The sequence below is a fragment of the Trifolium pratense genome, linkage group LG1 (genome assembly GCF_020283565.1).
Source record: "Trifolium pratense cultivar HEN17-A07 linkage group LG1, ARS_RC_1.1, whole genome shotgun sequence".
Classification (NCBI taxonomy): Eukaryota; Viridiplantae; Streptophyta; class Magnoliopsida; order Fabales; family Fabaceae; genus Trifolium; species Trifolium pratense.
In genome coordinates, this window is record NC_060059.1 from 16,357,530 (window position 1) to 16,632,488 (window position 274,959).

Here is a 274,959-nt window from a genome sequence, read left to right on the forward strand (position 1 = left end):
CAATTAAATTCGAAAATTAATCAAAGAAATACATTAGAGCTCAATTATGACCCAAAGTTTAGAAACATGGTAAAAAGTTAATATTAGGCTAGAAAAGCTTCCAATATGTCAATGTACAAAGTCATAAAATATGTGTCAAAATGCATTGATCATCTCTACCAACTGAGCTAAGCTCACGGGGACTTTACATTACTAATGTTACAATAAGTTAGTTCTTTTAATAAAATTAGATGTCATCCCATTATAAAAATAATAAAGTAAAAATAGACGCCGATCCGTATTATCGTACGAATTATGTAGAGTATCATATATGAGATTAAATATAGTATAAATATTTAAAATTAAAAAAAAAATCTAGATAAATAATTAATAAATTAACTACCAAATATTACGAAACACTTCTTTGTAAACCAATTTGAACCCTTAAAAATATTGTTTTGCACTCTGGAGAAATATTTATATGGACACATGAACAAATAATGATTTGTTAGGCACACTCACATTAAGTAAATAAAATTAAAAAAAAAAAAGAAGTTGAATTTATATTAATTGATGTGACAAATATATTTTCTATTTAATTTTTTGAATTGACGTGTGTGCCTAAAATTGTGCCTAAGCAAGACTTTCTCTAAAGTATGCTACACTCATCTCTCATTCTCATATTCACATCTCACACTCTTCTATCTAAGATTAAATTTTGTTTTCAATTATATTCCACAAAAATCAAAGCTATAGGCTCTGTTTGGTAAAATTAAGCTATAAGCTATCTTATAGCTGATAGCTGAAAAACTAGCTTATAGCTGATAGCTGAAAAGCTAGCTGATTGAAATTAAAGTGTTTGGTAAAATTAGTTTTTTAAATAATTGGTAAATATAAAAAGACATAAAAGGACATTTATATGTAGTGGGTAGTTTTTTTTTTAGTGGGTAGATTTTTATTTTATAAAAAATAATAAAATTAAATTAAAGATTAAAAATGGAAAAAAACTGTAAAAAAAACTACTCCCTCTGGTCTTGTATCTAAGCAACAAAAAAAAAAGCACACCCTTTAAAAAAGTGGGTAGAGTGCATTGAATAATGAGAAAAAAAATTCATTTCCAATTTTATCCTTATATTTTGTTTTTAATTAAATTACTACATGAATATATGCACCAATAGGCATGCATGTGGAAGTGGAATATTGTGTATTACTTTGGAATCTATAGAAAACAGTAGTGATTATAAGCTAATGATAATAATTGAAAAAATAATCAAAGGGTAAAGTTGGAATCTTAATAATAAATATAATAATTATAGTACACTTTTGCTTATACTTGAGACTCTAAATTTTTTTGTTTTGTTGCTTACATATGAAATCGGAGGGAGTGTAAGCTATAAGCTCAAACGGTACTTGAAATAGCATCTCAAAAAAATCTATAAGCTTGTGAGAAAAACTTTTTACGAAACAATTTTATTTTTTTAAACAAACTTATAAACTAGTCCAATAAACTATAAACTAGCTTATTGAACTTACCAAACACACCCATTCTCGCTAAAATTGAATCATTGACGATTTTTCATGGTGGTTTTAAAGTTTCAATGTTATTGTTTATGACTATAAGAAATCCGCCACATCATTGCTAAATTGTTTTTCAAATTTTGTTTTTATGATTTTTGTGATGTAGGCCAAACGGGCTGCCTGTGGCCCATGTGGACTAACACATAAATGGAAAACTAGTTGTCTTTCGATTTTTTCTCTTTAAACCCCCATCTTTCTTCCAGCTCCCCTGAAATTCTCATTTTGCCCTCATAGTTTTTGGAAAACATTTTCCAAGATTATTTTATTTTCGGAATCTATTTTCCAAAATAGACTTAACTATAGTTTTCAGATCTATTTTTTTCATTCACACTCTAGTGTTTCAGATTCTATTTTCCAAAAAGTTAACTATTGCAGAAAACGTTCGTTTTCCGAAAGAAAAACAACTTTTTTTCGTTCTGGCAGTTGTGTTTGACTTTAGTAGTATTCACATATCTTGCTTTGACTCTATTTTTCTTTATCGGGACTTGAATTCGGATCCTTTTACACTCCATCTGAGGTTCAATTTTTTTTGTCAGTAGACAAAGTAACAAATACTACTAAAGTCAAACACAACTGCTAGGGGCATCTCCGACTATTTGGAGGTCTTGTGTGATTATTTAAAATATGCCATAATAAAATAAAAAGTGCAACAAAATTCAAAAAAATTGTCATTGATTTAAATTAAAAATAACATCAATAACACTGAAAAATAATCATTTTTTCACTAATATAAAAAAAGTTTGATAAACAAGATAATCTGTATCACACACCTCTCCATTTGATAAAGCTATAGTATAACAACTAGCTATAAAGCATCTAAAAAATTTATTCACAATAAAACAATCTATTTTAGGACATTTATAACTAATAAATCATTTATTTTAGAATAAAGAAAATTTCAATTTACTAATACTACTACCTTGAGATCCCGATTTTTATTAGGTCATATGTCATAGCTCATGTGGCACATACATCAAAGATGCCTCTGACAAAAACTGCAACGTTCTGAATCGAACTCAAGTAAATGTATCCAGTCTAATAATGTTAACATTTTTCGGCTGAGTTATGAATTATAGATGATCAAAGATTTAATTATACGGTGATTAAATTTTTCAATAGATGCTTAAACTAGAAAAAGAGTATAGTTACTACTCTAAAATTAAGTTTCCAAATCAATAACTTTTTTCATTGAACTATACATTAAAATTTAAAATAATTTGTAAATAAGTCTTTCAAGAGGGAATGTTAATAAATTGTAATTGATCGATTACAAGTTATTTAAAAGTTCATAAGAGACTTAATTACAACTTAGTTTAAAGACCTAATTACAAATTATTAACGAGTTTAGAGATCCAATTACAAATCGATGAAAGTAATTAAACCTCTATTAATTAGCTCTAAACATCAAGCATAATCTTCTCCTCCTTTACCATTAATCTTGACAATCTTTTCCTTTCCATTCCCACAAACAAAATCCAAGTTATAAAGCACAGGAATCATAGCAACAGAACACAAGAAAACCAAGACAGGTCCAAAGATCCATAGCAAAAGTGGAAATGCAGAGTAGAAAAGTCTATTTCCAACAGTGCTTAAAACAATTCCTTTATCCAAAAGCTCAGTCAAATATTCAGGTGTGATTACAGCTTCATAAGACAAGACATCTTGTGGTGTGCAAATGAGGATGCTAACTTGGTTGAAAAATCTAATGGAAAGTGTGTGACAGAAAAATGAGAATAAGAATATTGTTAATAGTGTCACATATTTAAGTGCTACCATAAATTCACTATGTGCTCCATAAATTGTATCATTGAGTGGCTTCTTTACACTATATGTGCTGCTTATGACTGCTGCTAAACCTGCTGAGAGAAGGATTGATGTTGTAGCCATAAGTGTTGATCCCATTATTAGATTACGTAGTGTTTGAACTGCTAAGATGTTTTTCTTTTCAATGTCCTGTCATGAATAAATTATTAAAATTAGATGTTGATTTTGTGAATCTACCTTTTCATATATTCGAATTCCTGCCTATATAATGCAATGTTCATGTCAACTGAGCTAAGTTCACGGAACATCTTTTCATATATTTATGAGATACTCACTTATACAACATGATTTTGATTCAAACACATATTTATAAGATATATTTACCAATCCACCACGTACCATATACCAAAAGAAAAGATGATTTCGAAAGTCAATAAATATATAAATAAACATGCCAAATAATTTAGATATATAAATATCAACATGCTCTTGCCTGAAGCACACGCCTATATATGCCACATAATTATTTAAATCAAAGTTATGGACAAAGCATTCTCCACTAAGTTAGCGTAAAGACAAACTTTTGTGGATTGTGGCCAGAAACATGAATTTGACACCTTTTCTCATTAATTTCAATCAATTTATTTGTATAAATCAAAACTTAGGACCACGAAAACAAAGTGCAAACGTCATCAACAACCCACACTATTTTTTTGTGTGGATTTACTAACCCACTTTTTATAAGAAAAGTTATGGGCCATATTTTTGCCATTAAAAAATTCCAAAACCTAGGCCAACCAAGTGTATCAAGATTCTCTTAAATGTTCATGTGCTTTCAAGATTCCAAACTTATAAACATCGATCATACCTAAAGCAAGGGCTCTGGAATCCATTTAGCTAAAGCAATAATCTTTTTATTCCATTAATATTATATAATCTTCCATGTGGATTTTTTTTTTTTTTTTTTACCTTACATTTTCAACTCAATTGATTCTTAAATAATTTTAAGCATGTGCAAAATATATTCGTAAAGTGTTTTTCCCCTTCAATAATGTAGCTAGGGATAGCATAACTGAACTTATATATATTTTGATAAAATAAAAAACTAGACCTATATATAACTCACGGTAAAATATTCTTCAAAATATTAAATACTACATAATTTTGGAACAATATATACCACTTTAGAATTGAATAAACAATTTGATAGAAATTAAATGATTCAGAATAAACGAAAATCAAATAAGTTCTACCCGCCAACCACTCAAATTGGTGTATTTTATTGCAAGTATGCACTCTAAGACATTCCCACAGTTTAGACAATTTGGATCCATTACAGAAATAGTATTCGTGGTCAAAAGTTTTATAACATTACTTAGGGTTTGTTTGTAATAGCTTATTTTTGAGCTTATGCAAATAAATACGGAGTAAGTTTTTATGTATTATTATAAACCGTAAAAAAAATGTATTATTATAAGTTTCTCATGATAGTTTATGAAAAAATAGCTCATAAAAATACAATTTTCGTTAGTGAAAACTTATAAATTAACATAAAAACTTATTTATTTGCATAAGTTCAAAAATAAGATATCCCGAACGGACCCTTAGTTGATCTACTCTACGAATTTTCATAAAATTTTAATGGGTTATATAAATTTTTTGTCTCTATAAATATTTCAAATTTCGTTTTTAGGCCTAAAAAGTTTCAACAACTTTTGGCCTTTCAATATTTTCCTTCATAACTTTATGTCCTAATTTTAAGTCATTTCATATATATATATATATATATATATATATATATATATATATATATATATATATATATATATATATATATCATTCAAAAAATTTAACTTTTTACCAGGTCATGTTTAGTATATTATAAAAATTAATTCTTTTTTAACAAGAAATCAATTAAATATAAATTTTAAAATTTGTGACGCTTAAAAAATTATATTTAATTCATCTTATGTTAGTAAACATAATAACACCGTTGAAAGTTACTCGACATTCACCATCTATATACAAATTTACTTAAATTTCTAACTTAAAAGTTAGTGCAAAGCAAGTAACTTATACATGCAAAGCGTATGTTTGGAATTACCGTAACTTTATAAAAATCGTAGTTGTTTATTTTGATTCTGATAAAGCCGCCATGAAATGATACCAAATATCAAAAAAATTAAAACGTTAATAATATCATCCAAGAATGATATTTTGTACATCTTAATCATAATACACTTTTCATTCATAAATGATTGCTGCATTTAGAAATTGAAAAGAAAAAGAATTGACCGGGGTAATGAAAGTAAACTTCGACTTCAATCACTTCTTAACCAAAATATTCTAAGTGCACTCTTTCTTTCAATACTACTAACTCTTTTCACAAATCGTTTAGAACTTTTTAGTTTTCCTCATAACATAACAAACAAAAAAAAGTAAAATTAGGCTTTGACAGAAATCATGTGCGTTGTTAGTGTAATTTTTGTGTTTCGTGGATTGAGAATTCGTAAAAAACAGTATTTTCCTAATTAATAACATACAAGATATATTAAGCCACTAGGTTTGGTCTAATGGTAAGGGGTTTGGGTAATATGACATAGGTCTTGGGTTCGATTCTCAACTCTTTGTAAACCAAAAAAAAAAACTTACAAGATATATTGAGGTATAAACTTATTAAAAAATTGCACCAAAAAAATAAATAAATAAAAACATTAAAAAAGAACTTGGTCATATGATATTGATACCCTGCTCTTGTTCATTAGATTGATTAATAAGGGAGTAGTAGTTAATTAATGGTGAACACTCCGATATACATTTTATTTGAATATGTATTGATACATCGTTGATGTGGATAATTTTGATAGGTCTACAATTAATGTTTAATTAATATAGAAAAATTAATAATCACTATTTGTATATCTATTAAAATTTTCCACCTAAATAAATGTATCAGTGCATATACAAATAAGATGTATATCGAAAAATTCACGTATGAGATATACTAGTAAAGAGATATATATCATATCAAGTTTTACAACTAATAACTAGGAAATGCATTTAATAAAAAAAAAAAACTATGAATACATAGTAGTGTCAACAACAACAAAAAATAGCTAGGAATTAATACATATATATATATGAATTAGATGAGCCATGTTCATTAATATAAACAATGAATCATATTATAAATATATGTTTTGAGGATAAGAAAAAAAGAGTAGACGTACCTTGAGCATTGAAGGGACCCATGATCGTCTTCCATAAGTATTGATTCCAATTATGGTGGAAGAAGGTTGAGTTCGAACCTTATGCCATAGCCAAACATGATAACCAATTATTATCATAAATCCTAATGGTACCAAAATCATATCCAAATAATATTTCCTCCATTCCATGCTTCTCTCTCTCAACAACTTTAATATGTTTTGTGTGCAATAGTTTATAAGCACTTCCTCTCTTTTGTTGTAAACCTTTGGGAATTCTTTCTTAAAAAGAATACAACGGTTTTAATGTGCACAATTTTGGAGTAAGATGTTGTGTTTATAAAGGAAAAAACTACGTGAGTGGGGTGACATTTTATATACTAGCTAGCTATTAGCTAATAGGCATCATCTATAAAATGAAATCTTTATAAATAGGTGCCATACTTTTATTTTATTTTTACATGTCATTAAATATTTGAATTTTTTTTTTTTTTTTTTTTTTTTACCAATCGTTAGTTGGTTCAGTGGTGATTGGTGCTGAACTTGGTAGGGAGGACCGCGGTTCGATCCCCCACAACTGCGATCGGGAGGGGGCTGGAACCACTTAATGCCAGAACTGACCCCCGAACCAGATTCAACTGGTGGTGAAAAGCCGGAAAAAAAAAAAAAATATTTGAATTTTTTTTTTTTTTTGAAATTTTGGATGCTTAATTAGGTAATGAGATAATAATGGATTTGAGTGGAAGTATGAAATGGGCAAAATTTGCTGGCAACTAAATAATCACCGTGGTTAGGCACTAATTAATGGATCTCAAGTTGTTGTCAAGGCACTAATTAATGGATTATCAAGTTGTTGTCATTAGTTTTATTTTTTACAACAAGTTGTTGTCATTAGTTACGTTTAAGATATAAAATTCTTTATTTTTGCTAATAAAATTTTAGGGTGAAGTGATGGTGTGCCAGTCTCCGGTCCAAGACAAAAACTTAAAAAGATGTTTATATTTATCTTCCTAATCTAATGTAAAAATAATATAAAATCATGTTGTATTTGTAGAGATTAATTAGAAAGTATCAAATTAACTAAGATTACTTATTCTTCTTAAAAAATTAAGATTATTTATCATTTAGACTATAAGAAATAGAATTGTTTACGAATAACAAAGTAGTTAAGAATTACAAAAATAAAAATGCAAAATTTGTCCTAATTAATGAGAATATGTCCAGGTGACGATTTCATTTGCAAGTTTTATTACACTTATTATATCTAGTTCTATTTAAATTCCTTTTTTCTGCATTTTAATATTTAATTCATTTTTTTATTGAATTACCAAACTTTTCTATTCAATTAAACAGAATGACAAGTATCATCTAAAACTTCACACACATAAACTAAAGATTTTATGTTTGAATTTGGATAAACAAAACAAATACTCCATCCATCTTAAAATATAAGAAAAAATTGGTTAAATAAATTAAGTTGATGTATTTGGTTAAAAATTTGAAATAAATACATCAATTTTGGGTCTGTTTGGTAAAAATAAATTATAAGATAGTTGATAGCTGATAAACTGGCTGATAGCTGAAAAGGTGACTTATAGCTGATAGCTGAAAAACTAGCTAATTGAAATTAAAGTGTTTGTTAAAATTAACTTTTAAAGTGGTTAATAAATATAAAATAATATAATTGATAATGGGTAGTTTCTTTTTTTAGAGTGGGTATATAAACTATAAATTCAAATGCTACTTGAAATAACATCTAAAAAAAACTATAAGCTAGTAAAAAAAACTCATTGCCAAACACTTCTAATTTTTTAAAACAAAATATATAAGCTCCTATAATAAACTATAAGTTAGGTTATTTGTGTTACCAAACACACTCTTTGTTTGATCAATTTTTCTTATATTTTTTCTTATATCAATTGAGCTCTCTTTACTAAAGTTATCTACAAGTTATGTTTGTGTGATTCTTTCTTATTGACTTGAGCCACCTCCACCTATCTCTTTCTTCAAGCATTCTGTCGCCTCCTTTTTATAATTATATTGAGTGCCCTTTCTTTTGAAAAATGACCATTATATTTTTTTTTTCTATATAGAAACTCTCATCATTATACTCTTTTTTAATTTTATATATATAGACGAAATGACAAAATTATTATAAATTTACACACAATTAAAGGAGTAGGATTCGAACCCAATATCCGGTATAATAATTTCGACATATTTAACTCTCATCCAGGGCCGGCCCTGTGGGTGTGCAAGGTGTGCCACCGCACAGGGCCTCAAACATTTAGGGGCCTCCGATTGTTTATATCGGTTTATTAAAAAATTTATATATGCAAAAAAAATTAATGACTTTGTTACTACAAAAAATATTTTATTACTCAAGAAAAAGAAAATTTAATAGATACACTTTTAATTTTATAAGTAACTTGCGATTGATTGTAAAAAACGAAGCAACATTATAAGAAAGTTTTTTTTTTCCGAAGGAAATGTAAAGTTGATAATGATATTAGATTGAAGATGTATTTTAATGTTATTGATTAAAATATGTTGGTTTTACATGTTATTTACTATGATGACTATTTTTTATGTTATTTATAATTTAAATAGAGAATGACTTTTTTTAAAAAAAATTATATTTTTATTAAAGATTCATTTTTAATTTTCAAACAGGGCCTCCAAATACTCGGGACCGGCCCTGCTCTCATCGTTATACTCTATTCCCCGTCTTATAGTTTAAATGACTATGGTTAATCAAATTATTATTTTTTTGTCATTATTAAAATTTATAGCGATTATTTGGAGAGACTTAAAGTATCTATTTCTTGCAAAGTTTTGCAAATAAGGACTATTATTATAAACTACATAGTTATGGATGATTAAATTACCTTTAAAATTTAATATGGACTAAATTAACTTAAAAGAACGCGATTTTATAGGGACAAATCTCAAAATATTAATTTAATATGGACTAACATATCAGGTGATATTAGATTTGTTTCGATAAGTATTTTTAAAATATTAATTTTTTATTGGTTTTACTAATAAATAATTAAAATATTAATGATTAAGATTATAAATAAACATATGTAAAACCGTCAACTAGATCACGTAATATGAAATGAAGGGAGTGTCTCTTTTTCAAAATCATTTGGCGCTAACTAATCTTCGTCGCGTATTTTTCTCTCCCAATCAAATTTTCTATATCAAGATTCAAGAGTCATAGATTCAAGTTTGATCAGCATTATGGTTAACAAACTGGAATGGCACAAACAGAGAACAGTGATGGAATAAAATTCACTTTATTTCAATGGTTTTCTCAATAGCAAGTACACTAAAGATAAAGAGATTCTTATGCAAATAAAGAAAAGTACAATGAGTTTAGTGAGCAAAATAGTAAGCCTGACTGACTGACACCAGAAGAGAGGGATGGAGGGAGGAATAAATCAGAATCCAAGTACTGATCTCCTTTCCTGATTGTTTGAATCATATGCCATCTGTCCTTGCAGCTTAACAATATGTTGTGTCCTCTTGCTTGCATACATCACTATCACTACAAAGCATTTTAAATATTTATCGACGGCCAAAAGCCTCCGAAATAGCCGGAAAGAGAAATTACCGAAACCGCCGGGTTGAGAAATTACCGAAATGTACCGGCAGTTGCTGGAATGCACGTCAACATTTTACCGGTGTTTTTAAACCCCAGAAAATAACCGTCAAAAAACATGACGCATAAGGCAGAAATATTAGCGGTGGTTTAGAGCTGCCTTATATTAAAATGAAATAGTATTATCTTGCGGTGGATTGAAACCGGCGAAACTCCTAATTTTTTTAGAGTGTAATGGGCATGGACATTGCATGATCGTGCACTACAACATTTATTGTTTCTGGCAACACATTTTTATACAACATGTGTAAATGGTTGCCTAAAAGTAAGACAGGCAACAATTTTCGCTTGATGCCATATATGTTTTGGCAACAACATATAATTGTTGCCTAAAATGTGAAAGGGTACAGTTTTAGCCTGTAACAATGACGTTCATTTGGCAACAACTGATAAGTGTCTCCTAAGATGTTTTAGGGGACAGTTTTGAAGCGATGCAATATTTCTAATGAAAAGGCTACATTTATCAAATGTTTCTTTTAAAATTCAGCATTACATTTTTTTGGCGGTATTATTTAGTGTGAAATTTTTTGGCGTATTGTTTCCCTCCAAAGTGTAAAATATTTTTTTTCTTTTTGGAACAAGTGTAAAAATGTTTTAATAATAAAAATAATTTTTTTTGAATAAATAATAAAAATAATTACTAATATAATTAATGTAGTTATTTTTGTGAGTCCTCTTTGAATTGCTTTAAGTTCTTTCTCTACCTTAGATTAGATTGAGACATAATTTTTTTCTTCTAAAATATAAAAATAAAATAGAGAAAATGATACATTCATTAATAGTATAAAATAATTTTACAATACATTAACGATGTATTTTTTTTACACATTTATCCAATCAAATTATATCAGTATCATTTTTATAGATTTATTCTTAAAAATATATCTTAAATGTCTACATATCATGATATAATTAGATGTGTGCCGAAAAATTACATCGTCGAGCTATATAAATTGAATAAAGACTTTAGACCTATCAGTTTGTGCAATATTGTTTACAAGATTATTACCAAAGTCTTGGTTCTCTCCCGCTCCTAACATAGGGTTAGTTGATAGATATATCAAGTGGAACAATAATAACTATACTTGTGTCATTCTTAATGTGGATGGAAGTTGTCTCGGTTCTCCCGTTCGATCCAGATTTGGCAGCATTATTAGAAACACTTCCGGCAAGTATCTTGCAGGCTTCTTAGGCTTCATTCAGGGGTCATCTGACATTTTGCTCGCTAAAATGTATGCTATCTACAAGGGCCTCTTACTGCCCAAAGATATGAGTATTGATGAACCTGTTCGCTACTCTGATTCTTTACACTGTGTCAACCTCGTCAAAGGTCCTCAAATTAAATATCATATTCATGCTGTGTTGATCCAAGATATAAAGGAGTTGCTCTGTCAAACCAATGTTTATCTTCATCACACACTTAAAGAAATGAATCAATGTGCAGATTTCTTGGCTAAACTTGGAGCCTCCTCAGATGTCGACTACTTGACTCATGCTTATTTTCAAGAAGGCGTTCGTGAACCTCTCATGAACGACGCAATTGGAACCTTCTTTCTTCGCGAATAATTTTTGTTTTTTTGTTATTTTTCTTTTCTTATTAGGTTCCTTACAAATTGAATTCAAAATATAAAATAAAAATGCCAAAAAATTGAAGTGAGTATATATATATATATAGGGTTTTGCTAACGTGCACCCGCTTATTTTTAAGAAGGTGTGTGTTAGCAAGTTATAACTAAAAAGTAGTTAAATACACCCTAAGGTGCATGTTGCTAATGCACACCTTCTAAAAAATAAGTGGGTGTACGTTAGCAACTCCTATAGGCATTTGCTATAATACACCTACTTAATTTTTAGAAGGTGTGTGTTAGCAAATGATAACTAAAAAGTAGTTAAATATACCTTAAGGTGTATGTTGCTAATGCATACCTTCATAAAAAATAGTGGGTGTGCATTAGCAAATCCCATATATATATATATATATATATATATATATATATATATATATATATATATATATTTGTTTATTTGTTTGCTTTGCAGCTAGCTTAAGAAAAATAAAACAGTAAAATTTATCTTTTTGGATAAAAGAACACTAGTCAAGCCATTGGACAACACGTCAGGATATACTTTTTCTTTCTTTACTTCTTTCTTAAAAAATCCCAAATTCACTTGAGTTCTAAAAACCCTATTGTGAAGATGAACCATTTCCACCCACTGTGACGGTGGCTGAGAACCATTAAAGGGGAAATCTGCATAACTCTCACCTCAAATTTATCAATAATCTTCTTCTCTCGGTTCCCATTGTGACGACGCAAAAGAGTGAAGTTCGTGACACGAAACGGAGCAAAATAGTCAACTTCTAAATCTGCAATCACATTGATCGTTCAGATTGATTTGTGAGTGAAATTAACACTGATTGTTATGTTATATTTATTCTTTGGTTTAACCATACTTAGTATTTTTCGATTTTTTTTCAAGGATTCACCAGATTCGCCGTCGTATATGTTCTTGCGACAACACTGAATCTTCCTCTGCGAGAAGATTTGCGACACTCCTGTCTTCAAAGGTTAGTTCTTTTCCATCTACCAATTTCCTCTTATGTATTATATTTTGATTGTGTATCATTTTGTTTCAGCTTCTCTATTCGAAATAAAAATTAAATTTGAATTCTTTTTATAAACAATGAAGTTGAAAAGGAAAGGTAAATTAGGGAAATAATATATCCTCAACTATTTTGGCTATTAGAAAAAACAAATGAGGTGATTTATGTTGAATGACTTAATTGCCACCTGTTTTTTCTAAGTTGCTTATCAGTTCTAGTTTCACGAGGTGTTTGTTCTGTTCTTGTTGTGTCTTCTTTTGGCTACGGTAAGGCTTTTGTTGTGGTGTGTGAATTTGGTGCTGTACATGTTCTAGTGTGTGTTGTATTTGAGTTTGAATTAAATGTTACCCTACCTACTCTACTCCACAACCATATGAGATTTAATTTATGAGTTGGATTTTCTATTTTCATCTTTATCAAGCGATTCATCTTTATACAACCCTATGCTTAGTTTATTTTTTTATGATTAATATATTAGGTTGTTAATTCCTTAAGGTACTTATGGTACTGATAGTGATAGTGATGATGAGGTATCATCCGATGATATTGATGGCTTACTATTTGAGATGTTTAAAGATGTCACTGAAGCGGATGGGATACATGAAGGGCTAAATGAAGATGTAAAGAAATTTTATAAACTAGTTGATGATGCAAATCAAGAGCCATATCCTGGTTGTATCCTAGTTGATGATGCAAATTTTATAAACTGAAAGAGTAGTGTCTGACTTAAGGCTCTTCTTAGGAACATTGGCTAGGAACTCATCATTTTGTCCTCTAATTTACACAAATTGGTCAGGAATGCCAGATAAGAATATAAAATGTTTCTGGAAATATACTAATGTATGTGTTTGTGTGTATGAATTTGAATGTTAAAAATTCTTTGAAATTTTGATCTTATTTTATCATGTAATTGTTGTAGTGGAAGTTTATCTTGCCAAATGAAGCACAAGATTGGGTTGACACTACTGTTAAAGATGCATGGAGAAGATATAAACACAAAATTAAGAAGAATCATTTTTTTAAGTATTCCAACATGACTGAGAGACTTAAACATCGTCATCCAAAGATGCTAGAAGTTCATTTTAAGAAGCTTTGTGAATACTGGAGTTTGAAGCCTATACAAGTAAGATTTGTAATTAATATGTATGTATGTATGTATAAATAATGTATTGTAATATTTTCTTTTAACTATAAATGTAGTCAACAAAAGTGGAGGCATGAGATGGGTCTCAAAAACTTTGCGTTACTTCGTGAAAAATGGTAATATTCTTGTGTTTTGCATTACTCTGTTAATATTTACTTGAACTGCTTGGATTGTGCTTTGAAAGATAGAGCTCAAATTGAATTGCCTGATCTGATTACCCAACTTGAACTGATAGATTAAAATGCTTGAATTGATATCTTTTCTGCATCAGTACTAGTATGTTGCTATCTGCATAAGTGCATATTGCTGCTGTTGCACTGATGTTATCTGTTTTTTCTTCCTTTCCTAGTTTTTTTGTGTTGGTACTGGGCGAGTTTGTTCCCCTCACCTTTGATGTTTTTTTTTCCTTTTTATTAGCTTTTTCTTATATCAGTATTCATTTGATTTATTATGGTCTGATATAGATCGAGGGGTTTATTACGGTCTAGTAGGCAATTGAATTATTTTGATTTGTGCAGCGTGCAAAGGAAGGAAAAGAGCCCACCCAAGCAGAAGTTTTTGTTGAAACTCGGAAAGAAAATAAAGGAAAGAAATTGGATGTAGAAACTGAGAAAGCAATTGTATGTTAAAATTTATCTTTAAAATAAATTTAAATTATATGCAGTAAATATTGATATATTAGTAGATAATATTTAATTTTAATTTTTGCTAGGCCAAACTTCAAGAAATGGTTGAAATTGAGGAAAATGATACAGAAGCATTTGAAGTTGTTTTTGGGAAGGAGCATACTGGCATTTCAAGAAGATGCATTTTCGCATTAATTTCTCCATTGGCAACTGATTTGGATGGTTTTTTTGCTAGGCGCATACTTGAAGTGTTAAATTTCATCTATGTGACATTTTGTTTACCATATGCGTCAAAGTATCAAACTACGATAGATATTTTGTCTACTATTTTGTATTTGACTTTTAACACGTTACGTTTCTCTATCAATTTTTTATTTGGCACATTATATATCTTTGTTAAATTATATGGCTAATCAAAGAGCTGATTTGAAATTGTAGTGTGTTGTGTATGTAATTAATTAACGGATTATAAATTATTGAGTGTTTAATTATAATGATTTGTCTAATATAGCAAATTTAAATGCAAAATTATATCGAAACATGTTGCCTAAGATATATGCAACACTTTTCAGTTGTCTACGATTACCATATATTGAGATCATGCCTACAGCATATACTGCTACTGTTTGAAAGTGTTGCCTATGCTAATAGGGAAACACTTAAAAACTGTTCCCTTTGCTTAACCTTTAGGCAACAGGCAGAAAATGTAAACAAATATGGCAACACTTATCAACTGTTGCCTAAAGTTTGCTAACAAACTGTTCCCTATTATCAATAGCTCAGGCGACAGTTTTCGAAAGTGTGGCTAGAAAGTGCGAAAACTGTAACCTTATGCAATAGGTAACGCTCGCTTATAAAACAGTTGAAAACTGTTCCCTATACCTTTTGGTTACAGTTTTCATGGTTTAGGCTACACTTTTGAACTGTGGTCGAAAAGCAAAAATGTTGTAGTGGTGTAAAATAAATAACCATCAATTTGTCATGTCATATAATTAAATTTAAAATATCCATGTGATTTGGCAAAATACAAAATGTTCATTGGATGTGAGTGGAAAACTATTTTAACTATCGGTGTGTATCTTCTATTTTGCTTTATATGCTATAGTTTCCAACTCTTTGATTTTGTTTCAAACTGTATTAGAAACATTATCGTTAATCAAAAGAAATAAATTTACTCCTTTAAATAAAAGTAGATCTTCTAAGAATAGTTGAGAGAAGACGAGAGAGTTTCTACCCTTTCGTAACATTTGTAGCTACTCTGAAAAAGAAAAACGATCAGAGTTCCAATTACTAATAGAATTGGATTTGACGTGCAATTACTGTTGTCAGCTGTCCGATTTAATTTAAATCAACCACTGAGATTGTTGGACTGTGATTAATTATAGCTGATATGTAATATGAACCGTCTAATCTCAAACTAAAATTTTGATTGAAAATATTGTAAAACTACGTGTATCTTGAACAGCATCAGATCCAAGTCCATTGCTAATCCCCTCTTTGGTGAGATTTCAATCAATCCATGCATGCACACTTAAACTAAAAAATTTAACCTAGTGCTATATATAAGACGTATAACAGTTGTCCAAAAGATCATTTCATCACAATCTCTCAAAAGTCATCTTCATTTTACATCTTTTTTTCATTAGTCATCAACCTACCAAACATTATTTTCTAAAAAAAAAAACACAAATTATAATTGGTTCGAACCAGCCAACTTAAAATTATGAAATGATATAAAAATTTGCTAGATTAGCATGAGAAAGTCTGCACGCTTGATATCTACAATCTACATGAAATAAGGGTGTGATAGCTTAAAATGCACAACTCAGTTGCCTTGTATTGTAGTTGTAATTAATTAAATATATGTCCTAATTAATTAATTAATTGATTAATTATGTGCATGGATATGATAATAGCTGCGTATTAGTGGTTCCTTAGAACTTCAGTTAAGATAGAGATGTTTGGAATCACGTTTCCATAGTTTGACTTGCGTTTCAAAAGCCGCCATAGTGTGTCAAAAGCAATTGGATTTTTTTATTCTTTGGTTGTTTAATCGGTGAGATATACAACATAAGTTTTTCCTTCTTAAATTTTTTTTTTTTCATATGCGGGAGTAAAAATTTAAACTTCTAATTACTCTCTGCAATAATAACTATTATATGTAAAAAAAAAAAAAAAAACTACATTTTAAGTTTATTGAATAAATTTCTGTAAAGAAAAAAATTATTGAATAAATGATGTAATAATTAGTCTATAATTAGCTTCAAACCACGCGGTTATCGATCTCGGTCGTCCGATCAGAAATTAATGGTCAAAATTAAATATTGAGTTCAACTGTCAAATTAACATTGAATAAATATAAATCGTCTGATCAAATCTCTATGGCCGAAATTGATAACCACGTGGAACTATGATCCGAAAATTTCAAGAAAATATGGATAACATGTTTTAACAACTAAGGAGTATAGTTTTTTACTAATATATTAATAGAATGAAATTATTTTATTTTTTGTTATTAATCCTTTTTTTTCTACCATCAATATCGACCGGCTTACTGTACCGTCTAATCTGATTCGGTGGTTTTCAGGGAAAGAAGACCTCGGTAATCCAAAGTTTCCACCGCGAGATTAGAAAACCAAAGGATTCAAATTAAAGTTCTCTCGAACGATCCATCTTAAGGGAAGATCATTAACTATTTCAGCTTAATAACTTAGTTTAATATAATGCAGTTATAAATGTAAACAAAACATTACATAATTCGTATTACAAACTATTTATATAACTTTAGTTATAAATGTAAAAATTATGTTTTTTTTACACTTCGTTATCCCAAAATATGATATTTGCTCATGTGTTGTTTAACATGTTTAACTATAGTTACAAATTACTTCATTCGTCCTTAATTTTTGGTCCTTTTAGAGTTTTGTACACAGATTAAGAAATAATAAATGTTGATAAATTCGTTTTACCCTTACTTTATTAAAAAAGAGAAAATTTATTTAATGAATGTAAGACTTACTCTACCCTATGATAATTTGATAGTATTTATCCAAAAATTAATGAGAACAATCCACAGAAGTATATTTGCATGTGATACCCACAACTAACTTGTAACCAACTTTTATTTCACATGTATATGGCTGGTTCACATTGATTGTTAGATAATTGCCCTCAAATTTCCAAGGAATAGTTTTAAAAAACAGTTAGTGAATTACCCTCAAATATATTTTATGTTTAATTTAAAATTTAAATGTTATGTATATTAATTAAAGAAAATACGACAAAATTAATATATTATTAATTTAAAATATTAGATAATTCACATTTAATTGATTTTCTCTCATTTCATTTGTTAAATATGATAATAGTCATGCATTTCAATAACAAATAATACAACAATTATATGTCCATCAACATATCTTGTAAAAAAATAATATCTCTCTCAACTTTTTCACTTATTAAATATGTCTTTTTAAATCATGCATGCCACATACGAGATTGAATATTATATATGATTGAAATACAAAGTGATTGTATATTTGAATCCCTATTGTTTTTCTTTATTTTTATGAAATCTCTTTTATATTATGTATCTTCTTTTTTTAATTATATTTAAATATCCATAAATATATTTAAATGTCACAAATCTTATCTCAACTTATAGAAAGGTCGAAATTGCTAGGTAGGACGTCATTTCGTCTATCTAGCAAAGAAAAACTTATTATATTTAAATAATTGCATAAAATTTTGCAATATTATATTATTTTATCAAAATATAATTATTGATTTGTTTTGTTTCTCTCTTGTTTTCATCTATTCTTTTTTTTTTTGTTGATCATTTTCATCTATTCTTTTTGTATTGTTTTATTTTTTTTTTCTTTTTTTTACACATGTGCATAAAAAGAGGAGACATTGTTGAGAACACACTTGTACTAAAAATTATTATCACTCTAACTCTTAATGTACTCTCTTCGTCGGCCTCTTTTATAAGCAAAATTTCTCTTATTAGGATAATTAAATAATTGATGTACTTAGTCTATAAAATGTCTAGTTATAATATAGATCATATACATAATCTATTCAATAAAACTAAAAAGTATTATAGTAATTTTTTGTTTATAATAATAACCGGAAGAAATATCAATTTAAGATGCCAAAATATGTCATCACTTAAATTAATAGTGAGCTGTAACACATTTTATATATCTAAATCATCATGAATAAATGAGAACTCTCTTACGACACTTTAAAGCTCCAAACCTACCACTGACTCATTTTATAATGAAGCATTTATATAGTAAATATTCAAATTCACGTGTATTCAAAAATTATAAATCTGATTCTTGATCAGTTTAAATCAGATCGAGTTGCGCCCACGCTGGTTTATACCAACTCTTGATGTAAAACAGTCCTCTCAGAAATACAACCATGAATCTTCATAAATTGTAATGTGGTATTCATGTATTGTAGTAAGGGTTTTTCTTCTTTATTGTGGACAAGATGGTTGTATAAATCTTCCGGAGAATGATTCTCTTTTTAGTTTGAAAATGCCACATTTCTTCCACCACATGCAACAAAGGTATAACATGAGTTTGTATAAAATAATATTTATTTATTTTTTATTTTTTACTCTTAGAAAATCTCATTTATTTCCTTTAAAATATATGAGTCGGGATCCGTTCACACCAGGTGTCAAAGTTTATATTGACATCAAATCCTATCCATTTATTCTTATTTGATCTAATAGCTCAATTTCATTGATTTAATATCTAATTTGTCAACAAAAAAAAATCAAATAAATATCTAACAAATCATATCTTTCCTTTTGTGAAATAAATAAAACAATTCATCTTCTTCTCTGCTGCAAATTCATTCGCTCTCTCAACAAGTTTTATCAACTAGTATCATGATTATAACAAAAAATTCGGCATGATATGGCTTTGAAAAAATACAGTAAAAACGAGTGAGAATAAAATCACCATAACATTAACAAAAAATTGAGCTCCTAATTTTTTTATATTATAAAACGAGTGACAATCTTCGACCTTTCTTATGACCACCTTCAAAATTATAAAGATTGGTACTCATGAGTCATGGATGTGATTTTATTTGGAGATGAAAGTTGTAATTTTATTTTGTTATTAATCTATGTCGATGAAAAAGTGATGAAATCTTCATATCAATTAAATCTTAATTGGAGCCATTCAACAAATAAAATTAAATTAAATTAAATCTTAATTGGAAAAAATAATAAAGGAGTGATTCGGTGGATTACGGCATGTGATATTTAAAGTAATCTTTATTAGCCTTTGGATTATAAGAAATTAATGATTAATATTTGATCTCAAACTTTTATTTGACACCTCGTGTTAACAGATCCAACTCTCTCTCTCTCTCTCTCTCTCTATATATATATATATATATATATATATATATATATATATATATATATATATATATATATATATATTTGAAAAGATTTGTCCTAACTGGGGTTGCTAATAGCTTAATATATCTTAAAACAATTGCTTTCATCAAGCTCTGTTTGTACCATGGGTCTCTGTTGTGTGTAATAAATATGCAACTTCTGATCTCATTTTGCACGCGCTTCATATTTTTGTTTTGTTTCTGGCAACAATATGATGCAAGAAAAAGAATGATACAAATGATCGGTGTTAGTCATCGGTCATTGTGAATGTGCTTTGGTTCTATGGAGCACAAAGCAAAACAGTCCTCAATGAACTTTCACTTTGCTGTGTGTGAGATGCAGAGTTAGAAAGAGAGTGCACTTGAAAGGTAATAATAAATTGGACTCAGATCCGGTGACACCAACTAGTTTGACATCAAATGTTACATCTCTCAATAATCTTTTGACCGATATAAATTTTATAAAATTCATCGATGAATTGAAAGTTTATATCATATGCAAAATTTCAAATAAATTCAAAATGATTTGATATGTTATTAAAGATTCAACAGTTAAATTAATCTCATGAAAGATAGTATTTATATATCAATGGAGAATAACATAGTAAATATTTAAGAAAGAATAAATGAACTTACTTCATCTTTAGAGGGCCGTGGGCTTAATATGTAGAAAAAAAAATTTTCTACCCCAACAATCTTCTATCTACCTCAACATTTTTTCTAATATTCCCATTATACCCTTATCAAATTTAAATATATTTTATTATTTTTTCACTTTGTTAGTTTGTAACTTTTTTGGTAGACTGTTTGCACCCATCACCCAGTGTTCCGGTACGTTTTTTTTTTCAGGTTTGTCGAATTTACCGGAACTCTTTTTCAAAGTGTTCCGGTTTGTTAAATTTCCAGTTTATTACCGGAACACTTTTCAAAATCGTCCCGGTATTACAATTTTCCAGAAACGGTTGTGTCTATACCGGAACACTTATAAAAGTGTTCCGGTACACAAAAGGTGTTCCGGTATACAACAAAGCGTTCCGGTATACATAAACGTGTTTTGTTGTTTACCGGAACACTTTTCAAAGTATTCCGGTATACAACAAAGTGTTCCGGTATACAAAAAGTGTTCCGGTAATTACATGCGTGTTCCGGTGTGTTGAACAAGTTGTAAAAAGTGTTCCGGTACATTAAAAGTGTTCCGGTATAACATAGCAGTTTTATTAATTTTATTTTTCTTTATTTTTTTTTAAACAGATATGGCTCAAATCGGCAATACAAGTCAAATATTAGTAGATACTACAGATGTTTTTACAACTGATCAAAAATTTGCTACACCGGATGTTGCTCTCACATGGGCTCGAGATGTTGGAGATGCCAACAAAGTCAGTATTATCATTACTCGGTCAGATAAAAAGAACGGAATAAGAGGTAGAAATGACAAGTTGGTTTTAGGTTGTGATAAAGGTGGAAAGTATGACTCTTCACAAAGTTCCACGACAACTGCATCGAAAAAATGTAACTGTCCATTTAAAATTAGAGCTGCACCTTCAACAGATGGTTCAGGATGGAAAGTTCAGGTTATTCATGGAGTTCACAACCACGGGCTACCTGACCAATATCATGGTCATCCTCGCAAGGCACGTTTAACCGCTGATAAAAATAAACGTGTTCAAGATTTGACAAAGCGTAAAGTAGCACCAAGACACATTGTTTTAGATTTGAAAGATCAAAATCCAGAGTCTGTTGTTGATGCCACACTTGTATATAGGAAAAGACACATGATGCAAATACAGGAAAGAGGCTCCAGAACAGAGCTGCAACACTTGCTGCAGTTGTTAGATGATGCAAAATATGTCAGCTGGTATAGAAGAAAAGATGATGGCTCCGATGTTTTGAGTGATATTTTTTGGGCGCATCCAGATTCAATCAAGTTGTTGAACTTGTTTCCCATTGTTTTGGTTATGGACTGCACATACAAAACTAATAAATATAGACAGCCACTGCTTGAAATTACTGGCATAACATCAACTAACATGACATTTGCTGTTGGATTTGCTTACATGGAATCTGAGAAGACGGCCAATTATCATTGGGCGTTAGGTAAGTTGAAGGAATTGATTACTAAGCAAGATATATTTCCTAGAGTAATTTTGACTGATAGGGAGTTTGCTTTGATGAATGCAATTAAAGATATATTTCCACATACTACTAATATGCTTTGTACGTGGCACATAATCAAAAATGTGAATGCGAGATGCTCCGTGTATATACCTAAGGATATGCGACAGAAGGTGAAAAATTTGTGGAGAGATGTTGTTGAAAGTCCGGATGAGGTGTAGTATCAGCAGCGGTTGAATGCGTTTCAGCAAGCATGTGTTAATTCAAGCAATTTTGTCGAATATGTCAATAACACCTGATTGGCCCCTCACAAAGAACAATTTGTTGAAGCATGGACCAATCAAGTGATGCATTTAGGAAACACAACGACTAATAGGTATAATTTTTTATTTTAAAATTGTAATTATATTTTTCTTTTTTTGGCGTTTAATTGACTATTGTTTGCAATTTGATATTTAGAGTTGAGTCTGCACATTGGAGACTGAAGAAAATGTTGGAACACAGCAAAGGAGACTTATGCAAGTGTTTGGAAGGCATGAATGACAACATAAGACTAGAAATTGACAAAATTAAGAAGTCTTTTCAAAAGAGTTTTTACTATGCAGAGAAGACACACAGCAGTCCATTTTTTCAATATTTGAGAAACTTTGTCTCCAGGGCCGCTATGACACTAATTTCTGATGAGATGAAGAGAATTGACATTGTTGGAACAGATAAAAACTTGTGTGGTTGCAAACTTAGGTCAACATGTGAGTTACCTTGTGCTTGTGAATTGAGTGGATATACAACCAGCGGTGTACCGATACCATTAGATTCAGTTCACGGTCACTGGAAGAAATTAACTATGGAAGCAATATGAGTTGGACATGAGTAATGCAATGGAGGCAATATGGACTCGATTTCGATCACTTGATATTGTTGGTAAAAGAGCGTTGAAGAGTAAAGTGTTTGAACTTGCTTATCCAGCCTCAAGTTCATTGTGTCCACCACCTGAAAAAATAAAAACCAGAGGAGGAGTGAAGAACAAAGATAAAGGCAAAGCACCAAAGGGTTATGATGTGTACCGTGATCCATCATACTTTGAACATGTTGAAAGAGAATATGGTGATTCACAAGGTGACTAATTTCTTTTTGTTATAATATAGTTATTGTTTATATTTTTATTTCTTATTTTTATATATTCAACTTATTTTTTTCTACATAATCAAGGTACATCAAAGAGGTCGCGTACACAACTATCTCAGTCATCTCAGGATCAACAAGCTCAACCATCTCAAAAGCAACTATCACAAATGTCTAAAAAATTGTCAGAAGTATTTGGGGCAATTTCCTGATCATATACATCCACATATTGTTGACATTATTGAAGTGTTAGGAGATGGAAATTGTGGTTTTAGAGCTGTTGCATATTTACTTGGTTACACAGAGGAAGGTTGGCCCATCGTCCGTCGAGAGTTACATGATGAGCTGACAAATAATAACAGTTTGTATAAAAAATTATTCAGACAAGGTTTACAGGGCGTTAGAGATTCGCTGGTAGCAAATAGATGGTTCACCATACCTGCTATGGGTTACTTGGTAGCAAATAGGTATAATGTTATTTTAGTCACGTTGGGTAAACCTAGTCAGACCTTCTTTCCTATGATGACTTCATATTCCTCTTCAGCAAGGTTTTTTTGTATCGGTTTTGTCGGTGGAAATCATTGGGTGCCGGTAAACATGTCAAAGGGATTTCCGTTGCCCGAAGTTACAGCTGATTGGAAGAAATTTCGTTCACATCAGGCAACATCTTGGATGTCAAACTTAAAAGGACGCCTACAATATTGGCAACTTCTAAATCCTCCGGTGAAACCTCCTAATGGTGTTATGTCTGTTGATTAATTTTTAATTTTATGTCAAACATTTAAATATTACTTACTTTCAAGTAATCTAGGGACAAGCATGTTCAAATTTCTTATATTCATTTTTGTTCTTCATTACTCTATTGACTATTTTTGTTCTGTTTTTACTATTCTTTCATTTCATTTCATTGCGGTTCGGGTTTTATGCAGAGATTAGTTAGATATTTCACATATTGCAGATTTATAATATTAGTTTCTCCCTTTGAGGATGATGCAAATCCATTCACTGCTACTGCTGCTGTTAATAAGCTTTGTAAATGGTCTGAATAATACAACAAAATTAATAAGCTTTGTAAATGGTCTGAAAACACTAGCAAACACTACCAAATTAATAATACAACAACAAGGGAAAAAAAAAATAGTCATGGATGTTCACCACGAGCCACATCCAGTGCAAGAAAAAGATCTTCAAATCCCTCTTCATCTCTGTCGACATCTAACCGCGTCACAAACCTCTCCAACGCGGAACCAATCATACCTCTCCATCTTCGTTCGCGTTGGAGGTCATCTTCTGCTGGAGCTGGTGCATCTTCTTCTATCGAATCATCTTGTGCTGCCATATACTGTGGAACTGGCTGTGCTCCATGTGGTCCATCAACAGGGCGACATACTATAGGATGTGATACCATATAGTACAACGGCAAGTAATCAGCTGCAGCCTCAGCAGCATATGTCGCTGGACGTGTCGGCTGAACGATCCGATCAACAGCGATGTCATAACCGATCCAGTCACTATCAATAACATCAATGGCAGGAGCTGGAGGTGGTGGTGGTGGTATATACTGAAAGTAGCCAAACTGCCTAATACATCTCTCAGGCAAGTAACGAACTACAGTGCAGCCACGCAGATATCCACTATACATACTCACCAGGTCAAAAGGAAGTGCAGCTCTATGGTCTTGAAACGGACGCCATATCACGTCATCCGGGGTCAATGCATCCAGTACTGGTCGATAAGCAGGAAGCTTCACATTCCCTTGCCTATACCTCCACCGCCTAGCTCGAGGTAAACTCGCACCAGGAATATCACAGTCAAGACCAGACTCAGCCCGCCTTCCAAGGGTAGGGAAATACTCGTGAATCCAACACTGTTACAACCAAAATTTTCATTATTTCAATAAGCTGAAAAATAATAATGCATCACTTTTTACGGACAGTTACATATAGCAGCAACACACATAACATACTCATGTTGTTTAGATTCTTATCATGTTAGTCTTTCGATGATAAATTGATAACAGTTTCAGTAAAATGATTAGAACAAGTAATTGTATAATTTGAAAAAAATATATCATATAATTTGAAAATAAGTTTGTTGTTTTTTGAGAAAATGCATCAAATTTAAAGGATATTAAATACCTGTAAAAGTGTCGCATACCCAGCGAGCCCCTTTGTGGTAAAGATAGAAGCATCATTCAAGGTATCATATAATTCAACCAACGCAATTGCACCCCAAGCAAATCTACCACATGTAGACAAAACCCTAAACATCGGTAGATATTTTGCATCCACGCGTGTAAAACTCTTGTCAGTGCAAATGCTACAGCCGACCAACAACAACAAATACGACCTAGCAGCACAATCATAATTCTCAACTTCACACTGCCTTATGTAGTTATCAAATAGCCATTGTTGAGAAAAATATCCACCTCGCTACTTTCTTGTCTCTCTGGCCGCACACTGAAGATTGACACCCAACAACTCAGCTGCAAGTGCCGCAGCTTCTTCCTCTGTGAATGATGACGGTGTGTAAAAGTCACCCCTAATCGGAATATGCAACAAACAGGCAACATCATCTAGTGTAATTGTCATTTCACCGAATGGCATGTGAAATGACGATGTCTCAGGGTGCCATCTCTCAACAAATGCGAATATAAGATTCGGATCGACCTTGTTCAAACTGGTCCGCTCAAGTGATCTCAACCCAGATGCAGTCATCCAACCTTCAACATATCGTGGATGTTGATCAGGAACCCATTCGGCCAGTTTGCCACCGAGAGATGCTATCTTTAATTCAATTCTTGGTCCATGACGTTCCTACATTATATGAAATGGATTGTAAATAAGTTTATGACAATTACAACTTTTTTGGTCATATTATGGGTGACAGAAACCAGAGAATAGCGTAGTAATTAAGTAAACAAAACAAATGCAATCAGGCAGCAAGTAAGTGAACAAAACAAATGCAATAGCTATTTATAAATAATACTAGGTTACGAGTGTTACCAAAACATTAAGTGAATTTTTTCATAATTTTTTACCTGAGATTCTTTCTCAAACATTGATCATAAGATACATCCTACTGCTATACATTTCATTGAACTTTAACTAAAACTATAAATAAAAATTGATTACCTCGCCAAACCATACATGACGAGCAACGTGCTCATGATACCGTGTCAGAAGACTAGTATCAATCGGTCCTCCAGGCCACACCACAGGCTGCACCACAGGTGGCACCTCCGGCACAAGCTCATCCTCCTGCTGCTCCTCCTCCGCCTGGCGCCGTAGAAACTCTTCATGTCCGAGATCTTCAGAACGCCTAATTCTACCATCGCGTCCTCTGATACGCGCCACTGATAAAAAAAAAAACAACATTCAATAAAAAAAAATGCAAATACAGTTAAAAAATGCATACCGGAACACTTGGGTTTGAGTATTCCGGTATGCAAACATTAACAAGCGAAACAGATGAAAAATTTTAATACCGGAATACATAAACGAAAGTGTTCCGGTATGAATATTCATACCGTTCCGGTATGAATATGTATACCGGAATACACAAACGAAAGTGTTCCGGTATGAATATTCATACCGGAACACTTGAAAAAAGAGTTCCGGTTTGTTTTTCGTACTTACTCTCTCAAATTCCTCTTTCACAACACCAGAACACTTTTTTTAAATGTGAGTGGAAAATGATTTTTTTTTTTACGGTTTTACTTTATATAGGAGGGCATTTTCGTCATTAAAAAATTTGTGTTGGGGTAGATGGAAGATTGTTGGGGTAGAAAAAAAAAATTTCTAATATGTATTGTTCGATTGGCCCGAAAAACTAACATAATAGATTTACTCATATTTATTTTTAATTTATTTTAATTATAATGTATTCGGGTTTCGGGCTGCTCGTGGCTCATTCGGTCTAGCCCCTATCTTAAATGGGCTTTAGCGGACCGACTTAAAAAGCCTAAATAAAATATGGGCTGAAATTTTGAGGCCTAAGTCCATAAAATTTTTCGGACCGGCCATTCGGGCTAGCCCATTTTGACAGCTCTATTTTAAACCCTTCATTATGTTACAAGTGAATAAAATAAATGATTAACTCATAAACATTTATAAAGATAAAAAGACTTGTGTGGAAAAAAATAAGACAAAGGACGAATATGTTACGAATAAATAAGATAGAGGATTAACTTCTACACATTTGTAAAGATAAACAACCAATTTGAGAAGAATAAAAAAAGATTAAGAACAAATATATTACAAATAAATAAGATAAATGATTCATAATGCAATTTTTCCTAAAAAATACTACCAAGCAAACAAGGCAAATAGAATGGTTACAAAGTTTCCTTGAGAAATTTGTATGGTTGGTTGGAAGCCTCAGACGGAAGGAAGAGTGAAAATATGGATGGAGCTTGTAATGTGGAGGTGTAATTCGATATAGCCGGGGTGAGTGGTGTGGTGTATTTTCCAAGTTTGTTGGTATTTGAAGTGCTTTCTAGACAGGGTCGGCCATGTGGATGTGCAAGGCAAGTCACCGTGCAGGGCCTCAAACATTTAGAGGCCTCTAATTGTTTATATCGGTCTATTAAAAAGTTTATATATGTAAAATAAATTAATAATTTTGTTACTAAAAATATTTTATTACTCAAAAAAAAATATTTAACAGACACACTCTTAATTTTATAAGTAATTTGCGGTTTGTTGTAAAAAAAGAAACAACATTACAAGAAAGATTTTTTTTCCCGAAGGAAATGTAAAGTTGACAATGATAAAAAACCAAGTTGTGTAAAAAAAAATGTTATTTACTATGATGACTATTTTTTATGTTATTTACAATTTAAATAATGACTTTTTTAAAAAAAATTGTATTTTTATTAAAGATGCACTTTTAATTTTCAAACAGGGTCTCTAAATACTCGGGACCGGCGTTGTTGCTAGAATTTAAAGATGTTGAGTTGAACATTAACTTGATAGCAATTGCTCATGATCATGTAATCAAAACAGGTATGACTAAGTAGTATGAGGCATAGTACCCCATCAGATCCCCTTATAATCTTTACTCTCTTTGGTTGTTAAGTACTCTATGGTATAAAAAACAAAAAATTCAGTTTAAATTCAAATATATAGATAAAAAAAAATTATTTAGATTTAATTACCAACAACATTACACAACAAAGCCTACCTAAGAAGGGAAGAAAAAAAAAAACCTACCCAAACAGTAAACTTTTGATGTTACAAGTAAACTTTTACTTATAAGTCAAAAAAAAAAAAAAAAGTAAACTTTTACTTAGATAAATTATATTTCATAATGTAAAGAATCAAAAAGGATCTAAAGTAGATAAAGATTAAGATTCATTGCTTATGGGAGTAAAAAGGGATTAAGATTCACTTCATTTCATCCACAAAATAAAATGAGACAATGAAAGGATGCTATTGTGATACAGAAAAAGTTTGATCTTTGTGCATTGATTAAAAAAGAAAATGAAATAATGTATGTTGCTTTTGTTGGATTGTTCCCATCATTCATATGACACAACACTATGTGTCCATAAAGCCAAATTTAAGACTTTATTTGAAGGCGGATGCTAGTGTGAGAGAGCAAGTCATATCTCTCATTGGTGGGTACTGACTGTCAACCATTGGATGTGTTGAAAATTGTTAAACGGCTGAGATTTTATAACTGGAGAGAGGAAAATACCTGTTATAGCAAGTGAATCCGGTAAAAGCAAATAATTTGTTTTTTTTTTTTCTTTTCGACATTTTGATTTATTTCCTACAAAAATTGTTTCTTCCTTTTATTTTTTTACTGTAGTTTCTTCCTGTTCTTTCATTTCTCTTTTAAGATTGTTTTGGAATCATATCTGTTATTCTGAAAAATACATCAACAAGTAGTTTATAAGTTTGCGCATCTTATACATTTGTGATGTTTACTCTGAGATTTGTAATGGAACGAAGCACATCATATACATATATTATTTATCACCATACATTAATTTTATCAAAGCCCCTGTGAATCTTGTAGTAGGAGAGAACACCATCTTTAAGGAAAAAAAAAACCATTGAAGTCTCTATCCTTGTACAACAGAATCATCTTCTTCTTCCAATCACCACCACCTCCTCCCTCACAGATCCAAATCGAAAAACAGGTCAAAAAATTAAAACTCACAAAAGCAAAACAATTTATCATCATCTAAAATTTAATATTCATTTTTAATAATTGAGTAAGTGCTGGGTTTAGAACAAATTTAGTAGCCACCACCACTACCACTCTTCTTCCCGCCGGTAACGATTTGCTCGAATCGTGACTCTAACTCGGTGACTCAGTCACTCAAGCTTTGTAAACCGAGTTGCTGCTGTTTCTCAAGTCATTTGTAGAAAAACGAATTAAGGCGTGCGATCCACGCGCACCAGATCTACGTGGAATGAAGTTGGGAGAAGAGATAGATCGAGATCGAGGTAGAAGGATTGATTGTTCGATGAAGGAAGGGAATGGTAGATAAAAAAAAAAGAAAGAAAAAGATGATGATGATGATACCCCCACTGTGAAGTTTTGAAAATGGAGGAAACTGGATTTAGAAGGTTTGACTCTTTTGTTGTTGATGTTGATTGTTGCACAAATTCAAAGTATGAAGCAATAATTTTTTAAAAAAACTACAGTACTAGCATTATTTAAGTGAAATAGATTATTGAAGTAAAATAATATTAAACATTAAAAACTTGCTATTGTTCTGTAGCAATAGGTTTCCTGTATTTCATCCCAGCCATTTAATAATGTTCAACACATCCTATGGTTTAAAGTCAGTTTCCACTAGTGAGAGACATGTCTTGCTCTCTCACGCTAGCCTTCGCCTTATTTGAAAACTATTTCTATGATGCAACAAACTAAAAGCTACAGTATTACTAATACTAGCAGTCTAGTACTATATATATTACCTTTTCTTCTAATAAAATTCATGTACAGATATATTTAAATATATGTTTTGTATTTTAAGGCCTTAGATTCTTAACTGTTTTTTACTTTGTCATGTTTTTACATTTATAGTCAATTATTTTATTCAAGATACTCCCTATGTTCTATCTTAAATGTCACGTCACTAAAAGAAAAAGACCTCAAAATAGGTTGTTACTTTTGTATTTTTTATGTAAAATTAATTATCTCATCTCAATTCTAATCTAAATTAATATTATGTGCAAGGACATTATTTTCAAGATCACTATACGTCACTGTATATTTATGGTGGTATATAAAGTGATTAGTAAGGATTTTGTTTTCTACAATTAGTAAGGATTTTTGTTTTTAGACAAAGGGGCTAGAGCCAAAAAAAAAAAAAGTAAGAAACTACAACGCTACTAGTGGGGGAAGGAAACATCCCTATTATCATAATCTAGCACTTGCATCAAGTTAGTAGTCGGTTGGTGGTAGATTAAGGTTCCATGATTATGAACACGCCCCATATTAGCGAGCATATCCACGCATTTGTTTGCTTCTCGGCAAATATGACAAATTTTAACACTCCAATCTAAGCTCAAGAGACTACAAATTTTCTTTATGATACTCCAATCAGAGACATTTCCATGACCATGCTTGTTAATAATGCTTACTATAATTTCTGAATCCATTTGCACTTCCAACTTGTCAAACCCCATATGCTTCTTGCCATAGATAAACCTTCCAACAATCCCCAAAGTTCAGCTACATATGCAGTTGTTGATCCTAATTTCCTAAAGATTTAGAAAAACCACAAATCCAATGACCATCTTCACCACGAAATAATCCTGCACAACGAGCACTTGTATTATGACTCTTAAAAGCCATCCATGTTAAGACAAATCCAACCATGCTCCGGAGGGTACCATCTCAGATCTTTGATTCCTCCATTGCCACAAGTAACGACAAGTTGTGGCCCATGTTGCATCCCATTTAACCTCTTTATTCCTCCCAATATCAGTTCTCAAATTCAATTCAAAGTTTCAAACCAATGGTTTACTTCTACTAGGTGTCGCCACACTATAGATGCAAGGGGACAATCCCTCAATACATGGAGTAAGGATTCCTCCATTTGACCACAATGATCACAATAAGGTTCTTTCAAGTACCAAGATGCTAACCTGTCATTAGTTAATAACATGTTATGTAATATATGCCAAACAAAATACTCTCACTCTTTGTGTTGATGCCAATTTTCACACCTTTCTCCATTTATGATCCTCCTCATGTTCACACTTATACCAGCCAATCTATTAAATTATATGCATCAGCAACCATGTAATTCCCTCCACCCTCTCCCGGTCAGAGTTGCAAATCAATTTGAGGTGGTAAAATAGCTTGTATCTTTGACATTACGGTATTCGGAACAAATGCATTGAACTTATTAAAATTCCATGTACCTATAACACATCACATCCTTTAGTTTCCAATTAATTATATCTTCAGAATCCCTTCAACAATATCACACAAACTGTGTTGCGAGTCCCACCATTTATTTATCTTGCCAAAAATTAATTGTTTGTCCGTCTCTAATAGCCCAGAGGCGGACAACCGCTTTCCAAAATGCAGTCGAAGAGTGATAACAACAAACGTTTTTTTTGCACAAATGTTTCGCTAAATTGTAAAAAATAAGATCCAATTTTTTAGATTTTACGATTAATATCTTGAATTTATGAAATTGAGTTAGGGGTTAGTCTCTGATAACATAACAAAACAAAGTTCAAATCTTAATTGAAAAAAAAAATTCACATTTAATGTCCAATAGTGCCTCAAATAAGATACTTCATTAGGAAGTAAACTATGAGAAATCAAAAAGAATCTGTCATCTTCCTCAAGGAAGGTTCTTACCTTAACAAAAAGATCTCAAAAATCACAAAGAACAATTCAACCCTTTCACATGCCTTTGCCTATTATGAACCTCACCTTCAATTGGTATATGCTCAACTTCTTGATGTTGAGCATGTAAGCATGTAGACAACAACAATCCTGAGAACTGAGAAGGCAAAGTTTATATCCTCATAATAACAAGGTAATTGGACTGTCAATTACAATAATAACTTATAATTTGTCCTCATAGACGTAGCTCAGTTGATATGAGATGGAACGATGAACAAGTATTACGAAGGAAATACAGAATTCAAAACCTGCTACAAACAAACTTTTCCTCCCTAACAAACTAACCAATAACATTTAACTATAAAAAATAAATTATTCATTATTTATTATTCAATAGTAGAATTTTGAATGTTATAGCAACATGATTCACACATTTCAAAACTCACCTGAGACTAACAATTTCTATAAAAAATAAAGTATATCCATTACCTCCTTAAGTATTGGTTAAGTCGGTTCTACACGGTTTGGATCAGGTTTTAACCCTAACCAATAAACAGCTGGTAATTTACAGGTTAAGTCCCATAACACAGAAAATGGCTAGGAAGAATCATTAAATATTTTAAAAAAGAAATGATGGGTAATTTACTCTAACAAATGATGACCTATAGAATCACAATTACAGCTCAAGCTAATTCTGCCCTAAGATAGAACATGAAACGAGCAAAAATTTATGTAGCACACAAAACACAACTACCAATCCCATTCCCCATCTATGATCAGCAAATTTCACTTACAGCAGAGATTTTCTGCCAAATAGCCGATTTTCCCTTACTTGTTAAAGAATAATCCCTTCCTCTTTCCCCTCTTTCTGTCCCCAGCCTGCACAATAAATAAAAAACTTGAATAGTGTCTCTAGTAAATTCCCATGGCATTTATATTAATCAGTAGTATATAAAGTAAGGAGAAGATTTATATACCCTTCGGATAAATAATCTCAACGTGAGCACAATAGTGTCTCTAGCACTGCAAAAGAAGCAACATAAATAATCAGAGAAGAACAAAAATAGCCCTATTATTACACAACTATTTGATACTTAGAGATTAAAGAATAACAAATCCAAACGCATTTTGAGCAAAAAATATATTACAAGTTTGTTTGCTTCTGATTTTTTTAGTTCTTTTCACAGCATGAGGTAGTATATGTTGGGCCCATCTCTAATGTAGGGAGCAGGGAATTGAACAGTGTTATTTGGCAAATATAAATATGGATTTGCTGATAATATCTTTGTCATTTGTTTGTAGCAAAGAACAAACTTCATATACAAGGTAAACATGTTTTTACCTCTCTTTTCCATAACAAACAAAAGCAATAACCAATGAACTTTGGATGACAAAGATTACAAAAATACCTAAGGACAGGCATACAAAATAAAACCCTAACCTTCAGCTTGTAATATTTTTCATTGCATTTAATATTAAAAGAGAGAAGCAACCACAACCAATAAGGCACAGGAGAAAGGCATTCAGGTCAGGCTACTAAAAATGAAATCCCATTGACCGAGGGCACTAAACCAAAGGACTATAGCCCTTCTACCCTACAGATTGAGAGGGAGAACCAAGCTTAGACTTTTTAATGTTTTCAAAGGTGCTCAAGAAATTTAAGTTTCATCGGCTTAGGCTTAATAATTATGCCACCGTCATCTCAAGTCAATCCAGACCTATGCATTATTACTCGATTAAAGTAGAAAACGACTGCATCCAAGCTTTCCTTCTAAAAACAATTGTATATACATAAATTAATGTTCACACAAATAAAAATGAAAAAAAAAAAAATTGGTTTCAATTTAATATGAACATTTTTCATTTAGAAAATAGATAATGAAACATATAACAACTAGATAAAGGATATCATTATTCCATTCAATGCTGATTTTTGAGCAACTTAATTCCTTTTGTCAGTCAGTTTGTGTAACAATGTAACAGTAAGAATACTACTTACCCACTAACATCTGTTGAGTTGTTCTCTGCTCTTAACAGATGTTCAGCACCAGTGGAGCCAATTATAACAAATTCTGAAATATGACCATATGGAATCATTACCTGCAGAAGTAAAAGCAGAGGGGAGACAAACAAAATTAGCCAATGGCTAAAAATTAAGTCATCTTTAGAGTTTAAAACATACAAACACACAAGTGTTTTCATAGTATTTCGCAAGAAAATGATTTATCTATCCCCGATACTTACATTTTCTTCACATTCATATCAGATAAGCATCCTATATCGATACTTTTTGGGATACTTAACCAATACTTATTTGTAAAGTATTCAAGTCATTTAAATATAGTTGGATGGTTGGACCCTTTCATTTGAATAGGTAACGATTCAACTTTTTTGGCACTAGATGCCAATATCAGTACAATATCTTCTATTTTCTTTATTAGTTCATTTCAGTGCATGACTTTATTTTCCAGTTGTTGCATATTTGAGGCTTTAAAAATTTATTGCATATTTTCCTTCCTTCTTTCACAATTGATTGCTGCATAACTGTAATTTCCTTTAGTTAGAAATTTATCCAAAATTCAAACACACTTCATCCAAATGATACCACATGCGAGTTTTATGAAGTAATCTCTATGAAGTATGTTCTTGTTTTGAATTTTTACTGTCAAATCTGTAGAAAAAAAAATTCCTACTAATTGTCGTTAAGGACAACTAAAAAGAATGGAGGGAGTATGTTTTATGACTTTTTTATATATTATATATGAAATTTTAGCATAAAAAGAAAAAATTAGAGATATTTATGTTCAAAGGCAGAAAGAAAAAAATTCACTGAATGATTCCCAGAATCTGTGTTACTTTGTTTTACTAAACCAATCAATGACTTTGCCACACTTCCAACTAGCCAAAATCGTAACACAGAGTTTCAAAGAATAAGACATACAGTGGTCGATGGAGAAAACTTTTCTGTGATTACAACTCCATTTGGTCCACTTTTGATACTGTAACCTTCCTTCTTGATGGTCAATGTGGCCGGTTCCCAAATATCAAGATATCCGGTCTGTAACATCAAGAGAGAAGAAAATATTAAACTGTTGGAAATATTCGTAAAGAAGATTGAGTAAAATAAAAATCTGATACTACCATATTCAAAGAAAATTGATAACAAATAAGAAAACTATATTCTATTGAATTACCGAAAGAGAAACTTTATATGAAGCATGTCCGCTATAAAAACTCTTCTCTATGTGGCTCTGCATTTCAGAATCTGAGAACAAATAACAAAAGAGAATGACTAAATAAACTATTTTAGGAACTCCCAACATTTTCAGCCCAAAAACGTTAGGAAAGAAGGGAGACCAGAGGAAAGCTATATCAAATGATTTAAAATCAAGGTAACTTGGAATATTAAATTGTTTTTCACTTCTAACTCTTCTCTTTGATATTTAATTCTCATTATATGTAATATTTTTCTTTCTGACAATTTTTTTAATAAATTCTTTACTTTTGATAACTTAAGCACAATGAATGCATAAAAAACGTAAAACTATATCCCTCTCTTTTTTACATACTTGTCTCAACTCTCAAGTGCATACGAAGTTAATAAGACAACTCACCATTTAAAACGGTCTAACAACCTTAATCGGCACTATCCCTACAAGAGCATAAGATGCTCGATCATGAATTAGAAAAGTAAACTTCACATTGAATAAGTAAGAACACTGGATGTTTAATAGTATATGCTTTGGCGGTTAAAACGACAACAATTTCTTTTTCAAAACAACAACCATGCCCTTTTATATATTTTTTTCTACTGCACATGTGACAAGTAGTAGGAGCTTATGTCAAAAAGACTACAGCAGATAACCCTCATGCACAACACTTTCAAATTACTGAAAAATTCACTGGAACTAGTAATCATTTTCAGTCTATCTCACAAGTTACATAGAAGGAAGCAACAACTACACTTCAAAAACATTAAGTATGATACATGTACTCACCACAAACGATCTTCTTGTTATCATTCGCAAAAACTTGCACAGGTTCTCCCTACAATAACAAATAATGTATGAGATTTTGTGAAAAATAAACCAAGATAACAATAATCAGAAAGCCAAACTTATTCTGACTCAATTTACAAAATACACATTTATGAACTGTGTTTTATCTCCCCTCTTTGCATCTGAATTTAATAAGCATAATAATGCACTATCGTGCAAAGGGCTTATTGATTTGAGCCATGGCATTGCAGGGAAATATTAAATAAATACAAAATTTATAAGAAAAACACAGCATATTAGCATTAAAAATATTTTATGTAATTCAAACATACCAAAAAGATCAAAAAATAAAAAATACGAAAAACTTAATTAACAACAAATATATAAGCATACAACTATATAAACCAGCACCCAAAAGTAGGAAAATTGAATATGCACATTTCAAAACATCATATAGGAAGGGACAAGTGAAACTATATGTCATGTACAAGACAAACATGGGTTGAGCCTTGATTCCTGTCTCAAATCCACACTGAATACGGAGTCACGCATTTCAGCAACTTCCTTTTTCAGAGAAAAAAATGGGTTTGCAGAGGGAAACAGAGGTTCTTGACAATGAGAACAGCAATGACAGCGAAACAGAGAGATGTGGTTATATGCTGTTTTTGAGGATGCAAACGAATTTTCAATCTAATCAAATTACAGTAACAAATGCTAGTGCTACTACTGATGCCAGCATTGTGAAAGATTTTCTAACGTCAACTGCTGAGTAAAGTTAATTTGAATGCCCTTACACACAAATAAAAAACAGTTATAAAGGAAATTAAAAAAATAAATAAATAGGTGCGCTCACAGAACAAGGAGAATAAAAGAAATTTGATGTTGAAAATTTTTACTATGATCAACGAAGTGAAGATTAAAAGCAGCCACTCAATGCACAAACATAAGTTCCAGTATATATACTAATGCTCAGTGTGATCACTATGAGTAGTTTCCAAATTCCACAACACTCCTTCAAATTCATATTTCCTTGACAAACTGCTTGCTTTATGATATGGATTGCATATCAGGGAAAGTTCATAACCAAATAAAAGCAAATTCATAAGAATTCCAATCATTTGTCACATACATGTAAAAGACTGCCATTATGGTAAGTTCAAAAAAGTACCTTGCGCTTCCTGTTATCCAGAGGCTGGACTTCAATGGCAAGTAATGTGTCAACATCATCAGCACTCACAAGATAGTTGGGTTGCTTTGCCCCTATATTTTGGACAACGGCTATGATTGAGTTTATCACATAAGGATGCAAGAAAAGGAGAAAAAAAAAAAAGCTCAAACAGCACAAAATCACCTTCAATATAATTAAAGGAACCATCTTCCAGGTGCCGAATCCACTGGAATTCCAACAAGGGACACAAAAAGACAATGTTAAGTGATTGGAAGAGGTATCTAACATTGATACCATACAAAAAAAAGAAACTCTAAAGAAATAAATCAACAAGAAACAAGTTCTAAATTATATACATAAAATGCACCTCAAAATTACAACTAGTGGTGCCATTGACGGAGTATCCGCATGCCTGAAGTTCCCTTCCTGGAAAGGCGTCTCCTGAAATTTGAAGGCCCTCTATACCTGGTAATGGATCATCATCTGCAGCTGTAGAATGATATGTTTGCTGAAGTTATGTGTTTCAATAAAAAAGAGGAGAGAAACGATAAGAGTTTGAGTATATTTGATAAATAACTTGATAGTAACTTAATACAAAATATTAAACATGAATCCCTGCATATAGGGATACATAGACTCATTCCTAAATAAATATTGAAATCAGTAAACTAATCGTAATAATATTAAGTAAAACAAAAATTAATCCTAAGAGTTCATCTAAGATGACAAACTGATCCTAGAAAGTAAACCACGATACTCATATATAATATCAAATATATTATAAGATATTTACTTATATCCTAACAGTGTTCAACTTAGTTTAGCTAACAGCAAAGCTTCAAATATTTATTAAAGCTTTAAAAGAAAATAAGGGCCCATATGTTTAATAAAAAAATATTGTAGAAACAAGCTTTGTCTAGAGTTCTTTCCAGAAACTATTATTTTAGCTTCCATAAAGAGCATAGAACAACATTTTTGAGGTTTTTACTTTGTTTAAAAATTGAATTATTACAATTTTATGAACAAATTAAAAGTGTTTTGACAAAAATGAAACAAACCAGCCGTAATCCTAACCTTCCGAAAATGAAGAAGAAGGTTCTTCAAGAACTGGTGGTAGATAAGGAGAATATGAGGAATTGGGATCATCAACAGTGGTTGTATAAGGAGGGTTTCCTGAACTCCAGTTAGCAGGTGTCTCTCTCTCACTTTGGTCCCCATCACCCTCCGGATCATCCACGTCATTGTGGCTGACAGGGTCACGAAATGTGACTTGTTTGTTAGGCATCTCTCCATAGTATTCATTATGAGTATCCCCCTGAATAACTCCCTGGTGATTGGGCGCATCATGGGATGAAGAATTCCTGTAAAATGACAAATAAATATTAGCAAACATGCCATTGTCTAACAGCCCATAAAAAGTCTACTTTTATCACTCCTCTACCATTGCTAGATGAATTATAACAAAACTCAATACGAGAACTATAGCAGATAAATTAATAGAGTGAAATCATATCAATTAGCACTTATTCATTTATGAAAAGACCCACTAACAGTATGTTTGGTTTAAGAGAAAAAGGGACGAGAGAGATAGGAGCGATAGGGATAGGCGAGAAACACAATTTCATCTGTTTGAAACACATGAGAAAGACAGGCGAGAGACTAAATATTGGTGGGTCCTACCACCTTTTTATTTCTTCGTTAGATTGCAAAGAAAGTGGAAAGAATGCTTCTTTTTAATTCATTTCCATCCATTTATACCCTTTGACCGTCATCTGTGTCTCACCGCGTATCAATCAATCATGTATCACACTATTCATTAACATACTTCATCAAAGAAGAATAGAAAATGTGAATCACTAGCATATGACAATATACATATACTAGCAGTATCAATACAATTGTTTACGCTTTTATACTCCAGTAACAATTAAATGTCTTAAATAGGAATCGGTACCTAAATGATTTAATTAAGTTATTAAATACTCCATTAATACATGCTAACATAAAATATTCGATTTCTTTATTAAAATAAAGTGTGCATTACGTAAGTTAATAATGTAATTTAAATAATTAAAATAAACATAATTAACTAATATTCAATTTGATAAGGTAATTTTTATCAATTTATAAAGTTATTATACCAAACAATAACCTTAATCTACCCTATTTCTCACTTATTTCTCTCTTCTCTCACTCTCTCTCCTCTAGTTCTCTCTTCACAATTTCTTCTTAGAAACAAACAAAGCATAAAAGATTATATCCCTTCTCAATTTGTAATATATAAAAAACGAGAGAATTTTTATTTTTTTACAAACTTAAACAACAAGCTATAAAAGACCAGTTGGAGTGTAGTTTCTATAAAATAAAATAAGCCAAGGTAGATAAATATGGCAACTCAGTCAAGCCGGAATTCATTTCATCTATTTCAGAACACCAAAGCGATTATAATTTACAATCCCGAAAGCAGTATACTAATAATGCTAGGACAGCATTGTGAACTATTATATGTTGGAACTTGACAACATTAGAGGTAAAGTTAACCTTAACACTGTTTGTTTCAATAGAATTTGTGAAGAGAGAAACATCGATGAGAGAAAACGAAGAGAAAGGCTCAATTTCTATTGTTAGGAATGAAAAGAAATTGGGACGAGAGCAACAGTTTTTATGGGACCCACACCTTTTTCTAGTCTTCGCTGAACAGCAAAGAAAAGGAACAGAGATGCTCATATTATGAAATTCCATTTATATCCTTTCTCTTTTCCTCAATAAACCGCCACACAGTAGCCATGTACATCTTAAAAAGCAAAGTATCTCGCAGTAGTGATTGCTGGTTACTGACAGTGTGAATGGTGGAGAAGGAACACGAGTCACTTGTTGGGGTGGAGAGATGAATCTAGAAGGAAGCGGTGACAGCACGTGAGTGGGTGAGGAGAAGAAAGGTTTATGACTTGGGAGTAATTTATTAAATCCTTATCAAATTACAACATTAATGGGAAAAAAATTGGAGGTTGTCGCTACTCCTAGTTTGAAGTTTGCAATGAAATAAAATTCCAACAATTGTATAATACAGTATATGTGTTAGATTTAATTTATTATTTTTTTAACTAAAGTTTTTATATATATGTAATTTATATAAAATTATTTAGGGGTAAAGTTATTTTTTCTAAGTCTTTTATATTTAGGGGCATATTTGTACTTTCAATTATAATTAACACTTCTTTCTTCTTTATTTATATTCACTCTCTCTTTTATACCAAACAATACAACAAATCTATTCTATTTCTCTCATCTTATTAATAATATAATTTTAATAATATTATTTCCCATCTGTTAAGAATGGTGCCAGACACATTGCCTAACAAGAATAGTTTATTTCTTTGAGTCTAACAGAAGGAACAATATTGCATGCATCAGGACCACTTTAACAAAGATTTCATGAAAACAGAACCCACCAATACATTCAGTTCAGAGTAGCAGTCTTCATTTGATCAGGCTCACCTGCTTCCAAGAGGTGAATATCTCCCCATGTCATCAGCATCAACATTCGCTACCAGCCCACCACCCATGCCGCTCTGGTAGCGACCCATTGCATCCCAACCAGTGCCTGCCTGAGCATCAGCAGAGGCCTGAGTCATAACTTGAGGGTACCTCTGCTGAGGTACCAGTTCAAGGCTATTTTTATTCTGATAAAAAAAAAATGCAATAATTAGAATTTTATTTAAGTATAACAATGAAAAGTGACAAATTGACGGAGTAAGCATACTGAAGTAGCCAAAGGTGCGCCAATGGAGTTCAATGGTGATTGTGTAGCAACATTTCCATGGTTCATATCTGAACGCCAAGGTGTTAGTTGATACTGTGACTCCTTTAGCTTTGACTGTAACACAGCAATAAAGAACAGATATAACTAATAAAACCAATTCCTCAAGCAAAAATGGAAATATAAACTTCTAATATTTTGGCAATGGTTAGACAGTTAAACTTCAGCACAGATTCTACTGAATAAACATCAATTCGTATTAGTATAAATGCAAACAGACCACCTGAGTATCTGCTCAACGTACCTCAGTGCGATAAAGTTTTTCCTGCAAATGTTTGAACAAAACCTGCCAAAAGCAGAAACCACTGTCAATTCAAGATAGGTGAGGTCCAGGTTTCAGTATTACTAAAATGACTTTTTATACAGAAAAAAATAGACATGTCCATGTCAAAATTGTCGAAGTTGTAGGGTTATAGGTAAATTATGGAAGAGAAGGAATGAAGATTTAGAATTTTGATAATGATTTTGATTATTTATAAGAGTGTTCATTGACCCTTTTTTACATTAACAGCAGACTCTTGATCATATTTCTATAAGAAAATAAACCGTGAAATATAAAGAAATATGGAAGCCGAGTTAAGAAATAATATAAAATATTCAAAATAACTATTAATATACGACTCAAATATTATGAGATATTTTCTGTAACAGATATCAACCAACTGTTTGAGCAAAGGTGGAATCAAATTTTAAAACATTTTACATCCCACCACAATCGATGGAAGAGGAAACAAATATTCTCCATAATTTATTCAATGGAAAAGATTGAAACAAATAACTCCCAGCTGAAAATACACACATATCCCCCCATGTGTGATGCCAATCCAAAATCAAAGGACATGTCAAGATATCAGCAAGGGGGAAAAGCCGTCTTCCATGACAGTTACCTTCACTATATTAATATTTCTTATTTCTCTCCTTGTATCTAAAATCTCACAACTTCAACAAGGTATCTAAAGCCTAGTTTGATTCTCCATGAACTGTCTCACCACCTCCATTGTGTGCAGAATCTCCCAATCCAAATTTTCAACTCCAAAAACGGCCACACGGCCCGCGCGCTGTCATTGTCCACCGTATTTCTACCCGCATGCCACTGCTACAGTCACGCATCCGACAGTCTTTAGCCTCGATGTTTTTCCACCTAAGTCGATTTCTTCTCCCAGTTCTACATCTGCCAACAGTTATCGGTCTCGGGCCACGAGTACCTAGGTTCCTATTCAAACAACCCTTGCCTCTTCTCCCAGTTCTACATGACTACATCTGCCGCCAGTTATCAGTTTCGGGGCACGGGTACCTAGGTTCTTGTTTTGGTTAATAATATTATTTTTGAACTTTTTTTAGTTATTTTACATGTTTTATGGTATGTTCTCCAAGAGATTTACCAATTTACTACTCGATTATTCTAAATTGCAATGATAATATCTGGTCTTCAAGTCTTGCATTTTTCTATTTTCCAATTCAATATAGTGAAATATTTTTTGAACTTGAAATCCCTTATGCAAGGTTAACAACATTTACTTAATTCAAAAAAGGAACAAGTTAAAACTGACCTTAACATTGCTAACAATTGACTGGGCATCAGGAACAGGTGGCTGCAGGGAGTATTCTGCGAGAAGAGGCAGCAACGATGACACAAATGTTGACCTTTCTTGCTGTGCATCCTGGCAAGAAAAAGAAAAGGCAAAAACTTAGAAATTTGTTATGAAACACAAGAAAACAAGGTATACCTGTTAGATTATTAGAAAATATCTTATAATATCTGTGAAGATATCTATAAGATTTAAAGTATATTCTGTTGAATCGGCATGTGGCCATGTGATCACTGCATTGCCAAAATCATCATCCAAAGAGCCATCAGCACCAAACTTCTTATTTTCAAGATAGGAGAAAAGATAGTGATGTGTTGTATACAATGCTATATCAGTTGTGTCCTCAACTTTATTTCTATTTCTTCTCATTTTGGCCTTACTTCGGTACTGGTGACTTGAAAATGGCATAGACTTCGAACCAGACTCTCCTAAGTCAAAATGATCAGTTGTCGTATGTTTTCATATGTCATACTCTTCAAATTCTCTAGCTATACTTTAATGTTTGCGACTTAATTTGCTAGAGTCTCAGTTCAGTCCATTTGAAACGCCGCATTAGAGGTGTATGAAATGCTTCCAATAATCTGTCAACTTCTGGTTCCTCCTTTTGACGTCAGGACCAAAAGGGCGGCATGCGACACCATTCTCACCAACGAACTGCTTTGCTCCACTCCACCAATGCCCGTCGAGACTCAAGCAAATTCTGGAGCAAAGCAATTGTTTGGTGAGAATGGCGCCCTTTGGGTCCTGGCATCAGAAGGAGGAACAGGAAGTTGAGAGATCATTCGAGGAACTTCATACGACCTCTAATGTGGCGTCTCAAATGGACCGAACTGAAACTCAAGCTAAATGAGTGGCAAGCGTTAAAGTATAGTCTTGAATAGTATGACATGGGAAAGCATACGGCACCTGATCATTTTAACTTAGAAGAGTCTAGTTCTAAGTCTATGCCATTTTCAAGTCACCAGTATAGAAGTAAGGCCAAAATGAGAAGAAATAGAAAGGAAGTTGAGGACAGAACTGACATAGCATCGTATACAGCAAATCACTATCTTTTCTCCTATCTTGAGAATAAGAAGTCTGATACTGATGGCTCTTTGGATGATGATTTTGACAATCCAGTGATCAGAGTTATATGCAATTTCAACAGAATATAATTTAAATCTTATACATATATTATAGGATATTTTCTAATATTCTAACACTACTCATGGATATTTGTTGAAAAATATTAAGTTAGAACAACCAAATTATCACACAAATTTCAACATATACCACACCGATAACAAGAGGAAACAAGTAGGAAAAATAACCTGCAATGCATAGGTAAGACGTATATTTTCTTCAATTATGTCTTGTCGGTATGATAAAGCCTTTGATGCGGCATCTACAAGGTCTTGTTGCTGTTGATCAAAGGCCTGACAGCAACATTACAGATATTTTAAACAAGTATAATCTCAAATCAAATATAGGGAAAGGGAAAAATGTAATGATGCTTAAGGAATTTCAGGAGGACTTTAAAAATTCTATGCATACCAGACGCATATATGCTATGCGCTTTTCCAAGACATATTTTTCATTGCGTATTTGTGCTTCCTATTAAGGAAAAATCATTAGTCACCATTAGAGACGCCAAGACAAAAGATAATCGAAAGATCTATGCATCACCACTTAAAAATCATATTTACATCTTTACCTTAGCAGAATAATCTGCTAGATGTTTCCTTAATAGAATGATCTCTTCTTCACGTTCCCGGACATTAATAGCCAGATCCTAAATAGATACACAAATGGCTCCATAAATATCAAGCTCTGATTTAAGATGAATTTTTTTAGAACTGAAGGTGGTACCTGCTTCAGTAAGGAATTAGAATTATTTGTTTCAGACATTGGCATCAAGCCTTGCCGGGGTGAACCAGGTCGAGAATCGTGATCTCCTTCTGGCAGATGCCTACGAGAAAGACAGGTTTTTAAAGTTACACAAATCCTTATTCAAAACTACTTACATAAAGAATGAATATAACATCACATTATAGCTCTGGCATTATAATTGATATTTGACATCACATACCTGCTTGGAGAGATTGACCTCATAAAAGGTGAAGACAACTGAGAGTGGCCAACGTTATCCACAGGCAGCTGATCATTTGGCTGCACTCTCGGTGGTCCATTTATGTGACTGTTCTCAAAATGGTTACCTGTATAATTTTGACATTAGTTATTGTTGGGCAATTAGTTTACGAGTTAGCTTGCCTAAAAAGAGGCCCCTGTAGCATTGAGCATACATAACCAATTACCTGATGATGGAAGTGATTGACGAGCTTCATAAGATCCATGACCCTGCTCCTTCCATGGAGCGGCTGGATGTGATTTTTGATCATGTGATTCATATAACCTCTGTCAAGACGTGTAAATTAAAATTGCAAAATTAGATTTTACTAGTTTTCTTTTAAAATTACTAGTTTTTAAGCAAATTATTATACTGCTCTAATCTGTCAATCCCAGACACCAAAGTGGAGCAGCCAACCCCAGAACTGGGATAGCAGTATAGCATGTAGGAGAATGACACTATTCTAATTCTAATAGTTTATATTTATCGAGTAATTAATACTTCAAATTATTAAGAATAAATAATATTTAATCAGTGTTTTCAAATAGCATAACCAATGGCAAAGCTTGGGTCATTTATTCAAGGAGGCCCAAATACACTTATGTATAAATATGATGTCACTTTCGTTCCATCAAACATTGAGGAGCAACGGTAAAACTAGTTATGCACGTGTGAACTGTATTCAACTCTGTAGAGACCATGTGCAAATGATAAAAGAGATCCCACAGGAGTCAAAACCAAAACTTATCACTTGCAATAGTAAAGTTTAACCACTGCACCAAAAGGGATTATATATCTTATAGTGCCAAAGCTGATACACACGCACACCCTTATTTAAGAACTAGTTTGGGAGAGCCAAGGCTCCCACCTAAATTGAAAATATCCTCCACTAAGCATGGCGTAATTTGAACAGATAGTTTTTGTTCCACAATACGCTATTTAGTACAAAGTGTTGTCAGATAGCGTCTGTATCGGAGCTATAGCAATGTAGCATAGAGGAATTTGAAACAGCCACTATTGTCGGTGATCTACGATTGACAATACTGTAATTATTACCATTTATTAAATAATTAAGATAGATATATTCTGTTTATTTTATATTGTTGTTGGTATTATATATATATTCAGTTAAAACTTTTAGGTCAAATGATCAGTTAAAACTTAGGAGTGAACACTTTTTTATTATTCAAAAGAATTAAAGACTTGGTTTTTGCCAAAAAAAAAACAGCAGTTAAAACTTCAAACTTATCACTTTCGCATAGGCCCGTGATTCAGGTCAACCTATGATTGGCCCAAACATAAAAGTAAGAGTTATATAATTTCATAAAAACAACCCTAAATAATGTATTATCTACAAAAACTCTAGAAACTCTCAACACATGTAACAACAGCTGCATCACCTAATACAAAACAGTCAACAGTACGGTTGTTCATTATTCACTTATTCTCACTGTATACTCTTTTTCTAATGTTGTGCTTCTTCACTCCTTCCTTCTTTCTCTTCCTCCTCCTACGATGGAGAGAAGGAAACTCCATGTTTACCCTTATTTTAGAGGTTTTCAAAAAACAACACAGTTGCAGTGCCATCGCGCAATCCATGCCAAAATGGGGTCGCAATTTTGGGCCACGAAAGGTGGTTCACAGGCAGCATGATTCATGTGCAACGCGCCAGGAAGCACAGTGGTTGCAACCCCCCCTCTCCACCGTGATAGATGAGCTATTTTCCGCTATTAACAACCTAGATACTCCTTTTTACTTTTACCATGTCTTTACTCTCAAATAATATTTCATCTTTGATAAAAAAACTACAACCTCTGTATGTCATAAATCATGGGAAAGTATAAAATGTATCGAAATGAATGGGGATAAAGTTCGGAAAAACCAAAGTTTATGACAATATTGCTTGATGTCATAAATCATGAAGCGTATAATTTAAATTTTTCATCTGCTTAACGTCACGTCATCATTGCATAATCCTTGGAAATAAATGCTTATTTAATTACAAGAATTATTCCGACATTGTAACAGAGTTTGTCCCTTGCACGAAATAATTGTTGTCAAAACCACATTATTGCCCCATAGGTCTACAACAGTGAACATCTCAAGTATACAAAGACTCCAAAAAATCATTATAGCCTATCTTGGGTCACACTTAAGAAATGATAATGATTTAGGTGAGCATATCAGACATATAAGATTCTAGATGGGTGGATGAAATGTATAAATGCCTCAGAGTAGATATTAATTTTATTAGAAAACACGTATGAAACTCAAAGAAGTTCTACAAAAAAAAAAATAGTAAGACCAGCATTTGTAAAGAGCAGAGAAAACCAGCAAGAGCATAATGAAAAGTACAATGTAGATGAGTGGACATAGAAGAAAAGACAAAAGAAGAAACAAATGAATGCGACAGAATATTCCCACTTTTTCTCAAATAGGATAAGCACGTCATTGGACTGCATATCTCCATTAAATTAGAATAAAATGCCAGTATATTTTGATGGAATAAGAAGTTTGGCTCCATTGAAGGCTTTTCTCTTTTTATGATAAGGAGGACCGCTTATCCTCCAAAATCTTTGTAATTATCTTCTCTTTGAGCTAACGAATTGTTTATTATATCTATCTAACCACGCACCTCACATACACATTTACCCAACCTTGGGGTTGCGCTATTCTCATGCTCCCAACCCCATTTCCAAATATTGGTAGTCTAAGATTGTCCTAGAATCTAGATCATGGACATGTAGAAACCAAACAACGTTCTCAGTTTTACTAAAAATGCTAGAGTTAGCAACTCCTATCTTAGCAAAACAAAACTTCATTACAAAGAATAGAGAATCGCAAAAGAATTGGACCAACTAACATAGCAATCAAATGTATAAAAAAATTACAAAAAATGTTCATATTTTAAAATAAAAAAATACCAATATGCATTAAATTGGGCAGGCGCCATTGCAGAACTTACATATTTTTCCAGTTCCTGAATTTTACTCAGAAGCTCAGTCCTAAGCCGGTTATTCTCTTCTACCTGTCAAAATCAACATATTTCATCCTTACTATCCAATCTAAAATGATGCAACAAGAAAGAAGCCACCATTGGACTATAAAGTGAATCAGGTTCAAGGTAATGTTTTTGCTCAAGAACATCAGTTAAACCCTATTGATGACAGCAGGTAAACCAAAAGCAAATGTAGGAAGAAAGATATAATATTAATATACACAAGTAACAAATACTACTCACTATCCATACTGATAAAGGTTCATATACTTCCAAATATCTCATTGACCCAAATTCAAGTACAAAAATAAGTTTTCTATCCAATCTACAACTAAGGCTCTATTTGGCAATACAAACTTTGAGCTTATAGCTTATAAGCTCATATGACAAAAGAAGACCGGTTTGTTAACATTTTTTTTCTCATGGCCTTATAGCTTATAGCTTATCATTTTTTCTCACAATTTTACTACCCCTATCATCTTACTTGAAAAAAAAATTAAATTTTTCATGTCATTTCATATTTATAAGCCAGATGCTAATTTTACCAAACACTACAAATTCAATCATCTAACTTATCCGCTATAAGTTCACATGCTATAAACTAGTTTATCAGCTATCTGCTATTTTTTGCCTAAATAAGTGTAACTAATACATTCTGATCAACCATGAATTGAAACCAAAGCTAAAGTACCTGTTCCTTAATGGTAGCTTCAGCAGCTTCAACAGCTTTCATAACCTGAAACAAGTTATCATTGTTGTTGTTGTTAGATTGATCATTGAGATGTTGTTGACCATTCTGGTTAATATTCAACCCTGAAAACTTATCAGCCAAATTGCCATTCTCCATAACCTTCTTCTTCTGAAATGAATCGAATCCCCACAAAAAAAAAAAAAAAAAAAAAAAAAAATCCCCAAATCAATCAATCAATGAATGACTACAGTAGTTCCCTCCCAGTATCCCGAATTTGATGAAAAGAAGAATCTATCCAGCATCGATTTGAAGAGGAATGAAAGTGAAATGAATTAATCTGTGAGTGAATCGGGGAGTGGGAATGATGAATCTGGAATTTGAAACCCTAAAAAGAGACAGAAAGAGGTTTCTGGGAGTGATGAAAATGAATGAATGAATGAAAAATAAGACGCAGAAGAAACGAAAGAAGACAATAAGAGAAGAGAAGAGAGAATTGTAATGTGTTGTGGTCAGTCAAGTGCGCGTGGTGTGTGTGTCTTTGTTCTTATTATGATTCATTCATAGGATCGACTTGGCATTGTCCTCTTTTTACAATAATAATAATATTTGGATTTTTCTTTTTTTTATATGGAGTATTTGGATTTTTCTATAAAATGCAAATTTACGCATTTTATAAGAAATTCAAAATAGTAAATTTGTATTAAAACTTATACATTTTATAAATTTAAAGTATAATTTTTTGATAAATAATTATTGTTTTTCAATAAAAAATTATTCATTTTACTTGCTTTAATATATGCGATATTGTACAATATTAGACAAACTCATAATAATAAGTATACATTGAATCTTTATTATAAGAAAATTATTATTTTTTAATTTTATTGAATAATCAATATTAATTAATTAGATGTATCTGAGGTAATTGTTTGTTACAGTTATTTAGAAAAAATTATTACTTTTTTATAAAAATAATCACTTTTAAAAATATTATATTTGTTTGTTACAGATTTTTAACAAAATTAGAATTTAAAAACAATATTAAAAAAAAGGTTAAAAGTTGTCAAGACTATCTTCTCAAATACTAATAGATTTTTTTTAAGGGGAAGAGAAAACAAGTGTTAAAAGGTACTCCCTCCGTTTTCGTATAAGTGTCCGGTTAGAATGATAATACCAAATTAAGAAAATGGATTTTTGCACCTATCTTCCTATTATACCCTCATCAAAATTCACCAATAAATTCCTATTTTTTTCACTCTTTCAAATAAATTTATTGTTATTAAAAAAAATTGTTTCTCTTGTAACAATCCATTGTTAGTTTCAATGAACCATTATTATAGGTAACAAACTCTGTTTAAATCTGAATATAACAAGGAAGCAACAAACTTTCCTATCGTATAAAAAAAAGAACAAACTTTTTTTAAAAAAAAAAAAAACTTTAGTTTTTCAAATATATATAAAAAATATATAGAAAAAGATAACAATAATTGACAGAGGGTATAATTGGCAAATCGTATCATTAAAACACAAACTGAACAGTTTATTAGAAACGCTAAATATGATAGAACTGGACACTTATACGAAAACGGAGGGGGTAATGGTTATTTCTTACAAAAAAATAAATAATGGTTATTTTGTAATTAAAAAAAATCATTTTTATATGTTGTATCCAAACAAGCTCTTCATATACGTACAGACTATTTGACTCATGTGTCTCCTTCGGATGACGTTCATGATCTTCTTGGAAACGACGCAATGAGAACTTTTTTTCTTAGTGAATAGTTTCTCTTTTTAATTTTTCTTTTTTAGCTTCCTTACCAAACAAAAAAAAAACTGATTATTTTATTTTATTACAATAGGCAAACACATAGCAAATTCTACTTTATTTTTTATAAATTCTCTAAAACAATCATCAAAAAAATATTTAAAAAATATATTATATTAAAAAAAAATGATATGCAACTTCTTTGCAAAGGTTTTTTACATGATCAATCATATTCGTAAGATTATTAAAATCGTTTGATTTTAATCATAAATATTTCTAAAGTTACACATATAAATGATTGTGATTTGTAGTAGTAAAATCGTGCATGGGGATGAGAAAGTACTCTCCGCTTAATTTTTATCTCGTTGACATAGGTGAAACACATGGGCATGGCTATATGATTATGATAAGTCTCCATTTTCTATTTTTAACATAATTTTGCTAACGGGGTTATGTAACACAGAGCAAGGTTTATAAAATATTATAGACATGACACTTATTTATAATTTTTAGAAGGAAATAAAGGTGGACAACATGTATAACATTGCTAACTTTGTACTCACGATGCTGTCAACATTGGATCATATCAAAGTTATCAAAATCATACCGAACTACATGACACTTATTTATAATTTTGAGAAAGAAAAAAAATAAAAGCGGATAATAAGTATATCATTGCTAACTTTTTGTTAAATTTTGAGTTACTTTCTTCTAAAACTTTCACATAGTATACTCTCCTAAGTTGTTCATGTACGCAAATTCATTAGACAAATCGACGATTTAAACAAAAATTTGACGAAGAGGACCAAATTGAAATTTTTAAAAAATAAGAGACCAAATGGAAACCTAAAATAAACATAAGGAACCAAATATGCAATTAAGCCAAAAAATTAAAATAAAATAGTAATATATAAAGAATACAACATATATTAAATTTATTAGAAAAAACAATTTAGAGTAAAAAAAACCTTAATTAGACCATTTATGATTTGGGAGCTTCTTTTCTCTCCTATTTTCTATAAAAGCAAATAAAAAATAAATGAAACATGTGTTTGGGAGCATACTTTCAACGAAAAAAACAAGTTTTTGCATGGAAATATACTTAAGGAGCACAAAAGTTAATGTTTTTCTAGAAGTGAGAGTGAGGAAAAAAATTCTCTTCTTATCCAAATGGTTGATTAATGTTGTGGTGTTTTACCATTGTTGGCCAAACAGCAAACATTTTTTTCATGGTGCTAGCCTTCTAAGATAATATAATTAAGGACCGTAATCTATAATTTAGTCCAAAAATAAATAAAGTTTGATTAATTAACTAAAACTCATTAATCATTTAATAGCAATTAATCCTTTATTTATTGTGTGCTTTGTAGTTTTACACTTCAAAGATTTTTTTCCAACGTACGATTCATAATAGAAGGAGATTATCATTATAATAGTTGATCATCCTTTTGAGTGAAGTGCAATCCACGACTTCAATGTTTTATACATTATTGTTTTGCTTTTATTTTGTTGATATATAACTATTTTTCCTCTTGTGTTGATAATTGATTCTGCATGTCGATCTATGGATAGGTAAAATAAGTATATACTTGTTAGTTTATATAAATATAAATATATCTTTTCATGGGAAGTAAATATGTTTGTGATGATACTTTTTATAGAGTTGTGATGATAATTCAATGTATTGAAGATTGTGTTTGGACATTTTGTGCTTTTTTAACTTGTCATTCTTTTATTTCATTATAGGTCTTATTTTCTATCATTGACTTTTTTAGATGAATAACAAGTTGTGAGTTTATCAACGATCTAAGTTATAAAAGATTTGAGTCTCTTAAATATAAGAGGTTTGAAATTCGATCTTTGATTCTTGTGTATTATATGAGTTTACTGACGATACATTTGTTTTTGTGGTAATACTATGATTATTAATTAGGTTGAACATTTTTTATAGTTACCCTATTCGAATCCATGATTGTTTTACTACAAGGAAAATGGCATATACCGGCGGTCAAATAGCGGCAATTGCTCCATAATCGCCGCCACCTTCCAGATATACCGGCGATTCTTCAATCGCCGTTGTTCATGTAATATGGCGGTTATAATATAATTGGTATTAATTTGATATTCAAATTTAGTATTTAAGGCCCAAGGTCGGGACCTATCATACTAGACAGAAGGCTAACAACACTTATTCGTCAAGCTGAAGCTAGAGGTTACATCCATGACATCAAAATTTGCAGAAACACCTCTATTATGGGTGTGTTTGTTTTAACTTAAGTGATTTTTTATTTGTATTTTTAAAAATAATTTTTATGATAATTTAATTAAAAATAGTAAAAAATCATTTTAAATTTATCTTTTATAAATTAAAAGATTGATTTTAACATTCAATGACTTAGTATTCATGTTAAAGATTTAACTTAATAAAAATCACAATCTTTAAGAAAAGTTATTTAAAATAGCTTTTATTAGAGTTTTTTTCAAAAGTTTTATGATAAAAAAGAAATTGTAGGAGTAGGAAAGCCACCTTTAAATTCATTAAAGATAGAATTTAGCAAAAAAACAATTCTCGAAATGGTATACATTTCTCTCCAGCCGAAAGAGAAGTTATGATTAAGCATGTCATTCAATCTATTCCATCTTATGAAATGAGCATTTTCCTCTCATCAAGTATGGGACATAATCCTAGTTATCTCTGGTGGAGTATTTGGAGTGTTAAGTTTGTTGCTAAGGAGGGTATAAATGGAACATTTGAACAGGAGATAATTCAATGTTGGTAAAGGATTGACTTATGGATAAAGATAGCAGCTGAAATTAATACTGATAATACTGTTACAACCATTGTTTCAATTTTGCAAAAGCTTGACACTCACTAAAAAGAGCTTTTATAGTCTTAAAAATATGGAGCCTTAGGAAGAGAAGAAATAACCAAGTGTGGGATAATGTCACAGAGCTGAAGCAGACAGTTTTTTCTCAAGCTAGTAACCTGCTCATAAGCTGGAAAAATGCCCACAATTCTATAATACAGTCAACACAACCCGTTCGGATCCTCCAGTTACGAATTGGTCTAAGCCTGCGATAACAAATGCTATATAGATGCTTCATTTTCTAGTTCAAGTAACAAGGTAGGAATCGGCATGTGTATTAGGGACGATCAAGAGTGTTTTGTGTTAGCAAAAATGGAGTGGATTTCACCAATACTTGATGTCCTTTTCACTGGGTTAAAGATCTACAACTTCTTATATGGACTTTGAGACCATGTTTTTATCGATATCCCTACATGTATACTCATTCTACTATAATTAATGAAATGAGATCAGCCATTTACAGTAAGAAAAAAACAAAAACGTAATCATATTTCACCTTTGATTTAAAAGATGCGACAATGCAATTAGTGAAAACCACAAATCTTGATTGAACTTATGTGATCATATTTGAAAAGAGAAACTAATAACAGCAACTGTTTACAGGGAAAGATAAGAAACTATCATCAAAGTAAAAAAGAACTTCACAACAAGCAGTACAACTTGGTATGAAAAGAGAATACTTTTAGAGAAACTCAGTTTTAGCTATCAAAGAGAGATTTCCTCATCTCATCCACAATGGCACTAGGCTTGGCTTCCCTTAGCTTGAAAACATTTTCAATCACCGAGAGTTCTGTAGCTGTGGTGTCTGCACCACAAAACGCTGTCCAATCATTGACTGTCATTCCCGCAGCTATTACTTCGCTACCACGGTTGACTGTCCCGGCAACCAAAGGAACTTGAAGAAGTGTAGATAATTCATCCAAGTCTTCGACCGAAGTGTGAGGGTGGACCTGCATTCAGTGTATGATCAAAAGATATAGAACTTTTATTCAAATTGAAACATTCAAGAGGGCATGTTTTGCACTTACCAGACCACCTTTGTTGGAGAAAGCGCAGTAACTGCCAACAAGAATATTACCGGCAACTGTCTGCCTGAAAACTTCTACTCCAAGAACATCTGCAACTACCTCCTCAGTTTCCTGAACCACACTTTCAAAGTAAATACTAGACCACACAAGAGAAGAACAATTCAAAAACACAAGAGAAGATAAATGCTTTTTAGCCTTGATGCAAGGCACTTAACAGAGAATCATCTTAAATGACACTTTAAGTTGCAAGTAAGAGTTTGGTTAACTTACAAAACTAGCATTATATACATTACCTATCTAAATCTAAATAATATACAACCCTGAACCCAAATCCACATTTAAATAAAATTATTTCTAGAGTTCAAATGGTTTATGGAGTGATAAAATTTACCCCAACCTGCCATACTTGACAGCAACTTTTTTAATGAAATTGTCGATTCTTTTCAAGAAACTATTTACATGAATTGTGATTATAACCAAAAATTTAAGTGAATAGGTTCAGAGGAACTAGAACTGGATATATGTTAGATTGTCCACTTCTTTATTCAGCATCCATGTTTATCTCTAAATCAATTTCCTAAATAAGTATAAGCCCATTAGGACACAGGAAAGCTGTGATCTATAAATTATAATAATACAATACCTTGTCGAGATCAGTGTGTGTGAGGGCCACATGGTCATTACATGCTATACAATTACCCAGAGCAGATAACTTTTCTTCAATGCGCTGAACACGAACTTGATCAGGTAAACTGTTTTTCAAATGTTGAAGTTCTTCAACAGTAGCCATGAAAGAAATAAAACCAAGTTCCACAAATCAGTCCGGCATCAAAACTGGTGCTTAGTATTATGCCACCAACAACAATGAAACATTATGAGGAAAGAAATACTAATTAATCCTAGACTTCAGAGTCTTTTTGTACTAACGGGACAAATAAACAGATCAAACATCAGCACCCAGGGTGTTGACTGATAAAAGATCATAGGTGCTTTAATGAAATTGCAGGCTACCCTGTTTACGCTTTGAACTAATAAACTGCTATTATTATACATTAGCCACAGAAAAGGTTACCATTGTACAAAAGACCTGCAACGGGTTAAATCTTCCTTATACTCCTTATACTCTGCCATAGCAGGATCCTTGTCGCACTTACTTACTCATTAAGAAATTAATCATGGCTAACAGTAGTCAATATCATCATTCAAAAGCAAATCTATGTTCTGAGAGTTCCTTTGAAGTTTGAATGAATGAATAGTTTTTAGTACAAAAATGAAAACTACAGATTTTAGGTACCAATGTAGCTCCCCAAATCTTCACCGCTTAATATTACATTTCATATTGTAGGAGGGGAGGAGGTAAATGATGAAAAGGATCACATATGCTTTAAAAATAGCATTACAACAGAATCTTTTTAACAAATTAAAAGTCTGATCATTTTGTTAAAAAAAACTGTGAAAACTGAAAACCAAACATTTATGAAGCCATGATATACCAAAATCAAAGACTAAAACATAAACTTTTAATAACTTTCACCCCCATTACAAAACTTGAAGATGTATTTGATATGGCACATGAACGAGCAATCATTAACAAACAAAACCTCATAGTAACTGTTTCTTCCCCAAGTTTTTCCTTTACTAAAAAGGCACAAAAATATTATACATGAATGTTTCACTTCTTTCACCACTTACAATGCCAGAAAGTTGACAATACTATTTAATACAACAACATGACTTAAAATAGCACTAAACAAATACTACAAATAATAACATAATAATAAGAATCACCTTGGTCTGTGGTGGTATGGGGCAAAAGAAGCCCGTTCTTGTTTCCTACAAACCAATACAGTAAGTAAATTAGGTAACAGTTTTGAATCTAATAAATCATAAAACAATAAACATAAGAAATGATGTAATCATCATTTTATTGTGTAGAGGAAGAAAATTTGTCAATGATTCAGACACTATCCAAGAAACGAAGAAAAAGAACTTTACCAATACAAAGACGACCAACAATACGAGTGCCACCAATGGAGGTTCTAATGACAGGGATAACATCTGATAACTCAGCCTCAAATGCACTGATATCAAACAACACAATAATTTATTCATCAATATAACATGTATTGCAAATTCAAATCCATTTGAAACCAAACCAAGAATAAATAACTTAAATGTATTTTCACTAATCTAAAGCGAATGAATACCTGTAGAAATTTTCAGAACCACCAATTGCAACCAAACAATAAGCATTGGTAAGTTTTGAGAAGACTCCAACTTCACAAGAATTCTCAAACTTGAGTCCTGCAACAACAAAAAAACCATTAAAACAAAATAACAATCTCTTCCAGAAAAGAAGATCATATAGCAATATACTAAGAGTAAGCAAACTTACTAGTAGCCATGTTGAATCCAATAAAGCAACAACTTAATATCTGCAATTATTAACAAGTTTGATGAATTAGTAGTTGGCAATGGCATGAATGACAAAGAAAGCAATGATACATACAAAAACACAAATAAAGTAGCACTTAAGCTAAACGTTGATAATATTGATTGATAATACTTAATGCAAGAATTGAACCCGAACCAGATCGGTTCAGTGTATCGAATAATGGTGGTGGAAAAAGTAATAAAAGAAAGCAATTCTTGAAAAGGTTGATTTGTTAATATTACTACTAATAGTACCTATTAAAGTGAAAAGCAACAGACATAGAGATAAAATGATTGATTGAGAAGGGTTGAAAGAAGAGAAAAGGGGGTGTGTCGATTACCAGGAAGGAAGAAGATGAAGCGGTGAATGGAAATGGAATGAATGGAGGGACGCAACGATCACTACTTAACGATACCCAGATTCTTCATTTTCACTAATTTCATTTCGGTACAATTATTTCTTTTTATTTTTCTATTTATTTATTTATTTAGATAATTATAATTACCAAACCATAATTGTTCACTTTCACACCTCCCTCTTTACTTTCAAGACAAGACTGACGCAAAATATGAAAGAAAACAAAATTAAAACAACAGGTAAAATTAGAAATAACTTAACACACGAGATATTTTTAGATAGTCATGTGACCAAAAAAATTTATTTGATCACATTCATAAAAAATATTACATTATTTAATAATTTTAAAAAATAAACATTATGTATTTAATTATTATTTTTAATTATTTTACTTTTTGTGAGTGTGATCAAATGTAATTTCTTTGATCGCGTATTCGCGTGACTATCTAAGAATATCTCTTAACACTATCATTCTCATTACGCGGCATTTCTAACTTTAAGAGGATGTGGTTATTTGGACTATATTTTAACTTGTTACTTATTGACCACTTTATAAGAAATGAGATGATGCAAGCGACAAACCTGTCAGATAAGTTCTGATATCCTCCGAAAAGAGTAAATAATTTGGAATCTACCAAACCTGTGAAAAATCTCTATATAATTCTATTGAATGAAAATGTTGTTTTCAAGGCTACAATAGTTTAGTTTAAATAGTAGGGAAAAATAAAAATAACAAATTTAGCTAAAAGATCGTAAAAGAAAATAACAAACCAAACTAAATAAAATAACAAATATAACTAAAAGATAGTAAAGGAAAATAATAAATCTAGCTAAATAAAAATAACAAATCTAGCTAAAATATACTAAAATTAAATCTAGCTAAAATAATAAAATACTAAAAAAACCCTTCTACATTGAGATTATGAAGATCATAGACCATGTTTTAAGAGGATGAGGTTATTTGGACTATATTTTAACTTCTTACCTATTGGCCACTTTATAAGAAAGGAGATTACAAAGATCATAGACCGTGTTTTAATCGAAGTCTCTACAAATGATCAATAATCCAAGTTAAGACTAATAATGGTAATACGATAAATATCATCAATACTATGTTATTTTTTCTTAATTCCTCATAGTTGATAATATGGATAAGAAACGAAACAATGACATGTAGAGTAATGAATAAAAGAAAGTATTTATCCATTTTGAAAATGTGGATAAATTTTGAGAATGATGTGAAAATTATGAATGAAGATGAAGTATTTATAGAGTGAATTTTGTAAAGTGTCCATCACTATTATCATCGTTAGGGGGTTATTGTTGTTATCGTTGGAGATAAGAAAGTAATTTTAATTTTACCGTTGAGGGGTATTTTCCCCTTCCAACTGTTGGATTGATCGAACCATGGAAAATAGAACAAGAGAGAGAAATGACATGAGACAGTAAAGCAATTACTTCACCATATATACTGTTATGTTTTGAATGACCCCTCAACCTTGAAAAAACTTATGAACTTATTCATCCTTCTGGCTATTTCAAAAGACCACCAGCTACCTTAGTGCTTTTGCCACTTAATCCACTTTCTTTTTCGTTGTTGTTTGTTATTAAGCAAACTGATTTTATATGATTTAAAGATGAATACCAGAAGTATTCTAGAAACAGTGCAATAGTTCAAACTTCAAAGTAAGAGACCATATTTAAATTGATATAAAAGATGACATACAATTAGTGAAAACCACAAATCTTGATTGAACTATGATATTATACTATTATATTTGAAAAACAGCAACTGTTTACCAGGAAAGAAAAGAAACTCTTATCAAAGTAAAAAAAATGAACTTCACAAGCAGTACAACTTGGTATGAAAAGTGAATGCTTTTAGATAAACTCGGTTATTTATAGCTATCAAGGAGAGATTTCCTCATCCCATCGAAACCATCACCAGGCCGTGTGTCTCCCCTCAGCATGAAAACATTGTCAATCACAGAGAGCTCTGTTGCTGTGGTGTCTGAGCCACAGAATGCTGTCCAATCATTTACTACCATGCCAGCAGCTATTGCTTCACTACCACGATTGACAGTCCCAGCAACCAAAGGAACTTGAAGAAGTGTAGAAAGTTCATCCAAGTCTTCAATGGAAGTATGAGGATGGACCTGCATTCAGTCAGTGTATATGATCAAAATATAGTACAACGTTTATTCGAATTGAAACATTCAGAAGGACATGTCTTGCTCTTACCAAACCACCTCTGTTGGACAGAGCACAGTAACTTCCTGAAAGAACATTTCCAGCAACTGTCTGCCTGAAAACTTCAACTCCAAGAACATCTGCAAGCAACTCCTCAGTTTCCTGCACAAAAATTTCACAATAAATACTAGACCAAGAGAAGAACAATTCTTACTTATAAGACAGTGTGCTAACAATAACACTCTTATATGAGGCATAAACTCTAATTTTATCAAAACAAGAGAATAGATTTGGTGGACCAATCATGAGCCTTGATGCAAAACCCTTGATTACAAAGAAATCATCTTACATAACACTGTATGTTGAAAGTAAGAATTTGGCTAATTTACAAAACCAGCACTAGATGCTATGTCTATGTATATAATCTTCAAATTTTCTTTATCATTTATAAGTTATAACTCAAAATAACAGGGGAAAAAGGTTTAATTTAAAGGGCTATTCAATTAAGTTTCCTTTTATTTCCGTTAAAGCAGAAGTACTTGGATTATATAGAAAATACACAACCGCGAACCCAAATTCACATTCATATAAAATTAACTTTTACTGTCAACTGTTAGGAACCCAAATTTCAGAGAAATGGAAAAATATTATTAATGATTAAAAGGAAAATATTACAGAGATAGAATCCCTATAATCCAAGAGCTAAGCTCCTCAGAGAAGCGATAATTTTCTCTCTGCCAAAACCTTTCGGTTCCTAAACTGAAAAGATACCGAAATGCCCCTCTCTTTCCCTCTCACACACCGTATATACTCCCTCTCACGTGTATTTTCTCTTACACTCTCTAACTACACCTTATATACTCCCTCTCACGGGTATTTTCTCTTACACTCTCTAACTAACCTGCCAGCTCATCCCTTCCCTCTCCAATTGGGCTTTTATGATCACAGATCGTATCATCTACAGTCTACAGGTCATACAGGTTAATGTGGTCAAGTAACCTAGTCTTGCCAATTGCCATACATCACAACAAACTTCTTAAAGAAAAATTTGTCTATTATTTTTAAGAAACTATTTTCATGATCATAACCTAAAAATTTAAGTGAACGGATTTAGAGTGATAGAAACAGGGATAAGAGATGGGCCTTGATACTATGAGCTTTGACACTAGGCCCAAACCAAGAGAAGGGCATAGAGAATGATGACGTGGCCAAGTGAGGCATGGTGTGCATGGGATTATAGCTATATAAGTGGTGTCAGTGATAGAGAATAATCATCTTGGAATTCTGTTATTTGTATGGGATCACTTGTTAGTGATTTGGGGCACTTAGTGCTTTGGGGCTAGTAGAATCTCTCTACTAGTTTGTTACTTTCTTACCTTTATTTTGTTATTTTCTACCTTGTAGTTGAAACTCCATTAATATCAATTGCAAGCTTTTCTTCCATTCTACTTCATTATTACTGTTTCATTCTTTTCCATAATTCACAAACCCATCAATTGGTCCGACCTGCCGGATCCATACCACCCATACCCGATTCACCATAGGTGCGACAAACACGATGGGAGATAGCATTAAGTTGTTGGTAGAGAAGTTGATAGAAGGGAATGCAAAGATGTTATTGCTATCAAAACAAATGTATCAACAGACTCTCGGGTTGAAGGAAGAGATCGGAAGGATGAGAGAAGAGATTCAAAAGGTGAAAGAGATAGAATCTGAATCACTGCAGAATTTAAACGATTCAGAGCAATCATCGGAGCCGTCAAATCGGAAATTTCAGAGCCACAAAGAATCGATGGATGGGCTCGATGCAGCAATTGAGAAGAAAGAATCAGATAACAGAGAGGTGAGTGTTAAGGTAAATCAAGTGGTGGTGATCGATTCACCGCTATTGCCGGAACCACCAGATGTGGAGATTAATACGCATCACGTTGAGATTAAGTCGTCGGGCTTTGATCAACATGCGAAAGTTAGTTCACGGCGAGAACCGCCGGCTAAACCGCCAGATCGAAGCTTAGCTTTGGATATGGGTGGATATGCGAGAACGGATGCAGAGCGAAGGAGGATACAAACAAATTTGCTCAGGCCACTGCCTTCACCAGAACCACCAGACACCGATCGATTGACGACGGCGCTACTACGGCAAACGTCGCTGCACAAGACGTCGTATCTAAACGGAGGAGTATATGAGTATTTGTGTGTCATTGCTTTGGATGGAGAGAAGGATCCGGAGGAAATAAGGGTAAAACTGGCATTTGATGATAAAGTAAGATTAAAATTGACAACTAATGAGTTGGGTATCATTGTAAACTTAAAAATGGGCCAGATAGACAAATATCTGCCCTCCATTCTGCACAATCACAAATTGTCACATGTGTCTTCATCAGAGCAGCACACATCTACTCTTCTCTCATATGAGTCATCCAAGGCACCTGGTATGTATTCCACTCACACAATGCAATGTGAGTTGTTTATAATGAGATTTATAAAATGGGCTGTAGTAGGAACACTGAAACTGGCCCAATTTAATTGCCCAATGATTCAGAAGAAAATGGTTATAGATGACCCAACACGAGATTTATTTGGTATTGAAGTTCTGACTACTAAAGATTTTCTGGTGGGTGAAGGATTGTTACCAATAACGTGGAACTCCTTTATCAGTGAGTATGTGCAACAAGAGAGGTACGTGGAAGTTTTTAAGTACTTCAAAAAGATACAATGTGCTGATTCACATATGTTGTTAAGTGGAAATGAGACACATGAATATGTTAGGTGGATTTGTGTTATTAGAGATGGAACTACCATCATCACAGCTGGTGGTGATCTCATGAATTTGAAGCTGAGAGAAGCTTTTTCTGGGCGTGTTTTTTGGTTTATGATGCTTCTCCAGTGCCTGATTGGTATGTACTGCAACTGTGATTCTCTAATTGGTGTGAGAAAATTGTTTGAATGGTTAAATGTGATAGGAACTATATCATGGAATTCTTTGATTTCCAACAACTATGTAGGATGTGAGAATGTTTTTATAGTTTTGAAACAAATCTCAGCTCATAAGTTTTTTGAGTTAAGCTCACATACTGATTCAAGGGTACCCTTAAATTGTTGTGGAAAATCTTATGTTCCACCAACCAATCTGAGTATTGGTTTAGAGACTATCTCTTATTCACTTGAGTTGATAAATAAAGTTATGATAAATTGTATTAAGCAAATTATCAAACTGACAAGTTTGAACAGGCTATTGAGAATTGAAGAGAATGCAGCATTGACTATATGGGATGATACAAATGAGTTTGATTGTCTCTTAGCTAAAGATGTGACTGATGACATATATTTCCCTCTGCTTATAATAGAAACTAACTGCAACATGGCTCCTTATGATGTTTATCGGTGGAGTGAAAAGGAAGAGATAAATCAGGGGGTACTCTGTACTTTATATGCACATGGTCTTTGGTATGTTGTTTGGCCTTCAAAGCACACTGTGGAAGGATTGAATAAGCAATGGGGTGTCAATGTTTGCTTTGAGGAGTTGTTAGATTTAACCATTGTGAAAATTATGTCATTGTCTTCATCATTGGGGATCATACAATGGGATCCAAGGAAGCCCAATATTCCTATGCTAGTTAGTACTCATGAATGTGGCTGGAAAAGTTTTCCATCATTATACAGTTTGCAGATTTTTTTTTATGATAGAGGGAAGCTAAAGATGTGACTGATGACATATATTTCCCTCTGCTTATAATAGAAACTAACTGCAACATGGCTCCTTATGATGTTTATCGGTGGAGTGAAAAGGAAGAGATAAATCAGGGGGTACTCTGTACTTTATATGCACATGGTCTTTGGTATGTTGTTTGGCCTTCAAAGCACACTGTGGAAGGATTGAATAAGCAATGGGGTGTCAATGTTTGCTTTGAGGAGTTGTTAGATTTAACCATTGTGAAAATTATGTCATTGTCTTCATCATTGGGGATCATACAATGGGATCCAAGGAAGCCCAATATTCCTATGCTAGTTAGTACTCATGAATGTGGCTGGAAAAGTTTTCCATCATTATACAGTTTGCAGATTTTTTTTTATGATAGAGGGAAGCTTTGTGAAATTCTATTTGATGCTAGAAACCACAAGTTGTTAGAAACCACAATTTGTGTTCTTTCAAGCTATAATTTGCTTAATTTAGTATATGACAGAGGGGAGATTATGCTCAAAAGCATTTGGGTGGTGGTGCTTATGTTGGTATATGATAGAGGGAAGTTTTGCCACTTAAGCATTTGGGTGCAAATGATGTCCGACCTCAGTAGCTTCAATGGTTTGATTCTTATGTGTTTCTCAAGTGTATTGAAGGGCCTCCTAGCAGCAAGAAGAGTAATAGAAACCTCTCTCAACCTTGAGGACAAGGTTGTTTCTAAGGAGGTGGGAATTGATAGAAACAGGGATAAGAGATGGGCCTTGATACTATGAGCTTTGACACTAGGCCCAAACCAAGAGAAGGGCATAGAGAATGATGACGTGGCCAAGTGAGGCATGGTGTGCATGGGATTATAGCTATATAAGTGGTGTCAGTGATAGAGAATAATCATCTTGGAATTCTGTTATTTGTATGGGATCACTTGTTAGTGATTTGGGGCACTTAGTGCTTTGGGGCTAGTAGAATCTCTCTACTAGTTTGTTACTTTCTTACCTTTATTTTGTTATTTTCTACCTTGTAGTTGAAACTCCATTAATATCAATTGCAAGCTTTTCTTCCATTCTACTTCATTATTACTGTTTCATTCTTTTCCATAATTCACAAACCCATCATAGAGTGACAAGTACTGGGTATGTAATTGTTTTTCAAATTCTTTATTCAGCATCAATGTATGTTTATTTAACATGAAAATACTAGTCTATCTTCAAGTTAATTTCCAATCTGACATAAGTATGAGAGATTATCACAGAAAAGGCTATAATCATATACCTTGTCGAGATCAGTGTGTGCAAGGGCCACATGGTCGTTACATGCTATACAATTTCCAAGAGCAGACAATTTTTCTTCTATACGCTGAACAACAACTTGATCAGGTAGACTGTTTCTCAGATGTTGAAGTTCTTCAAAAATAACCATGACAAAAAGATCAAGTTCCATTCGTTAGTACAATATCAGAACTAGTGCTGAGTTTTATGTCACCAGCAAAGATGAAACAATAGATATGCCATAAAAGGAGGAGGGTATACTAATTAATCTAACACAGCCTATACTTTAAGAGTAACTCTAATAAAGGACACAAAAAACTGATCCAATGTCAGCAAAAATTTCAAAACAGTGAAAGGCAAACAAAGTTTTCAGTTTTCACAACCTACAAGGTCAGACATACCAAAATAAAAGAGCTTAACTTATCTAGGTTAGTTGATAAATAAGCATGTCATGCTAGGATTTATCCATGCCAATACTAGGGCTAAATGAAAAAACGACTGGAACGACAAAACTTGAGAAACCATCATTGCTAAATTTGCTCATGTGATTGATAAGACTAAAACACCAACTTTTAATCACTCTCACTACCATTACAGAACTCGAAAACATTGAATATGGCAGATCAACCACCAAGCATAAAACAAACAGAACCTCATAATAACCAGTTTTTTCAGGTTTTTCTTTGTTAATTATAAAAACATACAAATACACAGATGTTTCACCATTGACAATGCCAGAAGGTTGAGGTTATATTAGTTTGACAATGCTATTTAATACAACAGTTTGAGCATTTTGGTGAGCAATAATAATAAGGCGAGCATTTTCTTCGTTTTTTAAGGCGGGAGTGAGAACATAGATGTTTTGACAGGAAATAATGCATGGCATCGAATTGAAAGAGCACCAAACAATACTACAAATAAAAACAAACTACATAATAACATAGTAATAGGAATCACCTTGGTCTGTGGTGGTATGTGGCAATAAAAGTCCGTTCTTGTTTCCTGCAAACGCATAGTATAAGAAAGGTGCGTAAATCAGGTGATAGTTCTAAATGTAATAAATGATAAATCAATAAATAAATAAATAAATAAATAACTGATTTAGCAATCTTCTGGTGATAATTAAAATTCAAAAAACCAAGGAAAACACTTTACCAACAGAAAGAAAACCAACAAGACGAGTGCCGCCAATGGAGGTTTTGACCACAGGGATAACATCTGCTAACTCAGCCTCAAATGCACTATATTAAACAACACATTAAGTTATTCATCAATATAACATGTATTACAAATTCAAATCCATTTGAAACCAAGAATAAGAGAATGAAAACCTGTAGAAGTTTTCAGAACCTCCAATAGCAGTCAAACAATAGGCATTGGTAAGTTTTGAGAAGGCTCCAATTTCACAAGAATTTTCAAACTGAAGTCCTGCACAAAACCAATTTCATGGATAAATTCCTTAGAGAATATAGAAATGCAGACTAAACACCCAATAACATGGAGAATGCAGACATGGAAAAATGTAAATGTCAATTCACTTACTAGTTGCCATGAGAAATCTTTCACCCAATAACAACTTAGTATCTGCAGCATTGGATACTTAATTAGCAAAAGAAAACAAAGAAACCATGATTTCGCATGTTAACAAATTGCAATTTTAGCAATGAAAATGATATCAAAAAAGCATCTAATATCTTTAGTAAAGACCCATTAAAACCAACAAAGACCTATATACTTCCTCCGTCTCTCGCCGGAACGGTGGCGGGTCGCCGGCGGCCGGGGTTTAAGTTGGTGTTGTACTTTTCTAGGTTAAAAAAATAAGACATGGAATAAAAATTACAGCTACTAGAAAACGTACCTTCTGGTTGCGGTGGTGGTGAATGACTAGGGGTGAAAGTAAAAAATTCAGTGAGACTCGCAAGATTTTCTTATTATAGTATTTAATTATATACTGTATATTTTTAAACTTTATGGGCCAAGCCTGATATGACACCTGTTTTTTAGACATTATTTTTATTTTAGAAAAATTTGGAGATGATACAAATCCAAGTTTTATAAGCAGTATAACTCGGTTGATAGTTGAAAATAAATTGATGTGTCCGAGTTTTTATTTTTTTCGCACGAATGAGTTATTCACTAATTTTCTGCTTTTATAAAAATCTTAAGAATAAGACCAATGAAATATTATATGTAATTATAATAAGGGTTAAATATTTTGATAGTTACTTTAAAATCGGTTCAAAATAAATTTTCGTAATTAATTTTTTTTTAATTGATTGTAGTTATGATCTTTTGACTCAAAATAAGCAATCAAGGTATTCTTATGGCTTAGATTCTTTAGAATCGCTATGAGACTAATTATTGAGTTGGCAACATGACATTTGTTTCTTTATTATATAAATGAAATTTCATTCATATGCACAAACAATGAAAAAATATTTTTGCAACCAAGTGTCTCCGATGGAAGAGGACAATGAAAATTTTGGAGTAAATAGCTACTTTCGTCCATGAAAGTGTCGTTCGATGTCATAATAGTCCCTGAATCAACAAAAAATATTTAAAAGTTCCTGATTCGAACTTCCGTTAGTCAGAATCGTCTCTGGCGTTATCTCTTGACCAAATTCTGTTTGTTTTTTATGATGTGTATCAAAATTTGACACATTGGACCAAAATGTGGCAATTTTTAATTCAAATTTCACTGCCACCTAGTCAAGGATCAAATTGACACTGAAAATCAATTTTTTTTAAAAATAAAAACAAATACAATAAATATTTTGAAATAAATCCAAAAACCATAAACTCGTCTCTTGCCCATAATTCATCAAAAATGTAGTAGTTAACAATTTTTAAAAATGCAAATAATATGTATTAAAAATAACAAACTAATGCATAAAAAATACACCATTGAAGAACAAAGGACAAATCCAAATTCACTCACTATACTTGAAGTCCTCCAGGTTTTGCATCAAACCCCATATTCATCTTCATTTGATAACAATCCTTGGAACCAAGTTTGTGAACATGTTGGAGTCAAAAGCAATTGAGAAAAATATGACATTTTACTTCACCAATCTATAAGGTTTCCTCTTGATTTCACAAGGCATCTCAGTAGGTCTAGTACCTACCTTTCTTCCATTTTCATAAATTTATCAAGCATGTTGTTGATTCCAGCTTCAGGTTTAGATGGATCTTGTCATGAAGGTTTAGATCTCACCATATTCTAGTTTTAGTCAAAGCTCATATCTGTGCAACAATGAGGAAATGATAGTTATGTTGTTTTCAACTTGAAGAAAATTGGGAAGATGGTTGTGTTAACTATCACTCTGGTCCTTGCCAACATGGATAATCAAATTGGCAATAAGAAATGCCACATATTGGTCCAACGTGTCAAATTTAGGACACATCATCAAAGTCAAACGGAAAATGGTCAAGAGATAATGTCAGGGACGATTTTAGCTCACGAAAGTTTGAATCAGGGACTTTTAAATATTTTTTGTTGATTCAGGGACTATTATGAAAGCGAGTGCCACTTTCAGGGACGGAAGTGGTTGTTTACTCGAAATTTTTGCGACGAACAACAAAGTAAGTGAGAGATCCGCTTTTGACAATGTCGGCGAGAGCTTTACAACATAGGTGATAAATGTAAAGAGAGCGAGCCAAAGATGGAAACGAGAGACAAAATTAGGTTCGTTAGTGAGGGCTTGCGTTTGACACATCAATTAGTGTTAGTGTTCTAGTAGTAGAAGTTTAGATAGTATGCATGAGGTCTTTAAGTTTAAGCGACTTTGATTTTTTTTTCTTGGTTAAGTAACATAGTAACTAAAAATTCTACCTTAAAAGTGAATAAATAGAGTGTTCGAGGATCGAACCCCACGCTCCTGCACATATAGTTCAATGTCCCTACCAACCGAACTAAGCCAACTGCGATGTCATTGTATTTTTTTTTTTTTGCTTTAATTTAATTTAAACAAAAAAAAAAAAGTAAAATACGGGGCACATGAGTATTTTTTTTACTTGAAAATAAATTGGGCCGACAGAGGAGTCCAATGGGTTTTATTCTCACAATATCCATCCATCCATCCATACTGTAACCCTAGTAGCTGTTCTCTTTAAATACTTCACCTGCCATCAAAACTAAAGCGCCGTTCTTGCCTCCTCGTTAAGGTTGTTGTTTTTTTTTTCTTTTTCAGATGTTGTTATGTTCCTTCTGATCCGTTGCATATTTTTAATCAACGAAATCACAGCCGAGATATCTTTTTTTGTCTTTCTCTACTGTGTTTTTTTGATTAAAGAAATTCAACGGTTCATCATTTTTGTTTGCTATTAGCTATGATGATAATGTGTATCCCAGCTCATTACGAGGCTTTTATGTAAGGCCTTTGAATTTAATCTTCCACATTTATCTGAGCTACTATCCAATCAAATTCTCATTGTCATAATTAATTTTATTTTCATACTGAAGCACAGTGTATGTCATTTTAGTTTTGCCATGGTTTTGTTGCACATACATTCGTCGATTAAATCATATGATGATGATGATGATGTTACTATGTTATTTTAGTTCCTTACCTTAACTATGGCCCCTAACATCTAAAAGTTGGTATGTGATTGGATGTATGACAAATAAGTGCATATATTGAATTAAATCCAAACATGTTTGCAAGATAGTACATGTCACCAACATAAGCGATATTTTACAAATTTTTTGAAAAATATATGAAGGACTAGAATAACGATGTTTACTCTTTTCTTAATTGTGGTACTTACCATACTTGATAGCATTGGATCATCATTTGAAATGTTAGATTATAAGTGAATCATAAGGTTTGGCGTTGATAGAAACTTGAAGGTCAATGTTCTTGCCATACTTTTTTAAAACTTTACACAAAAGATTATTTGGATGGTTGATCATATTCCGTAAAATTTTCATATGATAAACTTAATTCATTTGATGATGACTCTTAAATGGCAAGCCCTCCATCAACATTAGGAAAACCCTTCCGAATTGATTAAAGGGTGTCAGTAGGACATTACATAAAGCAATTGAACTAACTCAACTTCAGGGTGTCAATTGAACCTTCAATATAGACCAAAATGCAAAGACCAAGGTTAACATATCTTCAATATGTTAACAAACCTCAAGTTTCAAGACATTTTCAACAATCTTTTAAAATGCAAAGTTGTACACAAGAAATTTAGACCAATGTTTTTCCATTTCTAGACACTTTTTTTTTTTTTATGAGATGGAAAGTAAAAACAAACAACACATGATCAGAAAAGAAACTAAGCTCGCGGATGAATAATGCCTACAACATCAATCAACAACACGAGACTAATTGAAAAATGTAACTATTCTAAATTTTCAAAGTATCGTTGGAGGAAGCTCCATTCTTCGCAAAACCAATTGACACATTCATTACGCTCTATGAAAGTATATTGAAAAGAGACATTCCAATCCCGCTGGTGGAGATGACGAATTTGTTGGATAAGCAATGCTTAAAGATGAAATTGAGAAGTTTCATGAGAAGTGAAATTAACTGCTAGAGTGGAATTGATTCAATGATCTTTTCGAATACTTCAACTTGAACAATATTGAGACCATTTAAAATTGCATGGAGTTCAACACATAAGAAAATAGAGATAACAATGAAGTTAGAGAATTCATTGATCTTCCAAGATTATTGAAAGACTTGTCATCCACATATTAACTTTTATGGTGTCTTCAAGAGGGGAGATTCAAGTGATCGCACACATTGGTTTATAGGATGGTAGAAATACTTAGGACCGGTAAATAAAGAGCTATATAAGAATGAATTTTATTGAGATATTGCTAGATAATTGAATTATCTCGCTGAAAACCATGTCTTTTTGGGTTTGTCAGATAACCCAACAAATGACAATAAACATAATCCCGTTAGAAAACGAACCAATCAAAGAATTGTGCTATGGACTATAGATAAGTTTCTAAAATTATCTAAACATATTTTTGTTGTAGATGTTGGATCAAATGATTCATTCTCAACTTAATGATGCACATTGTATTCTTGAAAAGATCAAGGTTTATAGGGAGGGAGAGAAATAAATTGAGATTGAGGAATTAAGCTAAGAGAATTGGAAAAAAGTTCGTGAATCTAATATTATTTGAAGATCACTTACACCTTTTATAATACACATTGTTTTGATTACAAGTTTCGTTGTAACTAACTCATAACAACACTACCTTTCAAAAACAACTAACAACACTAACAAACTATATTAGCTAATAACAGAAATTTGAAAGTTTAACTAACACTAGTTACTTGTGAAACAACTAACTTAACAATTAACTAAAGTGTGAATTACATTCAACGATAGTGACATGTGCTCTTCTATATTCATGACGGATCAATTTTGTCTAACTTTTTTCCGGGAAAGATAGTGATATCGATTTGCAAGTTTTAATTAAAAAATAAAATGCTTAACATGTGACAAGATTTGGTGCATCTGATTAATCAAATGATTGAAATTGTTTGGGAGTTATCTAACTTTCCCGCAAAAACGTTATACAAAATTGATCCTATTCATGACTACATATCTCAAAAACTCAATCATCTAGAAACTTTATCACACCAATACTGGTCTGACACTTGAAATTATGAGAGTTACCTGCTAGAACTAAAACAAAAATATTAAAATCTATAATGTATTTTATCTCTTTTCCTTTCACTTCTTTTCTAGTGAAGTTTTCTCAACCATTCCAATGATAGATCTTTCCTCAAAAAGAAAAATACATAAAATATATAGTCTCATTTCAACGTGGCAAGCAGAGAAACAGTGTAAGCAAATGTTGGATTTATAATGTATGCCATGTGTGTGGTTTCCACAGTGACAACGTTTGTGTGACTCTTGAGTAGCTCTTAGTGTTACCAATAATTTTGTGACTATGCCTCCAATTCTTTACATTTCCAAAGCAACATTACAATTCACATGATCAGAATCTAAACCAATCTTTTGTTTAGATCTTTTTCTTAATGATTGGTTCTGTATTGTCTGAACCAAATTCAGCAACATTGGACAAGTATATACATACATCCCATATACTACTATGTAAATTCATAACAACCATATATTTGTATATGGAATTTTGTCCTTTTGTCGAGTAATTTAGTCGATAGAATTTCACTTTTAAGTAAGTGAAAGTATCAGAGCTCGAACTCCAACCTCTGCATATAACATGTAATATCTCTGTCAACTGAGTTATACTCACATGTTTTTGTCATTTTTATGACACGTTAGATTTATTTAGATATTTTCACCAATTTTATATTAAATATGATTAAAAAAATGCAAAATGAAATGCATAAGGGTGTCCTAATAATTGGAAGCAAGTCCCATAATATTCCTAATAGTACGTACGTGGTAGTGTCCTGCAGGACCACGCACTATCATTACAGCTCACTTTCACCAAATAATAGTCCCCCCAATTGTTTCACCGTAAAACAAATGAAAAAAACATGGGATGGTGCCCTTATGAACCCTTTTCGACGGTACATAACTCAATAAACTTCTATTTAATTAGGTCCACATTGTTCCTTTTTCCACACCCAAATTACAACTATAGAATCCACTTAATTGATATGTCGTAATCATAATATTCATATTTTTGTTGTTTATGTTCAATGTAATAGTGACACATGTCTTTTTTTAATATGCTTATTCATCTCTATATATATGCATACATTCACCACATTATCAATTGGTCATGTTATGTGAGTTCAACAAACAATCTTCTCTTGTGCATAGCAAAACAATATCAAAAAACTTTTGCACACCATTTGAACACCATGAAAGCACCAACCATCCTAAAGAGCTTCTTCTTGCGCCAGCTGGCTTCGACGGCAGTGGTTCCTTTGCCGGAAAAGACTCGATTCGATCGAGAACTAACGGCGGAACTTGACACCCTTGGTAGTGAAGTTGAGTTGGTTCAATTTCTTGATGCTGCAATCACAACTCAAAAAATTGCTTTGGATTCTCTAGGGAATATTTCATATAGAGATGATTCTGATCGTGTAGATGTTGATAAGTATTTAGAAGATAACATTGAAATTCTTGATGTATGCAATTACTTTGTTGAAAAAATTGAGAATATTAATGAATATTTAGACACATTGAAAATGGTTGTACATTTAGTTGATAATGGTGGTGTTGTTAAGTCTAATAAAATTGCTACAAAACGTGCAATGGAACTTTTAGATTCATCATCATGTAAAAGTGTAGAAAAGAGATCATGTAAAGGTTTGAAAAAATTGTTAAGCCAAAAGCTATATCATCATGGAACAGATATGAGTGAGATTATGTGTGGTTCTAAGGCTATGACATTAATGTGTTTAAGGTTTCTTGAACTTGGTTTATCATTTGATTCAAAAAGTGGAAAATTGCCAATGATGAAACTGTCTCAACCTACAAGTTCTTCATGGTTGAGATTGTTACATGAAGCAAGTGTTGAAGAGAAGAAGCTGAAGAAAAATAGATCATCTTTGTTGCAGCAGACAGTGGATGCAGCTAGAGAATTGAAGGAACAGATAAAGGGTGGAAAGGAGATTAAATCACGTGTTGAAAGATTGAAGAGAAGTTCCAAGGAAATGGAGGATATGATTGAGGTTATTGAAGAAAGAGTAAAGGATTTGTATAAATGTTTGATTGATGTTAGGATGACCCTTTTGGGAATTCTTTCTCATCACTGAATTCTTTAGATCTATCTTATTAGAATAGTTAGCTAGGAAGCTTTGTTAGGATATAATTCACTACATAAATGATGTAACTTTACTAATGTAAAGTGTTGAACAAAAAAAAAAGTTACTGATATGTAGATTTTGTGTGAGAGATATATTGTGAATATAAATAATTAATTTCTATTTCTGTCTCTTATGATCTCTAGTTATTTTTAGTTTTGTTATGATTTGCTCTGTCTATATGAATGTGGTTTTATTATGCTTAATTGTTCAACAACTTCATATAACTCATTTCACAACTTTAGGAATTTGATTATGAGATGTGAGTCAAAAAAATTTACATAAAATGATTTAATAAGCCTGATGATTTGAAAATAAAAATTTAGGACAAATTAAAAATGTGATGTTAAACTAGTGCTAGGGGTGCTTCTTTGCTTGGTTCATTGAATGTGAATTTTTTTATGTCAATTTTGTGAGTGGATGTATTTTGTTATGGAAGTGACAAAACACTTTGTCTCTTTCACTTTATAAGTCTCACATGATTGGTTAGTTGAAGCTTTATAAGATTCTTGTAAAGATCAATTTGTGGTAAGGAGGAATAAGCAAATGTATGTTGATGTAAAACTTGTTTCTTCCCTATAGGGAATAATGAGAATGAGACAATATGCACAAAATATTTATGGCTCATTCTCATTGTCACAGGAAAAAATTCCTACTTCTAAATTGCATATGCTCCTCAAAAATAAATTCTCTCTCACTATACTCCAGCAAGAGGATAACTGGATAAGGGTATGGTGAGCTTTTTGGAAGGAGTAGAGGATGAGAGAATATTTGAAAGAAGGACAATTTCTATTGCTTTTTTTTTCTTTCTTGAACAGCAAATATATAAATATATATAATGGTTAAAACAGTCAAAGTATAGTGTAGGAGTACTAGAAATACTCAAAAAAAAATTACAAAAGAAACACTAGAAAGGACTCTCGGAAAGCAACAAACCATCAAAACCACTAAGATCAACCATAAAAAAGGGGGAAGGGAAAAGCCAACAAAGAGCGGACACCTTAAGAGATACAACTCAACAGGAACCAGAAGCAATCAGGCACCGCATCCTCACCTCGCTTTATTGGACTAACACAAGATAGGTTGAACCTCCCACTCGTAGAAAGAGCAGAGGCTATCCGGGTTTTTACTTAGAAACTATTTCCAGGAGGAGACTTTCACCCTATCCACAAGATTATCAATCATTGGAGACCCACCGGCAAAGATAATATCATTCCGGGAGGTCCAGATAATATCATTCTATTGCTTGAGAGAATGTTTTGATTTGTTGCTTAGGTGTCTCATCTACAAATGACAACTCCATGCGAGAGTTTTATATAAATTAAGAGAATAGCTTAAATAACAATGTAATACATTAACAATTTGTCATTAAAAAAAATAAAATAAACCAAGAGACAGTTCTACAGATAAATTTAACCGATTATGGCGAAGTATTAATCATAAAATATTTGCATCTTTCTGAATGTAAACTTTTTCTATTTCTGGAGCTTTTACAATTTTCCAGAGAAACTTCTTCAGTAAGGGTAAACATAAGGCTCTTGAGCCATTTAACATAATTCCAAATAAGTTTAGAAACCTTATGTTTTTGAGTTTCATCGATTTTGGAATCTTCAACGGTGAAAACATATGAAGATTCGACGTTAAATCCGTTAATGAATCGGCGTTGAAGAGGCACAATCGACTTATTCTTTACATCTTTGTTCAGTAACCCACTTATCCACGTATTGGTACTTTTCTTCATGCCTGTTGTTTACTACCATCGATAATTGTTCAAGCTTTTTTGTTATAAGAATAGCCCGATCAACACCACTTACATACTCATGCTCTTTTCTATCCCAAACAACCTTTCGGTTGTTGAAGACATCAATATTCATATATCTTCGATTTGTTGTATCCGTACTCACATTCATTGCTGCAAATAGTAAATTCATGCTATAGAAAAAAATCATCAATTTAGTATTTTGATAAGGTATCATATGAAATAAGATTATGATAAGATATGTAGAGATATACACACCTTACCGAACTCATAACAATTAGATTTGCATATTTCTTCGCAGAAAAAAAAATTATTAGATAAAAAAAACGATTAGGTAATTCCTAATAAAATTTTAATTTCTCACTAGTTTAAAGACAAGTGCATTCACACGGGTTTACTGATTTTTATTCGATATTTGAATTTGTCACTATATTAATATAGAAAATTTATTTTAAAATAAATATTTAAAAATTTGTTATATAATATTATTAAAATATAAGTGGAATTATTGTGTTAATTTTTTTTTGGTTACGAATTATTGTGTTAATTATTTTGTTGTAAACTTATTTATTCAATTTTGTATGTTTTAGTGACAAATAATGGTCCCGTGTATATTTTTAATAAAAATTAGAAATTTTATTAGGAATATTTAGGGCAATTTAGTAAGTTTGATACTAATTAACTTTATTATATTATTATTAATTATTTTTTTCCTATTTTTATGTATAGATTGTTATGTTTTGTTCCGATCTATAATATATTTTGTTCCTATTTTTAAGCATATCATCTTTCTATGACATTGAGGTCTGCCACTCCGTGATGTTGTCTCGCCTATGCCCATTCATGCTTTGGCTACATCACTTGCGAATGCTCCCCCTGAACAGCAGAGGACTATGCTTGGAGAGGCTTTGTATCCACTAGTAGATCAGCTGGAACATGATTCTGCAGCTACGGTTACCGACATGCTTTTGGAGATGGACCATCCCGAAGTATTGCATCTTATTGAGTCACCAAATGCTCTCAAGCCTAAAGTTGTTGAAGCCATAAACGTGCTGAGAAACGTTGCTCAACAGCAAGGCAACAGCCCGACAGATCAACTAGCTTCACTTTCTCTCAACGATAATCTATAATCTCGTTTCTTAGATTCTGTTAATCAGCCAACATGAATACAAAAATCCTTTTTGTTCTGTCTTTTAGATTAATGATGTTAGTTCTTGGTACTTTTGGTTTTTATTTATTGTTGGTGTGTTTTAGGATTATTACCGCTCAAGGATTTATGATTTATTCTTAAGTTTTATGGATCTAAAAAAAAAATATCATCTTTCTATATTTTTTTTATATTCATTTTAGTGAAATTACAATGAATGATATGAAACTTGCAACGTGATTAAAAATAATATGGATAAATTAGAAACTTTGGTGGTAATTGATTTTAATATAATAGTAATAGATTATTAGGTAAATATTAGATAATTCCTAATAAAATTTTAAATTTAATGGTCCTAATCGTGTTTTTGTTGATATATCTATTTTTATCAGTTGAGTTAAGATTTGTGGACATTTAAATATAATAAGTAATTTGATAAATAATAGATACATAAATATTGTTAAAAAAAAATTATATTTAATATAATAGGGGCTTTGTAAAAATAAAATAAAACAATAGGAGTTAAAATATACAATCATTTTGTATTTCAATCATATATAAATATTCAATCTCACATAACATGTCTTATTCAAAAAGTCATATTTAATACGTGAAAATAATGAGAGAGATATTTTTTTTTTACAAGTTATATTGAAATGCATGACTATAATTATATTTACCTAATGAGAATAAGAGAAAATCAATTAAGTGTGTTATCTAATATTTAAATTTTATTTTTAATTTAAAATTAATAATATATTAATTTTGTCATACCATTTTGACTAATTTATTATTGGTATAATTTTATGAATAATATATTAATTTTTTCATCTAACTATCTATTTAAGGGGCTCAATACTCGTACCACTTTGACTAATTTATTGTTGGTATAATCTTTTTTATTTTATTCTACAATATCTAAATCTCTTTCTCAAAGATTTTAGGTTTGTATTACCTTAGCCACTAGCCACCATTCAGCAACATTGACATACCACAGTCCATATACTATTTTTTTTTTGTTTTACGGGAGTCCATATACTATTGTAAATTCATAAAAACTATATGAAATTTTATTATATAAACGAGTTGTTAAATTTATTAAGATATTTTCACAAGTTTAAAGAGTTATAATGCAAAAGGGTGTCCCAATGATTGGAAGCTAGCAAGTCCCATAATATTCCTAATAGTACGTACGTGGTAGTGTCCTGCAGGACCACGCACTCTCATTACAGCTCACTTTCACTAAATTATTATTATCCCTAATTAATATATAGTTTGCTTAATTGTTTCACAACAAAACAAAACAAAACAAAACAAATGTGGGATCAATTAATGGCTCCCTCTTGAACCCCTTTCAACGGTACTAAACTCAATAAACTTCTATTTAATTAGGCCCACATTGTCCCTTTTTTCACCCCAATTGCACTTATAGAATCCACTTTATTATATTGTCATGATCATGTTCAATTTTCTGTTGTTCTTTACTTCTTTATGTTTAATCACACTTCAATTTGATATTGACACATGTCTTTTCTTAATAATATGCTTATTCATATCTCTCTCTATATATGCATACATTACACACCACCTTATCAATTGGTCATGTTATATGAGTTCAATAAACAACCTTCTCCTGTGCATAGCAAAACTATATCAAAAACTTGGCTCAATTGCTTGATGCTGCAATCGCAACTCAGAAAATTGCATTAGATTCTCTAGGGAACATTTCTTATAGAGATGATTCTGATCGTGTAGATGTTGATAAGTATTTAGAAGATAAAATTGAAATTCTTGATGTATGCAATTACTTTAATTTGTTGAAAAAATTGAGAACATTAATAATTATGTAGACACTTTGAAAATTGTTGTACATTTAGTTAATAATAATGGTAGTGCAAACAAAGCCTAGTAAAATTGTAAAAACACGAGCATTGGAAGCCAATATCAATGCCAATATCAATGCACCAACCTCAGACCTCAAGAGAAGCACACTCCCAGGTCCCAAGCCAATATCAATGCACCAACCCAAGTGGGTTTGATTTGTATAGATGTTTGATTGATGTTAGGATGACCCTTTTGGGAATTCTTTCTCATCACTGAATTCTTTAGATCTTTCTGCTTAGAATAGTTAGCTAGGAAGCTTTGTTAGGATATAATTCACTACTTAAGTGATGTAACTTTGGTTATTGATGAAGTAGTGTTCAAAAATAAAAGTTAATGATTGTAGATTTTGTGTGAGATATATTGTGATGAATATAACTAATCAATCTCCATTACATGTATAATCCTCTGATTAGCTAGTTTCATCTTATAATCTCTAGTTATTTTTAGTTTTTGTGATGATCTCTTCAATATAGTTGCTTGTTATTTGTAATTGTATATATATAAGTTGGTTATTATGTTAGCTAATGTTATAGGTATATGGTTCTATATGCTTAATTGTTCAACAACATAAAAAAAATTACAAAAAAATAAATATATTATAATTGATGATTTGAAAATTTAGGACAAAATGGAATGTGACTACTAGTTGTGTGAATTCATTTTTGGACTTTGGCCAGTAACTACTAGTTGTCATTTTCAATTAGCGTCGGCTTTCAAAGATTCCAAAAAGCACTAATTTTCAATTAGCGTCGGCTTTCAAAGATTCCAAAAAGCACTTCAAAAAAAATTAAAAATTGGATTTTAAAGCCTTAGCCGTCATTTTCAATTAGCGTCGGCTTTCAAAGATTCCAAAAAACACTCGATTTTCAATTAGCATCGGCTTTCAACAGTTTCAAAAAAAAATTAAAAATTGGCCCATGCAGGTCTCGAACCTGCGACCTTCGCGTTATTAGCACAACGCTCTAACCAACTGAGCTAATGGGCCACTTGTTATTACTATTGTTAATACTAATTAAATATCTATGTTATGCAACGCTGCGTTTAAGACACTGATTCCGTTACCGTCTTCTTCCACAATCGTGTTCATGTTACTGTGTTAGGGTTTTCAGAGTTGCAGCATTCACTCACACGCTTCAAATAATGCATTTCCGATAACCAATTCTCGAAGACTATCGCGATTTCCCCAACATTCTCATAACCCTAATTCGCATAATCAATACCTTTATTCAACACGGTACAATATTTCGTTCTTTTTCTTCCCAATTTTCAAAACGTTATCTTTTCATTCTACCTTAGTTTATCCTTGCATGTTTCGTTAATTTTACCTTAAGGGTTCTTTTTTACTCATTTTCAAAATTTCCCATTTGTTGATTTGTTTCATTGTTGGTGAATTGAACTGTGTTATATGCATTGAGAATTTGAGACAATTAGGGTACAAATTGAATGATGATGTTTGCTACATTACTTGCAGTGACAATGGCTTATGTTGATGATGATGGTTCTTCTGGCACTGGAGAAGATTTGAATATGTTGGATGGACACAAACGTCACCCTGTTAATGTTGTTCCTTCTGGTTCCGGTGGCCGGAAGAGGAGCAGGAAGGCTACCGGGGATGCTATAGTCGATGCAATGTTGGAGATAGCGTCTGCTTCGAAGATGAGGGCATCTGCAATTTTGAAGAGTGAGGACAGGTTCTCTATTAGTAAATGCATTAAGGTGTTGGATGAGTTACAAGGTGTTGATGAACGAGTTTATTTTCATGCTTTGGATTTGTTTGAGAATAATTCAAGTGCCCGCGAGATTTTTGTATCGCTCAAGGGTGATAAGAGATTGCCATGGTTGCAGGGGAAATGTGGCGTTCTTCCCTTTAGATGAAATTGTTAATGAAAATGCTTTGAATATCGTTGAATAACTTTTTGTACAGTCAAGTTGATTGAAAGGGAATTCTGTATAGATTTGAAATTTTTGAATGCTAATGGAATATCTTGCCCTTTTCATAATGTCAATTTTGTTGCTTAGATTGCTGTTATATGTCATACTGTTTCTTGCACCATTCACACTCTTCGAGTTTATGTTTATCGATGCACGAGTTAACTGAGTGTGGTTGACCTTGAAATGGATGAGAATGTGAGAAGAACTCGACACATTGCGCACATTTCAGATGTAGATTATACTCATCTACCTTGTAATGGTGTAGTGCATAACAGCTACTGCAGATTAAACTCACAGTTTTGTATTTCATGCACTTGGGATGCTCTCATCTTAGTGTGAGAAGCACGCAACAGTATGCATCACTTCAATGGGTTAAGATCCCTTTCTCCATTTATATGCATGCAACAATGGCAAACAAATGTTAATAAAAAAAAGTATTCATAACATAAATCAATTTTTATTGGTCTCAAGTCAATAACTGTAATACATGAACTATGACTGCTTCAGTTACACGAGGCAATATCTTTCCAATAAAGTAGTATACATTTAATCGAATCCCACTATCATTCTCCGAAAGACGAGAAAAAACATAAATAGAATCCCCCAAAGAAAGAAAAATTAATTCATTGACAAGAAATGCACCCTTGCAAGGGTATACTCTTTTCCTGCAATCCAAACGCCAGTTTGTGACCATTGTATATCTTCCCAGTCCAAGTTCTCCTCCAACATCTAATCATAGAGCCAATATCCAATATCATACAATTGAAAATTTCGAAAACGGTTTGAATATGCATTCTACAATTCATTCATATAATTCAATTCATGCAAGTGGAAATTAAATGGAGAATGATATGAAAATACCTCAACATGTTCAAGAGGTAGAGGGATGCCAATCGTGCGCATCACTTTCTGTGGCAGAGGCTTCTTACAACGAGACCATCGGAATGCATCAATCAAGATATGATCAGGCTCACTTTTTTCACCATTTGCAGATTGTGGATGGTGATTTTGAGACTTTTCTGCGCCTGAGTCATGTGCCTGAGCTGCTGGTGTAGGCTTGACCAATTTCTCTCCCGCAAAACAAAGCTCATATCTAAGATGAAATGATTCATAGTTAAAAGAACACCAGAAAGAAGTTTTTTAGTGACTTCAACAAGACCTCAAGCTTTCAAGAACATCAACGAAACAGAATAGTGTAATAATTTTCAACACCATCATCACGGATTTCTTTGATTTCAACAAATTAATAGTCGTCTCATAGGATGCAGTTGTATTATAAATGGAAAAACCAATGATAACAGTGAAATTTTATTCAATATAATATTACATTTATAAACATATTATGTTACATTATGTGTGACATTTAACAAGTAACAATGAATGCAATGACTTTTTACCTGGACATATGCGTCTCCAAATACAAAACTTCTCCCTTTTTCAATCGAGCAGATGTGTATTGTGGCTTCTTTAGACCCTTGTCAGCTACAATGCTTATACTATATTTGATCCTGATGATTAAGAAATATATAATCATGAGTAAGGATAGGCGTATGAAATAAAAACAGGATAAGGTGCAAAATAAATGTTGTCTTGCATATAATATCTAATATAGGATAAGAAATACTGCATCCCAATCCATATTGCATAGCTAAAATAACACAAATTGGGTTTCATTATTTTTGCACCAATCCAGCACAATATTATATTAGTCAATCAATTTACCGAAATAAACTAGCATACCAAGGCTCATTGCAAAGATTGTATTGAATTGTAACTTCTCGAACATATCTTTGCTGCCGCAATGCATTCTGAAAAATGAAAGCCACAATATAAGACAGTAATACTAAAGACTAAAGCTTTCTAGCTAGGCTTAGGCTATCAACACAAATTGTTAAATACCATGCTTCAATACGTGTGAAACATAAAATTCTTCACAAAAAATGTTCTTATTAATAACACTTTACTTTTCATAGAAACTAATAACACATTTATGGAAATTGATAGAAAGACAACTACTTGAAAATGCAAAATAGATCTTTCAGAAAAACAAGAATTTGTTTGCACAACCTGAAAACGGAACAATCCACAACTTCTGAAGCCCAAATACAAAAACCTAAAACACTGAAACTTTTAACTTTAAGAAATCAACACAATGCATGCTTGAATTATTGAGAAGCACAAATGCAGGCATAAAGTTCAAGCTATGAAGTATAAACAATTATTGACTATATTTTGGAGCTCAAAACGTTTGCTTATTATTAGATGCTGAAACATACCGAAGCTGCGGCCCTGGTAGTCATTGTCCGCTCCACAGCCACTGGAGCAAGGGTGGGCTCAATCGTTGATGTATGTGTAAGGCAAGGTTCAAGATCAATAGTTCCACCTCCTTTCTGAAGATAACAACAAAAACAATTAGATATTAAGTTGGTAATATTATAATAGGAGATTTTACAGGTCTCCTGACACTACCTTCACAATGCAACACCGTTCAATTTGATAACTGCAGCCAATTGCAGCACCCCAAGCACGGGAACGAACGTTGTTTCTCAGTGTAGAAATATAGCCTGGTGTTACATAATTAAAATCTTTAGATTTGGCCAAATAAAGATTCAAATGGAAAGAAAAAAAAATGGTTAGGATCCTTTCTTTAAACAAGAAAGAATTCCAAGAATAATGGTGTAAAAACAGATTCAAATGAATAAAGATTGCAACCAAATGAAGAATTTCTTATTGGTGTAGAGAGATTGAAAGAGAAGATGCAAAAGAAATAAAATGAAGATGATAACCTTGCACTCAAGGCTACCCCAAAGGAGCATTCTCCTTTCTCTAGTCGCAAAACTTAACTATTCAAAGATATTTTTTCCTTTAACAATTGAGGACTATTTAAATACTTTCTAAGAATCACCAAAATAACAACTCTTAACAATAACAACCACCTAACAAACTTATCAACTTACAAAACTAACTTCTATTTCTACTAACTAACTCCTAACTACTCTAACTAACCTATATTCTCTATCCTAACATATATCATCAGTTCTAATTTCATTACCACTTAAAACACAATTAGGTATTATTGAAGATAATAGTGATAAGGCTGTATGGACATACAATCTTTTGGAGGTAGCACCCGAATGGTTGCGCGTAACTCTTGTATGGCTGCAGGAGGTGTAGATGCTGTTGGGCGACAGTAACCTGTATGCATGAGAACTGTGCCAATACCAACGTTAAACATGTATCTTCCACTATATGTAAGAACGTCAATTTTGTAAAAGACATTTACCAGCAACAAGATCTGAGTCATATGTGTACACATCGGTCCCCCAAAGCTGGCCACCTCTGACCTGCATATAATAATGTGACTCTCAATACATGGTATAGCATTAATAGGAAAATCATGTTAAAATGTATCGCAGTCAATTTTAGGACGCAGAGTAAAGGGCAAAAAAAAAAGGTAAATAAGAGACGTCCATCTCATCAAATCATCAACATCAAATTAAACACCCCAAATCACAGATGAAAAAGAAAAATGGATAACAAGTAGGCAGGAAACAGCTATTCACATTTAAAGTCGGAGTTTCTCTTTGTATGGACTGACCCAACACAAGAAGTGACACCGGGAGGATTCAAACCTAAGACCTTGAGAGGAGCACACTCCAAGGTCCCAAGCCTTCACCACGAGGCCAACCCATGTGGGTTAATATTTTAATTTTATTGATTATGATTATTAAGTAAGAAATTTTAGTCATTCACCTTTTACAAGACTTGTTGTATCAAAATGCTTAATTTTTTTTTAACAAAATCTTAATTGTAAACTACAGTGCATAAATCTGTTTACAATAATAGCACCGGAAGTCACCGAGCTTCGGATTTTCATAATTGCATAAAATTGAAAGGTACTTTTCATCCAGTTCAGCTCCATGGACTAACTAACTCGACATTATGAACAAGTTCAAAGAAATTTCAACCACCTTTGACCAACACACACGGATAGCTAGACAGCAGAAAAAGTCCTGGTTTTTGGGGCCAATCTAGTCCAATAATCATTGAATAAACAATTTCTGTCTCTGATATGCAAGCTTAAAGGCTATGAATTTTCAACTGTTCTTTGAAAAGTGTGCTGGAGGATAGAAGTATAGGAAGGATTACATACAGACAACAATTCAAGATCAACTGAAGAGTTCGGACCTATAGTTCTTTGGTTGTAAAAATACTCTAGCAAGCAAGGGACTTAAAACTTCCAAGGAAGACTTCAAGAATAAGATGATAACTACTTGACCAAAAAAATTGCAGTCTTAAATACAGGTGGAACTATGGAAGGAGCAGAAAATTCAGATAAATCAAAAGGTACCGGATTATTGGCAGAATATGGATATTGATGTCTCAAAGCATCCTGGATGAATAGACAAACAGCATTTTAAAAATATTTAACAAAAAAAACTCTGAAGCAACACAACTAATAATATTTCAACCTTGTGGCTCCTACAGGACACAGAATCCCAACTTTAAACTAATACTTCTAAGCACCAAAATAATGGATCTTTTTCACACATGTGCAAATCAACCTTGTGGCTCCATTTCATCCGCCCTATTGCGATCCTATGGTCGACATCTCCTCTATCTCCCCAATAGTTTACAAAGTGTTCACAAAAATTATGAAGAATGGCCAACTACAATCAAAGCCTCAATTAAAGGAACCAAAATGTGTGAAAAAGAAAAACTGTTACAGTCAGAATTTTAGTATTTCAACAAATTTATATTGAATTGTTACTAGTAACAAAATTTATTAATTAACTGTAGCATTGTATTCACTGGCTCAAGGCAAGCATAAGATGATGCAAAGGTACAATGAAAGGAAATAAAAGGAAACGCTATACCAACAATTTTATCAGAATAATAAGATCAAATCGTTTGAAGAGCAAGATAAGCAGCCATTGTGTTGTATCAAATCAAATAAACAGCAGAAAGGTAATATAAAATGAAAGCCACCGAAAGCAGCAAAATTGATGACACTCATTCGTCAATTTTACAATAATATTAAAACAACTTACTTGGCGGTTTGTAGCAGTAACATACTCAGATGGTATCCGAATTTCCAAAGTGGGGCCATTATTAGAGCTTTCACCATTTTTTTCAATTTGAGATTGGGACGATTCATATTCTTTCCACAACTTTGTAAGCTCTTGAATGCTTTCACCAACTTTGTAAGCAACAAAAGAAACCTCTACTTTACCTGAAATGCCAGAACTTATATATTGGAGATTCAAAGGAAAACGTCTTAAATTAAAAATATATCAAGCTCTAATCTTCTCCATTCCATCAATAAACAGTGCCAACTATTGCTTCGCAAGGCAAATAACAACAATTTCTGCTGGCACCTATGTTACTTCATGAAGGCACATATTCAGTAGTCTTTAAATCAAGTAACTGAAACAAAATGATATCATACCTTGAGACCTGCAAAATATACAGCCAGATATAGTTACTAGAATGAATATAATGAAGAAATAGGACTCAATCAAGATAAATAAACATCTATCCAATGTAATTGTGAAGCTTCAACTTTTATAACTGAAACACAAATATATAGACAATTTCACCAGATATTTGAATGATAATGTATTTATTGGTTAAAAACATTAGCAAACAATGAAAAATGAAGGAAGAGTAAGAAAGTACCCTTCATTGTCTTGGGTGCGGGATCTGAAACGAGGCTCCCGATTAGGCACCTGAGGACTCCCCCGTGATCTTTGTATCCTTTTACGGTGCTGAGCACTATAGTTATAGACTTCCCTCTCCTTTTCTATTGCCCCTTCCCCACCAGCACATCCATCATCTGATTCCTTATCGAAGCACCTACTGTGCTTATCAGACTTGTCTCCTACTAAATCAGCTTCCCTTTCTTTTCTCTTGTTGTCTCTAGCTTCTTTATCGACATTTTTCCAGCTATCAGCATCTTTTTGTTTCTTCTGCTCTGGTAACACAATTTCTTGTTCAGGAAGCTTGGCTGATCCGTCAACAGGTTCCTTCGCATTATTTGAAACATCTTTCTCTGCTCCATTCCACGATTCCCTCTTCATCTGATCTTTTTCCCTTTCTTTTAAATTTTCCTTTTCTTTGGGAAGATCTTTTTTCTCCCTCTCCCACATTTCCACATCTCTATCTTGCTTCACAGATTCTTTGTAGTCACCACTGGTGTTGCTAACTTGTGCATTGTTTCTACGATCATTCATAGATTCTTTGAAGTCACCACTCGTGTTGCAAACTGGTGCATTGTTTCTACGATCACTTCTTTCCTTCTCCTTTTCCTTTTCCTTCTCCCCCCAATCCCGATGCTTCACATCCTTTCGTTTTATATCTTTAAATTTAGATCGATCATCACCTTTAGAATCAATTTTGTTCTCCCCAACAGCTTCGTGAGCATCCCTGCTGAACTCTCTTTGTTCTGCAGATGAACTCTCCTTTCCAACCTCAAGTGAACCTTGAGTATTTCCACGTGACATATGCCAGGGTTCCAAACTTGCTCCAGGAGAATCGGAATATATTTTCCCCCTATGGTATTCTTTTGAATCTTTCCAATCCAAATGGAGGCCACTAGCCACATTATAGCCATCCTTTTCAGTCTTAGTATCACCTTTTGAATCATTATGACTATCTCGATCGTGTCTAACATCCTTATTATCATCTCCTCTGCCTTCAACATGTGCATCCTTTTCACTTTTACCGCTCTGAGGGTCCTTTCTTACTTCGCCAATAAACTCCTTCTTCTCTGTCTTCGTATCACGATTCTCAAACCGTAGATCTCTATTTTCCTTGGAGTCCCTTGATTCTAGCCTCTTCTCAGGACCAACAGGATGATCGGCATGAGAATCACTAGAAGATGACGGCGGCATCCGATACATTGAATGAAGAGGAGATCTTCTATCTGCATCACGGGGTACTTTTCCCGCTCGGGAATCCTGCCCTATATCATAAGGCATATGATACTCATTGGAAACTGATGCCGACACCAATTTGGGGTATGTACCCGCATCTTCGTGCGGGTGTTTCGAAGATGGATGAACAGGCTCTTCATGAGATCTCTTAGGTGTACCACTCATAATGAAAAATACCTAACACAGTCATACAATTCAAAAAGGAAGTATTCTGCTGCCTTCTATTTGTTATATTAATTTCCGCAAAACCGTAACTGCAAGCCGAAAAAAGAACCGAATTTCAGAAACATTCAAGAAACAGTATCATTGAACAATACTCCCTTGGGCCTTAATTATAAGCAAATATTCTTTTTTTCAGATTTATTGAACAACTAATGAACTAATGTATCTGATCTTTAATATATACCAGATAGTATTCAATCAATTTGAAATTTGAAAAGCGAATATTTTTTTATAATTAAGGCCGGAGGGAGTAGATGTATTACCATAAATAAATGAAACACATTAAATGTATAAAACAAAAACATGTTCTGATCAGAGAGACAACAATTGAGACACCAACATCAAAGATACTACAATTATCAACAAATCAAAATATAAAAGTCAAAATTGAAATTGTTGACTTGTTTCATTCCATAGTAACAAACATAAAATACAAATAGGGTTACAAGGCTATATAGATTAAATAAATGTGTGAGCTTAAATAAAGAAAAAGATGTGAAACAAAAATTAGAAAGCAAGATCATAGTGTAGTAATAGATCTGAAAACAAAATAACCTACTATGTAATGCAATAACCGAAAAAGTAAAACTTAAGCAACCTAAAAATAAAGATGAATTAGAGAGAAACAAAGAGAAGAATATGAAGCACAATTGAACGTTATAGTAAGAAGTAAAGTGTGGAATTAAGATGAAAACATGGAACAATTTGTACTATGAACGTTACTTGAAGAAGATGCACTAACTAATATTAAGAAAAAAGTGAGAAATAAAAGAGTGGTTAAGGAAGTACACATACATTTTGTTGAATTGTAATTGTGGAAATTGAAGATGAAAACCCTAGAAATTGTGGTTGAATTTGTTTAATTTTGATTTGAATTCCTCACCTTTGAGAATCGGTGAGAGAGATAGAGAAGAGTTTTGTTTGAAACAAGTTCTACTACGTTGTTGTGTTTGTGTCTTCGTTCGTTTGATGTTTGTTAACTTTGTTTGAGGGAGTCTGTGTTGTTAAATGTCGTTTATTTATTTATTGACAAAAGAAATCAAAAATAAATAAATAAGGGGGATGTATTCAATTAGGATTTCAATGAATTTTAAAAGACTTTTTTATGATGATAAAATCTTGTGGTATTCAATTAGGATTTTAAAAGACTTTAAAAAAGTCTAGTGGTATTCAATTAGGATTTTAAAAGACTTTAAAAAAGTCTAGTGGTATTCAATCAAGACTCTTTACAACTTACAAAAAGTCTTGTGGTATTCAAAAGTATTCTAATTTCGATGGATTGTTTAAAAAATAGGATTTTAATGGATTTTGATGGACTTTTTAGTGAATTTTGAGCTACAAAAAGTCTTTCCTCATATCATGAGATTTTGATGGATTCTCATTTTTTTTTTATTTTTTTCACATTTCCTCATGTTTCTATTTCATGTTTCCTGATTATCTCATGTTTTTTATAATCGCTAATATTTTCTCCCTACCTCTCTATTGCCGTCGGAACTCATCAGTTCAAAATATGTTCTTCTCTTACAACTTGCTATATTATCCATACAAATAATTATAAACCTCTAACATATATTACCGAGTTTCTTCTCTTACAAGTGGAATGAATTATACTTTTCAATCAATTATAACTTGCGTTAGATCAAAAATTTCTTCAACGTATATCACTCACAAAAAACGATTTGCTATATTGTTCAATAATCATCACACATATACCACTCTCAAAATTCTTCAACATAACTTTTTTTTTGTTTTTGTACCAATTTAACGTGTAATTTTTTTTCCCATCTGTTATGTTTTTATTTTTTATTTGGTTTGTTTTCTTGATTCATTTTTATTTTGTTATATTGATTAATTGTTATTATTAATATTGGATGTTATTTTAGGAAATCAATAACTTTGTTTCTTTTTTAAAACAAATTTACTGAATCATTTGAAATCATAAAAATCCATAAAGTACTCTAAAATCTAGAAAATCTGTGTAATCAATTCTTTAAAGTCTTGATTTGAAAATCGTGATTGTTGAAAATGTCATTTAAAATCCCACAAAGTCAATACAATCCCACAAAATCTTCAAGACTTTTTTTGTTAAAATAATCCTTTGAAATCTCAATTCAATACACATACACCCCCCTAAATAAACATTTTTTTTTAGACAAATAAATAAACATGTTAGATATGTTTTGTTGGTATAAAATTTTTTTGGTACATATGAGGGCCGAGGTCCATGTTGATAAATTAATTTTACGCAAAAATTGTTAATGTAAAATAGTTTTACACATAAATGAATAGAATCACTTCGATTATTTTTTATGTCATATCATTAATGTGACTGTAATTATATAGTAGTATTGTGTAAAATAATTTTATAATATTTATTTATATTTTTGTTTATAAGATTTTTTATTAGATTTAATTGCACTCGGTCATTTTTAAATTGCACTGCTGTCGATCAGATTTAGGTTTTTCTATTAAAATTAGACGGTCTAGTTTTTAAACTTGTATTTATAAGAGAAAATGATATATACACCAAAAGTGTAAAATTGTTTTTTTTTTTGGAGAATAAAGAGAGCAAAGCCCAAAGAAAAAGAACAACTACAAAACTACTCTAACACTCCTAGGCATGCAAGCCCCGGATACATCATCAAAGAGGAGTTGTTGGAGTTCCCTAGGAGGATCCTCCAAAATTCTCACATCATATGAACTCTAGTTGAGACTAAAACTAGCTAGTCAATTCGCATATCTATTTCATTCGCGCCATGTGTGTTTAAACATAATGTGCCACTGTAGGTTCGAGAGGTCTTGGATACGATTAACCAAGATAGGAGCTTTTCCGTTGAGCTTGCACCTTCCCGTTACCATATCAATCAGAAGCTTGAAGTCACTTTCCACTATGAGGTGTGTATACCCTTGTCTTTTCGCCATTTCCATTCCCGTATACATTCCTCACATTTGATGATATGATGTGAAGAAATAATTAAGAATTTAATTTATATACACTGCCGGTGTAAAGTTATTTTAAACATGAGTTCAATAATATATCAACACATTATGTATGATATTTAAAAATACATGATATGTCACGTTCATTAAATGATGTGACAACACATCATTGGATGCATGTGAAAAAAAACTTTACACTGACGATGCTTACAAATTAAACTCAATAAACAATTCTTATTAGATGTTCGTGTAAAAATATTTTACATCGAGGTAAGATGTCTTCATTAAATTTAATTTATAAATTAAAATGAACTAAAATTTGAACTTAAAATCTTAACCGTTAAATCATATGATCCAACCGTTGTGTTTTGCTAACTGCATGTTTGACTGCAGTGATGGATATCCATCAACAGACCACCCACGTCAGAATCTAATACGGTTCCCAGTTGCAACTTACACATCATTTCATCAGTGTGTTTATGTTTCAGTTAGGCACGGCACCATCAATAGTGTAAATATTCAATGACCAATTTGCCCCCATCTAGTTGTAAAAAACGCTTTCACATATCCATTTCATTGTTATGATGAATATGCCCTTTTATGTCTTTATCCACGCTAGCCATAGATTATTGAAACATGTAAATATGTAATGTATACAAACTTCAAAGTGAATTTATAAAATCAGTGCTACTTGGTTTGTGCGGTCTTTATCATTAAATATAAAAACTTACTGTATTAGTTAAATTATGTAAATTAATTATACTAAAAAAAATATTAAAGACTAAAGTTGTTTTTTTTTTAAAGCAACAAAACTTAGTGCATTTCATTTATAATAATAGCTTCAATATAAGGTGGATAATAATCAAAAAATTTGGGGACTAGCATTAAAACGAGTTGCCTGCGCAAGATCATGAGCTACTCGATTGATTTGTCTCCTAACATAACTGACCTTACAGTTATTTAATAATCTACGACATGACTCAATAATAACACCAAACTCGGTGTTATTTCTAGACTTCGTATTTATAGCTTGTACCACTTGGAGGCAATCAGTTTCAATTTGAACATTTGACATATTAGCATTTTGTAACCATTGAAGTGCTTCCAGAACACCCAGTGCTTCTGCCTCTGCTATCACCCGTTTTTCGTCAAGTCTTCTCGTGTATGCACTCACAAATTTCCCTTGATCATCACGCACACATGGCCCTATACAATATATGTTCAGCTCCGCATAGCATGCTATATCTATATTACATTTTAGTGCTCCCACCGGAGGTTTGGTCCACGTATGCCTTGTCTTGACTGCGTTACTACTGATGTGGTTTGTCTTTAGCTGTTGCGCCAATTCCCAATCATAAAGTGTGTCTTTTGTTCTTCTAATTATCTCATACACTGTTGGTAATTTCTCGTGCCAACATTTTTTATTCTTCCTTCACCATATATTCCACACCAGCATAGCAATATAGGATAAACCATTAGCATATATTTCTTCCATCATTTGAAATATCATAGGAACTATGCTAGTTGCCTTTGATGTATAATCATTTATTTTTTTCCCACAAATATGTTTCTCTCCATACTTCTCCGGCTGCTAAACAACCAAAAAAATTGTGTCACTCATTCTCTTCATAACTACTACAATTGGGACATTTATTATCACAAGGCACATCTTTTCTCACTACCCTACTTCTAACAGGTAAGCCTCTCAGCAAACGCCACATAAATATTTTTACTTTGTTTGGGACTTGTATTTGCCAAAGTTGCCTCCAATTACCTTGTTCTTTGAGATGGTCAGTGTCAACAATATTCTCCACAAGCTGGTAATAGGCTGACCGAACCGTGTAAGTGTCTTTGTTACTATACCTCCATATTGGCTCATCATCTTGATTAAGCAAGTTGAGTGGTATTTTGAAAATTGTATGCACGTCTCTTTCATTAAAAATTTGCTGCACAAGATCATGATTCCACATACCCATGTTGTTATTAACAAGTTCAGTTATTCTCATGTCTTCCCTTCCTGTAATCATCTATGTGGTTACATGTGTTTGGTGATCATCTCATAGTCATGGTTGCTTCCAAACATTGATATTATTACCGTTTTCCAATCTCCATCTTAGCCCTCTTCTAACAACTACCTAGGATGCGTGGATACTACGCCAAACATAGCTTGGGTTGTGACCCAAATTAGCTTCAAGGAATCCTGTCTTCGGATAATACTTAGCTTTGAAAATTCTAGATAAAATAGTATCATGGTTTGTTAACAAGTGTCAACCTTACTTCCCTAGATTGCTAAATTAAAGTCGTAGAAATGTCGAAAACCCATACCTCCATATTCCTTTCGCATGGTTAGCTTTTCCCATCGTAACCAATTAATACCTCGACCTGAAGATTTATTCGAACCTCACCAAAAAGAATTTATCATTTAAAGTTGTTAATAATCAATATTCATTTTAATGGTTTATTTTTCAGAAAAGAGAATCAATATTTTTTTTTAGGAAAAAGAGAATCAATATATATTTCCATTACTTGTCCAAAAAGTATATATTTCCATTATTGTTTTGTCAATTTTTTTTTTTTAACGAGGCAAAATGTTTTTTCAAATATCTTAGTGGCTAGAAATATCCCATCATGTTTAGGGTTGGTTATAACAAATTAATAATTATTTTGATAAAAAATTAAAATAAACATTCAAGAAATCGGAGTTCCCCAACATATCTCTTAGTTTTTCAAATGTTCACACCAGAAAAATGGTGTAGTTTGACCGATTGTCAGTATCGTTTCATGGTGAATCGGAGTTCCTCAACGTGTCTCTTAGTTTTTGGATATGTTGTATAGCAAACAAACAAATTGACGGTGCTCCATTTTATTGTAGTCATTCAACTCTTTGATGTTCTTTAAGTTTATTTGATTTGTTAAGCTGTCATTATTTGTTTTTTTAAGTATTCTAATATATACTTATGTTTTTTCAGGTAACTGAATTAGAAGAGTCAAGAGATAGTAGGCATTCTAAGTCTAGCTAGCACTAATTAAGGACCATGAAGCAACATCACCAACTAGGGAATATATATTTAGATATTTTATGAACTTATTTTGAATGTTTGAACTACATTAGTTTTTTGGCTAATGCTACGGTGAACCACCTTCACAAGTGGTCCACCGTGAACAAATGATCTACCGATATGAATTTTACGAAATTTACTGTTGGATTGAAAATTTATATCGTATAGATCATCCATAAATTTTTTAAATTTTTTTTAAAATCATTTGATATGTTATTGAGACACATCAAGATTTACGTTATTTAATAAATCGTTAATCTTGATGTGTCTCAATAACATATCAAATGATTTTTAATTTTTCTAAATTTTTCTATGGATGATCTATATGATATAAGCTTTCAATCCAACGGTGGATTTTGTAAAAATCGTATTCGTTATAATGTTATTCATGACTGGTCCACCATAGACCACTTGATGAAGTGGTCCATATTAGAATTTACCTAGTTTTTTTCTTTTGGAGTTTCAAGTACTTTAATTAAATTTTTGATGTATGGATGTTGTCACTATTGAATGAATTATATGAACGAGATTAAGTTACTCATATTTATATATTTGTGGATTTTAATTTTCTTACTCTTGTGTGGATATTGTGACTGATATTTAATAAGCCATCAAAATGAATTAAAAATGTTTTGAATTAATATATTTTTAAAAAAACAACTCTGCGACGGTTTTGTAACTGTCGCAACCTTTGTTATTAAATATGGGAAAAACATAGGGACAGTTTGAAACTGTCGCAACATCAATTGCGATGGTTGTAACGACGGTTTTCAGAACTGTCGCAAAGTTCTATTGCGACACACAAATCATCGATGGTTTTAGAACTGTCGCAGATGAACTATTGCAACGGTTTCAACCGTTGCAAACTGCAATAATAACTGTCGCAAAGTGCTTATTTTCTTGTAGTGAATATTCATTTGTCACCGTTCTAATGTAGTAAGAAGAAATCAATGAAGATGATTCATTAATGAATGTTTATAAACGTTGAAAAAATAGTTATAAATCTTTTTTATTTTATAAAAGAATATTTCTACATATAAATTGTGTTCATTTAAAAATACAAAAAATTATATTTCTATCTATATAACGTGGCAAGGGATGAGATTAAAAGAACAAAAAAATAAGACTCGCATTTGAAACATGTGGAGGGAGAAATTGTTTCCTTTAGTTTGAGTCATGTTGAACATTATTTGGAGTTACATAATCCCATCTAGATTTATAACATGGAATAAACACGTATTTTTATTTTATTTTTACGTATTTACCCATTCAGATTCGAGCAAAAACATTTTTTTCTTATCTAGATTGACCAATCCCGAGTGGTGTAATTTTTAAGAAAATTATCATTGCCAAAAGTAGTTTGGAGTTATGACTTTTTCTTTCCCTCCGAAGCCTCTCACACCCCTTTGAAAACTGAACAAAATTCTTTGATCGAATTCTAGAACTCAAAGCATACATGTTTTTGGATTTTTGAGTTCTAGCTATAACTGAAAATAAGGGATTTCGATTTCGAATTCTAGAATCTAAACCAATGTTTTGCGGGGACAAAAAATACAAGAAAAATCAAAATTACAATTAAATATGTAGTGGAAAGTAAGATTACATCAAACATAATTATAGAAAAAATAAAATACATCAAATATTAGATGAATTTGTGGTAGAATGAGATTGTATGGGGCTTGGTATTGACATCTCCACATAATAACCAAAGGTGACGCGATTCAAATTTCCATTTTCGGAGGCAGATAAGAGCAAATGAAACTCTCTTGTTCACATCCACAAAATTGGCTGAATAACCATCCATCACAAGGAAAGTGTCATTTGTGTAACATTTTTGAAGCAACTCATGAGCTTTCATTTGATTAATAATATTGTTCTCAATCATCATGGCCTAACAATCCATTGTTGATCAACATATCGTTCTTACACCTCATCATCAAAGAACAACAATGAAAACAATATGACTGATCAACAATGGACGATACACCAAAAAGATAGTTGAGATAATAAAGAAGAGGAGGATACATTATGCAAAGAATGAAAGGCACTATGTATAGACTCAAGAGAGATAACCAATTCGCGGATAAGAGACAACACCTTTGTAGGAACCACTCTAAAAAGTTCACTATTCGAGTTTTAAAACTCATGCGGAGAGGTTTAGAAAGGAAAAAAAAGTAATTCAACATCAAAGGCCCAATTATTTATTAGGTGAGTAAAGGCCCATGTTGAAACTGCTAAACCCTGGAGTGGAGAGAAATCAGAGTGGCTAGCTACTTCCCAACTCTCTCTCTCTCTCTCTCTCTCTCTCTCTCTCTCTCTCTCTCTCTCTCTCCGCAAATGGCCACCACCAGGTACGCATGTTTTGTTTTCTACGATCTCTCTCTATTTTCTGTCACGCCTCATTTTCCTGAACAAAAGGGTATTTCAAAAATCCATGCTTTAACTAATTTAACAACACTCACCGTTTTTATTTTTTTTCCTGATTAGGCGTTTGAGGGTATTTAAGCGATGGATGAAGTCTAATGGATTCGAATGGAGCGATGCATTGGAGTTTGTAGACACCCCAGAAGAAGGAATAGCTGTTAGAGCTTTGTGTCAAATGAATGAAGGTGAGGTGGTTGCTAAAATGCCAAAGGAAGCTTGTCTTACAATCAATACTAGTGGTGCATGTGAGATCATTGAAAATGCTTGTTTGGGTGGTTATCTGGGTCTAGCTGTTGCTATTATGTATGAGAGAAGCTTAGGTGGAGATTCTCCTTGGGCTGGTTATCTTCAGCTTTTGCCTCAACAGGAATGTTTGCCTTTGGTTTGGACTCTTGATGAAGTTAACCAGCTTTTGTGTGGTACTGAGCTTCATCAGGTATATCTTTTTTATATTATTCAGCTGAACTTGTCATTTGGGATGGATTAAATTTGGACTTATAGAACTATAACCTATGAAGCACAAACACAGACACGACACAAACACCGACACGTCGTCGACACTGATAATAATTTGAGAAAATGACATAATTCAATGTAATCATACGGTGTCGGTGTTGGACAGTGACTTGTGTTCGACATCAGGACAAGCCTAATCTAAGGAGTGTCTGTGTGTGCTTCACTTATGACAATAGAATATAGGCTTCTGTATGTTGATTGCTAACCAAGAGCTTGTTTGAATTGACTTATTATCTAGTGGGATAAATACTTTTGAGATGGTTTGAGAGCTTATGGAAATAACTTGTGACATGTCCATACATTCTTTTCAGCTTATGTCCATAAGCTCCCAAGGATAGCTTATAAAAATAGCTTATATGTAAACAATTTGGTTTTATCTTTTGTTACCGAAATAACTTATAGTTATACATAAACAGTTATATGATAAGCATTTATGCTAAAAGCGTTTACTTAAGCTGTTTATCTATATGTGGCTTAGATCTTCTTTGCTCTAGTATGCTTGTGTGAAAATGGCAAGAGAATCCTGCTTGTTATTTGATTGAATTTTGCATGTTAGTTTGTCTTTTACTTTTAGGTTTAGTTCAATGTCTTGCATTTCAATTTGACTTTTGCATGATAGAATCTCCTTGATGCCCTCATATTTCGAATGGTGCCAAATAGCTTTTTAAAGTCCATATTTTTGCATGATAGAATCTCCTCGATGCCATCTAGCTTTTTAAGAGCAATTAATAAATTAAAAAGCTATTTGACATGATAGAATCTCCGTTACAATATTTTTGAAGTCCATGTTTTTGCATGATAGAATCTCCTTGACCCCATCTAGCTTTTTAGTTTATTTATTACTATAACTTATGCCGCTCAAAAGCATCGAACATCATAAACTCTACTGCAATTTTTAAAGTCTCTTTCAATGGATATAATTGTGAAATAAATTATACTGCACATTTTAATGAACCTGTTGCAATATCCATTTTAAAATGTGCAGTATAATTTATTTCACAATTATATCCATCAAAAGGGACTTTAAAAATTGTAGTATAGTTTATGATGCTCCATGCTTTTGAGTGGCATAAGTTATAGTAGTTCCATGACTGTTTTTTAGGTCTATGTATTAAACAAATATAGTGAGATGCCAAACTATGTGATTTTCCTTTCATGAAAATTTTCTGATCTGTTACAATTGTAGGCAGACAGTGCAAGAAGACAAAACTCTTGTATATGAGGACTGGCAAGAGAATATTCTACCCCTGTTGGAATCAGAACCTTCAAAGCTTAACCCGGCATTCTTTGGTGTGGAACAATACTTTGCAGCCAAAAGTCTTATTTCTTCGCGATCTTTCGAGATAGATGATTACCATGGTTTTGGCATGGTTCCCCTGGCAGATCTGTAAGTGAAGCCAGTGGTAATTACCATTGTTCTCTTTTCTAGTTTAAGATTACCCCTTCATTTTCTAGTTATTACATTTTCAATTTTGCCTTACCTTATTAAAAACTAAACCATAGATGAGTGAAGTCTTTATAAGATGCTAATTTCTATCAATATGACTCCAATACCTCTAATATGCATAATGCACAAATATTGTTCAACCTGGTACTGGTATGTCAATTTAATCAAAGAATACCATTTAGGTTTGAAAATCCCTTTCTCGGGAGAAGCAGACACACCAGGAGAAATGATAATATAAGTATATGTTCTATTGTCAATGTCATAGTTATATTAGTCCATACACGTATTAATTAATGTACCAACTGTTGTCCTTATTTTGTCCTACACTCCTACTTACTCATCTGGAGTTTCTAACAGTGATCTGCATATCCTATTCTAATGAGGCCTATACTGTTGTCTTCTCCAGATTCAATCATAAAACGGGTGCGGAAGATGTGCATTTCACTGCTTTGTCTTCTCATGATGAATCTGATAATGAATCTGACAATGATGATGTTGTTGATGGTTTTGATGAGGGCATTGTTGATGAAGAAGCATTGGCTCAAAATGGCGCTATAGACAAGACTGAGAACGGTGTTGTTAGCGACATGGAGTGTTCATCAGTTACTGAGGATGATACTTCAATGCTGGAGATGGTTATGATAAAAGATGTCAGCAGTGGAGTTGAGGTAAGGAAGTTCCTTTTAGCTATGTGTTCTTTTTTTAACTTACACTGAAAAGCGATCAGTCTTGTGTAATTTCGTAGAAATGATCCTCAGAGAGTCAGTGTTGTCAAGTAATGGTTATACCGGTGCTACACTGTTTAGGACAAAGTGTTGTCAAATAGCAGCTATTGTGGCACTAGCAGCACTAGCATAGTGGAATTTGAACAAACTGCTATTTTCCGCTATACACAATTGACAACACTAGGACTGGGAGTACTCAGAGCAGTATCTACATTTATTCATATCCATTTTATTACAGTTTTGGGAATCTGGTTATCATTTCAATTTGATATGTTCAATGACCTCCAATGTCACACTTCTACTCTTTGATACAATACGTATTAGTTTTCTTTGACATGGAAACCTCTTTTTCATCCATTTGATATAGGTATTTAATACTTACGGCATATTGGGCAATGCGGCTTTGCTTCATAGATATGGATTTACTGAGCAAGATAACACCTATGATATCGTGAACATTGATTTGGAACTAGTACTTCAATGGTGTTCTTCTTTGTTCTCTGACCGCCACAGCCGATCAAGAATCTCCCTTTGGAGAAGGTTAGGCTATTCCAGTGACAGCGAAAACTCTGAATATTTCGAGATATCATTTGATGGAGAACCACAGATTGAACTACTCATTTTATTATACATCATATTTTTAACAGATGATGTTTACCATAAATTAGACTTATCAGTAGCAATTGCTGGGAACTGTCATGAATCCAGTGAAAAAACCACATTTTTGAATGGTGATGATATCTTTTTCAAAAAGGCATCTGATATGAGCAAGAAAACTTTGCTGACAAAAGAAGTTTGTGATGCTTTGTTGTCACTGTCTGATATAAGGGAGAGTCTCTATGGTTCAAAATCAATTGAAGATGATATTGAGGCATTGGAAAGGTGTAGTTTTGTTAGAGATAGAAAGCTGTATCACTCTTTGGTTCTGCGTATCAGTGAAAGGAAGATCATTCAAAAACTCAGAAATTATGCTTCAAAGTCATGTAAGATTACTAACCCTATTTCTGCCGGGAAGAAGTCGAAAAAGACAACAAAGAGGAAGCGTTAATTTTTAATTTATTTTTTGTTTTCATGAGATGCTGTAACATTTATGATTTATTTATATATTGCTTCATTGATTCATTGGCCTATGCAAAGGAACCAAGCTGAATCAGATGTTACCATTTGGATTTTGATCTTTACATTCTTGGATGCCCTTATTTCATATACTTTATTCTTGTACTTCATAATAATGATGAAGTGAAATGATTTTGTTCTAGTTCACTCGCAATATTGTATCAAAGAATAGCATAGCAGCACTATGAGGGTGTTTGTATCTTTATGCTTGAATCTAGTTTTCTTAAACAAATAATCCATGACTTTGAAGATGCAAGCTAGTCCTTGCCATGTGAATAGCAGAGATTTTATGTACCTTCTCAAGATTTTTGTTTGTTTTCATGTAAAATTGTTTTTTGTTTTACATTGTTAGTGCATATTCTTTTTTCTCGCGCACATTTTTTAATTTTTATAATGACAACAAGAAATATTCTCGTTGCATGTTACTTCCTCACATTATTTCAAATAGCTAATCAATGATGTCAAAACTCAACCTCAACCTCTATTGGTCATTGGATTGAAAGGTCAATGAAGACGGCCTTAGAAATAATACTCCTATGATCTAGATCAGATGAACGAAGGACATATACTGTACATGGATTTAGATTATACTCCATCAATTCCAAAATGTAAGTTACTTTAAGAAAAAAATTTGTATCAAATTATAAGTCACTTTAAGTATTTAATGATATTTTTCCTATTATACCCTCAACTATTTATTACTCTCTCTTCTTTCAATTATTCAATTTATCTTTCTTATACCATTAATGAAGGACAATTTTGTAAACTAATTCATAATTTTTTTTATACAACATTAATTACATTTCTTAATTTGTGTAATTTGAGTAAAATGACTTACATTTTGGAAAAGAGGGAGAGTACTATGTTGTAATTGTACATGGATTTTTTCCTTATTAAAAAAAATCACATATTTTTATCACCTGTAATTTTTTTGTTTTATTTTTAATTTATAATGAGCAATTTATGTTTATTTTAATCAATATTATGACCAATCAATATTATTTAAACACAATTTTCTAACAAAAATACAATAAAATTACATTTTCTGTTTTTCTTAATATATTTTTTGCACTCCTCAATATCTGTGATGTAAGTGAAGAGAGTAGTATTTTTGTCCAACCTTTTTGTGGTCATATATCTATAAAAATATATATCAACTTGTTATATGAAAGAAACAATAACGAGATTGATAATATAGGATAATGTAAGTTTTCAAATGGAATAGATCATGTCTTTGAATATTAGAATTAGACAAAGAAAAGGACCAATAAAGAAAAAGAATGAAAAAATCACAAGAGTTTAGTCAAATGTCAAACATTTAAACGCGTAAGCAAAGTCGAATCCTGCACAATATATCATATTCTCTATTCTCCATTCCCACTCAAAAAAACTATATAAAATGCATAGCATATTAAGATTATATCATAACACGGTTCATTATTCTAAATACACTAAGGAGAAAAAAATACTACAAGAGAGAAAAATAGGGAATTCAACAGGAAAGAAAATACAAAAAATGGCATTGAAAGAAACGTTTTACATATCACATGGATCACCAACATTAGCCATAGATGAAACAATTCCTGCTTGGAAATTCTTGACATCATGGAAGGAAGTGTTTCCTCATAGACCCTCTGCCATTCTTGTTATCTCTGGTCATTGGGACACTTCTGTTCCAACCGTCAACGTTGTTAATCATAATGAAACCATTCATGACTTTGGTGGATTCCCCAGGAGCATGTACAAGGTTTGTTTGTTTGTTTGTACTATGTCAATAATTTCAATGATATAGTATTATTTAGACTTTGTGAAAATAATTGTAAATTACATCTTGAAATAATAGTTTAGATTTACAATTGTGTGACCGCGGAGAATCCAAATCCGTGTGAGAAACTGAAAATTTAAGAAATTATAGCAATAGATTTGATGAACAACCATTATGGTTGTAAATTGTAATAACACTAATGACTAATGATATTCAAACACCCACGATATCTGGTTAATCACATTAAAATATATGGTCAATTCAGTTGAATAGATGATTGATTTAAAATTCATGGTCAAAATTGTGGTTAATTCAATTGCATAATTAACCACAATTTTGAACATGATTTAAATTAACAATATCAACTAAATTAACCACAACTTTGCATGTGATTAACTAGGTGTTGCAGGTGTATGGAAAATTGCGTGCCCGCAAAGTAATTTTAAAATTGTAATAATATGCATACATATTAGGTTGGTTAGATTTTAACTGAATCATAACTAGTTTGGGTGAGTAAAGTTGGACCAAATTATTTAGTTAGGGTTCAAATTCGAATTCTTCTGAATGATTAGACTCTAATTTGGCTATTGTCTTGCTTTTGGTTACTTAAGCTAGTCCTAAGTAGCAATTCAATAGCTAATAATTATAATTAGATGTTGGTTGTTTCTGTTTCCACAAAGAAAGAAAAAAGTGTAGAGGCAAAAAATTGCATTGATCCATTTTTGTTTTGTTCCTATCTCATTGAACTTATTCTTTTATTTGCAGCTCAAGTATCCAGCACCAGGTGCTCCAAAGTTAGCAAAGAGGGTGAAGGAGCTAGTCGAAGCATCTGGGTTGAGTCGAGTGGACGAAGACAAAAAACGCGGGCTTGATCATGGAACATGGGTGCCTCTCATGTTGATGTATCCAGAGGCTGATATTCCAGTGTGTCAACTTTCTGTTTCATCAAATAAAGATGGCACATACCATTATAACTTAGGAAAGGCATTAGCTCCTCTTAAAGATGAAGGTGTTTTAATAATCGGATCTGGAAGTGCCACTCATAACCTGAGAGCAATGGCTCCTCGCGGAAGCCCTACTCCTGCCTGGGCTTCGGCATTTGACTCCTGGTTAAAAGAATCTGTCGTCGAAGGAAGGTACGTGTTGTGTTTCCTTTTTTATTTCATGTCACATTAATAATGACTATACGAACTGCTATTGTTCCGTGATACGCGAATTAGTACAAAGTGTTGTCAAATTGCAGCTATAGCACTGCAGCGTATTTGTAGAATTTAGTTGTTGTGCACGTTCTAATGCAAGTGTTCGATCTATGGATTTTGCAGATATGACGACATAAATCATTACGAAGAGAAGGCGCCATACGCAAAAGTGGCTCATCCATGGCCTGATCACTTCTATCCATTGCATGTGGCTATGGGGGCTGCTGGCGAGAATTCAAAGGCCAAAGTTGTCCATGAGAGTTGGGATGGTGGTGCTTTTTCTTATGCCTCTTTTGGTTTCACAGCAGCTAGCTAGTTGATACATCACATTTCTTCACTGTGCTTCTGTCTTTTATGTAATAATTAAATAAAATGTAGTGATTTTTATGATCTAATCTAAAAAGACATTTATGTGACTGATTTTTTATTTTTATTATTTGTACCAAGATTTTCATATGTGCCTGCAATTGCTCACTGAAACATTAAATAAGAGAACATAAAATGAGAAATAAAGTTAAGTTATTTTGGTATATGTTATAAGCTGTTTTCATAAGCTATCTTGAAGAACTTATAAAAACAAACTAAAAAAAGCTTATGAAAAATGTCATAAGTTGTTTTCATAATTCTCCCGCAAACGGCCGCATAAAGAGGTCTTGCTATCAGCAACCTATAATTGACACTTGTTCTTAGGGGTTAATCATTGTGGTTGCAATAGTAGACCACAATTAGCAGCTTCTTGTTGCTCATGCTGATTACTGTTATCCTTGAATCATATGCACTATTTTGTAGTAATTATGAATTCTCATGCGTGCAGCTTACAAAGCATTAGGAGGAGTGAATATGTACTTATTATAGTATAGCAACATTAAGATCTGTTATTTTCAAAAGTGTCATACTGAAATCATCATTTAGTAGCAGAAAGTGAAAAAAATTTAACTTATTGCTTTACAATTTGAGGATGTATAAATCATAACATATGATATAAGTTGGTAGATCGTTCGAGTAGAGCGGGAGGATACTTTTGTAAACTGGACCGAAGTATTTAAACACAAATTGTAGACTAAGTTTGAATAGTAGAAAAGAAATGTATTGCAACCTCTCTATAAGCAGAAACGTATAGGCACAATAAGTCGAACTCCATGATCAAACATCATGTATTTTCTGTTTGCATTTCCATATGGCAAATGCATTCAGGAGTTGTTTAAGTTTCGCGTTTGTAACAATTATGTCCTTTAAATTTTTTAGGTAACAAATGGGTTCTTTGAATTGGGGTTTGTGTTCTAACAACAACCTCGATAAATAATCTCTAGACATATGGTTTATACTAAATTAATTGTATTATACTTTTGGAACGTTGGTATACCAATGAGGAGTAGGGACAGCCACCAAATCTAGGACAGACCAACCCTCTCAAGACTCAAAGTAATGTACTCATTGCAAAGCAATATAATGGACAGTCTTTTCTTCTAAGTGGACATAGTTCTCCACAAATATTCTTCTTCTGCTTAATTTTTGTTCTTATCTTATTATTGTTTGGTAATCCTTTTATTAATTTAATCTAAACACTTTTAAAAAGACAACTATTTTTAATAGGTGTCTAACAGTGTATGTGAAGCTAAGCAATATAATGCACTATAAACTTTTTAATTACTTGTCTCTAGCTAATGACATTTCTGTTTTCTTTAATTATTGTAATTAAGGCCTCTCATCTCACTCCTACAGTTTCACACATAGAGACAGCACATTTGATCTGAACCATACACACTAAGCTACTTTCCTAGCTAAGTAATCGATAAAACAATACTATCTCCGGTCATTTTTATAAGAGACAAATCACTTTTTAGATTCATTAAATAATTGATATATCTGGTCTATTATAGACCACATACATCAACTATTCAATTGATTTAGACCAGATACATCAATTATTTAATGAATCTAAAAAGTGATTGGTCTCATATAGTATTTTGGATAAAACTTTGGCTACCCTCTATTATATATAGTATACAATTTCATTTGTTGCTTTACTTGCAAAATTCACAATCCAAGACTTTGCATGCTTGTTCCATCAAAATACTAATTTCTTCATTCCATCATACCTCTATATAAATAGAAGGTTTACTTTTTCTGTGTTCATATTCTTTTATCACATGATCATAGTAATTCATTTATAGAAGCTTCTAAAGACATGGAGAAAAAGCTAGTCGCGAAATACAAAGAGTGTCTTAAGAACCATGCAGCTTCAATTGGTGGCAATGCCACTGATGGATGTGGTGAGTTCATGTCAAGTGGAGAAAATGACACACTTGAAGCTCTCAAATGCTGTGTTTGCAATTGCCACAGAAACTTCCACAGAAAAGAAATAGAATCTGATTCTCAACATTATGCAATTTCACTGATTCCTGATCATAACATTAATGCACCCTTCTTGGCTCATTTATCTCCAAACAACAAAAGTGGGTCAACTAGTCCTTCTGAGCAATCTTATTATGAGAAAGATTGTATTAAGGAGGATGAAAATCGAACCGAAAAGATGATAAAGAAGAGGTCTAGAACTAAGTTCAGTAAAGAACAGAAGGAGAAGATGTTGTGTTTTGCAGAAAAGGCAGAGTGGAAGATACAGAAACTAGAGGAATCTGTGGTGCAGAAGTTTTGTCAAGAGATTGGAATCAAGAGAAGAATACTTAAAGTGTGGATGCATAATAACAAGAACACTTTTGCCAAGAGAAATCTTTCTAGTACTAGCTAGATATATAGCATGAGGTCCATTTATTTTTTGTTCTTGCATTTTAGTAAATTATTTTGTTTTATTTTTTTAATTTCAAGGGATTTATGTATTTGAATATTTTTATTGGGTCATGTGTTTGATCTTTCTATGCTTAATTTGGAAGGTATGGTGTTATATGGCTTAGAGGATCTGATTTCTGATGTAATTCCAACTTAATGGTTACAAAACTTTGGTTTATGTTAATGTAATTAATATACAGATTTAGTTATGTTAACTCTTTTTTTGAATGAAACACACTTAACTCATATCATGAATCAAAATTTTTGAATGAAACACACTTAACTCATATCATGAATCAAAATAAGTTCAATACAAGGTAGAGAGAAAACTCAAAGATACAGAGACTAACCTAAGAATTGGTCGCCCTCGCCAAAATAAAAGTAACCAAATTTGCTTGTCTTCTAATAAACTTAACCTTAAGGTTTTGAAAAACATCTAACAATTGTCTAAGACTCTAGCTAAACTCAGAAATCTCAACTCTATTAGTATAAATAGAATTCACCAAAGATTGAGAATCACTTTCAAACACCACATGATGTTTAGCAAGCTTCCAAGATGTTTATGCAAGGATGAACTGACCTTCACTGTCACGAAAACAATATGCCACTGTCGTAATACTATCGCTTGAATAGAAACCGATATCTACATTACATTTGAGCCAACCTTCCATTGGCCTTTCCCAACACGGTCGAGGTGGAACCAATGACACATTACTTTACTACGCTGTTGACGCATTTGTTGAGCCTCTAACCACACTTGCCAAACACCGAAGGATTGCTGGCCGATCTGCCATAATCCGACAGTGTGTGATCATATTCCACACTTTGTCATTGCGATTCTGCCATAATCCGACAGCATACCTGCTATAGAGACAACATTATGCAGTCTATAATATACTGCTGCACCGAGACCAGCAGCTGCCCAACTGTCGCGGATCGCCGGACATGTGAAAATCAAACGCAAGATTTTGTTGTCCCATTTTATAAGTCCCTTTTAAAAGTTCAAAGTGCATTAATTAATTTTTTACAAAAATACCCTTAATTAAATGAAGGGAATTAAAAAATCAACTATTTCTCTCTCTTGATACTTGAAGATTAATTTTGGAAAAAAAATGTACATTGACAAATTTAATGTAAAAACTATTTTCTCAAGTCTTGTGTTTTTGCTAATGAGATCTATGCTGTTAAATTGGTTTAGGACCAACACTGTGTAGGGTAATATACTAAGATTAATGTGAAGCACTAATCAATGATTAAGAATATACTTTGATCGATGGTGGGACGCGTGCGCAGAAAGAAATTAACTTTTAAAATTAGAACCTTATAGTATGCAATGCATATCACCATCAGTAAGATTAATGTCAGGCTTAGAACTTAGGATGCTAATTAATAAGGAGGGATTAAAAATTTAAAATACAATTAGGTCTTAATTATGATATCATAGGCACTGATTAATGTTTCCACATTCGTTATGTGGAATGTGGAAAGCACACAGCAATTGCTATGATACCTAATAAGTTCATTATCATCAAAGACTATTGGCTAGTGCACTTTCTTGATTTCTTTCATTAATTAGTTTTCGGCATTAGATGATATTGATGTGATTAATGTTAAGATCAATAAGTGATTTACATTTGAAATGAATCTCACTAAAGAGATAGTATGAGATTATGCGATTGGGAAGTGATTCCCAAATTAGAAGAATAGGCACTTCAATCAGTCGAATACTGAGGGTGAAAAAAAGAAAATAAAAGATAATATGAGACTAATTAATGTAGTGAAATTGACGTAAGTTTCACCCAAACCATGAGAAACACATTTCGATTCATGTGGTACAATAAGGGTGGGATGGGTGTTCGGGGTTCAAGTGGAGAAAACTAACATAACATTGTAATACAGTAACAACTAACAATTTACCATTCAAAAAAATAAAAAATTCATGCAGTACAATTTAACACAGTTTTTACACAGTTTTACCTTACAATCGTTCGATCTAAAAGCTACGGCCAATATTGTTTTAGGTGATTTTTTGACTAGGCTGATCTAGACTGTCTGATCTATAATCAACGGCTACAATTGAAAACTGTGCAAAAACTGCGTGAAAAGCTACTGCAGCAAATCAGATCCCAAACCATGCTAGCACTCATCTTATGCCACCTAATGATGAAGTAAGTCAGAGTAGTACTTTAGCTTTGAACTGTCATAGCTGGTGGTCTAGTCCTATGCTTTGTTTGGGCTTTGTTTAGTTTCTTTTGGTCATGTATCTTGACGCTTTGTAACCTTACTTAGTCTTTTCTGGCAGATCTTGTGCTGGGAGGATGATTGGTTCATTTTATATATATATATATATATATATATATATATATATATATATATATATATATATATATATATATATATATATATATATATATCATTTTGGTTTGTTCAAAAAAAAAAAAAAAAAAGTCAGCTTAACCCATTTGATTTTGACTAAATTCATTTTCTATTATTTTGAACTACTATTAACTAAAGGTTGATTTTGTAAATTTGTTTCTAAGCATACATACATCCATACCTATTTTCTAAAACATCAATTCACTTGATTTTTAGTTTTGTGCGGTCTTCTTAATTTCTTATTAGCTGTAGTTTACATTCTATTGGTTATAAAGGTATCTATCTTCTTTTGGTTAACTAGTAATAGACCCGTGCGATAGCACGGGTCGTAACGTTACACTTTTTTTTTTAAGTTACACTTTGCTAAACACACATTTTTAAGTTACACTTTGCAAACTCCACATTTGAAAAGTAGTAATCAAATTCTATATTCAGTAACAGGGGCGGCCTAGGCCCATGTGCGACATGGGCCATGGCACAATGTCTCTTAAAAATGAGGGCCATAAAAAAATTTATAGGGTAGTAGTATTAGTAAGTTAGGGGGTGTAAAAATTAATTATTTATGTTAGAAAATGTTGCAAGGGCAGTAAGGCCTAGCCCAACCTATTTTCCTAAGGAAAAAAAAATAGCAAACAAGAGAAGCTTATATTGCGTTTTGCGTTCTACGTATTCTTTCTCAAAAACTCCATTAATTCACCACCACTAGGCGTCGACCTGCCACCATCACCGGCGGCATTAACGTCGGTTAACCTCCTTCCTTCTATTCTCAAAAACTCCATTAAAGTTGAAACAAAGGTAAAAACTAAATTTTACAAGTTAGGGTTTCTAAAATTTGCAATGTAAAATCACAATTTTTCTATTTTAATTGTGTTTCCCAATTCTCATCATTCTTTTTCTCCCAAAGTTAATTACTGGTAGAGATGTTCTTTTATTTCTATAAAGTGGAGAGGAGATTCATAGTTTCAACATGATAATGTTTATTGTCCTATTTGGTTTGATAATGTGTTGTCCTATTTGGATTGTTTTAATTGCTAATTACGTTCTTTTTTTTTTACCGGTTCAACTTCAATGTTGTCTATTTGGTTCTACTTCAATTGCTATAATGTATTTTGTTGTTATTGTTAGACAATGAATCTTTTTTATGTTAATTACAAGAATGATTATAATTTTATGTTATTTGCAATTTAAATCGATGATGATTTTTTAATAAAAAAAAATTACGATTTTTTTATTAAAGACTCACTTTCATATTTCGCACAGAGCCTCCAAAAACTCGGAGACGCCACTGTTCAGTAATATATTAAGTAGTATTAAGTAGTATGATTATTAAAAAAATAATTAACATTAATAGTTCTACCAAAAAAAAAAAAAAAAACATTAATAGTAATTGAATATTTTGCGAGACAACGTTAAAGAGTTTGCAAAATTGTTTCCATCATTATCCAAATCAAAGTGCAATCCGACCATGAATATTTCATTGTATTTTTCTTGTGACATTTTGTTAATAATGATCTGAAAAAAAAAGGTGTTAGTTATTCTATTTGAGATTTGGTTTAAAAATCAATGAATCAGGAACTAAATCTAATAAAAAAATGATGGGTAGTTAATCCGAATAACAAAAAAGATTAGGTTTTTGAATAGTCTAGTGTTATCGAACGGGTTGTAACGTTACGCTGTATTTTTTTTTTTTGAGTTCGACTTATGATAAGTATCCATATGTAAAGTAACATTAATATATCTGAATTACAAATAAAACATGTCAAATAAAACATCACAGTTGAACTGAATTACAATTTCTTGTCAATGTCTATTACAATTTGAAGGAAAACTTGAAACAAAAAATTAAACATTTAGGTAGGTTACATATGGATCTCACATATATGTATCCAATTAGGTTGTAACCTTAAAAACGTTACTAACATTTGGATAAACATGTTTGAATTCAATTCGAAGCCTATCACCGAATTGTATTTCATTGTCAAAGCAAAAGTTTTTCCATCCTCCAACAATCTGGACATTTTCAGAAGGATTGGTTGGATACCTTAAATGTACCTTTGAACTGTTTGTTCCTGGTACTTCAAGAATTAGTGTTTGCAAATTTAAATTACGAACATATGTTGAGAATTCGTTGGGCAAAGTCTATAAAACAAAATTTGGAGAATTAAACCAATATAAATAAGAGATAATAAATATCATAGACATTTAAAAAAACTAAGTTCAGATGTGAAAAATGAAATGAAAAGAGAAAAACTAAAGGTTGATTTTGTAAATTTGTTTCTAAGCATACATATTTCTAAAACATCAATTCACTTGATTTTTAATTTTGTGCGGTCTTCTTAATTTCTTATTAGCTGCAGTTTACATTCTATTGGTTATAAAGGTATCTATCTTCTTTTTGGTTAATATAACTCTCGATAATGATATTTTATTTTCTTCAAGCAATTACGCCAAAAAATAAGTAGATATATGTCCCTTATTTGTAAATTCCTTTACTCCTTCAAAGAGTATTAATTACACATTGTTGGATTTTTGAGAACCTACACTACTAAAAACATAGGTGAATAAGATATTTTGTCAAAAATAAAATAAAATAAAAAGACAAATGATAAATTACGAGTAAAAATAATAGTTTGATTGATTATGTATGTTGAAATGATTTTTAGGATGAATATTTATAGACGTAAGTTACATCCCACATACTCTGTGTTATATATTATAAGCAAAAATTATTTTTTAGGGTTATTGAATAATTGTTATATCTAATCTATAATATAGAGCATATAGATTCATTATTCATTGAACATAAAAGGTAAATGGTTTAAATGCAGTTTTATCCCCACTGTTTTGATTAAATCGAAATTTTATCCCCCTGTTTTAAAACGCAGACTTTTACCCCCAGTTTTATAATTTTTTGGATTTTGCCCCCCTAAAATTCTGCTTTCGGGTCACAACTTAAAAGCTTATCACACAACTCAATTTGGATCAATAATTCACCAAACGTATACCTGAATGACCATAATCGAGTTATCTTTCCACATAATCAAACTCCACTAAATTTGGAGTTACAAAGAGAGATTAATTACCGTTTTAGTGAAGGTATGTCCCCCAAAATTCTGCACGAAATCTGCTTTTGAGTCACAACTTCAAAACTTCGCACAGAATTCTATTTGGATCCTTAATTCACAAAACTGGTACCGAAATAACCGCAATTGAGTTATTTTTCCACAGAATCAAACTCCACTAAATTTGGAGTTACAGAGAGAGATTAATTATCATTTTAGTGAAGGTCTGTCCAAATTAATTATTGTATGGAACTACTACGGATATTTTTGTCATGTCTCTCACCCTGTACCTCATTTTTTTAATAGTATTTACATGTCCGGAAAGCTAACGAAATTACCCTTGTTGTCATTTAAATTTACTCAAATTTGGAGTTACGATGTGTTTGGTAGACGATGTTGAATTTGAAGGTCAGAAGTAGATTTCTGCAAAATTAGTAATTAGACAGACCTTCACTAAAACGGTAATTAATCTCTCTTTGTAACTCCAAATTTAGTGGGGTTTGATTATGTGGAAAGATAACTCGATTACGGTCATTTTGGTATCCGTTTGGTGAATTATTGATCCAAATTGAGTTGTGACTCGAAAGCAGAGTTTTTGCAGAATTTTGGGGGATATACCTTCACTAAAACAGTAATTAATCTCTCTTTGTAACTCCAAATTTAGTATGGTTTGATTCTGTGGAAAGATAACTCGATTACGGTCATTTCGGTATCCGTTTGGTGAATTATTGATCCAAATTGAGTTGTGTGTGAAGCTTTGAAGTTGTGACTCGAAAGCAGAATTTTAGGGGGGACAAAATCCAAAAACTTATAAAACAGGGGGGGTAAAAGTCCGCGTTTTAAAATAGGAGGAGTAAAATTCCGATTTAATCAAAACAGGGGGGGCAAAACTGCATTTAAGCCAAGGTAAATTTTACTTATAATAGAGAGTATTTTATTGGGCAAACATCATGGCCTACAAAATCCAACTTGTTGGCAATGTTTGTTTGTGAAGGGTGGAGGTTGTCTCCAGCCACATTTTCTTCTTGTGCAATCACACTCATTTATTTCCTTTGGCCGAAAAAATTTTACTTATTAAAAAATCAATCAAAGGTGGAGATTTCGGAGAGAATCCCTTCCCGTTTGTGACCGTTCTTGTTGTTGTTTGGGTACTCAAATATTGTTAAGTAAGTGATCAAATTTTGATACTCCTCATTGGAATTTAATTTAGAACTTAATTCTAAAAATTAAAATTTTACTTTTAGTTTAGAATTTAGTTTTACAAAATTTAATTAAAGAAATATAAAAACACAAGTAATAAATCATGACATTTAAATTAAAAGTAATTAAATTTTAAATATTAGATAAATAATATACACAAATATGGTTTTTTTTTATCAATCCCATGTGTTATTTATGACTTAGAAGTTAGAATCATGCATATCAATCACCAAGAACACTATCAATTGAACTACATGCATGACATCACCAATATTTTATGAAATTTAAATTAAAAAAAATAGACTAAATTACACTTTTAGCCCCCTAAGTTTTAGAAAGTTGTGATTTGGTCCCCCTATGTTTCAAAATAGCACTTTTGACCCCTATGTTTACCCCCTTTTACAAAAGGTCAATTTTAACCAAGTCAACGCTAATGTGACAAGTCACTTAAGTGATTCAACTGCCACATAATTATTATTTTTTTGTCACTTAAATTTTTTTTAATAAAAAAAACAAAAGAAAGGAAGTGTAAGAGTCATTGCGTGATGAGACTATCTTCCATAAAAAACAAAAGAATGGAACACTATTGTTATAACTTTTTAAATTTGACTAATTTTGTAGGTTAGTAGGGATGTGATTGTATTCTTATTTCTTGCATTAGGATATCTATGATGATATAATATAATACATTGTACGAATAGTTAGTTGGTTCAGTGATGATTGACACTGAACTTGATAGGGAGGATCACGGTTCGATCCCCCGCAGTTGCTATCGAGAGGGAGCTGGAACCACTTGATGCCAGAATTGACCCCCAAACCAGATTAAACTGATGGCGAAAGCAAAAAAAAAAAAAAAGAATATAATACATTGTGTTTTTGCGGTTTGAGAAATTGTAGAAACCGCGGTTTGATAAAAGGGTGTTAAGGTTTGTGTGGTAGATGTTGTTGGCTGTATAGTTACCTCTGTTGTTAAAATTACAGAAGTAGTAGAAGTTTTGTGTGCAGCGTTGGAAATGATATGCATTGCCATATCTCTATAGTTACCTCTGTTGGCTGTATAGTTAACTTAGATTCATGTTCCTTCATGCGAGTCTAATAGGGTTGTTCCTTTCTTTTGTTTTTGTTTTCTCTAAATTATAAGTGAAAAAAAAACTGATGTGGCTGCTGAGTTACTTAAGTGACTTGCCACATCAGCGTTGACTTGGTCAAAATTGACCTTTTGCAAAATAGGGTAAATATAGGGGCCAAAAATGCTATTTCAAAACATAGGGGGTCAAAATCGCAACATTCTAAAATTTAGGGGTCAAGAGTGCAATTTATCCAAAAAAATATTAATAATCATACACAATTGGTGTTCTCTTATCCTCATGTATTAGATGTGATTCTTGAAGTCATGCATATAAATCACTGCACATAACACCACCGACAATAAATATAAATATTTAAAAGAATTCATTCACCTGAATCTTTCACGACTATTAGAGTACTTTTTCTTTGGGTAGGAGTCCAAAAAAAAAAAATGATAAAAAAAGAAAAGAAAAGAAAACTTTATATAATATATGTAATTGATAGTATCAAATAGTTTTAGAGATACATCTACTCACATCTCACCACTTAAATTTAATAAAAAAAAAATCTCACCACTTATGTATATGAATTATCAAAATAATATCATAATATTTCTAAATTAATGAGATCCAATTGAATATTCTCCGTTCTTTAAGATAAGAGAAGTTTTATTTTTTAAATTTATTGAGAATCTCATATATCCGGTCTATATTATAGATATGATACACTAAATTCTCAATGAATCTAAATAAATAAATTTTCTCTTATATTAAGGACCGGAACTATTATTGTAAAACTATCTTAGATTATTCTATATATATTTGTGACTTTTTTTAATCAAAATATATATTTGTGACTTTTTTTAATCAAAATATATATATTTGTGACTTTTTTTTTATAACTAAAATAAAAGATTTTCATTCATTCAAATTGGTAGCGTACATCATATTCAAATACAAATTCAATACCGCTAAAAACGAAAAAGGTTGAATCTGCGAACAAACTCACAACATCCAAGTTAATAGCATAAAACGACATACTCATGCCTACAAATAATGTGATAAAATTAAAGTAACCGGAATACCTATGCCTCCGGATCTGCATCGTTGACGAACTTAATTACCGTGTCAATTAGTAGTTGACCGAGGTTGATCTGCAAATTCAATCAAACAAACACCGCAACAAGACGAGAATACAAACACCGCACAAAGACGTGACGACAAAATAAATAAAAAACACACAAAAGAAAATTTTAATCTGTGTGAAAACCAATTATTTAGATTAAATCAAATAGAAAAAATATGCAAATGGGTGATTTTGGGTCGAAAAAGACCCAAAATTACCCCTTTTTGATGAAAGGAGGAGAAGAAAACTTAGAAAGAAGGAGGAAACGTGAAGAATATTTAAGCGACGAAGATGAACGACAAGTGACAACAGAGACGGTGACGACGGTTTGGGCGATGCGGTTATTTGTTTGAGGGTTTAATAACTTCACTCTAATTTATTTTAAAGAGAATGGAAGAAACATCACATTGAAAATTTAATTTATTCTAAGAGTATTTTAATCAATTTGGGGTGTACTAATTTTTTTGGGGTGTGATTAGAAACAAATCTTATATAAATATGTAGAATTAATGTCTGTCTGTACCTGTCAAAGTAACAATAAACTATTTATTTGAGGTCCATCAAATACGGTTCCCATAGTGAAAAATAGCTTAACATACTCTTCATCATCATAATCAACAACATAATCTAAGTAAGTACACCCCACCAAGGCCAATTTGTCTTCACTGTTGTTTTTATACCAAATTTCATAGCTTGTAGTACCCTTCAAAGAGAGAGGATCCCCTCCTTTACATTTTATGTCCAAATCCTAGCCTTACATTTAATTATCATTATAATTATAATTTTTTTTATTTATTTAAAAAATGAATGGTTAGATTTTACACTTGACCTCCTGTAGTGGAAACTGCACGGGAAGAAATCCGGTCTCCCCTTCAAGTACCTCAAAAACTTCGTAGCACCATGATACTTTTCATTGGGGTTTTTCACGCATATTAATAAAAGTTGGTAGTATAATAAATGTGTACTTTTTGGGTATTACAATTACTAAATTGTCCTTGGTGAAAAGATGTACTCCCTCCGTCCCAAAATATAAGGGAAAATTGGTCAACTAAAGTTGATGTATCTAGTCCAAATTTTTAACCAAATACATCAACTTTCTTTGACCAATTTTCCCTTATATTTTGGGACAGAGTAGTATTTGTAGTTGACTTTTCGGATTTCAATATAAAGTAGAGTTATGTTTGGAAAAGTAATAATAAATGTGTCTAGGGAATTGAAAATGAGCTTATATTTAGGGGGTTGTATTGGATTGAGATTTCATGAGATTTTAAAAGACTTTTTTATGATAAAAAAATCTTGAGGTATTCAATCAAGACTTTTATAAAAGTTCAACAAATCTTGTGGTATTCAATTAAGACAAACATGATTTTTTTTTTCAGGGCAGCAAAATCCGTTGGTATTCAATTGAGATTTGTTACTACTTTTAAAATGTCTATTGGTATTCAAAAGTTTACCGATTTTGATGGATTCTTCTTTGGAATGGATTTTGAGAGACTTTTTAGTTGAAAATACATTTAATAGACTTTTTCAACAATCTCGCCAAAAGCCTTCAGACTTTTTTGAACTCTCCAAGACTTTTTTACTTTCATCATCACTGTATCAAATTTCTTCTTCTTATTTATTACTTTCTCGGTTCATCATCACTGATCTTCTTCTTCTTTTCTTTTTGTTCACTTTTTCAACAATCTCACTAAAGCCTTGAGACTTTTTCAAATTCTCACCAGTTTTTTTTTTCTTCTTCTTCATTACCTATCAAATATGTTTTTTTGCAAAAAAATATTTTAACAAATTCTACATATTTTTTACAAACTTTTGATTCATTACAACTTTTTACAACAAACAATTTTTTTTGTCACATTCAGGGCCGGCCCTGTGGGTGTGCAAGGTGAGCCACCGCACAGGGCCTCAAACATTTAGGGGCCTCAAATTGTTTATATCGGTTTATTAAAAAATTTATGTATGTAAAAAAAATAATGACTTTGTTACTACCAAAAATATTATAGTACTAAAAAAAAAAATTAATAGACACACTCTTAATTTTATAAGTAACTTGCGGTTGATGGTAAAAAAAAGAAACTAACATTTCAAGAAAGTTTTTTTTCCCGAAGGAACCGTAAGTTGATAATGATATTACATTGAAGATGTATTTTAATGTTATTGATTAAAATATGTCGCTTTTAGATGTTATTTACTATGATGACTATTTTTTATATTATTTACGTCTCAAATAGAGAATAACTTTTTAAAAAAAATTGTATTTTTTTATTAAAGATCTATTTTTAATTTTCAAACAGGGCCTCCAAATACTCGGGACCGGCCCCGGTCACATTCATTTGCTTTTGTTTCCCATCAATGGTGGTGGTGGTGACCTTTTTATTGGTGATTAGAAACATATACGTAAAAACAAAAGTAAGGGTTTTTTATTTTATTTTTTTAAATATTTCCAAAAAAAAATAATTTCATTTATTGATTTTTTAAAAATTTTTCAAATATACAAAAGTTTCCTAATATATAAAGTATTATGAAATCTTGATTGTAAAAAGTCTTTTGAAAAAAATCTCTCAAAATCCATTCAAATCATGTATTAAAAATCTTGATTGTAAAAAAATCTGGTAAAAAAAGTCTTTAAAATCTCACAAAATCAATATAGTCCAACAAAATCTAATAAAATCATCAAAACTTCTTTTGTCAAAATTGTCTCATAAAATCTCAATCCAATACACGGTGGCGGAAAAAAAAAAACCTTCCCACCTAGGGGCACTCTCTCATTATTATTCCTATTGGGGTTTTTTCTGTGCTCCGTAAAACAAACCGTAGCTAGTATCAATCAATTTTATTTCAACATTCACAATGCAGCGTTTCTGGAGATTCACTTCAGAAGCAGCACAATCTTCCACATTCATCATCAAACGACGGATCAATACCCTACAAAAGCCGCCAAGCGCAGTCTCAGATCTTTTTTCATTGTTCAAAGCTTCTATTCCTTCTTCGCACAAAAACCATCTCACCGTCGATGAAGTCGCGGTTTTGAGGAACAAATTGCTTCTTGTAGCTTCTGATTCTGTTAGTGTTACAACCATTTTGAATGATAATGTTGATTCTTTACTCTCTTCTCGCTCTCTCTTTCTTGCACTTCTCAATCACTTCAATTCACACCCTTCCCTTTTACTACAGGTATTATTCCAATTCCTTTTTTTTTTTTAATTTATTTTTTTACTTCAATTTTATTCACTTTTGTAGATTCTAAAATTTAAATCATTGTTGTTAATCACCGATCGTGGAGAATAGTAGTTTGGATAAACAGTTTATTTGCAACTTATAGGTTAACTTACATAACCTATTCATTGAAATTTTTATTTTTATAGCAAAAGATAAAGGCCCCGTTTGTTGTAGGTTTTTTATTTTTTAAAATCACTTTTTTTTGTTTTACTCGTGTTTGTTTCATATATTTTTTTAAAATCATTTTAGTAAAAAATAATTTTTTCCTTCAAAATGAAAAGCTATTTTCAATAGCTTTTTTCAGGAGCTTTTTTCAGTAAAGATTTTTATGATTGTTTATTTTTCTTCAAAATCTCTAAGAAAAAACCATTTTTTTTAAAGCTTAAACAAACACACCCAAAATACACATAAATTGTTTTTATATATGCTACAAGCTACTTTCATAAGCTATGAACTTATAAGCTACTAGGTTTGGTCTAGTGGTGAGGGGGCGAGGGGTTTGAGTAGTATGCATGAAGTCTTAGGTTCGATCCTCACTGACAACATTGTAAACCAAAAAAGTAAGGTATGAACTTATGAAGATAAGTTGAAACAAACTTAAAAAGATTGTCATAAGCTGTTTTCATAAGTTCTCCCTAGCGGTCTCAGAAACGACAAAGCTTATGGCAGTAGATAAGCTCAAATAAGTCAATCCAAACAGGCCCTAATACTAAATAGTTTATTGTGAAATGATTGCGATTTGTTCAAATTCCTGTATCAGGACACTATAGCTGCTATTTGACAACATTGTTTCGAAGTAAATAACCCTTACTTACCCCTTTGGTGTTGTTGAAAAATCAACATTTAGGTGTTTAATTGGAGAAGGAAGAGAAAGGTTTCTGAATCTGATACTTGCAAGAATTCCATGGATGCACATGAGTATTCCAAGGGTATTAAAGCGGCAGGAAGATGTAAAAATATTGATCTTGCAATTGAGCTATTTAAGGAGGCTGAAAATAAGGGTGTGAAGATAAGCAGCACTTACAATGCACTAATGGGTGCTTTTATGTTCAATGGTCTTGCTGATAGATGTTACTCTTTGTTTCTCGACATGAAAAAGGATCCAACTTGCACTCCCAACAATGTTACGTATAATATTGTTTTATCTGTTTTTGGTCGCGTGATGCTCATTGATCACATGGAAGCAACATTCAAGGAGATGAGGGAGTTACACCTCTCACCTAATATATCCACTTATAATTATTTGATTGGTGGATATATCTCAAGTTGGATGTGGGATGATATGGAAAAAGTTTTTCAAGTGTTGAAGTCAGGCCCTGTTGAGCCTAATATGAAAACCTACCTCTTAGTGATTCGTGGGTATGCACACTGTGGTAATCTGAAGAAGATGGAAGAGATATATTCGTTGGTAAGGGATCATGTAAATGAAAATGAAATGTCGATTATCAGGGTTATGATATGTGCCTATTGTAAAAGTTCTGATGCAGATAAAGTTAAGAAAGTAGAGGCGTTGTTAAAGTTGATCCCTGAAAAAGAATACAGGCCTTGGTTAAATGCGGTGTTGATTAAGTTTTATGCCCAGGAAAACAGGTTAAAGGAAATGGAGAATGCAATAAATGATGCATTTGAGCACAAAACTGCTATAACAACCTCGGGTATTATGAAGTGTATAATTGCAGCTTATTTTCGGTGCAACGCAATAGAAAATCTTGAGAATTTTATTAGACTATCTGTATTCGCGGAGTGGAGAATCTGCCACTCCTTATTTCATTGTAAGCTGGTCATGTATGGTTCACAAAAGAACTTTAGAGAAATGCAAAATGTCCTTGAGGAGATGGGAGATATTGACATGAATTGCAATAAGAGAACACTGTGGATAATGTACAAAGCCTACTCGAGTACTGGTCAGAGATCCATGGTTTTGAAAATATTGGGAAAAATGTTCAAGCATGGTTACGAAATTCCCGATGATGCATTTCCATCATGATTTATCTTGCTGAGGTGCATCACATATGCGAGTACCATAGCTATAAACACATTCAACAGGTTAACGCGAAGATGTTTATTGCATTTGGCATAAACTGGATTTGTCTATAGTTTTAGGCAAAAGGACAAGCAGCTCGTGGAATATGTGATGAATGGATTGCATTCAAGGAAATTCTTTAACTATGGTTGTACATGGCCTTCCTATTAGATTTTTGTTTGAAATTATATTTCTTCAGCAGGCTTCCATCTCAAATAATCTGAAGGTTTGCATCTTCTTTCTTGTTTTTTGTTTACCTATATTGTCTGTTTTGGTATTGGCATTATTAATATTCTTTAATGCATATATTGTGGTTGTTTCTGTTTCGTTTTTTGTATTCGGATAAGCTTTTTGTATTCTTGGACTTTGTCTCTTACCAATTAGGCACACCTTGTGCTAATTTAGACCCACCTAAAAACATGAAGGTCTAAATTAACAAGGCGGACCTTTTCACTTTGGACAAAAACCACCAATTACCACTACTCAAACATGTTATAAATAGAAAGTTAGTTATGTCAATTTCATTTAATTAATTAAAGAAAATAAATTTAGAAACAGTTCCTTATATCTGTTTTTACTGTTCACCAATTAAAACATGACACCTGGATTAATTTATTCCACATCAATAATATTTATTTTAATTTATTAAACGTCGTCAGTTTCTCCGTTACCTGCAAATCTGAAAGTGAAACTGCATTTTAGTTTCTTCCGTTGTTGTCAACATTGATAGTATCATTGAAAGTGAAATTAACTAACAACAACAGTATAAACATGGCAATAGCCCCAACGAGGGAGAATCTTGTAGCAATATATAGTGATTTTTTATTTTATTTTTTCTACAAGAGTTTTTGTTAGCGATTCACTCACATTCATAACTAGCATTGCTATAAAACATGGAGAGGCTTTGAAGAAAGGCCAACGTCAGAAATTGTTTGAGTTCCTCTTGAATCTTGACTCAACTTCTCAGTAATTGCCAAATCCAATGAATGATTTGTGACTCATTTGTGACTCAATTTCATGAAACATCTGCTACTGAATGATTTGTGATTCAATTTGCCAAATCCAATTAATGATTTCTCAATAGTAAGAACAATAAGAAACATGAGATTGGGGGAAATCCAAACATAAGAAAGACATAAGAAAGATATGTTTTGTTGTGATCTGATTTTTTATTTTTTTTAATTAATTAAATGAAATTGACATAACTACCCTTCTATTTAAATTTGGTTTGAGTAGTGGCAAGGGTGTTTGTTGTCTAAAGTGAAAAGGGGCACCTTTGCTAATTTAGACCTTCATGTTTTTAGGTGGGTCTAAATTTGCAATGAAGGTCTAAATTAGCAAACCCTTATATTCACTCCATTTGGCTTCTTAAAAAAATAAATTCTTAAGTGCATATTGTTTGTATTTGATTTTAAGCTTATTGTCGCTTTTTTATGCCTTCCATTTTAAATATCCCAATTGTGGAATTGGTTTGAGTGGTGCCTTTTGCATTGGTTATACACAAAAGCACCATTTTTAAATTTCCCAATTGTGGAAGAAAGTACTCACCATTTACTTTCAAAAATTAGCTGATGAGATTGTAGCAGTTCTTGCAGGTAATGGTGCAAGAAACAGTAACTGGTGTGAGTCAAGCACTCAAGAAACTTTTGCTCTTGAGACTGTTGTCAGTGTTAGGGTCTGTAGGTATGTTTTTTTTCTTTGGTACAACTGTAGGCATGTCTTTATTGGATTGTTTATGAATCATCATTATCAATCAAATAAGTTACAAAATTTACTATCTATTCTTTTTCTTTGATAAAATTTATGATCAATTCTGAATTATTAGATTTAGAATCATAATTTTTTTCTAATCAAATCTATATATAATAATGCCAATGATTCTATAAGTTATTTCTTAATAAAACATTATTACTTGATATAGTAGCCATATAACATTATCTTTTAATAACAAATCAATTTGTTTAGTTTTTTCTTCTGATAATTTTTCTGATATAATTTGTCCTGCTTTTTTTTGGCTGCATTTAGATCTACATAAAGGTCAAATTGTCATTGTCATAAAAATATTACTAAAATACCAATACAAATGTCTCTTTGTATTTTATTTTTGAAGAAGCTCAACTCATTAACAGCACAAGTAGTGCTCTATCAGAACAATGTTTGGACAAAATACCCAAAATGAAAACGTCACGGGGCCTCCCATCTAGAGAACCTCATCTTTTGCATTGAAGTAAACATGTTCTGCCACTTCTTGGCCTGATATTTCCGAACACTATTTTCAATCTGCTTCAACTTTATGCAAATTGCAGCGGTTAAAGGTTTAAGTGTGATTGGAGAGTCTTGCATATCAGGAATGGTATAGGAACGGTCTTTTCAATTAATTACACTTATATATAAATCTCAGTCAGATTTGTTTATTAAACAAGTCAGCATTAATTGTGGAGCATCCCATAAGCTTTTTCAAAGTCTTCTATCTTGTTCTTTCTGTTACTGGCCGAATCTGAGTGCGTTTACTTAATGTTTATCATCCATATTAGGTTTGTTGTTATCTTTGTTGAAGTGTAACTTTGTTTCTTGTCCACCTCCAGGTGATAGATACTTGAAACCATGGATAATTCCACTACCCAGAAGTCAGTAAAGGAGTGCGCCTTATTGTAGCCAGTGATGATTTCATGGTATGTGATAAGTGATAACAATTGAAGAAGTGTGTGACATTTCTCGAAAGTGAATCCTTCTTTGGTATAAGAATGGCAGTGATGTATGAACAAGACAAGGCAATCTCAGTTTGCCAGTATCTAACAAAACCTGCACTTCAAAGGGGAAGGCGGGAAGCGAATACAATTGACTTGCTGACATATCCTCAGGGACCAAAATGAAAAGAAAAAAAAAACTTTCTTGTTCGAACCTCAAAAAGGGCATCATTTTCCTACTCTGACCTAATCATGGTAGTTGAAGAGTTTGAATTTAAAATGCTTCGGCCTCCAACTTCGACGAGGAAAAGTAATACCATTATGTTTCGCAGTTTCCAACAAAGTATGATTTTTATTTTCATCTTCAACTTTCTTAGTGTTCTCTGCAAGCAAAAAAAATTGACATTGTTGACGGAAAAAAAACAAAAACAAAAACAAAAACATTTCATGTTCATTCGTCATTGGGATTTCTCCGCAACTATCATCGTCATTGTTGACGGAATCAACACCACTCACAATGTTATCATCTTCACCATTCATCCCCAAATATTTCATCTTCAATGCTATCTCCTCCCGACTTCCTGGTCGACATCCAAGGCGTTGTTCACGTTCCGTCACAAAAAAGTTATTTTGTCTCTGTTCACAATGTTGATGTTCCTAATTATTCCTTAAACACTGTTGATGATGAGACCCTCGAGTTAATGGATTTTGGAAACGATTCTGATTTAGAGTTTTCTGAAAACTTGCCTTGTGTTGAAGGGGATGATGGTCTGGCTGACATGGATTATGATGAAGTTAGAGTTTATGAAACAAATTTTTTTGATTTGGGTGAGCATCTAAAAAAAAGTTTTTCTTAACTCAACCTATTACCATCTTCACCATTCATCCCAAGTAAGAATTATGATGATGGTAATGTTGTGAGTTAAGAATTCTTTTTCTGTGGAGGCTGCTCACCCAAATAATAATTTTTTGTTTCAAAAACTCTTAACTTCATCATATCATAATCCATGTCACTGAGACCAGTCATCTCCTTCAACACAAGACAAGTTTTCCGGAAACCCTAAATCAGAATAGTTTCCAAAATCTATTAAGTCGAGTGTCTCATCATCGGCCGTGTTTAATGAACAGTTAGGAACATCGACAATTTGAGCAAAGAGAAATCAACTTTCTTGTGACGGAGCGTGAACAAACGTCTTGAATGTCGACCAGAAAGTCGGGAGGAGATAGCCTTGTAGATGAAATTTTTGGGATGAATGATGAAGAATGTAATGTTGTGAGTTTTGTTGATTCTGTCAACAATTACGAGGATAGTTGCGGAGAAACCCCAATGAGGATTGAACATGAAAAAAGTTTTCTGTTTTTTTATGTATTGAGAGAACGTTAAGAAAGTTGAAGATGAAAATAAAAATCATACTTGTTGAAAACTGCATAGCGTAATGGTGTTACTTTTCCTTGTCCAAGTTGGAGGCCAACACATTGCAAATTTGAACTCTTTAACTATGATGATAAGGTTAGAGTAGAGGAAATCGAACCTCCCGGGTGCCTCCACTCTGTCCAGAACGAACCTAATTCAAGTGACAGGCAAGAAAAGTCTCAGGACGAGACTCCCAAAGGAGGTTGCAATTTTGAATCAAAGAGACACCATTAAACCCAAAAGATACATGTATTATATATAGTTTCAAATTCACATTGTTATATTTAAATAACCATTACATCCTTTCTTTCAAGTATATTTTAAAAATTCTCCAATTGCTCGCAAATATATTGATATACGAAAGATTACCACTATAATAATACATAAAATACACCCCACCCAACAAAAAACAATTTAGAGAAAAACTTACACATACACGTTTAGACTTAGTTTACATTATATATCACATGCTTATAATGTTATTTTTAACGAACTAATGACAACCTTCAAGACTTTTCATTGACAAAATTACAAAAACCATCACAAAACAATTAGTTTATTTTTCGACAATTGCCTCGGACTTCCCCATTGTAACCTTGTTTAATATCAAGCAAACCCATTTTCACCATTGCTTGTTGAAAATCAAGGAAGAACATAGCTTGGTTCATTGCATAAGCATTCACAATGTTTCTTGTTCTTGGACTAGTGTAGAGTGTTTGGTCTGAAAACAGAACACCATTTTTCCTCAACAAAGCATTGAAGTAAACATTGTCAAAATCATTCCTAGTTGCATCGAATGGTTGTTCTGCATTGTCACCAGAAGTACATGTTTTGGATAATGTCTTAGCAAATTCAGAATCCAAAGCTGGATCCACTTGGCTCAATCTGGTTTTGAAAGATGAACATCTTGCCACTCCTAATGTATGAGCCCCTGCATATATCATACATGTCCTCAATATTATATTCTTTTGATTTGTTTGTTTTTCAGTCTTAAAAAAGAAGTTGTAGATTTTTTCAGAGGTTGAAAAAAAGAAGTTATAAATGAGTAAATATGCATTATGATATATTTAAATATGTTTTTAGTCCCTGAAATTATAACGTAGTTTAGTTTTAGTCCTTATCGTTTTTTATTCGAATTTAGTCTTACAAGTGACCTGTCTCTTATAAAAAAGAACGAAGGTAGTAGTAGAATAGTGGCAATCCTTATAAAAAAGAACGAAGGTAGTAAGGTAGTAGTAGAATAGTGGATTACCAGAGAGAGCCACCATCTCTTGTGCAGAAAAACCATGTTGACCAAACTGCCTAATGAGCTCAGAGGCATTGAAGGCAGGGGATGGCAAATTTCTAGTATCTTCTATTTTTGACCTCCTTCCGTCCTTTCTACCTTTAGGTATGTTATAAACTGGACCTCCAGCCTGTAAATAATTCAATATTTTCTGTTAAAAAAAAATAAAAATAAAATAAAATAATTCAATATTTCATTTCATCATAAAAATCAAGTTCAAGCCACTTTTACATCAAACATTAACCGAAAATCAATAACATAAAAAAAAGTCATGTATCAGTTACTACGGCTACACCATTAGTATAAGCATAGAAATAGCTATCTTACATAGAAAACAGCTTCTGTAGCAGCCATAGCAAGAATATCAGCACATGAAACCACTCCAGGGCATTGTCTTTCAAGCTCATCTTTGATATCATCTATGATTTCATATCCTCTTAAGCTCAAATTTGCTGGTGAATCCTTCTCTGCTGTATTATCCTTAGTAGAGTCAATTAGAATTGACCCATCACATCCCTAATGAACAAAAAATACACAATTTAATTTGATGTCACATATACTAACATGATAAATTACTATATAATGTATAAAATGTAAGCAATAAATTGATAAAGTGTGTTTGTCCTATAATTGTAGGTTGATTGATGACATACTATTGCACTTTATGGCGTTATGCATGGCATGGCAACCCACTTCTAAGAAATTATGACTAACACAATATGTGAAAGAATGATGCATGAAACCCACTTTATCTTCAAAATTTGTGTCATTCCTTCTATATGTAGCATCTTATTTGAAAAATAACGTATTCATGAGAAAAATATGTTATGTGTGCAACATTTTGGTTTGTCCAACATCTTTTTTTTTTTTTTTTTGTTTGCTTATGGAGTTGTTTTTTTATTATTCCATATGGTATTTTTATAAGAGATAACGGGGTCAACAAAAAGGATTGGAGGGTTTAGGGTTTAGGATTAATTAATACTACTAAATATTTTTTTTTGGTATTAACCCTCTGATTCTTAGGGGAAGGGACTCCAGTAATTCAGAGTTCGGCTCTGAGGTCAGGAAAATCTGGAAAAAAAATATTCCCACCAGAAATTGAACTCGGGTTCTCCCGAACGATCCGTCATAAGGAGAACTCATTACTTGAGTGCAATGTCTTGGTTAATACTACTAAATATTTTAAGATATGAGAAATTAGAGTTATAGACACATTAAGTGAGATTATTATAAAGGATAGCAAGATATATTGCAAGGACAAATGAAGGAAAAAAAAAACTACATTCCCTTCATAATCACCTGTATGAAGCAGTCGTGGAAGTGCATTCTAACAAGACCAGCTGCAAGGGTGGGATCATTGTCCAAAGCTCTATTGACTACATTCTTAACAACAGGTTCAACAAAAGGGCAACTCATCAAATAGTAGTTCATGTTCAAACCACCATCTGCCCCGAAACCGAACCCGAACCCGCATGTAATCACCTCTATTAGCATAAACATTGTCATCAAATTAGCCATTGCCATTTTAAATGACTTCATAGATGATTTATACATCATCTTCAAGAAGCAATGAAGGGTAATTATGAAGGAATGTGAAGTTTGGTTTATGAGAACTAAAAACTAAGAACTTATTATATATATAGTGGGGAATAGTTGGCAAAATGCAACAAAGTGGTGAGATGGTACTATATATTATGATTAAAAATGTAAATGATTAATTGTAAAAGGAGCTAACCAAAAAAAAAAATTTGAAAAAAAAGAAAGAAAGTTTGAGTTAGTGGTCTATACTTTATCTTATGGCCATGCACTATAAATATGATTTCTTCTCGAGTCCTACCTAATCACACTAGTTATAGTCAATAATCAATATGTGTTTTGAATTAATTATAATAAAACTTATTAAATTATCGTTTGATTGCATGAAAGTTGACACATAAGGAATTTCACCTTCGATGATTGTCGAATGTGGGAATGAATTCTTTCAAGTGTGATTTACACTTGAGAGAAGAAAGTGTAATATAATATCATCTAAATTTATTTTCTCTAAATTTTTATATGTTTCTCTCTCTTGATCAATGATAACAAACCACACTTTATTCTCTCAAGTGTAAATTATACTTGAGAAAATCCATTCCCGTCGAATGTGTATTTGCCAGATTAATAATCCATACCATAGTTTTAAATTGCGAGATTGCAGTCACAGATGATGCAGTAATATAGTTGCGGTTGCTGTGATTGCGGTCATTGCAACTGCTGCAAGGTGTAATGCGGTTATTGCGGCGTTAACTTCTTTTGAAATTTCACAAACTATATTATATAGAATGACACCAACACTATGCCACTACACTATTCTATTTACCCACAAATACCGATTCGAAGGTGCTTAAAATACGCGATTGAGAGATTGTTTGTTGGGTTTTTGTATGTTGGCTACATTTTGCAAAAACATCTTTTAGCCAAGTGTTGAGACATATGTGCGTACACCAAGTGTTGAGACAAATGTAACAACACTTGTATGTCTGATTGTTCGCGCCAGCTAGCGTTTTTATTTTCTATTCAATCTTTCGAAGATTTGATTGAAGAATTATTTCGTGGTTTCTTACACAACAAGGCGCACATGGTCTATTGTTTCTGAAGGCAACAGAACCCTAGTTCTATTTTCTAAAGGAATAAAATAACTTTTAGAAAATATAATATTTGTTTCAAAAATATATCTTGTGAAGATTGCTGCAGAAAATATAAAAGATTTATTTCAAATAAATCTTTGTGCTTCAAGAAGATTAGAAGATTTAATTTTAAAATATATTTACAACAAATATATTTATGGGAGGAATATTTGATGCAAAGAAAGATTTGGTAAAAATATATATATTTTGCATCTAGAAGATTTATTGGAGCTGAAGCATTATGAAAAGCCCACGAGGCTCTGCTATTTAAAGGGTGCTGCTAACCCTGTTTTATTCACCGAAACTTGAAGCTAAAATAGAATATCAAAGATGTAGTCTTTTAAGGGTTTCGTGTCTTTAAGCCACTCTCTAGGAGAGTTGGTGTAAAGTGAACCACTCGGGTTGTGAGATGGTCACTATGTCCTCACTCAGAAACCTGTAGGTAATGAGTTGAGTATTGTACTTGGAGAAAGCTTTTAAGCAACTCCAAATTGTGAACTTAGTCGTTGGCTAGGTGTTAATGTCATTGAAGTGTGTCTTCATCTTTGTCAAGGAGAGTGTCTCCATTCTGTTATTATTGAAATCCTTACTGGTTGTAAGGTTGAGGGGAGTGAGACGGGGTCTCATATCTAGTAGTTCCTAGGTAGAAGTGTCATTGGGTAGGGATTAAGTGAGGAGTTGTAAACGGGAGAGTTTAGCTCTGAATTAATACTGCTGATAGTGAATTTCCTCCTGGATTGGTATCCCCCAGATTAGGCTGTTAGGCTGAACTGGGTTAACAATTATGTGTGTTATTTAGGCTTTTCAGTATCTGTTTTTAATGCTCTGCTTTATTGTTCTCTCTGTTAAGACAAGTGTTACGACAAGTGTCTGAACATCGTGGACAACACTTGTCTACTGTGTACCAGAATTTCATTGTTAAAAGTAAGATTTTTCATTAGATTTGACATGAATAAGAATTGGAGTTTCATAAAAACAAAATTGGTGAAAAAACTTGAATGACATGACCAAAATCGTCTAATGCGGCTTCTAATGCAGCCGTACACTTGAATTAAAATCACATTGCAATTGCGGTGTGATGCGGTTGCAGAGCTTACCGCATCAACAATAATGCGGCCACAACGGATGCGGACCTACTAAATTTGCGGTATATAATAATAAACAAAAACTAAATATTATTAATCAAGAAATTAAGTTCAAGTTATTAATGAGCTCTCCATAATACGAATGGTTCGGGAGAAATCGAGTTTGATTCCTAAAAAAGAACAATATAGAGTTTATTTATCTCGCAGTCGAACGTCAGATTATCAAAATCCATTTTCTTTGTTACCATAGAGTTAACACCGAAAAGAAAGAAAAAAAACGTAAATACTACTAAATTTAAAAATTCAAATAGATTATGTTTCGACATGGTATACACTAACTACTAACTAGACTAATTAATAACCAATTAAACATGTTTCTCAAATTTCTAAATATACTGTTATCAATGGAATCAAAGCACCAAAGCCTAATCATATTAAGTTTTTAATTATATCAGTGCATATTTCTTTAATCAAATTACTACAAATTTAGGTGTCATTTATAGTGGACCACTTTTAATGTGATATATGAAATATTAGTCTTTTTAAAATTGAAGTTGGCGTGCTAGTCTCAACTCAAGATGAGCCCATGAATGTAGTGTTCTCCAAATGGATTCCTCTCAAGTTGACTACTAGGAAAGTGTTCTGACATTAAATTACATTACATGTTCTACAAATCATTAGCTTATATATACATTGAACTTTCAGAGCATAATTCTAAAATTTTATGTTTAATTTAGGTTCAACTGAGATGCAATAGGTTGAAATGTGAATTTGGGTCTAATTGAAGTCAAAAATTGAGTAAGATGAGTTCTTAGGGAAGTAAAGTGCATGAGCTAGCTGGTTGGCACTTAGACTTTTAAGAGACAAATCAGAAATTAAAGTATAAAGTAGTGCAACAACGTTATTTTGTTTGAGTGCCGTCCCATATATCATTATTATTATTATGTCAAAGTGGGACAAAACTGTTGCTTGATGAAAAAGATATATAACATGAACCATGAATTTTCTACAACCTTGATTTTGCAAGTGCTGTAGACACGTTTACATGTACTGTAGTATGTAGGTAATTGTCTCACACTCCACTTCTAACTTGCTTACATACAAACAACAAGAGTGCTGGGCGGCAGCAATATACTGTATTTATTTGTGGATAATTATTGAAGAGTATTATTATTTCATATTACATCATGCATGTGCAAACTATATTTTATACAAATGTTGTATATAAATTAAACCATTTGCACTTTGACCAAAAAAAATATTAAATCATTTGCAATGTCTGTTAATTGAATGTAAATTAGAATGTGTGTTAAATTGTTAATTGTATTTACTTGGGTACCCTAAAGAAAAAGAATCCTGGATGGTCGTCCTCCTTGCCCACTGTCAGACATATATATTGTTCTCTTAAAAGGTACACATCTGATGTCACAAAGTCCCTAGGTCTAGGTATGTATATTGACACAAGGTTAGAATTCTAGCTCTTCCAGAGTGGTATTTCACTGGAGGCTCGAGTCCCCCCAGAAGGAGGCCTTCTTTGCCTTCCACCTAAACGGGTAATCCACCAAATTGATACATGTCTCCGTAACTCAATTTCAAATAAGTTGATGACTTTTTAATATTTCAAATTAGTTCTTGTCTCTACTAAATATTTTTTAATTTGATCCCTTTGTTGACATCCGTTTTCTAACACCATCAAATACGTTGATGTAGAGTGTTAAGTGTCACATGGACAATAACATCACACAATATAAGTGACATGTAAACAATGGTCAATTTAAAACAATAACTATTCGATAATTTTTTTTTTGATAAAAACATGGACTAATTTGACAATATGTTAAAAATATCAGGTATTAGTTTAAAAGTGGATGAATACAAGAAGTTATTTGACAATAACAAACAAATGTTCACGGAGAGACCAAATTAAAAAAACATTTGATAGATACTAATTTGAAATATTAAAAAAAGTTGGTCATTTACTCCACAAAGATTATATATATCATAGTCACAAACATGTTGAGGTTTGGTTATTAGTTATTACACAATTATTTTAAATACAGTACCAGAGAGTTACTATTTGAGCCAATTTAAGTTAGATTTTTTTCTTTTCATCCTAACATCTGTTATATACAGAATAAATAAACAAACAAACAAAAGAAAGTAGAACCTGAAATATGAACAAGACATGCCCTGTCCCACCAAGGCCTATCTGTTATCTACATGTTCTTTCAGGCCAATGCAAAATTAAATAAACCTTAAATAAAGCTTTATATACACAATCTAATCAATGCCTGAACGAAACATCAGAAGGCACTGGCAAGCCATTTCCAAAGAAACTACTACTAGTATTACTAACACTAGTCCCAGTCTCCTCATCTTTACAGTGCCCACCAGATTTAGGCTTTGAGTCACAACTTTGGCATTTCTGGCAAACAAAACGAGCTGGAACAGGAGCAGTATCAGGAATGCCAGAACATCGAGTGTGCCGCCACACCCCACATATATCACAAGCCATCATTCTCTCTCCATCGTCGTCTTTAGCCCCACAGTTGCACTCCACAGTCCACCTCTCAAGTCCCCGTTCCATTCGAAACTTGCTCAACCCAGTCTTTCCGGAGCATTTTCCTCGGACACAAACCACTTCATTTGATCCTAACAAGACCTTGACCTGGGTGGAATCGTCTACACCACTGTAGCCAAGTAGTTCGTCAACTTGAAATCTTCTAAACATTAGATATACGTCTTGAAAAGCATTTGCTGCTTCAATCTTAAGATCAGATACCGTGGCATTTGTGGGCAGCACAATTATTTCTGGGGGAGTTCTAGCTGCAGAATCTTCAGATTGGTCAGCTAGTTCAACCTGACATGAGATGCGCATTTTATACAAATCTGACACTGGCAAAATCTCAGAACAATAATCTTTTACTAATTGCTTGCAGTCAAGAAGCCTCTGAGCCGAGCTCATTGCAAGAGTTCTTGTCTCTTCATCAACATAGTTTAGCATCATCCGAGGATGAAGTAAAGACTCGTATAAATATCTCAAGCATTGCATGAGATGCTCTTCAGATGGGCACTTTAGGCCTGAAGAATTGTTGTTGGCCATAAATCCATCGAAGCAAGAATCACTTGTAGCATCAATTCTGAACCAAATAGGACACAATAATATCAGAACTGATTTAGATCACATAAGGATCTCGACATTCCAAAGAATTAAAAGCATAAAAAAGAGAATCTTCTAAATAACAATGCCTTGAGAAGAATATCCACTAACTATTTCAGGGCTCAACCTCAGTATTGGTAATAATATCAAGAATGTCACGTTAAACTGAAAGGACAGAAGAGAAAACACAATATACAAATCACGAATTCTAACCTGAATTCGTAAACTCCGGTTTGAGGGTTGCATCTGCTATTAACAACCCCACCATAGACCACTTTTCCTCCCAGTTCAGCAAGGCAATAATCAAGAAGCTCTGGAGATGCCACCTTGCAAACAGCACCCCTAAGAGCACGACGGCTCACCCAATTAGACCCAGACACTGCACGCAGCACTCTGAGCATGGCTTCCTCCACGCGTTCAATGTCACTCTTCTCCCAAGAACTTGATAATCCAGAAGCATCAAACCGACGCTTCTTGCAGGTTATGTCATCAGACTTAGAGGCATTCTTGCGAGCATCATGCATCAAACCCATCAAAAAACAAAATAGGTCCCTCAGATTTACAAGCTCATGCTCTGACAAAGCCTGGTAATACAAGATCATATCCTGCACACGTGAGTGGGGCTTTTGTTCCTGGGAGAGGAAGACGGACAAGGGTAGATTGGATAGGCTTTCTAGAGCAGACTTATATGCTTGCTGTGTGAGACAATAGCTACCGGAGCCAAAATTATATCCCCACTCACCGTACCATGGACGTCCCTTCGTAATGGCATGGAGCAAGCGATACTCTAGCCCATATTTCTTTGAAACATCCATCACACTAACTTTTCTGCCAATGTACAAATGCAAACAAACAGAAGAGTTTAACTCAAAGCTATATATCCATATAAATACAAATAACCTAAATAATATTCTCCCGTTTCAAGAAAGTGAATGCACTTCTTCTCTTCAAGATTATCCAAATCTTAAGTGTAATGTACTGAATATAGGCATATTCTTCTGTGAAATCATGTTTAATTTTGAATGATCATTATTTTTTACCAAATACTTTTATATCAATCTTCCCTATTTCACTGCAAGTCAGTGACAGCCTATCAGATCCCATAAACGTGATAAATTTCATACTAAGAATATTAGGTCAGAAATTACTCCACTACTTAACAGAAGTATTAGGTCAGAGGAAATAGCAGTTACTGACTATGTTAAGAAAATCCTATTTTAACTCTACCAATTACTGTGATTAAAAAATTAAACACTACCAAATACTGCCTGCAATCAAGAATCCTAACCTAACTCCAAGTGTGTTGCATAGGCGATCCCAGAAATCCATAATATGGCAACCAGAAAGAAATCTAGATCCCCCTTCTCTGCCATTAACCCGAAGAAGGTGTCCATAACCATTGGCATGGATAACACCATGTAAAAGATGACTTGTGTTCTCTAGTTGGTGGTACACCCAGTCTTCAACATCATCACTAGTTGTCACATGGTTACATGACTTACACCTGAAGATAGAACAGATCAACCAAAATGAACGATCAGGTACTACATCCAGCACAAGCTATTTCTAACATCATTTTGATTATGTTTTTTTTTTTTGGTACAAGCTTTAATTATTTAATATAAAAAGAGTAAGGTAATCCGGACATGCATTGAGAAAAACAAAAGGAAACTATCCTCTCATGTAGCATGAGGAGAAACTTATACTAAAAGAACTGCTTCACTTGCAGTAAATTGAATAAACCAGGGGAGAGGGTCAAAAAGACCCACACCCCAGACTAACAAACATTCTGTTTCAGCAATCAATTAGTAAATTAGTTTTGAAAAGAGTCAGTAACTACAATGTGTTGACATAGGGAATGAGCAAATGAGGAATGGCTAATTTCAGAATTTGGTTTCCAAATTTAAATCTACACTTAAGGATACATACAGTACATGAATTAGTATAGTATAAAATACGTAAAAGTAATGCTAACAAATGCCCCAAGTCCAAAAAAGAAATGCAGTAGTCATAAGTTTTATGTAGAAGAGGTCAATTTCTAAAGTTTCAAAGTGCGGAATGCACCATTTCCAAGAAATTTTCTTTTTGGACTTCTCAGCACTTGTTAGCATTTCCCATAAAATAAATGACTTAGGTTGGGTAACAAACTCTCATGATAAGGGCATCATCAACTCTACACTTCTATTGGGGTTCTCAAGTACACAGAATTCGTTTCCGCCTTTTTGAACTTTTTTGAACTTAATCACCTCATAAGTACCACATCTCTCCAATCCACCACCTCTAAATTTTTTAACTAAATAAGCTCATGTAATAACTTCTGAGGCTCTCACTTAACCAAATATTATAACCATTAAGGGCCCGTTTGGTGCACAGGATAAGAGATAGGATAGGATAACTGTATCATATCCTGCCGCAATCCAGTGTTTGGTGATACAGCAGGATATGATAAGTTAATCCTGAAGCTTATCCTATCATGTCTCTCTAGTTATAATTCTTATCCTGAATTTGAGCTGGGTTACCAGCAGGATAGGATAAGAAAAAAAAAAAATTACTGATTTATTTTATAAAATATATTTTAAAATACATAAAATAAAATTAATAAAATAATTAATTTTTAAATATATATGTGATTTTCTCATAGGGGTAATTTTGTAATTTATATATTCTAAAAAATCAAAATTTTACTAAAATTATAATATTTTAAAGTAAAATAATTATTAAAAAATTGACAAATAGGGATATTAATTTAAATTTTATAAAAAGTTAAATATAATTCTTTTGCAATAGTAGTTTTATTATTTACGTATGAGATATATCATATATTTATTTGGCTTATCTAACATGTATATATTATTGAGTTATTTATTTGATCATGATTCATATAAAAAATTAAACTTGATTATTTTCTCATGCTTTTTATTTTAAATTATATAAAGTTATTTGATTACTTATTTATATTTTTTATTTATAAAATTCAAAGTATTACAAAATAATTTTAAAAAAATAACAATTGTTTTACAAGAGTAATTTTGTCAATTAAATGTTATATATATTATCATATTATTATGAGCAAATATGTATTAAAAACAAAATATAATAGTTATCATGTTTGTTATCCTGTGTGCACCAAACGGGCCCTAAGTGTTTAAATTAGCCCCTATATTCCTAGTTGGTTAAAATCTAATCACCCCCTCATGATCCCCATTGGAGATGGCCTAACAAAGTAACAATCAACCGAAAATAAGAATATCCAGAAAATGCCAATTACAAGAAATGGAGAAAATCCTGCTTGTGGCACAAGAATTACTCACTTGGATTCTGACAAATGCAAAATATCTCCACAGCACATGCACGGTTTGTTGTATCCACCAATTGATCTCCCATCAGATTTGATTATAAAATGGTAGCGTTTCCCGCACACTGGGTTGCTGCTCCAACCTATAATTTTGAAAAAATAAATTTCGTCAAATTTTTATTTTATAAATTAAAAATACACTAACAAGTAAACAAAAGTTAATATGGACCAGTTTATATTGATTTATTTTTGAGCTTAGACAAATAAAAAAAACTTTCATGTATTATTCATAAGGTTATAGAAATAATTTATTTATGGAAAAACAACTTAATAAAAAACATTTTTTGTTAATAACAACTTATGAATTATAATTATATTTGAAATGTAAGAAGCATTTCATACTTATTACTTTTAAATACTTAATAAAATATCTAAATCTAAATATATGATCAGTGAAAAAAAAATTGAATATGAGCAAGAAAATATGAATGTTTCAAACAAAGAATTGTAATTTTTTGCAAATTAAAAAAAAAAATACTTCAACACGAAAGAGCATGATATTGTGCGAAACACGTCAGTGCTGACTAAGCAAAATCCAAATAGAGAAAGCAAAGTTGGACACAAACAACAATGACAAGCAGTTTTTAGCACAATGATAACGACAAGTCGACAACAAAGCAAGCAATAACCATATCCGTCAAGCAACAAAGACAACAAAAAACACACCGCATCTAATATTTAAAAACCACGTGTCACTCCATTACTCTTCCACATGTCACACTCCTTAGCGGACCCACCACCCACCAAAATCCCATTTTTATTCTCCTAAATTCTCGTCAATATCTCTCCATCTTATATTATCGTGAGTACTAGTAGCTCACTAATTTATCACTCGTTTTATTTAAGTTATCTAATTCATTAACTCAACTTATCACTCGCTTGTATTCAACTATACACATCATATTATAAAATTTTATTCTTTCAAAAAATAAAATAATAAAATTTTATGATGAGTCATCTCGCGAAATCAACATGATAATTTCAAGGAATCCTAAAATTCTATTTTCAATAAAACAAAAAAAAAAAACAAAAAAATCTAGTTTGAAATAATTTGCATTTGCATATTTTATCCTTTTTTAATCAATATTTTATTATCCTATTATAGAAAAGAGTAGGTGATTCTGTTATCTCAAAAAAAGAGTTGGTGATATGAAACCGGTAACCGGATAAAAACCGGTAAAAAAAACCGATGAAACCAAAGCGATTCACGCAAAACAGAACCGGTCAAATAACTGGCGAGTCAACTCACCGAAAACTCGGCACTGATCGCAGTAAACGGATCTAGATCTAGCCACGTCCTCTTCCACAACATCGAGGCACACCACCGCGGGGCCTGAATCAGAACCATCGGTGATCTCACCGACACGGAAGAGGATCTGCCACGTCAGTAAATGTGGAAAAAGCGCCGACGGCGGCGGGAGAAGCGCGTACTTGGTGAGAAAAGATCGGATGTTGGAACGGAATGGTCCGCCGGAGAAGTTTTCTGATACGGCGACGGATTGTGAAGGGAATGAAAAGAAATCGTGGTGATCGGCAGTGACTCTTCTTTTCATACGTTTAAGGGATTTGCCTCCGCTAACGACCATGATAGAAGCGGTTACAGGCGCGTGGTCCAGTGTTGGAGGCGCGTGAGATGAGATCTCGATGGAGAAGGTTGGAAGGTTCTAGATCTGATGGGAGAGAAACAGAAACAGAGGAAAGGGGAGGAATGATCGTTTGGATTAGGGTTTGGTTTGATGAGATTTGATGGTTGTCGTTAGATTAATCTGTTATATACTTATATGAACATTTTATAGATACTATATTTATAGAATAGAATAGAATAAAATAAAAATAAAAATTGTAATAATTTAGGAAGAAAGTGAAAAAGGGAGATATTGTTGTTTGTTTCTGGGAAAATGAGGAGTGTGAGTGAGTTGAGTTGGAGGAAAAATAGAGGAGAGAAGAAGAGATTTTCAAGGATCCAATCCAAAGTCTTAGCCGTTAAGCGAGTTTACCGCCATAAATGGCATGCCAATTAGACTTGGCTTCTTTATTTTGGAAAATGATTAGAATAATACTAACAACACACTCTTTAATAAACACACTCTAATACACTCTCTTTTATTGGTTGAAATTCACATGGGTCCCATAAAAAAATGTGGACCCATATAAATTTTATGGGATCCATATAAATTTTAACCAATAGAAGTGAGTGTGTTAGAGTGTGTTTGTTAAATAGTGTGTTGCTAGCACTCCTCAAAGGTTTATAATCGTAATAAAAAAAAGTTGTCCCATAAATCCAACTTAACCGATAAAAATGTCGAAATTGTTAGGCTAGACATCGTGACCCGAGTTTGAATTTAAAATCTCACAATTATATGTGAGTTTAATTTAAGTGAATTACCACTTCATGTAAAAGTTAAAAAAAAAAAAACATTTATAATCGATTTTCTTTTAGCAAAAGACAATGACCCAGTTAACTATTTATAGGCTGTACTTAATCAAAAGGGCGGCTTGAAATGAAATGGTGGAACAATGACATAGCATAAAAAGATTTTTTTTTATTGTACCCCGAGTTTTTTTATTTATTTCCGTAATATCCCCATTTTCAAAATAATTTTCGTAATATCCCTTTTTGGGGACAAAAATACACGACTGTCCTGCAAGCAAAATCATGTACGCTGATCGAACCAAAAAAGAACCATCAGAATTTGATGATCATCCTCGCTTGTCACTAGAAGCTCTGTTAGGCCGAACTTATTCAAGCAATTGATGCAATTCATTGAAGGATTCAATATCTGCATCATCAAGTGCTTCCATCCAATTGAGTTTCCAAGACCACATGTTGTTATTCCATATCCCCATATTTGAAATCAGGGGCGGCTCCCATGAAAGTGCAAGATGTGCTACAGCACAAGACCTCTGATTTTAAGGGCCTCATATTTCTAGATAGTTGGAGGTCCCATTTTATAAACTCACCCTTTTATAAACTCACGTGATGTTTTATTGTTACTAAATCACTTTGCAGTAATAAGTATTTCCCTTTGTCAAAATGATATTTGGTCCTTATAGTATTTTAGGTTTCAAGCTAGTCATCTATATTTAAATCAAATTGAAACATAAAGTAAACTTAAAACTAAATTGAAACTTTTTAAGTAAGAAGCCAAATTAAAATCTAAAATAAACACAAGGGACGAAAAATGAAATTAAGTCACCCCGAATCACGTTCATGTTAATTATTGATTATAATATGACATTTTTATGTCAGTTATAATATAACTATTTCGTATGTCATTGAAAATTTAAATAAAGGATGCTTTTTTTAGGGATGGCAATGGGTAGGGTATGGGTACTATAGTACTCATCCCCATACCCGCGGATTGAAAAAATATCCGTACCAATCCCCATACCCGCGTGGGTAACAACTTTTGCCACCGTCCTCATACCCTATGGGTACCTAGGTACCCATACTCATACCTGTTACCCGCATTTTTACTAAAAATAAATTGATCAATTATAAAATATCATATAATTTTAATAGAATTAAATTTTTTTTTAAAGATTTTAATATTGACTAATGAAAATTATAAACAAAATTATTACTAACCTTATGTTAAATATTCACATTATTTTTATATTATGTTATAAATAAATATTTTTATTAAAAATATGGAATAGTTTAGTATAGTTGTATTGTTTTAAATTGATTTACATATATTATAATATACTAATATAAATAAAATAAATAAATATATATTATGCGGGTATGGGGCGGGGTGGGTACTAAGGTACCTGTACCCGTTCATTTTTGCGGGTAATAACCCATACCCGTGCCCAAAATGCGGGTTTTTACCCTACCCGTTGTGGGTAATTTTTCGGGTACCCTCTGGATATGGGTCAAATTGCCATCCCTAGCTTTTTTTATAAATATAAAAATTGTGTTTTTAATAGGGTTTATTATTAATATTCGAACAGGGCCTCGAATTAGTCAGGGACGCCCCTGTTTGAAATGCAAACATCTTTATGAGTTGATTTTTGAAACAAAGATGAATACAATTCACTTAACGAGACAATTTCTAATCATTTTTCCTTGTAAATAACATAAATAACACATTAAAAATAGTCATCATTGTAAATAATGATACTTATTTGATTCAATTGGGCTCTTTTTATCCTAATTTTGAATGTCGTAAGAAAATTTGATCTTTCATTCTATTAACTTGTAACGATTAATTTGATAATAAATGATATAATTCATTAATTTTACATTAAATTAGATACAAATCAACATAAAGACCAAGTTACTCAATGTAATTCAAAATCATGATCTTTATTTCTTATTGGTAACCCTACAATCCCAAGGAACAAATTGGTGATTTACTAAAAAAATAAAATAAAATAAATAGTTAACTAACCTATTTAGAGCTGGTCCATTTAACAGTTGGGCTGGCTATAAAATGTATTTAATTCCAACCGGGTCCAATTTAAAAGGAACTTCTTTTGACACCCCTTGTATTTCTCGCACGTCCTTTTCATTTTTACTTATTCGTTACTCATTTTTACTTTTTTTCGTTACTTAAGGAACGGTTGTTATAAAAATGAGAAAAGAACACTCCTAACATAAATTTTTTAAAATTTTACACTTCCGCTACTTAAATCGCGAGCTGTATAACAATGTGAAATTTGAGAAAAAAAAAATTCATAACATGAAATTTTCAGGTGGGGGCGCCAAAAGAAATTGTCCAATTTAAGAGCATCTTCCAAGAAAAACAAAACACAAGTGCTTATTACTAATTGCTTATTACCCAGAGACACATCAACAGCACAAAAATGGAAGTTACAAGTGCTGTTCATTCAGTTAGGTATCTCAATTTGCAAACGCGCTTTTCACAACTTGAAAGACTCAACAACAATGGACCCTTGTTTATATCCACAAAAACCACAACACAAAATAATTCTCTTCTTCATCCTAACCAATTAAGCAGAAAAATCAATAGTGATTATGGTCTTAACTATGGTAGTCACAGTAAAAGTTTCATCACCAATTCAACTTCTTCTGCTACTACTTCAGCAGAAACTTCTGGATCATTATCTGAAGTTGAAAAGATAAAGCAAAAATGCCTTAAATGGAAGTGGAAGGATCAGTATTCAATCAATTATTTTGTTTCTTCTGATTCAGATTCTTCTCAGCTCAATCATCCTCCTCTGTTACTTGTTCATGGCTTTGGTGCTTCCATTCCTCACTGGCGCAGGTATGTCTCTTGCCACTCTCACAAACTCTAATCTTTTATTTATTCTCTCAATTCTCATCCACTCATTTTCTTATAAATAAAAATCGTTATCCTTGTTTGCTACTATAGCTTTATATTTATTTTTTGTGTGACTATAGTGTGTTATGTTGCTTTTACATTAAAATTATGGAAAAAAAATGTGCATTTGAAGTAGGTAAGCAATGGATTAATTATTGTAAAAGCAACATTTTTCCTTGTTATTTACATATATAAGGTATAAAATCTATTTGATATCCAAATTAATTTTTTTTCAAATGTAAGTTAATTATACTAGGAAATGCATGCCTCAATTTGAAGTTTTTTTAATTAGAAATATCAACCAATCATATTTTTCCTTGCAATAGTGCATAATCCTCTCTCTGTTCAGGTGCTTACATTGGTTTTGGAAATTTAATACTATCAACATAAAAAGTAATTTTTTATACACTACTTCTAAATTATGCAAGGCCATGTAGTTAGAACCCACTTGCGTTGGCCTAGCGGTGTTGGCTTGGGTCCTTGAAGTATGCTCCTCTCAAGGGCTCAGGTTCGATTCTTTTTGGTGCCAATTTTGGTGGACGGTGGGATTGGTCCCCTCGGATTAGTCGGTCCTAAGGCCGGATACCGAGTTTTCAAAAAAAAAAAGGTTTACATTGTCCATAAGACCTAGTTCAACTGATAAATGCCGATATTGTTAGGTTGAAATCTTTCACCCAGGTTCGAATTTGCGATCTTGTAGTCGTAATTGTGTATGAGTTTCAGTGATCATTATCACTTCGTCTACCGACAAAAAAAAAAAAACAAACAAACAAGGTTAATATTAAATAGCCAATACCTCTAAAATAACTATTTTTTTTACTCTATGACAAATTCGCCATTGAGGCCATCTTTGGATTACAGCACAAGTGTTTATTTATAAGCTATTTCTATAACAAATTAAAAAACAAAGTCAAACTGTTTTCATGTAAGCTATAAGTTGGTTCCATAAACTATGCTGGAAAGCTTATTGAAATCAGCTGAAAACAACTTATGGACATGTCCTAAGTTGTTTCCTTTACGTGTTTATTTATAAGCTATTTCTATAACAAATTATAAAACAAAGTCAAATTATTTTCATGTAAGCTATAAGTTGTTTCCATAAGCTATGTTGGAGGGCATATTGAAATCAGCCGTAAGCTCCCCTAAACAATTTCACTAGTGATTAAGTGATTAGATAAAATCAAATAAGCCAATTGAACGGTCCATGAACTGATCTATTAAATATTTATTTGTGTTTTTTTCTTCAGGAATATTAAGACATTGTCTCAAAATTATACTGTTTATGCTATTGATCTTCTTGGTTTTGGGCTGTCAGATAAGCCCCCAGGCTTTTTATATACCATGGAAACATGGGCTGAGGTATTTATCTCTTCGATATCATTGACACCGTAGTTCTAAATTGCGGTCTGCATTTGCAATTGCTATAGTAATATAAAGTTTTTGAGGTTTCTGCAACGATATTGTAATTTTCAACTGTAACCGTGGCTTCATTTTGTCGTAATATCAAGGTTTGCTGCACAAACACAACTAGAACCGCAACTGCAATTTAGAACTACGATTTACACTCTAGCACGTCACAAAATTAACTTGTACTTGGTATACTATTCAATGCAAAACAGTTGATCCTAGATTTCTTGGATGAAGTTGTTAAGAAGCCAACAGTACTAATAGGAAACTCTGTTGGAAGTCTCGCTTGTGTCATTGCTGCTGCTTCAGGCAAGTATGTTTGACACTATCTTAAATTTCAATCAAACAGTTAAAACATATTATAGAGTTTGCATCAAAAGCTTGTCTTTTGCCTTATTATATAGTATCCAACCAGATTCAAGTCAAACACTTGTCAAAGGAATTGTGCTGTTAAATTGTTCTGGTGGGATGAACAACAAAGCTATAGTTGATGACTGGAGGATCAAGTTACTTCTACCATTGCTTTGGCTGATTGATTTTTTATTGAATCAAAAGGGAATTGCTTCGGCAATTTTCGAGCGTGTTAAACAAAGGTATTAGTTCTCTTTATATTAGGCCATAATTTTCCTCAATTTTTCTGAAGAGGCAAACTAAAATTGTATTTTGGTTAAATGCAGAGAGAATTTGAGGAACATCTTGAGTTCAGTGTATGGAAATAAAGAGTCTGTGGATGATGAACTTGTGGAGGTAAGTTAAGGCAATATTTTTTATAAAAAAATCGGTATTTGGTTTAAGGACCAACAAATATGAGGGACACCAATCCCACCATCTATTAGCAGGAGTCCAATTGAAGCGAGAATTTTAATCTAAATGGTCTGACCCAACACAATTTTTGGTTTTTTTCAAACAACATTTACTTATTAGAATTGTCCATCCAGTGTCTCCGTGAGCTTAACTCAGTTGGTAGGGCATTGCATTTTATATGTAGGGGCCGGAGTTCAAACCCCGGACACTCCACTTATTCACTTTAAGGGTGAAATTCTAGCCATTAGAACAAAAAAAAAAAGGAACTGTCCATCAAGTGTTGGCTCAGTGGTAAGAGTTTAACCTGATAACCTTAATAACAAAGTTCAAATCTCTTCAGAAACGGTAGTAAAATAGTCATTAGTGCCACTTTAATTAATAATAATCTTCCCTTCTCTATTTTTTCAAAAATATTATTAGCATTGATATTTTGATTATGCATATGCATGCAGATCATTAGGGAACCAGCAAACTCTGAAGGTGCGTTAGATGCATTTGTGTCAATTGTAACAGGGCCACCAGGGCCTAATCCAGTGCAGTTAGTGCCAAAAATCTCTTTACCTATTTTACTTTTATGGGGAGATGAAGATCCATTTACTCCAATTGACGGACCTGTTGGGAAGTACTTTTCTTCATTGCCTTCTCAACAAGAAAATGTTAAACTCTTCTTACTTGAAGGGGTTGGACATTGTCCTCATGATGACAGGCCTGAATTAGTCCATGAAAAATTGCTTCCTTGGCTGGCCACTCTTTCAAATTCATAGGAAACACATGCTGTACTACTCATAAAAAGCAACTAGTTCATGAAACCATTTATATATTTGATGACCCAAACCTCAAAAACTGTCACATTCACTATATCCCATCTGTATAGATTATGTATATTGTTTATAGATTGTTGTCTGTGTAAAATTAATTTTACAGTGATATTCAATAAATGTGAATGTAAAACCACGTAAGACTTTCTCTTTCTTTAAATACCAAGTTCATCTCATCCTCTATTGTTCACACGTTGTGTTGCGGACTAGAAACGTGTCCAAAGTTTGAAAAGAAAACAAATAGATGACTTGATTATGATTTTACCGTTCTAATTTAAACTGTGTAATTTTAGCTCTCAAATTTGTTCGAGCTAAATATGTTCTTATATTTAAACTAAAACAACTATGACACCTTAACTGTATTTTATTTTATTTTTTATTTAGAGTGGAATTTATTTATTTTTTTCTTATTTTGACAATTTTATCAATTCAATTAAAAAATGTGAATAGCTTGTATTAGAATATTTGAGAGTTTAAATTTCATAAAAAGTTGAGGGTGTTGAAAAGAATTACTACACCTAAAATTGAATTAAGCTTGAAATAAATTCAAATAAGCTATAAGGAAAAAATAGAGGCCAATGTTCATATATGGCACTTGGCAGCACCATGTTTGGTACACACATGAAGCCTCTGGAAGAGGTTAGAAAACTCTTGCACATAATAGAACCACCTTTCCCTCCAAAACTCCATAATCATCCAGAACTTTCTCAATCTCTCTACACTTGCATCACTTCTATTTCACTCTTTACCTTACAGAATCTTCAAGAACCATGCCACATTTACACTATAAATACAACACACCACCAATTCTGTTTCAACCAAATTGAAGACAAAAAAAGCATCAAAACCAACACACACATATCACATTTCCAAGTATAACAAAAATGAGGCTACAACAATTCAACATCTTATTGGTACCATTGTTCTTGCTTATTCTTGGCACTAATTTTCCTTCCAAAGCAAAAGGGTCACTACTACCATTCATAGATTCTCCAAACACACTCTTATCTGATCTCTGGTCCGATCGTTTCCCAGATCCATTTCGCGTCTTAGAACAAATTCCCTATGGAGTAGACAAAACAGAATCATCACCATTACCACTTTCACCAGCTAGAGTAGACTGGAAGGAAACTCCAGAAGGACATGTTATAATGCTGGATGTGCCAGGTTTGAGAAAAGATGATATAAAGATAGAAGTGGAAGAGAATAGGGTTCTTAGAGTGAGTGGTGAAAGGAAGAAAGAAGAAGAGAAAAAAGGTGATCATTGGCATAGAGTTGAAAGATCATATGGAAAATTCTGGAGACAGTTTAGATTACCTGAGAATGTTGATTTGGATTCTGTTAAGGCTAAGATTGAGAATGGTGTTCTTACTTTGACACTTGATAAGTTGTCACATGATAAGATTAAAGGTCCTAGAGTTGTTAGCATTGTTGGAGAGGATGAAAAACAAGCTAAGCTTAGCAATGATGAGTTGAAATAATTAAGCATGTGATTGTGATCATTGTAGTAATGACAAGAAAAATGGTTTTTAATTGTGTGTTTGAGTTGTGAATAAATGGATTTCACCTGTGATCTTTTGTGTCTTGTGTTGTAAAAGCTTTGGTAATTTCTTATATGAATGAACACTAGTTTGCTTTTCTGTTTTCTATAAATGACTTCTTCTTCTTAAGTTTGATACTTCTTGAATACAAGATTCTTATAATATTGTCCTTACTCTTCACAACTTTGAATTATGATTCTTGTTCAAAAACTCTGAATTATGATTTTTTCATTAAAAATTTTATGAACATATTGGCTCCTATAGGAGATGTTTGCAATCCACAAATAAATTCTTTTCTTTATTGTTATTTAAAAATCAGAGCATGTCCTGTGTTGATCATAATAGTGAGGAATACTTGAATGATCATTAACATCTGGTCACCACATTCGATCACTAGTAGGTTTTGATAATAAATAAGAAGAGAGAAGCCATTAGCTTTGATCTAGTGGTGAGCGGTTTGGGTATTATGCTAGAGGTTTCGGGTTCGATCCTCAGCTCCAATGTAAACAAAAAAAATAAGAAGAGAAAACAATTAAATAATATGGATTTTTATTTGAGTGCAATCAAAATAGGTTCAAATATTAGTGATCATAACAAACAAATTATTTTTGTATTATTTTTTTTATTAATCTTCTGGTTCCTCTAATTTAGAGTTTGTCAGTAAGGTAATCAAAATTTGACCAAAAGTTGTTCTTACATCATGAGTCAATTTTAGGTTATTCTGGAACGATTTATCTTAGGAGAAATTCATTGACCATTCCAATGTTTTGTTAACAATTTTTGTGTTAGCCACACCAGTAATTTTGTAAATTGAGATTATACATTAATGTATTAATCTAGGTCATGTAATAGATGACTATAGAAAATATTAAAATCATAAGGATATAATTTTCTCTAATAGATTAGTAATTTCCTGTATAATGTAATTTTGCTTTCTGTTGTAATGAAATCAATAAAGATATCCCTATTGAAATATAAATTTGCAATGTAGATCTTCTTTATTTTCTTTGTTTATATGTATCACTGTATCAGTTTGGTATTTAAGTAAGGATGGTAGAAAGTTCTAATTTGCCAACAGGTTATCTGGGGGGCGTGAAAACGAAAACCGTTTATGCATTTGAATATTTTTTTTATGCGCTACTTATACAGTATAGTAGATTGTGTTCACTCCCTAAGTAGCGATCAGAGATATTTTGATAAATTAGTAGAGCACGCGAGATAATGTAGGATGAGCCAAAAGAAGCACTCTAAAGTTTTGAATGAAAATGTGGTGTAAAAATTCACTTCTATGATTGCTTAAGGTCCAAAGATTTTCTTTTGTTATCCTACTTATTTTTCCACGAGCCCTACAAATTTACAAAATACCCCCGTCCGCCACTTAGTAGCGGATACACCCCAAACAACCCTACCAGATTTGTTGTTTATCACGTCCGCTACTTAAGTAGCGGACGATATTTTTCAAAAATTTCTCTTTTTATAATGTCCGCTACTTAAGTAGCAAAAATAGATAAAAATAAAAATGCGTAACTCTAAGGTCCAATGTGTTGATGAAATTCGAGCCTAGTATAGAGTGCTAATATTTGACTCTCACAATGTTCTTGTGTGCTGGCCATACCTCTTGTGTGTGATACCAATACAAACTACCATTTCTGCTCAGTAGTTTGGTTTGAATCCCAACTCACCATATCTACATAACCAGTAATTCTGTTTCCAGCAAATTGAAACACAAACACAAGTACCATATAATTGCTACTACTTTTCCCTCCAAAGCAAAAGGGTCACTGCCATCATTCATAGATTCTCCAAACACTCTCTCTGATCATTTCCCAGATCCATTTTGTGTAGAGAAAGGGAAAGGTTTTTCATTGCATTACTCAAATCAATAGGAGCCCTTATATAGGGATTACAATGATTGACTCAAATCTAACATAAGGCCTAACCAACTAACTAACTTGTACAACAAACTTTCTAACTAACTAGTTTGTTACAACAAGATATAAAGGCCTAAGTGCAATATCATTGCTTAACAACCTCTCCTAATCTGTATTTGCTTAAAAAAACCAGATTACAAACAACTGCTTTAATCATGTAGCTTCAAGTAACTTCAACCAAGTCACACATTCCAAGCCTTGTTCTCAAATTGCAAAAAGTCTCTAGCTTCAATGCTTTGGTCATTATATCTGCTATCTGATCCTGTGATGAGCAGAAACTCATCTCCACAGTTCCATCCTTGATCAAATCTCTGAGAAAGTGATATCTAACATCTATGTGCTTACATCTACCATGCATAACTGGATTCTTTGAAAGTTTGATGGAAGAGGTATTGTCACAGAGAATTGTAGTTCCAGTCATGTGTGTTTGCTTAAGCTGCTCCAAAATTCTTCTCAACCATACACCTTGGCAGGCACAAGATGCTGCAGCAACATACTCAGCTTCAGTGGTAGATAAAGTGACAATGGCTTGTTTCTTAGATGACCAGGATATTGCTCCATTTCCATACATATACACATAGCCTGAAGTACTTTTTCTATCATCTATGTCTCCTGCATAGTCAGAGTCAGTCCAGCCCTTAAGTTCACAGTCATTGCTTCTTGTATACAAAATACCAAAATTCAAGGTGCCTTGAAGGTATCTAAGTACTCTTTTTGCTGCTGCTAAGTGAAGTTCTGTAGGCCTCTCCATATATCTAGCAATTAGGCACACAGAGAATGCAAGATCTGGCCTAGTAGCAAGAAGATACATTAGGCTTCCAGTCAATTGCCTATACACAGTTGCATCAACAGTTTTTCCATTTTCATCTTTCATAAGTCTGTTACCTGGCACAATGGGACTACACACCTTGTTACAATTCTCCATTCCAAATTTAAGAATGATGTCCTGAGCATACTTCTGCTGATAGATGAAGATTCCACTGTCACTTTGTTTTATTTCTACTCCAAGGAAGTATCTCATTCTTCCTAGATCAGTCATAGCAAACTTGCTTTTCATGGATGCTTTAAAACTTTCAAACATCTCTTCATTATTACCAGTGTATATGAGATCATCTACATATAAACTGACAATTAGAACGTTGCCTTGATCAGTTTGCTTGACAAATAAGGTATGTTCATGAGGGCATTTTTCAAAATTTTCTTGCACAAAGTAAGATTCAATCTTACTATACCAAGCTCTGGGAGCTTGCTTCAGGCCATATAGAGCCTTTTTGAGTTTGTATACCTTGTCCTTTCCTTCTTTCTGATAACCATGAGGTTGATCAACATACACATCTTCAATTAACTCACCATGTAAGAAGGCACTCTTCACATCTAATTGAAAGATATTCCAACCTTTGCTGGCTGCTAGAGCAATCACAGTTCTTATGGTGTCCCATCTTGCTACAGGGGCAAAAACTTCATTATAATCTACACCATGTTGTTGGCTGTATCCTTTTGCTACCAATCTTGCCTTGTACTTTTCAACTTCCCCTTTTTCATTGAACTTAGTTTTATAAATCCATTTCACACCTATTTTCTTGCTTCCAGTTGGTAGGTCAAGTAATTCCCATGTGTTATTCTTTTCAATAGACAGTATTTCCTGATCCATGGCATCTCTCCATACTTTGTGTTTGGCTGCTTCATCATAGGTGTGATAGGATCACTTTGAACACTGAATATAGCTAAGTTCTGCAGGTCACTATTTTCAGCATTCTCCAGCTCTGTGACATAATCTTGAGTCCATGCAGGTGGTTTTCTTATTCTTGGACCTAATTTTGTAATAGGTGACTCAGTGTCTTCATCTGGTCCATCACTATCTTCAACTTGCTCATCTGCTATTTCACCTTGTTGTGAACCACTATCATTTGTATTATCTTCTGCTATGTTTTCCTCATCACTGCTGTGTGCAATTTCAATCTGACTCTGAGATTTCTGATTCTTCTTATCCCAAATCCAACCTTTTGATTCATCAAATTTCACATCTCTACTGATTATGATCTTCTTTTGAATTGGATCATACAATTTATAGGCCTTAGATTCTTCACTTATGCCTAAGTGAACACACTTGCTTGCTTTAGGGTCTAGCTTCTTTCTCAGAACATCTGGTACATGAGCATAGGCCAGACATCCAAAAACTCTAAAATAATGCACAGATGGTTTGATTTCACTCCAAGCTTCTTCAGGTGTTATATCTTTGACAGACAAGGTAGGGCATCTGTTCATGACATATGTTGCCCAAATGACTGCTTCTGGCCAAAATTTTTTTGGTACATTCCTTCCATTGAGCATGCTTCTAACCATATTGAGTAGAGTCCTATTCTTCCTCTCTGACACACCATTCTGCTGAGGTGTATATGCTGCAGTTAACTGTCTTTTGATGCCATTGGTGCTGCAAAATTCATTAAATTCATGTGAGGTGAACTCTCCACCCCTATCTGTTCTCAAAGTTTGAATGTTGCAGTTGGACTCTTTTTCCACTAATGCTTTAAATTTCTTAAAAATTTCAAAAGCATTAGATTTTGCAGCTAAAGGGTATGTCCATGTTTTTCTACTAAAGTCATCAGTGAAGGTGATGAAATACCTGCTACCACCATTTGAAGCTGGATTAATTGGCCCACATATGTCAGAGTGGACAAGTTGTAGCTTTTCACTAGCTCTCCAGTTGTTGCTCTTTGGAATGGCTTCTCTGCTTTGTTTGTCTGTTGCACAGTCACTACAAACTTCATCTGTTTCTTGCAGGGTTGGTAAACCTTTTACCATATCTTTCTTCACCAGGGTGTTTAACCCTTTAAAGCTAAGGTGTGCATATCTGCAGTGCCAAAGGTGTGATTGACTATCTTTGCTAATTTTCAAGCACATAGGACTGATTATAGATGCTTGAATTATGAACATCCTATTTGCAGACATGTCAGAAGTAATGATCAGTCCCCATTTGTCATGAAACACTTTGCATTGGTCCTTTTCAAAGATGATGGTGACATTATTTTGTTGCAATTGACCAATGCTAAGAAGATTATTTTTCAAGCCAGGTAAAAAGTACACATCAGTAATAACTTGTACCATTCCATTGATGTTGAGTTTGAGATTTCCTTTTCCCATCACTGCCATTCTTGAATCATCACCAAGCTTCACTGATTCTCTGAAGCTGTCATCAAAGTCAAATAACCATTCTTTGTTTCCAACCATATGGTTGCTACATCCTGAATCCAAATACCACACTACTTTCTTGTTATTGGATTCATCAGTTCCTTGTGCCATAAGCAAGATCTCTTCTTTGTCATCAAACTCTGCAAAATTGGCATTTGCATCTTCCCAATTTGGGCATTCACTCTGGTAGTGTCCCAATTTATGACATCTAAAGCATTCAATATTTTCTTTACTAATTTGTCTTCCTCTCCCCCTTCCCCTAGAGCTAGATCTACCACCTCTGCCACGATTAGCACCTCTACCATAGTTAGATACTTTCAGGGCTTGTTCTTCTTCTTTATCAAGATTAGCCTTCATTCTTTTTTCATGAACAATTAAGCTACTCTGAATTTCATCTATAGACATTGTTGTTACATCATGTGATTCCTCTATTGCACAGACTACATAATTGAATTTTGAAGACATAGATCTCAATACCTTTTCTATCACAGATGCCTGAGTCAAATTCTCTCCATGTGCTGTGATCTTGTTGGCTATGGTGAGAGTGCGTGCAAAGTACTCTTCAACTGACTCATTATCCTTCATTGTTAAAACTTCAAATTCTCTTCTCAAGGTTTGAAGTTGTGCACGTTTCACTCTAGTAGACCCTTGATACTTTCTACGCATGGATTCCCAAATATCACGAGCTGTGTTGCGTTCAAGAATGGTTTCCAAGATCGTGCGATCGATTGCTTGGAACAAGTAATTCTTCACCTTCAAGTCACGAATATTGCTTTCGTTTGCCAATCTTGTTTGTTCGGCGGTTGGATTTGCAGGTGCAGCCACGATTCCATTTTCAATTTGTGTCCAAAGCTCTTTAGAACGAAGTAGATTCTCCATAAGCATAGCCCAATGATCATAGTAGCCTTCGAATTTGGGGATGGATGGTTGAACAAAGCCTTGTTCCGCCATAGAAAACGGTGAAGGTGGAGGAAGAAGATGAAAGAAACGGTTGCAACAACTTGTTGTAACTAACTGCAGTTAGTTGCAAGAAGAAAGGGAAGAATGGTTCTTGGCTCTAGATACCAATTGTAGAGAAAGGGAAAGGTTTTTCATTGCATTACTCAAATCAATAGGAGCCCTTATATAGGGATTACAATGATTGACTCAAATCTAACATAAGGCCTAACCAACTAACTAACTTGTACAACAAACTTTCTAACTAACTAGTTTGTTACAACAAGATATAAAGGCCTAAGTGCAATATCATTGCTTAACATTTTGTGTCTTAGAAAAATTCCCATTTGGCCTCGACAAAAACGATCCGTCTATTTCACTGTCACCTCGTAGAATAGACTGGAAGGAAACAACAGACGAACATGTTATAACGTTGGACGTGCCGGGGTTAAGAAAAGATGAGATAAAGATAGAAGTAGAAGAGAATGGAGTGGTGAGAGTAAGTGGTGAAAGGAAGAAAGAAGAAGAAAAAAAAGGTGATCATTGGCATAGAGTTGAAAGAACTTATGGAAAATTCTGGAGACAAGTTAGATTGCCTGAAAATGTTGATTTGGATTCTGTTAAAGCTAAGATTGAAAATGGTGTTCTTACTTTAACACTTAATAAGTTGTCACATGATAAGATGAAAGGTCCTAGAGTTGTTAGCATTGTTGAGGAGGATGAGTTATAGTCATTGACTGATTCTGATCAGTTAGTCATAATGAATAAAATTGTCTTTTAATTGTGTGTTTGATTTACAAATAAAGGGGTTTCACCTATAAGATGTCGGTTGTTTTGATCGAGTTGCTACTATGTAATAATCTCTTAATGAATGAGCACTAGATGACTTTTGTATGTTCGGTTTTTAAAACATTGATTTATCGTTTAAATTTTGTATTTCTTAAAAGCAAAATTCTCGTTCAATGTTGTCTTGACTCTTCGCCACTTCTACTATTAATATAAGAAAATTAATAACATAAACTACATTCATATTCTTTCTTTAAGAAACAAAAAATAGTTGTTTATTATTCATAAACAACACTTTATTAAAGGAAAAACTCACAAATGAGAATGAATATAGCTAGGCCTTTGGACTATCATCAAATTTTAGAGGAAAATTTAATTGGGTTTATTGCTGGACATGAATTTCTGAGCCTCTTCAGTAGTTGGAAGTGCAGGAATGGCTCCTTTCTGTGTTGTACACATTGCTCCACAAGCATTTGCAAATAACAAAGCCTCTTTCAATTTTGGTTCATCCTTCATGTTGAAGTCAATTAAGCAAAGACAGTGTCAATCAATGAAAAAGAATATAACAAAGCCTAGACTAAAAATTAGTCTTTATGTGTGTGTTGGATCTACCACATGTGCAACAACTATAGAGACCGTTAAATTTATAGACAAAAATGTTTTTTTGGCGTCACTACTCGTAACGGTTCTCACGGCTGCTATACTATGGAGCAGCCGTAGATGATCCAAATTTGTGTTTGTGTGTATGTGCGTGTCATGGGTTTGGACCCTGTGTGGGAAAATTCTAGTAGGAGAGAGAAATACTCGATGATTAAAGTAATATTAGATGAAATATTGAGTCTTTCTCTATCCTATAAGAATTTTTCACCGGAGAAGATCTGAACTCGTGTTTGAGAGGGAGCATACATCAAATATGGAAGGGTCTTTGGCCGCGGCTTTGAGAACTGCACCAACAAATGAATCACCAGCACCAGTCGTGTCAACTGCCTTCACCGAAAATCCACCTACCTTTCCTTTAAATTTCTGCAATCAAATAATATCTCCAAAGAATTAAGAAAATGCCTTATTGAATTGATTTTGACAAAAATTAAAAGAGAATTTTTTTCAAAACATGAATTGGATGGACAGTACAGTACCTTAGTGATATATCTGCAACCCTTCTCTCCATCAGTAACAAGAAGCAACTTCAACTTGTCATGCCATAGAGACATAACAGCCTCTTCATTCTGAGGATCTTTTTGTGTAAGAAATTCAACTTCATCATCACTCACCTATGTTGAAAATGGCCATTTATTTTAATAAAACCACTTTTACAAATTCAAGCAAAATCACCCTATCAAGCTTTGTACGAAAAAACTCTGTAACACTTATACTCAAATTGAAGGCGTGTCCGGTGTCTGACACGATACTAACATATGTAATTACATTCAATTGTTTCATTTTCCTAAATTATTATCAGTGTGGTGTCCGGTGTCCCCCCTATATGTCCCTATATTCTCCATCATTTGATATGCTTCCATAAAAGGAATTTCAAATTCAAACAATTGTACCTTAATAAAATCAGCCTCATTCCAAATACTTTTGATTCCAGACCTAGCAGCCTCAGCAGAAGGCCACAAAGGAAGCCTCACATTTGGATCATAGGACAATAAAGCACCAGCTTCTCTAGCAGCTTTCATGGCAGCCATGTGAGCAGATCTGCATGGCTCAGAAATAAGACTAATAGATCCATAATGAAATATCTTTGCTTGCTTAATCAAATCCATTTTCAAATCAGATTCTTTCAGTAACATATCTGCACTAGGATTTCTGTAAAACATGAACTCCCTCTCTCCGTCGCTTCTCAATGTCACAAAAGCCAATGCAGTTCTAGCCTCTTTGTCAAAACTAACACCATTTGTATTCACCCCATTTTTCTTCAAGATGTCAGCTAACATCTTTCCAAACTCGTCGTCCCCTACCTGTCACATTGCAATCATTGCATTTATTTTCTGGAGAAATGTTTTTGGCTAAATATCCAGTTTGGACCCTAGAATTGTAGAATCATCATATCAAGCTAGTCTCGCACATTATTAATATCTGAAATGATCGTTGAAATTTCAAGATGTTAATCAAATTCGTCCCTCTATTGATATTTGTTGGGGAGTCCGGGGGAGCTCGGTAGAAACAATGGGGTCAATACAAGAACTATAATGACATTAAGTTGATAATGTCAGGATGTATTTGAACTTACGTAAATAATGTTAGCGACACATTTGATAACTAATCACGATAGAGGGGCAAATATGATTAGCATTTTGCAATTCCAGAAAACATTTTTGGAATATTTTGATGATGTGGAAGACTATGTTGATGTAGTCCTACAATTTCATTGACCAAATTGGATATTTACTCAGAAAAATTTAGGTTAGAGGAGACGCGTCCTCATTTGAGATCATATACAAGCATCAACCTCAACACAGATTTACAATGAAATTTACGTACTTCCTCCGGTCTCATATATAAGTAAATATTCTCTTTTCAGTTCATTGAATAACTGATGTATCTGGTCCATACTAATGTATTTGGTCTATATTATGGACCAGATACATCAATTATTCGATGAACCTTAAACATGAATCTTTGCTTATATATGAGACTGGAGGGAGTGCAGTCTATCAACAGGAGAACTCGGAATCGTAGCTAATGTAAGCGGAAAGTGTAACTAGATTTATCAACTCGGATATTGGCATTGAATTTTATGAGTATATATACATAGAAAAGAAAATAATCAATAATGATGATATATAGTATAATGGGAAAGGCTTGCAAATTAAGAAAATGTGAACCTTGCCAATGAAGGCAGCATTGCCACCAAGTTTTGATACAGCACAAGCCACATTGGCAGGGGCACCACCAGGTGCTTTGATGAAAGCATAAGACTCAGCCAAGGATACACCAGATTTGTCAGGAACAAAATCTATCAGCATCTCACCAAATGATATCACTAATGGATCATTTGAGACTGACATCTTCTTCTTCTTTACTGTTGTTGATGCCTTGTGTATCTCACAATGTAATTTGAAGATGAAACTTCAACAATGTAACAAGTGTGGTATATAAATTATTCAACGTTGGTCTCTTTATCCTTTTTGAGTTAATAAATACTATTATATTGCGCTGATTGTGGTCTCTTTGATTAGAAAAAGTAGAGACACCATTGGAAATTATAAGAACAATGTTTGATCCGAGAATGAATGCTTTTCAAAGGGAACATTAAAATCACCACACAAACTCATCAAGTAACAATAGTCCCTTAAATTTTGGTTCATACCGTTCCCATTTACATAGGAGCTACTTTTATGGTGTTAATATACGTGTAAGAGAGTTACAAGTAGTATATTTTAACTGTTATTGTAACAAAAAAAAGTATATTTTAACTGAGATTTTGTCAAAAAAATTATACTATAACACAACCTTGTTTACGTTGCAATGTTATATATACACTTTTTCATAAGTTTTCCCCTTCACTAGACGTAATCTTATTTAAGATACTGTCGGACACTAAATGCCGACAAATAAATATATATGATATAAAATTTTAATTTGATGGTATATTTTATAAAATTTATATTGTTAAAACGTTACTGATAAGTGTAACATTACTCAAATGTTACACATGTAATATTTTTTTTTGGTACAACACATGTGTAATTTTATCTCTCCCATATATATATACAAACACACATAAGTTTCCTCCTTCACTAAAGGTAATTTTATTCAAGATATTGTGGACACTAAATACAAAGAGATTTTCTTTTGTCATCCTACTAATTTTCTCGCGCGCCCTACAAAATTACTAAAATATCCTTTGTCCGCTATTTAAGTAGCGGATTCTGTCCGCTACATAAGTAGCGGACGTTATGAAAATGAGAAAATTGAGAAAGAAAAAAAAATAACACACTCATTTACACCATTATTTAAGTAGCAGAAGGCTAAACTAAAAAATTAGTAGGGTGTGCGAGAAAGTGGTAAGATCGTAGAACAATCTCTCAAATATAAATACAGACACATTTCTTTAGTCTGCCACATTGTTGGAGTCTTTCAACCTCATTATTTGTTACAATGTGGCTTTATTTATGATAATTGCATTAGAAGGATTTTCTTTTAAAGTAGTTTAATGATCCGAGTTTCACCCCTTAAGGTGAATAAATGGAGAATCACAAGTTCAAATTTTAGCTCCTGCATATTACAATATCCCTACTAAGTTACCCTCAATTAAATAAAGGTTCGCATAAAAGTACAAAATCAAGACTAAATTTGATCGAGGTGAAAAACTATGTTGGAAGTAGTCAAAGTTCATTTACCATATAGTACATCATTACAAACAAAATCTGACCCATTTATTGAATTAATTAACCAAAGTCCTCCATCTTCATATACAGTATTAGGCTTCCCTGTGTGTAAGATTTTTTATTCAAATTTATAGTGCTTATCCACACCAACAGAAACATCCCAAGTGCAACTCATCCCTTTAGGAAACACAACCAAATCACCAGCAGCAATTTCAACTGCTTCATTAGCCCCACTAGGAGTCACCTTCACTTTTCCTTCCAAAAGATAGCATGTCTCTTTGGCTTCATATGTCCATGGAAAATTGCTTGGAGGGCATCCCCATCTAGTTCAATTTACAACAAATTTATGCACACATTCAGCTAGAGATTCATTTAAAACAAGAAAAAACAAAAACACATTTAAGAATGAAAATTTATAAACATCAAACAACTTACAAGAATAGATCCAATTAAAATTAATAGGAGTACTACTATTTAATTCATATATGTAAATTTGTTTACACTATTTTAAAGTCACAAATCTGATTGATTATGATTTGTTGACGGTAAAAATATTTATAGGCAGTAGCATATAAGCACATAATAGCATGAATCATGGATTAATAAAAAAAACTTATTCGATTATCTTTGGTGTCAATTTTGGTGAGCTAGTCTATAGAGCAAAAAAACTCTGACTTTAAATAAAACTCCCGCAAGTGGATGGTGAGACTGGTCCCCTCGTATTAGTCGGTCCTTTGACCAAATACTGAATTTTCAAACACAGTACTCAAGAAAAACTTTCTATATTTAAAATCAAATACATAATCCAAACCTGATGAGAAAAAATTCTCATTAAAATAATAAAAGCCATATGAAGGGGGAAAATTAACAAGATAATGAAGAAATGGGATTTTTACTTGGGCCACTGCCTAACACCAAGTTGAGTGAGCTTGGACTCAGGAGGGTTCCTCTCAATCTTGATGCCAAGTTTCTCTGTAACAGCTGCTCTTACAACTGATCTTCTCTTTGTTGAAGGCAAAGTTACACTTACCCTGGGAGTAGCACTAGCAGATAAATGTTTGGTTTGTGAGAGAAGTAGAGGGGAGTTGAGTGATGATAAAGTTCCTACACATGATGATGCCATTGCAAGATGCAACAGAATGAATAATGATTTGTTAAGTTTTGATTTAGTGTTAGAATCATGTCAATTGTTATGTTAAGTTTATCTTTGCTTTTGGTTCACTCATTTCTCATCTTTTGTCCTTTCTAGAGTATGGACAAAACAAAGTAAATTCATTATAGAATGTTCTAGGGGGAGGATTGAGGAAGTGAATAAAGTTCCATTTTTTTTTTTTGAACAAGGTAAATAAAGTTCCATTGAGCTAGGAACTAATTTGAGGACTAAAAATATCCACTTTTTAGAAAAATTATAAAATACTCCTTCCGTCCCAAATCTTTAATCTTTTTAGCTTTTTAATTTTGTCCCAAAACTTTAGTCTTTTTAAAAAATTAATGTATATTTAGTGATACTTTACCATTTGTACGCTTACAAAAATTAAAATATTAATTAAATATATTTTCTCTTTCTTAATAAAGTAAAGATAAAATTGACTTTACTTATCATTACTTAATCTCTCTACAAAACTCTAAAAAGACTAAAGTTTTGGGACGGAAGGAGTAATCAAAATAGGAATTTTTCTAACGAAGTGCAATGTTATATAGATGATTAAAATTATCATTAATATTTAATAGAAACTAAACTTTAAAAAACATTTATTTATTTTTTGGTCAAGAAAAAAATAATCTTTAACTCATAAATAAATAACTTAAACTTTGGTAGTTGGCTCCGCCAAAAACAAGAGTACCAAGTTAACATGGACTACTTTGTCAAAAAGAAAAAGTTAAACTTATAATTTAATTGATTTTAAGTCCTATACAAAAATTATAGAATAAATTATGCAGCTGCATATTATATTCATGTAGATTGTAGATCATTAACAGTGACACAATTTGCCGGCTTATGGCAGGCCTTTCTATAACCTAAATAAAATAGTATTAGGAGCAAAGAAATGTATCAACAAACAACCCCTAACAAATGTGTCACTAGCTGAAATTTAAATCAAATCCAAAATATAATGCATTAATATTTCTTAAGGGTTTGTTTGGGATCCAGATTATGACTGCATGCAGTCAGCAAGACGGCTTATATTTTTATTTTTATTTTGTTACAAAAAGAGGGCAGAGTCCAAAAAGGAAACTAGAACACTATGCGAACACTCCGAGGCATGCAGGCGCCAGATGCATCATAAAAATTGAGACTTTGGAGTTCTCTAGGAGGACTCTCTAGAACATGCAAATCAAAAGAATTCAAAGTTAGACTGAAATTAGCTAACCAATCATGCCAATTCATGTTCTTGAGATCACGAATACGTTTGATCAAAGTAGGAATATTTCCGTTAACGTTGCAGTTTCCTGTTACCATGTCGACCAACATCTTCGAATCACTTTCTACTTGAAGATGGGTAATTCCTTGCCTACGAGCTAAATTCATTCCGATGTACATGCCCTACATCTCAGCATGGAGCGCATCGCATGAGCCAATTTTACACGCAAAATTGCTCAAACAATTACCATAGCTATCTCGAAGGAGACCGCCACACCCTGACAGGTTTATTGAGCTTTTATGAGCGCCATCACAATTGAGCTTAATCCATCCTTCTTGAGGTTGCTTCCACCCAATAAAAATGGTATCTTTTTGTTGAGGCCTTCATTCACATGAGCTTGCTTGCATCTATCTATCTCAGTAACCATCTTGAGAATCACATGAGTTGGGTTGCTGGGGCGGCGAAAACCCTCCTCAAAGATACTCTTGTTTCTCCACATCCAACAAGACGACTTAGATTTAAAGTTAGAATTTTTTACTGTTTTGGAAAATTAAAACTGCATCAAGATCTATACTGTTTAATTTTGATCAGACGGCTAGCAGCTTCTGACTGCAGTCTGACTGCATGGTTAATGACTGCATAAGGTCCAATTTCATTTGTTTGAGAGTTGAGATTTGGAGGACACTTAAATTTTTATTTTGGTATATATTCATGCTTTTAATTTTTTGAAATATCAAGTATTTTGGTAAGATACATATGATATGATCACATTGAAGTCATATTATTCAAATGAAACAGAGTCCACAGTAAATCCTTTTACATACATAGAATGACTTATGAAGTAAGTGCTTTGGCATTGGAACTATTAAAAGGCATAGGAAGAATCCCTTGTTCATTAGTGAACACATTATTAGGATCAATCAAAGTCTTTGCCCTCACAAGTCTATCATAGTTATTCAAGAAGTACTTTTCACCCCAAACCCTTGCTTTAACCACATCATTAGTACTAATCATCTTCATTACTCCAAGATCAAAATCCATGTAATTAATATATGCAGCCCTTGGACCAAATGAAACAAAAGGAGTCATAGAAGAATAGAATCCTCTTATCCAATTAATATAATCACTACTTTTTTCATTGTCCACTTCTTTCCAATAAATCAAGTATTGAATTGAAAAAATGTTTCCTTTTCTGTGTGGAAAAGCAATAGAATCACTGCTTATATTATGCATAATCCCACCATAAGGATCCAAAATAACAGACCCTTTAGGCTCCTTTTCTAGAAAATCCAATGCAGTTTCTATACCTTTAAGAGGAACATAGCTCCTTACAAAATCTGATTTTGCCTTGAAATATTCTTTATCTTGCATATATCTATTCCCCAACTCAGAAACAGAAGCTCCAACAGTTAATCCAGAGAAGAAAACAACTGACTCTATCCAACTCATTTCTCTACATTCTTCTTCTGCAACACCTAATTCAGGAAAAGCCTTTTTCAACATAGATATGGCTTTTGCTTTAGGACCAAGATAAAGCCCTTTAAATGTTGTTGATAAGCCTATTATTTTAGCTTCAGGTAAACCAGCACCAACAAAACATGATAAGTAGAATTCATCATCCAAGTTTGGTGCCACATTTTGCCATTTATTCACTAGCATAGCAATATGACTTTTTGTGCCTGTTCTAGATACAATGAAACTAGTTACAGTTTGTGGCACTTTCAACAATTGAATTTTCCATGCATATACAATTCCCCAAAGACCACCACCTCCTCCTCTAATAGCCCAAAACACATCTTCTCCCATAGTTTTGCGGTCTAATAATCGCCCATTCGCATCAATAAGACGGGCATCAACCACATTATCGGCTGCAAGTCCGTATTTTCTAGACAACAAACCAAATCCACCACCACTGATATGTCCGCCGACTCCTACGGTTGGACATGACCCGGCTGAGAATCCATATGCATCACTTGCTTGAGAGATAGCATAGTACGTTTCTCCCAATGTCGCACCGCCTTCAACCCATGCTGTTTCTGTCTTAATATCAACACTGACATTGTTTAAATTCATCATGTCAATGATGACGAAAAGAGTACCATTACCAGCAACAGAGGAAGTTCCTTCATAGCTATGTCCACCACTTCTCACTCTTATTCCCAAAGAATTTTGTCTACAGCATGTTACAGTTTTCTGTAACTGGTCCAAACTCTCTGGAAGTACAATTGCGATCGGCTTAGGAATATTAGGTTCTGCGAACCGAAGGTTTTGAATTGAAAAGTTAAGAAGTTTGTAGTAATTATAAGCAGAAGGTTGATCATGTTCATTGTAAGGGAAAGCAGTGAAGTTTTTTATTTTGTGATTATCCAAGCAAAAAGTAAAGTTCCCAAGTGAAGAAGAAGAGAAACACAGAGAAACATGAAAGGATAGAAAGAGGAAACATAGAATGCATAATAATGTTTTGAAGAAGTTGAACATGGCTTAAGGTTGTGAATGTGAAGAGTGAGGAGCAAGGTGGTTTGTGATTGGTAGAGAAATGCATGTTTATGTGATAAATGTAATAAATTTATAGGATTATAAAATGTATTTTTTTTTTGAAACATAAAATGTATTTTCAATTAATGTGCTTTCTTTTTTTTTTTTATATAAAAAGAATCAGATAGAGTAATAATTAAATGTACTATTATAAAAAATTGTATTGAAAATTGAGTAGGTCAAATATTTTTAATAATAAAGTTGAGTTGGTCAAATAATGTTTTTGGTAATAATTTTTTTTTGGTAATAAAATTGAGTAATAATATTTTTTTGGTCAAATATATATATTTTTTGACAAACTTTTTAGTCAAATATTTTAAAAAGTAAGAAAATTGAGTTGGTCAAATATTTTTAAAAGTAAGATACCTATAAAATATCCTTTATACCCTTTTCTTATTTTTTGACAAATCATTAAGATAAATTTTCTCTTTTCATACCCTTTATATATCCATTCTCTGTTTTTTTTTAAATCATTAAATTAAGGATCAATTTTTTCTTTTAATACCAAATTTTAATAAAATTATATTATTATAATTATTTTTTTACTAATATTATTATAATTATTATACTCTATTACACATTGCTTTTATATTTTATTTCTACTATATATATATATATATATATATATATATATATATATATATATATATATATATATATATATATATATATATATATATATTGTTTATAACTCTCTGGTTCCTAGGGAAAATGGGCCCTAGTAGTCCAGAGTTCGGCCGCGAGGTAAGTAAAGTCTGGTCAAGAAATTGTTTCACTCAGGAATCGAACCCGAGTTCTCCCGAAATCCGTCCTTTTTGGTGAAGCTCATTAACCACTTGAGCCCAATGACTTGGTTTACTATTTATATCTATTAATAAGATCTTGTCTATTTTTTAATAATTTTTATGAGACATATTTATACTCATAATATATTAACACGATGACCTAATTTTTTTATGATTTCTATGGGAACTATGTTTTTACTCATATGAATAAAGTTGTCTATTTTTTTTATAATTTATACTAAACATATATTAATACGATGAATTAATTTTTTTTGTGATTTTTATGGGACCTATATTTTTACTCATATTCAATAAAGTTGTTGATAATTTTTACAGGACTGAGGAGTGTGAATGTGAGGACTGAGGAGTGAGGTGGTTTGTGATTGGTAGAGAACATGTTTAAGTTGATGAACATTGGAGAATGACTCCAAATGTTTAAGACAAAAAGGATGGAGATACGTAGCAACCATGGATATAGTTTTGGCCGGCCATAGTTTAATATTGGAGAGTTTGGAAGGTTGGAAGAGTGAAAATGAACACTGTCATGGAATCATCTACAATAGAAAAGACAATAATAGAAACACAATAACGTAAAGAACACCTGCATTTACTAATTAAAATTTAAATTTAAGCAATTTGAGTGGGAAAGTGGATGTACATATGTGGATATAAAGAAGAGTTGCCAGTTAAGTTAACAGATGAAGGCCAGGAATAACCTTTTATGTTTTTTTATTAAGCATAATCATAATAATAATAATAAAATATTATACCCGGTCTTAAATATAAAAAAAAGTTGGGTCAAAGAATTCTAATTAACATGTGAGTCAGATATGGTAATGGCATCATTGACATGTGAGATGCAAATATGGGATTATATATTAGCCTACCATTTATATTTATAGTTGCTAAAAGGATCTGGGACTAGAATCAATTCTAGAGATCAGTTTATAATCAGCGCCCCAAGCACATAGCGCTGGGCACGAGAGAGTGTTAAGAAGTCCCACAACAGTTGCGAAATGACCTGAATATATATTTTTAAAGTAAAGACAATTCTCACCTTACAAACCGGTTTTGTAGAATTGAGTTAGGCCAACTCCTAATTCTAGGAGTAACATCTTCCACTAGACGGAATCCCAGTTGGTCTGATTAACCTTGTCTTTTGTTTTTATTTTATTTTTCATGCCATGCAAGGGGAATTCTTATCCAAATTCTCTTACGGGAGTAGTTAGTATAAGTAACCATGATTTTGACACTAATCAAAATCTAATTGTGATTACAGCCAAACAAAGGCGCGTTTAGATATTAATCATACGCTATGCTATTGAAGTATTGGTATTATGGTATATGCTATTAAATTCTTTAGCATTTTTCTGGACATACCCGCCAACTTCAAATATCGATAAGGCCTAGTAACATCAATGACCCAAAAAGAAGGTATTTAAATGGTTGCCATATACCTTTTCAAATTGATTGAGACAGGAACAGAATCTGAATTCATAAAATAGGGCATAGAGGTAGAGGACATAGATCAGAAAGAGAAAATAGAGCGCCTTTGAGCCTCCAACTCCAAGATTAGAAAATCCGGACAACCACTACAAATTAGATAAAGCTGTAATATTATGCATCAAGAGGATAGGATAGACAAATATGCAGGCAATATACTACCAAGCTACATTACTTTCATAATCATCAATCAATCAAGAAAAGTTAATGGCCTCGCGATCAAAACGAAGAGAGATAATGCACCCACAAGGGGACAGTTTCATGATATGCATTTCGATAAAACACATCAAAGACAAGATTTGGTCTCAACAAATAATGGTATGGTATGCTCTATTTAGATGTCATCATGTTTTAAATTGTTTATACCAGGAACATAAAGTGAAAGATATACACACATATACATAGCGATGTCAACAAAACACAATTTACAAAATGAACAGGTTTATAGAGTACGGAAAAGGGGAAAAAGTTCAAATTTGGCATTTATCATATGCTTTAGATTTTTCGATCACAACCTTGCTGTTTTCATCTCTTTTTCTTACCTGCAAAAAAGTTAGAGACATCATGAGTCATGAAAAATTCTGAAAAGATGATAGACTGGCCCTGAATTCAAGGTCCATAAGAAGTTTATTTATACATTGAGCAGACATGTTATAATTTTAACTTTCAAGGGCCCCTTCTCTGAGTATATTATGATAGGAAAAGAGTAACGTGCACCACAAGTAGCATCGGTACGACAATTTATCACACACCAACTAAAAACCTTTGAACACAAATCTTCATATTATAGAAAGTTACTCCAAACATTTGGAACATAATGTGAAGCTGATGAAGGCATGCATGGCATGCTGTATGTTTTTGGTCTAGAAAAGTGTGATGTTATCTGTAACTTCCACAAAATCAGGGAATAAGATTTGTGATAAAATTCACATCCGAAAAAAAGTTTACAATCATTGAAGATTTGGGCTTCCGGAAAATATATAGGTGGACCGACATTCATTGTGCCACAATGTAATCCTAGTTGGAAGGAGGAGAACTGGGGAAAAGCCCATGAGGAAAAAACTAATCAAGCTAGGTATAAACTTGCACTTCTATGGTAATAGCATAATGGGTACTCAAGCTTATCCACCGTCACAAAGGATAACAATATCCTTTGGTCTCTATTGAATATTTCCAAATAAGGGCTTCTAATGTAATAAACTAATGACAAGTGTAACACTAAAGAATTACCTCGACCTGTGGGATCTTGCCTCGAAGCAACATATCTACACTTTTGTCGGTCTACAAAAAGATATCATAGAATAAGCATGTTAAACTTAAAACCAAATCATATTTTAGCTTATAAACATCTCTAGTTATCTACTGATTAACAGAAAAAAACACCCTCGCTTTTTAGGTTCAAGCCTCATAGCCATAACAAGTCCGCTTGACTAAATTTGTAAGCAATGAAATCATATAATCAACAAATATGGAAGCTATCTAAATTAAAAATTATACACACACATATGAAGTATGCTAAAAAAACTGCTAGATATAATAAAAAAACTAATGACAATTGTCAAAAACAATAAACTAAAACCATGTTACAATAATAAAATTCAAAATGTGATAATGTGTGATCTTCACATGCATTATTAGCAGCTCTTGAGAAAATGTATCAAACAATACAAATTCATCATGTCTTCATTTATTTAATCATCAACTGATTGAAATTAGCAATCTACAAGATATGAACATTTCATGAAAAAGTAATAAAAGCTCAATTAGCATACCTGATGTGTAATCCAGTAGTGTCTGTCTCTCATTTCAATCAAGAAATCAAATGTTGGAGGAGCTTTCCTCTCAAGAATAGTTTTCTGACATTTTCTTGCTCTGGCTTCGACGTCTCCCAGAGTAACGCTTTCAATTCCGCCAATCTGATAAAGCAATTGGGGGAGAAATTTTGAATGTTAAAGTTTATTAGATTAAATAATGACTTAGTTCCACACCTCAAACATCTCTTTGACATAAAATATTATTCTACTCGACATGTAATTTAACTGAACGAGTGAAACAAATTTTCAGGATCTTTAGGCATTCTGATGAAATTTCTAACACACCATACAATAAGATGTAGTAGCATCCTCTAAACAGAATTATTAAATTCATCAATGAAATAGCATGTCTAAACAAGAACAAATAAGTGAAGGTCTTTTGACCCCGAAGTGAACAACAAATTGACTTTGAAGCCACATAAAAACCAGCACAGCTGAAGTTAACATTCAAGAGAGTGATATGAATGATTGTCAGATAAAATGATAAATCACTCAAAGGAGGAAAAACATATTAGAGACTATTGGCAATACAACATGAAAATCAAAACGAACCAGGTCAGAGAGTGTAGGATTCTTCATGACATTATCAATCTGATGTCCATGAGCAGTCCCTATAAGCATGATGCCTCGCTCAGCAATCGACCGGCAAGCACGAGCTTCAGCTTCTGTGCCAATTTCATCTACTATAATCACCTCAGGCATATGATTTTCTACTGCCTCAATCATCACACTATGTTGCATTGATGGCATGGGCACTTGCATTCTCCGTGCACCACCTATTGCTGCATGAGGAATATTCCCGTCGCCTCCAATTTCATTACTGGTATCGACAATGACCTACCCAATTTGCAAAAATTCATTTATCATGAACTGGTGTATAAGGCTAGGTTTAGGTAAAAAGCTTGAAGTGAGATGCTGAAAAATCAGTATACCACTCTTTTGTGAAAATCATCCGACAGTACACGAGCAATCTCCCTCATAACAGTAGTCTTGCCAACGCCAGGCCTGGAACAAGCCAATCTAATAATTAACTACTATCTAATAATTATTTAATTAACTATATCAACCTCCTCTAGGAGCCTATCATATCACATACCTTCCAAGAAATAAAATGCTCTTGCCATATTGAAGAAGATCATAAACCATGTCAATGTGGCCAGTAACTGCCCTCCCAATTCGACAGGTCAAACCAACAATGCCACCATTCCTACTCCTTATTGCAGATATTCTATGCAAAGTACCTTCAATACCAGCTCTATTATCCTTACCAAAATCTCCAACAGCTCCTTCAGCATATTCCAACTCTTTGATAGTTACCTAGCTATACATACATTCTTCAAAAACATGAGATTGTTAATAGTAGAAAATAAGAAAAGTTGGAAAATAGAATACCTCAGAATTTCTTAGATAGTGGTTTCCGTGTTTGCCTAGATAACGCGCTTCAGGAAAACGGCCTAAATCCATTATAACCTAATGAAGAACAAAGCTTCAATTTCAATAATCAATAATCAATAATAAAGAATAGTAGTGAATGAAGAATAGAGACGAAACCTCCAAAAGTTGAGGACGATTTGGTTGGTTGAGGAGATTGTGATGCAAATCGGAAGGAAGAATCTGAAAAGAAAGAAGAGAGTTGTAACGAAAGAAAGAAAGCGGTTGATGAATAATGGAAGATGCCTGCCTGTAAGAGAGCTTGAAGGTCGTCGTTGTGAACTAAAGGCTGCTGCTGCTGTGTTGTCGCACAACATTTCAATTTGAATTTGAGCGTAGTATTAGAAGAAGAGAGTGTTGTTGTTGGTGGTGACTTCAAATTCCATGGCGCTGCTACCATCAAACATGCCATTGAAGCAGCAGCAACCATTATGGTTTCGTTTCCCACCCTTATCTATATCCATCCCCTCTTTCCTTTTTCTTTTTTCCTAATGCGTTACCAACTGAGCTAAACTCAGGGAAACATCTTTTTTTTCATTTTCTAACAATACTTGGCAATGGGCTGGAGATGAATTTTACCCTCCCAAACTCAAATTCATATGGTTTGGGTATATCCCTAAACTCATTTCAATTTTAAGCGGGGATGAAAAGTATGACCTAAAACTCATATCTAACGGGATCGAGCATCGCTAACGGGGGTTCATGTATCCCCGTTATGTTTCTTTACACATGAAATTTTGATTGTATTTTAGCATTTTTTTATTAAATAAAAAGTTAAAGGGCCAAAATTATTTTGTTCCAATAATATATTTTTAGATAAAAAAAAACAGAGACAACGATTTGTTTACTACTTAAATTAAAAATTAAAAATACATATGCATATAATTTAAGAGATTGTTTAAGAGATTTTAATTTAAAAGATGTAAAATCTAATTTTTATATAAGCGGGACGGGTTTCGGGTGGGTATCAATGTTCCCATTACCCGCTCCAACCCAGTCTTTTGAAATCGGGGAAAACCCAAACCGAAACCCATTAAAGCGGGTATGAGTTTTATTGTCATGCCTATGTGTGATGGTGAGTATGGATTTTAAAATGAAAAAATTTATTAAAAAGAAAAAATAGGTACCGGGTAAAATCGGAATCAGATCACTAACCCATTGGTACAATAGTGCTATGGTTTTTTAAAGTATTTTTCATATAAATATCAAAGTTTTTGCTTTTACCATTTGATCACTAAAAGAGAAAAACTCAAGCTACAATATTTCAATTTTCAATTTTGAAAACAAGTTGTATGCATGTATATTTTAAATGATAAAAGCATTATTCTTTAGTACTTTAGAGTTTCAATGCATTATCTTATTATCTCATTTGAGTCTTCAAATCTTTGGCTTCCTTTCCTCATCTAAAAAAATAAATAAAGTTTTAAAGTTTTAAAGCAGGGTCGGCCTAGAGGCAGGGCAACTAAATGGCCTATAGCTCGAGGCCTCAAAAAATTGTGGTCTAAATAGTTTTTTCCAACTCATCAATCGAACTATATGTCAAGTATAATTTGCTAATAAAAGCAATCACAGAATGTCATTGTGTGTTAGTCCGCATTTAAGATTTTCTCATAGAGATAGTTTTATGTTTTTTCATTAATTTTTTTTTTTTTTTACAATGAGCCGAGGATCGAACGCAAGACCTATAACGTCCTACCAAACCCCTCACCACTAGACCAAACCTAGTGGTTTATTCATTTAAGAAACATAAAAATTAAATAAATGGTGTGGAAGGGAATTGAACCCACTACAACCAACACAAACAAATAAGGAATAACGATAGTCTCAATGACCGGGTGGAATGAGTAGCTCAACTAGTTGAACTAATTAAATTACGGGTTAAAAGGAGTTGGACTGTTGAAGAAAAATTAACATACTAACAATTTACCATTCAGAAGAAAAAAAATCAATGAATGACCACTACAACTATTGAATTTATAAATATAGAGAATTTTAAAAATATATATCAATGTGTTTTTTTTATATAGATATATTTTTTTGTCAAGTAGCATAGTGGCTAGAAAATCTATCTTAAAGGTGAATAAGTGGTCTGGAGTTCGAACCCTAACTCCTGCACTGCAGGTATAGTGCGATGTCCCTACCAACTGAGTTAAGCTCACTAGGACTGATAGATATATTATTGTATATATATTTGAAGGTGTATTTTATTATTAATAATTAGAATATAACTATTGTGTCAAAAATTAGAACATGACTATTTTTTATATTATTGATGTTTTTTATATTTTAAATGTATATATATATATATTTGAAGGTGTATTTTATTATTAATAATTAGAATATGACTATTGTGTCAAAAATTAGAATATGACTATTTTTTATATTATTGATGTTATTTATATTTTAAATCAAAAAAATAAATTTTTTAAACAAAATATGTATTAATTTTACGAAATTCTTTAGCCTCTTTATTGTATAATTGTATTCGCCATGATTCTCCAAATGTATAGAGACAACCATGTTTTAAGGTGTTTGAATAGATCAATTTAAAAAAATTTTGGACTTCTTAATAAATGTCCCAAAGACACTTTTTTGGTACATAAAAATACTACAATTTTATTTAATAAAAAGTATAAAGTCAATAACTTTGAGTCAAAATTATGTACCAAAAAAATAAAAAACTTTGAGTCAAAATTGTGTCAAAAATAAGAAGTTTATTTAATAAACTTCCTTTAAAAAATTTAATTAATAACCCACTTTATAATATGTTTTTACTTTAGTGACGATAAGAAACCGTGTGCAAGAAAACACCAAAAAAATAAAAAATGAAAGCGTGTGCAAACTAGCGGTTACTATAAAGTTTTGAAAATATATCAAATGTAACACAAAGTGTTCATTTTCATTTAGTACACACTACTGTCTCTACTTTGCAATTGTAACGCTCACAATCACATCACTCTCTTCAACAATCATAATCTATTTCTATAACTTAAGAACTCAAAATCCAATCTTTCTTGAATTCCAAAATCTAATCAAAATGGGATTTTGTTTTTCACTATTAGAGCTACTTCTTCTCTTTTTTCACATATTCTTCTTCATAAATCCAACATGGGTTTGTGGGAATATAGAGTTAAGAGCATTAATGGACATGAAAGCTAGCTTGGATCCAAAGAATCATTTTTTACCATCTTGGACTATCAATGGTGATCCATGTGGTGAATCTTTTGAAGGAGTAGCATGCAACGAAAAGGGTCAAGTTGTTAACATTTCTTTGCAAGGAAAAGGTTTATCAGGGAAACTTTCATCAGCCATTGCTGGACTTAAACATTTGACAGGACTTTACTTGCATTATAATTCTTTGAATGGTGAGATACCAAGGGATGTTTCGAATTTGACTCAACTTAGTGAGTTGTATTTGAATGTGAATCAATTTTATGGGGAAATTCCTTTTGAGATTGGAAGCATGGAGAATTTACAAGGTTTGTAGTTGTGATAATGTTGAAGAAGATTGAAACTTTTGTTATTCTATGTGCTCTATTTTTGTTTTTGTTCGTGTTAGTTGGACTGAAAGTTTGTTTCTTTTTTTACTTTTTGAAAGTGCTTATGAAAATTGCTTATGACATGTTCGTATTCAGCTTATTTCTATAAGCCCTAAATATAACTTATAGCTTATATGAAAATAATCTGACTTGAACTTCAAGGGTTTGGTCTAGTGGTAAAAAGAAAAGTCTTGAGTCCACGAGGTCCTGGGTTCGAGCCCCGCTATAGTGCTCTTGGAGGGAGGTAAATGTAATTACCTTTGTGAGTGCTCAAAGAGCCCTAAGGTCTTCCCTGCCTTGGACTAAGACATCATCCCCTCATCCTAAATTTTCGTAAACCCAAAAAAAAAAAAAATCGACTTTGTTTTATTTTAAAGAAATAACCTATATATAAGCGCCTATATGATACACGCTTATACTATAAGCACTTAATTGAATTGCTTATCTAAACAAGACCCTGATCAAAATTAAAGTTGCTAGTTGCTACCTAGATTTTTTATATATTCCCTGATCAAAATTATTAGTGATTCAAAGATCAAACTAGGAAGTGTGTTGATTTTTTTATTTGAAGTGTGCTTATTATGTTTTGCCCTTTTTACTTGATTATGCAGTTTTGCAGCTTTCTTATAATCAGTTGACAGGAAGAATACCTACCCAACTTGGTGCTTTCAAAAAGTTAACTGTTGTTGCTTTGAAATCAAACCAATTAACTGGTGCTATCCCTGCTAGTCTAGGTGATTTGAATATGTTGGTGAGACTAGATTTGAGCTCTAACAATCTCATTGGTTCCATTCCTACTAGCCTAGCTAGTGTTCCTTCATTGAAAGTTTTGGATGTTCACAACAATACACTTTCTGGGAATGTTCCTCCTGGTATGATAGATTTGTTACTACATTTGTTTAATTTCATTGATTTCTATCCATTGCTTAGCGATAAATTTGACAGAATTACGGTGAACCACCACAATTTTGACAAAAGCTGCATTTTGAAATTTTAACAAAACCACGGTATCACTGTAATTCTGCCAAACTAATTTCCAATCCAAACATACACTAAAATATGTTTTATTTATTTATTTATTTATTTTGCTTGATTTAATGAAGCTCTTAAGAGACTACATGATGGATTTTTATATGAACACAATATGGGGTTATGTGGAGTTGGGTTTACATCCTTGAAAACTTGCAATACAAGCAAAGATGGATCATCAACAAAATATATCCCAGAAACTGGAAATGTGAGTTTATCTTGTACTGGAAATCGATGCCGCCATTCATCGAAATTCAATCAAGCCAAATCAATTATTGTTGGCATATCTGTGGTTATGATTTTAGTGTTGGCAATTGGTATCTTAGCCTTCACAATACATCTGCGTCGAAGAAAACAATATCTTGAAAATTCTTTACATATCTCTGATAGTCGTCCAAGTACCGACAAAGCCAAGGGTATATACCGGAAAAATGAGTCTCCTTTGCCTTGCCTTGAGTACTCTACTAGATCTGACCCTTTGGTGGATTATAGAGATTTCGACGGGGATAGCCAATACAGGTTCCGTAGTTTCATGTTCAACTTGGAAGAAGTGGAGTTAGCCACTCAAAATTTTGCGGATTCGAAATTGTTAGGCAAGAGTGAATTTTGTGCAACATATAAAGGTGTTTTAAGAGATGGATCTATTGTTGCTGTTAAGAGAATTAGCAAAAATAGTTGCAAGTATGATGAAGAAGAGGTTATGAAGATATTGAATAGTTTGGCATCAATGAGGAATGATAATTTAGTAAGGTTGAGAGGATTTTGTTGTTCAAGGGAAAGAGATGAATGGTTTCTGATCTATGATTTTGTTCCTAATGGAAAATTGTCACGTTTCCTTGATTTGCAAGAAAGTGATGAAGAAGTACTTGAATGGTCAACTAGAGTTTCTATTGCAAAAGGAATTGCTAAAGGTTAGCCCTCTATTTTACCTCTCAACAGATTATGCCTTTCTTAGAATTTTTTGCACATTAGGCAATTTTCAAATATATTCTAAAATTAAAGTAGTCCCAAATGTGGAGGGGTCGCATATTCGATCAATGTATCACGTCATAGTCTCTAGAAGTAAAAGTTTATAAATGGATTATTTTGCTGGAGATTTACTTCTTCAAGGATGTATTTGCCAATTCGCAGAATCAATGACTATTTTGCCTAATGCTTACAATTTCGAGGACTAATTAGCTTACTTATTCGTTTTTCATTCTTTATGTCTGTAATAATTACTAAACCTTGTTTTCTTAATCAGGTATGGCATATTTGCATTCAAACAAAGCAAACAAACCCATCATTATTCACCATAACATCTCAAGTGACAAAATTCTAATAAATCAGAGGTACAATCCACTGTTGGATGATTATGGCCTGTACAAGCTTCTTACAAATGACATTGTCTTCTCTGCACTTAAAGCTAGTGCAACAAAGGGTTACATGGCGCCCGAGTACGCAACTACCAGTCGGTTTTCGGAGGCAAGTGATGTTTATGCTTTTGGAATGGTGCTTTTCCAAATCCTTTCTGGGAAGAAGGAGATAACTAGCTCAATAAGACTTGCTGCAGAGTCCTTCAATTTCAAGGAATTTATGGATCCGAATCTTAATGGAAGATTTTTTGAATGTGATGCAGCTAAATTGACAAAAATAGCTTTATTTTGCATGCATGAGTCTCCATTTGAGAGGCCATCTATGGAAGCAATTGTTAAAGAATTGAGCAATTGTACTAGTTGTCTTTGATTTCAATGTATAAATTACTTCATTTATCATCCCATTAATTACTAGGATTGGATAATGAGATGACAAATTAGTGCTACATATGTAAACACATTCATTCTCCTTATAAAAACCCTAGAATATGCTCTTAAAGTGAAGATTTTTACTTTATAAAATTAATTTTTCAATTGCAAATAATGATATATATGTTGGTGCCTTGTCTTTCAATAAGTTGTGTTTAGATCACTTTTACCAAAAAATAAATAAATTTGAATGTGTTATGGAAAATATCATCACTTTTCAATTAATATGAACTAGCTAATGTTAAATTTCAAAAATCAAATCTAGGATGGTTATGATTTTGGTAAATTCATTAAGCTTAATACTTATTTATTTATTTTTAAATATAAAAAATTAAAACCTTCATATTATTGGGATTTATATCAATTTTTGCAGGGCCGTACAACAGTAAGTATGACGGTTTATAAAAAATAAAATATCAAATTTATAGAGACACGCGCGATATCAAAACCGTTCAGCAGTCAATATTGTTTTAAGTATAGAAAAAGGAGTTTGTTTGTTAACATTCAACTTCTCAACACATAAATTTAGGAAGAAATAACAAAGAGACAAGCTATTGGAATTATATATTGTTAAATATTTCTAATGTAACCTCTTAATCGATTATATATTTCCCATATTTCAATTATGTTTTCATCCATCACTCATCGTATGTTTCTATGTCGGGCAAACAACTAGAAATCTGTTATACCTATTAACCTACGTACGATGTCTCGCTTAGTTAATCCATATAACGGTTTTATGATCCGATAATGTCGTGACTATGAAATTAGCCCCATGTCTAGTAATTAACTTTTATAGATGAATTTATGTCAGATCCTCTAAGTAAATTAAAAAAGTCTATGTCTAGCGCTTTCTAAATCAAATAATCAATCTCGGAGTTTTACATCAAAAAAACATTAAGCATAGAAATACACCATTGATAACGAAATAGAGATTATATATAACTAGCCAGATTAAAAGTTTACGAGACAATAATAACTAATTAAATATAATCCCAGTAACATAGGAAATTAGTTACACTTTACCATGACAACCTTACAATATATGCTAATAAGAGATGGAAATATGATGGAAGTTGATCCCCCTTCGCTCCCTTGTGGTCACTCTCTATCTCCTATGCCTTTTTCCTCTGTGTTCTAGTGTTCTGGTCGTGGGAGAATGAATTGGTTTCTTAAGATTCTATTTTGAGCTCTATTTATAGTTTTAGGGCTTGCTTGACGACCAAGGTTTCTTCACCCTCCGCCTTTGGTGGCTCGGATACGGATTTGGTCGCTCGACCACACCTTTCTTCACCTTGAAGTCTTTAATTTATAGTTCAGCTAAATTGTCTTTGGTCGCTCGAATCATATAAATGACATGTTCGGATTCTATAATCTGAGAAAAAAATACAACCAAAGTTTAAAATCTAAAAATAATAATTTTTTCAAAAAATAATAATTTGGAAGATCCATGAGATCAGAGATGTGTGTGGGGTGGTGATGGATTTCACTCTTAATCCTGGGCTTCAATTTCTTTATTGAGGAGTCAGATGGCTTCTCAACCCACCTCCTGAATTTTTGTTCTACAAAAAAATTCGGAAAACGTTTTCCGAATTTTTTTAGTGTAAATTTCAGTAAAGTAAAATTTACACTAGAAAAAAATTCAGAACGTATTTTCCGAATTTTTTTGCGTGCTAGGGAGGTGAGCGAGAAACATAATGGGTGGGATGAGAAATTTTGAAGGAGTCAGCCCAAAGTCCAAACTTGAAAAGAGTGGGCCACTATTAGCCCATTATACAAAATGCACCAAGTCACAGTTTGAGGGGTGGGAAAACAAATTAGAATTTTAAGTTTGAGGATATGCTGAGACCAATAATAAATTGGTTTAAGTAGTAAGGATCTTTGTTATGAGATATGTCCATTATATATGTCCATTATACCCATTATATATCTTATTATATATTAGTAGAAAATACTATTAATATTCTTTAGTTGTGAAATAATGTTTGACATCGTTTTCTTTTCTTCCCTTAAACTTGTTTTACCTTGAGAGATTTGTGTATATGAGACACATAAAATCTAGGGGCAATCTAAGAAAATTTCTCATCCCACCTACCCACTTTCTCATCCCACCTACCCACTTTCTCATCCACTCCCTATTTTTCCATTTTTGCCCTTGATCAAAAAATTCGGAACGTGTTTTCCAATTTTTTTTGCCTTTAAAAACAACTTTGGAATGTGTTTTCCGAATTTTTTCCAAATTTGAACTAAAAAAATTCGGAAAACGCGTTCCGAATTTTTTGACCAAGGGCAAAAATAGAATTTCCAAGGGGTTGATGAGAAAGTGAGTAGGTGAGATGAGAAATTTTCGCAATCTAATCCTCAGATTTTATGTAACTTGATATTATTTTGTAAGATTCATCCGAGTTGTTGGAAGATGATGCTCGTGGCCATAATCCACAACAACGGTTAAATACACAATTATTTTATATAAACTTTCAATTAATGAAATGTGTATATTCAAAAAGCACACGAGAAGAAAAGATCAACCTTTGAAATAAGAGCTATAAAAGAAGACGTTATGTGATAGGAGTATATTAAAAGAGTGTGTTTAGGAGTGTGTCATTAGCATTACTCACCGTATTTTTTTGGGTCTGTGTGACAGATGAATGTTGGAAGAGTTGATAATTAATGTAGTACTAGTGGTACGTTAAGAAATATATCAAATAGCTTAATTATAATTCAACCTATAGAATAGTATAATTAGCAATTGCTATAATATATGAAGACAAGACTTCTGAAGCTCACATGATAGATACATATATACGTTAATGGTGGTGGCAGTACATGTAGTATGCAACAATTAGCTGTTGTTGAGTGCTAATTAATTAAAACTGCTTAATTGCTAATGAATTATTACACACACACACACACTCCTAATTAATTACATGATGATGATATAATAATACAACTAAGCAGACAGCACTATTGAAGGTTTGTGCTGCAATTTACATAGACAAACCAACAAATGCCCCATGATATTACTATAGTAGCAGATCACTGATCAAGGTGATTATTAATTATTTGAATATGTGATTAGAGTAGCATAAAAACAAAACAATGAGTTTAAGGTACTCTTACTGTTCTGTGTGTACAGCCTGTTGTCTTCTCTGGTTTTATCATTTTCACGTGGATACTCTGCTCAAGGGTTCAACTCTCTAATCAAGTAGAACTAATTAAGTTATTAGTATAACACAAGTTGATCATATAATCACAATTGAAGGTCCTTGTGACCTTGTATCTGGACAAAAAATAAAGAATAAGGTGAACTCACTGCAAAAAAAAATTATAGTGTTTGTAGTATATTAAGAAACTTATTTAAGATCCATTAAAAATGAGAGTCATTCAAATTGATATAATAGATCAAACAATACAAATTCAAATTCATTTAAAACTGAAAATGGTTCCGTTTTGAGCAAAAAAATGCGTGAACCGAGGTTGAACCGGGACGAACCGGCGAACCGGCCGGGGCGGTTCAAGCGGTTTTGCAGTTTTTTTTTATAAAAAAAAAACAGGGCAAGACGACGTCGTTTTAATTTTTTTAAAAAAAAATCTGAAACAAAACAACGACGTCGTAGAAATAGGAAAGGTTTTTGTTTTTCATCTGTTTTTTCATTTGGTTTGAATTATAAATTTTATTTTATTTTGACTTGTGATATTTTAATGTGTGAAATTATGAAATATTGAGCAATTATTCCTATATTTTTATTTATATATTATTAAAATATATATTTAATTAAAAACGGTTCAACCCCGATTGAATCCGGTCCGACCAATTGAACCTTGAACTGGTGAACTCGCCGGTTCGATGACCGGTCCGGTTCTGACAACCTTGAATATAGGTAAAAATTATTTATTTAAGTGAAAAGAACAGAAAAAATAATTTAGAGGATGATTTTAGGTTAACAATTTACCCAAAAATCATCCCTCTTTTTCGAAGGATGAAAATGAAAAAACTAACTGCTGATGTGAAGGGGGCGCTGCACTCTGCAGGATAAAAAAAACTCTGTTAAATTTTCAACAAGTTAGTTATTTGTAAATAGAGGAGGGATCCGTTGACTCCAGGAGTAAGTCTCCACTGACTTACTCTGCTTAATAACTCGATATCGGTATTATATTTCTTCAATCCAACTGTTGAATTCAAAGATCTTATTGAGTAGATCAACTTCATAAATTTTTATAAAAATTCAAAAAATGTAGTTATGTATTCAGACTATTGAAATTCAACGGTATTTTTAAAAGTTTGTCGTACGTTCAATTGAAGTTATCAGAAAAAGTATCAAATGGTTTTGAATTTTTATAAAAATTTGTGGAGTTGATCTACTCAATCAGATCTTTGAATTCAACGGTTGAATTGAAGAAATATAATGCCGATATCGAGTTATTAAGCGGAGTAAGTCAATAGAGACTTACTCCTTGAGTCAACGGATCCCTCCTCTTGTAAATATATCACAATCATAAATTATAGTCAATATTTATGTATATTTGTTTGATAGGATATCTATCTATATCTTTTTTTGGCCAATAATTTTATTTATATTTTAAATTTTTAAAAATATATTTGATTGATTGAACATTAATCATTTTAATTGTTTTTTATAATAATATTATCCACAAAAAAAAATTATAATAACCATTTTAATTTTATAAAGTTTAATACACTGAATATAAATCTTAGAAAATCCTTATTTGGGTTGAAAACATTTATAAAGTTTAATACACTTGATCTATTCTAGACTGAATAATATATAGTTTAATTTGTAAAATTTCTAAAATTTATATATCCTTAACATGCTCATCCACTATATTTGGGGGTTTTGTGTTCAAAGTCTAACCAACCCAAATAAGGATTTTCTAAGATTCACGTGCCCCTTCAAATGTTTTCAACTTTTTGAACGGTATTTCCATGAATTGCTAAAAGAAAAAGGCCAATTTGACTTGACCAAGATTCTATAATTTGTAAATACATATGCAAAACAATAACAAGTCTTAATATATGTAAATAATTTAGTATATACATGATAAAATTACTCATTCCAACTGCTTAATAATAATAAAAGCAAAATTTAGTACCCCATTTTGCTAAGGGAATCAAATGGAGATGAAATTTAAGGTACTAATAATCTAATCAAAGTTTTAAACAACGGTCCGAAACATAACTGATATAACAATTTTTCGATGTTGTCAAAACCACAACACGACCATAACTGATGCTGCATTTAACCACGATTCTTTACAAAATCAAAGATTGTGAAGCAATTAATCCAACAGTTACTGCGACTGCTATTCAAAACCCTGAATCTAATTAACTTCTTTAACTAATTTGTACAAAATGATCAACCACAAAATTAATCTAAGTTTGAATAACTTTCCCATGATGAGGATGTCTAACCCTAAACACATGTTCCTCACCTGTGCATTTATCAACCTTAACAACCCAATGACTTTTCATCTTCCCCATTGATCTACTTGTTCCATACTTCGGACTATTATCATTCATTCCAAATCTTGTGACCAAAAGTCCTTCTCCAATAGGCAAAAGTTGAGTCTTTGATCCACATGATGACAACCATGACCCTTTACAACTAAATGCATTATACCCTACAACAATTGTACCACCATTTTCAAACCTACCATTTTGAATTGTTTTGAGAATATCTTCATGATTTTTAATGTTACAATCAATAAGCAAAAAATCAGCTGCTTCAAATTGTTCTAACATAAGCACTTCTTGTGCTTCTCCAACCATGAATTGAACTTGATTAGAAGAAACTCCTAAAGCTTTTTTGGATGCAATTAAATCTTTATGATTAGGGACAATACAAATTACTTGTCCACTAGTTTGATTAGCAGCAGCCATTAAAGCTAGTGTTGTACAATCTGCTTTTGTAGCACATGCTACAATCATCATTTGTGCATTGTTTCCTGCAGCTAGTGCTGATATAAATTCAGCTACATTTGGTTCTTTAGCTTTATGACCCTAAAGAAGAAAAAAAAACACAAAAATTAGATAATAAAAAAAAATAAAACTTTATATTATGTGAAATTAAATTCTAAACATATAAAGCCACTAAGTATGGTCTAGTGATTTCTAAATTTGAGTAGTATGTTAGAGATTCTGTGTTTGATTCTTGACTTCATTGTAAACTGGAAAAAAAGAATAATTTTAAAGAGAGACTAATATGAGAAAAATATGACTTACCATTTTCAAAGTGCTAAGATAGGCCTTTGTGGCATTTTCTGCAGACCAACAAGCCATAGTTCTTGTAAGGTTTTGTTTTTGGGTTGCAGAGGATTTTCAGAGTTGATACAGATGATGAATGCTTTGGCTTTGGTTCTTGTGCTTATATATATATAGAAGGGTGGACTTGTGGTGGGTCATGTGTCATGTTCCAACTAGCTTAGAGTATAGATAAATATATGATGATGATGATGATGCAAAATGATATGTATTATATAAAAATTGATTTAATTTAATAAAGCTTCTTTGGTTGCATTGCATGTGTATGTATGTACCCAACTTAGGTAGGTATATTGTCATATTGAAAATATTAATTTTAAAGGAAAAAAGTTGAATAAATAATAGCACAAGTTATTCTCTTTTTTGTTAATTAAGATCTGAGATTTGGAAATGGAAATGACAATGCACACATGAGTATGACACGTATGTTGGATTCTTTTGTACATGCCACATAGAAAAAATTAAAGTAGGTATATATTTATACAAGTATTATACTATGTATATACTTGTACTAATTGATTTCATCAATCTCTCTGTTGACTCAAAATATAACTTAGGTGAGCTTCCTGGATTGATATTGGTACAGCACATCAAGTTTGGTTTATACTTTAAAATGAAATACATTATGATCTTAACTGTTGATCAGAACAGGTAGAAGGCCAGCTGGAAGTCCGTTGAGCAGGTGGTAGGCAGCAAGTCCGAGCAGATGATCCACGGAGGGGGGGGTTGTACCTGCAGGTGCTCCGATGCCTAAGTCAGTAAGGGTAGAGAGCAAAAGAGATACTAGAGAGAAGTTAGAGAGAGAGAGTAATTGTGATAATGAATAGTGTTCTACCTTGCTCTCCCAAGAGGGAGAGTATTTATAGCCCCCAGCTCTGGGCCAAAGGTCCTCTTAGTGGGCTGGACTAGCCAAGGCCCATTAAGAGGGACTGCCAAGATATCACCCTTAGATAGTGGGTAGAGTAGTAATTTTACCCTATCTTGGTGGAGAGGTTGTGCCATGCTGACATGGAGGTGGTTGGGCAAGCCATGTGGACTTTGTGAGGGTCTAGGTGGACTAGCATTAGTCTAGTCCAGAACAGGAGCCCCCCAAGTCGTTGCTCCTAGGCATAGGAGTGATGACTTTAGATGTGTGCCCAAGTACAGAAAGAAATCTCCTTGCAACCTCTCTTGAACAAAAGTGGACGAGGAAGTTGCTCGTCAAAGACTTGCTTGTAGCAAGTATCTGCAGTGTTTTGCTCGAATCGATTTTTCGAGGGTGTTTAATATCCTGCTCGTAATTATGGTTACGAGGAAGTATGTGTTGCTCGTATCTCCTGCGAGGAGATATTGCACAAGATGGAACAGTTGCTTGTTGCTATAGCGAAGAGATAACAACGAGAAGTTTTGTTGCTCGCAATGATGACGAGGAGACGATTTTTCAAGAAAGAATTGTTTGCTCGTTGCTATGACGAGGAAGTTAGCAACGAGGAGGTTTTCTGCGAAGTGCAGCTTTTTGCTTGAAGACTTGCTCGAGTGAAATTCAAGCATCCTCTTTCATTGGGGACGTGAAAGGGTGCATTTACTGCTTTGATTTTTACGAGGGAGTGTAAGGACCATTGGATCAAAGCGTCTCTTCACTTTCCTGGCTTGATCTATATAATAGAGGAGAGTGAACTTCATTTTTACTTTTCACTCTCTCTCTTCACTTGTGGATTTCTCTGAAGTTTAAACATCCTAGTCAAATCGCTCTTCAGATTTCCCTCATATTCAAGGTAATTCTTCCAAATTTTGCTGCTTAGATCTATCTTTTGTCATTTCTGCCCAGTTTTGGGCGTTTTTTACATGAAGAATGTATGAATTTATGAACATTAGGATGAACGTGCCGGGCACCATATGGATTTAGTGCCGGGGAGCTTTCCTCCCTTTTGAAACTTTAGATTTGACGACTAGTGACGGGGAGCCTATCTCCCCGTTTCAAACTTTGGATAGTTTATTAAGAGCCGGGGAGTCTGTCTCCCCGTTTGAAACTTTGGATAGTTTATTTAGGTGACGGGGAGCCTATCTCCCCGTTTGAAACTTTAGATAGTTTGACTTCGTGACGGGGAGCCTATCTCCCCCCTTTTTAACTTAGAAAATTTTGCATGAAATTTGCTGTCAAAATTTCATGCCGGGGAGCTTACCTCCCCGTTTTTAACTTAGAAATTTTTACATGAAATTTGTTGTCAAAATTTCATGTCGGGGAGCTTACCTCCCCGTCTTTATCTTAGAGAAAACTTCACGAAATTTGTTGTTTAAATTTCATGCCGGGGAGCTTATCTCCCCGTCTTTATTTGCCTTATCCTCCTCGGAAACGATTTTGATTGCCATTTGAAAAGGGCTTTGGTCGGGGACAGCGTCCTCGTCCTATCCTGCGCCCTTTCACTTGAATTGCGGTGAAAGGGTGGATTTGATCATCGAATTCACTTTGTTTTTGCTGCATTTCAGGTTGTAAAATGTCAGAGTCCGAGGAGGTTGTGGAAAGCCAGGGTGCGGAGAAGTATACATTGGTCGACTGCATAACCGATCCTGCGCTGGATTGGGTTGCTCCAGAACCCCGGGGAATAGCCTCGGCGCTTAGTTCCCAGGATCCAAGATTATATATGACCGTCGAGCAGCAGAGAGCAGACGGGCTTCAAAATTGGTCGACCCGTATACCCGGGGAGGGTGAACGGGTGTGCTCGTCTTTTGACGGGCATGGGTTTGCTATGTACGAATTTGTATTTAAGGAGATGGGGCTCAGGCTGCCGTTCAGCCCCTTTGCGGCCAGCGTGCTTAAAGCCTTGCAGGTGGCTCCGTCGCAGCTGCATCCAAATTCGTGGTCTTTTATTATGGGGTTCGAGCACCTCTGCACGTATAAAGGTGTTCTTCCCACTCTTCCCCTTTTCTTTAGAATTTTCAAGATTCAACGTAAGCCGGCGAGGGAGGTTGGGCGTGCCCCTCGTCAGAATTGGGTTTCCTTAAAGCATCACGAGGATGTCAAATTGTTTAAAATGTTTGTGGATTCTATTAAGGACTTCAAGGAGAGGTATTTCATCATCCGGCCAGAGTCTCCAGCTGCCCGGGAGAGTTTGTTGGAACTGGAAGAAGACAGGGACGAGCAGGGTGTTGCTCGTAAAGATGACAACGGGCAAGTTATCTTCCGAGCAGTTCCTAAGTTCCCCCTTAGTTGGTCGTATGATCACTTCCGGAAGGAACCTAAGGAGTATACTACCGGGGACGCAGACTTGTCTCCCGAGGAGATGGCTGCCTTTGAAAATTTGAAGGCCTTTGTGGCCGGTTTTACTCCGGGCATCTGGACGACTCGTAAGGGAGTCACACTAAGGGACGAGCATGGGAAGGCGAAGGTCTCTCCCCGCTTTATAAATACTAGGAACCTCCTCAAGTGTAGGAATGCCGGGGAGGTTAGGCTGTGCTTGGGTATTGCTTCTTTTCTATTTTTAACTTAGAAAAATTTCTGCTATTGTTGTGTGTATTCCTCGTGCTTTACTAACGTGTTCGTCATTTATTTGCAGACGAAATGGAAACCATTGCCGAGCGCATGCTGAAGGCCAAGCAGGATGAGAAGGCGAGCAGGTCTGGCCGAGGAAAAAAGAAGATTGTTGCCAGAGCTTCCCAGGAAGTGAGGCCGGGGACCCCTTCCGTGCAGGTGATTGGGACCTCGGGTGTTGGTTCGGGCACCCCTACCTCAGCTCCCCGGCCTCCTCCAGCGAAGAGGACAAGAGAAGAAGATTCCCCGGTTGAAGATGCGGGCATGGGAGGATGCAGAAATTTTCCAGTTCCTCGGTGCTTTACCGTGGATAGATTTTTTGAGAAGTATCCTCCGGAGGTCTTTGAAACTGAACGGGCTGCTATTCTTGATCAGGAACCAGAGGTTCGCCGGCAGCAGCATGCTCGTGACATGGCTGCTATGGTGCGAATGGTCTCGAGCAGCCTTGTCCTTGGTGACGAGCGGGAAACGTTAGTCAAGCAGCGGGACACTGCCCGGACCAAGCACGAGCGGGCCAAAGGTCGGATCAACCAGCTCGAACTTGTTGTGGATGACCTCAGGGAGAAGCAAAAACATTGGGGTGACCAGCTGGACGAGCACCGTAAAAGGGGAGAGGATTTGGATGCTGCTCGGGCTGAAATTGAAAGGCTTAATGCTGTCATGGCTCCGGGCGAGAACGAGCATAAGGCTGCCGAGGGGTTGACCACCCGAGCAGACTTGGTCAAGGTGATTGCTCAGCTGTCCCATGACTTTGTAGAGGGTACTGAGTACGCCTTCGAGAATGCCGTGCAGCAAATCAAGTGTCTCAATCCTGATGTGGAGCTGGTGACCCGAGGAATGCATGTGAACGGGCAGGTCCAGGATGGCCAGATTGTTATTCCGGCTGGACTGGCCGACTCTGATGAAGAGGAGGAAGACGCTGAAGGGGTGCTCGAGGAGGGTCACGAAGACGAGCAGGAGGATAGATGCGAGGAGTAGATGTTCCCATTTTATTGTAATTTATTTTTGTCTCTTTGAATTTTTTGGGGCCTTTGAGCCATGATTTGTAATATTGGAACAAGTGGGCTTTTGTCCCCGTCTTTTTATTTTTATGACAATTTCGGGCAGGTGCCCGTTTTTTATATATGCTTGTATAAAACTGCTCGTCTATACCTGCTCGCATGTATGTTTCCTTATTTTTGCTCGCGTGTATGTTTCCTCCTTTTTTAACTTAGAAAATTTTATGAAATTTTGTTATCAATCTTGAGCCGGGGAGGTTCTCCTCCCCGTTTCTAACTTGGATAAAATTTCGCCTGAGATTTGAGCCGGGGAGTTTTATTCCCCATTTTTAACTTAGCGAAATTTTATGCTAATTTGTTTGCCAACGTTGGGCCGGGGAGGTTTTCTTCCCCGTTATTGGCATGACTGAAATTTCGTTGTTCGAACTGGAACCGGAGAGTATCCCCTCCCTGTTTTGATCGTTCGAGCACGTCATGTGTTCGTTTGAGCCGGTTGATGTGTTCGTACGAGCACGTCGGTGTGTTCGTTTGAGCCGGTTGATGTGTTCGTACGAGCACGTCGGTGTGCTCGTCCGAGCAAGTTAGTGTGTTCGTCCGGGCACGTTAGTGTCCCCGTCCGAGCAAGTTGGTGTGCTAAGTTTTGCCTGTTTATTTTTATGCCAATTTTGTATACTTGTCATATTTTTGCATGTATGAATGCTGCGCTCGTTGTTATTTTGCCGGGGAGGTTTCCCCTGCTTGATACTGAGCATGTTTTATTGAGGGTAGTCTCCTCTGTTTTGACTTAAACAGTTTAGGGAACTGTATAAGCACTTAGAGTTGTTTCTAAGTTACGCGAATACGAGCACGCTAGTGTACCCTTCTTCGCAACCTGAACCTCCCATCGCGAGCTGGGTGCTAGGTCGTGGCACGGGGACGATGGGCTCGTTTCGAGAGTTATCCTCGTCTAGCAGGAGTTCCACTTCCCTTATGGTGAATTAGTTCCCCTGCTATGGTTTTTAGATGAGCACGTGTGCCATGGTGCCCTCCGTTGTTCAAGGTGCTCGATTCGTTGTGTTCTGAAGTGCGAGCAGCCTTTTTTGGTGTGGCAATAACTTAGCTGTAATATTGTTTCAATTTCTGGGCATTCCAAGGTCGAGGAAGTTTCTTTCCTCGAAGGTCCTCGAGATAGTATGCACCATTTTCTGTTTTGTCAATGACGCGGTATGGTCCTTCCCAATTGGGTGCAAGTTTGCCCTCCTGGGAGTCTGCATTGCGTCTTAGGACGAGGCTGCCCACCTCGAATTCTCTTTTGATGACTTTGGTGTCATGACGGGCAGCTATTTTCTGCTTCAGGGTGGCCTCCTTTAAAGAAGCTCCTGTTCGAATTTCTTCGACGAGGTCAAGCTCCTCTCGAAGTGCTTCGTCATTTTGCTCCTCGTCAAGAGGCTGCTCAGTCCGACGAGATGGTTCCCCAATCTCTACGGGGATAACTGCCTCCGTTCCATATACCATTCGGAAGGGGGTCTCTCCAGTTGTGGAGTGTGGGGTTGTTCGATAGGCCCAGAGTACATTGTCAAGCTCTTCGACCCATTTCTTTTTGTTCTGGTCAAGTCTTCTTCGTAACCCTCTCAGGATTACTCTGTTGGCTGCTTCAGCCTGCCCGTTGGTTTGGGGGTGCTCGACCGATGTGAAGTGCTGCTTGGTGCCCAGGGCAACAAGGAATGCTTGAAAATCTTTGTCTGTAAACTGTGTTCCGTTGTCTGTGACTACCACCTGTGGTATTCCGAATCTAGCTAGCACATTTCTTTTGAAGAAGCGCAGGACTCTGAGTGATGTGATGTCGGAGAGGGGTTCGGCTTCCACCCACTTTGTGAAGTAGTCCACTGCTACTATTAGGTAGCGATTTTGATAAAGTCCTTTGGTAAAAGGACCAAGTAAGTCCATGCCCCACCAGGCGAAGGGCCAGGGGGAAGACAAAGATTTTAGTTCTCGAGGGGGAGCTAAGTGCATATCCCCATGCCTTTGGCATTTGTCACATTTTTTGACGTGGTCTTTGGCGTCCTGTTGCATAGTAGGCCAATAGTACCCTGCTCGTAGAGCTTTCCTGGCAAGTGACCTTCCTCCCAAGTGTTGGGCGTTAATACCCTCATGGACTTCGCGCAGGATGTAATCTGCTGTGTCCTCGTCCACACATTTTAGGAGAGGAATGGAAAATCCTCTCCTGTATAGTTTTCCATCAAGGATGACATAAGAGCAGGCTCTTCGTCTGACTATAGTTGCTTGTTTCTGGTCGTCAGGGAGAGTTCCGTGCTCGAGGAAGTTGTATACTGGAGTCATCCAGCAGTCTTTGTCGCCAATGACGTTTATGTCCACAACCCTGCTTGGTTTTTCTATGCTTGGACGAGGGAGTATCTCTTGGATGACAGATTTGTTTCCGCCCTTCCTTTTTGTGCTTGCCAGCTTGGACAGGATATCTGCCCTTTTGTTATGCTCGCGGGGAACATGTAATATTTCAACAGAGTTGAACTTGGTGATTTTTTCTTTTACTAGCACCAGGTATTCAGAGAGGTTATCATTCTTGGTCTGATACTCTCCTAGCACCTGTGAGGCGACCAGTTGCGAATCTGTGTAGATTTTTATCTCCTTGGCTTGCAAGTCCTCGGCCAAACGTAGTCCGGCGAGGAATGCTTCATACTCTGCTTGGTTGTTTGAAGTTGGGAAGGATAGTGCTAGGGAGACCTCGATTAGTAAGCCATTCTCATTTTCAAGAATGATACCTGCACCTGCTCCTGTGGCGCTTGATGCTCCGTCCACAAAGATTGTCCATTTATCTGCCCCGTCCACTGTAGGGGAGGAGCTCGTCATCTCTGCGACGAAGTCAGCTAGGATTTGGGCTTTTAGAGCTTTTCTGCTCTCGTAACGAATGTCGAATTCTGAGAGTTCGAGGGACCATTTGAGCATCCTGCCCGCCATATCTGGTCGGCCAAGCAAGGATTTAATTGGTTGGTCTGTTCGGACCACAATTGTATGAGCCAAGAAGTAATGTCTTAGTCTCCTCGCAGCGTAAACTAGTGCAAGAGCTATTTTTTCAATTTGTTGGTACCTTAGTTCAGGACCTTGCAAGGCTTTGCTTGTAAAGTATACTGGTTTCTGCCCTTCGTTTGTCTCACGAATGAGAGCTGCGCTTACAGCCTCTGAGGCGACGGAAAGGTACAGGTATAATACCTCCTCGTCACTTGGTCGTGAGAGGACAGGTGGCTCTGATAAGGCCTTTTTCAGATGTTGGAGGGCTTGCTCGCACTCATCTGTCCATTCGAAGACCGCTTCTTTCTTTAGTAATTTGAAAAAGGGAAGTGCATGTTGTGCTGATTTGGATACAAATCTGGAAAGCGATGTTAGCATTCCGTTAAGAGTTTGTATGGACTTCTTATCGCTCGGGGTGGGGAGCTCGGCAAAAGCTCTGCACTTGTCAGGGTTGGCTTCAATTCCTCGCTCGGTTAGGTAAAATCCCAGGAATTTACCTGCTCGGACCCCGAAGGTGCACTTCTCTGGGTTGAATCTCATGTTGTGTTTCCTGGCCTGCTCGAACACCTTTCGAAGGTGCACGACATGGTCGAGTTCCTCGGGGGATTTTACGATCATGTCGTCCATGTATACCTCGAGCATGTCTCCTATTTGTCCTCGGAAGACTTTGTTCATCATTCGCTGGTATGTAGCTCCTGCATTTTTGAGACCGAAGGGCATTACTTTGTAGTAATAGTTGCCCGACTCGGTCATGAAAGCTGTTTTTTCTCTATCTGCTACTGCCATTGGAATTTGGTTATAACCTGAATAAGCATCCATAAAAGACAATAATTTAAAGCCAGAAGAATTATCAACAAGTCTATCAATGCAAGGTAAGGGATAAGAGTCTTTAGGGCAAGCCCTGTTAAGATCGGTATAGTCGCAACACATCCTCCACTTTCCATTAGATTTTTTGACGAGTACAACGTTGGACAGCCAGGTTGTATACCTGGCCTCCGAAATAAAATTTGCCTCTAGGAGGTCTTTTACACATTTTTCTGCAGCCTCCGATTTCTCAGGAGACTGCCTACGCCTACGTTGTACAACGGGAAGTGCAGTGGGATCAATAGTCAGCTGGTGACATGCTATGTTGGGGTCCAAGCCGGGCATCTCGGAAGCGTGCCAGGCGAACAGATCAGCATTTTCCTTCAAGCAGGCTTCAAGTTGTTTCCTAGCAAGCTCGGGGAGCCCAGTCCCAATTTTCACTGCCCTGTTCGGGTCTTCTCCGAAGGGCATCAGCTCAAACTCTCCATCCGGCACTGGACGACGGTGCTCTTGGCTCGCCTCGTCGTCCTCCTTCATCTCCTTGCGGAGCTTCTTTTCATCCTTGCTTTCCTGCTTGGAAAAGCGGCTGTCGAGGTCAATAGAGCTGATTTCTGGCAAGGGTAGTGAAGCTGCTGCCTTGGACTTCTTTGGTTCGGGGAGCTGCCCGATGTACTCGTTTCCCTTGGAGGAGTCATTGAAGACTCTCCTTGCTGCTTCAATGTCTCCATGTAAGGTTGCAACTTGGCCTTTATGCGTGTAGTACTTCATTTTGAGATGGGCGGTTGATGGGACAGCCATTAAGTCAGCAATGGCTGTCCGGCCCAGGATGCATTGGTAGAGAGACGGGCAGTCCACTACCAGGAATTTCACCTTGATTGTTTTTGCAGTTTCTTCGGAGCCAACGGTGACTAGCAAGTCTACGTAGCCCCATGGTTTGGTTGTTGCCCCATTGAATCCAGAAAGATCGGATCCAAAATAGGGAGTGAGGTAGGTTTCATCCAATTGCAGAGTTTTAAAAAGTTGGGAATACATGATATCACAGGAGCTTCCTTGGTCGACCAGTACCCTGCGGACGTCCATATTTGCCATGTCCACTCTGATGAGCAGGGGTATCTGGGAGTTTGCGGTTCCACCGGGCAGCTCTTCCATATAGAAGGCTAAGGGCTTTGATTGCCCTTTCGGTTTATCCAAAGTTGCACTCAGGTTGGAGGAGCCATCTATCAATTCTTCAAATTTTCTCTTGATGGATCCCACAGTCTGTTTGTCAAAACCTCCAACAGAGATAACCATGGCTTGGGCAAGTGCGTCCCATTTGTTCAGTGTGGGAGCAACATAGGTGTCGTCCAAGTAGTCAGGGACAAAGAAGTCTTCAGCTCTGGAGATGGCAAGGGCAACTGGCTTGTGCCCGGATCGTTCTGGTGCAGCTTCTTCAGTGTTGCTGGTCTCAGCAGCTTCTGGCCGGGGAGCATTGCTCCTCTTCACGTATTGTTTCATTTGCCCATTTCTAATCAGAATTTCAATGGCGTCTTTAAGTTGTATGCAATCGTCAGTCAGATGGCCGTAACCTTTGTGATACTTGCAGTACCTGCTCTTGTCTTGGCCAGGCTTTGTGGGTTGTTGTCTTGGAAATTTGATTCCTGCTTTAGTGAACTCAGCTGAGTTGCACTCTTTCCAAATTTCTTCCTGGGATTTGCTAAGGGGAGTATAGTTGCTGAACGTGCTAGGAGGTCCACGGGGTTCCCTAGGCCTTTCGCCTCTTCGTCTTCCTCCTCCTCGGCTGAACTGTTCAGCATTTGAACGAGGAGCAGGTTGACTGTTTCCTGCTCGCCCATAACGGGCAGCATCTGCAGCTTGTTGCTCTTCATATTGGATATAGGGTTGAGATTTGAGGAGGAGGTCGCCAAAGGTGCGCGGTTTTTCGATTCCAACGGCTTTAGCAAAGTCGGAGTTTGGCCTAAGGCCCCTCTGGAGCAAGTATTTCTTCATATCATCGGTTGTTTCTACCTGGACGGCTTCTTTGTTGAACCTCTCTATGAAGCTGCGGAGAGATTCGTTATCAGCTTGGAAAATGGCGTCCAGGACTGCTTCGGTCTTTGGTTGCTTGCGGGAAGCAGTGAAGTGCCTGCGGAATTGGTCGGACAGATCCATCCATGAGGTTATGGAGCGAGGAGCTAGGCTGTGGTACCAAGCCATAGCTCCCTTTCTCAGAGTAGTTGGAAATATTCTGCATCTAATTGCTCCACTGACCCTCAAGAAGTTCAGGGTAGCATTAACTGATGCGATGTGTTCGTCTGGGTCAGAAAGTCCATCATAAGCTGGGAGAGGAGGTGGTCGCTCACATCCCTTTGGAACGGGTGCTTGAAGTATGTCGTGAGATAAAGGGCAGCGGGGATCATCCTCGTCACTCTCATGTGAGTTTAGGGGAGGTGAGCCCTCACGATCAGGAGTTGGGCTCCTGGAGAATTGGTCAGTGTGATGGCTGCGGCTTGCTGGCTGCCCTTGTTTGGTCATTAAGCTGAGTCCCTGGGGGGAATGACGACGAGGAGGTGTTCGGTCCACAATTTTTCCTTTCTTCACATTCGGAGAAGATATACCCTCGCGGGGAGGGGAGACATGGTCTCTTTTTCTGCCAGGTTGCTCGATCCTCTCAAGGGCAGGTCGTCGTTGTCTGACAGTTTCCTGACGAGGAGGGGATGGAGAAGTAGGAGCTCTCCTCGGGGGAGAGTTATTCCTTGAGAATCGCTGGTTCCTTTCCAAGCGATCAAGTCTCATATTCTGCTCGTCCATTCGGCGATTCTGGCCCTGGAGAGCTTCGGTGGTTTGCTTTAGGGCAGCTATGAGTGCTGCTAGTTCAGCATTGGTAACTGAAGCAGTGGACAAGTCGGTTTCTGCTGATCTGCCCTGCTCGGACTGAGGGCGCTTCCCTGCCTGCTTCTCAGTCAAGACGACCAGGTCGCCATCCTCAGAAGTCCAGGAAGTTTCCTGCCCGTCTCTAGGGTCAGACTCGGGGAGGGCCTGGAGGTCAGTGATGAGAACAGGAGGCAGACGGGGAGAAGAAGGAGGAGCAGCGTCCTCAACGTCATTGTTGAAATGAGATGCACTGGCCATGATGAAAAAGTGATTGATTGGTTTTGTTCTTTGGTTTACTTGCTCGAAACAAAGAAGGGGAGAACTCAGATCCCCACAGTCGGCGCCACTGATCTTAACTGTTGATCAGAACAGGTAGAAGGCCAGCTGGAAGTCCGTTGAGCAGGTGGTAGGCAGCAAGTCCGAGCAGATGATCCACGGAGGGGGGGGTTGTACCTGCAGGTGCTCCGATGCCTAAGTCAGTAAGGGTAGAGAGCAAAAGAGATACTAGAGAGAAGTTAGAGAGAGAGAGTAATTGTGATAATGAATAGTGTTCTACCTTGCTCTCCCAAGAGGGAGAGTATTTATAGCCCCCAGCTCTGGGCCAAAGGTCCTCTTAGTGGGCTGGACTAGCCAAGGCCCATTAAGAGGGACTGCCAAGATATCACCCTTAGATAGTGGGTAGAGTAGTAATTTTACCCTATCTTGGTGGAGAGGTTGTGCCATGCTGACATGGAGGTGGTTGGGCAAGCCATGTGGACTTTGTGAGGGTCTAGGTGGACTAGCATTAGTCTAGTCCAGAACACATTATATGATCCTTTAGGAGTTTAATCTAAATTCCAATTTACGTAGGAAATACTAAAAGAAATTCATATTTTAGAACATTACTTTCAAAAAAAAAAAAGAGTCCAAAATAGTGCAATTTTATAATTAAACATTTAAAATACACATTTTTCATGCACTTCCAAATGTCGTATGTGCGTAAAAAATGTGTATTTTTTTTTTAAGAGGGTTTTTAGGAAACGGATATTGGTTGCGCTTGTGCCTTCGCACCTATCTGGTTGGCAAATGAGCTATAAGGTGGTTGACAATATCCATCGAGGAAAATGAACTCGTGAGTTTGATGATGGGATCATATAACTACCAACTTTTTTGAATCAATTAACTTGGTGTTCAAAAGACAATTAGAATCTCTCAATCACTATTTTGGTCCAATCAATGTACTATAGGAGGGAGGTAGCGGCACCTGTTTATAAAGATTGGATGACAACTAGAAACAATGTTATCATCTAGTTGGGAATGTGCATAAATATGCATGAAGAATATTGACGCAGAAATGACTATGTTAGCAGTCCCACGAGTATTTGATAGTGCTCACCGTGATATTTAAGTCATAAGACTCTTCCATTTATTGGACTAGTTTTTTGGTTTGAGGTCTCCTCATGTGCTTAAGTTCCAATGAACTTTTCATATTCAATGCAACTAATGTTTGAATGACTCAAAATCACTTGAAAATACATATGAATGTATAAGGGATTGAGATACCCTATCGTAGAAAAGTACATAGATATCATTAATCAGAATTTGTTCAATACACTCAACACCAGAGTTACTATAATAATTAGAAAATAGACTCTTACAATAGGAGATTATAACACCAAATTCAGTAACATCTTGTGTATGCGCATGGAACATGTCAACGACTTTCTTCGAATCGAGCTCAAAATCAATCGGTCCCAAATTCAATTCATGAACCCAATTAGCAAGAGCCGAAAGTAGACCAAGCTTCACCAATGTGAACCGCACATACCGAAGTAAATTGGTCGTACCTAAGCCAACACAAAAACATCGAACTCATCTCTAATACTGAATAAGTTATTTTGTATAAACTCAAATAATTCAAATTGGCCCTAAATTGTGAAGAATAAAGGCTACACGGTCTGCCACAATCATGAAATGCAGTGAATTGAAAAAATTTATCTAAATACTACCTGAAAAGTTTGTTAGTAATAGTTAAGAATTTTTGTAGAGAAATTAATTAATTTTTTTTTGGTATAAGAGAAATTAATCTTTATTAATGCCTAATGTAAAAAATTAAAAGTGATATCTTATGTTAAGCGGTAAAGAGAAAAAATCTAGAGGTACTTGGTTCGAAACTTGACTTTAGAAAAAAATTAGGGAAAAAATCTTATAATTTGAAAAAGAAGAAGTATCATTTTGTAGCCGCAAGATTAATTCAACAGCTGACAATTTCTCTTACGTTTATTTTAGATTTTAATTTGGTCTTTTACGTTTAAAAAACATTAATTTGGTCTCTTATGTTTATTTTAAGTTTCAAGTTAGTTATTTCCGTTAGTTTTGTCACTAACACCATTTGAATAGTACACGTGTCAGTGCGTCCAAGTGCATACGTGTCTATCCACATATGCAAATTGGCTGTCACATGTGACAAAATTGACGGAAATGACTAACTTGAAACTTAAAATAAACGTAAGGGACCATATTAATACTTTTTAAACATAAGAGATCAAATTAAAACCTAAAATAATCGTAAAGGACCAAATATAGTTAAGCCAATAATTTAATAGTCATTTTACAACTAGAATAGAAATATATGAATCATTTTCTATTGTATATAGAATGAAATTCAACTCGATACTAAACCTAAAAAAATAGACTAGGTTTTAAAAAAATAGGCTAGGTTTAAAGTAGAAATAGAAATGGGGAAAATGGGATTCTAGAGAAAAAATAAGCTCTATATAAAAATTACAAGACCAAAGGTTGATTACTAAACTGGTACCTTAATTATAGACACACTGGAAAAACCAAAAAAAAGTTTTTGGCCGCATAGCTAAGTCCTTGTTAGTCAGAGCTTAAACTTTTTTTTATGTCATAAATAACTTGGTAGAAAAACTATATAAACCTATCGTTTTATAAAGGCTCATCCAAACTATGGTCTATAGACTCTACTCTTTCATCTACAAGTACACTCTTTTTATGGCTGACACTCCATTTTATAGATAATCAAAATTGCTTAGAGTCTAACAAGTAGAAATCAAACATAAAGCTTAAAGCTTAGAGTGCACACAAGTTTTTTATTCTTTTTATTTTATATTAGTCGCCTGATTCTCTGATAAAGAAAGTTCCGGTAATTCAGAATTTAGCCGTGAGATAAGTAAAATCTGGCCAAATACTGTTTCCATTAGAAATCAAATTCGAATTGAACATGATAAGATAACTAAATATAGAAATTTAATATTTAATGTTATAACATATTTATAATGTTTAAGAAGTTGAATACACAATTTTTAAAATATTTTCATATTTATCTCCTTAACATGTACCCTTAGGGCACAAGTTAACTTTTTCCTTATTTTTTTCATCTCTCTATAGTTATCTTCTACGAGCATCCTCACCCTACACAACTTTATCTAACACAATTACCAACTTTCTTTTAGCAAAATCTACATAGTACAAATTATGTAGTAGTTCATGTACCGGTCGAGAATGAATTCTCTTCATTAGTTTTTTCTCATGTTTCTCAATTTGTTTAATCACCACATTTCAATTCACCTTTTTCTCCTTTTTCTTTTCTCTCACTATCAAATCAATGGCTCAAAAAAAAATTTACCCTAAATTAACATGAGATAATCCATTCTCATATTAATCCATCCAACCGCAAGTAATTGAATAACTGAGATGTATCTTATTTATGGTTTATATTATAGATCAGATATATTAATTATTCAATAATTTTATTTTTTTTTGACAATAATTATTCAATAAATTTAAAAATTAACTTTTGCTTATAATTAGGGAACAGTAAGTAATCAATAAGGCACCCTAGAGACATGCCAACACCAAACAGTAGTATTAATGTAGAAGATAGAATATTTAACTGGCTATGGTAATTAATTAATTTAAGAAATGTTGTTTGATTCTTTATGCACTAAGAAAAACAAACAAAGATCTAGATCAAAGAACAGCTGTGTTGTTCCCCCTACCAAGAACATTGCAAACAATGATGAAACCCCACGAGTTAGTTTTTGTCCACTTGTCCTCTACCATCTTTGCAGCGTAAGATGCTCACTGTTTGTCTCATGTTCAATATCTGCAGGGAATGATGATGATGAATTTAATTGGTGGACCTTATGTTATTGTTAAGTGTTTAATTATAATTTTTCTATGTACAAAATCTAAACTCATTTCCACGTTAGTTCCAAATTGGATTCGAAGAAAGATTAAGGATGATAATCAACTTTCTTAAAAAACTAACAAATTAACAATTAACATATTAATATTGAGCTTGTTCGAAAAAAAAAGTTTCTTGTTAAAAAAAAATATTAATATTGATCTTTTAAAAAAATGCATTCCTAGTTGCCTTGTTTTAATTGAAATAGAATTTTTAGTCTTCTAATTTTCATAGTGTTAGGATTTTACTCAACAATATAGTTTGAAGCTTTGTTTTTATTACACATTATTTTCATTAATGGTGTTAAAAAATCCTTTGTTACAAACAGGGACGGATCCAGAAACTAACCAAACGGGGGGCTGACCATTTTTTTTAATAAATATTACATAAAATTTAATTGTAATTTATATAAATAGGGATCAAATTATACCAATATAAAACTATTTTACATTGATTTATTTATCAGAATTAATTTACACTATGATTATACATAGAAATTATAGTCTATTAATAATAATCATGTATAAAATAATAACTTTAAATATATAGTATATACAACATTAGGGGTGGGAGGGAGGGGCCAAAGCCCACCCTTGCCAGCCCTTGAATCCGTCCCTGGTTACAAATTTATTTTTTTTCGGTTTTATTGATCAAAATGTAAACCTGTTTTTTTATTTATTTTAAGTCTACTATTTATGGTTTTTTTTAAACATATTATTTATGGTTTAAATCAGCAACATCACAACATAAAAAATATAATTATACATCAACATACAAAAAATAAGTTTCAAATTGTGTTGTGGAAAAAAATCCAAAAATCATGGAAACTAAAATAGAGGGATTAAAATCATGTTTTAGTTAAAAAGAAGAAATTAAAAATACATTTAAGACTAGCACATGCAAATTGTATTCAATATAAGAATGTGGTCCTTGTGAAGGTGACAAAAATTGAAAATGAAGGTGAATTCAACATTCATCTACTAAATAATGTATATACAAGTTATGGGTGAATAGAAATTGTGGATTCAAATGTTTTTGGGGTGTATCCATGAAGGGACCGTGTTTGTATGGGTGAGTATAACTCATTTATAACTTAAGTATGGTACCATTGTCGTGTACTTATGGGATGCATGTATCTCTAGTATCCTTCATTTTGAGACATTATGGGCACCAAGAAAAGAATAAAAACTTATACATCGACACATTTGGATATTGTTTTGCTGAGAGAGACATTTGGATTTTTTTTATTTTTACCTAATTCAGGTATTTTCTGCGTGCAACTGTAGAGATTAATTTCTCGAGTCTTATGAGACTTAATGGACGGCAAAAGAGTTTTAGGGTTTCTGCATGCTGAAGTCAGAAATCGAACTCATAACATTGATTAAGTTAGAAGAAATTCACGTCATTTCATTTAAGATAGAAAAAAATTATGGTTTTATAGTTGTTGATATTTTTCAGTGAGAAATTGATTGTCTTATGCATTTCTTTTGACTTTTGACAGTAAAATGTTTTTCTTTTAGTTTTTTTTATAATAGATTAGACGTAACGTGTTTACTAATTAAGCCATAAAATGAAGAGTAGCATATAGTATGAGGTTTTTAGCTAATTTATACCGTGTTTTTAGGATTGGAATTATATTTAAGAATTTAATAGTCTATGTATGGACTGACAATATAATTTTTTAAAATTTTATATACATAAGAAATATTATAATGTGATACAACTAAGAATCATGTATAAGGGATCAGGATGTATGCATTCTTAACAAAGTACAACTTAGTTCGGAGATGTGCTCTTTCTTTTGATTTTTTTGTTGATAGACAAAATGATAAGGCATTGAAATAAGATTGCGCAATATTATTTAATAGTAATGTTACATTGGTCACCGAAAAAATTCGAACTCGGCACATTGTGTTAGAATATTTTCTAATATTTTGTGGGCTGCAATCAATTGTGGACTTTGGTTTTAATAAAAACGAGTTGATGTTGTTGTGATCCATTTGATGATGTTAGACCCGATAATTGTGAGATCAAGAATAATGGCCTTTGGATACTGTGTAGGTCCAACCTCTAGTGTACATGATGGGTAGTATGGTTCGAGTTGTTATCTTATAAATAGATAGGCTAGGTCCTCTTCGCTGTCATGTTATCACGTGAACAATAAGCCGTCACTCTGGCTATATGCTCGTTTGTGGTTTGCCCCATTGATAACTTCAAATCCTGGAGCATGTGATCAGGCAGAGGAAGACCAAGTCTAACATATCAGTTGTTCCGAGATATCAGCTATTTCCGGTAAACATGATCGTTGACTCTCAAGTAAGTGTGTTCTAATTTCATATAATATATTCATCTCTAAATTTAATTCATACATATTGAAGTTACACAACTAAACTCTTAATACCTAAAGTGTGCATTTATATGATTATTAAACAAGTTGCTAAAATATTTTAAGGTATCTATTAGTTTAGTTGGCAGAGTTCACATTGATTTGGCTTGAAATACATGATTCCCCTAGCAAATCGTTTCTTTGTTGGTTTTTTGTTAGTTTAGGAGGGGTAAGAATGAACTTAAGATGTTTGTTCAAAACCCCCCAACTAAGTGATGCATTTTGAAAACCAGAGCTATTTTTACTCTCGCAAAATAGAGTATTGGTGGGAAATGAAGCTCCCTTTTAAGAACACTTAAAGAGGACAATTTCTTACAATACTAACCCTAAATTTAGTACCTTCTCCATGTATCAGTTTTCTTCTTTGCTATGGGATCAAAGTGAAAAATATTAAGACCAATTATAGTCCATTAGAACCGGAAGAAATCAAAGAAATAATTTGTAACCTGATAGGAGTAAAGATTGAATGTCCTGTGTTTTAACCATGTATGGAAGAAGTTGATGGACTCGCGGTTACTTGTTATATATAGAATTGGAGAATTTCTTTTGGCGTCTCCACTGTTTCTCAAGCTCCCCCTAAAATGATCAAAATTCTCCCTCGTTAATTAGGTAGCGAACTCAGTTCGCTGATTAGGCAGCGAGTGTAATAAAAATTTGATCGTTTTGTCACTCTCACCCCTTTTGTCACCCCCCATGAAAGATTTTGAAAAAAGCATTGTTCGTTGGTTAAAATGTGAACTCACCTCAGTTGTTCGCTTGTTAAGTAACGAACTCGGCCTATATACATGCATGGAGCTTCAGACACAAATAATACACACCATCACCAACTTTTTTCTCTCCACTCCAAACCCTCGCGGGTTAAGTAGCGAGGGGATAAAATTGAAAGTGCAGGAGGCACACAAGAAAGACGGGGGATGCGAAAAGAAATTTCACATAGAATTGGGCAGAAAGAAAAAAACACCATCCACCCCCAATTTGTCCATCTGGGCGGGAAAAAAAAAAAAAGGTTTAATTGGCCCCTTCAAGTTGATAGGGAATATGTTGAAATTGTTGCATTGTCATGTATTTTAGCAATCAATGAAAATTGGTTTAATTGCAAATTTTATCCCTCAATTTATCTAATTTGGGATTTTGACCCCTCATTTCTAGATTCGTAATTTTAGTCCTAAATTCTGTATAACATTTTGTCTAGCGTAAAATTTGAGACGGAAATTTGATGTGACAAGCTATATGATGATGTGGTTTGTGATATGATGATTTGTCAATGGTTTGATAATGTCGCAAGTGAAATGATATGATGATTTGTCTATGAGAAATGCTATGTGGTGCGAAGGAATACAAGCACGACTGTATACGGATACACGTGGCAGTGGTTTTATAGTTTTTATTAAGAAAAAAAGTAAAACATGACTAAACACAAATTGTAATCCAACGGCAATTGTTCATTCGTCGTTTTTCGTCATCTATGCTCTCGTACCATTTAGCTTTTTCCTTTGTCTATAGTGCACCTTTCTTTCTTTCTTTCTCTCTTTCTTTCTTTCTTTCTGTTTTGGCTCATTTTCGTTTAAAATGCTCATGACAGTGTTGCACAATATCATATCACCTGTCGGCATCATCATGTTTCTACTCCAATTTGGCAATTTCACAGACAAGCAAAATGTCAGATATTTTAAAAAATTGGGGTACCGAATTCTCGAATTCATAAATGGAGGGATCAAAATCTTTAATTGGATAAAATATGGAGAACAAAATGTAATTAAGCAAAAATAATAAAAGAATGGAGAAACACATACAACTCATATACTCATTCAAGAATCATCTTATTCCTAAGACTGCATAACACAAATCAACTGCACATGAAATTTTCAATTCAAGTTTAAAAAAACTAGCCAGTATGTGATCAAATGGTATTAGAGAACAAACTCTTAAATGAAAATTCTGCCTTGTAAAAGAATCAGACTCAACTATAAGCTCTAAATTTCATTGTATTTGATTAGACAGTCATACATCCGCGACCCAAGAAATTCTGCAACCTCAGGATGTTTCACCTGTAAACGAAAAATGACAACAAATGAAATATAAGAAAATAACATCACCAGTATTCAATTTCTCATTTTAAATAGTTCAAAAAGGATAAAAAGCATTACCATTGCAATTTTCATTGAATCACATTTAAATTGAGCATAGAGATTTGTTTCTATTCCACGGCCCTGTCATAAGAAATATGTCAGTGTTTAAAACTCGCTAACATCACCAATTTGTGACAGAAAAAGCATCAATGTGAAAAGAAGAACTTATACCATTCCTTCTAAAATGACTAGATCGGCATCAATGGCATGGGAAGCAATCTCTTGTGATACTCTTGTAAGATCGATAACCTGCAATCCATCGATCAAAAAAACAAAGAAACTTACAATCATGTTATAATCATCATATAAGTCAATGATTCGACAATATAGACCATAAAGTAAAAAGAAACAAGAATTTTCCTAATATAACAGACAGAATATTTCTGATTAAGATCTTACAGGTAAATCATTTCCGGAGTTGGCGATTAAAAGATTTGAAGTACTGACACCCAACAGATGTCCTTCTTCATCCTTTAACTAGCAACCAACATGATAGAGTTAGAAAAGATCTTTGGCAATACCAAGATTTTGTTGAAATTATTTTTTGTTACCTTTGATATTATTTCAATTAGCTCAGAGTATGTTACATCGTTTATAGAAGGTAAGTCATTAGCAGCCAAAACGACCTGCATTGAAGCAATTAGAAATTTCAAAAACTTTTAAAAATGGACTATGAATCATGTCTTCTACAAACAAGAGTTCAACGGATCTAATTAAACTACTTAAAACAAATTAAAAAATCTGAAGTTCCTCTAAGTTCCTTATAAAGCAAAATGAATTCCAGGTTTTTCAACACATTGATCTATTGTGTTCAATATTAAAAATGCTACCATTATCCTCCTCATCCTTCCCCCACTGCTAAGACACAAAATTGCAAGCATAAAACATGTAATATGTAAATGCGTCATATGAAAAGAAAAAAAAGAAGCTACATAATTACGTGATTCGACAGCTGTTGCCTCTGTCCACAAACATAGACACTTCAACAAAAGAACATATAACTTTGTTTTAGCAATTGGTTTCAAACATCCAGACCAGAAAACACGGTTGAAAGAGAAATAAATTGAAGTGTGCAAACCTGACTCCCACGCCGAAGGAGCTCCCTTGCAAATGGTAAAATACCTAAAATAATATCTGCACCAGAGTTATCAACAAATATGATAACCTGCCATGAAAAAGAAATTGATTATGACACTACCCTTGGAAAAAATACGTCAGAAAACATAAAGTGCGTTATAAGAATTGTATATTTCTTTAGCAATATGATACTTGCCTTCTTCCAGGACTTCTTGCTCCATCTCATTTTCAAAGTGTCAAGGTCATCAATAATCCATGGTCGAGGGAGAAGAGTTTCACAAGTAACAGAAAACGACATTCCATCCCTTGAGAAAGCTTCAGCAAGCTTCAAGAAATTGATGGAAGAACAAGTAGCACATAAACTACAAGTTACAACTACTTATATATAATCCTACAAACTTTGGCATATAAACAATGGTTGTACTGAATCAACTCTCCATATAGTATGGTTGTACTGAAATCAACTGTCAGCTACCGTTACGCCAGAAATGACCAAATTTACATATGAAAAATCAATCTACCTGGGGTGAACCAAGATCAAATATGTTCCCTGCAAAAATTCCTCTAACTAAATTCTCAAGTCGCTTGCTTTCATCTTCAATGGCATCATTAAGGCGAACAACATTCTCAAATAGGGAGATGGCCTTTGCATTCTCTTCATCCTGTTTTATCCAATCATAAATGAATTACAAATCAAGGCCAAAATTATAAAACTACATAATTTTTTTTTTGAAGGATTTTATAAAACTACATAATTGATTGATAGTCAAGAATCAAGATAACACACCATCTCCTCTCTTGTTGACATCGAAAACTAATGGTGTTAAATTTTTTCAGCTTTGGCTAATAAATGAATGTAATTAAATTTCCCTATATTCTTAGTGCAAGATGTTAAATTACTTCAACCCAATAATCAGATATATATATATATATATATATATATATATATATATATATATATATATATATATATATATATATATATATATATACACATACTATCCTTCTGCATTTTAGCTTAATGGTACTGGCATACAGAACATAGAACCGCAGATTGTTCGCTTAAACTTACCTTGACTTTCTTGAAGATGTCTCTGAATCCCAGTTCTTTAAGGACTTGCTCGCGAAGTCGGCATAGAAGCTGGAACCAACACCCCAGAAACAAAGAGAAATAAAGAAAAACCATAGAAGGGGGAAATCAGACATATACCAAACATTTTATATTTTCGTATTTTTCTCTTTTGCATATAAATTCAGCTTTGGAACATACAAGGATATCAAGAGGATTCCCATGACTTGCAGGATCTTTCTTCAAATCTTCAAGTATTTTAGCATACCTGTTTAAAAGAAATGAACCAACAGAAGATGCAATATTGCAATTAACAACAATTTGAATTACTTGGGATAAAGACAGTACAATCCTGATGCTCATAAGAAATATTTTGCCTTCATAACGATTTCAAAAACTATGCTGATGCTTTTAATAAAAAAAGTATAAAAAAATATAGCTTTCTCATGCATGAAACCGTTCGAAGTGAACAAAAAGGGAAGAGAGAAGTAACAACAGACCACCTAACCTTTGAGCAAAAATTTCAGCTTTATTTGCAGCATCAGGAACAGAAGTATCACTTTCAGCACGCTTCCTGTACCAAATTAAAGATAAAAATTGAGATAAAAAAGAAACATTGAAATAATAGAATCCTTGCAATAATATAAGAATCACATTTCGCTAAAACATAATTCATCCACATCAATGTTTTTAATCCTTAGACAGTAAAAATACTATATATTTTAGTTCTGGGATGAACCAAATTATAAAAGAGAATTTATAAAAGAGGATTGTGAACCACATATGCAAAAAATGTTAAATTGCTTCTTTTCTTTTAATGAGCATAGAAAATAGAACCACACCCCAGATTCTATACCTAGAATTATAATTTTTGTTTATCAAATAAAAGATTAAGATACGTTATGAATGAAGAACCTTGAGCCACATACATACATGCCCCAAATTTGTTTTGAGAGAAATAAAATTAAATGTATGTTTGATTTCACATTTCAATGAGGCTAGAATTTGAAGCTTTTGCCTTTACAATTGATTTTTAGTCTCGAATTTATCGATCAACCAACTTTTACACATAAATGTATCCAAGCATAGATCATTGTACATTCAACTCAATTTTAGACGGAATCAATATTTGTCATCGGCATCGCAGAACCAAAACCAATCATACAGAAGGAGAGGACATACTTGTAAGAGGGGATACCACTGAATAGGAGATTAATCCAAGAAAACTCGGTGGGAGTAGGGACAGTTGGGTCGTCAGAAGGGAACCTCCAAGGAATGGTGCATGCAGTGTAATTGGTAGTATCAGTATCATCCATCAACAATGGGAATCTTACAAACTTTGACGTACTACTCTCCATCGCTTCTTCTTCTGTTATAAATAGATGTATATATGTCAATTCAGCTACAATGTAATTTTATTTTATTTTGGTTTTTAAACCTCTAGTTCCCGGGGAAGGGGGTCTGGTAATCCAGAATTCGGCCGCGAGGTAAGTAAAGTCTGACCAATGTAATTTACTGAGAAAAAAAAGAGTCATAACAAAAGGGTGCTAATAAAATAAATACAATAGAAAATTAGCAAGTTATATTAGTTTCATTGAGGCTTTTCATCATACAGTTTACATACATTAACATATTATAACAATTAATGATACCTAGTGTTATGGAGTGGTGATTGGATTGTGCTGATTGATGAATGAAAGTGTTTCGGGAAAGAGACTTAACCCTGCAGTTTGTTGAGACAGCAGCATATGAATGGATTGCAGCGGGAATATTATTCCAACCGCGGCACCTATTATGAGTTTGAATTGGTGATATTGTAAATGCTTTCACTTTCTCCATTCAATTAACTAACTAACTAACTAACTGATGCTATTTAATATTTTCAATGTATATTAAATGAAATGAAATTGTATGGTTTATAGGAGTATTATATTATTATTATTATTATTATTATTATTGAGTTAGTGTTTGATTAATTTGAATTTGAAGCAATATTTGTGGTGTGTATTAATTTAAGATTTGAGACTAAAACATGTCCACTATTTTAGGATAATAGATTGGAATGGAAAGCCAGAGACATACATACATACCTGGAGTGTAAAACAGCTTAATGGTGATGGCTCAGTGGTGGTTGATCATGAGTGGTTAACTGGCTATTAATATGGAAACATTCACTGCATTCATAAGGTTTCTAGGAAACTTGAGAGGAGAATCAGCACCATCAAAAGAGAGAGTTCAAAATGGGGTTTTGGGTTGAGACTTTTGTGGTGTGGATCTAGGATTGGAAAACACATTCTAAATATTTTGGTAGTAATTATTGGATTTGTTCAAAAATCATCCATTCAAAAATCATATATATGTTATGAGAGAGAAAGAAGAGAGATAACATGGTAGGTGGTTATGACAAAATTGGCCTTTTAACTGAATGAAAGTGAATTTATGATTGTTTTTTAAGCTGGAGAATCCAAATTTGTAATTATCGAGGTTTTTCACCATCAGTTGAATCTGGTTCGGGTCAGTTCTGGCATAAAGTTGTTTCAGCCCCCCCCCCCCCTCTCTATCGTAGTTGTGGGGATCGAACCGCAGTCCTCCCTACCAAGTTCAGCGTCAATCACCACTGAACCAACTAACGATTGGTGTAATTGTCGAGGTTGAAAGAAGGTAAATTAGAGAAATTAGGGATTATTCTTGGTGAACATTGGAACTAATTTTTTGCTCACTTTTGCAACTCTCCTATTGTAAATGAAAGAGACATGGTAGAAATTAGGGTTTACTCATTTTGAGCTCTTGAAGTTAATTTCTTATAACTTTTTTATATCTCTTGTTAAAGACTCATTGATAGTTGATCGGTTTTAATTTGTGCAAAACTGGTTAAAGAGTAATTGTGTTTATTCCTCTACTCTATTCATCTTTGCCTTTGGATTGACTATTTTTTTCTTTACACATACTATGATCATAGATTTGTTCTAGTTTTTTTGACACAAATTTGTTCTAGGTTGAATCTCTATTACTAAGGGGTTTTCTCTTTGTTGTTGCCCCTGATTTTTATCTCCTTGTTGGCATATTTGAGAGTTGCTTTCTTTTCTGAGGCTTGTAATTTTCTCTTGTTTGTTTAATTGTGTCGGCAAAAACTAGATTCAAAATCTCTATAACAGGGAATTATTTCACCCAACAATTTGTTTGGGGGATATCCTTCTTTTCCACCAAAAAATGCCGAAAGTGCTAGCTAGGAAGGACGCCATGACTAGGGTTCGAACCCCGAGTCCCTCACTTGTGTGTGAGTTTATGACGACTTTGCCATTTCATGTATGTATCAGAAGAAAGAAAGAAAAAAGTATTGATTAAATTAACTAATGTATTTTTAATTTATTAATAGTTTTAGATTCTAGTTACGATGCTTCAGAAGAATAAAAAAAGAATCTAGTTATGGTGATGATGTAACCAGTTATAGCTACAGAAACATTATAATCATCAATTAATTAGTTAGATTAAGAATACATACATACATATTTATGATATTAAAAAATGCAGAGTGACCTTTTATGAACAAGAGAAGGTAAAACTAAGAAACTGATATGCAAATTCTTTCTTTAACAACAGAATAATTTGTTTAAAGTTACATTTCACATCACATTCACTCACACTTAATTATAGCAACCATATATATTAGAATTCTTAACAAGGACACAAATAATGGCACAACAAGTATCCTACATCTAACTTCTACAATAATGAGTAAAAACAATGCTAGAGATGAACAAAACAACCGCGTGGAAAACTAACAAACCGATTAACATCTAACACTAAAGATGATTGCAACTTTTGACACATGACATACCACGATTCTGTCGTGGTAAGTTAATTTTGACAGCATCAGTAAAATATGAGGTTGATTTGAGTCAAGCATTTGATTGGCTATTGTTAGAGTCCTTTTCAGGTAAAGGATCTCTGTCGTCCGCAGATGAGTTGTTCCTAGAATCTTGAACATTGTTGTTGAAAGAAACGATATTCTCTTCTTGAAATGCACCAGGTGTCATAATAGGTTTCACTCCGCCAAAACTTACTTCGTTTGCCATATGATGATTAAGGTGCGGAGGAGGATTATTATGTGTAATAGTTGATATATTATGTTCCACCCTTGGCTTCTTGCTCTTGTGCTCTAGATGGTTAGTAGGAAGAAAACTTCCTACAACAACCTGATGCATGCACAAGATAGTGAGCGTTAGAAAGAGACTTTTTGAGTGAGTGTTGCTAGCGCTTTTCTTTTATGAAACATATTGCTGGAGTTTACCTGCACAGGACCAGAAGCTATAAGCAAACCAGCGAGTCCACCGCCCAATACTCGACCATCTGGACCTGCCAAAGAGACGCTCATCCCACCAGATCTGCTTCTTGTAATTCCATTATCGGTTGGCATAAAGGAACCAGACAAGGAAAGAATCTCAAACCGTCCCTGTAAAAGCACCCGGTTTGAAGTATCAACATATTTATCCATTCACTAAGGACATAAATGAAACTGGATGATAAATGCAGCACATAAAGGAGCCTTCCCTTTATGGGAAGTTAAAATAAAATCAATATTCGATATCTAGAATCAATACATCAATAAATAGAACATAACAAACGGTGCTGCATACAAACCGAGGGCATTGTGGTACAAACAATTCAATATGATTGAGCAACAAATGACGGAACTCTTTCTTTTCTATGCAGATGACATGAGATTGAACTCACCTCGTATGTTAAAGTACCCCCTGAAGAAGTCGATTGACGAAGTGTAACATTTGAAATTGTTCCAGTTGCAGAGAGAATGCATATAGCACGTGATCCTTGTTGGGAGGACATAATTTTCATAGTAACATCCTGAGACAGAACATGGAAAATCACAAACAAATGAACAAGTGGAACACCAAAAATAAAATTCAAAATCTACAATATAGGGTAAAAAATTTACTTCAATAATTATGACAACATACACAACTACTAGATCCATAAAATAGTTAAATACCATCACATCACTATTACATATTGCAATAACTGTATTTCTACATTAGTATAACAATTAAACAATGGAAATAAGTTAATATTATATTCATAATTCAAACACATTTGAGCCACTCATGTAGCTGTTATCAATAGAATTTAACAATATTATCCAATTGGTTATCTTCATTCCACGACGCACTTACATAAAGTACAACGATGTGCATATATAATATATGCACAGAAACACGCGTAAATGAGATGAACAATAACATAAAAGAGGTACAGAAACATCTATATCGGATATGAACAACATTATATGTACCGAAGTTATTTAAATTTCAGAGATGTGATTGGTTTGGTTTCCTTTTTTCACTTCATCACGAAACTGTCCTAATGAAATTTGCATTTTAAGTATAAGCAAAACGAATGTACTTTAATTGTGTTTCAAATACATGAACTTCAGGATATAAACCTAAAAGTAAATGGACAGATTACCTCGCCAGAATTCACTGTAAGCACATAAGCCGTGAAGTTGGAACCTACTGAGTATGCAATTCCCTCATTAACACCTACACCTACATAACATACATATAAGCAAGATCATTAGATGGAGATAGACAGGAAACGCAAGAATTTATTAATGAAATTCTAGAGAGGAACTTCATTTTTAGTTCACAAAAATAAAACAAAGCAACAACCAGTTCATTAATTATTTAATAGAAACAAAAAGTAAAAGCAGACAGTAATTTTAGCATGAAGATTCATTCATTAAGCAACATTTGAAGTCTTAATTCCACCTCAGTTCATATAGTATTTAATTAGACAGCTCACTCAACATCCTCGTGCGTCCCATCATTACATACTACATAGACATGTAGTAGTAAAAAGCTACCCTATTATAGCCGTAATTTCAGATTCTTTTTACCCTGGATTAACACGGTCCCATTATTTAAAACATTATTTTAGGTATTTTCTTCTAATATTATATAGGGATATAAACATCAAATTTTAATGTTCGGTTATATAAAGCCTTTAGATACTTAAACATCAAATTCTAATATAGGGGTATAAACACCAAATTGTAATGTTTTAGTTTACATTGAGCCTTTAAATGCTTAAACTTATTTGTTTTGAGTTTTCTTGGTATTTTTGTTTTTTTGGTACAAAGTTTTCTTGGTATTAACTCCTATGTTTTATTTACTTTTTATTGTTATTTAAGAATATTTCGTGAATTTTGAGTATTGTTTTATTTACCAGCATTTATATATTGTTTTATTTACTTTTTATTGTTATTTAAGAATATATATTTAATAAATATGTGTAATTCAGAATAGCAGTCTTGCCCCTATGGCATGTTTGAGGTCAGCCGATATGCGTCACTATCGTGGATTGATAACTATGCCACAATGACAAACTGGGGAAAACATGTGAATGTTAAAAAAAAAAAAGAAAAAAAAAAGGGATTGTTTTAACTTTTAAGTGATCTCATTAAAGTCTCTCATTTAGTAGCTCCTCTGAAAATTCTACCTAAAACCTTCACTGATACTACCATATTGTTTGATACTACCATTCTAAGAGACCGCTTAGTATCCACAATCATGTATAAATTAAAATTTTGGAAATATTTCGGATTGAAATTCCTGCGTTTGTAACCAATTATTAAAATCAGCCAACAAGGCAATTAGTAAGCTGTTAAAATTAATTATTAGATTAGATTAGATTTAGACCAATTCTACATGACAAACTAGAAAACTATTAGACTCATTCTAGCTGGTCCCTTCATTTACTCTGATGCATGCAATCTTTTTCTTCTTCTCATAAAGGAAAATAAGGAGCACCATATGCTACCCTAAACATAAACAAAAACTCACTTTCAACCACAAAAATATCCACATCCACCTCACAATTTGTATTCAGATCTGAAAAGGAATCTAAGCTAAGGGTCCACTCCCCCACCCCCCAAATATAAACACTGTTATGTTATCACAAAGGCACAAATACAAATTTCACAATAAAAACACAGATCAGAGAAAATTCTACCTCCTTATAAATCATAAGTCATAACTACAAGCAAAATTAAAATGAAAATAAAATAAAAAATAAAATAAAAATTATGTTATTCCTCTATTTACAAGGAAAATGACAAGGGCCATTAAGCTATGTTAATTCATTGATTTATTATGAATTTTCAATCTCAATTCTTAAAAACTGCAAATGTAACAGTAAAAACAAAATCTTAATCTTAACAACATAAGTAACAGTCAAACAAACAAACAAACAAAAAAATTGTAAAACACAAGGACTTACTAAAATTAAAGGCTTCAAAAAATTTCAAAGATCAAAGAGCTATAAATAGTACCTTGTCCAGGTGGACTTTCAAAATCAAACTTAAAAGATGATTTCTTGATAGATTCAACAGGCTTCCCTCTACCCCTTTTCCAAGCAGAGAACTCTCCAGTCAACGGAATCGACGATGAAATCGGCATAGGCGAAAGCGCTGTTATAGCCCCTGCTGCAGGCTTACCATCTGGTCCATACTTCCTTGGTCTCCCCCTCTTCTTTTTCAACGCCGGCACCGTCACCGGTGATGGCACCGTTGCCATGGAAAAATCTAAGTTGTTTTCAATCCTTGGAGCTGCTTGGAAACTCACTGGAACCTCGTTACCAACTACTGCATTCACAGCACCAAAATTCTCTCTTTCTTCCATTTTTATGCAAATCACAGAAAATAAAAACACCCCAAAACTTCTAAATTTGACTTAAACCCTACCCATTGAAGATTCAAACGTTTTCATATCTTAATTACAGACAAAAAAATCAGAAAAATATGAAATTTTTCAAAAGGGTCAAAAGTAAATTCAAAAAAACAGATTTGAGTGCAGAAAATTTTACAATCAAAGATTAAACTTAAAAAAAAAGAGTAATTTTTGTATGAAACTGTAGAAGATAAAAACCTAGAAATGAAATTTCAACAGTTGAACTTCGTCACCGAGAAAATCGCAGCTCAAATCTGCACCATTGTAATGAACACAAAAAATTTTGAAATTACCACGGAATTTTCGGAAAAAATTGTACAATTACAAAGAAAAAAAATACAAACTTTGGTTAAGAAAATCTGATAAGTGATTTGTGAATTTAGGGTTTTGGTGGAAAAGGTTGAGTAAATAAATAAAGTTGATAAAAAAATGTGGAAAATTAAATAAATATTAAAATAAAGTAATTAAATATTCGGATTTTAATTATGAATTAATATTTTAATTCTAAAATTGAAAGTATAAATTTTGGTTAAGAAAATGGTTCACGTCCGTCTTGGAAATTTAATAAAGTTGATTTAATAAATGACTGTGAATGCAGATACTTAATTTGAATACATTAAAAAAATAGGTTGCATTTTTGAAAAGGAAAGAAATTGGGTATTTTTTAATATAAATTTTCATTTATTTATTTAAAGTTTTTCTTTTTTTAAATATTCAAAGCTGTAAAGTTAAGAATGGAACCATTACATTTTCTCAACTACTGACAAGTTCTTTGTCTTTTCAGTTAAATTAAATTAAAGTTGACTAAGAAAACTCTAATAGATGAATTTAAAAGAAAAATAAAAAATAAAGTTTTAATTGCCCTTTTAGTTTGATGCATTTACAGAAATGCCACTGTAATTGTAAACGCGTGGTTCTTCTTTTTGTTCACTTTTTCTTCACGCCTTCTGTTGAGTGTTGTTGACCACAAAGACTATGTCCTAAAATCCACTTTCTCCTTTTTAATCATGAAAATTAAAATTAAAATGCATGAAAATATAAGTATAGATATGATGATATCATGGTTATGAGAAAATTGTGTTGAAATTTGGCAAACAAGTCATGTTATATTCTACAAGTTAATTATGATGCACAAAACCTTATTCCTTTGTAAATATTTCTCCACACTAAAGACAAAATGAATTTCAATTAATTATTTCTCATAATTAAAGTCTTATTGTAAATATTAAGCTTTCAAGAATGTCTGATGGATTAGTAAAAAAAAAAATGACTGTGGACTGTGGCACTATAATGAATCTTGAAATCAATAAGTAATTTGTGATAATACAGGACAAAAAAGTGGCAAAAGAAAAGAAAAAGTGAGAGAATGATGAGTTAATTTGTAAGTAATTTGACGAGGAATACAATAATGAAAGGCGGAGTAATTCAAATCCATGATGAAATATTTCAAATTCATTCAAAACAGTAATAAGAATATCCTTCATATAGGTGGATCCGATACAGCAAAGGCGATTTTCCAGATGAAACAATCAGAAAGAAATGATGAAAATTAAATCGCATTAGACCACTAAAATCTCGTTAATAGGTTTGTTCCACATCCTAGTCTACGTTTGCTGCTCGCAATGTACACAATCAGGAAGCCAATTACAATTGACTTATGATTATCCATCACAAGTATAAGTCTCATAGCCAATTACAATTGACTTATGGATTATGCATCACAGGTTACATAATCTCTTAGAAAACCAAAATAATCATGCTAACATATAATGAGCCAGTCTTCTTTCCTCGAAGGAATATTCAATCTCTTGAACTGGAGTCATGTCACATCCAAAAGGAGTTGACGAGGGAACTGGAGCCATGGCCTTATTCATCAAAACTGATGAAGGAACAGGAGTCAAAGCCATACTCATAGGAACTGATACGGTTGAAGGTGTTGCAGGGATAGGAATAGGCATGGCCTTTGGAGTTATATTCTCTAAATCAGTCGCAGTCATTGCCTTGCAGGGACTAGTGAAGGGCAGTGTTTTCTGTGTGCCAGGTTCATTTGCAGCATTTGCCACATTTGCTTTTGACGATACATTAGATGAGATGGAAGCAAAAGGTTGTCTTGTCAGAGGGGATTCCATGCCTTGAGCACTAGCAGCACCAAGTGAATGTTTTTGTACAGGAATGGCAGCAATATCCAGTCCTCTTCGAGCTGCACACAGGGAAAAAAGAAGAAAAAACACACTCATTAGAGTTCTAAACCCATATGTTACACCAGAATGTGTGTGTATGAGTTATATACAAACATCAAGGAAATAGGTAAGCCAGATATATCAGCTGTGTGACTATGATTTCATCCTTCAATATAACACAAAGAAAATGCATGATAATATTTCATAATATCCTTGATTCCTCATATATCCGTAACAGCTAATATTTCATAATAAATATAAACAGATATCCAATTCATCATCTCTTATTATAACTTATTAAGCGAGGAATCTGCAACCACTAAAGTATAACCAAAAGTAGATTTTGAACAAACTACCTGGTGATAAACAGGAAGCACCATCATCCAAGTAACTTTGTTGCTCAAATTGAAGCACTTTGTCAGTCTTTCTCGTGGCACGTGAATTAGTAGCTTTTGAATCAGGTTTTGGAGTCTGAAGCATTGCTCCACCAAGAGAGACTCTTCTACTACCTGCACCTCAACAATCATCATCTCTTATTATTACTGTTATTAAGAGAGGAATTTGCAACCACGAAAGTATAACCAAAAGTAGAGTTTGAACAAACTACCTGATGATATACAGGAAGCACCATCATCCAAGTAACTTTGTTGCTCAAATTGATGCACTTTGTCAGTCTTTCTCATGGCACGTGAATTAGTAGCTTTTGAATCAGGTTTTGGAGTCTGAAGCATTGCTCCTCCAAGAGAGACTCTTCTACTAGCTGCACCTCCGGTTGACATCCTAGATCCCTTCTTTCCACTTTGGGGCTTGGAAGGGCTTGGTTTTGATCCATATAGTGCCTCCTGTTCCGCTATCATTTGTCCCTGAAGCTTCTTCAGGTCCTGCCAACACAAAAGTACGATTTTAACAAGTTTTGGAGAAATTACACAAAACATCGATTTGTTGAAAGAGTATATAGATTAATAAAATGTTGCCTGGATTACAAAACCCAATGTCTGAGACAATACTAGGGATTTGTAACCAGAATTCATTTGAAATGCCTATTAGATGAAATAAGAGGACTATACCCGCTGCCTGCGGCGTTCTTGTTCTTTCTCTTCCCGTAATATATTGTATTCTTCAATCATTGAGAGTAGACGAATCTAAAAAACCAAAAACAGACTCAATCATTTTTTAAGCAGGTTTACTTGTCCCAACCAAACAACAGACAATTAATTAATAAGTAAAAAAAGTCCAAAATTCAGTATGAGACTTAACAGAAATCTCAGAGAGAAAACTTACACCATCATATGTGAACTCGACGCCTCTTTCCTTTTCCCATGCTATAGTTTTTGAAGTCAACACATCTACCATTGCTATATACAAAAAGGGAGACATATCAGAACTATACGCAAATATTGGTTGCAGATGTCTTGGCATAGAAAAGATGATAACCAAACTATTGTCAATTATCCCATTCTTGCTTTTGAAATTCTCAAGCAAAGTAAGAATATTAAAAATTATCACTTCACCATATAAAATCAATTCAGACTCAAACTGCACTATAATGTAATCCATGAAACCTATAAGGTTCGTGATTCAGTTTGATGTATTATATCATTGAATCGTGACATATGCATAACAGTTACTAAGATCTATGAATACCTGGAATTTTGTTAACCAACCCACGAGCTTTCTCAGCTCGCTTGAGAGTAAGATGAGCGCCTCTTCCAGCATTATATCGATTATCATCCTGGAAGATGAACAATGAGCATATTTGCAAGTATGACTGAAAAATGGAAGTCAAAATCGAGAATACAAACAACTAACCCTGTTGTATTCCTCAAGCCAAGACTCTTCATCACATGCTGCCAGCCATTTTTCAACCTTTTCAAGAATGTCTTTTCGACCCAAAGCTTCCTCTTTAACTTGGGCAACCTGACGCTCAAACTGTTCGAGCACACAAGCAGGGTCCACAGCTCCTGCATGAAGGAACAGCCAAACGTTGATGTGTGCAAAGGAAATAATTGCAATCTGTTTCCAGAAATACCTTACTAATCAAAATAGATAGAATGTTACCAGATTCTATAGCTTCAACAGCATATTCGATTGCACCATCTGTTTCTGGAACCAAATGAGTTTTTCGACAAATCTCCTCCAGCTCTGTTCTCTTCTTTAGTACAAGCTCCTTCATTTTGCTGGATTTTAATTCTTCTAACCTAGATACTTCCACCTCCACCTGAATGAAATTAATATTTCTCCATTAATTAAAACCACATAAAATTAATATACTCCATATTATAGTCAAGTAACTTTAGTTTTAACTTACACAATTGATAAAGTCGGCGGACAAGGTGTTTGGTTCAGTTATTTCATCTTCTGATGCAGCTATATTACATGTAACATTCTGAAACATTTGTTGCTCTTCAATAGGTGTATCCATCAAGTTCCAGAGCTCCAGCATTGTTGTTGCAAGATCTTGGAGCTGCGAAACATAAATGATTTACAACTATCAACTAAAGGAAAGAACACAATTCAAAATATAAAGTGGCAGAATGTTTTTTAAGTCGTTGTTTACCTTCTGCATTCTCTGTAATTTAATTTCTCGTAGTTGTTGTGTAGCAACAGCGAGTTGCTGAATTGTATCATTGCTAACACTCGTAGGTCCTTCTATGTCTCCCAAACTGGGATGAATTCCCAGGACTGTCTGCATAAAGTCAAACCCGAGCACTGAACAAAGAGAATTTAATGTGTACAGGTGCTCCTGAACCTTCTTTAGGCGATCACTCTGCATTAAAAGAACGAACAACCATAATTAGTAATTAGTCATAGTGGCATAGAGTGCAAAAATTTGTTAAGTTGATAAAACAGGAAAAATTATGGATAGAAGTAAAATATTGACCTTTTCACTTTGAAGTGCATTTAGTTGTCTGTGTAATTCTTCAAGTTTTCTCAGGGATAAATCAGTTTCATCTACAATGGTAGGAACATACTCTTTGGGACCATAAATCTCAATTGAGATGTTTTGAATCTGCTCTTGAACTTCCATAAATTGATTTCTGCGCTCAAACTTCTGCTTTTTCATCTCCTCCAAATATGGAAGAATTCGTGCATGCTCTTCCTTTAGGCTTCCAGCATTTTGATCAGACTACAAAAAAGAGAAAGGGACATAGTAACAACAAATTATTATTTTCAAATTAAGTTCTTCTACACCATAATCAAGTAACAAACACACACATAGACAAAAACAAAAATGAGCAAATTAATGCTGTTACTACAATATCTAACCTGTCTAATGTGTACTGGTCGCTCTCCCATTGCAGAACAGATGGCTGCAAGTTCTGCCTCACAATCAGCGATCGCCTGCCTTAGTGTAGCTCTAGACCGATTTGCCTGATCTACCTTCCTTCTGTACACTTCAAGACACTCTTGTTCAAGCTCAAACAGCATTCTGTCTCTGTCAGGCTCAGCCTCACCAACTTCGTCCCATATTATCTAACAAATAATAAGTTGAAACAAACCATAATAAATACTCAAAGTCGTCCAACACCGTTTTCAGTCATAAATTGTCACTTATTTGCAGAATGTTCAGAAAATATAATTGCAGTAAAACTTAATGGGTACCTGAAGTTCATAGAGAAGTGATCCGCACGTTGTTTCAGCTTGCGAAAGTGGATCCTTTTGAGGAGTAGACATTTTGAATCACCGGAATCTGATCAAAATTCAAAATTATAAAACAAGCTAAACATATACAATACAACATTTTTAACAGAAACTACCATTCTAATTCAACTGGAAATATACATATCGTAGACATAAATACTATCAAAAAACATTTAAGCTAAGTCATAAAAATAGTAATTGAAATCGATCCAAGAGGTGCAAACATAGAAAATTAATTTAAATTTTGTTATGTTTCCAAAATTAAAACATCAATTTCCTCAATATGATTCTCTCATATCATATGATTAAATAATTAGTAATTACACTTAATAATTGGGCTCAAATGGTTAATGAGTTTCACGAATGATTCAGAAGAACTCAAATTCAATTCGCGGTGAGAACAATTGTTCTCATCCAGGTTTTACTTACCGTCGATTTCGAACTCTGGAATGAGAGGGTTAATACCAAAAAAACAAATATATGAATTAAACCCTAAATTGAATTGGAAGTGAAACAAAAAAGGGGGAAAATACAAAATAGTTGAAAATTTTGTTGAATTAATCTGATTGAGAGAAATGGTATATGGATCTTAGCTGAAAGTAGCTAAATGATTGAAATTAAAGAGAAATATAGTAACGGATTTGACGAAGCGTAAAATGGAAAGTGAGTAAAAAAGGAACAGAAATTAAATTGAAGTTAGAAAGAGAAAGTAAAATTTCAAAAGTTGAGTTTGGTCGGAGCGAAAAAATGAAGTGTACTGACCTGAACAGAGAGGTTAGAGGGAGATCGGTGAATTGATGTTAGGGATAGTAATAGTTGAGTTTGGAATCACTTAAATTTTGCAGAGAAAATGAGGATAAGTGATTTTGAATTTTTCAAGTTTGAATTGATGAGAGAGAGAGAGAGAGAGAGAGAGAGAGAGAGAGAGAGAGAGAGAGCCGTTTCAATTTTAATTGATGAAAGGAAAAAAGGGTGACCGTTGGGATTGTAGAGCGCTCGATCTCCGTTTGATTTCGATTTCAATTTATTGTTATTTATTTATTAATTATTAACTTTTTTTTATAAAAAAAACTTTTTTACGGACGGGTCTAGGATTCCCAAAACAGAACAGTGTATATGACAAATTTACCGTAAAAGTCAACAAAATTTTTTGGCCTTAAATATAAGTAAAAATTACTAAATTTATTTTTATTTAATATTATTTTTTTAAAATTACCATCATTAAATGTTTTACTTTTAAGATAATTGTAGAGTTCTAATGCAAATTTAAGAGTATATTATAAGATTTGTTTTGCAGCTTAGGCGAAAACTTTTTCACTTGTCTTTATTTAAAAAGTTAGAAATTTGTCAACTATGGAAATTGAACCCGGATCACTTGCTTAGAATAAAATATTTCAAACAATAAGGCATAACAATCAATAGTGATATAAATTATGTCCTCAAAGTGTTAAACATATAGCAATATTGCAATTTGGTACAAATTTTTGATTCACGTTAATTATAATAATGTCGATCCATATATTTCTTATTTCTAATGTTTGTACTCCCTCCGGTCCTTATTATAAGAAGTTCACTTTTTAAATACATTGAACTATTGATGTATCTAGACAATAATATAGTCTAGATACATCAATAGTTCAATGTATCTAAAAATTGAACTTCTTCTTATATTAATGATCGGAGAGAGTAATATGCAACTAAGTTAACCCTAATTTGCTTTGCAATTTAGGCGGGAACTTTTTCACTTAGCTTTATTAAAAAAAATAAAAAATTTGTCAACCATGGGAATCAAACCCAAATCACTTGACCCGTGCGAACGCACGGACATGGTGACTAGTTTTAGTAATTGTAATAGAAGTAGAAATTTTACATAAAATCAAGACTAAAAAACTTCTTAATAAGTTGCAAATTAATATTTGCTTACAAAAGAGGCCGAAGAGAAGGGAGTATAAATCAGGACAAATTTGCACTTGAGAGAGATAGAGAGATGCTTTTTTATATTCTAAAAGAAAATTTATATTTTTGTATTTTTTATAGTTTGATTATTGGAAAACAATTGTTGTGTAATTCAGCGAAGGAAAACAAAATTGTTTATGTTTTATCATATTCATGTATAATTTTTTTTTAGTTTTTTTTTTAATTTCAAAAGCAAATGTGATACAAATTAGTGGAAGAAAAAAAAAGAACTCAATAACTTCACCTTCGGTCAAAATATGGTTTTGTGACATTTTTATCAATATTTTTACTAAAATTATATTGACAATCAATTTTGTTAATTCATCGTAAAACCATATTTTTCAAGACAAAAAATTATACATGAATGGCTTGAACTTCAATACATCGCAGAATTTCATATTTATGTGTTAGAGAGGGTTATGTTAGCACACATTGTTTATCAACATCTTTAACGGCATTTCAAATGATAAACTAATTTAGTGGTTTATCTATATATTTGCTATTAAAAAAAATGATAAACTAATTTGGCTGCTAATTACCGTCCTATATTTTTACAGGTTAAGAATTATTCTCATCTGAAATCAAACTCAGGTTCTTTAGAACGATCCATCATAAGGGAGCTTCATTAACCTTTTTTTTTTTTAAAAAAAAAAGGAGGCTAAGCTGCCCTATAATAATATATTAAAAACAAAGATTAGTACAAGGAGAAGAGGGGGAGAGGACATAAACCAAAACCCCTAGGAGTTAACAAAACGGAAACAAGGAAGACCAATCTTGTTCCTAGCAAAATCCATAGAAAGGGCCCTATCCACATCATCCCACCAAGTAAAAGCTTGAACAGTTAAACCAATGTTAGCAAGCTTATCCGCACAATGATTTCCATATCTATAAATGTGAGTAGTCCTAAACCTCATGGATTTAGTAAGGAGCAAAGCATTCATCCACCTATTTCTAATTCTCCAAGGAACCATGGAAGGTTTGCTAAAAGTGAAAACAACAAATCTTGAGTCAGACTCAAGCCATAAATTAACCCAATTTTTGGAAGCGGCAATCTCAATAGCTAACATAGCGCCAGTTAGCTCAGCAAGGAAAGCATTTCTGTCACCAATATTAAAAGCAAAACTCCCTAAGTGATCGGAACTTGAGTTTCTGAAAATGCCACCACATGCTGCCAAAGCCGGAACACCAATCGAAGCACCATCAGTGTTGCATTTGATCCAATTGAAGACTGGAGGGTGCCATAAAAATTATTTGACTAGAGGAGCTTCATTAATCACTTGCGTTCAATGTCTTCGTTATTTATATTAATATATTAATTAATAAGTTTAACTACATATTTGGTGTCATACGTTTATTTTAAGTTTCAATTTGGTCTCTTACGTTTAAAAAACATTAATTTGATCCCTTATGTTTTTCCCGTTTGCATTAGTTAGTCATTTCCGTCAATTTTGTCACATACGGCTAGGGATGGCAAAAAAACCCAAACCCGAGAGATCCACCCGAACCCAAACTCAAGTCAACGGGCGAAACCCGATTTGACTGGGTTTGGGTTTGGGTTCGGGTGACACCTGATAATATGGGTGTGGGTTTGGTATCAGTCAAACCCACACCCGAAACCCATACACCCACCCGAAATGTTTTATAATTACCTAATTACCCCCATAGTCTCCCTCAATTTTCTTGGAAGACCTTAAATTTTAGTTGTAATTTAATTTCTTGAAAGTCTATGATGTAATTTCTTGAAAGTCTATGTTTGAATTTCCTCGGAAGACCTTAATTTTAGTTATAATTTAATTCAAAGTGTATGTTGGAATTTAATTTCTTAAATTTGCAAATTATTTTCAAATGTGCTACGGGTTTGGGTGGAAAAAACCTGAACCCAATGGGTGTGGGCGTGGGTGTTGTTTTGCCACCCAAACAGCCTTTGGGTTTGGGTTTGGGTGATGATTTCGGGTGTGGGTTTGGTAAGTGTCAAACCCGCACCTATGGGCGCCCGTTGCCATCCCTACATACGGCAGACGATTTGCATACGTGGACAACCACTTGGACATGTATATAGTTTAAACGATGTTTAGTAGAAAAACTCAACATGCATAACTTTATGGGTGGATCAGAAAGTTGGAAGATCAATTTATCCCGAACCTTGAGTTTGGTTTTGCTTAACAATTAACTAACAACACGCAACCTCGTGCGCAGAGGTGTCCTGCTAGCTCACAATTTAAATAACAACTAAAAATTGATAAATACATTCAATCACAATGTAAGGTGATGTTTAAAACCAGAACTTACTCATGAACACATTTGATAAGCTAGCAGCTTATATCATCCCAATCTTTCAAAATAATTAAATAATTTCTCTATAATATCAAATTATTCTGTGAAAAGAAGATACATCCGATCCCTATTTTTACCTCTCTATAAAGTCAAATTTACATAATTCAACCTCATGAGTGTACAAGCAGAACATGAAGCCTCAATGTCAAATAAACAAAGTAAAATAAAGAGAATATTACATCCCCCACCTCCTCTAAAGTATGCTTGCTTAAATGACACATTCATCACCTCTATATATAGTAACAAATATTCAACTTCCCTTAATTACAAACAACTCCTATCTATTGTGCAAAATAAAATAGAGGAGGGGTGTCATTTGCAATCTCCCAATGAATACAGGGCAGTAATCAGTCATTTGAAAAATAGAAGGGATGTTTGCACTCTTTAAGCATATCTAACGAGAGGTGAGCATAACATCTCATGACGCACTTCCACCTTCATATTCTCTCTTGATGATTTCCAGCACAAGTTCATTCCAGGTATCGACAGGACCTGGCATGCACCAGTGCAAGCAATCCTGTGGTGGTGGCCTTCCATCTGGGCCACGTTTTGTGATCTTATTTGGGTCAGGGCTCCTGTAAGGCCCAGGATGACCATCATGCCGGTATTGAAAAACTTTGGTAATGTCCATTAACTTCAACTTTGATTGATTTGTAGCCTTTTCCATAGCACGATTAAAACCTGTAACCTGTTGCCCATGCATTGTATTTGTGTACTCGTTTTCTACGAGTTTGCCAAGTGTAATAGGCTTAACCTTCCCGGTGCATGATCCACCTGTGTTCCAGGCTCCACCCTCATAATGATCGGGTGAATAGGATCTCACAATTGTAAGACCTTTGTAAGTTGGATGTGCAGCAAGAGCGGTAAGAATTGTTTCGACAGATATACCATATGCTTGAATATTGTTTACCTTCATTTGCTTAGACTTGTCTGGCCACCATAACTGCCCTCCCACTATCTCATTGTTTAAGATATACACAGACTGCTTAGCAAACCAATGACCAGAAGAAAGGACAACCACGTCGAAGTTTGGGATATACTCCATTAACTTTGTATCAGGGGCATCAAGATGGAGCTTATCCACACCAGCTGGAGCATAATCAAATGGTTCGGATGTTTGTTTGACAAGCCACGAGGACCATATCCGGACTATCATTACAGATGCGGACCTAAAATAATATCGCTGCATATTGCGGTTTCCCCGATTCTTCGGTACCTCTACCTGAAAATACCATGTTTTTAGTTAAGCTTCTAGCTATGACAAGAAGGATGCTCAATCACATGCACTATGCACACACAGGCATACATATGGAAAACCCTAATTATGTAATGTATATAAGAAAATTTAAAGGCAAATGCATGCTGCTCAATAGCGAAAAACCATTTGAGAAAAAAAAAAATGGAGCAAGTTTCGCCTTCTAAGCAAGTTTCTTGAGGAAAAACACCACACGCTGATAGCATCAAATTTTAAGAGAGGAGGAGTTGCTTCAAGATGCCAAGAGGAATTCTTAAACATTTCAAAATCTAAGATAGGATTGCATGTAACCTTGACATGAATATTAAATCATAGCCCTATTTCTAGAGAGTTCATACTCACATATAATATGCAGCAAAAATGAGGACAGAAAAATAGTTAATACTTTTATAATCTTGTTCTTGAAATCATTTTATTTTCCATGCAAAACAGATCAATATGGAATCAAAAAAATAACCTGCCACAGAATACACAACATTGATTCCATCTGGTTTCGAGCTACTGAGTCTCCAATGAAAGCCAAGGTCTTCCCTCTCATCAGCTCCAAAAATTTCTTGGGATCAAATCGTGGGATGTCACATTGGAAGGGCTTCCACCGCCAATTCTCATAATCTTTGTCAGGTCTCCCATTACCCTGGCAATTCTGCATCTGTGTAATTACAGGGCATGTATTGTTTGTGTATAGTGGTCCCAACGGATCATGTACCCAATTCCCATGGTACAGATCACAGCCTGCACAACAGAATGGAAAATACCAATTAAAAAGCTCATACAGAGCAATTTCAAACAATATCAATAAAAAAATGTCGCCTATTCACAATAAGAACATTTTAGTAACAATGCACCAAAAAAAAAAAAAGAACATTTTAGTAACAAGAAACAGCTACTAATAATTTACATATATGTTTAAGAAAGGTCTGTACATATGTAGCAATATAAATGTGAGTGTGTGTGTGTGTGTGTGTGTGTCATGTCATATTTGCCAACCAAATTCAATTGTGGAGGGCTTAGATTGTAGTATGTTTCAGAAAGAAAAATTTGAATTATACATATTATTTGAATAATTGGCTTCATAGTTTAATACTTCAATTTAATCATTTTGTATATACTATGATGAAGAGATTTCTAGTACAATTCTTTATAAGTAATTCAGTGTTGTTGACAACAAAATTCAGATCCTCGCCCAGGACTACAAAAACAAAATTGAATCCATATATTAAGTTGCTATTAACAGCTAAATTATGTTCTAAGGAATGTCTTTTTTGTTTTTAACACTTGTGTACTTTGTGATATAGGGTGAAAGTAGTATAATTTATCATAGCCAGTATTCAGTGCTTTACTTTAATGAAATGGACTATAATAATGCAGGCCATTAACCTACAACACGCCCTCGACCCCTTGTGTAAAAATATTATGGATCCATTGGGAGAAAAGGGATAGTGAATTAATTAAATAAATTATATACAAAGAAACAAGGAACAGTGAACAACCAAACATCATCATGTCAATACTAGTACAATCTATCCATGGAGGCCAGAGCAGAAGAAATGTATTGATTAGAGAAAGACTTAATTGCATTGTTGGCTCCCTAGTTTCTCAATTTGTGCGATTTTGAACCCCCTAAGTTCAATTGAACGATTTTGGTCCTCCTAGCTCTCCATCCTTTCTGATTTTTTGGCCCCCTAGCCAATTTCACCAATTGTTTGCTGATACGCCAATTTTTTATGATGTGTCTTCATTTAATTTGGTCATACATAATGGTAATTAATAATATTAATAATAAAAAAATCAAAATCTTCACACGCTCTTATCTAACAGAGAAAAATACCCTATCAAGATCTCCTCTTTTCACCACTGTTTTCAATAATCTCACTCCAAGTCTCTTTTATTGCCTCCTTTGAAGTTCCGCTCTTCTTTGCTTCCACCTCGTAACCCCCCGCCTTCGGATTTGATCATCCTTGTGATCATGATAGGGATAGTGTCAGTGATGATGAAAGTGTTGCTTCAATGTCTTGTCCTGCTGCTGAATCTAATGTTGATGATGATCAAGATCAAAGAATTATGATACTCCAATTGCAGTGTTATGATGAGGATCAATTGTTTGGATATTGTATAAAAATCCAAATATTTTTCATTTTTTCTGCTTTCTAGGTATCTTTATCCAGTGAAGACGAAGAAGAGAGGTGGCATAGTCAGGTGAGCCTCTCCCTTTTTTTTTTATTTGTTAATTTATATTAAGTACCGTTATGACCAAGTCAAATGTGACTAGGAGGCCAAAAGTTGATGATATCAACGAAAATAATCAGGAAAAGTCACTAGGAGGCCAAGAAATCAGAAAAGGGGAGGGGGATGGGGGATCGTTCAATTGAAACTAAAAGGGGTTCAAAATCGCACAATTGAGAAATTAGGGAGGCCAAAAGTGCAATTAAGCCTGAAAAACACTTATAATAATTTAAAGATTTAACAAACAAACAAACAAATCAAAATTCCAGTAGATCTTCAATTCCTTTTTCCAAAATCAAATTAGCAAATCCCTAGGTGTATGGACAAGTTAGTGCTAATTAAACATGTATATAGCAATATAGTTTACTTGCCCAAACCAGAAAGCCACGCAACAAAAAGTGATCAAGATGTATTCAATGTCACCGGGTAAAGGAACATAAACTGCCGAAGGTTGAAAAACATTTTACCTATTTTGTCATTGACCTGGATTGATCAAAGGCAACTTTAGAATAAGAGAATCATAGGTTCCTTCACCGTGTGAAAATACCAAGTGCCATTTCTTAATACAAACATTTAAAAGCATATAACAGGCCATGGAAAATGGCTTCAAATTGAAAGGACACATCCAAGTCACTAAAGTGTCATTGGATCTTATGACAACGGAAAAGTCAGTATAGGGAGCATTGTGAATAAATTAGAGATGATAAAAAGGGAAAGAAGTGGCGAATGCCATGAAAATCAATCCAAATAGAACCGTGTAACCACGAAAAAGTCACTAAAGCGTCATTGGATCTTATGACAACAGAAAAGTCAGTGTAGGGAGCATTGTGAATAAATTAGAGATGATAAAAAGGGAAAGAAGTGGTGAATGCCATGAAAATCAATCCAAATAGAACCGTGTAACCGCGAAAAAGTCACTAAAGCGTCATTGGATCTTATGACAACAGAAAAGTCAGTGTAGGGAGCATTGTGAATAAATTTGAGATGATAAAAAGGGAAAGAAGTGGTGAATGCCATGAAAATCAACCCAAATAGAACCATGCAACGACGAAAAAGTAAAAATTGTGGATGGAACTTAATGATGAATCTCCTGTGAGCTTGCACGAGCGACATTAAATCTAATGTTTTGCATCTGATGCACTTGGTTGCAATACCTTAATAATCACCTCATGTTGAAAAAAACGATGTTCTAGTGGATGATGAAATAACCATATACCACTACAGCAATATCATTGAAAGTTAGCTTCATAATACAATAATAGTATAATACAGACTACCTTCAGTGATTTGAGGCATAGTGGCATGCTTTCCAATTTACAACACATCAGATTTATGCTTCCTATAACAAGTGAAAGAAATTCTTATAATTTTCAAAAACCGCTGTTAGGAAGAAGTCTTACATTGAGTAAATAAAAGTGCTCAAGTCCATGAGGTTCTCCCACATAATGGGCTAGTCTTTGGGTTGGGCTCTCCTCACGGGCTTAAGTCCTAACAATTGGTGCTTTCATTGAGAGTTGGGTCGTGGAAAGGGCTACATATAGGTTGGATTAAGGCACCCAATTGAATATTGATAGGGGAGTGAAGCTGCCGAAGAGGAAAGGGCTACCACCGGGTCAGTGCCAATAGAGTGAAAGTCACTGTGGACGTCAGCTCTTTAAACGGGGTGGCAATGTTAGGAATCTCACATTGAGTAGATAAAAAATTTCAGTGTAGTACTTAAGCCGCGAGGCTCTCCCACCTAGTGGATTAATCGTTTGGGTTGGGCTCTCCTCACGGGCTTGAGTCCTAAAAACCACTTCATTATCCCAATTGATGATTTAAACAAAGACCAAAGTAAAAGAAAGGTTACTCGAGTAGTACTAAAATCAAGCTAAAGTGTTGGATGCAAAAAATCTCATTAAAGCTCTCATCGTGTACTCAGAAGAAATATATTATGGATAACATTTTAACTTTTGTCATATTATTGTCCACAGTTAAAACAAAAATCTGTCTCAACCCAAATCCTTCAAATGCATGAAGCAGGACATAAGTGTGCATGTGTTAAAAAAGAAATATATCCCTCCCTCGTTTATCTTGTAATATATTAACTAGAGGTGGTGTTTTTGCTATGCAGCAAAATGGGCGTGTTAATTAGATCACAGTTGTAAGTTAGATAAAATAGTAATGTTAGGATAGAACTTTAGAAGGGTAGAATAAAGTGTAGTTGTAGTACTAATGAATTGTAAGATTTTTAGTTAACGAATTGTAAGTTTGTTAGTTAGTTAGCATGAGTTATAATTCTGAGAAGATCGGAATGGAGGGAAGGTTGTACATGAAAGTGAAAAGAGAGGTTCTTTATGAAGGAAAAACTCTAGGGTTGAATTATATTCTATAATTCCGGTTCCTTTTTTTTTTCTTTTCTATTTTCTGTTCATTTCTGTTTCTCTAGGATCTAACAAGTAATGAGTTAAAATTAATAAAATGATACTGTTTTACATCACACAATGTGCTTCCAAAAGAGAGTGAAGTAAAGAAAAACAGTTTTATGTTATTCTAGATTATATAAACAAGAATGATAAATACCAAATACCATGATGCATTTATTTAAAACAAGCTAGTGTAGGTGAAAAGATTGCAACTGTAACCTGAATTAACTGAACCGGCATGTGAGGCGTTATCTGGCTTCTCTACTGATTCTGGAACAGTTGTTGATGCAGAATTATCAGAAGTCGCAGAGGTCTCATTTGACTTTGTAAATGCATCACTAGACTGATTGATCGAAACCGCAGAAGGAGGTTCTTCAGTCCTAATACTCCCTGTCGAATTGGAAGAATCGGTACCTTTTTCTACTGGCACGGTTGCACTTGAAGTTGAATCAACTTGTGAATTTTCTTTAGCAGGCAATCTAGTATTGGCCGCATCTAATTTATCTCCAATTGAAGTCACGGGTTCTGGTGAATTCGAAACTTTTACATCAGAAGTTTCATTCACATCCTCCCTAGTCGGAAGCTTCACATAATTCGACTTACTATTGTCTATTTGTGAGTTTATAGTAGTGTCAATTTGTTCTATATTGCTATCATCACTAGCCTCGGTAAAAGATTTTTTATCTAAAGATGGTTTATTATCATCAAGATCTAAACTTTTATTCGAGTGTGTATCAATCGAAGCATCATGAGTGTGAGGGACAGACAAATCTAACTTCTCTGAACTACCTATACCGTAAAAATACCCGTTAACAGTGGCACCAATCGGCGCAGATACAAGAACAAAGGAAGCATAAATTAAGAAAATTGCAAGTGCTCCTACTAATACAACAATCCAAGAAAGTGACCTTGGATGGTAAGACATTTTGGGAGAATCTTTAGGTATACCCCAATTCATGTCATTCAATAAAAGCTCTATCTATCTACAATGAAAGCTTTAGGTATAAAACATAGCAATTTGAGTTATGCCTTAAATGATGAAATCAACCACCGAGATCAACCCTGTTACATCAAATAATAATGTAACAAATTAGTAATGTAACAAATTTATTAAAGTGAAATAAATAACACATTGATTAGCTTAACAAATTCATAATAATGAAGAATCCACATTAAACATACCCATTATGAAAATTTAAATTTTTTAGGGGAAATAGACAAAACCCAGAAAAATAAATGAATAAAAAAAAAATTAGATCACGGAATGAATGAAAAGCAGAAAAACCTTTGTTGGCGAGATTGTGAATACAAGTTTGGAGTAGGAAATAGTATGTTGAAATGCGATGCAGAATTTGAATGAATTGTGGCTTTGTTTGTTTGAGATGCTTGTCGGTTCTGCAAGGAATGATGAAGCGTTGTGTGATGTGAGAGAGAAAGAGATTGTTATGTGAATGTGAAGAACAAGCTCACCGCAAATTCACGAGCACCTTCCTTTTCTGCTTTCTTATTATTTTTTTGGCTTAAATGGAGTTTTGGTCCCCCTATTTTCAATTTTTTGAAGTTTTGATCCCCCTATTTTAAAAACCAACTTTTTTGTCCCCCTATTTTAATTTTTCTTGAGTTTTGGTCCCCCACTCCATTTTATGGTCAATTTTGATGACATGTCAAGATTATTAATGACATGACATACTTGGCCAAAACAATATTCATGTCATTAAACTTTTTCTTCCATTTCAATAAATATATTTTAAATATTAAGAAAATTAAAAGAATCTATAAAAAAAAGTTAAATATATTAATTAGTGATTGATATTTTTTATCCCTCTCTTTAATCATATCTTCAACGCCATCGCCATCCTTCGTCATATGTTTCTATCAACACCATCATTCACTCCATTACTATTAACCCTTCCTTCAAAATAAGTTTCATCCACAACAACAAACCCTAAAACCCAAAGAGTGGAAGATCATATTTTTAATATTGAGTTGCAGAAAATAAATGAAGAACAAACATTAATCCATAAAACAAGATAAATACCAAATTGATGACATGGATAATGTTTTTGCCAAGTGTGCAATGTCATGTCATTAATGACCTTGACATGTCATCAAAATTGACCCTAAAATGGAGTGGGGATCAAAACTCAAGAAAAATTAAAATAGGGGGACCAAAAAGTTGGTTTTTAAAATAGGGGGATCAAAACTTCAAGAAATTGAAAATAGGGGGACCAAAACTGCATTAAAGCCTATTTTTTTTTTAGAAAAACAAATACGAATTAAATATGTTTTTACTTTTTATTAATGCATCGTTTTCAAAAAAATAATAATAAGAGGAAATAAATTCATTAATTTTCTTTTTCACCACCAATTTAATCTGGTTCGGAGGTTAGTTAATTTTCTTTTTCACCACCAATTTAATCTGGTTCGGAGGTTAGTTCTGGCATCAAGTGGTTTCAGCCCCCTCCTGATCGCAGTTACGGGGATCGAACCGTGATCCGCCTTATCGAGTTCAGCGTCAATCACCACTGAATCAACTAACGATCGGTAAATAAATTCATTAATCTATTCTCTATTGTTTTTTTTTAATCATTAATTAATATATTCCTAATTAAATTGCGATCTCTCACAATAATTGGTGTAATTAATTAGCTTTGAAAATATTAGATTAAATGTAGATAGATTAGTTCTAAGATAAAAAAATTATATTTTTTTGAAGAGGTCAAAGAAATGGTGTGTCTAAAGATAAGAGTTCATAAAAAAGTTATATTGATTTTTAATCGTTAGTTGGTCCGGTTGTGATTGATGTTGAACTTGGTAGGGAGAACCACAATTCGATTCTCTACAACTGCGTTCGGAAGGGGCTGGAACCACCTGCCAAAATTGACCTCCGAACCAGAATATGCGATCTAGTAGGCCAAATATTGGTGGTGAAAAAAATTATGTTGATTTTTACATATAATTAATTAAAAGTGTCTTGCTAACGAGTGTCCCCGAACACTCTTTAAGCACTCTAAATAATAAGTTTTATGAAATTTTTATGAAAATGTATGAGGTCATCGAAAATCGAAAAGTTTAACTTTTTCAATAAACTATTTCTTTAAATTGAATGATTAAAAGTGTCCGGAAGTACTCTTTAGCATTTTTTTTCCTAATTAAAATTAGAAGGTTATGCTTATTTTTATTTATTTTTTTATATTAACTCTCTCTTGTTTTTGAGCAATCGTTCTTTGATAATATAAAATATATGCTAATTTAGGATCGATTCTGACTATTTAGAAGCCTTATTTGAATGTTAAAAATGGACCTATAATAGAAAACGGGCAAAAAAATTTAAAAAGAATATTACATAAAAAAAAGTAAGAATATTAAGTAAGCATAATTAAAAGAATCACAAAAAGAAGAGATTTAATTAAATGGTTAAAAAAAAAAGAGATTTAATCAATTAGATTTTGGGTTACCCTACATGAAGTAGTGAGTGGTTATTATTTGAAAGAGTTATATTTTGCCATACACGATTCTTGTGTTTCTTGGATACAATATCTATCGTAACAAACTAGAGGTCTTATTTAGAGATGATTTTTTTTAGGTTCAAATTTGAGTTTTGAGAGGGTGGCATTTAACATGCACAAATTTAAAATTTGTGCACCATGCACAAATATAGACCAATGGTTAGATTTCGCAGTCCCATCAAAACTGATCATACACCTTCTACATTAGATTGAACTTCCTTTCATCTCCTTCCTTTCCCACCGCATTGCTCCTTCATCAGTCCATATGGAAAAAAGTAAAAGATTCAGATCAATGTTCCATTACTAGTTACTACGACTACGAGTCCCACCAACCCAATCATAGAAGAACAAAAACAAAAGTTAAATAAACTATACAAACATTCAGTACAACCAAAAAAACAAAATTGCATACGAGGATGGCGGTCACGGCCACACGTTAAACTGAAGACTCCACAGCCAATTTTTCCGCCGTTGGAATCAGATCTAAAACCTAATTGACATTTTCGTTTTTGATATTCGCATTTAGATTCAGATTCTCCAAGATCTGAATATTTTCAACATTCCTATTTTTGATGCAAACTTTATATTTTATTATGAAATTTTAAATCAACGTTTACATCAACAATCACTTCAAAAAAAAAATATTCTTGATGATTATGTCCAGATCTGGGTGGGAAGGAAATGGATGAAGGGAAAAAAAAGATAAACTTGTACATCTAAGTGATTAGCAAAACAATTTGTCCAAAAAATTTATGTGTTGTGATTTTTCTGTTCTTCAATTAGTTAAAGATGAAGAAAGATTTATGGGTTTGATTTTTGTGTTCTTCAATGAGTTAAAGATGAAGAAAGAAGAGGATTATTTGGGTTAATATTATTTATTTAATTTTTTTATAAAAATATAAATTAAAAATAACATGTAATTGGGTAAGGGAGGCAAAGAGGGAGAGTGAAGAAGAAGGGTATGTGATAAGGTGTAGGAGGTGTATGATAAGATATAATGGAAATGCAAAATCAACCTCCCATCATGCTTTTTGAAACTTTGTGTTTGGTGCACAAATTTTACATTTTGTGCACCCTAAATGCCACCTTTTGAGAGGCCTACATACAAACTGAATGTTACTTCCAATCTATGTTTAAGGCTAAAATTACTCTAGAAGATCTAAATAGCAAAATTCTTAATGGAAGCCCAAATTTATGGGCTTTTTAACTCTTTGCATAACTTAAGGATTGTTTTCTCTTCCCACCCTCTGTTTTTCTTTTCTACCCCATTATTTTAATTTTTGCCCTTGTTAAAACTTCGGGACGGGTTTTTCGAAGTTTTTCTAGTTCAAATTCGTAAAAAAATCAGAAAACACATTCCAAAGCTTTTTTTCAAGACAAAAAAAAATCAGAAAACGCATTTCGAAATATTTATCCAAAGACAAAAATGGAAACACAGGGGGTAAAGAAGTAACATAGGGGATGGGAAGAGAAAAATTCTAACTCAAGCCAAATAATAACCCTAAACTCAAGCCCAACTCTTTTAAATTTAAATAAATAAAAAATGTATATCACATGTTTATCTAAGCAATAGTTAAGTTCGGTTTTGGCTCTGTTTGAGAAGACCAATAAACTAGCTTAGAGTTTTTAGCTATAAGTTAAAAGCTCTGTTTGGTAACAATTTTTTTAAAAAAATTTATAGTTTATTTTACTATCTTATAGCTTATCATTTTTTCTTCTAATTTTACCCGTATCATCTTACTTGTAAAAAATTAAATATTAATTAAACAAATCTTTTTTATGTCATTTCATACTTATAAGTTATAAGCTAGATCAACCGTTTTACCTAGGGACGGAACCAGGTTATAGCAAAAAGGGGCTACCGCCACCCCCAAAGATGTAAAATATGCACTTCTTTCGCCCAAAATATAAGCAAAAGTTAGTCAACAAAAGTGAATGTATTTGGTCCAAATCTTTAATCAAATACATCAAGTTTCTTTGACTCATTTTTCATTATATTTTGGGACGGAGGGAATATCTATGCTGCTATGCACATTCATACTCGCCCCTCTCAAAATTACTTTATAGCTTTAGTTTGGTAACATATATCCATGCAATTGATGAAGCAAGCCCACATATCAGCATGGTTAACATTACACCCTTAACAATTTTTTTTGGTTCTGTCCATAATTTTATCAAATACTATAAATTCAATCGGTTAGTTTATTTGCTATAAACTAAAAGCTAGCTTATAAGCTATCCACTATAAGTTCATTCGCTATAAACTAACTTATCTGTTATTTTTTACCCACCTTGAAAAAAAGAGCCAAGTTCGGTTCATGCACGTAGTTGTAAAATTGAATAATTTGGTCTACCACGAAGTACAACGATTATAACACACGTGCTCATTAGTGCATCTGAGGGGAGCAAATTATGTAGAATAAAAAAGAAAAAGAATAAAAAAAAAAGAGTATACATAGACAGCTTGGGAAGGATGAGAGAATGCATCATATTTTATTTTCTTTCTATTCATACTAAAGTTTGGGGGTGATTTTGAAGTGTATACAAATGTTTAGACTTTAAATTGTCTAATTATTCTTTAGGTAGATAGACGAAATTATAACAATTATTGAAAAGTCGCATATATAAGTAGAGAAGTTTTTCCTCTATCATTTCACATTCTTCCACACTCTCAAAAAAAAAAAAAAAAAAATAGAGAAGTCATAGTTAAAATTTTGTTACGACGTCTGATATAATAATTTCATCATTTTAATCAATTGAATTAGAATTTGTACACTATCTTCATCTAATAATATATTGTGATGTTTATACTTTTTTTTGTTTTGTTTGGGTTACCTTAATATTGATATGCAATTTTCACCGTCGTAAGCGAAGATATATTAGCCTATGTCGAGGAACCTATGAGGCATACGGTGATGTTCTTACTTTTAAATATATAGTAATTAATAATTTAATACAGAACATTGTCTAACTTAAATTAGTTTGGGACCATTTTTTATCAAAGAAATTTGAGATGTCCACTCAAAGTGGAACAAAGGTTCAAAAAAAGAAAGTAGAATAGAGTGATCAACTCTTTAAATTCTGATGAATGAGTGGCCATAATTAATCCATAACCTGTGCATGCTTCCTTGGTTTCTCAGCATGGCCAAAAATGCTCCCTCCATTAACCTTGAATTTTATCAACAAAAGTCAAAAGAGAGGTCAATTTTTAAATCATCACATGATATAAGGTTGCACACCTCTTTGGCTCTTTGTTCGTTTTGAATCTTAAATTTCAAAAAGCACTAGGTTCTTCGTAGGTTAGAAGTGACAATTCATTATAATGTGTCATTGTGCATTAAGAACATTTTTTTTTTTTGACAACCGTGCATTAAGAACAATTGAGATGGTAAAAGATTTGAAACAACATTTGATATGCTATAATGTGAGATCGAACTCGTCATATTATTTTTCTCCACACTTAGTGTGTGATTTTCTTTGCTAAAATATTTTTTTAAAAAAATCAACTACAATGCAATTTTAATACGTATTTAAATTTTAAATGTTAGATTAGTTCAAAAGGAAGAAAAGGAGAGGATTAGAGTGGAGAAAAAAGGTAGTGTTAAGTAAAGAAAAATTTGAGTTAAAAAATAAAATTAACTTTTTATAACAAAAATAAGGGTCATGTTAAGAGCACGTGTTAAAAATTTCAAAAATAGTAAGTAATTATTTATTGTAAAAGTTAAAATTTAAGCTTCTGACATATGTTAACATTTTTCCAAAAATAAAAGCTAATTGGGCAATTTTGAATTCTAACATATAATTAACGATAATTTAGTCAAGGTCAATAAAATTTTAATAACCCATCTTTCTCTCCTTTAAATCTCCCCTATTTGGGAGAAAGAAAAAAAAGTAGTGTAGTGGATTTTGTTAGAATATTCATTAATTGGTTCGGACAAAAAATATTATTTTTCTTAATTCTTAATTGTTGGACCATAACTTTTTGAATTTTATAAATTAACTCCGCCTCAAAACTTTAGCAATGAAGTATCCATAGCCCCCAAATAACTATACAATGGAAATGGTTATTTAAAAACTAATTTTGATCTGCAGCATGGAATAGACACTCATCATTCATCAATGAGGTTTCATATAGAGCCGAAAGTGTGAAAGAAATGTCTAGAAACATGTCCTAAAGATGTACTTTATCCATCTATGGATAGCCCAATTCATCAAATGATACATCGATTTCCTGTCCCACTTGTATTATCCAAATTGTCGCTGATAATTTAGAATTTGACCACGAAATAAGTACAATATAGTCATGAGTTATTCCCATTAGAAATTGAACTCGAGTTCCCAATGATTCGTTCTAGAAAAAGTTCATTCATCCCTTGAGTCAAATATCTTATTAGTTATATTATCAATTATGAACAAGAGTAATCAAAGGAATCTATAAATGTTTGATTTTATTATATGAACATAAGTGACAATGTGACATCATGCATGCACATCACCCACACTCTCAAGTATGAAAAACAAATGAACTCATTATATACATGCTTTGCACTTCATACATAGAGATATAATGAGTGAGGTCATTGTAGCTGGTTTTGGCCACCACCATGCACCCTCCCCCTCCTAAAAAAGACACTTTGCCCATATGGTCGCATGCCAGCGTTATTGGCTGTATTTGTGGCATGCCAGCGTGCAAGCATGCATGCTCATATGGTCGCATGGTGCAACATACATTGCACACCATTTTGTACGATTATCAATTTGTTTTGTACCCTTTCAGCACACATGCTCCTTCCCCTTTTAAAATTTGGTTAATTAGTACAAACAAATTTGATTTCGTACGTGCTTAGAAAATTTATTTTTTTAAAAATGTTTATTTCATCCGAGGTAATTATATTCTTTCTAAAAGAAGATAAAAAAATAATATTTGAAGATGAAAAATAATACATAACACTCTAATGAACATAGTAGTATTAGCTAATTTTCTATTTTTGAAAAATAAATTCGTAAAAATAATATTAATGGTCATACCACAACCAACTGTCCAACTTTCTTGATTATTTTTTGTGATTTATTCGAAAGGTTCTATAGTTAGAGACGAATGTGGTAGTATGTTGTTATTATTGGCCTCTATCGGGCTCTCTAATACCCTCAATTTTCAAATGAACTAATTGGCCTCTATCGGCTCTCTATTAAACTCTAGACGAATGTGGTAGTATGTTGTTATTATCGAGCTAAGGGAACTTCTGAATAACTAGGCGAGATCTACATAAACCCCAATCATCGTTACAAATCAATAAAAAATTTACGGGTCTTTGTTCGAGACAAAAATCTAATAGAAAAAAAAGAAATTCAAATATGAATTGAATTTTGAAACAACAATGTATCATGTTGGAAATATGCCATTATGTCCAACATTACAGTAAAAATAATTGTGAATTTTTAATTCCAAAGGAGCTAAGACTAAGAGTGCTAACATTTAGAATTAAAATGATTTTGAAGTACCACCACACCTATTTGTACATAAAAAAAATTCCTTGTTGTACATCCCAATACCGTAAAGGCTAATTGATTTTTGCCTTAAAGTTCCAAATTTCTTTGCCATGTGCAAAAAAAAAAAGTGATCAATAATAATAGAAGTAACTAGCATCCTATCATTGAAGAAGCAGCAAAGAAAGTTAAAGGAAGAAAAAAAATGCACAAGTTTGATTTGTTTAGAGGCAATATGATGAATGTAAGATGGGCTATGCCTTTTCATTTTCCGACAATGCAACAAATATATCCTTCATTACTCTTCCATTGGTTTGCTAAAGGTAAGGCAAAGCTTCAAAAATATAAAATACTTTGGACTTCATTTCATCATTTTAGTATAGTATATCTTTTTTTAATTTCTTATCCAGCTTTTTCAATCTTAGAGAATCTTGCGTCCGGGACCAATTTTTATTCCAATTTAAATTACATCATCCCAAAACTCTAGTGAAATACAATACCCAATATTATAAAAGAAAGAGTGTTTGCGACGCCGTTTGATAATGATCATATCTGTGAAAATATCTGCTAAACATACAAGATGAATTGCATTTTGAATTGAATTTTTTCTATACGCAAGAGTTAAAAATCTAAACTCTAACCACTTGCTTGAGCCTGAGATCCAAATTTCATACTACTTCGCGACCAATAAATTGGTAGTATACTATTCATAGCTTAAAATCACTTTTTTTTTTTAATTATAAAAGACTTTTAAAACATTATAAATTTGAGGAAATACTTATGTTTGGTGTAATATATTTTCTTTAAATTATACTCTTATATTAAACTATATATATTTACAATTTTATTGTTTTTATAGACTAAATTATAGATGTTGCAATTCATTTTTTTTAAGTTAAAATGAATCTTCCACTTTTCAATTAAAACAACACCAAAAGAATCTAAAAAAGTACTTACAAAGTTACAATACTTATTTTTGTTGTATTACAAACACGGCCAAAACATAGTTCCCAATTCCCACTAATCATGTGGCGTAAATGAGTGACCTTATTCCCCCACCCTACGGCACCGCCAAAGGGATATGCACAATATGTTTGGGTCATGTTAACATGTGCATCAAGGGCACATGTTAAGGTATCTAAAAATAGAAATATGCATTTAATAACATAAAAAAATTTAATGTTTAAAAAGTATAATGCACAAGTTACAAGAGAATATTACTACATTTGTATTCTTAACATGTGCCCTCGGTGCACATGTTCACATTTTCCTATGTTTTGGACCTCAACATTTTACTTCCACTTGTATAAATATATATTTCAAGTCAAACTCCATCATCATATAGTAAAACCACTGTCACCCACTTATTTCTGTTTTTAGCACTTGACATTACTTGTGCACATTTTTGTTTTTTTGATGCATACTACAACTTGATGACGAATTTATCACAATAGTTGGGAATTCAGCCATCTAATTGGGAGAGACTTAACAACGGATCGCGAGTTGGTTTGGAAAAAGTTTGTTCCGCTGAAAATTAATACTTTTGCTTAGAGGATGTTAAGATATACCAAAATAGAAATTCAACATTTAATGATACAAGAAATTTAATGCTTCAAAAGTCAAAATGCACAAATTAGCATTTAATAATTTCTATTTTTGCTTCCTTAACATGTGCCTTAAGGGCACAAGTTAACATTCTCCTTTTAGTAATATAGACTATTTACATGGTTGTTTGCATAATGAGTCGGTCATTTTAGACGAAATATAGACTATCTATGTGGTATACCAAGTCCAATTTAATTGTTCGTGGTTGTTTGCATAATGAGTCAGTCATTTGCTCAGCTGGTTGGAGTTCAGAGGATTTTAATCATATATTCTTGAATTGTGTTTTTTTCTTTTTATCGATGGATGTGTATTAATTGTGCTCTCCCAAATAATGTTATCTCTCCTGCTCATAATTTTGTGGAGCTCACATGTTTCGTAAAAAAAACACGTTGTGTCTTGAAGCAATCTGGTTAGCTACAGTTTTGTCTCTTTTTAAAGAAAAAAAAGCAAGAGAGTGTTTGATCATATGGTGTCCTCTCATAATAGGTTAATATTTAACATTAAAATTCAAGCTTGGTGGTGGTTAAAGACGAGGAAAAATAACTTTTATTTTGACTTACATCATTGGATGATGAGTCCTTCAGCTTGTTAATGTTTTACACATCTTTGATATTTTGTTCCTTTTGTTATTTTGGTCATAATAACTGTATCTTACACTACAAGAAAAGTTGGGGCTAGCCACGACACATGTTGTAGCTAATTCGTAGCTAATTGCTAGTAAAATTGAGTTTGCTACAAATTTGTTGTGAATTAGCTGTTGTATAGTATGGATTAAGCGGCAAAATATTCCATTTAATTTAAAAACATTAATGATTATGCTGCGTTTGGTTATATAATTATTTTCATAATGGGTTTTTAATTTATTATTTTTGTAGTCATCATTGCTAGATATGATGTGTGATGCCAACAAAATTATCAACAGATGCAATTTTAGATATCTCTACCCTGTTTTGCAGTGTTTTATTCTCAGCGATTATTTTACAAATCTTAAATAATTGAATTTTCTATAATAAAGTGGACCTTCAGCCTCTAATTATGAAGTTTTAAGAAAAATAGTAGTCAAAGCAATTGATGAAGGATCCATATAATATAATATGGACCAATGAAGACTAACTTTTACATATATATATATGGCCACTATACTCGAGCATTTTACAGCTTATTGTCACCACACTGTCAAATTTATTTGTTCATAATTTTTGGAACATGTTAAATCACAAAAAAAAAAAAAAAAGTGAACAAATCAATAAGAACAAAATTTATAAACTAACAAAATATTGGAGAAAAAATACCATGGCCCCTCAAACCCAATAAAATATGAAAAATATATTTGTACAATTACTCTTACTCTATTATTTTTGTCTAAAAAAAGAAAAATAATAAAGTTATTCTAAAAGTTGCTACAAATATCATTATTCAAATATAACTTTCTCAATTCATCCATAAAATGGGGATATATCAGAAAAATGCTTCTGTATTTTAAAAAATTCGAGTATATAAGAGTGAATTGAAAAACCGTCTAAAATATAATAATAGCAATTTTTTATGTGAGCTCACCCAAATATTTGGACGTCCCAAGTAGGTTCATGCGTATTCTAATAAGTTTACTTTTTTTAAAATGTGATTACTCTCTTTTAAATTACAACTTACAATTCTTTATCTTTATTCAAGCGCTTGTTTGGAGAAAACTGAATAGTCAATCTTCTCCTCCAAGTTAGGAATTGCATCACCGGTTGTGGCAATACTACAACTATGCAGTGTGATTTAGTGTGTGCGCGCGCGAGGATAGAAACATTCAAATTTAAAATAAAAAAATGATGATGAGAGAGAAAAACATTAGGAGAGACGGAGATATAAGAGTTAGCAAATTATAGTATTAAATAATTTTCTTTTACATAAATGTAAGCAATAATATTAATGAATTCTAAAAGTATTTTGAAGCGATAAATTAGTATTTATGATTCGAAAGCAATATTGTTTACATAAAAATAGTAAGGAAAAGTCTCTGTAAACTTAGCTCAGTTGATAGAGACATTACATTTTATATGCAAGAGCCGAAATTCGAAATTCGAACGCTTCACTTATCTATCTTCTATCTACTATATAAGAAAAGAAGGTACATATGAAATCCCTAATTTGCCCCTTTTTCATTTTTTGACACATAATCAATTCAGGGTTATTTTGTGTCTTTATTAAAAAAAGTTAGTAGAAAAATGCTAAAAAATTTCTTAGTATGAATCGAACCCTTAACCTTTTAGTTACACTTTTTATTAGATTTACCACTAAGCCATATGAATTAATTTGTTATATTTTTGGAACCAACATATAATCAACATGAGTTAAGTTAAAAGAAGAAAGGGAAAGTGTTTATTTATTTTTTCTTTTTTATAATAAGAGAGTAAAATTCATGTACAAATAAAATGAGAGATTCAATGAAATTCTTTATTTCAACGTCATAAGTGCATTATACCAAATAAGACACCAAATGTATGGTTTTTTTTTATAATATAGAGGTACATGGTGTTGTTTCCATTTATTTATGTTATTTTATTTGAGTCCAACCCTTTCTTTAGTGTAATTTTATCATTTATTGTTTATGTTTCGTTATTTTAGATTCACTCAACTTGATTTATGGACTTCAATCCAATATTTAATTAAGTTAATTTTCAATTTGTAGTTCAACTCAATAAATTTAATTAATTTAATACAAGAATATGGTGGGAGAAAAACTGAAAAACTCCCGTAAAAAAATGGTGAGACAAAAACAATAAAAATTGTCAGTTACCTCAAGAGGATTATTCTCTACAGTTGCGTGTGAATGATACATTTAGTTTTTAAAAAAACAGTAGAAATTAAATACAAAGTTGAAAATAGTTGAAAAATGTTCTGGTAAAAAACAAGGGGGTTTGTATTATTGATCAAATGGTGTGATTACACTCAGTTCAATCCCAACAACCCTGGGAGTTTTATAAGTCAGAATTCGATCCCCCTTTACAGATGAAAATATCAAACTATTTATAGACCATTAAAGCCTTCTTCTCCAAGCTAGGATTCCTACAAATCCGGTCTTCAGCGCCTTTTCCGGTGATGCAGCGTGAAAGTAGGAATAAAACCTTGGTCTCCAAGCCATGGCAGTTTCAAGGAGTTGGTTTCTTCGTTCCCAAGTTAATCGCTAAGGCAGGGAAGGATGAAGATATTTTATTATCGTATGCAAATCCGTCTTATGGGCGTTATCCGTCATCACCCACCTCGCCAAGGCCTTGTATCGCCAAATGGACGTTTAGAATTTAATTGTTTTGGGCCTGCTTCCTTTCTCATATTAATTGGGTTAGTTTGATTTTGCCTTTAAGCCCATTGCCCAGTCCACAGCCCCCCAAGCATGAAATCCGTAGGAATGAAATGCTTAAGTACAATTCGAATTTCCCTCCAAAATTCTTGGCGCGTGATATACCGCGTTTCTCTCCCACTCTCGGGTGCACGTTCTTACATTCATGAGCAACTCTCATTAACCGTTTCCCCACCTGCTGCTGCCACGATGAGATTCTTCGTCTATAAAAGTGGTACTTTGATGAAATAATCAGTTCATCCCTTCTTACCTGCAAAATTCTAAGCTTTCCTTTCAGAGTTATGTCTCCCAAAAATCCTTCTTTCGAATGTGGTCAATCCCCGGCTTCCCCCGTCATTAAGCGGCTCCGGCGTATGTTGACCCTAAGCACGGAGGACTTGATGGATGATTTTGGCGAGTTCTCAGAGTTCGTCAAAGAGCTGAACGATTATTGCTGGAGGCTAACCAAGGAGGAGAAACGCTTTCTTGATAGTGTGCTACGTTTGGAGAAGGAACTGAAGGATAGTGCGTCCTTTGTGATTGCTGTGGAAAATGTGAAGGAGTGCCATGCCGAAGTTACCGAAGCTGTCGACAGCCAGATAGAGATCACGAAAGAGACCATGGGTGTGCAGGAGGAAATCTTAGGAATATGCTTTAATGAGGAGCGGAGAGTGGACGATCGTTTGGCGCTGCTGAACAAGGAGATGAAGCCGCTTGTGAAGAGGAAGAGGGCTCTTCAAGGCGAGATTAGGGATGATGTTGCTAAGTTGATTTCCAGGCGCCACTCTTTGGTGGATCTTTTGGACAAGCAGAGCGAGCTGAGAGAGGATCTGAAGCCCATTGAAGAAAACATGGTGAAGGCGAAGAGGGTGAAACGGGCATTGGAGGAAATGCATCGTATCGCCGTCGCCGATGCTGGTGAATTGGGGAGTTCTACCATGCCATGAAGTCTTTGCTTGCTTGGCCTTTTATGTCTTCTTTCTTTTTGTTTGTAATTTGTTTTCGTATTTTTGAACCTTCGTTATTTTCATCCTGTTCCTTTGCTTCCGTTGTATTTCCCTTGCAAGAATTTTGAATATTAAGCAATTTCCTTTCCTTATGTGTTGCTTTTTTGTTCCTCTTAATACCGCCTCCCTTTGGGGTCTTCAATAACTAAAATGGGTCAAATTTTGACTTTTTGGAAACATAAAAGTGGCATTTTTCGAGACAGTCAAAACTTGGTGGTTACAACCGTCCAAGCATTTATTACTACCGTTAATCACGATGTTAAGTTTAAACATTGACTATAAATATCACCTGATAAACTCAAATTTATATCAATTTGTTTTGAATCATCACGATGGAAAAGAATAATGCCAAGATACCTGCTGCTGGGAAGTCTCAACCTCAGCGAAGGAAGAAAAGGGTAGAGGAATCTACCTCTAACTCCACTCGCTCCCGAAGGTCTAAAGAGGTCAAAAAGGTGGAGGTTATCGTTCTTTCCTCAGATACCTCCGATTCTGGTAGTGGTGATGAGGATTACGTTTCGTTTCTGGAGACCTATATTCCTCCTGAGCTTCGTGCTTCTTCGCCCAGTGAAGAGGAGGGGTCCCGGGTCACCGTGGAATCCAAGATGACTTTTCCTGAGCCTGCGCAGAAGGATTCGGAATCCGAGTGATAGGATTTTTAGGACTAGTTTTTCTTTGTAACCTTGCTTTATGTCATTGTACCTTTATTTTTCGAAATTAATAAAGATCTCTTTTTTTTTGGTCTAAGACTGAATTTGGTGTTCCTGCGTTTTGCTTTCTCCTTAATCTTGAATCTTTTCCTTTTGGGCGTTTTTCCCTTTTAACTTCTGTTACGCCTTAAAAAGGCGAGGCTCGTACTTTTGGCGTGGTCACTCTTGAGGCGTGTTGTGCTTCGAGGCGACTTCAAGTTCGCCTTTTAGGATAATGACTATTTGACGATAAATCTTCCAAAAATAACTCTCGGGATACACGCTTTTTGACACGTATTTAATCCGACGTCGCACGCGATACTTCTTACTTCGACTTCTGGACTTCAACCAATCGAAAAGGTTTCCCTCTTTATAAGTAGTATCTCCGTTTCTTCTTTCCCTCTGCTTATTTCTTCTCGCGAATCAGTATTCTCTTTCGCCTACTCTTCTTCGATCTTCCAGCAAGCCTTTATTCAACGCTTCGTGTTAGGACGCTTCCAGTTTATTTCTCCAAGCTTTGTCAATTTCTTTGAGGTATTCTTTCTTTTATACCTTATTCCTTTTCGCCGATTTGGTCTGTCTTGAGTAGGAACCCTAGTTTTCTGATTAGGTTTGGATAGATGGTTATTTTGAGGGAGTTAGATGATAATGAGGGGAGGGTTCCTATTTCTTCTCCTAGTTATCTCGAATGGGCGCAACAAGTTCGCGCCCACTATACTAGGGCTAACGGCGTCCTTAATAGCCGAGGGTTTTACTCGGAATTATGGGGTTTTGATGTTGGGAGTAGTAGTAGTGATAGTGATAGCAGTAGTGATAGTGGTAATGACAGTGATTGTGTCATAATCTCCCCTTCCTCTTTCACAAGAAAGCGGAAGAATCCTTGTCGAGATCTGGTCGTTGCTGATTACACTCCCGTCACCATGGAAGTTCCTTCGAAGTATACTAGTGCGGAAATGGTGAGGAGCTTTAGGAAAGCCGTCAAACTTTCTGACTCTCGACATGAAGATTCTATTATTACAGAGCCTGTCAGAGAGGACGAGTTTGTATTCTCTAAAAATGACAAGCCGCCGCATTACTTCTACCTTTATACTGGCGTGATCCAACCCCTCAATATTTGGCTGCCTTTTACCCCTTTTGAGGCGGAGATGTTGAAGGTTCTTAACGTCGCCCCTACCCAACTTCATCCCAATAGTTGGGCCTTTGTCAAAGCCTTCGAGGTGATGTGCTTAGGTTTCGAACTGGAGCCCTCACTTGGCGTCTTTTTCTCCTTCTACCATATTAAAAACTTGAAACCCCAAGCTTTAGTCTCCCTTAGCAGTCAACCTAACCGCCGCCTCCTGAGTTTGTACGCTTCCAACTTCAAGAACTTTAAAAACTCTTTCTTCCGGGTTCGCTGTGTCGACCAACTCCCGGATTTGATGTATGATGAAGTAGAAGATCCTCTATTTCCCTTCTACTGGACCGATAACCCTAGGCTTATCAAGGGAGCCGTTTTTGAGGCCCTGAGTGATTTTGAACAAGATACCGTCAACTTTCTTGACTCCTATGCTCTTATGGATACCGCCGACATTCTTAGGTGTGAGGGTAATAGTGAAGCCCTGACAGAGTATTTACGTAAGTAATGCATTTGGTATTTTTCTACTTCTGTTTAATGTTGATCTCGCCTTATTACTAACTTGTGTTTTTTTTTTTTGTCGTCCTCTCTTTTTTTTGTAGAGAGAATGAGAACTATCTCAAATGAGGAAAGATTGGCGTTTTTGGCAAAGGCTCGCCAACAGAAGGCCAACCCCGCCGTTGCTGTGGTCGACCCATTGAAGCAGCTACAAGTGGAGGAAGCTGCTGCCAAAGAAGGGCGAAGTAAGAAGAAGCATGAAGGGCGGATCCGTGTCGAGATCCCGGGGAGAGCAGCTCCTGGAGCCAAGGAAACCGAGGGTGTCGAACCTCCTCCTCCCAAAAAACAAAAGATAGAGAAAACTACTCAAAAGGCTGGGAGTGCTGACAAGGGCAAAGGCGCGGCTTCCAGTTCTTCTCAGCCTCCTTCTCAAGACGCTGAAGCCGCTGCGCCCCTTTCCTGGAGCTCCTTCGATCCTCTGGAGTTTATTGAGAGAGGAGTAACCATGGTGGGTGACATGACTCGCTTCACCAACACTTCGACGGAGGACCTGAGGAAGAAAGCCTTAGAGTATGAAGTCAAGGGTACTCTCCTTAATTATCTGTTGACAAACCGCCAGGAGCAAGAGGTTATGGAGGCGAGGCAAAAAGTGAAGATGGTTGATGATAACCTCGCTGATATTGAGAAGAGGTATTCTGAAACTAAGGCGAAGCTGGAGGAGGACATCAAAAAGTTGAAGGAGGAACGGGAGGGCGAGGCAGAGAGGCTGAAGAAAGACTATGAAGAGAAAGTGGCGAAGATCAAAGAAAGCTACGCCGCCTCTGAGGCAAAGCTCAAGGAGAATGCTGCTGCCCAGGTTGAGAAGCTTTCCAAGCTTTCCAAGGAGAAGGACGAAGCGGTGCTTTCTGTTGGGACCTTAGCTGATGAGAAAGCTAGATTGGAGAGTGATGTCACAGAGCTTCAGCTCTATGCCGCCAACCAATATGACGAGGGCTTTTCCTTTGCTATAGAACAGGTCAAGCTTCTTTTTCCAGATCTCGATGCTAAGCGCCTTGGCGAAGCTGATGCAATGAATCAAATTGTTGACGGCAAGCTCGTTCCCTATGTTCCTCCTCAGTGAATGATTTCTTTTGTAATGATTTTGTTTTTTGTCCTTCTGTGGCTTTTTTGTAACTATCTTGTATGCCCTTTGTGGCTTTAAACAATTTGCCCTTTGTTGGGCCCTTTATTAATTTCTTCGTTCGCTCTTAAGTTTTTTCTTCATAACTTCTCAGATGAGTTTTGCATTACGTTGTGAGGTAACGCCCTCTGTCGTTCTCGTCTAGGAAACTTGTCCTTGCACCTGCGATATCTTCGACTTTCTATAATAATTGTAAATTGATACAAATAACTTTATACCTGTTGTCTTTTACGTTATAATGAATCGCCTGCTTTGGTTGTGTATAAGCTTCTTCTGGCGGTGTTGATAATCTCGCCTTTCTCTGCTGTTTCTTTTTCTGACGTACCCAACTCGTAAGACTTACAGGTAACGCCAAGGCCTTGCAACCTTGTTTAATTTTTCTTTTGTACCCAACTCGTAAGACTTACAGGTAACGCCAAGGCCTTGCAACCTTGTTTAATTTTTCTTTTTCTGACGTACCCAACTCGTAAGACTTACAGGTAACGCCAAGGCCTTGCAACCTTGTTTAATTTTTCTTTTTCTGACGTACCCAACTCGTAAGACTTACAGGTAACGCCAAGGCCTTGCAACCTTGTTTAATTTTTCTTTTTCTGACGTACCCAACTCGTAAGACTTACAGGTAACGCCAAGGCCTTGCAACCTTGTTTAATTTTTCTTTTTCTGACGTACCCAACTCGTAAGACTTACAGGTAACGCCAAGGCCTTGCAACCTTGTTTAATTTTTCTTTTTCTGACGTACCCAACTCGTAAGACTTACAGGTAACGCCAAGGCCTTGCAACCTTGTTTAATTTTTCTTTTTCTAACGTACCCAACTCGTAAGACTTACAGGTAACGCCAAGGCCTTGCAACCTTGTTTAATTTTTCTTTTTCTGACGTACCCAACTCGTAAGACTTACAGGTAACGCCAAGGCCTTGCAACCTTGTTTTATGGTTCAGCGCTCACATCTGAGTTGATCTTTGATAAAGATTCGGAGCTCAAGTTTGAGATAACCATTTTCGTTGATTCAGAGCCCGTAACTTAATCAGGTTGACGCAAATATTTTGACATATGCAAGAATATATAAACTACTAGAATTTTGAAATTCAATGAGCCTCAATAAAAACCCCAGTTAAAACAGGGGAAAAGAGTGTCTCATTGTCTTTTTATTCATTTATGAAAACGGTTCTTATACATCATTAAAAATATTGCTAAAAGAAGAGAATGGTTTTACTTATTCTTCCACCAGTAACGTGATGCCCCGCGATTAGCTGTAGTAGAACTTTAAGTTTGCTATGTTCCACGTCCTGGGGAGGATTCTTCCTTCCATGGTCTCTAGACGATATGCTCCTCCTTCGAAAGCTTCTTGCACCCGAAAGGGGCCTTCCCAGTTTGCCGCGAACTTTCCTCCCTTATCCTTTCCCATAGGTCTTTTCAGCACTAGATCGCCCTCTTGAAAACTCCTTTGTTTGACTCTCGTATTATAACGCCTAGCGGCCCTTTGCTTTATGGCGAATTCTCTGAAATGCGCTCTTTCTCTTCTTTCCTCGATCATGTCTAAGTTCTCTTCCAAAGCTCTGTCGTTCTCTTCCTGCGTCGTGGTTTCTCTGCGCCAACTAGGAGGATTTATTTCCACCGGGATCATCGCGTCTGAACCATAGACCATTGTAAATGGCGCTTCTCCTGTCGAGGATTGGGGAGTGGTGTGATACGACCAGAGGATGGGTGAGATGTGGGCTACCCAAGCTTCGCCTTTGCTATCTAGCCTCCTTTTTAAGGCTCTTAGTATCACCTTATTTGCTGACTCTGCTTGTCCATTAGCTTGTGGATGCTCCACTGATATAAAGGTGTTTTTGATTCCTTTGCTTCGACAGAACTCTACGACCTTTTCGCTGGCGAACTGTGTACCGTTGTCGGATACGATGTATTTGGGCAGTCCAAATTTGCAGATGATTTTCTTCCAATAAAAGACTTTTACCTGTTCCGCCGAGATGCTGGATACCGGTTCTGCTTCAATCCATTTTGTAAAGTAGTCTACGGCGACGATGATCCATCGCGCTTGTTTATAGCCAACCGGAAATGGACCAACGATATCTACACCCCACATGAAAAAGGGCCATGGGGATAATACTGACTTTAATGGCTCCCCCGGAACGTGATGCAGGTTGGCGTGTCTTTGGCATTTGTCACAGTTTCTTACATACATGGCGGTATCATCATGTATATCTGGCCAATAAAATCCTGCTCTTAATATCTTTCCTGCTAATGCTCTTGAACCGATATGACTACCACACGATCCCTCGTGTACTTCAGACATGATGCGCTTGGCTTCTTCGGTACTGACGCATAAAAGGAGGGGGGACGCAAATCCCCTTTTGTATAGCTTATCCCCTACCATTGAATACCATGCCGCCATTTTCTTCAATTTAAAAGCCTTTTCCCTTTCTTTCGGGAGTTCATCCTTTTGGAGGTACCGGATAATGGGCGATCTCCAGTCTTCCTCTTCTATTACCATCATCGCCTCTTCCCCGCTGATGCTGGGAGTTTTTATAGTTTCTTGGATAACGGTTCTATGGCTTCCTGGTTTTTTGGTGCTCGCCAGCTTTGACAATAGGTCTGCTCTCATGTTTTGTTCGCGGGGAACGTAAACTAATTCGAACGAATCGAAATGTTTAGCTAGGTTTTGCACTTTCTCCACGTATTTGATTAACTGCGGCTCCTTCGTTTGAAACTTCCCTGATACTTGGTTGGTTACCAGTTGGGAATCACTCATGGCCCTCAACTCTCTTACCTCCATATCGCTTGCTAACTTCATTCCTGCTATCAAGGCTTCGTATTCCGCTTGGTTGTTGCTGGCTTTGAAGGCGAAACGTAGTGATTGTTCTATCATAACGCCATCTGGCCCTTCCAGTACTATTCCGGCTCCACTTCCTCGCACATTGGAGGCCCCATCAACTGAGAGTGTCCAAGACGCCGTTTTTTCTGTTGTTGGCGGGGTAGACATTTCCAATACAAAATCAGCTAGTCTTTGTGACTTAATGGCCCCTCTAGGTGAGAAGGTGATGTCAAATTCTGATAGTTCAACGGACCACGCTACCATCCTTCCTGCCAAATCTGGCTTTCGGAGGACGTTCTTGATGGGGTAATCTGTTCTAACAACTACCTGGTGGCCTTGAAAGTACTGCCTTAATTTTCTGGCTGTGACAACTACTGCGAGAGATAACCTTTCTATTCTTTGATACCTTGTTTCTGCTCCCCTTAGGGTTCTACTTACAAAATATATAGGTTTTTCTTCGCCCTCTATTTCCTGAACTAGAGCTGAACTCAAAGCTCTATCCGAAACTGCGAGATACAGGTAAAGGGTGTTACCTGGTAATGGGCGTGTCAAGATGGGCGGTGATGCTAGGAACTCTTTTAGTTGTCTGAAGGCTTCTTCACATTCTGGTGTCCAGGAGAATCTCTCATTTTTTCTAAGGGATGTGAAGAAGTGGAAACCCTTTTCGCCCGCACATGATAGAAATCTGGATAGTGCCGCTATTCTGCCTGTCAAGGTTTGTACTTCTTTCACGGATGTAGAGCTCCTCATGTCTATGATGGCTTGGCATTTTTCGGGGTTAGCCTCTATTCCTCTGTTGGTGAGCATAAACCCTAAGAATTTCCCGGCTTGTACTCCAAAGGAACACTTTGCTGGGTTTAGTCTCATGTTGTACTTTCTTACTGATCCCATGATGTCCAACAGATCATCATCATGGCGACTTCCCTCGGAAGTTTTTACTACCATGTCGTCGATATATACCTCTAAGTTCTTCCCTATTTGCTTGGCAAAAACCCTGTCCATCAACCTTTGGTATGTTGCTCCCGCATTTTTCAATCCAAAAGGCATGACGTTGTAAAAATAATTGCAGGTGTTCGACATAAAGGCTGTATGGCAGGCGTCTGAGGGGTTCATCTTTATTTGATTGTATCCGGAGTAGGCGTCCATGAAACTCAGCATCTTGCACCCCGAGGCGCCATCAATTAACCTGTCTATGTTGGGTAGGGGATATGGATCTTTGGGGCACGCCTTGTTTAAGTCTGTGAAGTCCACGCACATTCTCCACTTTCCGTTGGCCTTTTTCACCATGACGACGTTTGCCAACCATGAGGGGTATTTTATTTCTTCGATGAATCCCGCTTCCTTTAGTTTCTCTACTTCTTCTGCTATAGCGACTCGTCTTTCTTCTCCCACCTTCCTTTTTCTTTGGGAAACTGGTTTTGTGCTGGGTGATATTGAAAGTTTATGTGTTATCACCCCTTCGTCAATCCCTGGCATATCTGAAGGCTTCCATGCGAATAGATCAGCGTTATCCTTCAAGATTTTGATGATTCGTCTCTTCTCTTCGCTGGGCAATGCTGTTCCCAAGCTGGTTGTCTGGTGTGGGTGATCGCCAATTTGAACCTGCTCCAGGTCTTCTATAGGACTTACCCTTCGATCTTGAAATTCCTCCCTCGGATCCATATCTGCGCTCTCTATGATGTTTATGCCGCCTGGAATTGCGGCTTGTCTTCTTCCGAATTTTCCGCTTGCGCTGGAAGTTCGGTGTCGTATCTTTAAGCTAGACTCATAGCATTTCTTGGCGAGGAGCTGATCGCCCCTTACTGTTCCTACTCCCCCATTCTCAAGGGGGTATTTTATTGCTAGGTATAGAGTGGACATGGCCGCCCCTAATGTGTTAAAGGCGGGCCTTCCTATAATAATATTATAGGAGGTAAAAGGAGTTTTAACTACCAGGTATCGCACCTTGATAGTTTTGGCGTTGCTTCCTTCTCCAAACGTGGTAAGAAGGGAGGCGTAGCCCATTACGTCCACTTGTTCGCCAGAGAACCCAACCAGGGTTCCGGAGTATGGTTGCAATTGCTCTTCTGCTAATTGCATGGCCTTGAAAGCTTCCCAGTACATAATGTCCGCTGAACTCCCTGAATCTATCAGTACTCTTTTTACATCACAGTTCAAAATTTGGACTTGTATCACTAATGGATCATCGTCATGAGGTGCTACCTCCAAACCATCCTTTGCCGTGAACGCCAAATCTGGTACGTCTAATGGCTGGGGCTGACTTACGAGGTATATTTCCGAGATGGCTCGGCGTACATACCTTTTCCTTGCTGAGCTTGATTCGCCCCCGCCTGAGAATCCTCCTGCTATTGTATTCACGGAGATTCTCCCCTTGGGAGGCTCTCTATTTGGCCCAGGAGGGTCTCGTGGCTCCTGTCGGGGGACTTTTGGCACGACAACCCGCCCTTGGGCGGCGTCGTCAATGAATTTGCGAAGGTGTCCGCTTTTTATCAGTTCTTCGATTAAATCTCTTAAGCGGAAGCATTTTTCTGTGGAGTGACCTCTACACCTGTGATATGCGCACCAGGCGTTATCGTCCAGCCCCATGGGGATGTTACTGGTTCTCCTTGGGGGGAGGCTTGCCAAACCAGTGGCCAGAATTTCATTTAAGACGTAAACTTTTGAGGCGTTTAATGGCGTGAGGTCTTCATTGGCGGGGTGATTCCTGAATTCTCTTCTGGGCGGTTGGCGGTAGGGCTTCCCATGATGCCTCTGCCATGGGTCTCCTTGGTGGCCTCCCGATTTTGGTCGTGGGTGTTCGGGCGCTCTAGTGGCACGGCCCACGTATTCCTTCTCCTTAACGTCTCTTTGCCTTTTCTCGGCGTTACTTTCTTCGCCCTTTATATAACACTCCGCCCTCTTGTTCACCTCTTGCATTGACGAGGCTGGCTTTTGGGCTAAGGACTCATTGAAATGTCCTGCTCTTAGCCCATTGTGGAAGGCTGCCACGAACATCTCCTGATTTGGATTTGAGACTTTGATGGTGGCTTCGCTAAATCTGGCGAGGAAGTTACGCAATGACTCGCCATGGTTTTGGCGGATGGAGAAAAGACTGGTTGATGTGACTTTCACGTGTTTCGATCCAGCGAACTGGTGAATAAATTTTTTATGAAAGTCAGCATAACTCTCAATTGAGTTCTTTGGAAGGTTCATGTACCAACGTAGGGCGACATCCTTAAAGGTGTCGGCTAGTAATTTACACTTTAGATGCTCCGGAGCATTGATTATGGCGGTTTGTGTTCCGATTGCCATCAGGTGCTCCCTTGGATCCGTCTTTCCGTCGAAGGTAGGAAGGTGAGGAACCTTGATTGTTTCCACCACTTGGGAATCCCATAAGTGTTGTGCTAAAGGCTGTACGTCCATGACGCCCTCTCCCTCCTCCTCCTCCGAAATCAATTTCGCTTTCTCTTTTTCATTAGCTCTCTCGGCTTCGATGGCCGCAATCTGAGTTTGTAAGCGCCGTATTTCTACGACGGCGGCTTGCAAGGTGTTAACGCTAGAGTTATCGTTGTTTCCATGCTCTCCAGCCATGTGAAGATGTTTGATTTTTCGTCTAGTTGCTGTGATAGGCTGGGATCAAATGATTTTACCGCAGCCCCACGGTGGGCGCCAAAATGTTCTGGTAAAAAACAAGGGGGTTTGTATTATTGATCAAATGGTGTGATTACACTCAGTTCAATCCCAACAACCCTGGGAGTTTTATAAGTCAGAATTCGATCCCCCTTTACAGATGAAAATATCAAACTATTTATAGACCATTAAAGCCTTCTTCTCCAAGCTAGGATTCCTACAAATCCGGTCTTCAGCGCCTTTTCCGGTGATGCAGCGTGAAAGTAGGAATAAAACCTTGGTCTCCAAGCCATGGCAGTTTCAAGGAGTTGGTTTCTTCGTTCCCAAGTTAATCGCTAAGGCAGGGAAGGATGAAAATATTTTATTATCGTATGCAAATCCGTCTTATGGGCGTTATCCGTCATCACCCACCTCGCCAAGGCCTTGTATCGCCAAATGGACGTTTAGAATTTAATTGTTTTGGGCCTGCTTCCTTTCTCATATTAATTGGGTTAGTTTGATTTTGCCTTTAAGCCCATTGCCCAGTCCAAAAAATAAATGACATTTTTTAGAAGTTTTTTTTTTTAAAGATTTTTTGTTTTTGATATAAGGACTAATATTTTTTTTAACAAACCAAAATGAGATATAGTAACATAGAAAACCTCCCCAACACAAGACGTACCGAGGTAGACTACAAAAGTGAGTCAGAGAAACAAAACCATAAACAAATCACACAAGAAAGATATAATAAGAAAGATATGACTTTCGTTCTTATGAGATTTTTCTATGCGGAAGAAAATTATTGGAGAAAAAAAAGGACTAAAATATTATGTTGCCTATTTTTTTAAATAATTTTACGGGTTATATTCAAATTAATACGGGAACCTAATTTTTATGGATATATCTACGGGTCTTATATTTTTACTCATATATTAGTAAAGTTTTTTATTTTTTTTTTTATAATTTTACGAGTTATAGTCATATATTAATATGGGGACATAATTTTTCGTGTGAATTCTACGAGACCTATGTTTTTCTTTTTTTTTAGACTAACAACAAACAATATTCATTTATTCAAGTAAGTAGAGTACGTGTGAATCTGCACTGAATCTGAATCGGAGCAAATCTGAACAAATGAAAACTCAAATGAAAAGAAAACTCTGCACTAAGACGGGATTAAAACAACATCAGACAAGAACAACAAAAGAAAACTCAAATGAAACATAAGAATGTGTGAAAAATCACTTATTTAAATAAGGCTTAAATGGAGTTTTGGTCCCCCTATTTTCAATTTTTTGAAGTTTTGATCCCCCTATTTTAAAAACCAACTTTTTTGTCCCCCTATTTTAATTTTTCTTGAGTTTTGGTCCCTCACTCCATTTTATGGTCAATTTTGATGACATGTCTATTAATGACATGACATAGTTGGTCAAAACAATATTCTTGTCATTAAACTTTTTCTTCCATTTCAATAAATATATTTTAAATATTAAGAAAATTAAAAGAATCTATAAAAAAAAAGTTAAATATATTAATTAGTGATTGATATTTTTTATCCCTCTCTTTAATCATATCTTCAACGCCATCGCCATCCTTCGTCATATGTTTCTATCAACACCATCATTCACTCCATTACTATTAACTCTTCCTTCAAAATAAGTTTTATCCACAACAACAAACCCTAAAACCCAAAGAGTGGAAGATCATATTTTTAATATTGAGTTGCAGAAAATAAATGAAGAACAAATATTAATCCATAAAACAAGATAAATACCAAATTGATGACATGGATAATGTTTTTGCCAAGTGTGCAATGTCATGTCATTAATGACCTTGACATGTCATCAAAATTGACCCTAAAATGGAGTGGGGATCAAAACTCAAGAAAAATTAAAATAGGGGGACTAAAAAGTTGGTTTTTAAAATAGGGGGATCAAAACTTCAAGAAATTGAAAATAGGGGGACCAAAACTGTAACACCCCGAACTAACTACCCTTAAAAGAATTGATCTTAAAAACTTTTTAAAGATAAGTAGCCGGAGCGCTACGGAAAACATTTTCTAAACGATCGTGCACAAGACACGAAACGTCGCAGCGGAAAACATTAAATAAAGGATTTTCAAAGCAATGAACAAAATAGTTCAAAAGATGATTCATCTACATAAAGCATAAGTTAAGCTGTTCGCATCAATATACGACGGAATACAAACGATCCCCGACTCGATGTTACAAAATACCAGAGCACTAATATACATCACAGCCAAACTAAACTTAACGAACTATACAAAGGTAGCCTACACTAGCTCCTCACCAAAAGTGCTCCACACCAAAACGATCTGCAGCTAAAGCTCGTCGAGACCTTGACTTGAATACCTGAACCCCCAAAGGTCCAGCACATAACAAATAGGTAGAGAGTTAGTAAACATAATCACATACATACGAATATAGAAACGCACCTATATTCAACCTATCACGTAATACTAACTCACACACATGCCTCAATAAGTAATACACCAGATAACACATACTCACAAATACACAACCAGATAGTTTCACGTCGTCTCGGACAACACAAAGAACTCACATAACACATAACACATAATTGCACATTTACTCAAATGCGACTAATGCCAAACATTCAATGTCATGCCAACCTAGACACGACTAATGCATGTGGTACCATCTTCTTTATCAAGGAACTTTCCATTGATATTCTTCTTTATTGGACAAGTCCAATATCCTTCTTTATCAGACAAGTCTGATATCCCTAAATAATGCATGAATTTATGAATGTCATGCATTTACCAAACATATGATAATCACTTAGCACGAAGCTACTGCTCACTACATGGATAACATAATCCATTAAACTTCTTTATCAGACAAACTGATATTCTTCTTTATCGGACCACCCGATATACAAAAATACATATACTTCTTTGACATTTTATATAAATGCCATCACACAACACAATTATTAAACATACTTTAAACTGCAACTTATTGCATACACGTATAAATCATATAACAATTAACCATAAGCATTAACAGCATCAACGAGTATCAACAATCATGTAAGGATACCCTCAAACCATGTTACAAGTGCCTAATTACACTTATAAACATCAACAAAAATTGCTGTCACAGAGGCCTTCGCTAAGCGAGGGCTTAGCGAGACATGGCGAACCTCACCAGGAAGTCACCTGCTCATGGCGAGCATTGGCGAGCTTCAGCGAACTATTCGCTTAAGCGAAGCTCAGTTCGCTTAGCGAACTACACCAGAAAAATATCTGTTCTTGAGTTTTCTAAGGCGGTTTAACATGGAATCCACTCAAAAATTCATCTAGACATGTTATAAATTCTTATAAACAGCTAATTCAAGCATATATGGTATCTATGAACATTAATTAACACTCACAAACACCCACATACATCACACTTACAAATTCATACCAATTTCTTGCAAAATAAGCAAAGTTGCATAAACATACAAAACAATCATCAAACATATACATATTCCCTCCTAGATGTTCATTAAGCATACTAAGATGAAAAGGACATGTTTATGATAAAGAAATTTCACCCAAAACCCAAAGAAATTGGGTGAGAGAGTTTGGGAATGGAGGCTAGACACCTCCCCTCTCTTGGATCACCCAAGCTTATGCTTAACCACTCTCACCTTGGATTGAATGATGATTCTTGGCCTCTAAATCTCTTCTCCTTGCTCGTGTTCTTCTTCTTGCTCTCCTAGAGTTTTGCTCTTGCTTCTAAGCTTACAAACTTCTAACTTCTCATGAAAAACAAGTTGTGATACTATTCATGGGTTTGACTTGGTACTTATACCACTTCCTTAGTCATGAACCAAGCCCAATTGGCTTAGGCCCATAAGGTTCTCACGCCCAAGCAAGCCCACTAACATGGCAAGGGTTTCGCTCACAAACTTATGTTCGCGATAAATAATTATACGTCGCGTAAATAAATATTTAACACTAACCCAAAATATATGCAAATATATAAAATATCGATTTACTAAAAAATCGGGTCGTTACAAAAACTGCATTAAAGCCTTTAAATAAAAAAAAATATAAAACAATCAAAAAGGGGTGATTTTAGATCAAAATTGATCCAAAATCACCCCTCTTTGAAAGATGAACAAGAATAAAAAGCAAAAAATAGGGTTTACTATGTTGTTGTTATGAGGCGGCTATGAAAAAGCAAAAAGTGGCATATATTTTTTCTCTTATTAATAAGATTTCATGTTCTTTAATAATTTATGTAGGATTATATATATTTATACTCATCAATTAATAAGATAACCTTTTTTTATTATTTGTACGAGACTTATAATTTTAATCATATATTAATAAAGTTGTTTATTTTTTTATAATTTTACGGGTTATACTAGATCAAATATTAATACAAGGACCTAATTATTTTGTTCATTTTTACGAGCCATATTTTTTTTTATTAATATATTAATAAGGTTGCTCATTCTTGACATATATTTATACTCATGCATTAACTGAAGGATATAATCTTTTGTGTGATTTCTGCGGTGCCTGTGTTTTTTTTTTTAACAAACTAAAATGAATTTTATTATTAATAATGAGTCCTGATTGGCACAATGTGTGCCAAACAAAACAACAACAGTTTATATCATACACGTACGCAGGGCCTATGTTTTTACTTTTATTAATAAAATTTACAGTTTTTAACTATTTTTTGTGAACTTATATTTATACTCATATATTAATACGATAACCTGATCTTCTGTGTAGTTTATGCGGGACCTATGTTTTTTACTCATATTAATACGATTAATACGTTTGTCCGTTCTTTTATAACATATACGGAACCTATGAAATACTCATATATTAATATGGAAACTTTTTTTTTGTGATTTCTACGGAGCTTATACTTTTATTTATATATTAATTAAGTTGCCTATTTTGTTTTACAATTTTACGAGTTATACTCATATTTAATATAGTGACCTAATTATTTTGATGATTTTTGTGAGACCTATATTTTCACTAACATATTAACAAGGTTACCTATTTTTTAATAATTTTAAAAGGATATATTTATACTCATATATTTAATACAGGGACCTAATTTTTTGGTGGTTTTTACAAGGCCTATGTTTTTACTAATATATTAATAAGGTAACCTATTTTTCCATAATTTCTACATTATCATTTATATTCAAATATTAATACGGAGACATAAGGTTTTTTTGTGATAGTTTTACCATTGTTCTTTTTCTATTTTTTTTACCAAATATTATATCTTTCTATTTTTTTAATCTTTTAATCTACTTCCCAATAAATTACTATTTTATGTTATTAAATGAAGTTTTCAATTTTTTACTATTTTTTTTAGACCTATATTTATAATTATATATTAATACGAGATCCTAATCTTTTGTGTGATTTTTGGGGACCTATGTGTTTTTTTTTTGGTACATGGGAACCTATGTGTTTTACTCATATTAATAAGTTTGCCCATTCTTTTATAACATATGCGGGACCTATATTTAAACTCATATATTAATATGGAAACTTTTTTGTTTGTGTGGTTTCTACGGGACTTATACTTTTAATTATATATTAATTAAGTTGTTTGAAACAAAAATAAAATAAAAATTAAGTTGTCTATTTTTTTTTACAATTTTTCTGGTTATACTCATATTTAATACGATGACCTGATTATTTTGATGACTGTTGCGAGACCTATCCTATATTTTCACTAACATTTTAATATGATTGCCTATTTTTTAATAATTTTTACGGGACTATATTTATACTCATATATTAATACATGGACATAAGTTTTTTTTTTGTGATTTTTCAACACCTATGTTTTTACTAATATATTAATAAGGTAGCCTATTTTTTTTCTTCATAATTTCTACATTATCTATATTTATATTCCTAAATTAATACGGAGACCTAAAGTTTTTTTGTGATGGTTTTACCATTGTTCTTTTTCTATTTTTTTTTACCAAATATTATATCCTTTCATCTTACCAAGTGAGGAGCGGCAACGCCGCGACTCCCGTGCGGGCGCACGGGTGTCCTGCTAGTTCATATTTAAAGTAATATTCTAACCACTAATCTACTAAAAAAAGCAACCAAGAAAATAAGTCTAACATTAAATGGTGCATCCACATTTTTTTTATTTATTAGTGAAAGTTTAAAAGAGTAATCCAATATGGTGTTTCTACCGACTCAATGACTTCATAGAAAAGGAAGATAAAATGCAAAGAGTTTCAAACTTCATGAAAGTAACAATTTTAAGGGTATGTTTCATATGATGACGGGTATGTAAAATTACGATGGATTACCATAATTTATTTTAATACATCTGCTATGATACTAAATACTTAAATCTATATACTAAACATAGACTGAATCTCTTGAAAGAGAATTTTTTCCAACTATTATAATTAGGGTCATGCTAACCGGTGTCCCCGGGGCATTGGTTAAGGAAACCAAAATTAGAAAGTTTTGAAAAGAAAATAACACTTTTTAAACTTTCGAGAAGTTGACTGCACAAATTCCAATGTCAAATTACTATTTTTGCATCCTTAACTAGTGCCCGGGGGCACTGTTTAGCATTTTCCTTATAATTATATCGAATTTAAAAATTAATCTCTTTAATTATAAGCAGATATAGTCATTCCAAAGGGAAGAAGATTTCCTGCTATAATATTCCACAAAGTTTTCACGCAGTTTTAATTGTGGAACGTTCGATCTGTTATGTATGGTTGTGATTATTTTGATGGATTTTATAGCTGATTTAATCAGATCCGTCCGATCAAGAAGCAATGGCTGAGATTGAAACTACGTGAAACTGTGTGATTTTATTACTGTAGCAAATCCGGATCCTTCCAAAGTCCAAACACAACAAACAGTAAAGCCACAATCTATGACACTTTTTTGCTACTTGCCACTTCATGTGGTTTTAAATACTTTATTCATCTTCACTCACTTGCCTCAGTCACTTCTTGCTCCCCTCTATTTTTCCCTCTCCCTATCTCAACAAACAAACACACACACACATTCTCTTATACATCATTCTTTTTTCTTCATCAAACACCCCACGATCCTCTCCCAACATTTTCAATCCTTTTTCTTTCTTTACACCAAAACAAACCCTCCCCACTCTTCAATTATTACTATTATATTTCCCTATTCTCTCTTTCACATTTTATCAAACACATGGTGTTCATTATTCTCCTATAGCTCAAACCTTTCAAAACCAACATACCCATCAAATTACAACAACGTCCCATTTCTTAACTCAATCCATGGCTCTTGAAACTCTCCTCTTCAAGGTCAAAACCGCCATTTCAAATAGCTTCGACTCTGTTCCACCTAAGCTTCTCAAAAAGAAACCTTCTTTCAAATCCAAACGAAACGTCGACGTTTTAGCTTTCGAGATCGCTGGTGTTATGTCGAAGCTTCTTCATCTTTTTCAGTCTCTTTCTGATGCAACCATCGTTCGAATCCGAAACGACGCCGTTACTCTTGAAGGTGTTCGGAAAATCATATCAAACGATGAGTCGTTTCTTCTTGGACTCGCTTGTGCTGAGTTTGCTGAGACACTCCGAATCGTTGCTAACTCGGTTACCCGACTAAGTCACCGATGCGAGGATCCTAATCTTAGGAATTTCCATCGGGCTTTTCTTGAGTTTGCTGATTCGGGCTGTGACCCAAATGGGTGGGCTTTTTCCAGCCCAAAGGAAATTGAAACTAAGTTTAGGAAAATGGAACGTTACGTGATGCTTACGGCAACTTTACACCGTGAAATGGAAGAGCTTTCTGTTTTGGAAAATGGGTTTAGAAAAGCTTTGAATTTGAATCATCATCATCGAAATAATCATCATCGTAATAATAGTTGTGAAGGAAATGAAGGTTCTTTGGGTGTTGGAAAAGAGCAGAAAATTTATGAACTTCAGCAGAAGATTTGTTGGCAGAAACAAGAGGTTAAGGATCTGAAAGATAGATGTTTGTGGAGTAGAAGTTTTGATGGTGTTGTTTTATTACTTGTGAGATTTTGTTTCACTGTTTTAGCAAGGATTAAGGTTGTTTTTGGTATTGGTCATTCTATGCCTTGTTTGTCATCACCTAATTTGTCAGCTTCTGCAACTGTTTATCCAAATTCTTGTCATGAATTTGTTTCTGGGTCATTGGAAAGCTCAGAGCTTGGAGAAAACAAAGAAGGTTTGGGAATTGGGTTTTTCGAGTCTAACTCAAAGCTTTTGAAACCACCTCCTAGTACCTTAGGTGCTGCTGCTTTGGCTTTACATTATTCCAACTTGATTATAGTGTTGGAGAAGATGATAAAGACACCTCATTTGATTGGTTTAGATGCTAGGGATGATTTGTATGGTATGTTACCTAGTAGCATAAGGTCAGGTTTAAGGGCTAGGTTGAAAGGAATTGGGTTTTGTGCAAGTGATCCTGTTCTTGCTGGTGAATGGAAAGATGCTTTGGGGAGGATATTAGGGTGGTTGTCACCTTTGGCACATAACATGATTAAGTGGCAAAGTGAAAGGAGTTTTGAGCAGCAAAATTTGGTGCCTAAGACTAATGTTTTGCTTTTGCAGACTTTGTTTTTTGCAAACAAAGAGAAGACTGAAGCTGCTATAACTGAGTTGCTTGTTGGGTTAAATTATATTTGGAGGTTTGAGAGAGAAATGACTGCTAAGGCTTTGTTTGAATGTGCCAATTTCAATGGTTTTATTAAATCTACAAAAACATAGTAGTTAGTTTTATTTTTTGTTGTGTTGATCCTCGGTTCTTAGGGGAACTGGTCCTAGTAATCTGGAGTTCGGCTGCAAAGTAAGTAAAGTCTGGCCAAGAAATTGTTCCACCCAGAAATACATAGTAGTTAATTAATGAGATTGGTTTCTACTTCATTTCTTGTCCTTTTTTTTTCTCTTCATTTTTCCTTTGAATTTCTCTTCCATAAGTCGGGTTTAATTTTGCTACCTTAAAATTTATGGTGGCTTGTTTTTTAGATGAATTGGATTAAGTTTAGGTCCTTGAGGGTTTGCTTTGCTTCTAACCCAGCAATATGTAAATTTATATAGAATGTAAATGATGTTATATGTTTTTTAGTGAAATCTCACACAAATGCATTGGCTTTATCATCATTAATGCTTCCACAACAATCATGAGAAAATATTCCTTGTGTTCAATTATGGTTTGACTAGAAATTGAGTTGTTGATATTTTTATTAGTGGAGTTTATTGTTGTTGGAATTGTGTGTGGTTGTACCACTAATTCCAGATCCAACCTTGTATGGATCATGTGGTAAGTAATAATACAAGTAATAAACTACTAGTTGCTATTCAATCCCTTTCCTTCCATATCTTGATGGCATTAATTTCACATCAATAACCTAACCATGATGGGCCCAGTGGCAGCCACTATCCTTACAGTCAGATTTGGATTAGGATTAAACTTTTCTACATAGCTGGGGTTGATCTGGGAGGGGACATATTTCCACTCTTTGCTCAGCCATGTTTCTGTTTTTCTATAGGTAAGGTAGCTTATAACATCTTACTTCACATTCCCGTACTAATTTGAACATGGAAGTGTTTGTGGATATCTCTGCTCAACGCTGACAATGGGTTCTTATTGCTTGAAATCAAATACTTTTTAGTAAACATGTTCTCTCTTTTTTGGTATAATTTGATGTTTTATTAAAAAAATTAGAACTCAATAGTGCAAGTTGACAAAAAATGATCCATGTGAAAGATATTTGATTCCTCCACTTAACTAGTGGCAAGCAATTTTATAAGTAAAAAGCTAAAGAGAAGAAGGAATGAGAACTTGTTGAGATATAGTAAAAGAGGTTCTCAAGGCATTTGTCTGCTCCCATGTGAATGTGGTATGGAAGTTTGATGGATTTGGATTGTATACAGTCATGCAGTCAAAGAATATCTGTTCGTTTGATTAAGATCAGACGGTCTAGATATGAAGAAGATTAAATCAAACTATATGACTGTTTTATATTTGGACCGTCTGATCTTAATCAGACGGCCAGATCTTCTTTGACTGCATACAATCCAAATTTAAGTTTGATAAGGGGAAACTTTTTTTTCTACCCCAACATTTAACCCTTTACCCCTACACCGTGGCTAAAATGAAAAATTTCAGAAAGGATTAGTTAAGTTTTCCGGTAAGAAAGTTGCATAGCGGAACAATTATAAAATAGTCTTCCTGTAAAGTATTAGCCACGGTTAAACCGTGGCTAAAAATAGATCTGCAAATTTTGAAGAAATGAATAAAAAACGAAAACAGCAAAGAAAGAACATGTTCTTCAAAATTCTACGCATGAACTATTTTTGATGTTACCCATTGATCATTGTTTGTTGGTGTATTTATGTTGAAGCTGTGTTAAGAATTGCATCTATGAGAAGAAACGTAACAAATTTGGTCAAAACATTTGAGATCTAATATTGTTTTAGATAACTAATAGTTGTGAAATCTGAATTCTTTCATTAAGTATGATGCTTTGAAAAACTAGTGGCCTTGTAAATATGGGTGGATACCGAGTAATAATGTTTATCAATTTTATGACAAGTTACAACTCATGTCTGAAGCATGGACTCAAAATTTCCAGATTCTATTTTTAGCCACGGTTTAACCGTGGCTAATACTTACCAGAAAACTTTTTTATAATTGTTTCGGTATGCAACTTTCTACCGGAAAACTTACTAACTCATTTCGAAATTTTCTAATTTAGCCACGGTTTAACCGTGGCTAAACTTCGAAACTCATAACTTTGATTAAATGTAGGGGTGAATGAACATAATAAAAAGGGTAAAATGGGAATATCTAGTTGTTTGAAGGGGTAAAGAGTTAAATGTTGGGGTAGGAAAAAAACTTTCTTGATAAGGGGCTCGAAAAGGTTACCATAAATGTGATAGATGCGCTATGCAATGCAAGTGCAGCTTAATTACTTGAATTTGCTTTTTAGGCCCCCTAGTTGCTCTCAACCCTCCTCCCAATCCCAAAGTACCCCTAATTTTGGTACTACTTTAGTTTGGTTCCTACAATACGGATTTCCATATTTTTCGTATTCTAGCTTCCGAACACACTATTCTTCATTTCGTAGTACAAGGGTTTCAATTCATTCAATCTCTTCCATTCCTCTCATTAAAACGCTACAAAAACAAGGGTTTGGTTGGAAATTTCCGAATCTTTCACTCCTACAAGTAAGATTTCAAACCAATCTCTCTCATCTCTCATAACAATCTGAAACATTCATTTTTTTTTTTAACAAAAGATAAAATGCAGCTTAAAAAAATAAAGAGCGGGTTTATGATTGTAGCTGCATACATATATTTACATAAATTTTTGTTTGGTAACAACCATAAAAAGTGTTGGGAAATTACAATCACAAAAAGTGTCGGTTACATTTCAACCACAAAAAGTGTCTCGGTCACATTTCAATCACATAAAGTGTCGGCTATATTACAACCACAAAATGTGTCATACGTGTCACAAGTTAGCTCACAATGATGGGATCATCTTCATTTGTCTCCGTCTCACCTTTTTCAATCTTCATCGGTTCGTCAAACTCAGTCATCCGGTCCAAAAATGTATCCTCCCAAATCTCAACCTATAGCGCCTGATGAGTTTTCCATACATTACAAGTAGGAGGTAGTGGACACCCAACCTTCAATTTGACATGCACAAAATGATTTGGAACCATACCTTTACAAGTAAGGATAAAATGGTCAAGTCGGGGGCCTAGAGGTAATATAGGACAAAATGATTTAGCATCTTACGGTTGTAATCATTTGTTCTCGTTTCTCATAATAGCAAAACGTTCTCACCGGAATCGTCTCCTGTGGATTAATAATTAAATAAATTAAAATAATGAGACCAACAATGAATTAATCTATGAGCCGATGAGACCAATAATCTGTAAAATAATAAATAAATTAAAAGCGACTACTTACTTACATCCTTTGACAGCAACATATATCTTTAGATTGTGTGTCCTTGGAAAATAATCTATACACCTTGCTATTAATAGCACAAACCAAAAGTATGCTTTCATCATTTCTTACCACGTCTTCACACAAAAAACTAATGGAAGAAATAATCCTCTTATGGCAGAAGCTAGCGGTAGCTCTCTTGAGATTGACGTATGTTTCCTCAGATTTGATAACTTAACTATATATTGTCAAAGCCATGAATGATAATGATATATTTCAGAAAGATAATAGTGTTTGAACATTTATGTGAAGAGAGAAAATTACAAAGTGGTTATTAATTACAGGAGAAGCTTTTCACTGAAGCTGCTAGAGTTTGATTAATTTTGTGTTTCACATAATAATAATTTTGATGATTAACTTTGTGTTTGGCATAATCTCCATAACAAAATGATTCATTCTGGACAACTCAGCCCTTTGATACCATTGCCCCTCCACCAAGGTCACTAATAGGTGGTAATTTGATTCCCTTGTTGATCATAATCATAACTGAGGATATTCGCATTCTTCTCATTAAACTTTCGAAAATTGCTTTGGAAAAGTACAATGAAGACAACAATCAGGTTCTAAACTACTATTTAACTATCATTCCAATATTCATCCATCAACTTCATTATTGTTCTAATTTTCTTATTATTTATCCAGGATCCACCATTTGAGTTTGATGAGATTGTCAAGTCAACCCAAGGAATATGTTCTGGTTATAAGTACTTTATTACCTTTAAAGCAAAACAATCTTCCAACACCTCTTCTACAAAGGATTGATAAGTCGTCTCAGGTCCTGTCTTGTGCCATCAAAACCTAACCATGGAAGGTTGAGCCATTTGGTCTTGGATGTTTGCTATCAATTGCATTGTGTATTTTGTTCCTTTTTGTTTAACTCTATTATGCAGTTTAATACTACTCTTTTTCTGATATGAACTAGAACTTCAACAATATAATAATTAGCCTAATATTAGAAAAAAATAAAATAATAATTGTAACATTAAAAATTAGTTCAACAATAAATTTAGAAAAATATTCATTCAACATAAATTATGATATATTACGAAATACTTTTTTATACGCTACACTGAAAGTCTTATTCGTATATCTTCACCGTTCTCGTCGATAATCAATATTTTTAATTCTTTTCTGAAAGTAACTCTTGAAATCACAACATACAACTGACCATGTGAAAACATGCTTAAGAGTTATGGCAACGTTTTGTTTTCTTATTTTTGTAAGAAATCTGCAATATTAAAAAAATGGTGTGGGAGAGAATTAACCCACTACACCATCAAAAAAAGGTTGGTCTCAATAAATGAAAATTTAAACATCTATTTAATTTATAAAAAAAAATTTGGAGAATTTTTTATTTTTTGACAATAAAATCTAGAGAATTTTAATATTATATGTTAATGTTCATTTGTACCGAACATTATATAAATTTTTTAATTTTTTTTTTTAAGAAATGATGATATTTCAACGTCGGGGAATGACTTATTGTTTTAGAGAAAATCTATTTAAAACATCTATTTAATTTATAAAAAAAAATTGGAGAATTTTTTATTTTTTGACAATAAAATCTAGAGAATTTTAATATTATATGTTAATGTTCATTTGTACCGAACATTATATTAATTTTTAATTATTTTTTTTACGAAATGATGATATTTCAACTTTGGGGAATGATTTATTATTTTAGAGAAAATCTATTCTACTTTATTGGATGAAATCTTCCTCATAAATTGAAGAGCACCGACCCAGTACCCACCATTTAAAAGAGGGGTGTTGGCTCATGAGTGTGGCACCTTACATTGGGCTTAGTGTAATGATACAAGTAAGTTTGATATTACACTTATCATCCATAATATTAAGACGTTAGTTTTATAAGTCATTTCATTTATAATGTTTAATCTCTACTTTTCTAAATAATGTGAACTTTAATTCACCTTAACTTGCCACAATAATCTCTCACTCAAGTGTGAGAAATTAAATTTATTTGCACTGTCGTTGCCGCTACACTCAATGAAACATTCTGCCTGACCATCTTTGTCCGGAAGACTTTTGATACAAGGATACAGTCACCCTTCGTCGCACCATCGACTCTAATACAAAAGTTGGGTCATGAGGGGGCATATGAGGGATCATGCACATTGGGTTCAGAATAACGATACAAGTGAGTTGGACACTACACTTTTTTATACCACGAAATGTCTTAAACAGAGCGACCTAGTCCGCGACTCAACCTAATAATCTCATCGATGACTGAAAAATTATTTTTAACGGTTTTTTAAAATCCGAAAACAACACTAAATATTAGCTAACATCTATTCACAAGACATGTGTTAAAGAGAAAAGATTATATAGATTTCCCTAAATCTGAATTTTTTTTCTATTTAAACTTGTCTGATGGGTTAGATAAAATATGTCATATCTAATCCTAAATATCTTTCACATATGATGTTACAAGTTCCACATTAATTAGAGATATGACGTAGATAGTTTTTATAAGTGCAGTGCAAACCTCAACTTTCAAGCTAATTTTTGTGGTTGAGTATAGGCCTCCCAAATTCTAATACTGTATCAGAGCCTATCCTAGATCCATTTGTTGTTTGTTGTGGAGACCTCCCATATTTGGGGCACCTGTTGTTGATTACACGTTCCAACTTGTTCAGTCTTGAATATGAGGGTGTGTTAGAAGTCCCACATTAACGTTAAGTATAAGCCTCCCAAATTCAATTAATTAATAGGTTGATCCCATCTCCTATATAACTTAAAATTTCCTGTTCACTTCATTTGATTGCGCTATATCAATGTAAAATATCAATTTTAACCATGTTAAAAAACTCTTATGCACCATAAGGACAAAGTAGAAGTCATATATTGAATGGAAAATATGAAAGACAATTAGTAGAAGATGCTAGAATACAATCTAAATTGTAATCATATATTAAAGATCAACACTTACAATTTGGTACAAGTAGTGTTATATAAAACTTGAAGATTAAAAGAATAACCATTAATTTTGGTTGGGACTAGATGTGGTTAACTAACTAATGCTTGGTTACTTGGCATCAATTTATATGCCACTAGGTACAAGAATAGAGTACAACAACAACAACTAAGTAACAAAAAACAACAATTATTAATTTTGAAAAGGGAATGAGATAATTGGAAATTATGGCAATGAATTTGAATGGCCAATATCCAATTTGTTTCATCGAATGGTCATCATCATCTTGACAAATTCATCATAATCAACTTGACCATCACCATCCATGTCTGCTTCCTTGATCATCTGCTCTACCTCCTCATCACTTAATTTTTCACCAAGATTGATCATTACATGTCTCAACTACATTAATTAATTACACCCAAATTAAACAACTTTTTTAACATTATACATTTCATTATCACAAATGTTAAATGTATAGTACTAGTACATGCATGTCTTATGTAAGATAAGAAGGAACATAAGTGTTGATTAAAAAAAATAAGTGTAAAAGATTCTCTGCTGCACTCAAATGTCAAACACCTATGCATCTTACAATCTTATCTTATAATTTGACAGCTAATATTCACTGCATGAGGAAACGTACGGTGTACTATCCTATAGATGTGCATGTGCATATAATAAAAATAAAAATACTAAACAAATTAATATTATTTATTTTTATTTTTTTCTCAAAAAAAGATAATTTTTTTAAATTTTTTAATGATTTTCGAATAGAGCGATTTGGTAATTCAGATTTCGGCCAGAAAAATTAATTAATAGTCTCTTCGGTCTTTAATAAAAGAAAAAATTTATTTTTTAGATATGATGAAAAATTGATATAAACTATATTATAGATTAGATATATCAATCTTTCAACATATTTAAAAAATGAATTATTTATTATATTAAGGACTAGAAAGAAAGGTATATTTTATCAAAACAAAATTGCAAAAACTTTGCACTTAATGATAAAAAATTACTAATAAATACTTTTTAAAACAGAGGAAATGAGAAACATGTCAATAATATTATGTACAAATATCAAAATTTTCAGAAAATCTGATATGGATTGTTGATGAATATTTGAAAAGAGGTTAACTTTAAAAATATATGTACCTCACTGGCTGATATATATCCATTTTGATCTTTGTCAAAGACCTTGAAAGCCTCTCTTAGCTCCTCCTCTGCATCAGTGTCCTAATTAAATGAACTAATCTTAATTAATGTATAATTAACAATAATAAATAAAAATAGAATATTGGAATATATAATATTACTTTAATTTTCCTGGCCATCAAGTTCAAGAACTCATCAAATTCAATGGTTCCATTGCCATCTGCATCAACTTCACTTATCATATCTTGTAGCTCTTCTTCAGTTGGATTTTGATCCAATGACCGAATAACTGTGGCCAATTCTTCCACAGTAATGCAACCTATTTAATTTAATTTAATTTAATTATTACACATTAATTCAACAAGCAATATATATGAAATGACACTAATGAATGAGATATATATATAATTTCTTTGAAACTCACCATCTCCATCTTTATCAAACAAGCCAAAGGCCTCTTTGAAATCACCTATTTGTTCTTCACTTAGAACATGTGCCATGGTGTATATATGTATTTGTCTTTGAAGCTTGAAAGAGAAATAGAGACAAAGAAAAGAATAGAGAGAAAGATAATAATAAGAGAGAGTATTGTGTTGTGTCAAGTATAGTTCAATTAGGTGGCCTATATGTAGAACTTCATGAGGCCAATCTAGTAAGATTTCTTTTTAAATCTTAATTAATTATAAGTCATGGGTCAAATTAAACATATGACTGAATTTTAGTTCCTAGCTTTTTATTGAACAATTCAACAATTATTTAATAAATTTTAAAAAATAAATTGTTTTTTATTAAAAGAATCGGACATAATATTTAACAACGGATTTTCACAGACCAAAAATATATTTCTATTATTATTTTAAATTTTCTATTTATAACTATAATTAAATACGACTGTTATTTATATATATTTACAATCTATGTGAAATAATTAAATAGATTTTAAAAGTGTTTTTATTATTTAAAAGTGTTTTTTATATCTATATATCTATACGTATATGACTTTAGTGTGATAGATAAAACTTATGACTTTAACGTGGAAACAAAAAAGAATCACATTAAGTAACCTTTGATCAAGTAGTGGTGGAGGATTAGTGAAATGGTTTACATGTGTCTTGTATATTTTTTAATAATAAGTGGCCATGTACTATATTTGGATTAGTAAAATAAAAAGTGGTAAATTGAAAATATTACTAATATATTGACAGCTGGAAAGGTTGGATGTTTAGGGGACAAAAACAAAAGGCGTTAATTCAAATTAATAGGGTATGGACTTAGGAGTATTGGGAGGTGTGAAGAGGTGTGTATTTTCACCAATTTCAAATTTCCACACACTATCCATTTTGGTTGGTTTGATTTTCTTTTACACATTATCCTTCATCGAGTTCTTACAAACTATTTTTAAGTTATTGAAAAAGTAATGTAATGTGCTGTTTAGTTCGTAACGTAGACTATATACATTAGTTTTTCAATAAATCTGAAAGGTACTCTCTCCGTTTCAAATTATAAGGGAAAATTGGTCAAAGAAAGTTGATGTATTTGGTTAAGAATTTGGACTAAATACATCAATTTTTGTTGACCAATTTTCCCTTATATTTTGGGACGGAGAGAGTAGTTTGTTTTTTATATTAAGGACCGGAAAGAGAATGTATATAAGTTTTTAAATTATTCTTATTTTATTTTGCATGTATGAAAAAAAAAGTTGGATACTAAATATGAATAGTTAAATAAAAGTAAATGTAAGTTAACATGTGCTTAAAAGATATATTTCTTCCGATCACTATTACAAGTAAAAAATCATTTTTTATGTTCATTAAAAAAGTAATGTATTTGATTTATATTATTGACTAGATACATCACTTTTTCAATAAATCTAAATTTTTTTTTCCTTCTTATAATAGTGACCGGAGAAAGTATATTATATATTTAATTTTTTTTAAAGTTAAATTATTATATCTTTTATGGTAATATAATAAATTTACTTTAGAATTTTTAACGTATGCATTTTTTTTATTATTTTATTACAATATTGGCAATGAGGATCGAACATAGGAACTCATGCATACTACCCAAATTCATCACCACTAGACCAAATCTAATGCCTTCTTAATGTATATCTTTAAGACACATATTAGCAATAAAAAAATCATTACATTAATTTGATTTATCATCGTTTTTATTAATCTGTGTAAAATAAAATATCAAATGCGACTAATATTGTGTAACCGAGTGAGTGATTACTGATTACTTGCATTGCACGAGATGAGTCATTATGCCATTTCCGCTTGTTATATGTAAGGTGTGCAGATTAAGCTGTCAACGCGGTTTAGGAATAATGAAAATTAAATGAAATTATACAAAACGCGTGGAACAACGTAAGAATGGGTTTATCCTTCTAGTCATATTTTGACATTTAAGTTTTTTGTTTTATATTTTTGGAAATTTGTTTCTACCTAAAGTTATGTTGAATACTCTCCAATACCATGTACATATATTTATCTCCGAATTAGATTAGACGGTCTAATAGACTAGATACTAGTGATAAATAAATTAAAATAACTAAATTTACAATAATTATTTGTCATAAAACTATTGGATGATGAATATATATAAGAATGATAAATTTGATAATGGTAAGGTGTACTACTCCGGCATCATATATATATATAGTGGGGATATATTGACTCCAAGAGTAACTCAAAAGAATTACTCCATATCCTTACCCTTGATTATATTTTAATCCAATGGACTAATCAATGCTCATTAATAATCATGGACCTCATATTCCTTAACCATTCCTCACAAATATTTAAAGTTTCATTTTCTATTTATTGTCAAAATTTATAGCCTCCTATTATTATCACTAGAACATCGACCCGTGCGGTGCACGGGTCTGATTAGCTGTAAGATATATAATGATTAAATAAGATATGATAATTCTAATAATGTAAGGTATATGAAAAAAGTTGAGTAACATTAAACGATAGTTCAACAATAATTTTGGAAAAATATTCGTACAAAGAAAATTATGTTATATTATGGAAGACTTCCTTATAGACCACATTCGAAGTCTTAGTCGTATCTTCACCGTTGTCATCGATGATCAATATTTTTAATCATTTTCTAGAAGTAACTCTTGAAATTGCAACATACAACTGACCATGTGAAAACACTGGCGACGGAAGATATATCCCAACATGCTTTAAAGATTGTCCTTGGCTCTTATTAATAGTCATCGCAAAAGAAATCATGAAAGGAAATTGTCGATCTCCATTGAAATTTAAAAGGAATTCTTACGTCAGATGGTATTAGAGAAAATCTAGGTATGAAAACCTGATCACCAATATTACTTCCTGAAATAATTTTTCATTCAAGAGCACATTTTCTCAATCTTGTAATAATAAGTCTTGTTCCATTGCATAATCCTAATTTTTAATTCAAATTCCTTAATAGCATAACAGGAACTCAAACTTTAAGTCTCAACTTATGATTTGGGAGTTCCGACGTAGAAATCGTGTTCAAAAATTCGGGAGTATGAACATCATCCACTTTTGACCATTTACATTCTGTGCGAGTGGATTATCATAACTTAAATATGTTTTTTTTTTCACCAGAAATTAAATCGAACATATAATTATTTATCGTGTCGACTATTGAATTTTTAGGAGCTAATATAACTCTATTTTGGAAACACGTTATATCGTTCATGTTTTGTAAAAGTTGGGGATATGTGCTTTCAACAATAGAAGCAAGAGGATCACCTGAATTTGGAATCAATAAATCTGATGGAATGTCAAGTTCTAAATCATTGTCGTTGTCATCTTCAATTTCTCCATCGCCAACACCCAAAATCCATTCAGAAAACAATCTTCTTTGATCCGGAAAGGTTAGGATACATTGTTAGCAAAAGAAACAAATGTGAATCAGTGATTTTTTTCGTAATTAATAATATAGTCACGTTGATATATACCTGGAGTCAACTACTATTTGCATAAATATATCACCTTGATATATATTTGCATATTTGCAGTAATACGATCAACCATACTCCTCAACATGAACAAACTTTTAAGTTTAGAAAGACATAAAAAAAAGTATATTTTTCTTAGCATGTTTTTTTTTTTTTTTTGAACCAAACAAACTTACTGCATTTCATTAAATATCAAAAGTTCAATACATGAAGGAATAATCTCAAATCTATGGAAACTAGTCCAGGAATTGGCCGCCCTAGCTAAGGTGTGAGCAACCGAATTCACTTGTCTCCTAATAAACTTAACTTCAAAGTTCACACATGAAAACATAACAAGAATAATTTCATTAACGATTGAAAGAAACTCTGAATTGCCTCGCCGTTTGGTACGAATGGCATCAACCAACACTTGAGAGTCACTTTCAAACTGGACGCTTTCAAAACCTCTACTCTTAGCTTCATTCATGGCTTGCAATAGTGCCCATGCTTCACCCTCCTCTGTTGATAAAGTCAGTTGCTGCCACTGCGTAATTCCAGCCATAAACTCACCAGAATTATTACGAAAACAAGCACCCATCGCGGTCCTACCTGCACCGACAAAAAATGCTGCATCTACATTGCACTTTAACCATCCTATACGAGGCTTTTCCCACCGAATGGTACTGACGAGCGGAACATCATGATCATCGTTACTTCGCAACTTATGGACGGCAATCCACTCGTTCCACTGATCAAACGCAGCCCGACCAATTTGGTTAAAAAAAAAAGTAACTTTTAAGTCCAATGATTTTTTTTTCTTTCTGCAAAAAAAAAAAACACTAAGAAAATGGTTAACATGTTTAGTTAATTAGTAAAAAATATTGAATTAGGATAAAAAAATGTAAATTTTTTCGAAAAATAAAACACTAAGAAAATGTATGATTTGATGATTTGCTAGATTTCTAATTATCGGTTTTTAATTGGTTAATTGTTGTATGAAATCTTTCCTATGAAAATTGATGGTGCTTAACAATTATTGCACATAATTTTTTATTCACAATTGGTATACTTGTCATAGTGGTTGAAAATATTGCCTTGTACTGAAGGGTGGCGGGTTCGAATCCTAGGGGGGTGTATTGTATTGGGATTTCATGGGATTTTAAAAGATTTTTTTATGACAAAAGAATCTTGAGGTATTCAATCAAGACTTTTAAAAAAGTTAAATAAATCTTATGGTATTCAATCAAGACAAATAAGATTGACTTTTAAAAAAGTTAAATAAATCTTGTGGTATTCAATCAAGAGAAATAAGATTTTTTTTTTCAATGCAACAAAATCCGTTGGTATTCAATTGAGATTTGTTCTACTTTTAAAATGTCTATTAGTATTCAAAACTCTACCTATTTTGATGGATTCTTATTTGGAATGGATTTTGAGAGACTTTTTAGTTGAAAATGCACTTGACAGACTTTTTCTACAATCTCACCAAAAGCCTTGAGACTTTTTTGAACTCTCCAAGACATTTTACTTTAATCATAACTGTATCAAATTTCTTCTTTATTACTTTCGCAGTTCATCATCACTGCACCCGGTTTTTTTCTTCTTTTCTTTGTTCACTTTTTCAACAATCACCCCAAAAACCTTTAGAATTTTTCAAACTCTTCAAGACTTTTTACTTTCATCATCATTATACCGGTTTTCTTCTTCTTCTTCTTCTATCAAATATGTTTTCTCGCAAAAAATATTTTAACAAATTCTACATCTTTTTTACAAAGTTTTGATTAATTACAACGACAAACAAAAAAATTTCGTCACATTCATCTGCTTCTATTTCCCATCAATGGTGGTGGTGGTGGTAACCTTTTTATCGGTGATTAGAAACATATACGTAAAAATATACCAAAAAATAAAAAGAAACACATAAGTAAAAACAAATGTAAGGTTTTTTTTTTTAAATCTTTGGATTCCCAAAAAAATATATTTTCTTTTATTAAAATTTATTGATTCTTTTAAAATTTTTCTAATATACAAAAGTTTCCTAATACATAAAGTGTTATGAAATCTTGATTGTAAAAAAGTCTTTTGAAAAAATCTCTCAAAATTCATTCAAATCATATGTTAAAAATCTTAATTGTAAAAAAGTCTTTGTAAAAAAGAATTTAAAATCTCACAAAATCAATATAGTCCAACAAAATCTCATTAAATCATCAAGATTTTTTTTGCCAAAATTGTCTCATAAAATCTCAATCCAATAACCCCCCTAGTCAAGACAAAATTGTATTATCTTTTATATTATAAGCTTGTATTGTATACACAAGCAAATCCTAAACCCTAATTTGTTATCTCTGTTTTCCCTCCATTTTATCTTGCAATTTTTATTAAAAAATAATACAATTGTGTCTTGATTAGGATTCAAACCCGCAACCCTTCGGTGCAAGATAATATTTCCAACCACTATGGCAAGTATACCAATTGTGATTAAAATTATCTGCAATAATTGTTAAGCACCATTAATTTTAAAAGTATATCATATCAAAATTATTGTTGACTATATTATTCATCACGAAATATTTTTATGTATTTCCTGATCAATGATTTTTTTTCTACCGGATCATAAATTTAGAGAATAATTATCATGTGAGATTTCGAAAGTTATTATCACGTGTGATTTGGAAAGTTATTATCAAACTCAATTCTGCTAAATCAATTTTTTTTTTTGCAATACAACCAAACACAACCATAGTCATGTCACTAATCACATTCATTATTTTGATTTTAAGATTGCAGATTTAATATTAACCGATGATCAATCAATACAATATGCACTAGCAGCAGATATTGAGATGATGTTACGTAGTTGTGGGAAGAGTTTAAAAGATTATCCTCCAATTTCTAGAGCAGACACATTATTAGTTCCTGATATACAAAATAGTTTAATACACGACGAATTGAATTATAACAGACAATCATTAGCTGAGGAACATGTTAGATTGATGTCAACTATGACTTCAGAGCAACGTAAAGTATATGACACAATCATGACAAGAGTTAACGAAAACAAACCTGGTGTGTTTTTTCTTTATGGTTATGGCGGTATAGGGAGGAAATTTATCTGGAGGGTCATGTCAGCCGCATTACGCTCAAAAGGTGAGATAGTTTTAACAGTTGCCTCAAGTGGGATCGCTGCATTGTTTATACCTGGCGGTAGAACATCACATTCAAGGTTTTGTATTCCTCTAAATGTTGACGAGTTTTCAACATGTACCATAGTTCCTAAAAGCCTTTTGGCGCTATTAATATATACAAAAAGCAAAGCTCATTATATGGGATGAAACACCAATGATGCATAAACACTGTTTTGAAGTTGTTGATCAAACTTTAAAATATATTCTCAAGTCAGTTGATGAAAAAAATAAACACATTCCCTTCATTGGAAAAATTGTTGTTTTTGTCGGAGATTTTAGACAAATTCTACCAGTAATACCCAAAGTTACAAGGCCAGAAGTTGTTCATGCTACTATTAATTCTTTGGTTCTTTGGAATTTTTGTGAAGTTTTAACATTGAGGAAAAACATGAGGTTTCTCGGTGGTGCTTCGAGTGTAGACGTTGAACAAAGAAGATTATTTTCTGAATGAGTTTTGAGTGTTGGCGATGGAGAAATTGGAGATGACAACGACGATGATTTAGAACTTGACATTCCATCAGATTTATTGATTCCAAATTCAGGTGATCCTCTTGCTTCTATCGTTGAAAACACATATCCTCAACTTTTACAAAACATGAACGATATAACGTATTTCCAAAATAGAGCTATACTAGCTTCTAAAAATTCAATAGTCGACACAATAAATGATTATATGTTGGATTTAATTCCTGGTGAAGAAAAAACATATTTGAGTTATGATACTTCACTCACACAAAATGTAGACCATCAAATAGTGGATGATGTTCATACTCCCGAATTTTTGAACACGATTTCTACGTCGGGACTTCCAAATCACAAGTTGAGACTTAAAGTTGTAGTTCCAGTTATGCTATTAAGGAATTTGAATCAAAAATTAGGATTATGCAATGGAACAAGACTTATTATTACGAGATTGGGAAAACGTGCTCTTGAAGGAAAAATTATTTCAGGAAGTAATATTGGTGATCAGGTTTTCATACCTAGATTTTCTCTGACACCATCTGATGTGAGAATTCCTTTTAAATTTCAACTGAGACAATTTCTTATAATGATTTCTTTTGCGATGACTATTAATAAGAGTTAGGGACAATCTTTAAAGCATGTTGGGATATATCTTCCGTCGCCAGTGTTTTCACATGGTCAGTTGTATGTTGCAATTTCAAGAGTTACTTCTAGAAAATGATTAAAATATTGATCATCGATGACGACGGTGAAGATACGACTAAGACTTCGAATGTGGTCTATAAGGAAGTCTTCCGTAGTATAACATAATTTACTTTGTATGAATATTTTTCCAAAATAATTGTTGAACTATCGTTTAATGTTACTCAACTTTTTTCATATACCTTACATTATTGAAATTATCATATCTTATTTAATTATTATATAACTTACAGCTAATCAGACCCGTGTACCGCACGGGTCGATGTTCTAGTTTTTTTTTAAAAAATTGCAAGATAAAAGTGGAGGGAAAACAAATTAAGTTTAGGGTTTGTTTGTGTATACAAGCTTATAATACTAGAACATCGACCCGTGCGGTGCACGGCTCTAATTAGCTGTATGATATGTAATTATAAATTACGATATGATAATTGCAATAATATAATATGAAAATTTTTGAGTAACATTAAACGATAGTTCAACAATAATTTTGGATAAATATTCATACAAATAAAGGTATATTACAGAAGACTTCCTTATAGACCACATTCGAAGTCTTGGTCGTATTTTCGCCGTCATCGTCGATGATCAATATTTTTAATCCTTCTCTAGAAGTAACTTTTGAAATCGCAACATACAGCTGACCATGTGAAAACACTGGCGACGGAAGATATATCCCAGCATGCTTTAAAGATTGTCCCTGGCTCTTATTAATAGTCATCGCAAAAGAAATCATTAAAGAAAATTGTCTCCGTTGAAATTTAAAAGGAATTCTTACGCCAGATGGTGTCAGAGAAAATCTAGGTATGAAAACCCGATCAACAATATTACTTCCTGAAATAATTTTTTCTTCAAGAGCACGTTTTCCCAATCTTGTAATAATAAGTTTGTTCCATTGCATAATCCTAATTTTTTATTCAAATGCCTTAATAGCATAATAGGAACTCCAACTTTAAGTCTCAACTTGTGATTTGGGAGTCCCGACGTAGAAATCGTGTTAAAAAGTTCGGGAGTATAAACATCATCTATTGTTTGACCATCTACATTTTGTGCGAGTGGAGTATCATAACTCAAATATGTTTTTTCTTCACTCGGAATTAAATCCAACATATAATCATTTATTGTGTCTGTTGGAACAAAATTGATTTAAAAATGTTTGCCCCTAAATCTATTAAGGTTTTGATGATAACAAAGTATTAATAAACAATTGGAAGGACTAAAAATTTAATTTAAGTGTGCAGGACTTAGATTCAATTAAGCTCTGATTGAAGATCAGAAGATAAGGACTTCAGAAGTTTGTAAGCGCTCAGAAGATCGTGACACTCAGAAGTTGTACTCTTCAGACGATGGAGTCTTCAGAACCTCTTAAGGTCTTAGCTTCATCAAACTCTGATGATCTTCTTGAAGTTTGTAAAGATTCTCTTTTGCAAGTCAACTCTTCTACCAATGAAGAAAAGGACCTTTCAAGCCTGATCAGAACAGCTAATCTCTTTCTGTCTGTTCTCTTTTGAGAACG

At 33.5% G+C, this 274,959-nt stretch overlaps 28 protein-coding genes and 2 non-coding genes across 45 annotated transcripts; 12 read left to right on the plus strand and 18 right to left on the minus strand.

Moving 5' to 3' along the window:
• Positions 1-2,781: 2,781 nt before the first annotated feature.
• On the minus strand, positions 2,782-6,913 carry LOC123908127. Its single transcript, XM_045958670.1, has 2 exons — positions 6,552-6,913; positions 2,782-3,510 (listed from the first exon to the last, which is right to left on the minus strand). Exons 1-2 carry the CDS (start codon positions 6,717-6,719, stop codon positions 2,962-2,964), a joined length of 717 nt encoding a protein of 238 aa, XP_045814626.1. The 5' UTR covers positions 6,720-6,913; the 3' UTR covers positions 2,782-2,961.
• A 5,374-nt stretch (positions 6,914-12,287) lies between these two features.
• On the plus strand, positions 12,288-15,039 carry LOC123908137. Of its 2 annotated transcripts, XR_006809560.1 has the most exons (6): positions 12,288-12,590; positions 12,673-12,760; positions 13,716-13,919; positions 13,997-14,056; positions 14,459-14,560; positions 14,653-14,998. XR_006809560.1 is itself a non-coding variant. In XM_045958679.1 (4 exons), exons 1-4 carry the CDS (start codon positions 13,595-13,597, stop codon positions 14,977-14,979), a joined length of 675 nt encoding a protein of 224 aa, XP_045814635.1. In that variant the 5' UTR covers positions 13,289-13,594; the 3' UTR covers positions 14,980-15,039. The 2 variants fall into 2 exon arrangements, 1 of the variants encoding a protein (XP_045814635.1); XM_045958679.1 differs by lacking the exons at positions 12,288-12,590; positions 12,673-12,760; positions 13,997-14,056 and adding an exon at positions 13,289-13,636 and having other exon boundaries at positions 14,653-15,039.
• Positions 15,040-32,419: 17,380 nt separating this feature from the next.
• Positions 32,420-48,989, minus strand: LOC123908151. Its single transcript, XM_045958694.1, has 22 exons — positions 48,428-48,989; positions 47,704-47,766; positions 44,926-45,025; positions 44,700-44,826; positions 44,480-44,579; positions 44,325-44,402; positions 44,165-44,224; positions 43,942-44,046; positions 42,593-42,703; positions 41,287-41,328; positions 40,986-41,099; positions 40,721-40,905; positions 38,297-38,583; positions 37,590-37,711; positions 37,406-37,448; positions 37,223-37,314; positions 36,055-36,103; positions 35,251-35,321; positions 34,998-35,114; positions 34,056-34,156; positions 33,034-33,079; positions 32,420-32,935 (listed from the first exon to the last, which is right to left on the minus strand). The coding sequence occupies exons 1-22, from the start codon at positions 48,581-48,583 to the stop codon at positions 32,885-32,887; spliced, it is 2,220 nt and encodes a 739-aa protein (XP_045814650.1). The 5' UTR covers positions 48,584-48,989; the 3' UTR covers positions 32,420-32,884.
• A 4,594-nt stretch (positions 48,990-53,583) lies between these two features.
• Positions 53,584-56,993, minus strand: LOC123908177 (eukaryotic translation initiation factor 6-2-like). 3 transcript variants are annotated; one of them, XM_045958744.1, is made up of 8 exons: positions 56,862-56,993; positions 56,483-56,522; positions 56,295-56,391; positions 56,083-56,168; positions 55,876-55,920; positions 54,731-54,861; positions 54,088-54,198; positions 53,584-54,009 (listed from the first exon to the last, which is right to left on the minus strand). In XM_045958744.1, exons 2-8 carry the CDS (start codon positions 56,490-56,492, stop codon positions 53,758-53,760), a joined length of 732 nt encoding a protein of 243 aa, XP_045814700.1. In that variant the 5' UTR covers positions 56,493-56,522; positions 56,862-56,993; the 3' UTR covers positions 53,584-53,757. The 3 variants fall into 3 exon arrangements, with proteins under 3 accessions (XP_045814700.1, XP_045814684.1, XP_045814691.1); XM_045958728.1 differs by having other exon boundaries at positions 56,776-56,965; XM_045958735.1 differs by lacking the exon at positions 56,862-56,993 and adding an exon at positions 56,597-56,688.
• Positions 56,994-58,558: 1,565 nt separating this feature from the next.
• On the minus strand, positions 58,559-65,982 carry LOC123908159 (eukaryotic translation initiation factor 6-2-like). 3 transcript variants are annotated; one of them, XM_045958707.1, is made up of 8 exons: positions 65,874-65,982; positions 65,558-65,599; positions 65,347-65,443; positions 65,171-65,256; positions 64,973-65,017; positions 64,020-64,150; positions 59,120-59,230; positions 58,559-59,034 (listed from the first exon to the last, which is right to left on the minus strand). In XM_045958707.1, exons 2-8 carry the CDS (start codon positions 65,565-65,567, stop codon positions 58,774-58,776), a joined length of 741 nt encoding a protein of 246 aa, XP_045814663.1. In that variant the 5' UTR covers positions 65,568-65,599; positions 65,874-65,982; the 3' UTR covers positions 58,559-58,773. The 3 variants fall into 3 exon arrangements, with proteins under 3 accessions (XP_045814663.1, XP_045814670.1, XP_045814676.1); XM_045958714.1 differs by lacking the exon at positions 65,874-65,982 and adding an exon at positions 65,743-65,839; XM_045958720.1 differs by lacking the exon at positions 65,874-65,982 and adding an exon at positions 65,703-65,770.
• Positions 65,983-68,336: 2,354 nt separating this feature from the next.
• On the plus strand, positions 68,337-68,429 carry LOC123903424. Its single transcript, XR_006807998.1, has one exon. It is a non-coding gene; the product is annotated as a small nucleolar RNA snoR69Y (small nucleolar RNA).
• Positions 68,430-78,487: 10,058 nt separating this feature from the next.
• TRNAI-AAU lies at positions 78,488-78,561 on the minus strand. Its single transcript has one exon. It is a non-coding gene; the product is annotated as a tRNA-Ile (tRNA).
• An 84-nt stretch (positions 78,562-78,645) lies between these two features.
• LOC123908195 lies at positions 78,646-79,576 on the plus strand. Its single transcript, XM_045958756.1, has 2 exons — positions 78,646-78,810; positions 79,048-79,576. The coding sequence occupies exon 2, from the start codon at positions 79,053-79,055 to the stop codon at positions 79,449-79,451; it is 399 nt and encodes a 132-aa protein (XP_045814712.1). The 5' UTR covers positions 78,646-78,810; positions 79,048-79,052; the 3' UTR covers positions 79,452-79,576.
• A 367-nt stretch (positions 79,577-79,943) lies between these two features.
• Positions 79,944-87,671, minus strand: LOC123908205. Of its 2 annotated transcripts, none has more exons than XM_045958768.1 (12): positions 87,461-87,671; positions 85,188-86,697; positions 84,958-84,965; positions 84,560-84,741; positions 82,792-82,852; positions 82,620-82,718; positions 81,978-82,072; positions 81,785-81,898; positions 81,249-81,316; positions 80,906-81,016; positions 80,370-80,601; positions 79,944-80,237 (listed from the first exon to the last, which is right to left on the minus strand). In XM_045958768.1, the coding sequence occupies exons 2-12, from the start codon at positions 86,606-86,608 to the stop codon at positions 80,127-80,129; spliced, it is 2,502 nt and encodes an 833-aa protein (XP_045814724.1). In that variant the 5' UTR covers positions 86,609-86,697; positions 87,461-87,671; the 3' UTR covers positions 79,944-80,126. The 2 variants fall into 2 exon arrangements, with proteins under 2 accessions (XP_045814724.1, XP_045814731.1); XM_045958775.1 differs by having other exon boundaries at positions 87,549-87,665.
• A 7,261-nt stretch (positions 87,672-94,932) lies between these two features.
• Positions 94,933-99,034, plus strand: LOC123908215 (ribosomal lysine N-methyltransferase 3). Its single transcript, XM_045958785.1, has 5 exons — positions 94,933-95,015; positions 95,152-95,524; positions 96,795-96,991; positions 97,458-97,719; positions 98,144-99,034. Exons 1-5 carry the CDS (start codon positions 95,002-95,004, stop codon positions 98,822-98,824), a joined length of 1,527 nt encoding a protein of 508 aa, XP_045814741.1. The 5' UTR covers positions 94,933-95,001; the 3' UTR covers positions 98,825-99,034.
• Positions 99,035-100,256: 1,222 nt separating this feature from the next.
• Positions 100,257-102,276, plus strand: LOC123908221 (4,5-DOPA dioxygenase extradiol-like). Its single transcript, XM_045958794.1, has 3 exons — positions 100,257-100,639; positions 101,423-101,793; positions 101,980-102,276. Exons 1-3 carry the CDS (start codon positions 100,292-100,294, stop codon positions 102,170-102,172), a joined length of 912 nt encoding a protein of 303 aa, XP_045814750.1. The 5' UTR covers positions 100,257-100,291; the 3' UTR covers positions 102,173-102,276.
• A 1,533-nt stretch (positions 102,277-103,809) lies between these two features.
• On the plus strand, positions 103,810-104,790 carry LOC123908230 (zinc-finger homeodomain protein 4-like). Its single transcript, XM_045958805.1, has one exon. The coding sequence runs from the start codon at positions 104,045-104,047 to the stop codon at positions 104,603-104,605; it is 561 nt and encodes a 186-aa protein (XP_045814761.1). The 5' UTR covers positions 103,810-104,044; the 3' UTR covers positions 104,606-104,790.
• An 11,426-nt stretch (positions 104,791-116,216) lies between these two features.
• LOC123908237 (pentatricopeptide repeat-containing protein At2g30780-like) lies at positions 116,217-123,123 on the plus strand. 5 transcript variants are annotated; one of them, XM_045958830.1, is made up of 5 exons: positions 116,217-116,648; positions 117,541-118,704; positions 118,742-118,942; positions 120,303-120,399; positions 121,302-123,123. In XM_045958830.1, exons 1-2 carry the CDS (start codon positions 116,325-116,327, stop codon positions 118,678-118,680), a joined length of 1,464 nt encoding a protein of 487 aa, XP_045814786.1. In that variant the 5' UTR covers positions 116,217-116,324; the 3' UTR covers positions 118,681-118,704; positions 118,742-118,942; positions 120,303-120,399; positions 121,302-123,123. The 5 variants fall into 5 exon arrangements, with proteins under 5 accessions (XP_045814786.1, XP_045814793.1, XP_045814772.1 ...); XM_045958837.1 differs by having other exon boundaries at positions 117,541-118,942; positions 120,300-120,399; XM_045958816.1 differs by having other exon boundaries at positions 117,541-118,942.
• A 12-nt stretch (positions 123,124-123,135) lies between these two features.
• On the minus strand, positions 123,136-125,919 carry LOC123908268 (peroxidase 47). Its single transcript, XM_045958858.1, has 4 exons — positions 125,402-125,919; positions 124,430-124,618; positions 124,070-124,232; positions 123,136-123,748 (listed from the first exon to the last, which is right to left on the minus strand). Exons 1-4 carry the CDS (start codon positions 125,657-125,659, stop codon positions 123,369-123,371), a joined length of 990 nt encoding a protein of 329 aa, XP_045814814.1. The 5' UTR covers positions 125,660-125,919; the 3' UTR covers positions 123,136-123,368.
• Positions 125,920-129,869: 3,950 nt separating this feature from the next.
• Positions 129,870-136,393, minus strand: LOC123908277 (PHD finger protein At1g33420-like). The gene is made up of 5 exons (XM_045958868.1): positions 135,618-136,393; positions 134,325-134,451; positions 132,302-132,517; positions 131,227-131,841; positions 129,870-130,993 (listed from the first exon to the last, which is right to left on the minus strand). Exons 1-5 carry the CDS (start codon positions 135,952-135,954, stop codon positions 130,138-130,140), a joined length of 2,151 nt encoding a protein of 716 aa, XP_045814824.1. The 5' UTR covers positions 135,955-136,393; the 3' UTR covers positions 129,870-130,137.
• Positions 136,394-139,117: 2,724 nt separating this feature from the next.
• Positions 139,118-142,864, plus strand: LOC123908287 (uncharacterized hydrolase YugF). 2 transcript variants are annotated; one of them, XM_045958889.1, is made up of 6 exons: positions 139,118-139,602; positions 140,907-141,018; positions 141,279-141,375; positions 141,482-141,659; positions 141,744-141,813; positions 142,323-142,864. In XM_045958889.1, exons 1-6 carry the CDS (start codon positions 139,181-139,183, stop codon positions 142,632-142,634), a joined length of 1,191 nt encoding a protein of 396 aa, XP_045814845.1. In that variant the 5' UTR covers positions 139,118-139,180; the 3' UTR covers positions 142,635-142,864. The 2 variants fall into 2 exon arrangements, with proteins under 2 accessions (XP_045814845.1, XP_045814835.1); XM_045958879.1 differs by having other exon boundaries at positions 139,124-139,602; positions 141,279-141,379; positions 141,471-141,659.
• A 581-nt stretch (positions 142,865-143,445) lies between these two features.
• Positions 143,446-144,339, plus strand: LOC123908297 (22.7 kDa class IV heat shock protein). The gene has a single exon (XM_045958902.1). It carries the CDS (start codon positions 143,573-143,575, stop codon positions 144,167-144,169), a length of 597 nt encoding a protein of 198 aa, XP_045814858.1. The 5' UTR covers positions 143,446-143,572; the 3' UTR covers positions 144,170-144,339.
• Positions 144,340-150,327: 5,988 nt separating this feature from the next.
• LOC123889270 (22.7 kDa class IV heat shock protein-like) lies at positions 150,328-151,088 on the plus strand. Its single transcript, XM_045938534.1, has 2 exons — positions 150,328-150,355; positions 150,588-151,088. Exons 1-2 carry the CDS (start codon positions 150,328-150,330, stop codon positions 151,013-151,015), a joined length of 456 nt encoding a protein of 151 aa, XP_045794490.1. The 3' UTR covers positions 151,016-151,088.
• Positions 151,089-151,237: 149 nt separating this feature from the next.
• LOC123908305 (probable fructokinase-5) lies at positions 151,238-154,167 on the minus strand. Its single transcript, XM_045958913.1, has 5 exons — positions 153,900-154,167; positions 152,622-153,032; positions 152,208-152,342; positions 151,978-152,094; positions 151,238-151,581 (listed from the first exon to the last, which is right to left on the minus strand). Exons 1-5 carry the CDS (start codon positions 154,080-154,082, stop codon positions 151,444-151,446), a joined length of 984 nt encoding a protein of 327 aa, XP_045814869.1. The 5' UTR covers positions 154,083-154,167; the 3' UTR covers positions 151,238-151,443.
• A 1,184-nt stretch (positions 154,168-155,351) lies between these two features.
• LOC123908314 lies at positions 155,352-156,592 on the minus strand. Its single transcript, XM_045958924.1, has 2 exons — positions 156,302-156,592; positions 155,352-155,728 (listed from the first exon to the last, which is right to left on the minus strand). Exons 1-2 carry the CDS (start codon positions 156,526-156,528, stop codon positions 155,524-155,526), a joined length of 432 nt encoding a protein of 143 aa, XP_045814880.1. The 5' UTR covers positions 156,529-156,592; the 3' UTR covers positions 155,352-155,523.
• Positions 156,593-158,573: 1,981 nt separating this feature from the next.
• Positions 158,574-160,270, minus strand: LOC123908321 (reticuline oxidase-like). Its single transcript, XM_045958938.1, has one exon. The coding sequence runs from the start codon at positions 160,244-160,246 to the stop codon at positions 158,603-158,605; it is 1,644 nt and encodes a 547-aa protein (XP_045814894.1). The 5' UTR covers positions 160,247-160,270; the 3' UTR covers positions 158,574-158,602.
• Positions 160,271-162,889: 2,619 nt separating this feature from the next.
• On the minus strand, positions 162,890-166,334 carry LOC123908330 (uncharacterized protein ycf45). Its single transcript, XM_045958949.1, has 9 exons — positions 166,087-166,334; positions 165,957-166,019; positions 165,798-165,875; positions 165,502-165,722; positions 165,338-165,410; positions 164,958-165,242; positions 164,364-164,507; positions 163,822-163,872; positions 162,890-163,133 (listed from the first exon to the last, which is right to left on the minus strand). Exons 1-9 carry the CDS (start codon positions 166,264-166,266, stop codon positions 163,062-163,064), a joined length of 1,167 nt encoding a protein of 388 aa, XP_045814905.1. The 5' UTR covers positions 166,267-166,334; the 3' UTR covers positions 162,890-163,061.
• A 2,423-nt stretch (positions 166,335-168,757) lies between these two features.
• Positions 168,758-172,233, plus strand: LOC123898271 (leucine-rich repeat receptor-like serine/threonine-protein kinase At1g17230). The gene is made up of 4 exons (XM_045949188.1): positions 168,758-169,315; positions 169,987-170,247; positions 170,479-171,315; positions 171,648-172,233. The coding sequence occupies exons 1-4, from the start codon at positions 168,874-168,876 to the stop codon at positions 172,127-172,129; spliced, it is 2,022 nt and encodes a 673-aa protein (XP_045805144.1). The 5' UTR covers positions 168,758-168,873; the 3' UTR covers positions 172,130-172,233.
• Positions 172,234-177,398: 5,165 nt separating this feature from the next.
• LOC123924621 lies at positions 177,399-178,580 on the minus strand. 2 transcript variants are annotated; one of them, XR_006814790.1, is made up of 3 exons: positions 178,430-178,580; positions 177,512-178,207; positions 177,399-177,454 (listed from the first exon to the last, which is right to left on the minus strand). XR_006814790.1 is itself a non-coding variant. In XM_045977570.1 (2 exons), the coding sequence occupies exons 1-2, from the start codon at positions 178,484-178,486 to the stop codon at positions 177,581-177,583; spliced, it is 684 nt and encodes a 227-aa protein (XP_045833526.1). In that variant the 5' UTR covers positions 178,487-178,580; the 3' UTR covers positions 177,399-177,580. The 2 variants fall into 2 exon arrangements, 1 of the variants encoding a protein (XP_045833526.1); XM_045977570.1 differs by having other exon boundaries at positions 177,399-178,207.
• A 19,382-nt stretch (positions 178,581-197,962) lies between these two features.
• Positions 197,963-202,936, minus strand: LOC123896943 (damage-control phosphatase At2g17340-like). Of its 4 annotated transcripts, none has more exons than XM_045947414.1 (14): positions 202,575-202,935; positions 202,137-202,207; positions 201,667-201,853; positions 200,993-201,058; positions 200,686-200,752; positions 200,488-200,556; positions 199,937-200,077; positions 199,612-199,740; positions 199,417-199,503; positions 198,890-198,964; positions 198,738-198,815; positions 198,510-198,587; positions 198,357-198,419; positions 197,963-198,257 (listed from the first exon to the last, which is right to left on the minus strand). In XM_045947414.1, exons 3-14 carry the CDS (start codon positions 201,840-201,842, stop codon positions 198,183-198,185), a joined length of 1,104 nt encoding a protein of 367 aa, XP_045803370.1. In that variant the 5' UTR covers positions 201,843-201,853; positions 202,137-202,207; positions 202,575-202,935; the 3' UTR covers positions 197,963-198,182. The 4 variants fall into 4 exon arrangements, with proteins under 4 accessions (XP_045803370.1, XP_045803353.1, XP_045803360.1 ...); XM_045947397.1 differs by having other exon boundaries at positions 202,137-202,273; XM_045947404.1 differs by lacking the exon at positions 202,137-202,207 and having other exon boundaries at positions 202,575-202,936.
• Positions 202,937-204,041: 1,105 nt separating this feature from the next.
• Positions 204,042-208,820, minus strand: LOC123896985 (AT-hook motif nuclear-localized protein 3-like). The gene is made up of 5 exons (XM_045947460.1): positions 207,830-208,820; positions 205,966-206,045; positions 205,219-205,347; positions 204,776-204,937; positions 204,042-204,680 (listed from the first exon to the last, which is right to left on the minus strand). The coding sequence occupies exons 1-5, from the start codon at positions 208,176-208,178 to the stop codon at positions 204,384-204,386; spliced, it is 1,017 nt and encodes a 338-aa protein (XP_045803416.1). The 5' UTR covers positions 208,179-208,820; the 3' UTR covers positions 204,042-204,383.
• An 830-nt stretch (positions 208,821-209,650) lies between these two features.
• On the minus strand, positions 209,651-215,052 carry LOC123898893 (65-kDa microtubule-associated protein 3-like). Its single transcript, XM_045949929.1, has 14 exons — positions 214,811-215,052; positions 214,010-214,097; positions 213,674-213,880; positions 213,288-213,533; positions 212,964-213,173; positions 212,715-212,870; positions 212,465-212,624; positions 212,216-212,367; positions 212,051-212,138; positions 211,688-211,761; positions 211,474-211,548; positions 211,014-211,287; positions 210,763-210,915; positions 209,651-210,426 (listed from the first exon to the last, which is right to left on the minus strand). Exons 2-14 carry the CDS (start codon positions 214,079-214,081, stop codon positions 209,981-209,983), a joined length of 2,313 nt encoding a protein of 770 aa, XP_045805885.1. The 5' UTR covers positions 214,082-214,097; positions 214,811-215,052; the 3' UTR covers positions 209,651-209,980.
• Positions 215,053-218,345: 3,293 nt separating this feature from the next.
• Positions 218,346-225,734, minus strand: LOC123921210 (protein YLS7-like). The gene is made up of 4 exons (XM_045973651.1): positions 225,507-225,734; positions 224,441-225,283; positions 220,051-220,325; positions 218,346-219,560 (listed from the first exon to the last, which is right to left on the minus strand). Exons 2-4 carry the CDS (start codon positions 225,177-225,179, stop codon positions 218,757-218,759), a joined length of 1,818 nt encoding a protein of 605 aa, XP_045829607.1. The 5' UTR covers positions 225,180-225,283; positions 225,507-225,734; the 3' UTR covers positions 218,346-218,756.
• Positions 225,735-255,940: 30,206 nt separating this feature from the next.
• Positions 255,941-257,962, plus strand: LOC123885652 (protein PSK SIMULATOR 1-like). The gene has a single exon (XM_045934956.1). The coding sequence runs from the start codon at positions 256,349-256,351 to the stop codon at positions 257,804-257,806; it is 1,458 nt and encodes a 485-aa protein (XP_045790912.1). The 5' UTR covers positions 255,941-256,348; the 3' UTR covers positions 257,807-257,962.
• Positions 257,963-263,961: 5,999 nt separating this feature from the next.
• LOC123902851 (calmodulin-like protein 11) lies at positions 263,962-265,754 on the minus strand. Its single transcript, XM_045952654.1, has 4 exons — positions 265,576-265,754; positions 265,313-265,470; positions 265,152-265,232; positions 263,962-264,395 (listed from the first exon to the last, which is right to left on the minus strand). The coding sequence occupies exons 1-4, from the start codon at positions 265,649-265,651 to the stop codon at positions 264,258-264,260; spliced, it is 453 nt and encodes a 150-aa protein (XP_045808610.1). The 5' UTR covers positions 265,652-265,754; the 3' UTR covers positions 263,962-264,257.
• Between the last annotated feature and the right edge of the window lie 9,205 nt (positions 265,755-274,959).

What these genes read in the sequence shown, in the direction of transcription:
- LOC123908127 (XM_045958670.1), bottom strand. Translation starts at nt 6,719, where the DNA reads ATGGAATGGAGGAAATATTATTTGGATATGATTTTGGTACCATTAGGA. An exon ending in GGGTCCCTTCAATGCTCAAG is followed by an intron (nt 3,511 to 6,551) that starts GTACGTCTACTC and finishes TATTCATGACAG; the next exon opens with GACATTGAAAAGAAAAACAT.
- LOC123908137 (XM_045958679.1), top strand. Translation starts at nt 13,595, where the DNA reads ATGCCAGATAAGAATATAAAATGTTTCTGGAAATATACTAAT. An exon ending in GTTTCTGGAAATATACTAAT is followed by an intron (nt 13,637 to 13,715) that starts GTATGTGTTTGT and finishes TAATTGTTGTAG; the next exon opens with TGGAAGTTTATCTTGCCAAA. An exon ending in GGAGTTTGAAGCCTATACAA is followed by an intron (nt 13,920 to 14,458) that starts GTAAGATTTGTA and finishes TGATTTGTGCAG; the next exon opens with CGTGCAAAGGAAGGAAAAGA.
- LOC123908151 (XM_045958694.1), bottom strand. Translation starts at nt 48,583, where the DNA reads ATGGAGAATGGCAATTTGGCTGATAAGTTTTCAGGGTTGAATATTAAC. An exon ending in TAGCAGATTATTCTGCTAAG is followed by an intron (nt 44,225 to 44,324) that starts GTAAAGATGTAA and finishes TTTCCTTAATAG; the next exon opens with GAAGCACAAATACGCAATGA. An exon ending in TGGATAACAGGAAGCGCAAG is followed by an intron (nt 36,104 to 37,222) that starts GTACTTTTTTGA and finishes TTGTTATTGTAG; the next exon opens with GGAGAACCTGTGCAAGTTTT.
- LOC123908177 (XM_045958744.1), bottom strand. An exon ending in CACACACTGATCTCGACAAG is followed by an intron (nt 54,199 to 54,730) that starts GTATTGTATTAT and finishes AGTGTGGTTCAG; the next exon opens with GAAACTGAGGAGGTAGTTGC. An exon ending in TCTCCAACAAAGGTGGTCTG is followed by an intron (nt 54,010 to 54,087) that starts GTAAGTGCAAAA and finishes CACTGAATGCAG; the next exon opens with GTCCACCCTCACACTTCGGT.
- LOC123908159 (XM_045958707.1), bottom strand. An exon ending in GGTTCTGAAAACTTCTACAG is followed by an intron (nt 65,257 to 65,346) that starts GTTTTCATTCTC and finishes TGTTTAATATAG; the next exon opens with TGCATTTGAGGCTGAGTTAG. An exon ending in CACACACTGATCTCGACAAG is followed by an intron (nt 59,231 to 64,019) that starts GTATATGATTAT and finishes ATTTTTGTGCAG; the next exon opens with GAAACTGAGGAGTTGCTTGC.
- LOC123908195 (XM_045958756.1), top strand. Translation starts at nt 79,053, where the DNA reads ATGGCTTATGTTGATGATGATGGTTCTTCTGGCACTGGAGAAGATTTG.
- LOC123908205 (XM_045958768.1), bottom strand. Translation starts at nt 86,608, where the DNA reads ATGAGTGGTACACCTAAGAGATCTCATGAAGAGCCTGTTCATCCATCT. An exon ending in AACGGTGTTGCATTGTGAAG is followed by an intron (nt 81,899 to 81,977) that starts GTAGTGTCAGGA and finishes TGTTATCTTCAG; the next exon opens with AAAGGAGGTGGAACTATTGA. An exon ending in AATCTTTGCAATGAGCCTTG is followed by an intron (nt 81,017 to 81,248) that starts GTATGCTAGTTT and finishes CTTAATCATCAG; the next exon opens with GATCAAATATAGTATAAGCA.
- LOC123908215 (XM_045958785.1), top strand. An exon ending in ATGGTTCCCCTGGCAGATCT is followed by an intron (nt 96,992 to 97,457) that starts GTAAGTGAAGCC and finishes TGTCTTCTCCAG; the next exon opens with ATTCAATCATAAAACGGGTG. An exon ending in ATGTCAGCAGTGGAGTTGAG is followed by an intron (nt 97,720 to 98,143) that starts GTAAGGAAGTTC and finishes CATTTGATATAG; the next exon opens with GTATTTAATACTTACGGCAT.
- LOC123908221 (XM_045958794.1), top strand. Translation starts at nt 100,292, where the DNA reads ATGCATAGCATATTAAGATTATATCATAACACGGTTCATTATTCTAAA. An exon ending in TCCCCAGGAGCATGTACAAG is followed by an intron (nt 100,640 to 101,422) that starts GTTTGTTTGTTT and finishes TTTTATTTGCAG; the next exon opens with CTCAAGTATCCAGCACCAGG. An exon ending in GAATCTGTCGTCGAAGGAAG is followed by an intron (nt 101,794 to 101,979) that starts GTACGTGTTGTG and finishes TGGATTTTGCAG; the next exon opens with ATATGACGACATAAATCATT.
- LOC123908230 (XM_045958805.1), top strand. Translation starts at nt 104,045, where the DNA reads ATGGAGAAAAAGCTAGTCGCGAAATACAAAGAGTGTCTTAAGAACCAT.
- LOC123908237 (XM_045958837.1), top strand. Translation starts at nt 116,325, where the DNA reads ATGCAGCGTTTCTGGAGATTCACTTCAGAAGCAGCACAATCTTCCACA. An exon ending in ACCCTTCCCTTTTACTACAG is followed by an intron (nt 116,649 to 117,540) that starts GTATTATTCCAA and finishes ATCAACATTTAG; the next exon opens with GTGTTTAATTGGAGAAGGAA.
- LOC123908268 (XM_045958858.1), bottom strand. Translation starts at nt 125,659, where the DNA reads ATGATGTATAAATCATCTATGAAGTCATTTAAAATGGCAATGGCTAAT. An exon ending in TCCACGACTGCTTCATACAG is followed by an intron (nt 124,619 to 125,401) that starts GTGATTATGAAG and finishes TTTGTTCATTAG; the next exon opens with GGATGTGATGGGTCAATTCT. An exon ending in AGAGATGGTGGCTCTCTCTG is followed by an intron (nt 123,749 to 124,069) that starts GTAATCCACTAT and finishes TGATATATGCAG; the next exon opens with GGGCTCATACATTAGGAGTG.
- LOC123908277 (XM_045958868.1), bottom strand. Translation starts at nt 135,954, where the DNA reads ATGGTCGTTAGCGGAGGCAAATCCCTTAAACGTATGAAAAGAAGAGTC. An exon ending in CGATCAGTGCCGAGTTTTCG is followed by an intron (nt 134,452 to 135,617) that starts GTGAGTTGACTC and finishes TCAAAATTATAG; the next exon opens with GTTGGAGCAGCAACCCAGTG. An exon ending in ACCGGAGTTTACGAATTCAG is followed by an intron (nt 130,994 to 131,226) that starts GTTAGAATTCGT and finishes TATTTGGTTCAG; the next exon opens with AATTGATGCTACAAGTGATT.
- LOC123908287 (XM_045958879.1), top strand. Translation starts at nt 139,181, where the DNA reads ATGGAAGTTACAAGTGCTGTTCATTCAGTTAGGTATCTCAATTTGCAA. An exon ending in CCATGGAAACATGGGCTGAG is followed by an intron (nt 141,019 to 141,278) that starts GTATTTATCTCT and finishes AATGCAAAACAG; the next exon opens with TTGATCCTAGATTTCTTGGA. An exon ending in ATTGCTGCTGCTTCAGGCAA is followed by an intron (nt 141,380 to 141,470) that starts GTATGTTTGACA and finishes CTTATTATATAG; the next exon opens with TATCCAACCAGATTCAAGTC.
- LOC123908297 (XM_045958902.1), top strand. Translation starts at nt 143,573, where the DNA reads ATGAGGCTACAACAATTCAACATCTTATTGGTACCATTGTTCTTGCTT.
- LOC123889270 (XM_045938534.1), top strand. Translation starts at nt 150,328, where the DNA reads ATGAAAGAAACGGTTGCAACAACTTGTT. An exon ending in AACGGTTGCAACAACTTGTT is followed by an intron (nt 150,356 to 150,587) that starts GTAACTAACTGC and finishes TAAAGGCCTAAG; the next exon opens with TGCAATATCATTGCTTAACA.
- LOC123908305 (XM_045958913.1), bottom strand. Translation starts at nt 154,082, where the DNA reads ATGTCAGTCTCAAATGATCCATTAGTGATATCATTTGGTGAGATGCTG. An exon ending in GTTGCAGATATATCACTAAG is followed by an intron (nt 152,095 to 152,207) that starts GTACTGTACTGT and finishes ATTTGATTGCAG; the next exon opens with AAATTTAAAGGAAAGGTAGG. An exon ending in AAGACCCTTCCATATTTGAT is followed by an intron (nt 151,582 to 151,977) that starts GTATGCTCCCTC and finishes TTCAACATGAAG; the next exon opens with GATGAACCAAAATTGAAAGA.
- LOC123908314 (XM_045958924.1), bottom strand. Translation starts at nt 156,528, where the DNA reads ATGGCATCATCATGTGTAGGAACTTTATCATCACTCAACTCCCCTCTA. An exon ending in GGTGTTAGGCAGTGGCCCAA is followed by an intron (nt 155,729 to 156,301) that starts GTAAAAATCCCA and finishes AAATTGAACTAG; the next exon opens with ATGGGGATGCCCTCCAAGCA.
- LOC123908321 (XM_045958938.1), bottom strand. Translation starts at nt 160,246, where the DNA reads ATGTTCAACTTCTTCAAAACATTATTATGCATTCTATGTTTCCTCTTT.
- LOC123908330 (XM_045958949.1), bottom strand. Translation starts at nt 166,266, where the DNA reads ATGGTTGCTGCTGCTTCAATGGCATGTTTGATGGTAGCAGCGCCATGG. An exon ending in ACCTTCAAGCTCTCTTACAG is followed by an intron (nt 166,020 to 166,086) that starts GCAGGCATCTTC and finishes CTTTCTTTTCAG; the next exon opens with ATTCTTCCTTCCGATTTGCA. An exon ending in ATCGTCCTCAACTTTTGGAG is followed by an intron (nt 165,876 to 165,956) that starts GTTTCGTCTCTA and finishes GTTCTTCATTAG; the next exon opens with GTTATAATGGATTTAGGCCG.
- LOC123898271 (XM_045949188.1), top strand. Translation starts at nt 168,874, where the DNA reads ATGGGATTTTGTTTTTCACTATTAGAGCTACTTCTTCTCTTTTTTCAC. An exon ending in TTCTGGGAATGTTCCTCCTG is followed by an intron (nt 170,248 to 170,478) that starts GTATGATAGATT and finishes GATTTAATGAAG; the next exon opens with CTCTTAAGAGACTACATGAT. An exon ending in TGCAAAAGGAATTGCTAAAG is followed by an intron (nt 171,316 to 171,647) that starts GTTAGCCCTCTA and finishes TTTCTTAATCAG; the next exon opens with GTATGGCATATTTGCATTCA.
- LOC123924621 (XM_045977570.1), bottom strand. Translation starts at nt 178,486, where the DNA reads ATGGCTTGTTGGTCTGCAGAAAATGCCACAAAGGCCTATCTTAGCACT. An exon ending in ATCTTAGCACTTTGAAAATG is followed by an intron (nt 178,208 to 178,429) that starts GTAAGTCATATT and finishes TTTCTTCTTTAG; the next exon opens with GGTCATAAAGCTAAAGAACC.
- LOC123896943 (XM_045947389.1), bottom strand. Translation starts at nt 202,323, where the DNA reads ATGGAGAAAGTGAAAGCATTTACAATATCACCAATTCAAACTCATAAT. An exon ending in TCACCACTCCATAACACTAG is followed by an intron (nt 201,854 to 202,136) that starts GTATCATTAATT and finishes TATTTATAACAG; the next exon opens with AAGAAGAAGCGATGGAGAGT. An exon ending in ATTCAATGAAAATTGCAATG is followed by an intron (nt 198,258 to 198,356) that starts GTAATGCTTTTT and finishes TTTCGTTTACAG; the next exon opens with GTGAAACATCCTGAGGTTGC.
- LOC123896985 (XM_045947460.1), bottom strand. Translation starts at nt 208,178, where the DNA reads ATGGAAGAAAGAGAGAATTTTGGTGCTGTGAATGCAGTAGTTGGTAAC. An exon ending in TTACAGTGAATTCTGGCGAG is followed by an intron (nt 205,348 to 205,965) that starts GTAATCTGTCCA and finishes GTTCTGTCTCAG; the next exon opens with GATGTTACTATGAAAATTAT. An exon ending in GGGGTACTTTAACATACGAG is followed by an intron (nt 204,938 to 205,218) that starts GTGAGTTCAATC and finishes GTGCTTTTACAG; the next exon opens with GGACGGTTTGAGATTCTTTC.
- LOC123898893 (XM_045949929.1), bottom strand. Translation starts at nt 214,081, where the DNA reads ATGTCTACTCCTCAAAAGGATCCACTTTCGCAAGCTGAAACAACGTGC. An exon ending in CCGCCGACTTTATCAATTGT is followed by an intron (nt 212,625 to 212,714) that starts GTAAGTTAAAAC and finishes AATTTCATTCAG; the next exon opens with GTGGAGGTGGAAGTATCTAG. An exon ending in TCGAGTTCACATATGATGGT is followed by an intron (nt 211,549 to 211,687) that starts GTAAGTTTTCTC and finishes TTGGTTTTTTAG; the next exon opens with ATTCGTCTACTCTCAATGAT.
- LOC123921210 (XM_045973651.1), bottom strand. Translation starts at nt 225,179, where the DNA reads ATGAATTGGGGTATACCTAAAGATTCTCCCAAAATGTCTTACCATCCA. An exon ending in TGCCGGTTCAGTTAATTCAG is followed by an intron (nt 220,326 to 224,440) that starts GTTACAGTTGCA and finishes TCTGTTGTGCAG; the next exon opens with GCTGTGATCTGTACCATGGG. An exon ending in TGTTGTGTATTCTGTGGCAG is followed by an intron (nt 219,561 to 220,050) that starts GTTATTTTTTTG and finishes TGGTATTTTCAG; the next exon opens with GTAGAGGTACCGAAGAATCG.
- LOC123885652 (XM_045934956.1), top strand. Translation starts at nt 256,349, where the DNA reads ATGGCTCTTGAAACTCTCCTCTTCAAGGTCAAAACCGCCATTTCAAAT.
- LOC123902851 (XM_045952654.1), bottom strand. Translation starts at nt 265,651, where the DNA reads ATGGCACATGTTCTAAGTGAAGAACAAATAGGTGATTTCAAAGAGGCC. An exon ending in GTTTGATAAAGATGGAGATG is followed by an intron (nt 265,471 to 265,575) that starts GTGAGTTTCAAA and finishes TAAATTAAATAG; the next exon opens with GTTGCATTACTGTGGAAGAA. An exon ending in TGATGGCCAGGAAAATTAAA is followed by an intron (nt 265,233 to 265,312) that starts GTAATATTATAT and finishes TCATTTAATTAG; the next exon opens with GACACTGATGCAGAGGAGGA.